We start from the raw sequence: 243,793 nt of genomic DNA on the forward strand, positions 1-243,793 counted from the left end.
TGCCTAAAACTGGTAGAAAACTAAATCATTTAATATTTCCAACTCAGACAGCCCTTCAGTTTAGACTTTTTGGACTGTATCAGAATCAACTGAACACACCTGCCACATGAACTGGTCTGGCTCTAGTTCTGTTCATTTACACAAAGGCCTTCAAAGGAAATACCAGCCAAATGCAGCAATTCCTACCAACAGATAGTTCAGGTTCTTGGGTTGAGATGGCTTTTACTTTGTGTTTTATTATTTTATTTTATTTTTTTAAGAGTGAAGATGGCAACTTGTAGAAGGCCATTGGACTTGGTGCAGAGAAAGTACTAGTATCATGTTGGGCTTAACTTGCAGGGCAGAATTCCAGCTGCATTACCAGATCAATGTCAAGGTTTCTTGTTTAAGAAGCAATCATTTGTTTTGGGGTTATTATTTTGCAAGTCTAGTCTTTTTCTAGTCAAAGACCTCAAAGATCTTTATAATATGAATGAATGATGCTTCACAATATTTTGTTCAGAGAAATCAATTTTATTATTGCATTCTTTTTTTTCCCCAGAGGAGTAATTGAGGGATAGATATTTTGACTTTCCCAAGCGGCCTCAGGAAATCTGTCCCAGAGTTTGGAAAAGTTTCTCTCCACAACAAGTCCTGCATTTTAGCCATACTAAATTCATACTTCCCTTCTTACGTTTAATCTACTGCAGTAACATTTTAGATTAGCTTTACAGCATGTGAAGAAAGAGTTCATAATGAGATTTTCGTCTGTGGAATTTTTCCGGGATTCCACCTCAATGTAATTTCCACCCCCCACCCCCACTCCCACCCTCCCAGCAGGACCATCCCTTCACCAGGCCTCACAAAAGATTCTCTGATGGAGATGGGACAACTTGGGAGGTCTGTGTGAAGAAATACACTTTGCTGGATAAACTCCTGCTGTTAGCAGATTGCTCCAATGGGAGGACTAGCCAACTAACTCACTCAACTGACAGGGAATCCCTATTTTATAGAGGATCTTTATTTATCTTTTATTAGATTTTAAAAAATAGGAGAGAGAGAGATCAGGTGCTACTTGGGCAGAGGAATGGAAGTCTAATGGGGTACGATTGCTTTCTTCCACTGTCAGTCTCGAAGGGGTCAACACCCCTCTTCACTGTGCATGCCTTGCTTGAAATCAGTCTTTATCCTTTCCTCATCTCTTTATTCAGTTCGCTTGTGGCTCTGTAACCTTAATGACAACTAGAATCAACTTAACCAGAAAGTTTATGGGGAAAAGAGAATTCCTTGCAGGTTTTTGAAATAACTGTCAAAGGAAAAACGTTCTGTGCAAAATCCATCCAGATCTTCTCAAAGACTCATTTAGACTTTTTGGGGCCAAACTATTCTGTGAAACATGAACCAACTGTTGTGTTGCCACATGCACAAATTGGGACTTGCCCAAACAAGCCTATAAACATTGCCCTAAAATTGCAGGCATTAATTGGAAGTTCCCTCTAGTCAATTTTTGGCAAAGTATGAAAGTTGCCTAAGAAACAAACATTTGCATTGTTTCAGGAATGGTTTCTCCATCATATAACAACTGCCCTCGGTTCTCTCAACAAAACTATATTCCCCCTTCTGCTGTTTGCTATGACTGAGCTCCTGTCCCACTTTTAGCTCAGGAATGTTCCCAGCTGACTAATTTTTGCTTCTGTTAGGCTTCTGGCAGTGATGCTGTTGATTTCCATGAGTTTCATGTGGCTTGGGTTAGCTTTTGAAAGCTGGTCACCTCTTTAAAAGGAGCAATGCTTATTTGAAACTGTGAGACTACCTTTGTACTTTTGCTATTCATAACAGCTAAATAAAGATAGGAAATAAATCTAGTTTCTGGACTATGATTGGAAACAATATTTAATACAAACTGTAGATTGAAGTGATTGTTACAAAACTGAGACCAGAAGCTTAACAAGATTAAAAAGAACAAATAAATAATTCTAATTGTAATCAGAAATAAAATTATAAGTAAAGGAGGAGAGTAGTGGAAGAGACAAAAGTCCTCATGCTTTGTGTAGCATAAACCAAACTCAACCTAATGAAAGGTGTGAATAAGATTCTACCCCTCCATAAGTGTGGGGCTTCTTGGTCTTTCATCTGGAGCTGGCCACTCTTGGAGACAGGTTATTGGACTGTATGAGCTACTGGGCTGATTCACTGTGCAATTCCTATGCCTTTGTGATCTGCACACCCTCATTAATTAGTACCTGCTCTTCTGTGGCTGTTTTAAAATCCACGGTGTGTCATATTTTCGTCAGCAGTAGAAGAATATATTAAAATAGTGTAGGTAGCTCTATAAAGAGCCCAGTTACCCAGGATTCAAGTAGGGAATGGCAGGGAGAAGAAAAGTGTCTCAAAGCTTAATCAGTCCATAGTAAATCACTTCCTTACAGTTTCTGGGGAAACTCACATTTGCACCAATAAGCCTTGCTTTTTTGGTTTTTAAACATCATAATTTTAGATGTGATGGTTTGCAAAAATAGTTTTTAAAAAATCAAATTTGATGAATAGACTGTGTATTTAGATTGCAATATCATTTTACCATTTCTTCTTCCCAGTAAAAAGATAGTAAGTGCTACTCTTGTAACCTTGTGAGAAATTTTCCCCCTCTTGGAGCTGTGGACCGGAACAACTCTGCTCAGGTTTGAGGTGGATTGATGTTCTGTCCCCGACCCCACCAACATGGCATTTCTCTACTGCTTCTCCCCTCCCCCTGGCTGTGGTGCCCATGCAGCTCTCAACCATCCAGCCCTGATGCAGCTTCTCACCAGCCTGCCCTGCCATGGGCACAGGCAAAGTCCCTCAATGCTGACACACTACAGAAGCCCTCCAGATCCAGTGGCTCTGCAGGCTAGAATCATTCTCAGGCTGTCTATTGCCAGTCCCTGTTTTGAGGTGTATGTATTGCCCTTGGGTGACTTAGTTCTCTAATAGTCTTCTATCTGAGTTTGGTCTATCAAGTGAGTGATTCTGTCCACGATAGATGCCATCATATGCTTTTCTTTTGGTTGTCTGTTGATAGCTACTACTGGCTGTCCTAATTTTGCTATTATATGGCAATGAAATATTCTTGCAGAAAACTAATATAGTGTAATTCAGCTTAACAGAACTGCAAGCCCTTTTGTTCAAATATGTTCCAGGGCATTCGTATACATCTCCTTCTTACCAGGCGTTTTGGTGAGATCAAGGAACTATGCACTTATATGAGTAAAGGTTTCATACTGTGAGAAAAGGGATAGTTTCATTGTTGGTAGGGTCAGAAGGAACCTTAGCAGATCATCAAGTCTGACCCCCTACCATGGGCAGGAAAGAATGCTGGGGTCAAAAGACCCCAGATAAGTGATCATTAACCTAGCCGGGGTTGTTTTAAAACCCCCAAGGTAGGAGAGAGCACCACTTCCCTTAGAAGTTGTTTCCAGGTCCTAGCCTCCCTGACTATGAAGTAGCGCCTCCTGATATCTAGCCTGAATCTACCCTCAGTCAATTTATGGCCGTTATTCCTTGTTACTCCCAGTAGTGCTCAGGGGAACAGGGATTCCCCCATTGCCTGCTGGTCCCCCTTGGCCAGTTTATAGACGGCCACCGGATCCCCTCTCAGCCTTCTCTTATGGAGGCTGAACAGGTTCAGGTCCCGTAGCCTCTCCTTATAGGGCCTGCCCTGCTGCCCCTGATGATGCAAGTAGCCCTCCTCTGGACCCGCTCGATGTTGTCCACATCCCTCCTGAAGTGCGGCACCCAGAACTGGATGCAGTACTCCAACTGTGGCCTGACCAGTGCCGCATAGAGTGGGAGGATCACCTCGTTGGACCTGCTCATGATGCATCTGTGGATGCATGACAAGGTGTGGTTAGCCTTCTTGACCACATCCCCACACTGGCAGCCCATGTTCATCTTGGAATCAATAGTGACTCCAAGATCCTTTTCTGCCTCTGTGCTGATGAGAAGGGAGTTCCCCAGCCTGTAGATCTGCTGCTGGTTCTTCCTCCCCAGGTGCATTACCTTGCATTTCTCAGTGTTGAAACCCATCTTGGTCTCATCCGCCCACCCCTGTAACCTATCCAGATCTAGTTGCTGCCTGTCCCTCTCTTCTAGCATGCCCACTTCTCCACACATCTTAGTGTCATCTGCGAACTTGAACAAGGTGCTTTTCATCCCCTCATCCAAGTCACTGATGAAGATGTTGAACAGTGTGGGACGGAGGACCAAGCCCTGGGGGACCCCACTGCCCACATCCCTCTAGGTCGAAAATGACCCATCCACCACCACACTCTGGCTGTGGCTCTCCAGCCATTTGCGACCCATCTGACTGTGTAGGCATCAACCCCACAGTCCCCCAGTTTCTTAATGAGAATGGGGTAAGAGACAGTGTCAAAGGCCTTCCTAAAGTCCAGAAAGACTACGTCCACCGTGACACCTGTGTCCAAGGATTTTGTGACCTGGTCATAGAAGGGAACCAGGTTAGTCTGACAGGACCTGCCTCTAATGAACCCGTATCGATTGCCCCTAAGCATAATCTCCCCTGCTGGCCCCTCGCAGATGTGCTCCTGGATAATCTTCTTACAGAGCTTCTTCAGCACCAAGGTAAGACTAACAGGCCTATAGTTTCCTGGGTCCGCCTTCCTCCCTTTTTTGAAAATGGGGACCACATTGACCCTTTTCCAGTCCTCTGGCACCTCGCCAGAGCACCATGAGTGCTCGTAAACCAGTGCCAGGGGTCCCGCAATGACCTCTGCCAATTCCCTCAGCACTCTGGGGTGGAGATTGTCAAGACCTCCTGATTTGAACACATCTAGTCCCACCAGAAGTTCTCTGACTAGGTCCTCACTGACCCTGGGCCTGGCTGCACCCCCCCTGGGTCCGTCTGGGATCCCGGTGGAGGGATGACCCAGTCCCTGCTCAGAAAAATGGAGGCAAAGAATTTGTTAAAGAGGCTAGCTTTGTCATCTGATGCAACCACCAAATTTCCAAGTGTGTCTTGCAGAGCCCCCACATTACCCAGTACCTTCTTATAGTTTCATAGTTGGTAGGGTTGGAAGGAACCTAAGTAGATCATCAAATCTGACCCCCTGCCATGGGCAGAAAAAGATGCTGGTGTCAAACAACCCCAGCTAGGTGGTTGTCTAGCCTCCTTCTGAAGACCCGCGGGGTAGGGGCGAGCACCTCTTGCCAGCACGGAGACGGAAAAGGATCTTGGAGTCGTCATTGACTCCACGATGAACATGGGCTGCCAGTGTGGGGAGGCAGTCAAGAAGGCCAACCGTACCCTGTCATGCATCCACAGATGCATCTCGAGCAGGTCCAGGGAGGTGATCCTCCCCCTCTATGCGGCACTGGTCAGGCAGCAGCTGGAGTACTGCGTCCAGTTCTGGGCGCCACACTTCAAGAGGGACGTGGACGATATGGAAAGAGTTCAGAGGAGGGCCACTCGTATGATCAGGGGTCAGCAGGGCAGGCCTTATGAGGAGAGGCTACGGGACCTGAACCTGTTTAGCCTCCACAAGAGAAGGTTAGGGGGGGACCTTGTGGCCTGCTACAAACTGGTCAGGGGGGATCAGCAGGTATTGGGGGAGTCCCTGTTCCCCCGTGTGCTCCCAGGAGTGACCAGGAATAACGGTCACAAGCTGGCGGAGAGTAAGTTTAGATTAGATATTAGGAGGCGCTACTTCACAGTCAGGGCGGCTAGGGCCTGGAACCGGCTTCCAGGGGAAGTGGTGCAGGCTCCTAGCCTGGGGATTTTTAAAAGGAAGTTAGATGAGCACCTTGCCGGGGTCATCTGACCCCGGTGCTCTTTCCTGCCAAGGCAGGGGGTCGGACTAGATGATCTACCTAGGTCCCTTCCGACTCTAGCTACTATGAAACTATGAAACTATGAAACCACTTTCCTTGGAAGTTGGTTCCAGCTCCTAGTTGCCCTGACTGTGAAGTAGCAGCTCCTGATGTCTATCTAGCCTGAATCTACTCTCTGTCAACTTATGAGCCTGAATCTACTCTCTGTCAACTTATGGCCGTTATTCCTTGTTACTCCTGGTAGTGCTTGGGGGAACAGGGACTCTCCCATTGCCTGCTGGTCCCCCTTGGCAAGTTAATAGGCAGCCACCAGATCCCCTCTCAGCCTTCTCTTGTGGAGGGTGAACAGGTTCAGGTCCCGTAGCCTCTTCCCAATGGGCCTACCTTGCTGCCCCTTATGTATTTAAAAAAGGAATTCTTATCTTTGATCCGGGTTGCTAGTCCCAGTTCCGTCTCCGCCTTAGCCTTCCTAACAACCCCCCTTACAATCTAGGGCAATGTAGGTATAATCCTCCTTGGTGATGGCCCTTCTCTTCCATTGGGTGTATGCCTCCTTTTTAGCTTTTCTTAGATGCACAAGAGAATGTCAGGTATTGGAAAAAAAACATGGTATCTGATTTAATTGAGGAGCTTTAGTTGTCCTGTGGGTGTGGACTTACCTAAAGCTGCAAAGCTTTGGATGGATGGTTGCTGCTCAAGTCTCTTCAAAACTCATTTGCATTGCATCAGCTGAGCTGCTTTATTGTCCTGGTTGGATAACACTCTAAGGATTCAAAACCATTTATGGAGCTGGACTGTGATTTGGATTCTTATTTCCTGGCATGGATGTGTGAACCCACTTACACATCCGCATAGGCCATTCAGACTTTGAGTCCAGGTGCACAAGAGTAAATGGGACTACAAACTGGCCTCACCTTGGAACCACTGGGCGAGCCTTGACTCTCCTGTCCTTAACTTGATGGCAAAGTGAAGCTAACCTACCATGAAGATGGGTATTTACATGTTGCTCCACCCAGCATTACGAAGTCTAAGTGACAGAGGAGTGTAAAGTTTATTTTAAAAAATGACTTGGGCTGTAGGGGCTGGAGTCAATGAAGGATTCAGGTGCCTCAAGATTAGGTGTTATACCAATTAACACTTAGGCTCCTAGCTCTGGATGTGGAATACAGAGCTGTATGCTAGCCACTTTAGGCAATTCACAGAAGAGTTAAATGTTTCTGGGGTCCAAAGCAACCAGCATGCTAAGCAGGGAGATAGCTAAAGTCAGCACACTTAAATTGCTGCTTAGAGCCGTGGTGCTCAACCTTTAGACCAAATGGGCCAAATGAGTGGTGTGGGTCCACTCCATTGGCTGGACTGCACCATGCATGCCAGGATTCAGCCCTGCACTACCTGCCCTTGGCACCACACTCAGACAGGCTCAGTGCAGCCTCTGCCTACCCCATGTGCCCATATCAAAACTCACGTGCAGGATCTAGCATGTAGGTCTATGCTATTTGGCTTCCAGGACTCTCAACAGGCTATGTGCAGATATGCAGGGACATGCACTTGTAGCAGCACAAATTGCCCTGCACATGCGTTTTGTTGCAGGACAAATCGTCCCACAATGGGCAAACTGCCCTTGCCCAGCTGTTCATCCAGGGAGAGCTGGAAGCTGAGGCCAGCACCTGTTTTGGCCCCAGCGGTCTTACCTGGTGGCCTGAAGCAGCAGGAGCACAGGTCAGGAAGCATGGAGGCCTGGCCAGCAGCCTATAAGTTCATCAGGGGGGCACAGAAGGGAATTGGTGAGTATTTATTCACCAAGGCCCCCCCGGGGGTTACAAGAAATAATGGCCACAAGCTAGAAGAGAGCAGATTTAGATTGGATATTAGGAGGAACTTCTTCACAGTTCGAGTGGCCAAGGTCTGGAACGGGCTCCCAAGGGAGGTGGTGCTCTCCCCTACCCTGGGGGTCTTCAAGTGAAGGCTAGATGTGTATCTAGCTGGGGTAATGTAGGCCCAGCACTCTTTCCTGCTTATGCAGGGGGTCGGACTCGATGATCTATTGAGGTCCCTTCCGACCCTAGCGTCTATGAATCTATGAATCTATGAATCTATGGCCTCTGTTTGTGCTGACGCACGCCTGTTGTACATGGGTAGTGCCTCTGTTTGTTTCAGATTTTTTTGCTACTGGGAAATCCTGATAGCAAATTTTGGCTCCATGCTGCAGTGCAGGGCATGTTTTAATGTTTGCTGTGTGCAGTTTGTGGCACTACAAAATGCATGCCCCTGCATGCCTGGACACAGCCATAGGTCTGGAAATTTGGCATCAAGGGAATGACCACCACTACCTATTGCCAAGTTTTGGATCTGTGAGGAGCCTTGCGGGGCAAGTGGAATGGCACTGTGAACCAGATCTGGCCTATGGACTGAGGATTGAGCATCGCTGGCCTAGAGCTAGCTAATAGGCAACTGCAGAGGGCAGGGATAATCTTGTATCCCATCCCCCAGGCACCTCACTCAGTTGCAAGGAAGTGCCCCCCCCCCTCCCCCCCCCCCCACTTACAATTTGCAAAGTGGAACACTTCTTGAACATAGGTGCTCATGCCCTTTTTTTCACAGAAGCATGCAGGGTCCATTTCTCTTTTAAAATGAGGTAGAAGTGTTGGTCCTATCTTCCTTTGTATGATGCTATAATGGTTAGAGCATTCACCCAGGATATGGGAGATCCAGGTTCAGGTTGTTCCTCTGCCAGAAGGAATTCAAACTCTCATCATCCAGGTTCATTCTCTAACCATAAGGCCAGAAGTTATTTTTGTTGGGTGGGGGGAGATGCTCTCCATTCCTCCTGTTTAAGCTGTGTAGAAGAGAATTTAAGATGTATAGGGCTAGAGAGAAAGTCTAAGTCAGCCTGACTCTGTCTTAAGTGTTATGTTGCTCACCTAAGTGGGGGAAGACCTGGTTTTTAGTCCTTGTTCTGAGGATTGTTTTTGCAGTTCATTCTAAACTACTTTCACATTTTAAGAGCACTTGCATCACAATTTTGGTGAATGGACCAGAACCCAGGTGAGTGCCCAAGGTACTAGGTAAGCATTAGGGTTAACTCCAGCCACATAAGTCTCAAGTCTTAGCTGTACAGTTTCAGCAGGAGAAGTGGAGAGTGCCCTCATGCCCTCACTCAAAGTAGTTTATAACAAAATGATTAAAGCACTCTTGTAGAAGAGGATGACAGTTTACATCCCCTGTGGCTGACCTGGAAATTGAAACTTGGTGTCCTATTACCTGGCCAAATACTTCAACCCCTTTCTATCCCAGAAAGAGGGACTTTTCTTCTGCCTGTATTTAAACAGAAGGCAGCAGCCACCACTGTGCTATTGAAAGGAATCCAGTCCTGTTAGCGTATGTTATGTGTGATCTGAACATTTATATTGGCTTAAGTTCTTTATGAAACAGAGGAACATTTGGTCTAATGTATGAGTTAAACACCAAGCTGCTCAGCCCTGTCAAACCTGAAGAACTGTGAATGCTGAGAAGTAAAACTTTCTGGCATGTAGGGAACTTTAAGGTCACAGTCAGATAGGTGTGACATTTGAGTACCTTCCAAGTTAGGTAACTGTTGTGTCAGGGTTTCCAAGATCACAGTTCTGGAATTAGGTAGAGTTTAGCTATTAAGTCACTTGGCAGGTTAGCTGACAATTGGGGCTTCTAGCCCTGTGGCTCTTGGATGTGGTGGGAATTAGACTCCGAAATATTTGAGGGCATGTCTGCATAGAGAAAATGCTGCTTTGCTTAAGGTAAGCTAGCTCAGATACCAGACAGTCTAGCAACATCAGCATGGAGATCCTTTTTGAGAAGGGATGTGTATATGCAGATATAAACACACATATATTTGCATGTGTGTGTGTGTGTGTGTGTGTATACACATATGTGCATGTATGTAGAAATGATGATGCAAATCATTTTTAACACGTGCACATATTTAAAATATTGTCACAAGGCAGGGCAGGGGGTCGCCTTAGAGACTAACTAGTTTGGAGAGGTATAAGCTGTCATAGACAACAGCCTTCTTGGTCAGATGATACTATAAAATATTAAAAATGAATCCACAGAAAAATATTGATAAAACTAGGGAATGGATGGATAGATGTGGCATATCAAGGTTTTTTTTCTCCCCTCTGACTTCTCTAAGCAGCTCCTGGTGTGAGTAATAACAACAAGAACAACAAAAAGAGGAACGGAACATTTTTGCTTGGAATTTAGAAATAAACTTCCTTCACATGCCAATGAAATGCTTTCCTGAACCTGGCGTGACTGTTCAACTTGTCCTGTGTACACCTACAAGGAGCGGGGCAAGATAGGGGCCTGTTTTCCTACATCCTGGAATACCTACATAGGAGTCAAACTAATGTGTTGATGTTGTTATCTCTGACTCCAGAAGGAAGTGACTGGTACCTTTGCTTCTTGAAGGGGAAAGTGAGCTTTATATTTTTAAGGGGAACCCCATTGAGTGCTATCTTGAGTATATCATAAATTCAGTCAGCGCCCAGCCACCACAACAAAACACCTCAAAAGTCTTTTTCCTTGTTTGCTGGTGTGCTTGTAGAACCAGCAAAAGGAGATGAGCCACAGTTTGGATTGTTGATATGACAGTGTATTACAATACAATTAAGATTTAAATTTAGCTGATTAACTGAAAAGGCAGAGGGAAATCTATGCTTAAATGTGCCAATAAATGTATCAATATATCAATTAGCTGATGAAGGGACACCCAAGAAATTGGTGATAACTAAATGCTAATACTTCTTTTTCAGAGTTCAAACTTCCTAAACTCTTCCCTGCTTGTACCTCTTTTTATTTTTGCATTTCATTTGTTAAATAGTGGCATATATCGCCATTGTTATCAAAAGGACAACTTTTTTGTGGCTATGTTTATGTAAATCCATTGATGTCATTGCCTTTAACCTATACTTTGGTCTTGTATACCTGAGAGAAGAACTTGGCCCATAAATTATAAATTTTATTTTTGCTTTTGGTACAGTCACAATGTTGCCGGAAACAAGAAAGCCATATCAGGCCCCAAATCATAGAACTCCGTTTTTAAAGATATCAGTTTTCTTTTACAATCTGGGTGGCCTTCACCATGTCTGGGAAAACATGAACCCAGTGGCCCTGGTAATGCATCACCTGCTTTTTTCCAGACTGCTGTAATCAATTTGTCTTTATCCACCACTTTACCAAAAGACACTATTAAAGTTTGTATCAGAGTGTTTTCCCTAGAGTGTAAAACATCAGAGATCACTAGGTTTTTAGAGAATTTTCTTTTTTGTGTGGAGATGCAAAAGACTTTAATTGCATTTAAAGGGAGATCAAATTTATTTCCACAATAATTTCAGATACATCTACCAGATCCATATAAAAACCTTGCAACTCCCAAGCCCCCAAATTACAGCTTTTATTTACATTTTCTAGAACCTCAGAGCTTTTCTGTGCTGGAAAGTGGTGTCCTTACTTGAAGCTCTTAGGCTCAGCTGCCAATATTTTACTGTTTTATTCAAAGATGAGGTTTGCTTTAGACCCCAGGTTAGTAAGAATGCATTTTGGTCTAAATGACTGTTAGTAGTTTTTTTCCAATATAGTATTAATTGAAGTCTGAACTTCAATGTTTTGCTGCAGGCAAAATAATTGAAATCAATAGGAGTTTGGTCCAAGGAAGGGATGTGGAAGTACTGAAGTGAGGACTTTAGGATCTTTGGGCCAAATCCTAATTGTTCCCAATCTATCAGGACAGACATGATATTCCTTGATCTAAGGGAAGTTTGCTTCACTTCTGTATTAACATTCTTGGCACTGTTGTGAAGGAGAGAGACCTCAGCTCTTTCTCCACATTCCTTTCACTGCCAAGTACAATCCCAAAGGAGAAAAATGTATTAGAAAAAAGTCTTTGGGTTACCTTTCCCCTATTACATTGAAGTCATCTTCCCTTAAGCAAACAAGTTAGAAAAACAAACAGAAACCTGAAAAAAATAAGAAAAAAAATGGAAATATACTTTATAGAATTACTTTTAAAGAGCACTGTGGCAAAGATCCTCTAGGAGAAAAAGTTGCCAGTAACACCATGGCTCTAGTCTACCTGTGTGGCATTCACTTCCTCCATTCCACCCACGGAGATTGTGCTGTATCAATAGAAATTCTAGTGGACCCTAAATTGTTGTAAGGGACCCATCTTTCTAGAAATTAGACACTGTAACCCTTTGCCCTAGGGGAAATGTTTACATAAATGTGATTTGGCTCTTCTAAAGTTCCATTTGAATAACTCTATGCATCTCCTTTTGTTTTTTGTTACTCGTTGTAATATCACATGTCCTGTGTTCAATAAATATGTCCATTCTGTGTCCTTTACTATATAGCTCTAGTTCTAGTATAGCTTTCTGTATGTATGAAGATATGATTGCTAGAGCAAGATGTGCTATCAGCAAATAGTGTCCTTAAATGCGTTTGCTTCAATGATACCAGACTCCTGCACTAAATTAATACTAATTCCATGCCTGTAGCACATGCCACCCATCATCTTCATAAAATCATAGCAAAATTAGAGTTGCTAGGGATCTCAGGTACAATCCACTGCTCATAGCAGGATCATCCTCAACTAGACCATCCCAGCCAAGGCTTTGTCTTAAAAACCTCCAGGGACGGAGATTCCACAACCTCTCTGGGTAGCCTATTCCAGGGCTTCACTACTCTCCTTGTGAGTGTTTTTTCTAAAACTTCCCTTGCAACTTGACTGGTGCTCCTGGTTCTGTCTCCTCTGTCTTCTCTTCTGCAAAGTAAATAAGCCCAGTTCCGTCATCTTGTCCTCAGAACAGAATTTTCATTATCCTCTGCTGGACTCCCTTCATTTTGTCAGCATCTTTTCATGGGGGGAGGGGGGGCACACTACAGAACAAGACAGTACTCCAGATGTGGCCTTACCCATGCTGAATAATCACTTTACATGATCTGCTGGGAACGCTCCTCCTAATGCATCCAAGTACGCTGTTAGCCTTCTTCACAACAAGGGCACACTGTTGATTCATATTTGGCTTATTGTCCACTGTAACCCCCAGGTCTTTTTCTGCAGAGCTGCTGCTTAGCCAGTTGGTCCCCAGTGTGGTCCCATCCCGCTGCATGGGATTGTTCTGTCCGAAGTGCAGGACTTTGCACTTCTTATTGAAACTCATGACATTTCTTTTGGTCCAATTCTCCAATTTGTCAAGGTCTTTCTGAATCCTAGCCCTGCTCTCCAGCATATCTACTACTTCTGCAGCTTGGTGTCATCTGCAGACTTGCAGAGGGTGCAATCCATCCCATCTTCTAGATCGATGATGAAGACCTAGAAAAAAACCAGCCGAAGGACTGACCCCTGTGGCCATAGGCAGAGGAAGAAAATGATTTGGGGGTGGTGGGTGGGGATTGAGGGCTGAGAGCTTGTGTGCATGTGCCTCCCCCACCTCCCCAGCAGCTAGGTCTGTCATGGGGAAGGGGTGAGGGACAGACTGAAGTCCCCCCACAGTGAGGTAGGGAGTGGGGCAGAGACAAGGGCAGGGGCTGGGGTGAATGGGGCCCTGGGGCTGGGGCGGGTCAAGGGAAGCTCGGAGTCCAGGTGGCTCAGCTGGGGGAGGGGGGTTCCTGCTGCTGTGCACACCCTGGGGGCAGGCACAGGGGGGCATGTGTCCCCCAGATCTGTGCATGGGGTGGAAGTGGGCTGCTGCGGCAGGCTGAGCTCTGCCCCACTGCCAGTGCCATGGGAGTGGTGTAATGCCATGTGCCTCCTGCATGCTAACTGCACTGTGTCCCCTGTTGGCCCTGTGGTAGGAGGCATGTGGTGTCCTGCAGTCAGCCTGCCTCTGACCCACACACAGATCAGGTGGCATGTGCCCCCTGTTCCTGCCCCAGGGGTGCACGCTGTGGCAAGAGTCCCCCATGTCCCCAGATGAGCTGCCCAGGATCTGACCCTCCCATGACCCACCTCAGGACTCCATTGATTCCTTCCTCTGCGGGGGCCTCCATCTGCCCCCGCACTCCTTTCTGTCCACACATTTACCTGCTGGGTGCTACTCCACATACATCCGGGCTGGGCTGAGTTCCCAGCCGCCTGCAGGCTCCAGCTGCTTGTCTCTCTGTGCATACCCCTCCGCCCCTGCTGCAGCCACCTGGAGCCTGAGCTGTCTGTGTTTGGGGGGAATAAGCCCTGTTAGTCCCAGCCTTCCACCACCTAAACCTGTGGCACTTCACTTTATACTGGCTGCCAACTAGATAGTAAGCCACTGATCACTTCCCTTCAAGCCTGACAATCCAGCCAATTTTCTATCCACCTTAGTCTTTTCATCCAACCCATAATTCCTTAGCTTGCCTGAGAGAATGCTGTGGGAGACCATATCAAAAGCCTTACTAAAGTTAAGGTATATCACATCCACTGCTTTTCCTGCATCCACAGAGCCAGTTATCTCATCATAGAAGGCAGTCAGGTTTGTCAGACATGACTTGCCCTTGGCGAATCCATGCCGACTGTTCCTAATCTCCTTCTCCTCCAAGTGCTTAGGAAAGGATTCCTTGAGGACCTAGTCCATGATTTTTTCCAGGGACTGTGATGAGGCTGTAGTTCCCTAGGGCTGTAGTTCCCTAGATCCTCTTTCTGTAGTCTCAACCCCTGTAGTCTGTAGTTCCCTGGATCCTCTTTCTTCCCTTTCTTAAAGATGGGCAGGTATTTGCCCTTTTCTAATCATCTGGGACCTCTCCCAACTGCCACGAGTTTTCAAAGCTGATAGCTCTGCAGTCATATTAGCTAACTCCCTAGGCACCCTCAGGTGTATCACACGTGGTCTCATGGACTTTTACACACTCAGCTTTTCGAAACAGTCCCCAACCTGTTCTTTCACCATTGTTGGCTGTTCACCCAAACTGTGCTGCCAGGTATAGTAGTCCGGGAGCTGACCTTGCCTGTGAAGACTGAGATGAAAAAGGCATTGAGTACTTCAGCCTTTTCCAAGTCATCTGTCACTAGGTTGCCTCTCACCTTCAGTAAGGAGCCCACACCTTCCCTGATCTTCCTCTTGTAGCTAACATACTTGTAGAAGCCCTTCTTGTTAACCCTTCACATCTCTTGTTAGCTGCAATTCCAGTTGTGCTTTGTCCTTCCTGATTTCACCCTGAGCAATACTCTTATACTCCTCCGTCTTCATTTGTCCAAGATTCCACTTTTAAAAACTATCTTTTTGTGTTTTAGCTTACTGAAGAGTTCCCTGCTGAGCCAAGCTGGTCTCCTGTCATACTTACTAGTCTTCTTGCACACCAGGATGGTTCATTCCTGGGCCCTCAGCAAAGTTTCATAGATTTCATAGACATTAGTGCTGGAAGGGACCTCGGAAGATCATCAAGTCCAGCCCCCCGCCTGAAGGGCAGGAAGTCAGCTGGGGTCATAGGATCCCAGCAAGATAAACATCCAATTTACTCTAGAAGGTGTTCAATGTAGGTGCTTGCAGGCTGTTCCAGACCTTGGGGGCTCGGACAGTAAAGAAATTCTTCCTTATGTCCAGCCTGAAATGGTCTTGCAGTAGTTTATGACCATTCGACCTTGTCATCCCTTGGGGTGCTCTGGTGAACAAACGTTCCCCCAGGTACTGGTGGTCACCCCAATAAACTTACAGGTGGCCATCAGATCACCCCTGAGCCTGCACTTTTCCAGGCTAAAGAGCCCCATGGCTCTCAGCCTGTCGTCATAAGGTCTGTTTTCCTGACCTCTGATCATGCGCGTGGCTCTGGACTCTCTCAAGCTTCTCCACATCCTTTTTGAATTGTGGAGCCAAAAACTGGACGCAGTACTCCAGCTGCGGCCTCACCAAGGCTGAGTACAAGGGGAGAATGATGTCCCGGGATTTGCTTGAGAAGCATCTATGGATGCAAGCCAGCATTGTGCTCGCTTTACTAGCCGCAGCATCTCATTGCAGGCTCATGTTCATGATGACCCCCCAAGTCTCTTTCTTCCATAGTGCTAGCCCGCGTAGCATTGCCAAGCCTATAAGGGTGCTGCAAGTTTTTCCTCCCAAGGTGGAGAACGTTGCATTTTTCAGTGTTAAACACCATCAGGTTCTTGTCCGCCCATTTGCTGAGCCTGTCCAGGTCAGCCTGGATTGCCTGCCTGTCTTCAGGTGTGGATGCTTTGCCCCAGAGTTTGGTGTCATCAGCGAACTTGGCCAGTCCGCTTCTGACTCCAATGTCCACATCATTAATGAAGATGTTGAACAATATGGGTCCAAGGACAGAGCCTTGGGGGACCCCACTGATCACAGGGCACCATGACAATTGACTTCCATCAATTACAACCCTCTGGGTCCGACCATGGAGCCAATTTCCCAGCCAGCGGATTGTGGTGGACCCAAGGTCACAATTGGCCAGTTTCACCAAGAGGTGATCATGGGATACCAGATAGAAGGCTTTTTTGAAGTCAGGATATATGACATCAATCTAGTCTCCCTTGTCCAGGTGATAGGTCACCTGGTCGTGAAAGGAAATGAGATTGGTCAAGCAAGACCTACCCACAAAAAACCCATGCTGGCTATCCCTCAGGATGTTGGCATCTGCCAGTCCATTAAGGATGGCCTTTTAAAATAAATTTTTCTAAGACCTTCCCCAGGATAGAAGTCACACTGATGGGCCTATAGTTAGCCGGATCCACTTTCCTCCCTGTCTTGAAGATCGGCACCACATTGGCCTTCAGGCACTACACCAGAGTGCCAGGAGTTCTCAAAGATCCATGCCAGAGGCTGAGTTATGATGCTCGCCAGCTTCTTGAGTACCCGGGGTGTAGATTGTCAGGGCTGGCTGACTTGAAGGTATCCAGCCTCTCAAGGTGTTCCTTCATGAGGTCAGCATTGATGGAAGACAGGGGATCTCCCTCACCCGGACCTCCCTGTCCTTTTCTTTAAAATACAGCTAGCTATCCTGGACTCCTGTACCCCTCAGACTAGCCTCCCAGGGGATCCTGCCCATCAATTCCCTGAGGGAGTTAAAGTCTCATTTTCTGAAGTCCAAGGTCCATACCCTGCTGCTCTCCTGTCTTCCTTTCTTCAGGATCCTGAATTCAATCATCTAATGGTCACTGCTGCCTAAGTTGCCATCCACTGCTACATTCCTGATCAATATCTTCCCTGTTTGTGAGCAACAGGTCAAGAAGAGCATGGCCCGTAGTTGGTCTCTCCAACACCAGCACCAGGAAGTTGTCCCTAACACTCTCCAAAAACTTCTTGGATTGCCTCTGCACTGCTGTATTACCCTCCCAGCACATGTCAGGGCGATTTGAAGTCCCCCGTGAGAACTAGGGCTGTGATCAGGAAACTTCTGTTAGATGTTTGAAGAAAGCCTCATCCTCCTGGTCTGGTGGTGTATAGCAGACACCCACCATGAGATTACCTGTGTTGCTCTCCCCTCTGACCCTAACCCAGAGACTTTCAACAGACCTATCTCCAGTTTCATTTTGGAGCTCTGAGCAATTATACAGGTCTTTACATGAAGCACAGTTCTTCTACTTCTTCCCTGCCTGTCCTTCCTGAAGAGTTTGACAGTGATCCATAACAGTGTTGCAGTCATCTGAACTCCCACCACGTCTCTGTTATTCCAGTCACATCATAGTTCCTTGACTGTGCAAGGACTTCCAGGTCTTCCTGCTTGTTTCCCAGGCTCTGTGCATTTGTGTGCAGGCACCTGAGGTAACTAGATAATTGCCCTACTTTCTCAGGAAGAATGAGAAGGCCTCCCTTCTTGTCCCCTCCTGTTTGTGCTTCCTTCAGGTCACCTGCCTCCCTGCTTACCTTGAGGCTTTGGTCTCCATTGTCTGATGAACCTAGTTTAAAGCTCTCCTTACTACGTTACTGAGCCTGTATGCAAAGATGCTCTTCCCTCTCTTCATTAGGTGGATCCCATCTCTTCCTAGCAATCCTTCTTCATGGAACAACATTGTGTAGTCAAAGAAGTCAAAACCCTGCTGGCGCCATCATCTGTGCAGTCATTTATTGATCTGCAGGATGTATCCACTCCTGCATCCTTCTCCTTAAGGAGACAAGTGGTCAGGCCAGCAGATGGATGCCTCTGTCCTGCACAAAAGGGAGTCTCCAACTACCACCAGTGGTCTCAAGCTTCCACCTTCCTGGGAGTCCACGTCTTCTTTCTTCTCTAGTACTGCCTCTGGCGGTCCTTACTCTGCAGTCCTAGATGTCTCCTCCAGCACTGAATCATTCAACTCCTCATGGTGGAAGATGCTTTAGAGGCTTGCCATCTCCTCCTGTAGCTCTCTTTCCTGCTCCCTGAGGGACACCACCAGGAGGCACCACTCACATCGCATGCACTCCCCTACCTGGATGTCACTGGAAAGAACCTGAAAGCTGGAGTCTCTATAGCACCATATCAGGACCTGGGGGGAAGCCTTGACAGTGAGCAGTCCTGCCTGGACAGAAACCTCATGGGTGCAAACAGAGGAAGAGCTGGTAGTGGCAATGACTCTGGCAGTGTGACAGCCTCCAGCTATTTCTTTGGGTCTCTTAATCTGCTGCTTTTCTTTTCCTGCCCCTCTCTCCAAGCAGACTTTCCCTAGCAGACTCCCCTGTAAGCTGACCTGTTTGCTGCCAACCTGCATCCTCTCACCAAGCATATAGCGAAGGAAGGTAAGAGAGAGTTTTCAGCCAAGCTCCCTAGCAATCTCCACCTCACTCTTAATTCTAGTTAAACAAGGGACTTAAGTATTGGCCAGATTGCTGAGCTTGAGCTACTTACACAAAATAATATGTTGGTTAGTTACTCTTAATTAAAGAACTTCAAACAGCAGGGCAGCAAACTGACCTGTTAACTGCTTGCAAACTGCCCTGTTTGCCCCCCTTGCCTCATTCTCAGGTCTGGACTGCTTCCAGCCCTTGTTAGGGCTTTTGTCAGAGCTTTTGGGTGGCTGGGAGTGATCCAGCTAGCAGCACTCCCAGCCACCCAAACACACAGTCCACCAACAAACACTCAAGTCAAACACACAGGCAGCCCTAGCTCACAGATTGATCTAGAGGTGGGTTTCTCTTTATTGTTTTTGTACATAACTCCTAGCAGCGTATCCCTCCAGCATAAAAGAAATGACCAAGTAATGACATTAAAAGCAACTCATCTTTCCAAAAAATACCAATATTCAGTAATTATCCCTAGCCTCAGAGTACCCCCCAAAGCCTGAGAAGAAAAATCTTGTAGCATTCTCTGAAAGTGGATGCAGTTGGGCTTTATCAGAGGGTGAAAAAATGTCCTTGAAAGCAAGCAGGTTCTAGTCTGAGCAACTCTGGTGACTGCAGCTGTAGCAATAGGCCACAAAGAGATTTATAGCTTGCTAGAAGAGAATGTGATTGGGACTGTATTGCAGTATGTTCCGTACAATTCTGTTGGTTTCCACTAGTTTTTGTGTTGGTTAGATATGATTTAATAATTCTTGATGTAATTATTAATATATTAAATACATACAAATGTCAAATATGTGTCTTTCAGAGACATTCTGCCTTTGGGGTCAGAGTTTCACATAAATTAATTTTGATCATGGACTTACAAACATCTGAAAAATCAAAAGTTCAGATGATCAAGGTTTGAGGGATTTTAGATTTGAGCTTTTCAAAACCTCTTGAAGTCAATGGAAATATGTATAACAACTTACTTGGCCTTAGAGTTAGACATGGGTACTGTAAGTGGCTGTAAAAATAAAAATGGCATTGCCCAGCTCTGTGTATATATTAAAGTTTTAGCTATAGTCAATCAGAAAATATAAGACTATAGAATAATAATTGTATGTCAAAATGCTATTTACTGTACATTTTAAGAGACTTCTAAAATGTATTAGAACTGTGTATCCTCTAAAACTTGCATTATGGAACTCATGGTAGGTGGTAGTTAAGATAATAATTATAATTTTTCTTGTTTAAAATCCCTTGCTAAAGACCAGGGCATGGGCTGTCAGGGATAGTCATCTGACATATGGGCAAAGTCCTGGGCCATGTTCTCAGGGACCTGGGAATCCAAAGATGCTAGGAGTTGCAACTATAATTGGGAGACAAAGCCGGAGTCAGGAGCCAGAGGTAGGGTCAGAATATACCAGGAATCTGGAGGTAAGGCCAGGGACAGGAGCCAGAGCCAGGGTAAGGAATACCAGGAGTCAGATCTCTGGTTTTGGCTCCTGATTCTGGTTCTAAGACATGAAGTAAGGATACATACAAGGAGCCAGGGCCAGACAGTGGTGTAGGCTGGGTTATACCTTTAAAGGCTGGAGCAGGAGGGGCCTGTTGCCTGTGGCCTCAGGAGATTGGTCATTCCAATTGCCCCTCTAGGACCAGGGCTCTGATCCAGGCTTGCTGCAGGTAGTGCCTGTTTCCCTTGCAGCCTCAGGGGATCCTTCATTCCTTCTTATGTCCTTGTGACAAAGTATTTAGCAGAACTCAAAGATTTGTTTGAATCTGACAGGGCCGTTCCATGGGCACATCTCCTATGGCCTCAAACTTGCAACCCTTGGGCTGTCAACCATGTACCTTTAGTGCACCGGCCACCCCAGCCCCCAGCTCAGGCTATAAATTGCCCTAGTTCTCTGACTGGGACCAGCTGTGCCCAGAGCTGTGATCTGGCTTCATTATATCTCTGACCACAGATTTTCTGTGACTTTCACAGAAAATCATATGCTCTGCTGTCTGTTTAACACCCTTTCTTATAACCATGCTCAACCTAAGTGAATCACACACGACCTGTCTGAAATGCAGAAATATTTATTACCAAATATAGAATTTGCTCAAATAATAGCATTGCTTAGACTTATAGGATAAGCAATATTCTGCCTGAACTAGTGTTAAGTTCTAATATCTGCTTTCAAACTATCAGAGAATTTAAAGTTTATCCATTTGGGCTAGGGGCAGGCATTCAAAAAGCCAGAGCCCAAATTGATTAAACCTTTGCAGGTTTGTCTAATCTGCCTAGGTTGAACCAGTTTGTAACAGCACAGACAGTCCATGCCCTAGACTAGAGCATGCCCTTGGCTGCAAGGAAGCTGGGTGAGGAGAGGGGTGTGTGGCTAGCCTGGGCAGTAGCTTGGGCTGAACTGGCCAGAGACGGGGTATAATTCCCTCTCTTCCTGTCCCACCGGCAGGGACCCAAGCCAGGTCTGCCAGGCACTGCCCCCTCACTGCTGCAGCAGCGGACCGGGATGGCTCCTGAGGCAGAGGGGGCAGGGAATTAAACCCCTCTCTGGCCAGACCCCTGTTCCTGCCCATCCCTGCTCCGGCTGGGCAGAGAGCCCAACCCAGACAGCATGCCGGGATATTGGGGGACGTGAAGTGGTCTGGGACAGACATTGCATAAATCGGTTTGAGCCAAATTAGCTAGTCTGATACTACATTCAATCAGATTTATCTCAGACTGGTTTCAGCCATTTTGAAACTGCTTTATGTGCACTGAATGTCTGTTCTGTTACAGGTTTAAACCAGTTTCTGATCATTTAAACTGGTTATGTGTAATGTCTGTCCCTAGCCCTGGAGAGCTGAGAATCTCTTTTCCTGCGCTCTGCTAGCCCTGCTCAGTCAGAATATAGACTTTTTAATTGCCACATTATTTATTATTTTCAGTAATATTCAGAGATTTCTAATATGTGACTATAATATGGTTCTTCTTACTGCTCAGGTTGGTACATCTGGACTTAAGGCATCTGACTGTAATGGATATGAATAAAATATATTATTGATTTTTTTTTAATCTCTCACCATTTCTAAAAAGACACTTATCTAAATATGAGGGCCAATCCAGCCCTTTACTGAGGTTAGTGGAATTTAAATATTTAATTCTTCATTCCATTCAGTCCACTCAAGTAACATCAGGTCCAAGCAATACTTGATCTTACGGTGTGGTATAAAGCATCTGAAATAATGTGCTTCTGTGGATTTACTATTCCATGAACTGTAGTTATCTCAAACTCATGACAATAAGAGCAGAGAGTTGTGCCCATGTAAGGCTTAAAACTTTATCCTGGTTACTTGTATGGCAAGCATCCCCTTAGCAATGAGTAGTATCTGACTGTTTTCCATAGTTTGCACTGTAGTTTGTGCTATGTTTACAAACCGCAAAGTGTCTTTCTCTCTCTTTGGAAATTGATCTATTTCTTTTGGGGGGATACACCTTTTTTTAAGGAAAGCCAACTCAATTACATGACTTTTGTATTTTGATAGCGATTGTGGCCATTTTTATCTCTTGGAGGAGTGAAAAGCTGCCCCTGCCACAAGAGCCCAGTGGTTGTGGAGCAGCAAGCGCCCTGCCAGTGCTGCTGTGGCTGGTCTCCATGGCAACCTTAGCCTTGTTCAGCTGTACCTGGGGTCTCCATGGAGACCAGCCCCAGCCAGCGGGCAGGGCCTGCTGGGAAATGGTGTTCACTGCCAGCCAGATCTGGGCCACAGGCCAGACTTTTCCGCTCCTGCTCCAGTGGATGTAGCTCTTCTCGGAAGTCATGACCACTGAGTGAAGTGGTCTGACAGGCACTCTATGATGTGGTGTTCACAGCGACCCATCTCAGTAGACAGAATCAGTGAAGTTTTCTGTTTACTGTTCATTGTGAGGTGCTCTTTCAGGCTGCTTGTACGTGTGACAGGGTTTAGTCCCCTAAATTGAAACAGTGGGTTTTTAATTCTGATGACTGAAAATCTCCCATTTCAATTCAGGCTCTTCTGGCACTGTTATGGTGAGGTGAGTGATCCTTTTTTTTTTTTTTTTTGCGAGGGGGGTCAGGTCGGGGAGAGGATCTGACTTAGACCCAAGCTAAGGAACATTCCCCGACCTGCATCTAGCACAATATATATGATCTGAGGGGAGAAGCCTTCCCAGACATCAAGGTGGCTTCAGGATACGCACTGTATAGTACCAGGGCTAAAGTGATGCTCCCAGCTGAGGATCATGGACAGATCCACTACCAGACTGCTCTGATCAGGGAGGCCTTAGCTAACCACTTCCTGGGACAATGTTCTGCTGGTGGCAGGGGGTGCAAGGAGGGGCCTTCTGAGCAAATCTGAAGTCTTCATTTGTAATAAATATCTTTGATTCCAAGTGGTGGGGTTGATATTGCCCATTGCTTTGGAGTGTTTGCACTGGGAGAAGGTGAGGGCTGAATGGGATGGGAAAACTGAGGTATGGAGTCCTTTGGTTTTGGGGGAAGCTGCCATGGATGGGGGGCCAAGTGGCTCCTGACATGTGGGGATCCCAGTCATAGTTTCATAGTTTCTAGGGTCGGAAGGGACCTGAGCAGATCATCTAGTCCGACCCCCTGCCATGGCAGGAAAGAGTAGTGGGGTCAAACGACCCCAGCAAGATGTTCATCTAACCTCCTCTTAAAAACTCCCAGGGTAGGAGCCTGCACCATTTCTCTTGGAAGTTGGTTCCAGACCCTAGCCACCCTGACTGTGAAGTAGCGCCTCCTGATATCTAAGCTAAACCTACCCTCTGCCAGCTTGTGGCCGCTATTCCTGGTCACTCCTGGCAGTGCTCGGGGGAACAGTGACTCCCCCAATGCCCCCTGATCCCCCCTGACTAGTTTACAACAGGCCACAAGATCCCCGCTCAGCCTTCTCTTTCGGAGGCTGAACAGGTTCAGGTCCCGTAGCCTCTCCTCATAGGGCCTGCCCTGTTGTCCCCTGATCATATGAGTGGCCCTCCTCTGGACCCTCTCCATGCTGTCGACATCCCTCTTGAAGTGTGGCGCCCAGAACTGGACGCAGTACTCCAACTGCGGCCTGACCAGTGCCGCATAGAGGGGGAGGATCACCTCTTTGGACCTGCTCAAGATGCATCTGTGGATGCATGCCAAGGTGCGGTTGGCCTTCCTAACTGCCTCCCCACACTGTCAGCCCATGTTCATCTTGGAGTCAATGATGACCCCAAGATCCTTTTCCGCCTCCATGCTGACAAGAGGGTAGTTCCCTAACCTGTAGGTATGGTCCCGGTTGTTCCTACCGAGGTGCATCACCTTGCACTTGTCTGTGTTGAAACCCATCCTATTCTCATCCGCCCACCCTTGTAACCTGTCTAGGTCTGATTGTAGCCTGTTGCATCCTTCCAGTGTGCCCATGTCCCCCCACATCTTAGTGTCATCAGCAAATTCGAACAGGGTGCTTTTTACCCCCTCGTCCAAATCACTGATGAAGATGTTGAACAGTGCGGGCCTGAGGACCGAGCCCTGCGGAACCCTACTGCCCACGTCCTTCCAGGTTGAGAAGGACCCATCCACTACCACCCTCTGGGTGCGGCCCTCTAGCCAGTTGGCAACCCATTTGACTGTGTGGGTGTCTGCACCACAGCCCCCCAGTTTCTTAATGAGAACGGGGTGAGAGACAGCGTCAAAAGCCTTCCGGAAGTCCAGGAAGACTACATCCACTGCTACCCCTGCATCTAATGATCTGGTGATCTGATCGTAAAAGGCCAGCAGGTTGGTCTGACATGACCTGCCACTGATGAACCTGTGTTGGTTGCCCCTAAGCATGCAGTCCCCTGCTGGCCCCTCCTGGATGTGTGCCAGCATCATTTTCTCGAACAGCTTGCCTAGCATCGAGGAAAGACTAACCGGACTATAGTTTCCCAGGTCCTCCTTCCTGCCTTTTTTGAAGGTGGGAACCACGTTGGCCCTCTTCCAGTCCTCTGCTACCACACCAGAGCACCATGAGTGCTCATAAAGCCGTGCCAGGGGACTTGCAATGACCTCGGCCAGTTCTTTTAGAACTCTAGGGTGGAGATCATCCGGACCGGCTGACTTGAATACATCTAACCCCTCCAGAAGCTCCCTAACTAAATCCTTGCTAACCCGTGGCCTAGGTGTGCCTCCCCCGGGGCCCGAGGGGGGCCCAGCAGGGAGGTGGCTGTTTTGGTCCCTATTTAGGATGACGGAGGCAAAGAAATTGTTAAACATGTTAACTTTGCCGTCTGGTGTGACGACCACATTTCCCAACGCGTCCTGCATTACCCGGGACCTTCTTTTTACCCCCCACATATTTAAAAAAGGACTTCTTATTGTCCTTAATCTGGGAAGCTAGTCCCAGTTCCATCTCTGCCTTGGCCTTCCTAACTACCCCCCTACATCCCCGAGCAACTACAGAATAGTCCTCCCTGGTGATGACCCCTTCTTTCCATTGGGTATAAGCCTCCTTTTTAGCAAGGAGACATTCCCAGATGCTTTCGGTGAGCCATGGAGGCTTGTGTGCTCTCCTGCTCCCTTTGATCCTCATTGGGATTACCTTCCATTGGGCTTGGAGGATTGTCTCCTTAAGAAGCGACCACTCTCCTTGGACACCTGGCTCCCCTCCCCTGCGGGACCTCAGCGCTTCTCCAACTATCCTCCTTAGCTTGTTGAAGTTTGCCCTTCTAAAATCTAGGGCCGCTGCCTTACTGCATGCCTTTGCCACCTTGTGCTGGATGGTGAATTCCAGCAGGCGATGATCACTGTCACCCAGGTGGTCGAGCACCTGCAGCCCCCTCACCAGGTCATCACCCGTGGCCAGCACTAGGTCCAACAAGGCATCTCCCCTGGTGGGGCTGTGCACCTCCTGGGTTAGATGTAGGTCCAGCACTCTGGCCAAGAACCTACGTGAGCGTTCAGACCTGGCTGACTGTTCTTCCCAGCAGATGTCTGGGAAGTTCAGGTCCCCCATGACTACCACATCCTTAGCCTTCACTACCTCTGTGAGCTGACCCAAGAATTCCTGGTCAAGCTCTTCTCCCTGGTTGGGAGGTCTGTAGTAGACTCCCACCATTAAGTCTCTTTCCCCTCGACTGCCTTGTACTCTAACCCAAAGCACTTCAGAGTGCCCCTCCCCTGACTCCTTGCTAATTGACAAGGATGTGTATTCCTCCTTCATATAGAGTGCCACACCCCCACCTCTCTTTTCTATCCTGTCCCTCCTGTACAGCCTAAAGCCCTTGATATTCACCGCCCTTGTCCTTCCCTCCATGGCAGTGGTTCCCCCGGGGGCCACTTGGGTGGGGCTGCTAGCAAGCAGGGAAGGTCTGGGGCTATGGAGGGAAGGTCTGGGGTCCCCCCACAGCTCAGGGCCTACCAGCAACTCACCGTCCCAGGTGCAGGAGAGGTGGGCAAGATCCATGGGAGAGAGGGGAGATCAGGCCCCTCACCGTTCCTTTTTTCCTCGCTGGAGGTTACCCATGCGACCTGCAACTGGGCCATGGAGCCCATGAGCTGCAGGGGAGCCTGGTCCTTCTCTCTCGGTGGCTTGCAGGTAGGTGCTGCCCCAGGTCATAGGCAACACCCAGCCCTATCCAATTGTTCCCTGAGGCTGAGCTGGGGCAGCACCCGGGGGGTGCCGCCACCGAAGAAGGAAGGACCGGAGACCTCCATAGCCCAGGGGCTGCTTGGCCAACCAGCAGCCCACCCCCCGGCCGTGGGAGAGACAGGCAGGCTCCCTGGGGGTGTGGGAGGAGGATCAGCCCCTCACTGCTTCTGCCTTCAGCCCTCCTCTCCTATTGCAGGGGGACAAGCTTTTAAAAAGGCTGCAACGTTACAAATACCTTCATTGCAGACTAAACTACATGCAGATGTGGTTTAGTTTGCAATGTAGCAAACTCACTTAAATTGTCAAGAAAAAAACCCAATAAAAAACCCCCGCACATGTACAGTGTGACACAATTAAGATGCAAAAACAGCCAATTTTCATCACGTGTACAGATTTTAAAACAGCTCTCATCAGGTCTGAAAGTCATGAACACATAAATATCTGTGGCCAGCACTGTATTTGATATGAAGGGGATCTTCTGCCCACTTCAAGTCCTGTGTGTGTGTAATCTACTTGTGTTTGTATGTGTAATCTACTCACACATGCACGCACACACACTTTTTGCCACTGTGGCAGTTTTGGTATCAGAAAGGTCCCCAAATTTCTGGGCTGAATTAACAATCTGAGGCCAGATACTCTGCTTAGTGGAAGACATGATAAAGATATCTTTTGAAATGCTCCTTTCTTCCTGCCACCATCACTTCAGCATTGTCTGCATTCACCAGCTGCTTGTGATGCTGTTGTAGATTTCAGCTAATGGAGATATTGGAAAGAGAGTGCTGATCATACCTGATGTAAAGGGGCGGTAGGGTTGGGTACTGTCTGTGTGCTTTAGTCCTCAGTGCCCCACATTCTCTCAAAGCTTCACGTAGATGTTAACTAACATGGAGATCTGAGCTTTGAGGAACTCTGCAATCAAAGGATTTCAAGGCAAAGGAGTCTCTATCAGTGCTCTGTGTTTGGTCTGAGAGATGTTTTGGAGCAGTTCAATTCACCCCTGCAGCCTCTTGAAGACCAAAGAGGAGTGTTTGGTGACTGATTAATATCAAATGCGGTAGAGCATTCCGAATAGGATGGTTATTAATATACTTTCCTCTGAACAGGAGGATTTTTTCTACTAGAACAAGAAGTGCTATCTTTCTACCATGTCCCTAACATGCAACTGAGATGGATCCAAAAAACTGGCAGGTCATAATGGAAATTGGCTTCTAGTAACCAGCCTGGCCAGTGGGCTGTAGTTTATGTAAACACTGGTATTGAAAGACAGTTCTTTAGAAACAGTGGGGCTATCCAGAGTTGCAAGGGATGTTTCTGGTTGCTAAAAATGATACTTGACTTACTGTTTTCATGAATGGGCTGAGTTTTGGACGAGTGTGTCTGTAATTCTGTGTTCAGCTTGTTGCTCTTGGTTAAAGGGACCAACTCAATACAGTTTATATTCTCTGTGAAACAAAAGAAAAGCCAAATTCTTGGGTTGAGTAGTGAGTATGGGTTTACTATGTCACTGGTAGTCCCATGTTTCCCTCTACAGATTATTTATAAATAAGTATATGGAAACTCTACAGATGTTAGTTCATTGGATTTCCTTCAAGTTCTTCCATCGAGGAAACCAAGTTTGCCCTTCTTTGCCTCTCTTTGCAAATCTCTTTGATTTTGTGAGATCTTTTATTTGCAAGGGGATTGGTAACAGAAGGAGCTTTCCTCCATGCAGATCTGAGAATCTTCTTGAAAGACCTTTCTTGTGGAGTTCCCCCAACCCCTACCACCCTAGGAGCTGAACTCTGGAGAGGTCAGGTTTAAGCAGCGTAACTCATGCCAGCCACCTGAAACATTTGGGGGGCAAGTCTGTAGGTTGGCATTGGGAGAAACCTGAAATGGGAATAATGCCATTGTGAACCACAGATCTGGATCTCAACACAAGGGTGCTTGTGGGGCTGTGAAGAAAGAAAGAGAAATGTACCTTAAAGTGCATCTCCCAATTTTTCTGTTTCACCTGTGAAGCACCACTGCTTTTAAGTCCCTTTGTTCATGAAAGCAGAAGAGAACATGGTGCCCAGAAAAAAAGACTTCAGAGCTTGGTCAGCAAATATAAATTTGTTGGGCATGAGTCTCCTTTGTAACTCATTTGGTTTATACAGATTTATTTCTGATTCTCACCAGTGAAAGTGAGAGGAAATCAAACACTGTTTACAAAAAATAATCATGTAAAATGATTTGTAGCTCTGGAGTGGCTGAATTTAGAAGGCCGTCTAAGGGAGTGTATACCATGGCACCCTGAGGCATATGTTAATATCCTAGTAACACAGCTTGTCATCTTGTGTTTTTTAAATTTTAAGTCTAAATAAAATATTGCATTACACACAATGTGTACTTTAAAGTGCAGATGTACAATAAACATCTGTATTTATGACATACTTAAGCAGCAAAACATAATGAGGTGTGGTTCTGGTACAAATTTTGCTTCAGGTTTACTTTGTACTTTCAACCACCCCAGTTTAATTACACAGCTCAGCTCATGCCCTGGAGAGTTCTCATTTTCTTGTGATTATATAATGTTTTTTTACTAATCTCTTTATTTAAGAAAATACAAGAACATGAATGTTTTCAGATATCAGGTATGAAAATCTTTCATGCCTTTTTTTACTATCTTTAATCACACTTAAAACATTTAAACTCCCCCTCTGCCTTTAGGTAACTATATAACTTTATCTTCACGTAATTCTTTCTGTCCTAGCTAATTATGGGACCATCATGTCTGAAGGCCTCTGTCTTTTTAATATGTACATCCTCATAACATCCCTGTGAGGTAAGTTGGCACAAGAACAAAGGGTATAAGCTGGCCATGAATAGATATGGTCTGCAATTCAAAAGAAGGCTCCTAATGATTGAGCAGTGAAGTTCTAGTACAGACCTCCCATTGGAGTAGGAGCAATTAAAGATCCAAACTCCTTTTGAGATGAGGTGTGATAAGTTTATGGAAAAGATTATATAATATAGTGCTTGTAATAGGAGGAGACTGGATTTGATGACCCGCTCTTACATTCCTAACCACTGTAAAATGGAAACTGAGGTAGACAACTACATCTTCAAAGATAAAAACCAGGGAAATCAATGGGAGCTAGACACCTAAATACACTGAAGGTCCTCCCCACTCATAACCTAAGGTTGTTTTAGAGCAAGGAATTTAATACATGTCTCCTGAGCCAGGCTGGTGACAAATGCTCTGGATAATCCTTAGTTACTGTGTTTACATAAGGACTATCAAGGAAAATCAATTTAGTTACTAAAGAAAATGAAGAATTTGGAAATACAACTTCTGAAGGTCACTTAGGATGAGATGAAATTAAGATAAAACAGTAATATTTCTTTTGTTTACTATAACAGCAATATACAGTATTTAGGAGTGCAGTGAAAACATATGATTATGTCCTTGAGCCATATGGAAGTTAACTTTCAGCAGCTGTAAGTAACAATGAATACACTAGACATTTTTGGAAAGTTTGCATCAATTTTCACCAAGTAAGGCTCTCATCCCCCCCAGTTTACATTGTAAATAACTTCATTCAACCCATCTTATAATAACTGGTAGGGCCTGAGCAGCCTGAAAAAGAGGAGTCTTAATACATATTTGCATGAGACATATTGATTTGGGTGGGAACACTGACTTTTTAACACCTTCTAGAGTATCCACTAAGAATTTACTATATACCAAATAATTTACTACATAATTTATAAAAAATATAGTAGAAAAATATATTTAGCCCCTAATTTCTAAACTCAAATGGTAATATGCTTCCATGGTGTAATAAATTCTCCAGTAATGTGCTGAAGAGAAACATTTTTTTTCAGCTGAGCTCACTAAAAGCTCAAAATATAAATATATCACAGTGACAAATTACAAAATACTATTCATCTATTTAGGTAAAAATTGTTCATTCATTTGTTTGTATTTCACATAAATTGTAATATTGCTATTTCCAAAGAAAATACTGAACAAAATAATTCTTATTAAAAATACAAGGATTGTAAATGGGTCACAGCAGAAATTTTATCTTAGCTGAAAAAATGTTACAGGTATTTGGTATACTCTGTTTGGATTAAGTTTATTCCAGAGTACATGGGGATATGCAGCATCTTTTCTACCACAGCTTGTTCCCAGCCCCTACTCTGTGATTGTGAAGTGGTGAATGGGAGCTACCTGCATGGGGAGAGTTCACCAAGCAGCCTGGAGCTGGCTGGGATCTGCCCCTTCCCAGCCAGCCACAGGCTATGCGGAGAAGTCTGCATATGCAGCCTGGAGGTGGCTATGTACTGTCCTATTTCAGGTGGTCCCTAGTCAGCCCAGGGCTGCATATGCAGACTTCCCCATGCAGCCTGGGGCTGGCCAGGAGCTGTCCCAGTCAGGGGCAGGTCTCAATCCCATGCCCTAATCGGGCGACTGAGGCACAGGGCTTGAAAAGAGCTGCAGGGGAGGGGCAGATCCAAACTCCCTGCCCTGATCTGCCAGTGGGGCAGCAATGAGCCACTGGCTGGGTGGGAAATCCCTGTCCAGCCAGTTGCTCACTCCTAACTGCCCCACCAGTGGATCTGGGCAGGGGCCTGGGATCTATCCCTCCCCTGCAGCTCTTTCCTAGCTCCCTGTCCCTGATCATGGCTGGGAGTTCCTACTGCTGGGGCAGGGGGACATTGTCCTTGCCTGGGCTTCGGTGGCAGAACCCACCCCAGCAGTAGACAGCTCTTGGGGGCAAAGATCAATCTCCAAGCCCCTGTCTCCTGGCCCCATGCTCCCTGCCAACCCCTGGGCTAGCACCTAGGGGGAGCCTAGAGCTCCCTCTGGCAGCTGCAGGGGGCCAGTGCAGGACTGGAGGGGGTGATATCAGACTGCTGCCGGGACCCCTAAATTTGTTTCTTCATTCCCACATGTTGCCTGCCCAGGGTGCATTTTCTCTAGAGTAATTTACTCTAAAGTAAACCCACCCTGCAGGATTTGCATGTGTAGATGCACCTGGTATGTCACAAATAGAATCGCCAGTGCCAGGGCTTCTGTATCTCCTTATACTCGAAGGATAGGAGCCAGTCAATATAAGGAAGTTAGCGTGTGTTAAGCTAGGATGTTACTTTACAGCACACTAACTACTCTGTACCACTTGCAATAAAAACACTCTTGGCACCCAGTAAGTGTGAGATAGCTGAGGGCTTTGTTACATGTTACCTTTAGGCCAGGCTAAAACTGTGGAATGCGATGCAGTATTAAAGTTAGAACATGCTCTAAACAGGTGCAAATTGAGGCTTAATATCATCTCTGACCTGCACAGCTCTAACTTGCCAGTAGAGGGCTAGTGAGCAGGGGGATGGCTAGGAACCAGGATGCCTGGGTTGTTTGGGTGGTGGGGAGGGAGAAGGCTGGTCTCAGAAAGTGTGTATGATTTGATGGGCAGTCAAGGTTTAATTGGTTCCTGTGAAAACTGATCCACCTGCCCTACCCTTTAGCAAACGCCCCAGCCTTTCCCTTGGAGTTGGGCAAAAGCCATGGGAAAGTTCACTTAACTGTGGTTACTAGCAGTTCCCAAAAGCACCACTGTCTTCTCCTGATGAGTCAGCTTTATAGGGGTGTAGCTTTCCCTTTACACCCTCTGCATTCCCATCCTGGGCCAGGGATAGTTGTTGGAGAGGGCTGGGCTGGGCTGTCCAGAGCCCCCAAGCTGAGCCCAGCCAGCTGGCCCCACACCAGGCAGCTCCGCCAACTCCTACCAATCTGATTCCAGCTCCCTCAACCTGATTCCCACCCCTTTTCCCCTGCTCCCCGTTCCCTTTCCCTGAGTGAGCTGCACCTTTGCCCTGGGGCCAAGCCAAAGCCACAGGAAAGTTCAATTAACTGCTATTAACCACACTTAACTGAACTTTTCTCATACCATTTGGCTCCAGTGGTACCTAGAAACAGGTGTGTGCAATGGAAAGTGTTGATTGGTCAATCATCCAAGAGCACATATTCAAATCCCTTGGCCAGACACAGCACAAGGTGCCTTACAATTCCTCTTTGACTGAATGTCCAGCTGGGATCAGATAACAAGCGGCTTCATCAAGATGGCAAGTGATGGAGCTGAGCGAATATATATATATATTCAGGCACTCCATGCATTAGTAGCATCGCCTCCTGGTGAGGCACTGCCTTGAGGACAATGACAGTACCATGGGCATCATACAGGCTCTGCTGCATGAAGAACATGATGATGCCATGCAAGCTACAGCACTGTGGGCCTAGTATCAGTTGCTCACTGCTGAGCACTCTCAGCGAGCTTGGACTAGTGGGAGCAGCTCATGCTTCAAATCTGGAAAGTCAGCTAGTAGCAGCAGGACTTCGCACTGAGCTGGCCCTTCTGCTTCAGCACCAGGATGTTGGGTATTGGTGCCCCATGTCAGCTGAGAGATGTGTGGCCATAGTAATCTGGAAGTTGGCTAACCCCAATAGCCTTTGTTGCATAGCCAATCAGTTTGGTGTGAGGATGACAACAGTGATGATAGCCATGAATGAAGTGCAAGAAGCCATGCTACAGGAACTGCATCCCCAATCCACCCAGCCTGGGGACACACAGGAGTTCATCTCTGGGTTTAAACAGCTGGGCTTCCCATACTGTGTAAAGGCTATCAACAGCACCCACATGCCCATTCCATGCTCCCTCACTCGGATTACATCAACTACAACAGAATCTGTTCAGTTATACTCCAGAGCCCCCAGGTTTGCTTCACCTACATCACCATTCAGTGATCAGGATGGGTGCATGACACTCTAGTTTCCTGGAGATGATGGGCTTCCCACAGGCAACTTGGTTGAGCTGACTATTTATCCCCTGATCATTAAGAGCCTAGCATTACCTGCTCCTCCCCGTGCTCATGAAGCTATACACCAGGTGGCTGGACTACAGGAGGGAGTTCTTCAATTACCAGCAGATCATCTATTGGATGTTGGTGAAGTGTGTCTTTGGGCACCTAAAGGTGCACTAAAAGTCCCTGGGGATCTGATTTAGACCCAAGCTGAGGAACAGTCTCAGCTTTGTAGCATCCAGCACAATACGTATGATCTGAGGGGAGAAGCCTTTCTGGATATCAAGGTGGCTTCAGGACACACACTGTATAGTGCCAGGGCTAAAGTGATGCTCCCAGCTGAGGATCATGGATAGACCCACTACCAGACTGCTCTGATCAGGGAGGCCTTAGCTAACCACTTCCTGGGACAATGTTCTGCTGGTGGCAGGGGGTGCAAGGAGGGGCCCTCTCAGTAAATCTGAAGCCTTCATTTGCAATAAATATCTTTGATTCCAAGTGGTGGGATTGATATTGCCCACTGCTTCGGAGTATTTGCACTGGGAGAAGGTGAGGGCTGAATGGGATGGGAAAACTGAGGTATGGAGCCCTTTGGGTTTGGGGGAAGCTAAGGGCTGGCTGGGACAGGGAAACCGAAATACAAAGGACTGTGTCTTCTTCCCATGTTTGCGGAGGTAGAAGAGTGCAGGGCTGTGGGTAGCCCCTAAGCGGAACTCAGTTGTCTGGCCCCATGGCAGGCACCTTTGCTGACCCCTGGAAATGCAATGTTAACCCTCCAACCCAATCCCAGTCTCACCCCCTTCCCCTGGATTACCATAAAGACTGGCTACCTCCTGCCCATCCTCCCTTACTCCCCACCTTGTTTGATTTGAAGTGGGGGTTATTTGGTCAAATAAAGTTAGGACTGTTATGAAATAAGCAATTTTTGTGCTTCTTGTCCCCACACCTCAATTTGCCGGTCTCAGCCAACCCTTGCCTTCCCTCGCCAGAATAGTCGGACTAACCTTTTTGGCAGGCTTGCCACAAATCAGCCCCACAACCTCCCTGACTGCTATTTTGAACTCTTTCCCTTATTCAGTGTGCTACTCCCTGACCAAGGTTTTTCTCTGCTTTTTGGTCCCTGACTTGTGCTCCCTACTTGATCTGCTGCTCTGCTTTCTACTCCTTCCCCTATTTGCCACTGTTCTCTGCTCCCTCCCGAGTCTGTTGTGCCACGCACAGTGGCTGCCCATGCCATTTGTGGCACCAGTGCTGAAGGTTGGCCACCCCAATGAGTCTAAAATGAGGAAACATGGCAACGTTAAATCTGTTCTTTATCTGAAAACTATATATGAAAAAGGAGAATTAATAATTGTATTAGTAGAACATGCATAGTGAAAGGATGTGCTGGGATGATAAGTGTTAGTTAAAAGCAAGGACAAAGTACTACCCTGGAAGTCTGTGCCGTCTTTGCTCACTACCTGTTTTCACTTACATTACCATGTTTTTAAAATCACTTTTGGAATTAATGTTTTATCACTTTTCATTCCCAGCAGTTATATGCACCGTGAGCCACCTTTCACATATGTACATGCACGCATACATTCACACATGCATGTGCACACATGCACACACAGTATTCTATAACAGGACCATTATAGAAAGTGATTTAAAAGGTGGACTGTAGGCAATATTTAGATATGGTGTAGGATATTCTAGAAGGTATAAAAAGGAAATAACTCATTGCAAGGAAAAGTGAGCTACTCCTAAGGACTCTTAATCACAAAGTTTCATATAAAAATATATATTTAAGATGCTAGACCTAATATTGCGGGTGGGGAGGGGGAGAGTCTGATTCTGTAGATTTTTTCAGACAATTTTTTACCATGTTTTTCACAACTGCAAGTATGCAAAAGTATGCGTGTACTTTTGCATGTCACATCTTGTACTTGCAGAACACCCAGTATGTTACATCATGACCAGGCAAACCACTTAAGTACATGGATAAATATGTCTGCCAAGTACCATGCTACTTGTGTGGCACCTGTAATTTGAGAGCTCTGTTATGCAGCCCAACTAAATGTCATACAGCAGCTGGCCAGAGGTAATGGTCTGCTGCTGGGGATGGCTGTGGCATCTGCTTTGCAGGCAATCCAGCTCCTATCGCTTGGCCCGCAGCCTCATTTCTTCCAGCATTGGAGCCGAGTGAGGGAAAAGTAGCTGGCAGCAGCGGTGAAGATAGCAGTAAAAGACAGTTTCCACTTAGCTTCCTTCCTTCAGGCACCACCTCCCAGGCACCTCCGGCCAGATCCAAGCTTCCTACTCAACTTCTGTCCCTAATGCCCCTTATTTGCAAATACACTGATTAGTTGGTTTACTTGTTGGCATAAATGGTTGCATGTGAAAGTATCTCAGACTGGAAGTTATGATTTGCTGGACTGAAGTTTTAAAGTGAGATTTTTTGCCTGGGCCTGTACCGCCTCATTCTTGCAACCCTGACTTGCACACACTTTTTGAAGAATGCGATAGTTAATATTTGCCAGATTAGTAGTTTTCTGGAAATACGATATGCCTAAAACAATAGCTTTCTGCCAACTAACTGGGCACAGCCCCGGGCTCTCAGTTTTGCTCAGAAAGGGAGAAGGCCAATCCCCTTTTAAGAATACGCCTGAACAAGTGCTTCTGAAGATGCACAGAAACTAATGGGTGGATTGATTCTCTCTCTCTTACTATCACAGTAAGTACTGAAATCAACAGGAGCATTTGTGAAGTCAGATTCTTGTAACTACAAGCAAGACCAGCAGAATCAGACTCTTCCTTTCTTATTTAGCATTTAAAAAAAAAATCAAAATATTGATAAGAGCTTCCAGCTAGAGCCCAATGAATCAGAGCTGCATTTAGGGGAAAAAACCCCCAGACTTTCCATGAGTTACAGGCTGTTTGTGGAATAAAGAATTGAAAAGGACTTACCAAGATGAGAGATCTTCCTTTCTCCTGACACATCTGCAAATCAAGGGCTAGTGGGAAATAAGCAACAGCAGCTGGAAAGAGGAGAGAAACCAAACGGAAATCTAATAAATAGGAAAATTAAGTTATCAATGCAGCAAGTTTTGGCTATAGAACCTGCCGCTATTTCAAGGACTGTGGCAGAAATCCAGCAAAAGACCTGGATCCAGTTCTGCATATTTTGTTAGGATGGAGCTGAGGCCTTTTTGGCCCACGAGGTAAATATACTGCACTTCTAGTCTGGGTTGACATTGGGGAATTTCAACCAAAAAATCCCACAGTTGCTGATTCCTGTGCAGCTGCAGCAGTATTGGTAACAATGGGAGCCTTAGTGTAGACAGCTTTCTGCTCCAGCAGCCCTTTTCAACACTGTGTCAATTAACCCAGCTCTGAGCAGGGTTAATTGATATAGTGCTGAAAATGTCTCTGGAGATGAAAACCCCTCCATATCAGGGCTCTCAACATTATTAGTGATTATGCAGCTGCACTTACATGAGCTATGGTGGGAATTTTTTGCAAAAAATTCCCTGGTGTAGAGAAGGCCTGAGTGCGCCTGAAGTTTTTTCTGGGTCTTGTTTGTCAATTTCTGTTATGCTTCCCTAATGCATTATCTCAGCCATCTGCAGATTGCTGATTTTGAGGCAGCAGCCTCTTTTGGTCCCAGCAGTTGAATGAAAGGAAAAGTGGAAGAACTGCAAATCACTGTAGTCCATCTGATACATGCGCTTGAAGTGCCTGTGCCTGAGCAGAAGTTTCTCTTTCCTGTGCTTGTATTCCTGTAGAAAGAAGTGAGCCCCTTGCAGTGGGATCAGTGAAAATGAGAGTTTACTTTATTCATGAATATAAGTGACTGTTCTCTGGGATACAGTTATCCTCTTGGAAAGATCCATTTTCCATAGCAAAATATAATAGAAAAAAGGTTTTCTCTAAAGCAGTAGTTCCCAAACTCTGACAGATTGTGTACCACCGATTTACAATGATACAGCCTTAAATACCACCAGCAACATTTCCATACACATAGGTAACAGACTGTTGTGATCACTATGTTTGTTAAGTGGTCATGTTCGCCAATCAGAAAAAGTTACACAGTTATGTAACAGTTACTAGGCAGACCGTAGTTGTTTTTCTGCCATCAATGTAAGAGATAAGTGGTAGCTGGAACTTTCCACAAGGCGGAGTCCAGCGTCAGTCAGTCAGTGCCATGGGCCTATCGAAAGGTGCCTCATGCAATCACACCACTGCACGTCACCTAAGCTGTAAAAAGAGCCTGCACCTGATCGTCAGGGTCCTTTCTGCGTCCAATGGACTCGGAACGATTTACGGCAAATTGTTACGGACACGGCTCGGCCTTCGGAGTGGCCAGCCGAAGGAGGATGCAGAGACCCGCCTGATCCTGGCGACCTGAAACCCCAGAAACTACTCGCCAGCCAGGTTCATCGGTCTCGCGCACCATTAGGGCGCGTGAGGCATGGTGAGTTCTAGCCGCTGCACGGCTACGTTGTTAGTCACTAATAAAAGCTACCAAGCCTGTTCACTGTTCTCCCGCCTATTCGTGATCTGTGGTAAGCCCGACCAGGGAAAGATCCTGCAACATGGTGTCACGAACAGGATGGTCGGCTGCAGATCACGATAGGGACGACCAGTCACGGTGCCAGGTTTGTCCTTGGGCATCTGGCCATCGGACGACCAGAAGCTCTGATGAACTGTGGGGTCATTTACAGTTTCACCAGGCCCCCAGTCACGCAGATAACGACGGCACCCAACCGTTCTGTGTGTGGCATCGGTCCGACCCCTGGCGCCCCTGGGAAGTTCGCTTAACGGGCCGAGCACTAGGGTGTGTGCTGAGGGACTCAAATGTGTCATTCGCTGTCCCGTCAAACCAAGACGTCCCTGATGATTGTGTAGCAGCAGCCAAAGAGCTTCCCTCGGGCGACCAGCAAGATACTGACCCCTTTCAGGATTGGGACGCTTTCATGAAAAAGATAGTGGCTCTGACAGGCGAGAAGCGCTGTACAGAGGGGAGTGAATCTTTCTCAGTTTATTATCCCCGGCGGCGCAAGTCACCGGAGGTTACGGGGAGTCTTCACCGCTGTTGGGGCAATAAATGATAAGAAAAAGGGGAAGAAAGCGGAGTGCTTGCGTGCGTGTTTAGAGGGTTTTGTGGCCACGCTTGGGTGCCTTAATGATTATGAGATGGCGCTGATCGCCAACAGCCACACGGCGGGAAGAAATGACCCCCCCTCTGGCGGCAGCCATAAGTACAACGTCTTTGAGCCAGTATCCGCCACTTCAACGGCACAGTCTACTACTCCGCCCCTACCACCTTATCCGGAAGGGAAGGCGCTACCTTCGGTGGTGACAACGCTTTACCTGCCCCTCCCTGACCCAGGGGGCAGGGCCCAAGCAATGCCTTCTATGGACACCACTCCACCAACGCCCGGCCCCTTGCTCCAAGCCCAGCCTGTTGAGATAGTAAAGACTCGGCAAGACAGAGATGGGAATCTCATTACTGAGCGGACCACCCGAGATTGCGACCGTGGCGAGATGAACGAGCTTATTAACAGGACGGCAAGACAAGAAAATGAAACCCCAGCGCAGTGGCTCGGATGATTAGTATTGGAATGTGGCCATGAGACGCTCAGCTAGCGAGAAGCCATCAGTCTTGTTACGCATGGAAGTTTCAGTTTGGGACTCCTTCCCGGTTCGACTGTCCTGGAAACTGACAACACGCTGTGGCCTATCTCCCTCTCAGCCTTGGTTGCCGGTGCAGTACATGAAAAGCCACACCAAGTCCACGAGGGAGCTCAACCCATTCACGCCCCACATTCACAGCCATTCGTCAATGCCCTTGCAGGAGCTGTTTATCTCTCCTTGCCCAAGCGGCGGATCACAGCTTCACGCGCACCTCTCACAACACCAGCACGTTTGAGCGGCAGCACCGAGAGTTCTGATGAACTCGCCGATTCGGCAACAACGCCCACCCATGGTGGGGGACCGTCCTTGCCTCAGCGACTCCTTAACACATTCAACAGTTCTTTACCACCCACAACGTCCGCCATCATATGCATTTGCCGTATCATCCGCAATCGAACGGCGTTGTAGAGCGAACGATAGGCGAGCTAAAGCATAAACTCCTCTTAACCCTCCAACACACTGACTTCAAGGGCTGGGACCGCATATTACCTGAAGTCCTAATTAACTTAAATGCCGACAAAGCCCCTTGGGCCGCGCGTACCCTCCAAACTCAAAGAGGATGGCAGCCGAACTTTAAACCCGGAGACCTCGTATGGGTTGCCTTTCCCACTCCAACGCCCACCAAATATCCACCCGTGTTCCCAGGCGAGATTATCGAAGCTACAGCCCTAGCCCATACTTACAAGCTTCGCCTGGTCAATTCATCCGATGACCGCAAGCACTTAGTTCATCTCAATTGGTTAAAACCGCGTAGTGATTTATTGAACTAACATCTAATTATTTTACAGATCAAGTGACCTTCCAAGATGTTCGATCGACAAGATAAAAGAGCTGACACCGAACCTCTCCTTCGCCAGACCACCATGCCATTGCCACGAGACCGGCGGGTGTCACCCCTGTCATTTGCAGGATTATGGGAGAGGCTTGTGGGAAGGTCGAAAGAACCAATAGCAGCTGTACGCCCATCCCACCGACAGCGAAAGCTTTGGCTAATTTTTCTGATTTACCTTTTACTATCAGCAGGTATCATTTTGATGTGCGTCTTACACCGCAGCATCCCCGGACACACAAAGCGGACTCTCATTACATCCCCGTCGTCCATCGCAGACAACCTGTTTCTCCGTACCTCGCGAGAGTGGATGCTGCTTACTGGGCACACATCAGGTTCAGTTTGTGGGCATACACCTACCTCCGCTGCAGACAGTTCCTTTCGCATAACTGTTACCCCTGTTAATTACTCGGATTTATTTTTAAGTTTTGTACGTGCATCCCCCGGTAACGAAACCATTCACTACTTAGCCTGTGACACAAGTTGTTCCATTCAATTTCTCACTTACACATGGGAATGGAATGGCACATCCCCAATCAATTGTACTGTTCAAGGTATTCCACAGGATTGTTTTAATTTCACCCATGGGCCACCTTGGGGGGCACCACACTCCATTGTGCCCGACCCCAACAATGTTACTCTCCCCATCCCCCCACTCCCTCAAACCGTCTTACGAACGGTGAAAATTAAATTTTCCACTCCGGGCACCCCGTGCTATTGGCCAGGATGTCATACCACTCCATGTGCTTTTAGAACCTCCATGGCGAGGAGGTCTTTTGAGGATGCAGAAGTATTTCGCCTATTCCCCTTAAAAGCATTTATAACAATGGGCAGTCACTTTGGTCCACCTGCTCATTGCGCTGCATTCAAATTCATTACCAGACGCTTTAGCCCACATCTAAAACCATTATTGGCCCTCTTTAACACTAGACACCCCGCACCAATAGCACTGATCCCACCTTCCCACGATACTATGTTTTATTGTCAACAAGACGACAGCTCAACCCAAGCTGTTCTGTACAGTCACTTTCCCTATCATTTCAATGTGTGTTGTATTTTGGTCCAAGTTACGCTATGCCCCTGTGAGTTTTCCAATGTTACCCATTGGACCGCCCCGCTTACATTTCCCAACCATGTCCGGAGCCCCCGCAATGTGATTCCCAATGAACAAATTACAGATGTCATGGGGGAGTCGAAATTCTGGTCTAATATGACTGAAACTGAGCACAGGAAGTTTACCACTAGGTGGACCCTGTATGGCATGTTTGTTACTGGAGCCTCCACCTCGGCATTGGCCATCCAGCAGCTGCAAACTCTGGAAATGCTAGCCAGACTGGCCAATAGTACGGCAGACGCTTTGGAAGTATTCAACCGGCAGTTGCAGGATACTTCTAAGGTTGCCTTCCAAAAACCACCTTGTGTTGGATTTCATGTTGGCCAAAGAAGGTGGGTTCTGCGCAGTGCTTAACCTCACTGCGCCAGACGAGACCTGTTGTCTCGTTATCTATAACTCTTCGGAGCCCCTTTCTAAAGCCATCAATCAAATCTGAAAGGTAGCTAAAGATACGCGTACAATTGTCCAGACCCCCTTTAATTGGCTAGCTGAAACATTCCAATCCGTATTTAACCTCCGGCTTTCACCATGGTTGGCGAATCTACTAACTCCCCTATTTACAGTTCTAATTGTTGTATTGATAGCATCCTGTTGTGTTGGTTTGATCATTCATTGCATTCGTCGTCAAATTACCTCGGCTATGCAGGTCACCTACTATGAGTGCTTTCCTCAAACGAATAACACTTGCTGCGAGATACAAAGTGTACTGTAATATTGACCTGGCAGCCTAATCGAACCTTGGTTTAGTTGATTAAATTTATTCACTTAACTCATTACAGTTGGTATTACGCCGCACTATTCGTTTGTCTGTAACCTCCCTAGCAGAGATCAAACGTGTTAAGTCTCTTTTGGTATCTGTTGTAAGTTTTTTGACTCACATGGCCAGGGGGGCATGTTGTGATCACTATGTTTGTTAAGTGGCCATGTTCGCTAATCAGAAAAAGTTACACAGAGTTATGTAACAGTTACTAGGCAGACCGTAGTTGTTTTTCTGCCATCAATGTAAAAGATAAGCGGTAGCTAGAACTTTCCACAAGGCAGAGTCCAGCGTCAGTCAGTCAGTGCCATGGGCCTATCGAAAGGTGCCTCACGCAATCATACCACCGCACGTCACCTAAGCTATAAAAGGAGCCTGCACCTGATCGTCAGGGTCCTTTCTGCGTCCAATGGACTCGGAACGATTTACGGCAAATTATTACGGACACGGCTCGGCCTTTGGAGTGACCAACCAAAGGAGGATGCAGAGACCCACCTGATCCTGGCGACCTGAAACCCCAGAAACTACTCACCAGCCAGGTTCATCGGTCTCGTGCACCATTAGGGCGTGTGAGGCGTGGTGAGTTCTAGCCACTGTGCGGCTACGTTGTTAATCACTAATAAAAGCTACCAAACCTGTTCACTGTTCTCCCGCCTAGTCGTGATCTGTGGTAAGCCTGACCAGGGAAAGATCCTACAACATCAAAACCTTTAGTAAACATAAAACATTGTTTTATCAGTTACGGTAACCATATAAAATGGCTAAAATTAAAAAAATTGATTGTAATTAATTGTGTGATTTAAAAAATTAGTTGTAATTAATTGAGATTTTAAGCTTACAGCTAAAAACTCAATACCGTTGTGAGGAGGGAGTGGCACAGGGGCATGGCTGGGGTGAATGGGCACCCAGGACTGGGACAGGTCATAGGACAGAGCCACAGGAGGCTTGTCCAGGGGCAGTGGGGGGACAGCGGTTCCCCACCATTGCATACATCCCCAGGGGAGGCAAGGGGGTCCATGCCCCCTGGATTTGTGCACAGGGTGGAGTTGGGCTGCCTGCTGCATGCTGGGCTCTGTGCCCTGCTGCCTCCAGCCCCGCATGGGCTGCCATGTGCCTTTCGTGCTCTGGCTGCACTATGTCCTCTGTCCTCCCAGCAGTGGAAGGCATGTGACATCCTGTGCAGGTCTGGAGACAGTGGCAGTGGGGTGCAGAGCCCAGTGGGCAGCCCACCTCCATCCCATGCACAAATCCCATACCTGCCCGAAGGTGCACACAGCAGTGATAGCCCCCACTGCACCCTTGGAAAGGCCCAGGCTGGCTCGGGAGAGGCCATGTCCTTTTGTGCTGGCCCCACCATGGGGACTGGGCATGCTAGCCTGAGGGGAGAAAACCCCTAGGGAGCAGCGGGCTGTGCACTGGGCTCTGTGCCCCACTGCCGCTGTCTTCAGACCTGCATGGGATGCCATGTGACTTCCATGCGTGGGCTGCATTGCATCCCCTGCCCACCTGGTGGTGGAAACTACATGATGTCCTGCATAGATTCATAGATTCATAGATTCATAGATGCTAGGGTCGGAAGGGACCTCAATAGATCATCGAGTCCGACCCCCTGCATAAGCAGGAAAGAGTGCTGGGCCTACATTACCCCAGCTAGATACACATCCAACCTTCTCTTGAATACCCCCAGGGTAGGGGAGAGCACCACCTCCCTTGGGAGCCCGTTCCAGACCTTGGCCACTCGAACTGTGAAGAAGTTCCTCCTAATATCCAATCTAAATCTGCTCTCTTGTAGCTTGTGGCCATTATTTCTTGTAACCCCCGGGGGGGCCTTGGTGAACAAATACTCACCAATTCCCTTCTGTGCCCCGCTGATGAACTTATAGGCAGCCACCAGGTCGCCTCTCAACCTTCTCTTGCGGAGGCTGAAAAGGTCCAGTTTCTCTAATCTCTCCTCGTAGGGCTTGGCCTGCAGGCCCTTAACCATACGAGTGCCCCTTCTCTGGACCCTCTCCAGGTTATCCGCATCCTTCTTGAAGTGCGGCGCCCAGAATTGCACGCAGTACTCCAGCTGCGGTCTGACCAGCGCCCGATAGAGGGGAAGTATCACCTCCTTGGACCTATTTGTCATGCATCTGCTGATGCACGATAAAGTGCCATTGGCTTTTCTGATGGTTTCGTCACACTGCCGACTCATGTTCATCTTGGAGTCCACTAGGACTCCAAGATCCCTTTCCACTTCCGTGCCACCCAGCAGGTCATTTCCTAGGCTGTAGGTGTGCTGGACATTTTTCCTCCCTAGATGCAGCGCTTTGCATTTCTCCTTGTTGAACTGCATTCTGTTGTTTTCTGCCCACTTGTCTAACCTGTCCAGGTCTGCTTGCAGCTGTTCCCTGCCCTCCAGCGTGTCCACTTCGCCCCATAGCTTAGTGTCATCTGCAAACTTGGACAGAGTACATTTCACCCCCTCGTCCAAGTCGCTGATGAAGACATTAAAGAGTATCGGTCCAAGCACCGAGCCCTGCGGGACCCCACTGCCCACACTCTTCCAGGTCGAAACCGACCCATCCACCACGACTCTCTGGGTGCGACCCTCCAGCCAATTCTCCACCCACCGGACTGTGCAGTCATCCAAGTCACAGCCCCTTAACTTGTTCACCAGTATGGGGTGGGATACCGTATCAAAGGCCTTCCTGAAGTCCAAGTATACGACATCCACCCCTCCTCCTGCGTCGAGGCGTTTTGTGACCTGGTCATAAAAAGAGACTAGATTGGTCAGGCACGATCTGCCTGCCACGAACCCGTGCTGGTTTCCCCTCAGCATAATTTGTCCTGCCGGGCTCTCACAAATGTGAGCCTTGATGATTTTTTCAAAGATTTTGCCAAGGATGGAGGTGAGACTGACTGGCCTATAGTTACCCGGGTCCTCCTTCCTCCCCTTCTTGAAAATGGGAACCACATTGGCCCTTTTCCAGTCCTCCAGGACTTGACCCGTGCGCCACAAGCGTTCAAATATTCCCGCCAGTGGCACTGCAATGATGTCGGCCAGTGCCTTCAGTACCCTCGGATGGAGCTCATCCGGGCCTGCCGACTTAAAGGCATCCAGTTCTTCCAAGTGACCCTGCACCACCTCAGGGTCCACGCATGGAAGTCTGGTGCCTTGCTGCTGCCTCCCTACACTCCCAGTGAGAGACTTGTCATGCCTCTCGCTTAGGAACACTGAGGCGAAGACTCGTTGAGGAGTTCAGCCTTGTCCCCTCTGTCCGTCACCAATTGTTTCTGCCCATTTAGCAGGGGTCCTATTCCTCCCTGGGCCTTCCTTTTACTCCCTATATATCTAAAAAACAATTTCTTATTGTCTTTTACTTGGGTTGCCATCCTCAGCTCCATGGTAGCTTTGGCCTGTCTAACTGCCTCCCTACAAGCACGAGCAGAAGAGGTATATTCCTCTTTGGTGATCTCTCCCTGTTTCCACTTTTTATGTGCTCCCCTTTTGGCCCTTAGTCTGCCCTGGATTTCTCTGGTCAGCCAGGGAAGCCTCCTGGCCCCTTTCCCTCTTTTACCTCGCACGGGGATCATCTCGCTTTGTGCTCAAAGGATAGCTTCCTTAAGGCACAGCCACCCTTCTTGGGCTCCCCCTCTGGAGGCAGTGTTAGCGGGGGGACCCCACTACTGTATGTACCCTGGGGCAGGCATCGGGGTCATGTGCCCCTCTGGTTGTGTGCACAGGGTGGAGGCAGGCTGCCTGGGCTTTGCACCCTGCTGCTGCCAGAATCATGCAGGATGCCATGTGCCTTCTGCTGCCGGGAAAACAATGCACACAGTGCAGCCAGCATGCAGAAGGCTCATGACATTGCATGAGGCTCCTGAGGCAGTGGGGCGCAGAGCCCAGTGGCAGCCCACCTTCTCCCTGCACACAGATCAGGGGGGGAACTTGCCCCCACACCTCCCTCAAGGTATGTACAATAGTGAGGAGCCCCCTGCACCCCTGGACGAACCACCCAGGCTCTGATTGGCCCACCACCTGCCCTGGGGCCTCATTCACTCCAGCCCCCACCCTACTCCTCCCTCACTGTGGGGGCCTCAATCTGCCCCTCCCACTCCCTTCAACATACTTACCTGCTGGGTCCTGCTCCACGTGTGGTGCTGTGTTCCTGGCCATGTGCAGCAGGCTATGGCTCGGCTCTGTGTGTGTGCAGTTCCTCCCTCCAGCCCTCCGCGTACCACTTGCAGGTCATCTGTGAACCACTGGTGGTACACATAACACAGTTTGGGAACTGCTGCTCTAAAGTGATCCTCAAGTATCTACTATAGGTCCATTTGGTTGCTCTGATGAACCATGATGATGTGGGGCAGGGTCAGAAATCTAGGGTGTGCTGGCCAGACATGGCCTATGGAGCTGGTAGGTCTGACCTGTAGCACTGGAGCTTTGGGGATGGGGTGTCTTGGCTGCAGTCATTCTCCCTATGCTGCGGCAGAGATGAGCAGTGGTGGCAGCTGGGTCCTAGCACCCACCCATCCTCTTCCCCAGGGGTGGGCAATTATTTTGGTTGGAGGGCCACTTAGCAAGTTTTGGTGAGCTGTCAAGGGCTGCACACACACAATCTTTTAAAAGACCTCTTTTAAACAAATTGTAGATTTAAAAAAATCCTGTATGAAAAATCAAATATCAATTATACCGTTTTAATTTTATTTCAAAAAATAATTTTTGTCCTAATGTATTTTTTTTAAGTAGCATATATCGTGAACTTTGCATGCCCCTGGAGGGTAGGCGGGGCCACAGAGACCTCCCACAGGTGGTGGCAATGTGGCGGCAGTGAGCAGGGAGCTCTTGCAAGCAGCTGTGGCTCTGTGAGCGGCAGTGGGGAGGGTGGCGAGCGCCGACCACCAGTTGGTGACCACCTGCAGATGGCTGCAGCGGTGGCCAGCAGTAATCAGGGACCACCCGCAGACACTGCTGACAGTGTTGGCAGTGAGGGAGACAGGTGGCGAGTGGTGACTGCCTGCAGGCACTGCTGGCAGTGTCGGCAGTGCTTTTTGGGCCTGATCAGGATATTAAACCCGTGGAAGCCATTAATTGCTGTGTTATTAAGCAGTCTAGGATGCAGTTAATGGCTTCCATGGGGTTGATCAAGTCTATGGAAGCCATTAACCATATCCTAAACTGCTTGCTAATGCATCAGTTGATGGCTTCCATGGGCTTAATATCCTGATCAAGACTGTGGAAGCCATTAATTGCCATGTTAGCAAGCCCTGGTTTGGGGCCATCTGTTTAAAAATACTTATTATTGATAATACATTATAGGTTCTAAACCTCCCTTATTCTTCTTAATCCAGGTCTTTCCCAAGTGCCTGGTAAAACAGAATTTGAACCACATAGTGAAAAATCAGTTTCACACTGTGCTGAACCAAGAAAGATGCACGTTCTATATACGAGAGCTGCTCAATGAGTACACCAGTGTTTCTCAACCAGGGTGCAGGTATTTGGGGAATATTAGGCAAATAAACCTCACCACGTCCTTTTTCTTAGTTGTTGCAGTGCTGTAAATCATTACACATTCAGTATATAAGAGCTCTGCAAACAGCAACCAGTGTCTGCTTAGCTCCATGTTGACATGGTCAGTTGCTTGTTATTTTCTGCATCATCCTGTGAGTCCCTCAGTAAAGCTCTGGTTGCTGATATTTCTGGTCTTAAAATCTATGAATTATTATTCACTAGTTAAATATATAATAGAGTTAATTATTTTTGTAAGATATGTTTCCTCTCTCCTTAATAAAAGACTCTGAACTCGTAGGTGTACAGACCAGGCATTATTTTATGTTTAAATAATATCTATCTTATTATAGGCTCTACTAAGAACGATAATTAAAATTATTGGGATAATAATTGTTGTCTCTTGACTAATGCTTACATCTTAGCCACAACCTCACATGGTGTTCCCTGGAGAAAAACAAAATATTCCATCCAGGGTGTCATCACGTTTTATTCTTCTAAATGCCGTGTTGTTCCCAAAAGACTAAGGAATTAAGCTCACAGAATGATATAGCTTGTTTATTCAGTGAGCCGTACTCTGCCTCTTGTTCTGCTAGTCCCTCCTGCAATTCCAGGGCAAATGTAACAACTTATACATAGCACTCTTTAAAGGTATTCACACATCTTCCCCTTTTATATGTAACATATCCCCATATAATACTAACATTAGCAGTTTAGTTCAACCCATAGTTAAAGCACATTTTAACAGATCCCTGGGCATGCCTACATGTTCATTAATGCACCTTAGATATTGTGTATTTTGTTAAGTACTTGCTTAATAAAGTACTAAGTAAATGCGCAACATCTAGAGTTACTAAGCAGTAGCGCCAACACTGGGTTATTTTGGATGGTTACTGCACATTAGCCTAATAACATGGCACAGTAGGCTATTAGCATGGTTTTTAGCCACCACATTACTACGTTATTAAGCTAATGCACAGTAAGTGTCTCATGTAGGCATTCCCTCTCTTCATCTTTGTGTTGGCTTTTTAGCTTTAAAGTGATCTTCTCAGTTCTTCTGCATTCTCAATCCTTATTGGTTCAGTTCTTGTTTGGTTTCCTTGTTCAGATGTCTCTACTTCTGTGTCCCTTTCAATCTACTCTGTCATTTTTGGTTGCTCTGTTAGCTCTGTTTCCTTTGGTAAATCTTGTGGTGCTGCTTCTTTCCTCCCCTTTATGAGCTGCATGGGTCATCTGTGTCTGTTCCTTCTTAACACCCATCCTTCCAGTGTGACTATTTAATAGGATCTGGGAGCTATAGGAAACTAATGCTTTTTGGTTCCACATTCATCCATCTGAAATAAGCACCATATCTTTGTTGTGCAGTTGTGGTAATTCCCTGGAAACCCTGCCATAGTACCATTTTTGTGTGAGTTTGTCAAATTTCTTAAATATTTTCACATCTTGCTTTTCATTCTAATGGCCATTATCTGAAAGATTTGGCAGCTTTGTTTTGAGTTTCCTGTTAAACAGTATTTCTGCTGAGGACAATCCATGTTCCATGGGTGTTGCTCTGTAATTTAAGAGTGACAGGGTAAACTTCGGTGTGTGACTCTAGCTTTTTTCTACAATTTCTTCACTATTTGTATTCCATTTTCCACCAGACCTTTGGATTGTGGGCATTTAGGACTTGATGTGTTGTGACAGAATCCATATTTGTTTGCAAATTCTTTAAAATCAAGACAGTTGAATTAAGGTCTGTTTTCACAATTTGTGGAATCCCATGGCTAATAAAAATAGATTTGATGTGAGTTATGACATGGTTTGCTGTTGTGTTTTCAAGTAATGCAATTTCAGGATAATGAGAATAATTAATAATACAGCACTAATACATATTTTTTCCTATATGTATGAATAAATGCCCATTTGATACCATGGAGCTATGGACTCCTCCATGACCATCATGGGTTCTTTTCTTACATTGATCTGTACTTTAGGTATGTTGTACAAGCCTTTAAAGCATCTTATATGTCATCATTTATGTTGGACCAACATAGAACACCCCTTGCTCTTCTTTCGCAGTTTTCAATGCCTAGATGCCCCCTATGTACTGTTTAACATGCCTATCTTTAGCGCTGCTGGAACAGTAAATTGTGAGCCGTTGAACAAAATGCCATCCAGCCCTGACAGCTCTTCCTTGAACTGATAGTAGGGACTAGGTATATGTTTTCCAGACCAACCAATGCAAGTAGCTGTTATCACATTTTGCAATGTGGTGTCCTGAGCAGTAGCTCCTGAAATTAGTGCCCACACTTTATCTGTGACAGGAATCGCTCTCTTAATTAGATTAACATGCACTATGTCTGAGTCTGGAATTCTGTCATTTTCCATCGTGTTACATGCTCTGGACAATGTATCTGCAATAAGTAGATGTTTTCCTGGCATGTACTGTATGTCTAGATCATATGTTTGGAGTAGAAAGAAAAGTCTCTGTAATCTGGGAGGCATGTCTGATAACCCTTTCTTTGCTATAGTTACCAAAGGTTTATGATCAGTTTCAGCTAGTACAGGCTTCCCATAGATTAATATATGAAACTTCTTACAGCCATATACTAGACCTAAACTTTCTCTCTCAATTTGTGGATATAGACACTCTGATTTAGAGAGTGCCCTAGAGGCATATGCTACTGGTCTCCAGCTATCCCCATGTTTTTGAAGCAAAGCTGCTTCAATGCCTTCTTTAGAAGCATCTGTTGATAATTTAGTGGGTCTTTTAGGGTCATAGTATTTTAGTATTGGAGCTTTCATTATTTGTTCCTTCAAGTTTTTAAATTCAGCGTCATGTTCATGTCTCCATGTCCACTGAGCGTTCTTTTGTAGGAGTGGTCTAAGGTCTTTGGTCTGCTCTGCTAAGTTAGGTAGGTATTTCCCTTCAAAACTGATTATTCCCAGTAATCGTTGCACTCCTTCCTTATCTGTAGGGGGTGGCATGTTTGTAATGGCTTTAACTCTTGCAGGATCAATTTGTATCCCTTTCTCAGAGAGCTTTCTCCCAGATATGTTATTTCTTTGACCCTGAATTTGCAGTTTCGTTTGTTCAGTTTCAAACCTGCTCTGCATGCTCTTTCTAGTGCCTTTCTTAGCCTCAAGTCATGTTCTTCCATAGTGTTTTCCCAAACTAATACATCAATATAAACCATAGTTGCATCAAGACATTCAAAAAATTGTTGCACCTTTCTGTGAAATACTTCAGATGCAGCACACAGTCCAAAAGGAAGCCTATGAAAGCAATACCTTCCAACAGGCATATTGAAGGTACATAGTGCTATTATTTTCTAGGGGAACTTGCCAAAACCCAGAAGAGGCATCCAAAATGAAGAAATATTTAGCTTCTAACATTGCCAGAAACCTCTTCCCTGGTGGAAATAGGAAAATGCTCCCTTTTCATGTACCTGTTCATTTGCTTAGGACCCAGACACAATCTCAAGGATCCATCTTTTTTTTTTCTATTATGACCACTGAATGAATCCAAGTAGGTTTCTCTACTTTTTTTCTATTATGTCCATGTTAACTAATCTAATTCCTTTTACACTTTCTCCCTTAGTACAAGGGGAACATTCCTTGCCACGTGCATGGTGGGAGTATTTGGTTCTCTTAATTCTATCCTGTACTCAGTTGACAGTTTCCCTGTGCCTTGAAATACATCATAAAACTCTTGTTCTATGTTCTTGCTTTCTAGTCCCCCAGTGGCATCCATTCTCTTAATTAAACCTAGAGTTTTACTTGTTCTCAACCCAATAATTGGCACTAGCTCTCCTGGGACTGTTACAAACTGAATTTTCACTATATTATCCTTGTGTCTCACATGCAGTGCACAAACACCCCTGGTTGTAATCATGTTCCCATTATATGCTCTAAGTCTCACTTTCTCATTCTCATAGTACACAGGTTTAGTTTTCATTTTTTTTAATAATGTATTATTGCATTATATTGACCTGTGCCTCTGTACCCAATTGAAAAGTTACCATTAGTCCATTGGTGTCCAGGGTGATTGTCCAGTCCTCAGAAGAATGATCTTCTTACATTGTGCCAATGAGGAATTCTTCATTTTCCTCACTGCATAGAGCATGAACCTGCTGTTTCTTGTGTGGTGCATCCTGTTTCTTTCTGTAAACTCTTGCAAAGTGACTGAATCTTTTGCATTTGTTGTAGCGATTACCAAATGCAGGGCATTGCATGGGTTTGTGGTAACCCCCACAGCATCTGCAGTTGACCATTTCTTCAAGCAATTTTCTTTGGCCTCTGCTTTCCTGCTTCAGGTTTTTGCTGTCTTGTAATCCTGTCTATATTTGCTTGTTTTGATTTTTTTTCTCCAGCCTCTGCAGCCTGGCATTTGTTAGTCCATCCTTTTAGCACATTCTAACTGCCTTTTCCAAATTAAGCCCAGGATCCTCTAGCTAGCAGTCTCTTCCTGAGGCTTGTATCCCTTATATCCAATACTATTTGGTCTGATCATGGACTCTTTTAGCTCTTCAAAGTTGTATGTCTGATTCAGCAGTCTGAGGTCTTTGTCAAGCTCCTCCATTGTCTTATATGCTTTCTGTTGTCTCTTGTGGAAATTACACCATTCAAAGGTTTCATTTTGTTTGGGTATACGGTATTCCTTAAACTCTTCTATTATTGTGCCATAGCTTTTCTGTTCTGCTTCTGACAGTTGTAGGCTATTCTAGACAGAGCTTCTGGGCCTGCTATATTTTTTTAAAATAGCTATCTTGAGTTAATTTTCTCTGTAGCTCCACTGGCTGTCATGGGTTTGTTGCAGGTAGGTCTTGCTTGTCCAGTCTCATTTCCTTTTATGACCAGGTGACCTATCACCTGGACAAGGGGCAAGAGATCAACATTGTATACCTCGACTTTAAAAAAGCCTTCGATTTGGTATCCCACAATCACCTCTTGGCTAAACTGGCTAACTGCGGCCTTGACGTCACCACAATCCACTGGCTGGGGAACTGGCTCCGCGGTAGGACCCAGACGGGGTCGACCGGAGCAAATCGTCTTGGTGTGCTGTGACCAGTAGGATCCCACAAGGCTCTGTCCTAGGGCCTATAATGTTTAATGTCTTCATCAATGATGTGGACATTGGTGTCAGAAGCAGACTGGCCAGGTTTGCCAATGACACCAAACTCTGGGGTAAAGCATCCACACCTGAGGAAAGGAGGGTGATCCAGGCGGATCTGGACAGACTCATGAAATGGGCAGGTGAGAGCCTGATGGTGTTCAACACTAAAAATGCAAGGTTCTTCACCTTGGGAGGAAAAACCTGCAGCATCTTTATAGGCTCGGCAGTGCTACCCTGGTTACAGATGAAAGGGACTTGGGGGTCCTAGTTGACCACAAGATGAACATGAGCCTTTAGTGTGATACTGCAGCTAGTAAAGCGAGCAAAACACTGGTTTGCATCTATAGGTGCTTCGCAAGCAAATCCAAGGATGTCTTTCTCCCATTGTACTCAGCCTTCGTGAGGCCGCAGCTGGAGTACTGCATCCAGTTTTGGGGTCCACATTTCAAAAAGGATGTGGAGGAGCTTGAGAGGATGCAGAGAGAGCCACGCGCATGATCAGAGGTCAGGAAAACAGACCTTATAATGAGAGGCTGAGAGCAATGAGGCTCTTTAGCCTGGAAAAGTGCAGGCTCAGGGGTGATCTGGTGGCTACCGATAAGTTTATCAGGGTTGCTTATCAGCATCTGGGGGAACATCTGTTTACCAGAGCACCCCAAGGGATGACAAGATCGAATGGTCACAAACTCCATTGTGACTGGTTCAGGCTAGACGTAAGAAAGAACTTCTTCACTGTCCGGGCCCCCAAGGTTTGGAATAGACTGCTGCCGGAGGCAGTTCAAGTGCCCACTTTGAACACCTTCAAGACACATTTGGATGCTTATCTTGCTGGGATCCTATGATCCCTGCTGACTTCCTGCCCCTGGGGTAGGAGGGCTGGACTTAATGATCCTCTGGGGTCCCTTCCAGCCCAAATGTCTATGAAATATATATATGTTAAAGCTCTGCTTAAATTTCTTCCAGTTTTCTGCTGCATTGCTGGACAGCTTTAACTCCTTTGGAATTCTGAGGTGCTCCATTTTTTTGCTTTTCTCCGCACCCCATTCCTGGTACCATGTGTTGTTCTCAAAAGACCAAGGAGTTAAGTTTATACAATGGTAAAGTTTGTTTATTCAGAGATCAGTACTCTGCCTCCTGTTCTGCTGTTCCCTCCTGCAATCCCAGGCAAATGTTACAATTTATATATAATACTGTTAAAGGTATCCACACAAATGCCTCAGCCAGTGACTGTACCATCAAAGTCATACACACTGGATCTTGATAAAACAATGATTCTTGCTTAAAGAGTTTTGAGAGTAGATGACTGGATCTTTTCTGTACTAGGGTGGGAGTAGCAGAAAGATACACAAGTGTTCTTCAGGTAAATCCTAGTTAGTCTCCAGTTGTCATGTTCTTAGTTGCTCATTTTTCTATTGTTGCCTGATGTAAATATATCTGCTTCTAAGCAGCTGCCTCTAAAGTTTTGTAATTTAGAATCCAGTTTGATGGCTGTATTGCCTATGTGCTAGTCTCTTCAGGTACCCTGGATATGAAAGGCTTGCATAACTTTCAGACTTGGACAGTTTTGGATGGTGTTCTAATGAGAATTTTGTCTGATTTTTGGCTGTACTTCGGGTGTACTTAATGTACCAGAGTATTATCATCAGAGCTGCTGAGAACTTAGGGAAAACTCGTGACAGAATTAACAGCCCATCTGAGATGATTCTGTAGGACAGGTGTTTTAAAGGTACAAGCCTGTGGGAACCTCTTGCACCAGGGCTGTCCAACTAGCAGCCCCCAAAGGCTACCCATCAGGATTCTGCTCCCCCAGTGATCTCCTAGCTGCTGCAGGAGTCTCTAGACCCTTCCTCCCTGCTCCAGGTTTTACTTCCTGGCTGCACCCCTTGAGGTAGGGCAGAGCTGGGTAGCCTGCAGAGCCAAGGGAGCCTGTGGCTAAGGTGTCTGGGGGTGCCTGAGGACCTTGTGAGGCCTAGGGACACTGGCTTGGAGACGCAGCGGCAAGAGGGAGGGGGACACTCAGTGCAACGGGGCATTGGCACACAGTGTGGCCTTCCTGGTATGTAGCTTGGGAGGTGTGCAGCCCAAACACCTCCGACAGCTCAGAAGCTGGATGGCAGCCCTGTTATATACCATTGTTTTAAGGAAAAATGAAAACTTCAGAAAAATGAATGTGATAAAAATTATTTGCTGCTATGCCTGAAATAATAGATTGTATTTTGGATGTACATTATAGACTTGGAAGGCTTATAATTTCTTTATTCATGGTGTGAAGATAATTGAATCAAGGCCTTTCTGATTATAAAGATCTCTCCATAGCCCTGAGATTTAACAGGTGGACTATCTTTGTCTTCACGGCTAGTTGCTTTGGAAGGCATCAGGGAGTCTCTAGTTGGCTTAAGAACACTCTGGGAATATTTTCAGCCCTTAAGAGCATTCTAGGATTACTTTTTTTGCTAGCCCATCTGCCTGCAATGGCCTTTTCCCATTTTCTGGCAGCTGTCCCCTCCCAGCAGCCTTGGATCTTCTAGAGCTAATAAATCAGGCATGGGTATTGTTATAAGTATAATAACTGCTGCTTGCCTATCTCTAGTCAGCTATGAATTCCTAATGTAGCTGTCACCTGTAGTATTCAGGGATTAAGTACATCAATTATTAGAACATTTTCTCTGGGTTACATTAGACTTGCTTAGGGCTGTTGTCTCTGCATTTTTTGTTTCTCTCTGAGGGATCCAGTAGCATAATGAGGAGTGGGTGATCAGGGCAACAGTCCTGGGTACCCACTTAGAGGAGGTACAAGAATGGCAGCTTCCAAGTTAATTGGCAGCTGGTCTAGCCCTTGCCACTGCTGCTGCCTGGGGTGCAGAGCCCAGTGGCTATGCTTTTGGAAGGATCATTTCTCGTTACCATTTAAGAGGGAGGCATTATCACTGTACTTTTCAGCAGCATTCCTTTATTGTCTGAACTCTCATGCAAGGAGGAGTACTCCGTCTGAAGAGACTTCTATGCGCTATCTTTCCCTTCCATTAAAATGTCATGCTGTGTGTTTTGTTTCCCTCTGGCCCCCATCTCTGCTCAGCTCCAGGGTCCTTGCAGATTGTTCCAAAGGACTGGAAAGGCAGTTCTAGAGGCAGCTGTATCTTAGCTTTTGGGGCTTTGAAGGTAATGACTAAGACCTGAAAGACTGTCTGGACTTGGAGGTGAAGCCACAGTAACATATGGAGTATTGATGTGACACTCTTAATATTTTTGTTTTAGCAGATGGAAAGCTGGGTTTAATCATTTGAAGCCTTCACATAGCCAGCCTCCACTGTGTAGAACAAGAATAGGCAACCCCTGGCATGGATGCCAGAGCATGGCATGTGAATGCATTTTGTTTGGCCTCAGGACAGACAGTGGGGAAAGAACTGGGGCTGTGCTGTCACAACAAGGATTGGGTCCCTCATGGCTTCCCCGCTGTCCACCCCTGACATATAGACATCTTACAAGTTGAGGCTGCAGGTGTATTTTGCACTGTCCAAAAACGTTGCTGACCCCTGGTATAGTTTTTAGAGTTGGAAGGGACCTGAACAGATCATCAAGTCCAACCTCCTGCCCTGGGCAGGAATGAGTGCTGGGATCATAATATTCCAGCCAGATATCTATCCAACCTCCTCCTGAAGACCCCCAAGGTAGGGGAGAGCACCACCTCCCTTGGGAGCCCGTTCCAGAGCCTGGCAGCCCTAACCTCCTGTAATGCCTCCTGATATCAAGCCTGAACCTGCTCTCAATCAATTTGTGGCCGTTATTCCTTGTTATCACAGGTGAGTGTGAGTTGCAGTAGACTGGGCTTGCCACCATGAAGGGATGAATTATTGTGCTAAGTCTGAGAAGATAGCATGACTGAAGATGGGAGATGTATTACTGAGCGATGAATTTGAAATTCTTATATGATGCTCTTCTAAGACAGTTGGAGAATGCACCATTTTGATAGAGGCTGTGATCAAAGATTTAGCCAGTTCCTAATGGTTTTCCTCTTTCGTATCAGCATTGCTTTCTACCCATCAGGTCTCATCTCAAGTCAGTTCTGTTTTACCCAGGAACTACTTTTCTTTCTGAGACTAAAGTCTAGTCTTGCACTACTGAATTTTGCCAGCAGAGTTATCGTCTGGGTCATACTCCCTAGTCAATGTAGCTGTGTTGGCAAAACCCCATATATGGTTGTTGCTCTGCTGACAGAGGAGGGCTTACACATGCTGTTCTTGAAGAAAAAGGGCCGAAACAGCAAGTGTCTCTGTACTAGCTACATGTGGGGTGGGCAATTATTTTGTGCAGAGGGCTGCTTACTGAGTTTTGGTAAGCCATCAAGGGCCACATGACAGGCAGCCGGGGCAGATGAATATTAATTTTCTAAAGTTTTTAGGGCCCCCGCGGGCGGGACAAAATGGCCTGGCTGGGCCACGTTTTGCCCACTCACGCCTCTGAGATCTTCCCATCTTCACCTCTTCCAAGCAAAGAGTCCTGAAGGTTCTTTTCCTATTTAACCTATAGATCTAGCCCAGAAGAGGTGAAGATGAGATCTCAGAGGTGTGAGAATGGTCAAGGGGTGCAAGAGGTTTAGAAATATGTGCTGGCTTCTACCTGTGACTGTCTGGGAGAGGACCTCCTGTATTTTGGTGCCATGTCTGGTGTTGTGTATATGTACACACACACATACACAATATGGAGTATTATGGAGTTGTGTGTGCGTGTGTGTGTTGGGGGGGATGTTGGCTGTAGCTGTGTTGGTTTAAAAACCTTGTCTGTGTGCACATACATATTTTGGTGCCACATGGGGGGGTGTATTATAGAGATGTGTATGACTTTTTAAGTGATTATCCCATTCATGAAAAACACCGAGCGATGAATGGGATGGTACAGGCAATATTCTTCAGCCTTTGTATTGCTTTTGCCCTTTTGTTGTTCCACGTGGCGTCTCCCATCGAGCCTGCAGGAGGTTGAGGCAGCGCAAAAACACTGGAACGAGCAGAAGAGCGGGGGATTAGAGCGGAAGCCTTGACAAAGCCCTTCTTTTCGTTTGTTTGCTTGGTGGGACGAGCTGGTTTCGGGGAGACGTGCCCTGACGCCCGCGCCTGCCCCGCGGGCTCCCGGGCTGGGGAGAGGAGGGCAGGGCAGGGCAGGGGCATCCCCGGCGCCCGCCCCGCCCCGCCCCGCGCGCCGCCCGCCGCCGGGCTTCTCCTCGCGGGTCTGGCCGCGCTCCAGCACCCGGGCGCTCGCTTTTCGCCCTGCCGCCGCCTCCTGTTTTTCCCCTTCCACAGCCCCCGCCTATTTTTTTCCACCCCCGGGCAAAGGTGTGTTTTGTTTTGCTTTTGATTTTCTCCCCCCCTCCCTCTTTACTCATCCTAGCTGAGTCCGTGGGCAGGACTCGCATCATAATGTTCTAGCCTCAGCCGCTCACATCCCAGGCACGAGCCGCGGAGCAGCTCCCTCCCTCTCTGTCTCCCTGCAAGTTTGCCTTTTAAATTTTGAATGAGTCTCTCTCTTTCTCTCTCTTTTTTTTTTTAACATTGGAGGTTTCAATGCCGGCGGCTTCTTGGCTGCGGGGAGTCCTGCGGTGTCACCAGTTGCGTTTTCAATGCGTTTGATCTCGAACCGGTCCTGATCCGAAACCCACCGCTTGCGTTCAATTTGGGAGACCCCCCTGCTTTGCGTCCCCTCTCCCAGCGGCTCCAGGGCTGCTGCGGCTCCCTCTCTCCCTCCTTTTCTTCCCCCTTGCACTGCTTCATGTTACTAACCCGTCCTAAACTGTGAGAGAGGAGATCCCCCCTCCTCCTCCTCCTCCTCCCGCACCAGCCCCGCGCCGCCACCTCCTCCTTCCCTTCTCTTCTTTTTGGCAGCACCAGGACGTCCGGTGCGGCGGTGGCAGCGAGCAGCGGGAGCGGCGGGAGCTCGGGATCGCCCACCCCCTGCCCGCCCCCTCGCCGAGGCGCCCGGGGAGCCGGGGCCGGGGCCGGGCCGCGCCGCAGAGGTCGCGATGAGCGCACGAGGCGAGGGATCCGGGCGGCCCTCCGCGCCCGCCCCGGAGCAACCTGCCACCTCCGCGCCGCAGAAGCGGGGACGCGGCAGACCCAGGAAGCAGCCGCAAGTCAGTGCCCGCGGCGGGACCGGGGGCGGGGGGGGAGGGGGGCTTGGTTGCATGCGGCTGCCCGGCTCCGTGCGTGCATGTGCATGTGTGTGTGCATGTGTGTGTGTGCATGTGCGCGCGCGCCAGGGCTCGAGCCCCTCCTGGGACCGGCGCTATTGTGCGCGCCTGGCCGTGTCAATGGGGACCCGGACCAACCAGCGCGCTCCGAGCCGCGTTTGAAATGGCAGGCCCTGTGTGTGTGCGTGTCCGTCCCGCCGGGGGCTGATCCTGCCCTGCCCCTGGGGTGGGGACGGGGCGCGAGGCTTTGTGTGCCCCCATCTCTCGGCTGCCACCATGAGGTGCCCAGCCCGGCGGCGCGGGCGGGGCGGGGGGGTTGCAACTTGTGCCTGCTCCCAGACAGGTCCTTGCCCCCTCCCCCCGGGCCTCGCAAGCCCTGCCCCGGGGCCAGGCTGCTGCCCGGCGTCTCCCGCCCCCTGCCCTGTGCAGCGGTGCCCGGGGGTTGCAGCCCCCCACCCCCGGGCAGCCGGTGCACTGGGAGGTTGCGCCGGAGGGTCGCTGGGGGATGCCGCCGCAACGCCCTTCTTGGGAGCTCTGCCCTCCATTCATTCGCCTCGGCTCGGCCCGGCCCCGGCCCCGGCCCCGGCCCGCAGCGCCGCGGGGAGGGGGCGGCGGTGCCCGCCACGCACCCCGGGGGGGGCGGCCCCCGCTTCCCGCGCGGCCCCTCGGCCCCGCCGGCTGCAGCTCCTCTGCCCTACCCGGCGCGGGCTCGCTACGACCCCAATCCCGGCCCGGCAAGGTCCTGCCCATGCCAGGGGGGACCGCGGGCCGCGTTAGCATTTGAATGCGCGGCGGAGAAAGAGCGAGCGCTGCCTCCACATGTGCCCTGCGGCTCGCGCGGGAGGCGGCCCCGAGCCGGGCTGCCCCCTTCCTCCCTCTGTCCCTCCCAGGCGCGGGCAGCGTGAGGCATCCGAGGCGTTGCAGGCTGCTTAACAAACTGCATTTAATTAGCTCGACCACATCCTGTCCGCTGAATGAAACGCTCGAGGTTTGGAGCCCGAAGAGTTTGATAGTATTTATGATTCACTGAATAAATATTTGGAGTCCGCGCTATTAGTCACTCCGAGCCATGCTAATGACTGCTTTATTTACTATCAAAGCCCAGGGACGGCGCAGAGCGCGGCTCCACACCAGCACTTGCTCCCACATTGTGCACAACTTTTGTGTTTACTTCCAGATATTTGATTTCCACAAAGGGCTGGGGGTAGGGTTGTTTGTTTGTTTGTTTGTTTTGTTTGCCAAAAGCCGCCTCAAAGAAATCCAGACATTTCTATTTGAACAACAGGCACTTAAATGTGGCCTGGAGTAGAAGCCCCTCCACCCCCACCCCCTCTCAAACGACTGGTGCCCTTAGGAGAAAATAGATTGCAGATTGCTTTCTAGCCTCTCAGGCTCTCAACCCTTGTTTGCAAACGGGCTGGAAACTGCCGACAATAATTCTGTTTTATTCTGGGGAAACGAGTCAAGAGTGTTAAATTTTGAATGGTTCTCCTCCCACCAAGGCTTTGATAGACATCTTTGTTTTAAAATACAAACAAACAGCCCCCAACAAAACATGTTTTCAGGTATGTTTTCCTTTTGTTAGAAATTGCCAACTTTTCAGGGTTTTGTTACTGGATTGCAGTTGAAATGAAGCTTTTTATTTTTAAAGCTGCAAAATAGAGTTCTCTTTTTTTTAACCTTTATTATCCTTTAAATGTATGTCTCTTTTATACCCTTAATGTGTTGTGAGTAGTGGCTCAGTTGTAGTTTGTACTTGGATAGTTTCTTTTGGAGATTCTTGCCACAATAGCCTGTTTTCCTGTGTTTAGGAACCAACTGGAGAGCCATCTCCTAAAAGACCAAGAGGAAGACCTAAAGGAAGCAAAAACAAGAGTCCCTCTAAAGCAGCCCAGAAGGTGAGATTAGAGAGAGTCCCTACCATTGCCATCTGTTTAGTGGTTAGAGTCCAAATAATTTCATATATTTAGCCCAGAACGGTAGTGCAGTTTTAGGAAGGGAAGCCACCTATTGCCTGTATTTTACCTTTTCAGATCAGAGCTGATATTTGCTGAAGGAAAATCCTATTTCACAGAACATATACAGGGCATTTTACTTTTTGAATAACGTATAAACTAGTGATGTGACTTGGCACATTTGATATATTTATTGACCTCTTTGCTGTCTGCAGCAAATCTCAACCTTTTGAATTTTAGTTAGAATTTTTTTTAGTTTGGGATTTTAAAAGGAAAAGAAAAAAAAGTTAATTTCTAGCTTGAAACCAAAGCTGTATACTAAAAACTAAGTGTTTTGTCAAACATGGTAATTAGAAGTCATTCCAATTATGTGCAAATTTTTTGAAATGTACTGCTTTGAAAAAAGATGGTAAACTGTGAGTTATAGTGAAGGTTTGATGCATATTGTTTGGTAATCAGCTTCAAAGTGACTTTTGCTTGAAGGGATATTAGTCTTTTGTGCTATTAGCATTATCTGGTGTGGGTAGCTCCTGCATACTGTGGTGGTTCTGAATATGTTTAGCAAAGGCAGGGTTCAGTGAAGAGAGAGTTCAGTGATGTCAATCTCTTCTCCCAACAATTCATAGACGTTAAACAATAAATTTAATTTGAAAGTCTGCCTTAATTTTATTTAAATTAGCAAATGTGTAGCATAGAATAATGGTGACAAAAGGAATGATATAGATGAGGAGTTTTTGGTGAACATGAATCTAGTGTTGGGAATAAATACAGAGGTCATGTTTATGGAGACGGTTATACTGCAGTTAGCCCTCATTTGCAGGTACAAAGTTGAAAACAAAAGCTTACAAAATCTGGGAGGGAACTGTGGTGCTTAAATGTATCAGTTCATTTTGCTTTGGAAGGGTTAGGTGGCAAAGTGTGTGTTGGAATATGGTTGGGTGTTTTTTTAATTATGGTTTTTTTGTCAGTGTGCCTATGGGTACAGACCATGTTAGGTTTGATAGTTTTCAGTATTAAAAATTACCATGCTAGCTAGTGATAAATATTAATTTATTAGGGGTTGACTGTAGGTTCAGTTTCCATTTTATTTGAACTGTTTTGAGTGTTTCTTTATGGAACGTATGCTACTATGCTTAATATACCATTGTTACTGCCTGGACTGTAAAAAAACAAAACAAAACTAAGCATTTATTCTGTCAAAAGATCCTTAAATTGGTAAATATACTTTTCAGTTAGATATTTAAAATGGATAAACATAATTTGTGTTGTAGCCTATTTAGCTATGTAGATTTTTTCTTTAGATAGTTAATGTATATTTCAGATTCATTATCGAATGGTTTATATTTAACTCAAAAGAGATGGGACAAACTTTTACTATTTTGGAAAATCCAGATTTTGATGATTACTATCAGAAGAGTAAATTTTGCTTTGTGTCATGGTGCTATTTGTAATATTACAAGAGCAAATTTAAAAAATGGTAAAAAATATGTTTTTAAAAGAGGGTCCTAGTAGAAATACTGAAATCTCTTAATTAATCTGTAGGGATTAAAATCAACATAAATTAGAAAGGGCTTCCTTACTATAGAAATGGTATGCTATGCAGTTCAGTTATGTTTCAGATCATTTTGGTGCCTGTTGCTACTTTTTAATGTGGATTGAGACCTGAACAAGTTCATTGCGTCTTTTTGATTTTCAGAGTTCGCTAAGTAACTCAGTAACTATGACAAACTCCTACAGGATGTTGTTTATAATAAAATTTGACCAGCATGCAATTGTCTTATTTATCATTAAAAACATCCTAGATGTTTTCCCAAAAAAATGTAAGTCTGATTTTTGTTTTTAGCTTTTTTGATAACACGAATATTAAATGTATCCCAAATGCAAAATATTTACTCAGTCTTCCAAAGTGTAAAACAGTTATACAGCTTTTTTAAAGGGTGGGGGTAGGAGGGAAGCAAAACATTTTGGCATCATATTTCAAATAACTATTTTTCTGCCTTTTTTCAAAATAGATCTTTAAACCTTCCTTCAAATGTTGTAACTTCACATTTGAGTTCTTCAGGTTTTATTTTATACAATTTCTTTTTGATCATTTTTTGCTAGTAAACATGAATTGATAAGTTTACATTAAAAATGAAGATTCAATTGTATCTGTAAGTATCATTTTAAAATAATGAGTTTCATTTGTAACTTTCTGATGACACATCTATGTCTATATCTATATATCTGTATCTGTAAATGTAAGGGTTTCGCTACCCTCTCAACTCTCAAAGCAGTGCTTGTTAACTTGGCTCGACCCTATGCATGTGAACTTGGTTGCTATACATGCAGCTGAAAATTGCTGGAATTTCTAAAGAATAGTGTGTGGCCTGTGTTTTTCAAAGTGAGCTCATTGAAATGTACTATAGTGTTCACAACATGTAAGATAAACGTACACCACTAGAACCCACAGAGCAGACATGAGAAGGCACTCATGATTAATTGATTGGGTGTTCTCTTGCAAACCATTACACATCACAATTAAAAATGTATTACACAAACTGGCAGGGAGCTAAAAATACTCAGACAAGTACTGGGACTTTGTTTTATTATACTTTAAAAAAGTAAATACCTTTAAATCAGTTGAGGCACAATTTGCCCTGAGATTTTGATTGTGTTGTGTATTTAAAATTCCTTGGTGCATGGTGGGTGTTTTGGGGGTGTTTTTGTTTTATTTTACTTCCAAAGCTTGTGTTTGGCCTTAGTAAACTGGCCTTGGGGCATTTGAAAACAAACTCTGCTTGTTAGGAAATTAGCAGTGTGAAACTTGACAATATATGCAGAATGTTTCAAGACCAATTGGACAGCTAATAATGTAGCAATTACCTTAATTTCAGGTAATACACACATAAAACCTGATTTACATATAATGCATATCTGATTTATTTTCTAATGAATACAAAAGGTAAGCCTACCTTCTGCCAAACAGAAGGGAAAAATCCCAAAGCAGTCTCTCAGTGGGTTTAATTTTCTACAAAGAGTGAATACAAATAACGTGTTCAGAGATGACAAGTAGGAGACAGCCACAAAAGGACTCTAATTACCTTGCACTTGAGTGCTCTATTATTAAGGACTGTGTTTCTGAACAAGACTTGCTGTTACTGATTAAAATCATTTGTGAAAAAAATAGTAAAATAAGTGAAGATCTTCTGTTTCTAAGAAATAACTGTTTTACTTTGAAAAAAAAGGTCAAAATATTGACATCCCACTGTTCATGTTTTGGGTGCTCTAAAGTTGAGGTTTATTTTTTAGATAGAGCACTATTACTATCACATCTCCATTTTTTCTTAAGGATTCAGGACTTTTCTTTGTGTAGGTCCTGTAGTTGTGCTTGATAGAAATACTGGCATAAAGTTTCCCTCATTCAGAATGAAGAAACACTCTTATGGTGTAAGCACAATAGTAGTAGAGATTATGGGCCACAAGTGAAAACATCAGATGTGCAACCTGTAGCTTTAGAAAAATAAAAGTTCTAGGAAATTCACATTCAGTTGAGTTTTAAATCTACTTGAAGCTGTAACAGACAGAGTAATTTGTTTTTAATAGAATGAAATTAAATAACTAAAAAAACCAATTGAGTTCAGAAAAGCATACTTTACAAAACAGGATTTATAGTACTGTATATTTCTAAACTTTCTGTTATTTCCATTTTGTATGGCCATGGTGCCTTGCAGAGGGCCATGTATCATGTAATTAAATTGTCTAAGGGTGAAATCCTGGCCTTGTAAAAGTCAGTGGAAGTGTTGCCCTTGATATCAGTGGAGCCAGAATTTTATCCTAAACTGTACTTGGAAAATCCAGTTGAGTTTTCCATGCTTCACTTCTTAAAACTGGGACTGTCCATAAGAAGCTTAAAGGGAAACGGGGTCTGATGCACAAGTGGTGACTGCATCTGACAGTTAGATACCACAGAACAAGATGTTTTGAGTAATATGTGGGAAGGCAGGAGAAGAAGGCAAAACCCAGTTTAGAGTTAAACTAGGTCAACATGATGACATGGATTCTATCTGTTCAGTTCCTAGGTCTTTCAATTTTTTGTAACAAACTGACTTTCAGCAAAAGGGCCCCTTCACTGTGCAAGTTCTTTTGACTAGGTTTGACAACAGTGATCTGTGTTCGGAAAGCTATCAGTTACTCCAGCTGACCTATACCTCTGACACATTTTATCTTGACGTCTCAACAGATCATTTTGCAAGTCAGCTAGAATGTACAAAGTTTGGATTCTGTTGCATCTGGGTTCCTGCTTGACAATAGGTGGATGCCTGAGGAACACTTTATATCCATTAAATTATTCACACCCATCTTGTCTTGTTAATTGCCTTCAACACTACAATTTCAGTTTCTGCTTGGCAGTGCACACCCTTGCATCAAGGAGGTGGTAATAGTGGACAGTCAGGTTCTACCTTTGCTGAACCCATGGCATCCTTTGTTAGTGAAGCAAGGGGCAGGTAGCCTTATACTGCCAAATCTTAGATGATTTTCAAATCTGTCCACTGCCTATTAACTCTCTTTAGTCCAAACAGTCTTGGAACACCAGTTGTACAGACTAAATCCAGCTGGTGATCACGTGGAAAACACCATTTCTCAGAGGCATCTCTTGTGGTCAAAAAGTTTCTTAAACTACTTCTATTCCTAAAATTTATCACAAAAAAGATACTTTTCATGTTGTTCATAAAAATTTTAATATTTTGGAAAACACCATTAAACTGGTTGACTGATACCTTTCCCAGCCCTCCTATTTTACAGGTGGTATTACATGTGTCATGTTAGGGAGAGCGAAGTCAGGCCTCATCATGTTGTGTCACATGATGAGCTATATAACCTGCCTTAACGTATCTTACTTTCAAGCACAGCATCAGAAGATTCAAGCCACAGTTACCTTCGGCGAAGCAGGTATGAACTGTAGTGGGTAGTTGAGACTGCTTGCCTAAATAACACTCTCAGTTATTTTTGGGTGACTTGGCTTTGGTTTGTCCGTCACTCTAGACACAACGTTTTAATGAAAGCAAACAGCTATTAGGACAGATGGATTTTGTTGCTGTGAATATCTGTCAAGAGGCAAAGCAGTGCTCTTGGGTTGGTGTGCCTGTCCTTCTGTTAAGGAAATTAAAACTGCGTGGAAAAACATGAAATTATTTGACCGTCCCTTCAGATATTTAAATCAAACAACCACATTTAGATTCCAGGGTGAATGTGTGCTATGTTTACGAAACGAGTGGCAAAAAAAAAAAAAAAATCCAGCTGAAAAATAAAATGGGACTGCTTCTTAGAATTCTTTATCATCTACTTTTGAGCATTATTGTTCCTTCTTGCTTGTTCAAGAAGTGTTTTGTCTGTGGCCCTTCTTAGAAGAGAGATAAAATTTCCATTCTGGAAGTCCTTGTCATTCATCTTCTGCAGTTTAGTCTATGGAAACGTTCCTATTTACTTACAGCACCTCTCTGTACCAAAACATAATAACTGGAATGCATTGCTGTTGCCCAGATAACCTCTGGGAGAGATTTGATTTTGATAAGAGCCATGGAAATGTTTTTCTTCTAACATAAGGTGGAAATCATATACACCAGTAATGTAGTGCCTTTGAACCCAAAGGGTCCCAAAGTACTTTACAAACTGATAGACAAATGATACATTGCCGGGAACACTATCCACTTCTGTCATGTAGCCACCTCTGGGGTGAAATAGCATTGTTAATGGTAAACAGCTTCACTGCATGACAGTTTATAAGAGGAAGTTAAGATTACCTATTCAAAGAAATCTTCAGGTTATCCTTCTAATCAAGCTTCTTTACATAGTCTAGTTAAACTTATTATTTTTGTCTTTTCTTAGTTTGTTAAATTACACTACAATTTATTTGCAATAGTTTTCAAAATGGTCCGTGTTGGTTTTTATAGACACTAACAGAATGGTCTTTAATTTAGTTCTATAAAACTTAAAAATTGTATGTGCAGGGAGGTGTTTATTTAAGAACATTTAAAACAGATCTTTTCTTTAATATGTATGCTTCTGATTAGTTCAATAATAAACATAAGCACAGGGTATAACAGACATTTTAAGCTAAAGATCACTTTAGCTGCATCATCCAAAGTTATAAGGACATAAAAACAAAGGTTGTGAAAGGAAACAAAACCTCTGAAATAGACAGCTACAGAATACAGCAAATATACTTTAACATGTATTCTCATAAGAGGGTTTCACCTTACAAGTAACACTGGTATAAGTTATTAAAGAGTAAGTTTACTCTTTTAACAAGTCTGAGTGATAATTTTGCCCTTTAGGAGTGTGAATTTTATTTTTCACAGGTTTTTTCTTGGTGAGATTTATTTCAAAGTCATTCCACTGTACTTATAGTGCAAGGTTTGTAGAGATTGGCCTCAGCTCAGATTCTCTTTAGAGGGATTCACTTTACATGGCATGGCATTACAGTGCTTGTTACAGAGATTTGCCAATAAAGGATTTATATAATGAGACAATTGACTCCTGAGGGAAAATCAAACACACACACACACACCATGAAGAAGCAGGGTTTTGGAAACATATAATGCAGCAGGTATAAAACAAGTCTTCATTCAAAGGGAATATCATTGCATACAAGGTAAAATCCTGTCTCCACTGCAGTAAAGGCAAAACTCCCATTGACTTTAGCAGGGCCAGAATTAATCCTTTGTCTATGTACATGGCTACTGTTGTGATTAATCAGATACAGATATGAGCACAGCGATAGCGTCTGCCAATACATAATAATCCTTGAGATATACTCTTCTATCCAAAGATCACAAAGTGATTCACGAAGATAAATGTATCCCAAGCTCACCAAGCAAATTAATGGTGGAGTTTCTGGTACAACTCAGGTTTCCTTTATTTAATCCTGTGGTATCCAACACTGTACTTAAGTATGAGTTGTTATTCTGAGGATACCTCCTGTTCATTTTGCTTCAACTCTGGAAAATGAAGGCATGTTTTGGAATGATGAAAGATTTACTCAGAATTTAAAAGTTACGTTTGCATATTGAAGCTGAGATGCTTTTGTCAAGTATATGGACGAAGAACATCATCATTAGACTATAGATAAAAATGGCAGAATAAATACTCAGTTCTTAAAATCTGTTTCCTTCCTCTTGAAAGACTGTATGCTTTAACGCTATGCCAGAGGGAATTTTAGTGCTATGAAATGTTAGAAACAGGAAAGTAGGCATATTCACCCATAAGAGAGGTAGAGAGAGAGAGAGACTTGGTGCCATCTGTCGAATCAGCAGATATATCTCACTGGGTAATATTACAGGAAATATGTTCTCAGTTACCAGGACTACTAAATAATGTCGGAAGATAAAATACGTTGTTTTTTCACTTTACAGAAAGCAGAAGCCACTGGAGAAAAACGACCCAGAGGCCGGCCCAGAAAATGGGTAAATATTTCATTTCCAGTTATATAATCTATTTTTTCTTTATACAACAAGTTTTAAAATCACTCCTTTAAAAAAAAGCATTTAATCTGGAAAAAGAATTTCTTTCTTCCATTTCTTTCTATTCTAGTAGATCAATGAAAGGGTTAAGGTAGCAGAAAAGTTATCACAGCTTCCTACCTTTAGACTCTGATAGTTTGCTCAAGACACTTTTCTACTAAATGTTTGCTGGGAGTGAATACTTATGTGCGTCTCTTATCAGCATGAAAAGAGCCTCAACTCTTCCTTCAAAAAAGGGTAACAATGAGATAACTTGTTCAGTAATTGAGTAACAAAGGTTAAAGGGGGTATTAGGCTTCAGAAGGTGATTATGGAAGATGATAAAATTCAAATGCAGCATGTACAAGATAAAGTTAAAAAACCTTCTTTATCTCATTAATGTTCCCCTCTTCCTGGGAAGCGGAGTACGTTTCTCCTCAAATCCTTAAAAAGAACAAATATATACTGTGGGAAACTTGCATTTGATGTTTTGCTGTTTTGTTTTTCCTGTCTGGGCCATCTTAATGTCTCATAGACTAGGTGATGTGGAATATTTAAATTTAAAGTTTTGGTTCGGTCCCCCTGTCCTCCCCCTACTTTCTGTTGATTTCCTAGATGTTGATCTTGAAGCAATGCATTTTTGGAACATACATACCCTTGCTTCTCTGGAGACTAGAGATTTAGTGTTCTTGAGGATTTAAGTTGATGAGAAACCTCCCTCTGCTCTTTCCCTTTCTATTTCTTTCCCTGATGCGCACACTCCCAAAAGGAAAGCAAGGAGAACGGCATGTGAAAACCAACAGCAGGTGTTTAATGGAAGAAACTGAGGGTGCAACCATATGCTCTATAACAAGTTATTCTTCTAGTTTTCTTTCCTCAGTTACCTTTTACTTTCTCCATGTCTGGCCAACATCTTTTCTGTACCTTTTTCCTACCCTCTCTCTCTTCATCCCTGTCTTCATTCCTTCATTATGTTCCTTCCTCCTTATCTTCATCTGGATGCTGTCATTTTTTCCGTCTTTTGTTCATCTTATTTCTTTCCATTGTGCATTAAGACTGTTGTCAAGGCATCCATACTTCCTAGAGCTAAAACCACACCACAGGAAGCTTACAACTACGACTCAGGTTCTCCAAGGTGTCAGCAGCTAAGTACAAGAGGGGAGCAATGACTTTACGATACACCTTAAAAATAGTCCTGTATTGTCATCCAGTGATAAAAGGACCCCAGGATGTTCCTGCAATTTTGTGGAGCAAATTTAGGCAGTCATATACAGTGTGTACTGTTTATGGCTACAGTGTTTAGAGTAGGTAGACTATCAGTACACAAAGAAATCAAGTGACATTAGGAAATTAGATGATTTGTACAAAATTACATAATTTGGTAATATTCTCCAAAAGTGGATTACAGGAAGCAAATAATAAATAGCTCAGCAGTGCCATTCTATTAGATAATGTCAGCTCACTTGTAAGATTTTCCAGGATTTACTAAGCTTGACTATGTATTTATGAATATATTGTTTGTTACAACAAAGTCACCTACATTTGCATTTCACGATGTGGTAGCTGCATGAAGTTGTTAATTCTGTGGGAATGGAAGGAGTCACCATTTGAATTGTAGTTAGAAATTAAGAGATATCTTCTCTGAAGAGGAAAAAAGGTGATATATTGTTTTATAGTATGATGACCAGGTAGCAGTAGCGCAGAATTAAGTTCAGTAGAATCCTTCAGTTGAAGAGTTTGAACTGCAAAAATTATTGACTATCTTACAGAATATCAAGTCACTTTCTTCCAGCAAATGGTGCTCATTTCTTTGAGAGTAAGGTTTAGTTTCAAACACAGCAATATTGTCTTGTTGCAGATATCACAAGCAGATTTCTTTACACACTCAGTCCCATGTTGTATGATTGTTTTTTGTGAATTTTAGACAAAATGTACAAGTTTGCACCCAACAGTGATACAATGCTATAGATTCTGGAAAACACAAGTGCCATTTTCTCTTTTCTGCTTTGCTCTTTTACAGTTTTGAGTTAGGCTTATGGGCTTTGCATGTGGTGAAATGGAGAGTTATATTGTATTTTATCCATGAAAAAATATTGTTATGTGAGCCATTATCATGCCAACAATTTTTAGTCAGTGAGGGATTCTGCCTGAAAACAGATGGCAACATGTAGCTCGCTGTGTTTTAAAATCTAGCTTCTGTTCAGAAAACTCCTCCTCTTATCACATGAATTTCATGTACGTTTTTAAAATACATTAGCGGTTATTTTCTTTCTTAATCCAATACATTTATATTAGGTATTACTTTAAACAGTTATGTATCAATTAAAAGAAGGAATGTATAGATTTCCTTTTTCTTTGGGGCGGGGGTTGGAATTGTATACGGTAGATATTTTTCTAAGTTTGTAACTCTTTTTTGTGAGTCTAGAGGTTGTGTCATATATTGTTCATCAAATTGTAAAGTATTATTTCTGCTGTTTCCTTCAATATGCACATGTAGAGACATACTAGCTAACAGACCTCTGTAGAATTCCGGTAGCCAGTCTTTCTGCCGGTTCAAATTAAGTATTTAACATTTGTGACTCTCAATTTTTTTCAGAAGAGGGACTAAATCTTTTTGACTAGTATAAAACTGGGGAAGAGGGTGGGGGTATAAAGTAAGCAGAGTAGAGAGTAGTAGAGTACATACCTTGTTTACCAGAAGTTATCTTTTTAGTAAAGAAATATGTAGTTTGAGAAACAGTCCAAGATGAGTTCCTTGCAAGCCAATCTAACAATGAAGAACAAAAGACTGTTTTGGAAATACATAGTGAGCTATAAAGAAAAGCCACTTAAATGTAAAGACATTTGAAGAAGAGCATTTAAGATAACAGGGATGACCCAGATAGAATAACACGTTTGGGTTTAGAATTTAATTTCAATTGCAAGAGACCTCATCTTGCACAAGTTTTTTTGTTTTTTTGCACAGTTGCTCATCCATGAGCGCACTGAGGATTTTTGGTGAGAGGAGAATTCTGTTGTAATAATTAAAAACATCTCTTTATGAGCTTGTTGCCCTTTAATTTTAGAGATCTCGGTACAGGAATCTGACTTAGGTTCTCCAATGCAAATGGGACCTGCAGAGGAAGCAGCCTGGCTCTTTTTATTACAATACCATAGGAATGCATGACAGTGTCCAGAGATGACAAGGGCATGAAGTGCTCCATTGCAGTTGGCGGGAGTTTTGCCATAACAGGTCCCCATTGCCCTGCCTCAAAGATCTTGCATTCTAGGTTTTTTCTCTTTTTGCATTTGTGTAAGCCCAGTAATGAGTGGGAAATGATGGGGTGAGGGTTGCAGCAGGAGACTGAATAAGCAATTATAATTCAGTTTATTCCAAGGGATCGTTTTGAAAACTTCTGGAAATTTAACTGACTTCTAGTGCTCTCAAGCGTCAGTTTAATGGAGAAACCTGACACCGGTTTCTGAAGTTGATGCTTTAAAAGGCTATATAGATTTTTTTTTTATTTCCATTATTTTTGTTATGTCTCCAGATAGTTTTTTGGCATTGTCCAATTCACCTCCTCATTGTTTAAACTGAAACCCAGCTTCAGCATATGGCATTACAGCATCACATAAAATAACAAGGAATATCCAGAAACTTGACATGCGAATATTATAAATCTGTAAAGGGTTTTATGATGATGGGAAAAATGACTGACATAATGGAATGAAAACTGTCTGGTAATGGAATGTGTACAGAAGGGATGAAATTCTAACAATAACATGCTTATAACAACAGAATAGGAGTAGTTCATTTCCAAGAGCATATAAAGCATGCACTCACATACATATATCCACTAGAAAATAAAAGAGAGAAATGTGAGTTGTTCAGATAACCTGACTTTCTCGCTTTCATGAATCTTTTTTTCACCATACCAGATGCATTAAATAGTGCATTTCGGATTGGTAGGAAGTAAAACAAACACATACACAAAAGAAAACATGGTTTCTCTATGCACAAGTTACAGATGATTTTTACCATTCTAAAGGTTGAGGGTGTACTTCTTCTCCCTTGAAGTCAACGGAAGTTTTACCGTTTGCTTCATTGGGTCAGGATTTCAATTTATGCTGTCAAATCAGCTTAACTGTCTTTAAAATAAAGGAAAAGAAACTACTGTTTGATAACTTTTGCTTCCGATTATTTTACAGTGCCATTTGAAAGGACTGATCTATGAACTTGGAGGTTTATCAATAGTAGTTAATAATTTATATTACTGTAGTATCCAGGGGCCTGTATCAGACTCAGGGCCCCACTGTTCTAGAACCTGTAGAAGTAAGTATGAGGACAAAATTGTGGCTCCAGGGAAGATGGAATCACTAGATGCAGCATTAATTTATCAAGGCTCCTTCATTGCTGTAATTATGGTCTTTCTCAACCCATAATGTAAGAGACCTTTCTGTCTCCATCTGAAAATGTAGCATCTTGTGATGTGAAGATGTGAATTTTCTTATTTCTAACTCAGTGATTTGTTTTAAATAAGGAAGATTCTGTCAGTATCCCCTTAAATTGAACTATAGAGGTTCAGTTTTTAAGAATAAATATTGGAGTTAGGATAGGTGACTTGACTGGCAGTGTTTGGGACATAATGTGATTGCTGTAAAATGTGGAGAACTGACATGGAAAGGTTGGTATGCTTCATTATGCACATTGAGATGGTGTATTAAAAAGAAGGTTATTTATGTAACTGAAAATAGCATAGCTTAATTTTTATTAAATATTTTAGATGTGCATTCAGTTATGCACACCTGGGAAGCATAATGCTTTTTGAATAATGCTATTTAATATTCTTTCAACTTTTAATGGTACTGGTTGTTTCCTTACTACCTTGCTTAGAGCAAATCAGAAGGAGTTCTGCTATTGTTCCATCTTTTATACTACCTTAGTTTCTTCTTTTTTTAAAGTGATTGAGATTCTGAGTTACCTATGATATAATGCAATTTCAGCTTCTGTCATGTGCATGATATGCATCAACATAAGCAAGACTGTTGTCTATGAAGGGTCATAATATTATCCATCAAAAGATCATAGATGGACTTTTATAGCTCCCATAGACAAACTACCATTGTCCTACTTAAGCTGAAAGGGTAGGCAAAGACCATGAATTAAGCCATGAAAACTTTCACAGTTATTTATCTGGTTTCTAAATAGGATAATTTCCAAAACAGATCCTCTCTTGAAAGTTCGGAATGGTAGGAAAAGCAACTTACTTAGCAACATTAAAATGATCTCCCAGTATTGGCACACCTTTTAAGTTCTGTAATTTTGCCATTTTTTTGCCAAAGTTTTTTTCGCTCGTTATTAAGGAGGGAGAAAATGCATTCTCCATTCTCGAAGCAAATGGATGGAAACATTCATTAAAAACATATTCATTTTATCTTGGATACATTTAGAGAGATATGTACTACTTTATGTCTCTGGAAGCCATGGCTAGGTTAAAGATAAGAGTCAGTTAAATATTTTTTATATAATACCACACTTTTCTTTCCTGCTCAAACCTGGAAACTAAATTTCTCTGTTGATAAAAAGGAATGCAACTCACTTTGTCAAGGAGTGCTGCTCATCTATACCAGTAGTGATTTTTACACAGAATCTTCCATCATCTAAAATTAGCTAAGGCTTTCATTGATGTTATCAGAAAGGTCAACACATCAGTTGACTTCCACCCCTCATTAGTCATGTTCAAATTAGGCAAACAGTACTTTGCATTTCTAAAGTTATTAAAGGGAAATTATTCAATTCAGAATTGGCCAAAAAAAGTATATTTCCATGGGCAAAGGTAAGAGGCATGTAAAGATGCAGGTTCAGTATTTGAAGAGTACACTGACATTTTTTTGGTTTCAATTTATAATCTCAGGTATTAATGGCACTGATCAAAAAATTAGGTTGTATCTGTACTTACCCCTCGCTGTTGCCAGAACTTGAAGAGGCAGCCCGCAGCTACCGGTAACAGCCTATACTACTGAATGATCATGGCAGCCAGAAGAACAAGCAGGAGTATCTTCAAGTGCCTTTCATTTGTTGCTTAGTCCACTCGGCAGATATGGAGTAACTGCTGGAAGGAAGCAAGTTTGCTACTGGAGAAGAAGCTGTTGAATTTAAACGTGCTCAGAATTTTGTTCTCCTGGCAAAGCTTTGTATTACAGAGTAGGCCTTAGTTTCTTTAACATTAATTTTCAGTTGATGGCATTCCCTAATTTTTTACAGCCCTAACTGCCAGGTGTGTCCATTGATTGTACTGTCAACAGGATGGTCCACCTTTTTCAATATTTGCGCCCACAGTTCTGCTGTAGATGCAGTTCTCAGTTACTATGCTTCTAACAAGATAACTAGGTATTTGTAAACTCATCTCTGCTCCTACAGTTCAGTTTTTACAGTTGATAAGTTTGGCTGCAGATAAAGAAACCACAAATATCCTCCGTAGATGTTAACTGCCTTGCCCAAGGAAATCTGTGGAAGAATCTGTAGTAGAAATATAGTTTCCTGACACCTTGTCATATGCTTTAAGATCAAAGTCAGTGACATTTTGTAAATTACACTTGCATTCAGGTTAGATGATGGAAGGAAACACATTTGAACTGTACATCTGAAAATAACTGATTATACTAGTTTTTGCTGAACATTCATTCAGCCTGTGACAGGAATAGAATAAGGGAAAACTCGAAAGAGGCTTGCATATTTTTTTTGTACAAGATGGATGAAGGAGCGTCAACGTCAGTGGGGTTTCTGCGACTGGCTGTGTCCAGCTATCGTTTTGAGATGCACCTGACAAAAATGTGACTCCTGATGATGATGATAGTGTGTTCTTACGTCTTCCTTGTGCATAAAATTGTTCTATTTGCCCCGTCAATAGCATATTGGCTCCTTGGATGTTTTCAATTTAAAATAGAAGTGTGGGAGTCAGGACTTTTGCATTCCTTTTCCAGTTCTGACTCACTGGATGGTATTGGGCAAACCACTTACTATCTCTGTGCCTAGTGCTCATTTGCAGTAAGCCCTCAGCAGTAAAATATTATTTCCTTCCACTTTATGACCCTTTACAGTGCTAGTATGAAAGAACCTCCTTACAAATGCAAATCAAGCCCACCTGAAATAAAAGGTATGGTAATACCTATTACTTGGGACACTTAGGGCCTGATTTCTGCTTTCTTTAGAACACCCAAATAGGAGATCAGGACTCAAAAGGAATGCAGATTGGCACCTCTTCAATGGCGTTGTGATAATGTTAGGAAAGTGTGTAGAGGTGTTTGAATGAAAGTCCTGACATGCTGCGAGTGCAAGTATTATTATTTCCGTTCCCTTAATTGTAGAACTAAGCTTAGCTGTAATCTGAAATTTCAGTATTACATTTTAGTCTTATTATTGGATTTTCAGCAAGAAAGGAGGTTTTCTGCAGTAAGTACCTGCAAAATGTCCTCAGCAGGGGGTGGCTTCTAATTTTATTGTGTGCACCCCAGGCCACGAAAAGCATTTTTGTACCAACAGTAATGTACTTTGTATATGACTTAGCCTTACCCAGTTTTAACCATATGTCTACACACCATTCCTTTTCTTCCTAAATTTATTTGATTTCATGTTCAAATTTTAAAAGGAAAAAACCCCATCCAGCAAGATAATAATAAAGTAGTTGTTTTTTTTCCTTTGTAGAACCAAATAGAGGTGTTTTTGTAGACCTTAAATAAAAAAATTAAATAAGTACCATTTAAATAGTTGTTCAGAATACATATTTATCGACATTGTTACTGCTGCATCTTAAACTGCTTAAACTGGAGAATCTAAGTATTTTCAGTGTTCAGGGAGAACCCTCTAACAGGAAGCATCAAGGTTCCAAGAGGTGAAAGACTGCATGCAAAAGTCATATGTTGAGGAACATGTAATCGTGATGTTATAGATGATAATGTTCATAATGAGCTGTTCGTTTTCTAATCTTTTTGTCGTTCACTGTTGAAAGTGATTCTTATTTCACAGAATACTTTTATCGGTCTCCTGTCAAAAGCTGTTGATGAAGTATAATTTTCTTGTTGACAATAGGGAGGAATTGTCAGTCACTGTCAGATTTTTCTTCTTTGTCACTGTTTACTTGGTTTGTCCAAATTTAATGTTCTCTTGATTTCTTGGTGGAAAATGGACCTTTTTATTGTGTTATATAGCCACTGGACTATCTTAGTTGATACATTTGAGGAAAAGGGACAGCATTAAAATGGCCATCTCCATGGTTCATTGTTTTTTCCCTGGAGGGACTTTGCAGCATTCACTACATTCATGGAATGTATTGCGTGTGTGTTTTACAACATGGCTGAAACGACTGCGTAGGGTAGCTGCTTACCATGAAGCCATTTGCACATGAGCTCATTCCTCATTTTACCAGTTGAAATGGTAGTCAGTGTTCCCCACTTCGGATGACTTAACTTTATATATAATTTCACAAACTGAAATTATTATTATTATTATTACTGTAATATGTATATGTGCACACACACTGATGGGGAAAAGAACAATTTTGGGAGGCTAGTTGTGGTTAGTATATTATTTTATTTTGATTTCTACATTCTTTTTGAACATTGTGTTCAAACAGTTTGTTTGTTTTTTTCCAGACTGCCAGAACTGTATTTTGCAAGCTACACTCGGGACTATAGAACTGTATTGTGAACTACACTTGCAATAACTGTATTTGGATTTATGTTAGTATAAATGACAGCAGAGTCTGCCCCCATTGAGATTTGTGTGCTTTATTTTCCCAAGGGTTGTAGCCTACATTTTGGAGCCATTAAAATTATCAATGAATCAGCCAGGTTTAGAATTTTATGCTTTACATCCTGCCTGCTTAGAATAACTGCTGAGAGCTTAAAAATCCATTAAAATCTGTAGTTCCTGTACATAGTAAAAATCCTGGTTTTATCCAACATGCTATCTTAATCCATTTGGACTGTTTCATCAATTATCCTAACAGAGATCAATTGGGTCCTTTTACAAGTTGTAATACAAACACATATGTGAGCTTCACTATTATGATCTTATCAAAGTTGCATTGTGCTAACATATTCTTGGGGTTTCCTTAGTATTCACACAGAACTCATTCATATACTCACCACTCTTACTACATTGTTTCCTGTTAATAATGCTAAACGTCTTGATAAATCTGCTCAGGGACCTGGTCCTAGTATTTGTCTGTTTGAGACTTTAAAGTAAGATTACAAAACACATAGGACATTTGGGGAAAGAAATGCAGAACAAAAAGAGGCAGACTCCCATGGAGAGTGCTCAGAGGTTCATAAACAATTAATGCTGCGGCTGGGTGCAGCAGTGGTGGAAAGGCATAGGCCTCATTTTACAAATGCTTCATTCACAGAATTCCCATTAAAGTTAATGGCTGTTCCATGCATGAAGCAGTTTCATGTGAAGCCATCTGTGCAAGGTAAAGACTTTTAGTAGTTTCATAGTTTCTAGGGTCAGAAGGGACCTGAGCAGATCATCGAGTCTGACCCCCTGCTATGGCAGGAAAGAGTACTGGGGTCATATGACCCCAGCAAGGTATACATCTAACCTCCTCTTAAAGACCCCCAGGGTAGGAGCCAGCACCACCTCTCTTGGAAGTTGGTTCCAGATCCTAGCCACCCTGACTGTGAAGTAGCACCTCCTGATATCTAGCCTAAATCTACCCTCTGCCAGCTTGTGACCTTTATTCCTGGTCACTCCTGGTAGTGCACGGGGGAACAGGGAATTCCCCAGTGCCTGCTGCTCCCCTCTGACTAGTTTGTAACAGACCACTAGATCCCCCCTCAGCCTTCTCTTGTGGAGGCTGAACAGGTTCAGGTGCCATAGCCTCTCCTCGTAGGGTCTGCCCTGCTGCCCCCTGATCACGTGAGTGCCCCTCCTCTGGACCCTCTTCATGTTGTCCACATCCCTCTTGAAGTGTGGTGCCCAGAACTGGATGCAGTACTCCAGCTGCGGCCTGACCAGTGCTGCATAGAGGGGGAGGATCACCTCCTTGGATCTGCTCCAGATGCATCTGTGGATGCATGACAAGGTGCAGTTGGCCTTCCTGACTGCATTCCCACACTGCTGGCCCACGTTCATCTTGGCATCAATGATGACTCCAAGATCCTTTTCTGCCTCTGTACTGATGAGAAGGGAGTTCCCCAGCCGGTAGGTATGGTGCCGGTTGTTCCTCCCAAGGTGCATCACCTTGCACTTGTCGGTGTCGAATCCCATCCTATTCTCATCTGCCCACCCCTGTAACCTGTCTAGGTCTGATTGCAGCCTATTCCTCCCTTCTAGCATGCCCACATCCCCCCACATCTTAGTGTCATCAGCAAATTTGAACAGGGTGCTATTTACCCCCTCGTACAAGTCATTGGTGAAGATGTTGAACAGTGCGGGCCTGAGGACCGAGCCCTGTGGAACCCCACTGCCCACATCCCTCCAGGCTGAAAATGACCCATCCACTACCACTCTCTGGGTGCGGCCCTCCAGCCAGTTGGCGACCCATTTGACTGTGTGGGTATTGATACCACAGTCCCCCAGTTTCTTAATGAGAACAGGGTGAGAGACAGTGTCGGAGGCCTTCTGAAAGTCCAGGAAGAACTATGTCCACTGCTACCCCTGCATCTAAGGATTTGGTGATCTGGTCATAGAAGGCCACCAGGTTGGTCTGACAGGACCTGCCGCTAATGAACCCATGTTGATTGCCCCTAAGCATAATCTTCCCTGCTGGCCCCTCGTGGATATGCGCTAGAATAATTTTCTCAAAAAGCTTGCCCGGGATTGAGGTAAGACTAAACTGGCCTTTAGTTACCCGGGTCCTCCTTCCTCCTCTTTTTGAAGATGGGATCCATATTGGCCTTCTTCCAGTCCTCTGGCACCACACCAGAGCACCACGAGTGCTCGTAAAGCTGTGCCAGGGGTCCCGCAATGACCTCAGCCAATTCCCTCAGTACTCTAGGGTGGAGATCTTCTGGACCAGCTGATCTGAATACATCCAGTCCTCCCAGAAGTTCCCTAACTAGTTCCTCACTAACCCTTGACCTAGGTGCACCTCCCTTGGGGTGTAAGGAGGGCCTTGGGGGGGAGGGGGCTGTTCTGGTCCCTGCTCAGGAAAATGGAGGCAAAGAAATTGTTAAATATGTTGGCTTTGTCATCTGGTGTGATGATCAAGTTTCCTAGCATGTCTTGCAGGGGCCCCACATTACCCGGAACTTCTTTTTGCCCCCTATGTATTTGAAAAAGGACTTCTTGTTGTCTTTGTTCCAGGAAGCTAGTCCCAGTTCCATCTCCGCCTTGGCCTTCCTGACTGCCCCCCTGCATCCCCAAGCAACCTCAGTATAATCCTCCCTGGTGATGGCCCCTCCCTTCCATTGGGTGTGCACCTGCCTTTTAGCTAGGAGACATTCCCGGATGCTTTTGGTGAGCCATGGGGGCTTTTGTGCCCTCCTGCCCCCTTTGATCTGTGTTGGGATTACCTCCTTTTGGGCTTGGACGATCGTCTCCTTAAGGAGCTATCACTCTTCTTGGACACCTGGCTCCCCTCCCCTCTGGGACCTTAGTGCTTCCCCGACTATTCTCCTTAGCTCATTGAAGTCCACCCTCCTGAAATCTAGGCTGCTGCCTTGCTGTAGGCCTTTGCCTCCTTGCGCTGGATGGTGAATTCCAGCAGGTGATGATCACTGTCTCCCAGGTGGTCGAGCACCCTCAGCCCCCTCAGCAGGTCATCTCCCGTGGCCAGCACCAGGTCCAACAAGGCATCTCCCCTGGTGGGACTGTGCACTTCCTGGGTTAGATGGAGGTCTTGCATTCTGGCTAGGAACCTACATGAGCGGTCAGACCTGGCTTACTGCTCTTCCCAGGAGATTTCTGGAAAGTTCAGGTCCCCCATGATGACCACATCCTTTGACCTAACTACCTCCGTGAACTGACTTAAGAATTCCTGGTTTAGCTCTTCCCCTTGGTTGGGTGGTCTGTAGTAGACCCCCACCGTTAAGTCTCTTGCCCTGCGACTGCCTTGTATTCTAACCCAGAGCACTTCAGAGTGCCTCTCATCTGATTCTTTGCAAATTGACGAGGATGTGTATTCCTCCTTAATGTAGAGTGCCATGCCCCCACCTTTCCTCCCTGTCCTATCCCTCCTGTACAGCCTGTAGCCCTTGATGTTCACTGCCCAGTCATGTGTTGGGTCCCACCACGTTTCAGCGATCCCCACTATGTCTGGGTTGGTGTCAGCTAGCAGGAGGGTAAGTTCCTCTTGCTTGTTTCCCATACTACGAGCGTTTGTGTAGAGGCATTTTAGGCCTCCTGTGGATGTGTGCACTGGCCCCCTACTTTCAGCATTACCCTGGCCCCTGTCGCTTACCTGTGTATATGTTCCACTCATCAGCCTAGGCTGGGCTGTACTTGTGCTTGAGTGCTAAATACAGACAGTACAGGGCTAAGTACAGATAGCTAAAAATCCTGAGGCCGAATCGATTCAATCTTCACAGGTTAATCTAAACTGTGTAGATTGAGTTAATAAGCAAGTGAACAGGCATTCTCTTGATTCTGGAAATGTGGCCATATGCCTGAAGTGGCTCAGACCAGAAACTGGGGGGTGCTAGAGCATGCCTCCCTTCTTGGCTTGAGCAGACAGCTTGAGCCAAGACTAGCTTGCCCATCCTGCAAGGGGATGTTTATGGGGGAGGTAGAAAGCACCCTGGAATGCTGGGGGACTGTGAGTTAAATTGGATATGGAGGAGATCTGGGACAGAAGTTCAATAAACTGATTTAACCTGAATCAGTTCAGTCTGAGACTATATCCATCCAGATTTATCTTAAACCAGTTTTGGTGAGTTTGAAAGAGGTTTATGTGCACTGAACTTCTTTTGTGTTACAGATTTGAACCAGTTTCTGATCATTTATACTATTTATGTGTAACTTCTGTCCCTAGCCCAGGTGGCTGTCATCAACTAGATTAAGCAGAGAGCCCAAAGTCATGGGATACAGGGGAATATCTTGGTCCCATTGAAGTCCATGTCAAAATTCTCATTGAATTCAGTGGAACCTGGATTTCAGGCATGAGTTCTAGTTTTCCCTTTACCTATGGTGGGACCTTAGAGAAGTAATGTTTCTCTGAAACAAAGGTATAATCACACAACTCTGAGATCTGTTAATGAAAAAGTAATATATTCTTCTGCACATAAAAACATTTGTGGTATGTGCTGAGCATATTTCAAGCATATAACAGGTAATGGTATTTGATTCTCTCTGTAAGTTCAGTGAATAATTATGTAATGAAGTTGTGGTCAGAGGGAGGCAGGTACCTAGATCTTACCACATAAATAAAGGATTTGTTAGACTTGTATAGATTTTTATATATCAGGTTTTTTGTTGTTGCCAGTTAGATTAAAGGATTGGTCAGACCGTTTGGGAACTGGCTAAGGAGTTAAACCCAGAGAGCATTAGTGGATGGGCCTGTATTGTCTTGGTGGGAAGTGGCTAGTGGTGTCCCGCAGGGTTTGGTTTTTGGCCTCGTGCTGTTCAACATCTTTATCAACAATTTAGATGAGGATGAAAACATGCTGGCCAAGTTTGCAGACATTACTAAGTTATGGGGAAAAGCAGCCACACTAGGGAATAGGATGCAGATCCAAGTGGATCTGGACAAGCTGGAAAGGTGGGCAGGGTGAAACCAGATTCAGTTCAATAAGGATAAATGCAGAGTGCTTCATCTGGGAAGAAGTAACCAGCGACATGAATATAGGTTAGGAGGAGATGTCTTGGCCAGCACGATGAATGAAAGGGACCTCAGGGTTATGGTTAATCTCACAAGATGAACGCTTGAGACTGTGGTCAACAGCTAATAGCATACTGGGGTGCATTAGCTGACATATCAGAAGCAGAGCTAGGGAAGTGATACTTCCTCTCTACTTAGTGTTGATGAGACCCCCAGCTGGAGTACTGTGTCCAGTTCTGGATGCCGCACTTCAAAAAAGATGTGGAAAATCCTGAAAAGGTCCAGAGAAGGGCCACAACAATGATTAAGGGCCCGGAGGACAAAACTTATGAGGAAAGACTAAGGGATCTAGGACTGTTCAGCCTGGGGAAGAGAAGACTGAGGGGGGACTTGGTGGCCATCTATACGTATTTAAGGGGTGAATATTGGGAGCTGAGAGAGAAACTGTTGACTAGGGCACCCCAGGCGAGGACAAAGAGCAATGGCTATAAACAGTTAGAAGTTGGTTTCTGGTTGGAGATAAGGAAGAACTTCTTTATGGTAAGGGTGCTTGGAATCTGGAATAGACTTCCCAAGGAGGTGGTGCAGTCCCCAACCTTGGAAGTCTTCAAGAAGAGACTGGACAGACACCTTGCTGGGATCATTTTATCTCAGCAGTATTCCTGTCCAGAGCAGGGGGGTTAGACTTGATGATCTTTCAAGGTTCCTTCCAGCCCTTAATTTCTGTGTTTCTATGCATGCTCCAGGTAAATAGCATTACTACTTTAAAAATCCAAATTTTTCTTTTTCATTTAAATGAAGTAGATTTAGAAGTTTGAAACTAAGCAACTGTGTTAGCAGAGTGCTATAGAAAAACCCAGGTTTGAAAGGAATTTTAATTATTTTGCTATCTCATGTAGTGTAGACTTCATTTGAGGGCACATGTGGCATAGGAAGGTTGCTTGGATAGATTCCAGTACAGAGCTCATTTGAGATGCATAATTCTTTGGGCCAGAATCTCTTTAGGGCAAGGATTTTAGGTGAAATATTAGCTCCCCTGAAGTCAGTTCAGTAGCAAAACTCCCACTGCCTTCAGAGAAGCCAAGATTTCAGACCTATTTTATTTGTCTGTAAAATTCCTATGGTGCTGTATAAATAATAGGTCTTCTTGCAGTTTGGCTTATATAGTACCATTGACTACTTTAGTTTTTTTTCTGGAGAGGACTGAATTTACATGCTGTCTTGGGGGAGAAGTTTATGACTGTGATCTGTTTAAGAACTAGATCAGTTGTAGATAAAAGCAAGAGCCATTACATATTTACCAGCAAAGAAACATTTATTTTGATTTGCATTTCATAACAAAACATGTTTCAAAATTATACTTTTAAGAATAGTTCTGGCTTTAAGCAGTAACAATTTCTTCTACAGGGAATCTCCCGATGGCCTGTCCAGTAGTGGCTAACTGAGTGGCACTATCTTATAAAGTCCATGATAAAGAATAATAAACTTCTGTTGATAAAACAGTGAGGATAAAGATTTAGGATAACTCATGGCTATCATGATCTAAATAATTATGAGAGAAAAGTATATGTAAATCATCAGTACATGTAACGCTTCTGTTATTTCAAAGCAAACAACTTCACTCTTTAGTGTCCCAAGGCAGTCTTAACTCTGATATCTTTATGTTGATTTGCCTTAGCAGTTACAGGCCCAGTCCTGCATTGTTTGCACACATAAAGTATTATGGATTTTAGTGGAACTGTAGGAATGCAAAAGGAGATGTCTGTCTAGATTATTTAAAGTGCTCTGTTTGTTAGCTTTTTTATTATTAAGATTTTCTGGTTTGTACAAAAATGTTTTAATACAAAACATACCCTAAGTAGCTCAGGGTCTGATTCTTTTTTTAGCATTGCACCTTATCTCACATTCACAGAATTCACACAATTGTACCTCTAGTTGCATAAGTGTAAAACTTAACAAGCTGCAGGGTATGAAGGAATCATATCCACATTCTGCCTCAGTTTCCCATTGTTCACTTTCTGCTCTACATTTGAGAATTTAGTTTTCTCACTTCACTCATTCAGGGCTACAAAAATATCACAGGTACAAATTTTAAAAGAGTTTTTGTTTTGAGTAATCTGAGTAATAATAAGGCATTTGGAAAACTGAAAAAAGACTTTTAATTAAAACATGTCTAAATGGATGTATTTGGAACCTATCCAAGAAAATTATATTTGGTCTGAAACTAAGTATGAGAAATTTCAGGTAACCTTTCAGAGGACCGATAGCCAATTTTTAAGGAGGCATCTTGGCCAATGCTAATTTGATTTCCAATACAGCTACATGCAGATGGTAAGTCTGTTGTGGTGGAAAGGAAGGGGCATGTGAGGGGTTGCCCCCTGTGGTGAGGGAGGGAAGGAGTGGGACAGGGGCAGATGCTGCCCAGTTGGGGTGGGGCAGGGTGCAGGACAGAGCTGCGGCTTCTCAGGGTGCGGGTGGGAGCAGCTCCTGCTGCTGCATGCTCCTGCTGCTGCATGTAGGGGCATGTGCCCATGGATCGGGGTGGGGCGGGCAAGCTGTGGGCTCGAGCCACAGCTGTGCTGGGCTCTTCCCAGCAGGGGCTGGGCTCGGGGCGGGCAGCGGTGGCACTGGGAGGGGAGGTTATGGGGGGACTATGGTGAAATTTAGGGTGGCTGCAACGCCCCTGTAGCCCCCCTCCCAGCGCTGCTGCCTGCCCCGAGCCCAGTCTCTGCCAAGAAGAGCCTGGCTCCAGTCCACAGCTGCAGCCTGCCTGCTCCTTTCTGCCCTATGCCAAACTGGGGGCACCCCCTCCCCTGCCCCTGTGCCCTCCTGAGGTGCAGGCAGCGACAGGAGCCACCCCTCCCACGCCCCTGGATGAGGTCTGTCTCTGTTCCACACTCCGCCCCACCCCAGCTGGGCAGTGTCTGCCCCTACTCCCTCACTGTGTGGGGCATTGATCTGCTCACACCCCTTCCCTCCCTCCTCCCCTTCCACCACAATGGACATGCCAGCTGCTGGGCTGTGCTCCTTCCTGCCTGCATGCTGTGTTGTGGCTGTGCACATGCACAGGCATTTATCAGCCAAATTATTGGCCGTATTGGTCCAATTTCTGATACAGTCAATTTTCTTTATATAGGTGCCGATCCAATATTGGACTGATGTATTGGTGCACCTCTAGCATGCTGTATAAGTCTAAATACTCTTGCAGTGCTGTGTGTCTAATACTGGAAGCAGTATTAGATCAAATAATTGGGACGTGGGACTCTGGGTTTTTTCCCCTCCTCTTAACCCACTGTGGGCAAGATTGTGCCCTATTGCTCTGATGCGAGTGTTTTCTTGCACAATAGTGAAGCACAGTTGCAGTCCCTTTTTCCTAGAATGTAGGAAATGCATCTTTAGCAGGCTTGTTGGATTGCAAGACATGGAAGGAAAGGACAAAGAGTTGCTGGTGCCCTTGCCCTGGCCAAGTACTGGTCTGTATTTATTATTGATATTACTAGTTTCATAGTTTCATAGTAGCTAGAGTCGGAAGGGACCTAGGTAGATCATCTAGTCCGACCCCCTGCCTTAGCAGGAAAGAGCACCGGGGTCAGATGACCCCGGCAAGGTGCTCATCTAACTTCCTCTTAAAAATCCCCAGGCTAGGAGCCTGCACCACTTCCCCTGGAAGCTGGTTCCAGGCCCTAGCCGCCCTGACTGTGAAGTAGCGCCTCCTAATATCTAATCTAAACTTACCCTCCGCCAGTTTGTGACCGTTATTCCTGGTCACTCCTGGCAGCGCACGGGGGAACAGGGACTCCCCCAATACCTGCTGATCCCCCCTGACCAGTTTGTAGCAGGTCACAAGGTCCCCCCTTAACCTTCTCTTGTGGAGGCTAAACAGGTTCAGGTCCCGTAGCCTCTCCTCATAAGGCCTGCCCTGCTGACCCCTGATCATACGAGTGGCCCTCCTCTGAACTCTTTCCATATTGTCCACGTCCCTCTTGAAGTGTGGCGCCCAGAACTGGACGCAGTACTCCAGCTGCGGCCTGACCAGTGCCGCATAGAGGGGGAGGATCACCTCCCTGGACCTGCTCGAGATGCATCTGTGGATGCATGACAGGGTACGATTGGCCTTCTTGACTGCCTCCCCACACTGCCGGCCCATGTTCATCGTGGAGTCAATGACGACTCCAAGATCCTTTTCCGTCTCCGTGCTGGCAAGAGGGGAGTTCCCCAACCTGTAAGTGTGGTGCCGGTTCTTCCTCCCCATGTGCAACACCTTGCACTTATCAGTGTTAAACCCCATCCTATTCTCATCCGCCCACCGTTGCAACCTGTCAAGGTCAGCTTGTAGCCTATTGCACCCTTCTAGTGCGCCCACATCCCCCCACATCTTAGTGTCATCAGCAAACTTGAACAGGGTGCTTTCTACCCCCTCATCCAAGTCACTGATGAAGATGTTGAACAGTGCGGGCCCGAGGACCGAGCCCTGCGGAACCCCACTGCCCACATCCTTCCAGGTCGAGAAGAACCCATCCACTACCACCCTCTGGGTGCGGCCCTCCAACCAGTTGGCGACCCATTTGACCGTGTGGGCATCGACACCACAGTCTCCCAGCTTTTTGATGAGGACAGGGTGAGAGACAGTGTCGAAAGCCTTCCGGAAGTCCAAAAAGACTACATCCACAGCAACCCCTGCGTCTAATGATTTGGTGACCTGATCGTAAAAGGCCACCAGGTTGGTCTGACAAGACCTGCCACTGATGAACCCATGTTGGTTGCCCCTGAGCATGCATTCCCCCGCAGGGCCCTCCTGGATGTGTGCCAGGATAATTTTTTCAAAGAGCTTACCCGGGATTGAGGTCAGACTAACTGGCCTGTAATTTCCCGGGTCCTCTTTTTTTCCCTTTTTGAAGATAGGGACCACATTGGCCCTCTTCCAGTCCTCCGGCACCTCGCCAGAGCACCACGAGTGCTCATAGAGCCGCGCCAGGGGTCCCGCAATGACCTCGGCCAGTTCCTGTAGAACCCTAGGGTGAAGATCGTCCGGACCAGCGGACTTGAACACGTCCAGCCTCTCCAGAAGTACCCTAACTAACTCCTCGCTAACCCTTGGCCCAGGCGTGTCTCTCTCGGGGCCCGAGGGGGGCCCAGCAGGGAGGTGGCTGAACTGGTCCCTACTTAGGAAGACAGAGGCAAAGAAATCGTTAAATATGTTAGCTTTGTCATCTGGCGTGATGACTAAGTTGCCCATCGTGTCCTGCAGGGGCCCCACATTACCCGGGACCCTCTTTTTACCCCCTATGTATTTGAAGAAGGACTTCTTATTGTCCTTAATCCGGGAAGCTAGTCCTATCTCCAACTCTGCCTTGGCCCTCCTGACTGCCCCCCTACATCCTCGGGCGACTGTAACATAGTCCTTCTTGGCGATGACCCCATCTCTCCATTGGGTATATGCCTCCCTTTTAGCAAGGAGACATTCCCGGATGCTCTTAGTGAGCCATGGGGGTTTATGTGCCCTCCTGCTCCCTTTGACCCTTGTTGGGATTACCTCCCTTTGGGCATGGAGGATCGTCTCCTTAAGGAGCAACCACTCACCTTCGACATCCGATTCCCTTCCCCTCTGGGTGCTCAGCGCTTCCCCAACGATCCTCCTTAGCTTGTTGAAGTCAGCCCTCCTAAAGTCTAGGGCTGTTGCCTTGCTGCAGCCCTTTGCCACCTTACGCTGGATGGTGAATTCCAGCAAGCGATGATCGCTGTCTCCCAGGTGGCCCATCACCCGCAGCCCCCTCACCAGGTCATCACCCGTGGCCAGCACCAGGTCCAACAAGGCGTCTCCCCTGGTGGGACTGTGCACCTCCTGGGTTAGATGGAGGTCCTGCACTCTGGCTAAGAACCGACGTGAGCGATCAGACTTGGCTGACTGCTCCTCCCAGCAGATGTCTGGGAAGTTCAGGTCCCCCATGATGACCACATCCTTAGCCCTCACTGCCTCTGTAAGCTGACCTAAGAATTCCTGGTCGAGCTCTTCTCCCTGGTTGGGAGGTCTATAGTAGACTCCCACCGTTAAGTCTCTCTCCCCTGGACTGCCTTTTACTCTAACCCAGAGCACCTCAGAGTGCCCCCCCTCTACCCCCTTGCTAATTAACGAGGAAGTATATTCCTCCTTGATGTAGAGTGCTACTCCTCCACCTTTCCTTCCTATCCTGTCCTTCCTGTATAGCCTATAGCCCTTGACACTCACCGCCCAGTCATGCGATGAGTCCCACCACGTTTCTGTGATCCCTACTATGTCAGGGCTGGTGACAGCTAGGAGGAGGGCGAGTTCCTCCTGCTTCTTCCCCATACTTCGAGCTGCTTCTTCCCCATACTTCGAGCACTAAGGCACTAAGGTGCCTAAGAGTCCCAGTCTTGAAGCAGGGCTTTATTGTACCAGGTGCGTACAAACATTTAAAAAGTATCAGTCTCTGCCACAGAATTGTATTAGCGCATTTGAGAAATACATTGTACCTCTGAGGAGTCTAATTTAGCAGCAATACTTCTCATGTGAGCCAGGGTTTTCTGAAAGTAAAATTCCTTCTGAAGTGCTCTGTGTGTGTGTGTGTGTGTGTGTGTGTGTGTGTGTGTGTGTGTGTGTGTGTGTGAAAGAGAGAGAGAGATATCCTTCTGGAGTGTTCTGCATGTGTATGTGCAAATGTCCATTACATGGATGCAGTTACCAAGATCAGGTGATGTGGCAGCACCTAGGCCAATAAATGGGGATTGTTCTTAGAGGTGCACTGATATATTGGTGCCATATCAAATCAGCACAGAAAGAAAGGAACGTTAACATCAGTTATCAGCTTTTTTTGCCGGGGGTAGCTGATAATTCTAATCAATAAATATAATATGTCTTCTGGTGGCAGATGGTATGTAAGCGAGGATTCTCAGTAACAGATATATCATGGATCCTTTTGAGGTTAAAGCTGGAGTTAAGCAATGCTGCATCATTTATCTAGCACTCTTTTCAGTATTCCATACCATAACGTTACATCTGACCACCAACAAACTTCCAGTTGGAGTGGAGTTAAACTACCAAATGGATAGTAAGCTGTTTAATCTCAACCAGCTCCAAGCCAAAACCAAGACCACCCCAACTTCAATAGCTGAGCTCCAGCATGCTGATGGTAGCGTGTGCTCACTCAGAAGCAATTGTTGATGTCTTTACCAAGACATACAAGAAAATGGGACTGACACTTAACATTCAGAAGACTAAGGTCCTACATCTACAAGTTCTTAATGGGCAGTCCTCATCTCCAGTAATTGAGATTTATGGTGAGACTGGACAATGTTGAGTATTTCCCATACCTTGGAAGCCATCACTTGCAGAAGGATGACAACAAAGAAATCCAACATTGCCTCAAATATGCAGGTGCAGCCTTTGAATGCCTGATGAAATGGGTGTCCGAAGATCGCAACGTCAAATTTGAAACCAAGCTCATGGTTTATCAAGCAGTCATGATCCCTACTTTACTATACAGAGCTGAGATGTGGACAATGTATAGGAGATGTCTGAAGTTGCTGGAGATGCACCATCAACATTGCCTGTGGAAGATCCTTTGTATCCAGTGGGAAGACAGTTTCACCAATGTTAGCATCCTCTTGCAAGCAAACACCATGAGTATCAAAGCAACGATGATCCAACATCAACTTTGTTGGGCCAGACATGTCATCTGTATGTCTGACTCCAGTCTCCCAAAGCAAGTTTTATTCTCCCAGCTCAGTCAAGGTGTACCTTCAAGAGGAAAGAAGAGAAAGTGCTTCATGTACATCCTTAAGGCCAACTTGAAAAAATGCAACATCAATGTCAACTCATGTGAGGCTATTGTCCGGAACCGACCCAAATAGAGGAAGAGTCTGCTGCAAGGATCTCTGTACTCTGCAATTTCACAATGACAACAGGAGATGGAAAAGTGAGAGCGGCAGAAACAGCATGTTATGGACAGAATCAAGAATCTAGAGCTGCCCACCCCTCATGTTCCCAAGTTGCATTAGAACCTGTCGATCCTGGATTGGCCTTGGCAGCCATCACTGGACCCATAGATAAGACAGTCATCTTCGACTGCTGCTGCTGATTAATTTTTTGTAGCCATTGTGGGGCTAAAAGGACTAATCAGTGTTAAAACTGGCAGACTGTAATTCTCCTTTGCGTTCTTGTCTATATGCACATTGCATAGTGCATCTACCTGAACCTTCAGCACTGTCTATTGGGCCAGTGTAGCAGGTTCAGGGAATCCCGAACCTGTAGTTAGCTCAGGCAGTCCTTCAACTATACACAGTCCTTTATTTCCTGGGCCTGCTGCCTCATAGGAAACATCTTAACTACAAGTCAGTCCTCAATACATACAACTTAGCATAGTCCAAACAGGGCACGCTTATAGACCAGAGTCCTCTGTAGCTTCTGGGAAGGTGCCTATGTCTCCCTGCACTGCAGGCTTGCTTCCCAGATTGACTCAATCTCAGTTCCCAATATGTGGTACTGCTGCTTCTGATCTTGCAGCTCTGGGTCTCTTGTCAGAACTTGAGAGCCCCTGACCTGGTATGGCAGCTAGCTATCCACTGCCAGGCAACCTTCTCTCCCTGTGTCTGTCTCTATTTCTTGCAGTTCTTTGTCTCTGTTCTTCGCAGGACCCTGACACACACACTCTCCCCCCCCCCCCTCTCTCTCTCTCTCTCTCTGTCTTTTTGTGAAGGAACATCTAGAGAGGCTGGATATCTACAAGTCAGCAGGACCAGATGAACAGCATCCAAAAGTGCTGAAAGAATTGGCTGACACCATTGCACGACCCATAGGAATACTATTTGAGAACTCATGGTGCTCAGGAGAGGTTCAAGAAGACTGGAAGAGGGCCAATGTGCTGCCTATCTAAACACTGGAAGGAAGGAGGATCCAGGGAATTACAGGCCAATCTGTTTGACCTCAATCCCTGGAAAAATCCTGGAAAAAGTATCAAAGAACACATTAGCAATAGGCTAATGGAAGGCAACATTCTAATAGAGAGCCAACATGGCTTTGTTGCAGGCAGGTCATGCCTGACCAAACTCATTTCCTTCTATGATCAGGTAGTATGCCACTTAGATAAGGGAGACAAGGTTGACGTCATATACTTTGATCTTAAAAAAGCCTTTGACTTGGTCTCCCACAATGTGCTCATTGGGGAACTGCATTCTCAATAACCCAACAGTCCAGTGGCTAGGAAACTGGCTCAAAGGCAGGACTCAGAGAGTAAGAACAGATGGAACTGAGTCTACATGGCACTTGGTGACCAGTGGTGTCCATCTGGATTCAGTACTCGGACCAGTGCTTTTTAAAATATTCATTAACGATTTGGAGTTTGGAGTTAAAAGTGGACTGGCAAAGTTCACAGATGACACCAAATTATGGGGGAGTGTGATCACACTGGAGGGTAGGCTGGGGATACAGGCTGACCTGGACAGGCTCACAAGGTGGGCAGATCAAAACTTGATGATGTTCAACACCAGGAAGTATAAGGTGCTCCAGCTGGGGAGAAACAGTCCACAACATGCTTACAAGCTTGGCAATGCTACACTTACTAGCACCACAACCAAAAGAGACCTGAGGATCTTGATAGACCATAGAATCAATATGAGCCACCAGTGCGAGGCCATAGCCAGCAAAGCAAACAAAACACTAGCATGCATCTGTCAATGCATCTAAAACGAGACTAAGGATGTCATCCCCCTGCTTTACTTGGTTTGGTGAGGCCTCAGCTGAAGTACTGCATCCAGTTCTGGGCACCACACTTGAGGAAGGATGTGGAGAGGCTTGAGAGGCTCCAAAGCGAAGCTACACGTATGTGTCCAAGTAGAGGTATGGACAGCAAGCCATGTGATGAGAGGCTGAGAGACATGGGTCTGTTCAGCCTGGAGAAGAGAAGACTTAGAAGGGACTTGGTGGCAGCCTATAAGTATATAAGGGGTGCATAAGGGACTGGGAGAATGTCTGTTGACCAGGGCTCCCCAAGGGAAGACTTGGACTAACACGCATAAATTGCTAGAAGACTGCTTTATGGCTGACATAAGGAAAAACATCTTTATAACTCGAGTGTCAAGGGTCTGGAATAGACTCCTCCAGCAGTGGTGCAATCACCTACTCTGGATATCTTCAAGAAATGTCTGGACACTCCCCTTTTTCCTGCCTAAGCACAGAGGGGGCTGGACCTGATGATTTTGAGAGGTCCCTTCCAGGCCCTAACATCTATGAATGAATTCTGTCTCCCTTAACTCTCTCCCACTGACTGATTCTGGCTCCCTTCCCTGGGAGCCCTTTTAGCCAGCCAGCCTGCTACAGTCATCCTCAGACTGCAGATGTGTGAGTTTCCTTTCAAGAAGACTGTCCTTGTCTAATAAACTCAGCTGTGTCTAAGTGCACTTAAGAGGGTTCAAGTGGGGGAATTCATCCTGCAGTTCCTCAAGGATATGCCCTCTTCTTGCTTCTCTGTCTCTGAGATTTCATGGCTCCATTCATATGCCTATGAAGCTCAGAAGAATCCTGGCACCAACACCTGGTTCCAGGAGGTCCATCTCTTTGGTGCTTAGGGAATATCAGGACAAGCATTCAGTGAACTTTGTACCCTTTCCTTCAGCAACTACCTGTTGTGTTGCTGATTTTATATTGCTGTGGCACCAAGGCAACTGGCAACAGCTACTTCACTAAGACAGGGCATCTCAGTGGTTTCTTGCCACTCTTTCCTGTTCACCAGTTAATACTGCCTTGTTTTACTGTGCCCAGCAACCTCACCAACCAGTCTGAACTGGGATCCCTGTGGTTCTTTTTGACTCAGTTGATACTAATACTGGATTCATCAGCTTCAGCTCTTGTTCCAGTCAGAGAACAGTCCTTGGTTTCAGGTCTGTTGGCAGCACTAGCTGAGGTCTTCTTATCTTTTTTCCTAATCTAAGGGGGACTGTAGGTCAAATATATATGTGCATTTTCACCCTACCATGACTATGGAACCCTTTTGGACATAAATGTTGGAAGTCTGGAGTACCGCTTATTTCACTCCCTGAAGAATCTACTTTCATCTTCCCCCTTTCTCCTTCCAACTTTTTCTCTTTGGAGATTGGAGATTGCTTAGCCTGTTTCCAACACTGTTGCGTCAACACCTTACTACAGGTGATTGGGTCTTAAATACCTCCACGTCTGCTTATGCCATACAGTTCAGCACAGTGCTTGCTCCTTATCCCTCTCCCCTGTCCCTTTTCAGGGACTTTTCTCATGATATTTTGCTCTGACAGGAAATTTTCTCCCTCCTGTCTTTGGGTGCCATAAAAGAAGTTCCTCTACAGCAAAGGAGAAAGCTTCTACAGTGGTTAAACCTGGTTCCAAAGAGAAAAGGAGTATGGCATGTCAATTTAGACTTCAGAAGGCTCACCTTCTTTATCTGCAGGTTATGCTAGCCATTATAATTTCATCCCTGAAAAGAGGGGATTGCTTTTCTGTTGACTGTCAGAACACCTTTTTCATAGAAAATACCTTTGATTTATGGCAGTCCAGGATCATTGCCAATACAAGGTCCTCCTGAATGAACTCTTAATAGCTCAAAAAGTGTTCACCAAGCCCCATAGGATAGTGATGTTCCACCCAAGAAGGAACAACATCATGGGAATTGGCAACTGAAGAGCAGCTCCATCCAGGAGATACAAAGAATCTTGTTTAGCAAATTGGGCCCTGTGGTGAACATCCAGAAGTCACCTTGATTCTCACTTCAAGGACTGGAATTTAGAGGGGCCAGTCAGCTGGAACCTGCATTCCTCAAGACTAGTTCCAGTCCTTGTGGTGTCTCGTTGTCTAAATTGAAGCTAATCTGACAACACAATCACATTTTCCCTATCCATGCTATCTTGTAAGTCCAGCTACGCTTTAAAAGGATGCAAGCATGTTTACAATCCCTCTGTTCCTTGGAAAGACAGACACTCCCTTAATACAAGTAAGTGGTCAGCCACTGGATCTGGAACATTTGTTACTCAGTATATGTATTGGTGCACTTATATCGGTGCACAGCATACCACAATGCACATCCCTGATCTTCAGAAAACCTGAATGGACAGCTTCACTTGGCATACATAGCTCCTTATCATACTAGAGCCAACCGGAGACCAGCCCCTTCCTCTCAGACATTTAGACATCTGGACATTCTGCAGCAAAAGAGAACTCATCTTTGTCTCACTAAACTGGTGAAGGGGCTGGGTTTTTACTCAAATGCTGTGCAGAATAATTCTCCCTGCTAGGCTTCCTTTCCAGCTATTTTAAGATTACTAAAAGTGAGATGTTGTTACCTGTCCCTCAGCCCAGTCCAAGTGCATGTAGCTGCTATCTTAGACCACTCACCACCCATCTATTTTCATCCAACCGGCAGCGTTGAAGTTTCTTAAGGGCTTTACTGAAATATTCCCTGTGGTCAAAATTTGGTGTCTTGGAGACCTGGTTGTTGGTGTCCTGATGAGCCCGCCATTTGAACCAGTGGTCACCTGCTTACTACCCCATCTGGCCATGAAGATGGCTTCAATGATCCATCACTTCGGCAAGAAGTGTGGGTGAGGTCTGGGCACTGATGGTAGATTTCCCCATTGCTATGTTTTACCTTGACAGGATCACTCTGTTAAGTATATATCAGCATTGTCACGGAATTTCACCTTGATTAGTAGATCTACCTGTTTGTTTTTTTAACCCAAGTCTCACCCTTCAAGAACTGAAGCAGCTCTACCTACACTGGTTGTGGGGAGATCCTTGTCTTTCACAGGACCAAGCCTTTCTGGAAATCTCAGCTATTCATTTCCATAGCCAAGAGATCAAAAGGCACAACAGTTTCTATTACAAGGCTAATTGGATCTTGGTCTGTGTCATGACATGCCACAAAGTTAGTACAGTGGAGCCACCAATTTTAATCAGATCCCATTCCATTGGAGCCCAGGTGACTTTGGCAGCTTCCCTTTGAGAGATTCCATTCTCAGCATCTGCATAGCAGTCATCTGGATTTTCATACAAACCTTAACCAAGCACTGCTCTATCACAGAGCCTTTTAGAATGGTTGCTTTATTTGGCAAAGAAGCCTTCCAGTTCTGTGATTGAAACAGTCCTACTTTCAGGAAGCACCTTCAGGTACTGCTTTAAGTCATCCACAGTGCAGTGTGCGTGTGGGCAAACACTGGAAGGAAAAAGAGAAGTTAATTTCCTGTAACTGGGGTTCTCTGAGGTGTGTTGTCCACAAGCACAGGGGTTGGCACATACAGCTCGTGTGCTGGATCTCATACAGTTTCTTTTTTGCTCCCTGAAACGTGAAGTGCAGAATCTGAACTACAATGTGTCATGTAAATCCTATCTTACCCTAAATTAGGCCAGCATGTCACTTATAAAAGGGCTGAATTTGTTTTTTTCTGGGTATTTGTACAAATATACAAACAACTTTGAATAACTCCAAAAAGGGCATTTTGCACTAGAAGAAACTGGATAATGGTGAAAATGTGTATGTGGCCAGCGAGGTTCAAAGGCATTTTTGCTGTTCTCAAATATATTTACACTTTAATGTAGGTTCTCTGCCTCACATGATGGTTGTCTTTCTGCTGGGTCCTTCAGCAAAGGCATTGATTGACATCATAATCTGTAATCATGGAAATTACAGCAATCTCTCGAATTCATTTTTATGGTAATCTGTGATGGATAGGGAAAATGAGCTACAAGGGAGGAAGTTACTGTTTAAACTCAAATACCTTTGGTAATTATCAGAAATAGAGAAAGTATTAAGACCTAGCTCTGTAGGGCCAAAGTCATCCTGGGTGTAATACTGTTAAAGTCAGTGGGTTTACCTCTGAGAAGAGTTTATCCCTTTGTGTCTGGAATGACTTGATAGCAAACATGTGAAGGGGAAGTAAAATTATGCTCCAGTCTAATATATTGGAAAGTTTTCCCTAGTCTGAAAGTCTTTCTTTATCTCCGAATTTCCTGGATTTTGTGGATTTATATTAGATTCTTAATGTTATTTCAGTGTATTTTTTTGGTATTTAATGTCTTTTGGGTTGTATTTATTGTGTGTGTGTGTATATATATTTAATGAAAATAAAAGCAATCTTCTGTTGTGGATGTAACAAAGTTTTCATGAATACTACATAGGTTCCAAAGGCAAGACCGCCACTTAAAATGTTTGGTGCTGTTATGTGTTCAGAGGGGAAAAAAGTTAAGATTTGAACAGCTCTGACTGAGCGTTTCAGCATCTGCTTTCCAAACTGAAATGTTATTGCCCTTTTTAACTCTTTAAGAAAGAATTGCCTTTGTAGCATTATCTACGAAATGCTGGAAAGGTTTTAAAATTAGTGACCTACAGTATTAGTAAAATACAGTACCTCATTAAAAGTGAAAAGTGAATGGTCTTTATTCATTAGTGGTAAAAGAATGACATATATCATATTTAAGCAAGCTGGCCACTTGGGTTTGATTTCCCAAGTGAAAAGTATAGTGAACTGAAAGAACCAACATGACTTCAGTTCGTACCATTTTTCCCCCCTACTGGTGAAACTCAATCAGATTGAAGTCAATCTTCATTTACACAGTAATATGCTTGCAAACTGAGTTAGACACCCAGTGGGTGCATCCAGACGAGTATGCAAATGCCTCTTGCAGCATCTCAAAGCCCTTTGAGATGCTGCAAGAGGCACATGCAGGGATGAAAAAATGTTAGATCCTATATCCGGGGGTCAGAAAAAAACACAGAGGAAAAAAGTGGGGCAGGCCTGAGGCAACTGGAGGCTGGGTCGGTACAGAAACACTCTGGTAGTCAGCCAGAGTGTCTCTATGGTTGACCCTTGCCCCAGTGCTGAAGCACGCTGCCTGCTCATGCAGGGAGGGGGGGCTAGAGGAGGGGGGAGGGGACCAAGGGGGGACCCTTGCTGGCCCCGAGCCCCATGATGGCTGCCCTGTCTGTCCCTATCCCCCACGTGCCCCCCAACCCCCCTGATCACTGCCCTACCTGGCCCCAGGATCCCAGCAATTAACATCTCCCCCACCCCCCTGCAACACGCACTCACTGGCAGTAGCAGCTGCCATCAGGGGCATTAGGGCCTCATGGCAGACCCCCCTGACAGCAAGGGCCTGGGTGATAGCCGCAGTGGCCCCAGCTGGAGCTGCACAATGCCCTGCCGACCAGAACCCCCACAGCCCCTGCTATTGCCTGTGAGTATGAGGCTTTTTTTTTTGAAATACCTGGAAGCTGGGCCTGGGTGGGGCAGCCTTTGTGGGGGCTGCAGGAGCCGGTGGAGGATGGGGCCAGGCAGGGCAGCAATCCAGGGGTTGGGGGAGCAAGCGTGGGTGGGGCATGTGGGCCTTGCAGGGGAGGTGGTGGGTCCTGCTGGAGGGCAGTCTATGAGATGTGCAGAGGGGCTGTGCCCTGTGTGGGGCAGGGGACCTACTCCTCCTGAGCAGCCCCCCTGCACAGTCCCTCCACAATGCACCCATTCCTACCCACACACCCCATGGCCCCCCACATCCACCCACATTTCCCCAGCACACACCATGCATGCCCAGCTGCCAGACAGAATGACATCTGCTGGCAGGAGCTGTGGCTGCAGGGGCAGCTGTTCCTATATCCTGGTTAGTGAAGGGGTCACAGGGAGCTCTAACTGCTCTATGGTAAGAAAACCAAAGGCATACAGCAAAACATATAGGTATTTAGAATTCATTTTATTATGATGATAGAGACACTGGTAGGCTTCCAAATTCTTTAGCACTGTAGAAATATTAATAAAACATTGCCCAACTGGTCACTGTCTCTCAGTCTCTCACTCTCTATATATAGTGGTCTTTTGTTTTAATTGTGTAGGAACATGGGTTTCTGGGTATTTTACAGAGTGACTTTGGGATTTTTTTATCAGGGATTTTTCAGTTTTCCAATAGGGAGCACCAGAATTCCTGCTAGGGAGGCAAGTGGCAGCACCTAGGCAGAGGAGCCTGCTCAGAGCTGGCACAATAGACCCAGCTGGAGGTGGCTGACTTCCTGGCCAACTGGGGCCAGGAGGACATGCTTTGACAGTTCAAAGCAGGCTATCATACTGGGAACATCTTCCGGGAGATAGCTGGCCAGATGGGTGGGCAGGGGGTACACATGGCAGTAGTGCCACACAAAGGCCAGCTTTGCAGCCACAGCCTACTGTCAGCTGGCCCAGAGGGGCAGATGCCTCTACTGACCGTGCAGTCCCCATCCAGGTCTAGCAGGTGTGCAGCAGGTCACAGCCAGGCAGCAGCCCCCACTGCAAGACTGCTGCAGTGGGTAAAAGGGTCAGGGAACTCTCAGGGCTGCTTCAGCAGTCCAGCTGGCACAAGGGATAGTGTCCCAAGGTACCAAATAGGCTAGGCCCCAGAAGCTCCTGAGACCGAGTAGCCCTGAGCTACTTCACAGGGTAGCTTTTTGTACTGCTGCAGATCCGGGAGAAGCCAGGCAGAGTTATTTTGCCCCAAGTGGTACAATTTGCCCCACATCAAAGTGCATGTCCAGGCACGTGCACTGAGGCAAAAAGCCCCGACTCAAATTTGCATCACTTCTATTTGAGCTGTTGCAAGTGTATGTGCTTACATGTGTGGATGTGCCGAGTATTGAATCATAGTGGGGTATTTGCATTGAGGATATATGTTTTTAATGCACAGAGGGGCAGAGTATTGGGTCCAGAGGGCCTGCTTTGTATTAGAGTTATGTATGTATATTTAATGGGTGCAACTAACTCATAATTAAATTAAAGTCCTTCTGTATATAGAAAGCCAAAACATCTGTCTTAGGATATAGGCAAACTAAAAATGCAGTGTGGTGTAAATCAGGACAGTGTATCAGCCAGTCCACAGTGGCTGCCTGTGTGTATGCTTGGTAAGTTTTGGAAGCTAAACTATGCAGTAGTTTTATCCTTAGTAAAAGACTTGAAGTGCAATGAAGCCATTCTACCGTTTAACCTGCATTACATTGTTTGTATATACATAACTTTAGAATGTCTATGCTGTGTACTTCCCCAGCTGGCACAGTGCTGCCACCTTGCTTTTGGTTCTTGGCATGGGGGATAAATCTTTGGGAAAGATGCCTCTGGGGACACTTCTTTCATAAGGCTGATATAGATACAGAACACCAACTATTTTACATATAGGTGACTGAGCCAGACAATTGCATCAGGAACAGCAGAGTATACTGGACAGTTTTTAATTTTCCATTGTGCATCGGGTATCCGCATCTCCCATGGTTTGTGCAGATGCGGTTTAGAGTTGCCCATGAGCATCACATGAAATCAAAGCCAGGGACCTTCTGCATTGGATCTATTGCAAGATGTTTATTTGGGATTTCCTGTGAACTCCATTTGGTTTTCTAAGCTTCATCAGGGTTGAAGTCACGTTGTTGAAGGTTAAGTGCATAGATCCAGAAAGGCTTGTACGACTAGGCAGTGGTGAGGGATGTTGTTTAGGTCCTGGTGGATGGGAACATTGACCAGAGTGCAGCATGCCAAGTAGAGGAATAGAGTAACTTCCAACTGCCCATTGACGTCCCTGGAGTTATAGCTGATGTAAGACAATGTAAAGGAGAGTAAGCACTGGTCCAGAACCCTAACAGACACACTGTTGTAGTGTAGCCTTGGTTAAAAGTATTAATTAAATGTACAGGCAAAGCTGTTCCTATCCCTGCCTTAAGTGTACCCTCATGCTCAGGAGCAGGGAAAGTGAGGTACCAATGGCCTGTCTGATGAATTTGAACATGCCGTTGTCTTGCTAAATAATATCCCTGCATTGTCATGGTCCTATTGGGTGTATCTACATGTGCAATTAATTTGAAGCAATAAACTCCAGAGCAACTTGAGATGGAGTAAACTACTCCCTGGCACAGCATCTACACATGCACCTGGCACAGCAACAATTTGAGCTGGGGTGGAGTTGTTTACACCAGGGCTGCTCTTGCCCTGCTCTGCCCTGATCTCCAGGTGGCACCATTGAGTGGTGGAGGGGCTGGTTGGGGCACAAGGGTGCTGAAAGTGTGGAGTTATGTGGCTGGGTGGCAGGCAGGAATCTGGTCCCCTGCTGGCTGGGACTGACTGGGTGGAAGTTACACCTGTGGTCAGAGTCTACATGTGTGTTTAATCACAGTTAATTACTTCACTGTAAGATGCACTTAGGTAAGGCACAGTAATATCTTACAGCAGTATTAATTAGGTTACTGCAGCCTAGTACTGTCACATGTGTAGACTGTGACACTTTACTCCACAGCTAATAAGTCTACTCTGCAGTAAAGTGCATGTGTGGATGCAACCAATAAGGAGTTGGTGTTTCTTTTTCCAATAACTGAAATGCAAATTCCACAAACCTCTTATCCCTTATGTGGAGAATCTGATTCTCTTTTTTCCAAAAACAGCAAAGGCAGAAGGCAAGAAGTGTCGTCTTATGTTTGTCATGTGACATGCAAAGCACAGGGAAGTAAAATAAATCTTTCTAAGTGCTTCACTTCTATAGGAAACCAGCTTTTGTAGGACAGAGGGCTTTGTTTATCACAAGAACAGCTAAGTAGTGCCCCCAGGTGTTCAGAGAAAAAGGATTCCAGAAGAATTCAGAGGGTATATGGTGGGCAATAAAAGTTATAGGAGGAGTGGAGAGCAAAGATCAGTGTATATGGTAGGAACAAGTAGAAGAAACCTTTTACTGCTCTTGTTCTTCTGCTGTCAATTTTCACCCAGATTCCTCAAGTGTATGCAGAGACAAAGCGGACATGGACCATTCATTTCCTTAGGCAACACAGTCTTCTAGTTCTGTAGGGGCACTGGGAACCAGCCAGTTACCCATGTTCTCTGGCTTCCTTTGTAGGGGACAAAAGTCTTTGTGGTTGTTTTTGTTAGGGTTACCATATTTCCAGTATCAAAAAAGAGGACACCTGTGAGGCGGAGTAGGAGGGAGGGAAGAGGCATATGAGTGTGTGGGAGGGGGCAGTGATAGACCAGTACCCTGCCTCTGCCCCTCACTCTTAAACCCCTGCCCCCTCAGCTCTGCCAGTCCTGCTTCACTCCCAATCCACAGCCACCTGCCCTGCAGTGCTGCCGGTGCCCTGCACTCCTGACCTGCAGACCCCTCCCCCCACCCTGCCAATGCCCCTTGCTCCTGATCTGCATACCCCTGCCCCCTCAGCCTGGCTGCCCAAGCAGCTCCCGTGTTGCACACACATGGATGCACACACATACACACACACTGTCTCTTTACCTGGGAGTGGCTTCCGGGAAGCACATGACTCCTGACAGCCAATCACCTTGCCCGCTGCTCCCAGCCCCAAGCACCCAGCCTGGGAAAGCAGAGAAAGAGCAAAAAACCCGGACATTTCTTTCATTTTAAAAACCTGCCCAGGCACGAGGACAGGGGACCAAGAAAGAGGAAATGTCTGGCAAAATCCAGATGTATGGTAACCCTATTTTTGGAGTTTCACTTTTGCTACAACATTGAGAGGATTTGGTGGTGAAGGTTCATGTCTCTTAGGTCTGATGGCCACTTTTGACCAGTAGCAGCTAATGTATTATTTGCACAGGAAAAAGAACCAAATACAGCCACTGGTTTATTTTGGCTGCCAGATAGTGAGCTTGATTTCTCAACTTTCCATCTTGTGCTTCAGAGCTACTACACTGCACACCTTATTTTCCTGAGAGTAGGAAATAATAGCCTTATGTTCACTACAATTTTTTGGGAGGGGGAGCTATATGCTTACCCTTAGAAGGCAAGAGAAGCACAAGGATAATTGTGATGATAAGATCCTGTGTCCTGCCAGGCTAGAAACATTTATTCAGACTGCTCTTTTACAACTAATAAATATTTCTAAACACTAGCCCTGGACCAATCAGTGATCATAAAGAATGATTTTCCATTCCTATTCTGTGAACAGCCATACATCAGGCTGTAGGGAGCATTTTTATTTCCTTACATTTTTATTGCTGGGACCATTTGTAGGGAAACAGGCTCTTTGTTTTTTAAGGATTCATCTGCTCAACCTGTTTATTCCATACTTAAAATTTTATTAATTCTTCTTTGGAACAACATAATTTCCACAGCAATTTATTGTGATGCTGCAAACAAAAGATTATAACTTTAGGTAGAGAATGAGCAGATGAACTCCTAAGAAATAGGTTTTCAGGTGGAAGAAGGAGATTAAAATATGATGTGTGGTATTGGAAGAGTTGTCTCAGATTAAATACTTTCTAAAATTTCCCATAAGTTTGTAGCATTTAAACTGAAGGCAATAAAAAAGACTCGTATGAACCTACCAGAAATAAATTTTTGACATCTTTATTTGTGAGAAGTGCCATTTAAAGCTGCCTGTTTATTTGTTAGAAACAAGTTTTATCCTGATAACTGGTGTGCTGAGTTTCAAGACACTGCAGTTTTAAACACCAAAAGTCTAACCCATTGAAATCTCAGAAGAAAGTTGGAATCAGCATTCAGTGTGGCTGTGAGTAGAGTTAGAAATGGATCCTTCAGTGTAGCACTGAAGTGCCTCGTTGCACTCTTGCTCATCGAAAAGCAATTGGAAGCTCTTTAAATGACAGCTTTTCAGATCTGGGGCTGTATCCTTCCCATGTACTTGGGAAGTACCTACCGCATTTTGGGCACTATTGCAACATAAGTAAAATTTAAAAAAATGATTGCCTTTAGGGAAGCTGGTGTCTGCAGAAAAGCATGAATTTACTTAGTTTCTGCAAGATAGTAAAGTATCTTTTCCCATAATTTGTATATGGTCAAGGGTATATTAGTTGATGGCTTGTTTAGAATAAAATGCAATATAATCAGAGGAGACTAGGTAACTCCTAGAAGAATATTGGTCCTTTGTATCCTGAACTGTATCTCTGATTTGAATTTAGCTGAGATCACTGTTGACAAAAGTCACCTTTTGTTGCAATCTGTAAGAATAAATTTCAGTTCAATCCCTGGAAGATAGGTGTCTGTAACATAAGAAACAGTAGGAACATGTTTTGCTGAATTATCCTCTCTACTGAGAATGCCACTAAAGATGCAACCGGACTGGTGTGAGCAATGCTGCAAATGCTGGTATAGACAGGGATTGAGTATTTTCAGCAGTTTGTTATGAAAACGTGCTTTCGTTAATTCATGATGCAATTGTAAGATGCCCAGAGCTTTTCATCCACATGGCTATACTATTGCTGGATGTTGTTGAGAGATAAAGGTTACTAATTTTTCTAGCATGGATGAAGTCCCTGATGTGGTTTTTCCAAGTTGGGGTTGAGGCTCTGTGGCAGAGCTGAGTTTGGCAGGTAGGTATATTGCTGTCTGGGCTGTATGTATTCCATTTTTAAAAAAGCAGCACATAGTGGCTACTTTATACATGAGGAAAAATAAGAATGGGCAGTGTTGTGCATAGGATAAGGAAGTCTTATCAGGACTCAGGGGACCTGGGTCCTGTTCTCAGCTCTGCCATTAGTTGGCTGTGTGGCTTTGGGCATGTCACCTCGCCTCTGTTTTCCCTCCTCCTGATTGTCTCGATTTAATACTTGGCCATAGAAGTTCTTCAGCCAGATACTGTGTCCAACTGCAGGTTTCTACATTTCTTAGCACAAAAGGGCCTTGATCTAAGTTTGAGCTCTAGGCACTACTGTAACATAAATAACTACCTGGAATTTTTACAAATTCTGGCATGTAGTTAGAAAATATATGCCTCCAGAAGGCAGCCTCTCAATTTTTGGAACAGCTGAATTGTAGTATGCCAGCTGCTGCCTCCTGAATTGCTGCATGTAAGCTAGGAGTTATAATACACCCTCAGATGTTTAATTGATGCAGATTCTAATCTATGGATTTACTACAGTTGATGGCCTTGATAAAATTTGTTTCTGAATTCATAACATTGTTTTATAAACTTCTCAGTTCACATCTGGAATTGATGATCTCTAGTATTCTGAGGGTAAGCTGGTATATGTCATTACCTGAGATCTATGGATAGCAAAGGAAGGCTAATGCCATAGATTCCCCAAACTGTAGGTTGTAAGGGCAAGCCACATGTAGGTAATGGTAGTGTGGGTTTCCTTTGGCTCTAGCCCCACAAAGCTCCAGTGCTTTATGGCTGAGAAATATACATATATATATATACACATATAAACAGATATACACATACACACATATACTTGTGTGTGTGTGTGTGTGTGTGTGTGTGTTTCTCAGAATTGCCCCTGCAGTTCTGGTGCAGTTGTTTTTTTGATATAGCACTTCAGTGTCACGAGTAGTGACAACATTAATTCTGTGTTGTAAAAGAAGAAACTGAAGCAGAGAAAGCCCCAAACATAGAACTTAGATCTTTTTTTCTTTTTTTTCTTTTTAAGTCCTATCCACATCCTGTCTTGAGCAGGGGGCTGGACTAGATGACCTCTTGAGGTCTCATCCAGCCCTACTTTCCTAAGATCCTATAAACAGGAGCTGTTGGATTGGGCTCAAAATAACCAAATGGCATTGGGGCTATTGTGTGCCTGTGATTTTTAAGAATGTGTATGTTGTGCTGTTGCATTTCAAAAGAACATTCCCCTGTGGAGAGAGATGGTTATGGCCAGGAAATCCTGTAAAAACCAAAAAAACCCCAAAAGCAAAAATATCCCCTGCCATCACCCTGCAATAACTGGAATGCCCTTCAACAAGCTTTCTTTCTCTGAGGCATCCAGACTCTCCAGAGAGGTGGCAAATTCCAAACCAATGAACTGTCAAACAAGAAGAACATCCAAAACAAGCACAATCAGACCCCTCCTCAGGGCTGTTGCCTCATAGCCAGCCTTGCTGGAGTTCCTGATGTTCTTCATGATCCGATGGACAAGTCTAATCAAACAACCTGAAAGACTTCAGATACAGTTCAGAACAAACAGACCAGTCTTCTCACCGGGACTTCTTTCTTCCCAGACATTTCTTCAGGGGTTCTAGACATCCTTCAGGGATTTGGCAGTCAAATCCAAACTAACAAAAGTTCTCTCTGAATCTGGCAGCAGCTCCATATTCATGCACAGTCCCCTGTCCCCTATCCTAGCATGCTTAACTTGGAAGGCACACAAATCATAGCAGTCTTGGGATTATGCTTCTTTTGATTCTCTGGTTAGCTAAGAGAGGCAAGAGTCTCCCCCTGTCTACATATGAAGGCCTGAGTTGCAGGCCCTGTGTAGAGTTAATAGCCTTGGTTGACCTCAAACCACAAACTGCCACCCTGGGACCACTTCCTCTCTCTGTGGTTGCCTTTTTTTTCCTTGGGTCTGTGTATACAGAAAACTTCCTGGAATGGGGTAGTGTAGTTGTGGAGTTGCCTTAAAGGACCAGGACAGCATGATAGCTTATCTCTTCACACTTGCTATTCAACCTCTAACAGATTCAGGCCCTAATGCTGCCTTAAATCTAATTGAAGTGAAATATTTCACTTAAGTTGTTCATCATTTGAGCTGGTTAGTTATCAACAGCTTTATGAAACTCAGTAATATTATCATATTTGTGTGCCTAAGAGGTATTCATCATATATTTCATTAAGTCCCTTTCCCTTTTCTGACAAAATCTGAAGTGTCTGTTGTAGGGATTAGTTCTCAGCCTTAAATAATTCCCAAATTTCCTTCACCTCTTTTTTTCTCACCAAAAGTTTTTATTTCTTGGATATTTCCCCCACAGGATTTGTTTGGATTTTCTCTAGCATTTCAGAGTTTGGACAAGGGACTCTTTGCTTCCTGTAGTTTTAACAATTACATTCTCTTTGCCCTGTCATGGGCTGCTAATTGACTTGCACACACTGAGTTGTGTGATGGACTTTCTGTTTGCATTTCTTGAAACAGAAGAAGGAGTTCTCACAAATGGTATTTAAGTAATAACAATGGAAGTGCAGAGCATTTCCTTGGAAGCACGACTGCCTGGGAGCAGTTGCTTGTTCCCAAATCACCTATGCTGAGGAAGTGTCTTGTGCTGAGGTTATTCTTACTGTTATGTGTTGTGCCCTGCAGGGTCAGGACCTGAGGCACAATGAGGAGAAGGTTCGTTTTGCCTTTAAGGGAGGGAGGGGTTTTTCCTCTGTTTGCAGATTACGGAGCCTCCTGATTGCAGAACAGGGCATGAGTTGTAAAGTGTAACAAGAAACTTTTATTTGTTTACTTACACACCGATGAACGAGGTGCATAGGTACAGCAGCTTGATCAAATGCGTTTTCTATACAAAACAAATTAACGACTCTCTCTTTCTCTCGCGGATCGCAGTTCGGTTCACTAATCGGGTCAGTGCGCAAGGAAGGGGTACGCCGGGAGAATCGGTGGCGGAGAAGCGCTGACGTGGTTGGCCAGACCGCGGCAGAAGGGACTGATCTGCGGGGTCCCAAAATGGCTTCTGCCGTGGTGTGGACTCAGCGAGACTTTTAAAGACTTCCCCCTTCTCCTCCCCCCGCTCCCCCTGACGTCAGAAGGGTAAGCTGTTTTCGCGCCTTTTCTAAGTTTGTGGGAGGGGCTGGGTGTTAAGCTTTGTGCTTACGGCACTTTAACTGAAGTGAAGTACAAAACATTATGAAGTGGAGGTGGACAATGGGCCTACCGATATTTTTATGGCTAATGTCTTTTTGGTTTTATTATGTGCAAGCTATTTGCATAGTATCAGTGGCCTGTTTAGGTGCCAGCTAGATTTCTTTAATTATCATTTATAATTTAATGTTTTGCATAGACAATACTTTCTCCATTTGAAACTTTGTCATATTTCAGCACTTAAAAGTGTCAGTCCAATTCAAAAGGCACCAGAGCTGCTTGAAAACCTGTATTAGGTTGTATAAGAATAAATGTGAGTTGCATAGTCAATTTAGAGGGTTCTTGGAATCAAATTTAAATGGCTGTTGCCTTTGTCACTAAGTAGTATATATATAACTACTAGGTCCTTGTATTTTTTCTCTTTCCACTGTTATCTACTGTTTTTTCTTTGTCTTTCTTGTGCCAAATCAGTTAGCTTCTTAGAGTGGCCATTGCCATTTTTGATCCCAGAAAGTTACTGTAGTGGTAGAGGTTCACCAGTACATCAATCCATATTGTATCAGCACCGATAAAAGGAAAATTGACATTATAAGCAATTGGCTTTTTTTGGCTGATGTGGTCGATAATGTTGCTGATAAATGCTGCGTGCAGCTGTAGCATGCAAGCAGCCAGCCCAGCAGCTTGGAGAGTAGCATCTGGCTGGTAAGTCTGTTGGGAGAGGAAGGGGTAGGGGAAGGGCGGGGGACAGATCAAGGCTCCTGGAGTGAGGGAGGGAGTGTGGCTGGGGCTGGGCAAGGGACTAGAACTGTAAGTGGCTCATCTAGGGGGTGCAGGGGGTGGCTTCTTCCCCATAGCCCCCACCCCCAGTGCCACTGCCACCCAGCCTGACCGTGTTTAAAACTGCACTGTCTTGATCTGCCCCCCCTCCCCTCCTCTGCTTTTCACTTTCACTTGCCACAGACTTATCAGCTGGATGCTGTTCTCCAAGCTGGCAGGCTGCATATCAGCAATCAGATCGATATCAGCTGATATGGCTCATTAATAATTGGCCATTGGTATCGGCCCTAAAATCTTTATTGGTGTACTCCTACCTAGTGGCCATGTAGCCTTCATCTGGAATTATGGATAAGAAATGAGCACAGCAAATCATTCAACATGGGATGAACCTTCTAGAATAACACTGAAATATGACTCTGCAGCCTACAACAAAGAGAAGATGATCCCTCTTTGCCTTTATCAGGTAGCTAGAAGTCAGTTTGTAATGGTGAGTAGTTACATATGGGGGGATAGTAGATACTTTTCTAATACACATACTGCATTTGAGGTTCACTGAAATCCTGTCTGAAGCATATTTAAAAGTTTGTCATCTTTGCGCAGAAACTACCATTTTTAGGTATGAGGTGGGAGGCTAGTTCCCTGTCAGTTTCACAGTCGCTGTACCTGAAATGATTATGTGAGTAACAGTGTGAGACATTTTCATTCCTGTCTCCAAAGCAGATTTTTTATTCTGTTAATTGTGATGAGAATTGATGCCAATGACTAGTTTTGAAAGTGGTTGTTGAACTATTTTGATACTGCTTATGCTTTTCACATACATCATAAAGCCTGCACAGTTGATGGGTGCATTATAATATCCTTATAATGCACCTTACAATGCTTGTGGTTCCAAGGTCATTTTGTAATGTGTATATTGCCTGATTAATGTCTTCTTAGGCTGAAGCAGATACATATGGTTGTGATTGTTATAGAGGAATAGCATTTAGGGAACAATGCACAGGGCTGCTAGGTAGGTCTGGTTCCAGCAGAATGGGAGATGGTAGGTGACAGTGTCCAGAAAGGAGAAAAAGGAGAAAGTCCCTGGGGAGGTGGGATGTTGTGTGAGGAAGAACAGGTCCATCCATATATGGTTTGTCAGGTCCTTAGAGACCCCCAAAATAAACAATCCTTAAATATTCCCCGGCAGAAAATCTGAACTGTGTGGTTGACCATTTCTTCCCTTAAGTAGTAGCCAGGAAATGCTACAAAATCCTATTGCAATTAAAAATTCAACAAAACAATATGGCAAAACCAGGAGTACAAAATTAGAGTTTCACTTAAGAAAAAAAAGACAAAATCAGAATGCAGATATATAAAAAGAAAGCCAAACACTTGGCAAGTATGTTAAAAGTTCAGTTAAAGTCATCCACACAACTTTTCTCTGCCCTCGGAACAACCAGAACTTTAGGGACAACTTCTTCAAAGACTACAGTTACATTTTAGCAACAACTAATAACACTAGAGGACTCGTTAGTCCTACAGCTACAATTGTTTGGTATATGTCAATAAAAACAAAATTTTGATAAAAAAAGAAGGAAAAGTTTCTTTTTACATTGTAATGCTCCATGTTCATATTAGCTCCACTCTTAAAAATGCATGGCTATATATACAGTTCTTAGGAATAGGAAAAAACTGCTTTTTCACATTTCACTAATGAAAATAATAGTATCAAGACAGCACTGTGTAAAATGCTGATGAAGAGACAATGCAAGACTGGTCATGAGCAAATAGTGTTGTTTTAATTACCCTAACTGTATGATTTTCTACTTTCCAACATTTGGGCCATTTATGAATGGAAGCTGAACTTCAAAACACCCAGGTTTGCAAAATGTAGCATGGTTTCCTAAAATGTAACACTTATAAGAGTTTTTCTGAGAAGGTTAGTATTACTGGCTGACTCATAATCATCTGGAAGTAGTAGACTTGTCTGTACCATGACAGTAGCACGTCCTGACAATGGCAGGGTGTGAGAGGGACTTGTTCAGTCAAGTCTTTTCTGGGACTGGCTACTGCAGCGGTATAGAAAGGCCCTCATGTATTTTTAGTTTGAGAGGTTCAGTGTATATCACCTGACAGCACTTGCAAGACAGCATGCTTTACAGAATCAGTTTCTGGTAGCATCAAGGAAGTACTTTAAAATGGGTAACAGTACTTTACAATGAGTACTTTAAATCAACAAGAATTTATCATCAGACTAAATAATTTGCTGAACAAAGCTGCCTTCATCTTTAAGGAATGATCCAGCTTAAAATCAAAGGAAGGACTTTTATTGACTTACAGGGGCGTTGAGTGGATTTTTACAAATGAGTTTAAGAAATAGATCTGTTTAAAGAATAGACTGAGATTATGCAGATAGGTCACATATTTCAAGCTTTATGATGTAATTGAAGTTTAACACTGACTTTTGTGTTAGGCATTTGGGAGTCCCAGCTAGTAGTAAAGTCCTAAAGTAAAATTTTAGTTTTCCCATCTCTGTACATGATTTTTCATTAGTGCTGGAATGGAATTTACTTTGCTAAGCATTTGCTCAACCATTTATTGAGCTAACAGCCAAGATTTTGATTTTATTATGCTTATCTCTCCCTTTTAAACCAGGTTGCAAAAGAGATGCATTCATGTTTCTGTTTTATTTAAAGTAAAGTGAAGGTGTTCTCTGTTTAAAAATCACAAATTCTTTGATTAAAAAGCCAAAATACACAATTAAAATGAAACAACACTATATATATATATATATATATATATATATATAGGTATCAATTTATATATTTAAAATTTTAAAGCAGTTTGGAAGCCTACCAATGCCTCAATCACTATAATAACAAAAATTCTAAGTACCTATATATTTTGGTGTTTAATTTAGGGTTTTTTAATCATAGAAAATCAGAGCTTCGCCTGCCCCCTTAGCTCACCAGGACACAGGCCCAGGCCTCTCACTCCCCTGCCGCAAACCCGCACACTGGGTTCCTAACTGCCAGGGCTATGGGGCCAGAGACCTGGGTCCACAGCCCTGTCCCCCACAGCAGCGCTCGAGTCCTGACTGCCACCTGTGGGAGGTGGCGTTGGCCACTTTGGGGGAGTGGAGTGTGGAGCCCAGCTCCCCCTTCTCCATGGGTAGCATCGCCAGATCATACCTCTTGGGCGGGGCAGGTGCAGGCTCAGGCTCCCCACCCTGCTGCCCTCCCCCCGGGGCCTCTGCAACCCACAGGCAGGACCCAGCACGGCAAGGTAGAGTGGGGTGCGAAAGCTCCTTGCCACTGCGAGCCCCATGGTAAAGCACCCACTGCCCACCTGGCAGCAGTGAGGGGCAGAACTCTGCGCTGCTGCCCCCGCTGCTGTTTGGTAGGCAGGGGGTGCTTCACCAGGGCAGCATGGGGCTTGCGGCGGCAAGGAGTTTCCCTGCCCTGCTGTGCCCTGCTATGCTGGGTCTTGCCTACTGGGTTGCAAAGGCACTGGGGCAGGGGTGGGCAAAATGCGGTCTGCAGGCCAGATGCGGCCTTCCAGGCCATTGTTTCTGTGAAAAATCCTCATGTTTCTCCATTAAAATGAAAAACCCGTGTTTTTCTTGGTTAAAAGGGAACATCCGTGTATTTTTCCGTTTTTCCATGGGAAACAGAAAACCTGGATCCCTTGTGAACACCCTGTATTTAAATTTTAAAGTATTTTTCACTGTTCAGACTTTAAAATATTCCTCTTATGTGTTTGTGTATTGCATTTTAAGGTCAGCTGGGAATCATAATGCTGAATTACCTGAGTGTTGTAGGACTAAAATCACGTCCTTTATGTAGCATTACAAAGTTTCAGGATATGATCATTTCCTTTGTTTTATTTATAAAAAAAAACCCCACACAGCATAGCGGTAATATCAGATACACTGGTAGCAGTGAAAAAATAAGATAACAATGTACAAAAGTCTGACTCCAAGTAGAATACTGTTTCTTTTCTGTGATTTTTATGTTCACCTCCCCTGCTGGGAACTTTGAGCAAGTCAAGTAGAATATTTAGTTAAGTACTATATCAGCTCTTAGGGAAAAAGCCTTTATAGTTTAATAGGGCTTAATTAGTGGGGTTATAAAGTTTAATTTGGTTCTGTAGTAATTTCTTTTCAGTCTGCAAAAGTCAGTATAATGACTTATTCTTTCTATAGTATTTTAAGTGTCCTACATAATTCTATAGCTAAGATGTAATTCTGAATGAAATATTCTGGGATCTTTTCAATTAAAACAAAAAAAACTGTAGCAGGGTTTTTTTTTCTGTTAAATTATGGGACTTTTCCACAAGGAGCTGTGAGAATCAATGTGTTGAATGTTACCCTAAATGCATATAACTTTGTTATGAAAGGCATTAGCAGAGGTTTAGAACTTTAGGGATATATTGTATAAAATTGAAGAAGGATTGAATAAAAAGAGATAAAATAGGCATAATAAGGAAAAACTGCATGTAGGAAAATTTATGTTAATTATCACAAATATTTCCAAAGAGTGAGATGAAATACATTAGGCTGTGGAACAGACTCCCTTAGGGATGTAATGGAAACCCCATTGCTTGAGTTACTTAAAGAAGAATTCTTAAATTAAAATGAAATTTGAGTTAAGTCTAGCTATATTTGCTGATACCCTGCTAGTTGGGCTTTGCTTAGCAGTAAGTATTGAAATATTTTTAACTATTTTGTTTCCTCCTCTTCCATGTTACAGGCCACTTAGGATACTCCCTGCTATGCATGCACCTTACTGCTGTGTTTGGGTTTCAAAATGCTAGTCTCTCAAGCCCCTTGGGTTTGGGTAGGTTTCAACACTGTCTTTTCTCTCAGTTTCTCTAACACGCTTCCTGTTCCCTGGCTTTCTGCCTGTTATCCCTTCACAGAAATGAGACTATGTGGTCTCATTTAAGCTGCTTCAGTGTCCACACTGGCTTAAGCACATGCTTTCCAAGAGCTCCAATACCATGGACACTCTAGTTCACTCTTCTAGGATATATAATATTTGAAAGTAAACAGATGCACAGACTTTATAAGGGGGCTGCAATTAATCTTTACTTTAAGTTGCACAGAATTATACAAAACTAGAGAAAACAGAAAATGCTGACGCACATTTACCTGCCTCAGTTTACTTACCACTTCAAGCAGGGGCACATGCTTGCAGTGGCACAAATAGTAGCAGAACAAATTTATGCCACTACTTTGTGCTGTAGTGCATGCCCTGCACGTGCTTCATTATGGGACACGTTGTCCCACTGTAAGCAAACTGCCCATGCCCAGCTCCTCCTGGTACCTGGCATGCTGCTCTTACTGGCCTCCATGTGCTGTGGGAATGGCTGGCTAGGGCACAGGGTACCTCCATGCACAGCTAGCTGTTAGGCAGCCCCTGCGCTGAGGTACTCTATGCTCCACCCAGCTGGGAAATGTGCTGCTGAGCCCCCGTGGTGAGGCACACTGCATTGGAAATGACTGGCTGGGGTGCAGTGTGCCTCAGGATGGGGGAGCAGGCAGCCCTGGGCCTCTTTTGGTTAATAGTTAGTTTTTCTGCAGCTATTGTCCATCATCCTCAGTGAGTTCCATGGGTTAAACAGGACCCCTGTTTCATTCAAGTATGCTTACCCTGCTTCCTAAGGATCATGTTCACAGAAGTCCTGTCCTTGGCCTCTTATCCTTTGTATTTTAATGGGCTGTACCAACACCTGGCTTTTTTGTTGCACCCTTGGGAAAATTCCACTGCTGTAGACCCCAGTCTCCAGCATGGAAGCTGGGGAAAAATGGATTTCCTTAAGTTTTCTATTGTCACAAGTACTTCCACTCAAATAGGAGCTACTTGGGGGAAATAACAGAAAGCAAACATTCCATCAGCTGTATAAAGTACCTAAATTGTAACGTCTTTACTTGAAATTCTCTAGTGAACAGGAAATGTCAAAAACAGTGCAGCATTCATCATTACATGATATCATCAACTTCATGATACCTTGACATTTAAGTATGTCTGCTAGGTTTTGGAGAAACTACTCCCTAACATATCTCTGAGGAAAAGTAAACTTTTCTCAGTGGATGCCATCAGCTTTTATAGAATGTAAGTACTAATTTTTAAAAGTATGTTACTAGCCTTTATGGTTCAAAAATAATCTACAAAATATAAACAAAATGTATTCATACAGTGTTGTCTGCTCATTTAGTGGCTATTTAGAGGCCTGTTGATGGTGAAACTCCCAACACTTAGGTCTGTTGTATTTTGCTGCTGATTAAAGGGCAGGAGAGGCAGGTATATACTTCTTTATGAAGGGAAGGTGGCTCAAAAATAGGGGTTGGAGGAGTGAGTGTATCTGAGACCATCTCATTGTGGTGGCAGAAAGAAGATATTGGAGCAGCAAATACAGAGAACACCACAAATTGAATACTCTTTTTCTCTTTCCTTACCCCTGGAGGCTTTCAGATATTGATGTAGGAAGGGATTCAGATTACAACCTAGTACCCAGAGGCTGATATGGAAATGAAGACACCAGGCCATGTGTGACTGGTGCCTCTTGAGCCTGGGGGGTACCTGCAGAAGCCAGCGGCAGCAGGGACGGGGCTGGCAAGCACCTGAAGAAGGTGCTGGCAGCATCGGTGGCAGGGACAGGGCTGGTGAACACCTGCAGAAGCTGCCGGTGGCATCGGTGGTGGGGACTGTCCTGTGGGGGAGGGCACATACCTCCTCCCCCACCTACCTGTGCACCAGGCCAGAAGAACCTGGGACACAACTCTGGGAGAAATCCCAGCAATATTCTCCCTCCTTTCCAGCAGCTGGAGGAGATTTGACTTCCTATCTGAGTGTGATTCCTGGTCATTCTGGGGGTGTATGTTGATCTTTTGTGTATGCCTTAGTTCTCTGGCAGTTGAGGGGTCTGGTAAATATTTGAGCTCTGTGACTCAGGGGTGAAAGAGAGAGAAAAAAATATGGGAATAAATCAGAAAGCAGAAGCATGGAATTGAGCTGGAGTAAAATTGGTGGGAAGAGGAAGAAGAGAGAAAACAGGTGTTAGAGCAGGAGCAGGCAATTTGGTTTGGTGTGCCACTTAATGGATTTTGGTGACCTGTCAAGGGCCATGCCTCTCTGTTTCGTTCTCTCTGTCCGTCTCCCAGGACTGCGACCAGTGCAGAAGCCTGAACCCACCCACAGCTTTAGTTTCAGACATCACACTACAGTGAGCGTTTCTGAAGTTAAGGAAACTAATGTAATTAGCCTACAGCATACACTAACCCCAATTCTGATGTAGCAAGAAGAAAACTTCTCATATGCCATGAACCAAACAGAATATTTCAGCTATTACTTGTCTCTTGCTAAGCAGGAAGAGACAATAACACAGAGCTGTTTAAATTATTGTCACCCAGGAAACTCCACACTGTAGTATCACTCTAAGAATATTTAGACAGCATACCAGTGTTGATTACTCAATGTGGTAACATACTTCTATCTCTTTATAATGTCAGCTAGAAAGCCGACTATTGCTATGATTCCTGATATTAGTTTCCAGCTTGTCTTAGTTTCAGTGCCCTTTTAATAGAGATGCGTCAGTTGTTCATAATGCATTCTATCTTAGGCGGGTACCAAATCGCACATGAATATAATAAAGTTTCCTAGAACACTGACATTATTTGACCATATCTGATGTTCCAGGAGTTTCCAACTTTATTCAATCACTCAGTTTTTCTTTGTAGACTTTCTGGAAAAAGAACTGTATCTATATTTTCACATGCAGGCTCTCCACCCACTTGTGCCATATGTTCCATTTATCATTCCAAGACAGGAAGCTTAGTAGAGATACCTTTCATTTTCACATCTAATGACAATCAAGTGCTTTACATTGAGTCAGTTTTTCAGTTTACTAGTTCCAGCATTTCACAGATGGAGCATTCCACTAAAAAAAGGTAGTTAGGAAAAGTTTTGCCTCTCTATTTGAGACTGCTGGTTTTTCAACAGTGCATTTATTTTTCAGTACTTTAGGAGGAAAAATAATCCAAAAGTGCAGTTTATGCACTAGAAAGCCAGGTTGTATAGACACATCTGAAACCTTTAAAAATAGGGAAACTTAGATAATGGGAGCTTCCCAGTTAAACTCTGGAAGGCTGACTACAAGCTCTTCATGAGTGGAACTGGGGGTAGGGGCTGAATAAGATCGCTGTAAATTGTCTCAGTTCCATTGAGGATCATACAACCTGGGGATCTCCCAAAAGCTGAATTCATAACTTTAAGGGCAGAAGCAATGAAAAGTACTGGAACTCTGTAAAAATGCTACCACCTGGATTCTCACACAGCATTCCAAGCTCAATGGGAACTTAAGTCAATATGCTATCTATTGTCAGAATGGAGATACAAAGAAAATATAGTTTAGGTATTGTGTGGAAGGATGATTCATGCTCTTGATATTTTCCATGCAAATTATTTGCATTTTGTTAATTTAATCCATAGAAAATGATGTACCTGAGAAAAAGAGGACAAATCTGCTTTAAGGTACATATACCTGTAAAGCTCCATTGAAACTACCAGGGATTTAGGAGTAGAACTCAGAGCAAACAGGCCATAAACATAGTCCATATTTAATGTGTGACATCTTTGTGTCACATTCGTGACCACTTTGTGATACAGGGAACAGATAGCTGGTGTGGCAGGACCAGCTGATCTTGTTACACTGGCTGCAGCCATGCTTTTTAAAATTCCCTGGGCACTTGGACACAGACAGTGGAGAAAGGCTCCTTGGTCTATGGCTCCTAGTGCCCAGGGAGCTTTAAAGACCATGCAAGGGAGGCTCATCACTGTTCCCCCTCCCAACCCTTGTCAGCAGTCTTTGATTCCCCTGTGCCTGGGCTGCCAGGCATGAGGTTTTAACAATCTGCTGATTGTTGGCTCGGCCTGGACAGCCCTGGTCTTGAAACCTGCACATTGTCTGGGTCCAAGTGCCTGGGGAAGTTTTAAAAATTGCTCTGGAAGCTCAAACCAGCCACGGTGCTGTGTGGGGTCTCAGCCAAAAAGTTCAACCCTGACAACCAGATGATTGTCAGCAATGGCTCCAGACTGAACTGGATCCCGGGCTTCCCCTACACTGACAAATAGCAATGGTATGATGGGTTCTGGTCCCTTATCCCAAGCCATTTGTGGCAAGGCAGGAGGAACAATTGTTGGGATGAAGGATCAGATCCCATCCCACCATTAAATGAACATGTGCCAGGGGCTTTGGGGACATAAGCAGAATATGGAACGATTTCTCTATGCTTATACACACGTGGACATGAACTTGCATGCACAAAGTCACCAAGATGTGAAATCTGACTAAGCAAACAAAACGTTGGTGCAGTTGCCCAACAGTTGGCCATGTTTGATAATCTACTTATACTAATTAAGAGCACTACTGAAGGACCCCACTGTAATGGAGTGCCTGTCATACTGTAACTTTTACAGCTTCACTAACGTGCAGCCAATATATAACAATTATGAACCTGGCCTTTGCCACTTCCTTCAGGGCGCTGTATTTCAGTGCTGCTAGTGATGGGAAGGAATTACTTTTATCTACAATTAAAAACACATTTTTGTTTTTGTTTTGTTTAAAGTTGCTTTCATTTTTGTGCCTGCAGTTTTGCTTCAGGAAATAATTGTGGTTGTCAGTTTTAGCACTTAGATCTCTAACTACCTAGTTGCACCTACAAATTAGGCAATTAGACATCTAAGAACTAGAAAATGGGCCTGCAAAATTGCACTAGCAGTTATTTCTGGAAGCAAAATTCCCACCACAAAATCAGTGAGGTCACGCCCTTGAAATAATACCCACCTCTCGACCCCAGGGCTTTTTAAATTAGTTCATCACAAAATGGTTCTCTGCCATAGATCTTGTTAGGCTTTGATAGGTCAAGGATGACTCAAATATTTTATTCATCTGAAAAAGCAGTGAGCTAGAGCAGTGATGAAAAGTATGGCTAGCAGCAAGAATCTGTAAAACAGACCTGTCTCTCTGGGATTTGAGTGCTGTGGACAGTTTGGGATGGCCTTGGAAAACAATATCCTGCATGCAGAGACAAATATACAACATAGCAAGAAAAGGAGGGATTGTCCCACAGTGTTCTACTAATGTACCCCAAACCACTGAGGGGTCACTCTAAATATGAGAGGGTAGTTCAAGCTCTGGGCTCTTATACTCTTGACTGTAAATCCCCTGGAAGGGTGCTACTTGAAACAAGGGATTCTCTTTATTAGGAACTAACCTGAGACCACCAGCTTATTTCATTTAAGCCATAGAGCAGCTGTCAGATTGTAACTACATTTGGTCATTAGCTACCTAGTCTGTATTTGAAATAGTAATGTGAAAGTGAAAGATTCTGTATCTCATTATCAATACCTAAGAAGGGGATGGGCAATTATTTGGGCCTGAGGGCATTTTGGGCCCGTCACAGGCCAAGTCAGCACCCTTCCCTCCCTGACAACAGCTCACTAAAACTCCCTAAGTGTCTCTGCTCCATGCTGGGTAGTTGGGATGGGGCCGTGTGTGGGGCTAGGGTGCGAGGCAGAGCCACAGTCCATTCCCTGTACCCCCCTGAGACAGATGCTGGTTTCGCAGGCACAGGTGTGCAGGGAGTGGATTGTGGCACTGCCGCAGGCCCCAGCGCTGCATTGTCACTGCCCAGCAATCCTGGGGTCTCCAAGGAAACTGTTCAGGATCTGTGCAGGTAGGGCATGCAGCCATGCAATCAAGATGGGGCTTTGTGTGGGTGAGGAGCTGATCCAGGAGTGAGACAGGAGGGCAGGGGCCAGGGCTGGCATCTTGGAGCAGTGACAGTGAGGGGCCAGGGCCCAGGGCAGAGCTGTCATTTGCTTCCCATATGCCCCTGGCCACGGAATCAGTGTCCAGTGTAGGGATGTGTAGGCAGTGGATTATGGCTCTGCCCTGGTATCTGGCCCCGTGCTATCACCACCCTGTGACTGCCTCATGATCGCAAACCTGCCTGCCTGTCCTGCTCCCAGACACCATTTCCCACGCACCCGCAGCCCCATCCCATTCATCTGGCATTGCACTCTGCCTGCACAGGTCCTGTCCCCAGTGGTGGGTGCAGGGCTGATTGGCTGGTGTGCCCAGGCAGCGGGGCTAGGTCTGGCATTGGGGCAACACTGGCAGTGGCAGCCGAAAGGAGCCTCCACTGTCAGGGCTGCCAGGAAGCTGCCACACTGCCCCAGCCCTGCTGTGTGCCTGGTGGGCTGCAGAACTGGCCGCATGTGCCACGGCCTAGGCTACCCCCCATGCCTGGGCTGGGCAGGGCAGGGCAGAAGGACTCACTGTGGGCCAAGCAAAATCCCTTGGTGGCCCAGATCCAGCCTGCAAGCTGTATATTGCCCACACCTGCCCTAAAACATCTAATCCATAATTATGACACAAAACCAAATCTATCATTTGCTTTTGAAATCCATATGGCAAAATGGTGTTGGGGCAAAGATTCCTATTGTGGTAGTCTTGTTCTTCCTTATTTTAGTGCTGTAAGGCATCCTTGACTTACTCATCAAATCTTACGTGAAGAATGAGATATTTGAGGCCAAACAGGGTTTAGGATTGATATTCTGCCAACAAGGGGTTGTTCTGTTTGTGGAGGAAGCTTCAGTTCTATGAGGAGAGAATAACATATGTATCTAAAGGAATAATTTTGACCTAGGAATGGAAATGGAACTGCATCTTCAGCTGTAACTACATCTCTTCTAAGATTCCACAAGTCAAAGGTTTAAAAATAGCCCAGGCTCCAAGTCATACAGTGAAACTGCATATGTATGTATGTGCGTGTTAGCTATCTGTTGATCTCTTGTTAATTCCTAGCATGTTGTAAATAAATTCTAAATGTTGTAGAGCTGGATGGAGCAATCCTTGTTTAACACTTAAACTTTGCCAACTGTTCAAACCTGGAGAATGCATAGCTTCACTGTCAGGAAGCAACATATACCTGGAAGTAGGCAGTTACTATAAGGATCTTTTGAAGTTTTACATTCTGATTCACTCAAATACACCTCAGTAATTTGTTGTGAACTGAAAGATTGTGAACACAGGTCTACCTAGGAAGTAATTCTCCTTCTACACTCTCCAAGACTTTCAAAAACAGTGGAACAAACCAAACGCATCTCTGGTAAAAACAAAGTCTATGTGTAAGTTACACCAGGGTGAACCTGTATCTTATCCACAAGATCACACTTTCTCCCTCTTCATTTATTATAGGGACACCAAACTCATCTGGCCAGGCAGGACTGGTTTGTGGGCCAAATGAACAATGCAGTGCTGTCCCATGGCCTAGATTAGGCTTTTGGACACCTCACTTCCTACTCCCACCCTTCCCCCACATGCCAATCCAGCATGTGCTGTGGCTGGTCTGGGATTGTGCTACATGTAGCACCCACTCCAGGACCCGTGCTGCACCCAGACTGGCTGGAGCGAGGGCCACGTGAAGCTTATATCTCAGACCATCCAGGGCAGGTACTAGACCAAATAATGTGGCTCTGTGGGCCAAACCCCACCCCTAAACTGTACTTTGGACACCCCTCATTTTTACATCTACAGGGCACTTTTCCACTATCTTTTTAACCAGCACTTCTGTGTTCGGGGGGGGGGGGGGGCTTTAAGACAAGTTTAATTTGCTACCTTACAGAGTTTCCTATCAAAGAAGGAGTAACAATGACAACTTACTTTAAAATATTATTAGGAAGACATAGCTAAATAATGTATCTCCCATGCTCATGTAGTTTACAGGTGGTTTAATCCTAGTGCTCCTTGTTTTACTCCACAAAGAACAAGAGTTTTTCAGGTGAATGCACTAAAAAACTTTGGTGAATATTTGAATATCCAGGGTGTAATACTGAGGCATTGCTAAAGCTTTTGACAACAGAGCAGCTCTTTTCTCTAAGCCAGTACTTTAAGAGAGAGAACTGAAATTCCACTCTTCTCCAGTTTCAGAAGTATGTGAGAGACATAAGGGGTTCCTACCTCCCGGCTCAGAATGCATTCTCTTTGGCAAAGTTTAGTAGCACGGAGACAGGGACAGCTCTTGCCAGGCCTGGGTTTCCCAGAACATTTGGAACGTTGTCAGGACCAATGTGGAACAGGGCACTAGGCAGGTCACTGCAAAACTAATCTAGCAGCGTGTGAATATGCAGTGCATCATTCCTTAGTGTGAATTTAAGAAGCTTAGTAAGGGAAAAAAAAGCCCTTGCTATACCTTGCATGTTCAGCACATGGACTTAAAAACACTCATAACTCAGTCAAATCAACCCTTGGCTGGAATTTCTTTTCTGAGAACCCCCTGCAGGTCTGAAGGGTGGGCCAAATGTCCAGCTTATTCAATCTCTGTCCTCTCCTACAGCATGAACTTGAGTAAATCCCTGTGCAGCATCCAGAGGAAAGGTGGCAGCCAAGGCCTTTTGTGCAAGGTGGGGAGGGAAGGGGATGATTCATATGCAAAATTTCCTGGGTATTATTATTTACAGTTTATATTACAGTAGTGTCCAAACTGTGCTCTGTACTATACAGACACCATCACTTTCCAAAGGGGATTACAGTCAAAACAGAAAGCAGGAGAAAGAGACATGCTATAAGTAGGGGTCTGCTTAACTCGAGGAGGTCGCCAGTCAATTTCACGAGAAGATTGTGGACCCAGCCTCCATATTCACAGGCTGATTGTGGCAGGGCAGTCCCATGCCTCTGGATGGCCAATGGGCTTCAGTGGCCCCACCTTCCACTGCTGATTGGCTGCGAGGGCTGCTTGTCATATGGCCTTGCCCCTCATCACTGATTGATTGCAAGTGTTGTTCATTATGCTACCCCACCCCGCTGCCTGTTGGTGAAGAGGATGGGCCACATGACAAGGCAACCCTCTCAGCCGTTCAGCAGTGAGGGGTGGGGCAATAGCCATCGTGGCCTGCCCTTTGTGCAGGCAGCCCCTCTTCACTCCTCCCCCCCCACGGCAGGCTGTGCAGGCTCTGGGGAGCTAGCATTTTACTTTCAGTAAGTTTTCTACTTATCTTTTTTCATGTATTTTACAGACTGCTAACTTTTGTAGGCAATACCAGATTTCACAAGTTCCACAAAATCTTTAAAATCACAATTTTGGTTGGTCTCTAGCTATAAAAAGTAAAGCTGTTGAGGGGTGGGGGAACAAATGCCACTCTTCTGATCTGCCCCACCACCTAGTTACTGAAGGGCCTTTTCTGTTCTGTTCAATACTATCATTTTCACTTTTTTCTAGATTTTAATTTCTTCTGGCTATCTTTATTTTTTGTTAAATATTAACTATCACCTACTTTCCACTTTAATTTCTTTTTAACACTACCTTCTTATTGAGCCTTGTCTCCCTTGTTTGTACCTCCACAATACTTGCATAGATTGATTTAGATTTAATTCCTAGGTAGAGGTTTTTACATAAGCCAGTGGCTATCAGTCAGGGCCTCTCAGTTGTGCAGACTTCTGCTGTCCCCCTAGATTTCTATGTTGGGTAGATGGAGAGGCAACTCTGTAATTCACTGTTTGTGTGCTCAAATAGATGTATGTCTCAAGTAGCAGGGACAGGAGATTCGGTCCTGCATGGTGACTAAGGGAAAAACCTTAGTTGCAGTTCTCCAGAGTGCTATAGCTGATTTCTGCTATGCTGCCAATACAAAGGAGGCTTAGAGCTGCAGAATGAAAGATTCTACTTGCCCAAGGAGAGAATCTAGAGCCTCAAAGCAGGTCCTGCACCTTCTCCTTGTGTCTGACAGATGGAGGAGATGTGCATTCCACATCTGTCTCATCCTTGCCTGCTATGAAATACAGAAGACCCTCACCATTCACGGGGGATACATTCTAGAGATCCCTGCAAATGGGGAAATCCACAACTACTGTACTGCAATGAAAACTTGTTTGGTCTTGTAATCCTTTTCCTCAATGATTTTAAGAAGCTGTGAGGGATAATCCTGTGCTGCTTCACGGTCTCCTGATGCCAATTCCCCCATCTACTCCACATTATGTAGGCTGTGCCTCTTTTTAAATTTCTTGAACCACCCCTTACTTGCAGAGTGCAGTAACAGTGTCATCACGCTGCATGGGGAGAGAGCGTGGGTTGGTGCGGCGCACTGCAAATATTTAAAACCGCAAATCTACGAATAGCCAGGATTTCCTGTACTCCTTTCCTCTTGACCCTCCCACCAAGGATTTTTCAGTCAGGAGCAAATATAGAGCAACAACAGCTTCAGTTTGCACCAGGAACTAAGTAAGTGCTTGGTTAACCTCAGTGTCTGGAGATTGCAAAGGACTCTGGAGATGCCCTTCACATTGCACAGACTACTTATTAGCCATTCTAGAGAAACTGTCCCACTAGCTAAAAATCCAGGGAGAGGGGAGATAGTAATTGTGTGGATCTTACAGAAAAGGTGTATGTTAAGATTTGAAAAGAGACGCAAAAATGATGAGTGGTAAAGTTCCAAGGACAGCATAGACAAGCGTGACATGAATACAATTTGCAATATTGAACAGACCGTGCTCTATAAAGTATGTTGTTATATTAGTATTGCGTATTGGATCACCAATGATCACTGTTTCCTTCCTTTCATCAAGGATGCCCTTTTTTAGTTTTGCTGGGCTACTCAAATCCCATAAGGCAGGGATCAACAATCTGTTAAGAACAGTGAGGGCACATTACTGCAGCTTGCTGTAAAGCAGGCTTGTCCAACATACGGCCTGCAGGCTGCCATGTGGCCCGCCAAACTATTTTATCTGGCCTAAGGCACTGCTGCCACCATGGAGCGCGGAGCCGCCGTGGCGGGGCAATGGCAAGGTGAGGCGGGCAGGGCTGGCCCGCAGGCCCCAGCTGGCAGGGAACTGCTTATCCCTGTGGGGCCGTGCTCTTCAGTGAGCCCGGTCCTGCCGCCGCTGCCCCGAGGGCTGCACGGTGTGGGGCTGCCCCAGCCGTGCCTGATTAGATGACCTGAGGACAGCGAGTGCAGCTTCTTCTCTGGCTCTACCCCTTGCCCTCGGTGTGTGGTTGGGGGAGCTGCAGCACGGCCTGCACCCTGCCCACATGCGTGGTGGACGGAGGCATGAAGTAAGTTTCCGCACGGACCTGGGGGCGCCTCGGGGCCAGGCTGGGCCAGGGCGGAGGCACAGGGTAAGTTTCTGTGTGGAGCTGGGGGCACCGCGGGCCCAGGCCGGGCCGGGCCAGGGTGGACAGAGGCATGGGGTAAGTTCCTGCACAGAGCTGGGGGTGCCTCGGGGCCGGGCTGGGGCTGTGGGGCACACGGTTGCCAGAGCTGGGCTGGGCGGGAGGCAGGAGGAGCCCAGCCCAGAGGCTGCATTTGTCCCTCAGACCGGGGACATCCAGGGTGGAGACATACAAGGGAGGGCACACATGCACACACACGTGCACATACACACATGGATGCACGCTGAAGTGTATGGCAGTGAATAGAGCTTACATTTTAGTCAAGTGTTTGGTATTATTTCATTCTTGCTTTTATATTGTTTTTACTTTGGATTTTAAACCACACTTCCAAACCCATTTCATTGTCACTTCCTGCAACTTCACTGGTGTCAAAGGTCACATGACATCACTTCCTGATGTGATACCACTTCCTGTGAGGTCTTTAAATATGGCTCGCCGGCCCACTGGGTGATAAAAAGTTTGTGATCTGGCCCCACATTCAAAAAGGTTGGACATCCCTGCTCTAAAGGCAGACCACCATACTGTCAAGCCGGTGCCATGCTACCAACCCAGCAGCTGTACTGCTACTGATGTCTAGATCTAGGCCATGGGCTGCAGGTTGCCAACCTCTGCCATAAAGACATTATTCTACAAAAGTACTGAGTCCCTCTTTCAAAGTGCTAAGTAGTATTGGTTCCTTTTGAAGTCTATGATACAAGCTGGCAATGTTTAAGACTGGCCTATTTAATCCTCTGAGGAGGGTTACCCTTTGCCAGAGATTGAAGTGTTCATCTAGACTGCATGTGAAAGTAAATTTCCTTTTCTGTGAATATTGCAGAACTAGCATAGTTGTCAGATTTCATTTGTGACGTATTCAGCACTAGAAAACCAGAGTGAGACTGAGATGCACTGGCAGAACAGTGTGAAGAAACCACCACAGCATGTGCCAAAGTCTGTGACTGTAAGTTGGCATTGCTTCATAGAAAGCTGCATCAGTTCCCTTTTTCAGAATCCATTTTCTATGAAGCTAGTAATTAAAGTTGTTGTGCCATCCGTTATGCTGGAAAATACCTATTAAGGTAATAACCATGAGATGAAGGTCCTAGAGCAGGGGTGGGCAATTATTTCAGCTGGAGGGCTGCTTCACGAGCTTTGGCAAGCTGTCGAAGGCTGCAAGGGTAGCCCTGCCCTTTGACAGGTGCCTCACTCCCTGACTGCCGTCTTGGGACTGGAACACCTTCCCCTGACCTTTGGCACCAGAAGTCCCATCCCTTGCCCCCAGGAGTAGATGTTAGGGTCAGAAGGGACCTCAGTAGATCACTGGGTCTGACCCCCTGCCCCAGGCAGGAAAGAGCGCTGGGGTCAGATGACCCCAGCCAGGTGTTTCTCCAGTCTCCTCTTAAAGACCCCCAAAGTAGGGGAGAGCACAACCTCCCTTGGAAGCCTGCTCCAGATTCTGGTAACCCTTATCAGAAAGAAGTTCTTCCTGAGGCCTAACCTGAATCTTCTCTGTTGTCAGTTTGTGGCCATTATTTCTTGTTACTCCAAGGGGGTGCCCTGGTAAACAGAGCATCTCTTATCCCTTCCTGTCCCCCTGATTAATTTATAGGCAGCCACAAGATCCCTTCTCAGCCTTCTCTTGTGGAGGCTGAAGAGATTCAGGTCCCTTAATCTCTCCTCATAGGGTCTTATCTGCAGGCCCATAACCATATGAGTGGCCCTCCTCTGGACCCTCTCAAGGTTGCCCACATCCCTCTTGAAGTGAGGCATCCAAAACTGGACACAGTATTCCACCAGTGCTGCATGGAGAGGAAGTATCGCCCCCCTTGACCTGTTCATGATGTACCTGCTAATGCATGATAAAGTGCAGTTAGCTTTACTGATCACTTCATCAGATTGATGGCTCATGTTCATCTTGGAGTCAGCTATGACTCTGAGATGACTTTCTGCTACAGTGCTGCTGAGAGTGTCATCCCACAGCCTGTAAGTGAGTACTCCTTTTGGAAAGGGGGTTTGCCGTTTGGAACTGGAAAAAAAATTATATACTAAAAGTCAAATATTTATAATAACATATTTTAATTTTATTTCAAAAAATATTATTGTCTTGCTTTGTGTATGAGTCCTGTGCATAGAGGTGATTGCATAATGGGTCAAAATTAATTCTTACTCTTGTAAGGAATACACATCCTCATCAATTAGCAAAGAATCAGAGGAATGGCACTCTGAAGTGCTCTGGGTTAGAATACAAGGCAGTCGCGGGGCAAGAGACTTAACAGTGGGGGTCTACTACAGACCACCCAACCAAGGGGAAGAGCTAGACCAGGAATTCTTAAGTCAGCTCATGGAGGTAGTTAGGTCAAAGGATGTGGTCATCATGGGGGACCTGAACTTTCCAGACATCTGCTGGGAAGAGCAGTCAGCCAGGTCTGACTGCTCACGTAGGTTCCTAGCCAGAATGCAAGACCTCCATCTAACCCAGGAAGTGCACAGCCCCACCAGGGGAGATGCCTTGGCCCTCTGGGCCCCCCTTAGACCTCAAAGGAGGCACACCTAGGCCAAGGGTTAGTGAGGAACTAGTTAGAGAACTTCTGGAAGGACTGGATGTATTCAAATCAGCTGGTCTGGATGATCTCCACCCTAGAGTACTGAGGGAATTGGCTGAGGTCATTGCGGGACCCCTGGCACGGCTTTACGAGCACTCGTGGTGCTCTGGTATGGTGCCAGAGGACTGGAAGAGGGCCAACGTGGTTCCAATCTTCAAAAAGGGGAGGAAGGAGGACCCGGGTAACTATAGGCCAGTTTAGTCTTACCTCAATCCTGGGTAAGCTTTTTGAGAAAATTGTTCTGGCACATATCCACGAGGGGCTAGCAGGGGAGATTGTGCTTAGGGGCAATCAACACGGGTTCATCAGCGGCAGGTCCTGTCAGACCAATCTGGTGGCCTTCTATGACCAGATCACCAAATCCTTAGATGCAGGGGTAGCAGTGGACATAGTCTTCCTGGACTTTCGGAAGGCCTTTGACACTGTCTCTAACCCCATTCTCATTAAGAAACTGGGGGACTGTGGTGTCGACACCCACACAGTCAAATGGGTTGCCAACTGGCTGGAGGGCCACACCCACAGAGTGGTGGTGGATGGGTCATTTTTGACTTGGAGGGATGTGGGCAGTGGGGTTCCGCAGGGCTCGGTCCTCAGGCCCGCACTGTTCAACATCTTCATCAGTGACTTGGACGAGGGGGTAAATAGCATCCTGTTTGAATTTGCTAATGCACTAAGATGAGGGGGGATGTGGGCATGCTAGAAGGGAGGAATAGGCTGCAATCGGACCTAGACAAGTTAGGGGTGGGCAGATGAGAATAGGATGGGATTCAACACCGACAAGTGCAAGGTGATGCACCTGGGGAGGAACAACCAGCACTATACCTACTGGCTGGGGAACTCCCTTCTCATCAGTACAGAGGCAGAAAAGGATCTTGGAGTCATCATTGATGCCAAGATGAACGTGGGCCGGCAGTGTGGGGATGCAGTCAGGAAGGCCAACTGCACCTTGTCATGCATCCACAGATGCATCTGGAGCAGGTCCAAGGAGGTGATCCTCCCCATCTGTGCGACACTGGTCAGGCCGCAGCTGGAGTACTGCATCCAGTTCTGGGCGCTGCACTTCAATAGGGATGTGGACAACATGGAGAGGGTCACATGATCAGGGATCAGCAGGGCAGACCCTACGAGGAGAGGCTATGGGACCTGAACCTGTTCAGCCTTCACAAGAGAAGGCTGAGGGGGGGATCTAGTGGCTTGTTACAAACTAGTCAGAAGGGACCAGCAGGCATTGGGGAATTCCCTGTTCCCCCATGCACTACCAGGAGTGACCAGGAATAAAGGTCACAAGCTGGCAGAGGGTAGATTTAGGCTAGACATCAGGAGGCGCTACTTCATGGTCAGGGCGGCTAGGGTCTGGAACCAACTTCCAAGCAAAGTGGTGCTGGCTCCTACCCTGGGGGTCTTTAAGAGAAGGCTAGATGTACACCTTGCTGGGGTCGTCTGACCCCAGTACTCTTCCCTGCCATGGCAGGGGGTCGGACTTGATGATATGCTCAGGTCCCTTCCACCCCTACAAACTATGAAACTATATTGTGGGTGGATGTGGTGGGGGGTACAGGTGAGTGGGTATAGGGTTTGTGGGGGTGTTGTGGGTGTGTGTATTTGTGGAGTAGGAGAGCATGTGCATGGGTATGTGGATATATGGGGGTGTGGTTGGGTATGGGGTTTGTAGAGGACTGTGGGTGTGTGGTGGGGATTGTGGAGTGTGTGGAGGGTGGCTGGGGGGTATGGGGGCATGTGGATGGTGGGGTGTGCCTAATGGATCTCCCCTATTAACACCACACCCCATCACGAATGACACATGCCCCCGGCAGCTGGAGGGGCATGGTGGTAGTAAGCAGGAGCTCCTGCAGATGCCACTGGCACTGTTGGTGGCATGGGGGCGACCACCTACAGATGCCACCAGCCAAGTGGTGGCTGCCTGCAGGCACTGCTTATAGTGTCAGTGGTGCCTTTTTGTAGGGGATGCACCACCATGCTTGGGGGGTACACGTGCATGTCACCCCTGCCCCCCATTGTGCAGAAAAGCAGTTCAGGGTCATCTTACATCCTTTTTGTAAAAAACACTAACAAATTTGCAATCTGGCACAATCATCTCTGCCCAGAAGAGGCTCCAAATGACATAGGCAGATGTTGAATGGTTCTGGCCTAAGATGCATTCACCAAACTAGCAGGAGGGGCTCTGTGCATTAAGCCCGACTGCCTCAAGTATGCTCTAGGACAGGGGTGAGCAAAATACAGCCCATGGACCGCATCCGCCCACCATGCGATTTCATCTGGCTCGCAGGCGGGTGCTTACCTATTCACTGTATCTGGCCTGGCCCCAGGCTGCCCTGCTGTGAGAAAATGGGGACAAGCCCTGCTGAGTCCCACAGGGGCAGCATGTGCCGTGCTCCCACCCTTGCCTGCAGGATGGCCCTAACCCTGGCCCTGTCAATAGGGAAGTTGTGGTGGGCAGGGGAAAGGCAGCAGTAGAGGAGGGCAGCAGGTGGGAGCAGGTGCAGGAGAAGGGTGGCAGGGACGGGCAGGGGAAGGGCAGCAGTGGTAGTGGGCAGGTGGATGGAGGGGCAGTGGGTGGGAGCGGAGCAGCAGCAGAGTGGGAGTGTGGGGCCTATGCCAGCAGAGGCCCACGATGGAGCAGCAGTAGCATGGAGCCTGGGCTAGTGGGAGCCCAAGATCCTCCTGGTGCAATCACATAGGGCTCCCTGGGCTCACATGCAGTTCCCGGGTCCTCTGCCCAAGTCATGCACCTCTGGGGGGAAGTCCTGCACGATGGAACCAGCGGCCCAGTCCCACATAGTGCCACATGCAGATCAGGGGGAACAGCAGGGAGCTCCGTGCTACGGAGCCGGGCCAGCTCTGTCCCTCTCTCTGCCATCCCAGCTGACTCCATGACCTGCACTACCAGCTTCATTGCAGGGTGCTCCTCTTGGCAGCACAGGGCTCAGGCATGCCAGCTCTGCACGATGGAGCTGGTGACACAGCCATGTGTAGTCCAGTGGCTTGCTAGGATGGCATGTCACAGGGGGCTCCACCTGCCTAGTTTCTAGTCCACCTGGTTGCTAAGAAAAGCTTAAAAATGGGACTGAAGTACTTTGAACAAAGTCTCAAAAATCCAAGCAAGAAATGTATTTTTTTCCCCCAATCAATTGTGATTTAAAATCAATCTTATGATATTGGGGGAGAAGGGTATGGTTAAATTTATTCCCACACTGTCCTAGTGACTCTGTGACAGTCCATTCTTGATTCTACTGGTGCCCAGTGCAAAAGAAAGAGAGAATTAAAAGGAGGGAGTTGAAGCTAAAATATCAGTGATGATTCTAAATTATGTCATAATTTTACAGTTATAAAAGATACACATTTTAGTATGGTCTTAATTAAAATTAAAGGCAAAAAGTGAATTAAAAGCGCATAATAAAACATATGTACTTGAAGGCTCTTTGAATTTCCTTGATAGCTCACTATATTTCAGTAGTCTGGTGGGCTGTAGAGTAGATTGTGAGTGTCAAATCTTACTTTGTGTTTATATCCTAAACTGCAAACTTAGATCTCTCCTATAAAAGCACTTTATGTTTAGACATGTTTCTCTTTCCCTTTCCTTTACCTGTAGCTTTTCCTTTTGTACTCTTTGGTATGGTTGCTCATGGTGATTTTCAAAAGCAATTCTATTCCAACAGGATGCAAGTCTCTGTCATAGTTTTACCGTTTTCCTAACATCAAACATTGAGGGGGAAAAAAAAAACAAAACAAAACAAACAGCAGCGTGCTCACACACCCACCCACCCTTCTCCCCCAATATCATAAGATTGATTTTAAAATCACAATTGATTGGAAAAAAAATACATTTCTTGCTTGGATTTTTAAGCCTTTGCTCAAACTACTTCAGTCCCATTTTTAAGCTTTTCTTAGCAACCAGGTAGACTAGAAACTTACTCCACAGAATGAAAGAAAGCTTTTATTCTTGTGTGTTCACTTGACTGCAACACTGGACTTCAGGAAGTACATATTGCAGATACTGCATGGGACTCCTTGCTAAAGCCACTTAAGTGCTTTAGAAAATGCTAATGAATTTTAACATATGTTTATATACCATTTTGTGAAGTAGCACTCTGATCCTGATTGGATTGTTGTTTTATTGACAAATATCAGTCCAGGCTACTTATGTACCTAAATGTTTCCAGGCCCGGGTACTTTCTGAATGAGAAGAACTGGTAGGATATATATCAGCAGAACATCTTTCAAATTGTGCCCAGATAACTTTCACATAAGATTATCAGAAAGTTTTTAAAAACTGGTGCAACATGTTCAGCAGGCTGCAACAATTCAAAAGAAGCCATTCTAATCTACCACATAAATGCATGCTTATAAATGATTTGTTCTGCTGCTGGGGTATGTTGGATAAAATATGTATTCATAACTAGCTTTTGCAAGTGTACCACAGGCCTTGTGAAATGAAATAGTTTTTTTGTTTGTTTTTTAGAGTAAAGCCACAGTCTACACTCAAGCAAATCTCCAGCTGGTCAGGTTAATTATTTATTCATTCATTAGATTTATATGCTGTCATTCCCCAAAAAATGCAAGGAAGTTTACAATAAAAGCAAAAAAGAATTATATGAACAATATTAAAATTGTGCAAAGGGAAAAAAAGTAAGTTTCTACTCTTCTGCCTCTGACTAAGGAGAGTGTACCCAGCTGTCCCCCCACCCCCGTCCAAACTTGCTTCTCAACCCACATCTAATTTCCCGGACACTCATATTCCCTAACTTCCCTACCCATTTCTGTTCCCTTGCCTGACACACAGCGGAGTTCCCCAATCCCCATCCTTCCCTCAAAACAGGGGCCAATCAGGGGACATAGAGGGTGAGTCTCTGGGGCCTGATTGGTGAGGAAAGGGAATCCCAAGCCCTCCAATCATCTTTTATCCTTTCAAAACCCCTGAGCCAAATCACTACCAGCTAGCAGGTCACACAGGAAATGGTTAATTTGGAAACGAGTCATAGTTTAATGTTAGTAATCCATTCACATGATCATCCACACCAACCCTTCTCAGTAGGGTTGTGATAAGCTAGGGCTGTTCTGAGACAGCTTGTTACTGAGATGACATTATGCTTTTACAGTAGTCTGTAAAGCAGTTTGAGTATGCTTTGGATTGTTAACACAAACTGTGAAAATTGAGCTTCAGTTGTCAGGTAGGCAGGCAGATGAGTGTTGTTTTTGCTTTTTTAATTGTGTTTCTCTGTCCCCGTCCCCCCCCCCCCCTTCCCCAATCTGCAAATTTAGACAGTTTGTTCAACCCCGATTTCTGCAGGCAGGGATGTTCTCCTGGCAGCTTGTGGACCATTGTGGTTCTACTGTTAAAATGATCAGGATGAGAAAAGGGTGTCAGAGTTTGCATACCCATTGTATATTACAGGGCCCAGCACTGTACAGAAAGCAGGTGGGAGTAAGATGAAGATCAACCAGAGAAAAGATCAGGAGTAGTATTAAGGTATCTGGTATGCAGACCTTCTTCCCCAGTACAGTTGAGAAGGTGCATGTTGGCTGAAATTCAGTCCAGGATGGAGGTCTTACACATCAGGTGAGCTCTGTATAGGACATACACAAAGGAGCTGCAGGCAAGTACTACAAACAAAGTGTTTCCACACCAGTACCACATAGGCCAGTAGAGAAGGGTGAAAAGGGCTCAGCAGATTAACTTTTGTAGGGATTCAGTACATTCAACCTGATTGCCATGGGGGGCTGCAGCTGGTGTTTCATCTCATCATATGAAAGGGCAGCCATAGGAAAAGCTGTATGTGAATCCAATGTGCCAGCTATGGCTGCAGCGGAAGGATTTAACTTCCCTGCCTATTCCACACTCCATCCACCTTCAGCCTGAATAATTGATACAAGGATGGATTCCACCATTGAGCATATGTAACACTGCCTTGCTGTAACCATAGGCTTGTGAGGAGCTACTGAGCACCCAGGCTGGCTACTCTGGAGGGACTGAGCCGTAAACTTGCCTCCATGTCTTTCCCAATCCTTAATGTAATTTAGCAAGGATCTACTATTTCTGCTAATCCAGGCAGTCAGATAAATTCCCATTTAGACCATATTCTGTCCAAGTGAATAATAAGAACTAAAAATTCTTATGAAATCAGAATTACCTACCTGCTGAGTTGTCTTCATGGTTAAACATCTTGGTCATAATTCTTTTATTTTCTCATCCCCTCCTTGTTAAGCTACCTGATCCTGAGATTAATTGCCTGTCAGGGTTCTCTTTGTAGAAATGGAAGATTATTATATGTACCATGCATCCAGTACTAGTAACCTTCTCATTTTTTAAAACATTAGTATAGCTTTAAAAGAGCCAAACCAATTATTTTTGAAAGATAGTAAATATTATTTGATCCCAAGCTGGCATCTGCTTCTGCCAGGTTCTACTCCATGAGACAGTTTTTATAGGCAGTTGGTAAACTCTTGAATACAGGGGTTTATAATGGAAACTGCAACTCTGCCTTCACTGAAGCTGTGCAGATGCAGCACAGTCATATAGATGTAATTGCACACTGTACACTTATTACTGGTAACAAAAGCAAAGGATACACAGCATTTTAGCATCACACACGCTGATTTTATTTGGGTCAGCCAGCAGGTGAAAATCTGTAGTGGAGAACTGAAAGTACAAGCCCTCAGTTGCCTGAATTCACTCTTTGCAGCACTGGTTTGTGAAGTGATTTATTTGAGCCACAGCCTATAGACCATACATCACCTTCCTGGTTGGCTTTGTTGGCACCTTGTCACATTCTTGCGGGCTTGAGGAATTCATTGTTCTTGTTTGAACTGATAAGAACAAAAAAGGATTTTCTGCCTGAGACCTTGGGAAAGGCAGAGGGGTTGGAATGTTGACACGGAACAGCAGGGCTGCACTTTCCCAAGCTTTTCAGCCTTTGCATCAGCCTGCATTCTTCAGTAGAGGGGAAGCACTGACTTTAGGTGTGCTGATTGCAGCTTTATTTGTTGTTCTCCAGAAGCAGGGCCCATGGTGGGGTGGAAGAAGTGGGGGACTCTTTCAGAGTGCGAGAGAGCACTGCTTGGAGGAGATTCTAGCGTCATCAAAAAAAATCACAATTGCCATAAAGGAATGTTAAACATGAAGTGTCTTTTGATTTGAACCAGTCCCCTGAAGTTCATCTAATTGTACGTGTTCATGTTAGGAAAGATACAGCATTGATTTCTGCCTCCATTGTGAGTAATGCATGAATGCCTCACCTATTACCCAGGCAGATTGCGTAAACCTGTGAGCTGCGGCTTGCATTCGAACTTCTGAAGGTAGTAAATGTAATGGATATTGAGAGCATCATCGTGCTACGCAGCTTGGTAATGTACTGTTACAGACAGCTTAGAGGTCAAAAGGATCAAAACTCGAGTTTGTTTCTTTATAAACACCTATAACTTTATGAAGTAGATGCATTTTATGTTGCTGTTAAAAGCACAGAATGTCATTAAATGTTTGAAGTATGGAGAGAAGAAGTATCAAAATTATGAACTGATAATTAGTAAGTTACAAGAAATGCCAGTTCAAGGATAAAATTTTGCCCATAGACACAGTAAAGCTATCTCTTCTGATATTCCCTTCCTGAGCCGTGCCAATATTCTGTTTTCCTTATACATGCATTCATTGTGTGGGGGGAAATGTTACAGAAAAGAGGATATCAAAATGGTCCATACATAAAGGAGAGAGGGTATCATTATAATGATTATTTCAGGAGTACTTTATATTTTCAAAGCATTCTAAAACTTGAATTTGTCAATACTGATATTATTTTTTATGCATTACATAGCATAGGAGTAAGGAAGTGGTATGAAACAGTTCCATGAGTACAGAGTTGGAAAACCACTGCCATAGGCCAAGTAGTCTCCCAAAGTGGATTTGCCCTGCAGAGCGTAGGGTCCGTAGCACTAAACAAATGACTGTATAATTGTTTGAATAAGAAGGAATCACCTCAAGATGCACATAAAACCTAATCCTACTTCTGGTACAATATGCTGACAAGTTGAAACAAAAGATGAAAGGAGAAAAAGAATAGGATTTCTACTTCTTGCAACTCCTGACAGAATTTTCATGTTTGTGTTGCTGCAACTACAAAGCATCCAACACTGCAGTGAAATACCTGGAAGCTGCTAAAGGCTAGGACAGAAAGAGGAGGGACATACGTGGAGGAGAGACTTAGGAAGTGCTCCTCATCTGGACCCAGCATGTGGCTCCAGTGCCTCTTGCTGGCAGCACCAGTTGGGATAGGAACTGAATTGGGCTCCCAAGCTCTATAAAATATGCCCTCAACATCAGTCCTGAGAAAGAGAGAAAATAAAGAATTGGTCCAACTTTTGATCCTCACCTAAACCAATAGCCTCCTCTTCCTATTCTTGGATCACTACATGGGTCAAAAGTTCCCCCACTTCCCAATGACTTGAAAAGAATGAGTGAAAAATTTCCAGTCACCCCAAAAACCTGGAGCCCGATATAATTAAACAGTCAGTACTTGGCTTTGGGTAAAGGACAGCTTATATTTTGACTTCATTACAGACAAGAAATGTCTGTGCAGAAAGCACTGGGGTTTTAGAAAAGTACAGTGAGTCTTGCCCCTCCAGGTGTGCAGCACCAAACCATGCACCAATACTGCAGATTTAAATCTGCTCCAGGACAGCACCAGCACTTTTTAATTGTGGTATATGTTCCGGTTACTTTTTCCGTTGTGTTGAAAAATGTGTTGGAATCGAGCACTGGGAGACAAAAGGCCTGGGTTCACTGAATCATAGAAAAGAGGGACTGGAAGGGATCCTCAGAAGTCATCTAGTCCAACCCCCTGCCAGAGACCGGATGATTCCTATCCAGACCACCCTGTACATATCCATTGTCTAATCTCTTAGTAAAACTACACTGTCAATCCTAACACAACCACAAGGCATAACATCCTAACTTGCCACAGGTAAAGCAAGGGGAGACAGTTGGTGGCCAATGTCTTGCTGCTCAGTTCTAGACTGGACTCTCTCTGACTACCTTTGTGACATTGGGCTGGTCGCTTAACTTTTCCACACCTCAGGTCCCTCCTTTATAAAATGGGGACAACAATTTTTATTCAAGGTTGCAGCACATTTTGACATCCTCAGGTTAAAAACTACTATGCACACAAAATATCTGCAACTAGATAGGAGCTGGATGGGTGGTAATTGGTATGGATCCCTTGCACATGTGAAGAGGTTTTTATCAGGAGGGGTAGATTAGCTCTCAGGACCCAAGGGAGACCATTTATTGCAACACTGTTTAGTTCACAGCCATGAAACAGTTAACACTTATGGCTTAAGGAGCTGCTTTCATTTTTACCTTATTATGTACAAGTAAGACCTGAGCAGAAGGTACAGGGGTTGTAGAAAAGGCCAGAAGACCACTGTAAAGGGTAAAGTACTTGTGTATGTGTGGGAGGGGGAGGGAGGTTGATGTATGGATAGCTCATTAAAATACATCTTAGAGTCAATAATAAAAAAAATAGTTTATAATATTGGAATGCCTGTGTTCCCCTATGTGTTTTCTTCTCTTCTCTTCTGTTCTGGGAGCAACTCAAAGTATTTGCTTGCAATGGAGTGTAGGTTGCCAGATTTCTTTTGTTTGTTTTTTATGACCTGTGTAGTGTGTTTTCCAAACCTGTTACTCTCCAGCTATGGAGAGAGGTGATTAGAAGTTAGGATAGATATGCACCTTTATAAACTATATCTATCTAGTTCAGTTAATCAGATCTGTGAAAGAACTTGCAAAAAGCAGAATGTAAGAGAAAAACTAAATGATGACAAAAGACAAAGGGGTGAGAGAGACGGGGGCAGGGGGCAGTGCTGGGAGAGAAAAGCAAATGAGTAGTAAACCCATAGGAACAAAGGGGATCGATCACACAGTCCAGGTAATGAGACAAAATGGATTCTTAAAATGTTTTGAAAGCACCTGCAAATGTGGAGCCTGACTACAGCCCTTACTTGTTCCTTGCTTAAGCCATATTTAACACAGTCCTGTTTGTAGTCATGTTAGTCTGAAGTCAGGCAGAAGGCAGGAGAGAATGGCACATAGAGACCAATTAATTCAGAGAAACCAGTTAGCTAGCCTCTAAGGTATCAGCCACCTTGCTCTGCCTTCTACTATACAGAATGCTACTGGGATCACAGGCTTGTTCCTGGATTTCTTATTCAGATGAGTAACCCTGCTAAAGTCTGAAAGTAAGGGTTGCACAGTTAGACTGCACATCTGCAGGTGCTTTCAAAAACTTTTATTCTAAAATGACCCCTTTTTGTTGCCTCTCTTACTCTGAGTCCAGCTCTTCTGACATTCCTATTGGTAAGCCTGCCAGCTTTGAGCTTTTTGCCTTTCTCTCATGCTTGGAAGCTACCCTGCTTTCCAGGATTAAACTCACTAACAGTCTATCACTGCTCTCTGCTGGAGAAGCACTGAGCTGGGCCAGGCCTCTGGGTCTCCAGCTGGCTGCAGGAATGCAGGTGTGATGGCTAAACTGATAACCTCTAAGTCTACAAGATCAAACTTGACATAAGACCTATTCATGCTTGTCATACAGCACAATTTAGGAGCTTTGTTGTGCAAGCTGGAGATGGAGTTTTCAGAGAGGAGGATGAAAAGACAAATATAGCTACACAGGCAGAACCAAAATATCTGTAGTCACATGAGCTCCAAGTCCCTGGTACTACATTATTTCACACTAACACAGCTAACTAGCTCAAAATAGCAGTCATTGCACTGAACTTCACAGATTCCTGCATGCATCTAAAAACAGATTTTCTGATTACATTTGTATTCACATAATGCTATGAGCATATATAAGATTCATTCAGCTATTCACAGTGATACTGCTTTTCTATACATGGAGTGTGGAAGGGCATGGGGTCAGTAGGGGCATTTTGTTTTATCTTCTAGGTGTTGGTTTTGATTGGGTTTCATTTGAGACTTACAGATTAGTTTTCAGGAGTCCTGAATGTTAACCTGACTCTGGCATAAAGCCGTTCTTGAAAGCACGGACATGTGACCAGTGTTTCTCTGCAAAAATCACAGGTGAAAATTGTTTTTAAAATGACTTTTCTTGGCATAAGTCTGCTCCTCTGCCTCCCCTCCCCCCCACTTCATACTTCTAATTTTTCTGCTTCTACAGGTCTGGCATTTTTTTTGCTTAAAAACTACTTTATGAACATAAATCATAAAAATGCAGCTTCACAACAGCATTAAAGTGCTATTATATTCTACAGCATTCCAAGTGAATTATTGCTGTGCTGTCAAAGAAAACAAAAACATTTGGGAAGGACTGTTTATTTTACAGTGGTTGACCAAAAGTATGCAAGTGGTTATAAAAAAATGTAGACAGCTAAGGATAGGAGGTGCCACTTGCTCATTCTGAAACCCATTCACGAACCTTTGACTCAGACTTCAGATCTCTAGAGATAGTGACAGGCACTTCCAAATCACTTAAGTTAAAAAGAAACAAAATACACCATTCCCTTCATGCTTTTTCCACCACCCACCCACACACACAAAAGGGGTTTTTACAACTGCATGGAAGCATGTTCCAGGCAAGTATTTCCTTGGAGCTGTTGAGCTTCAGGATGCTTTTGCGCTTACCCTGCTCTCTGTAGGTCCATCTGACAGTGGGCTGGCACTTACAAAAGGTCACGCCTCTCTGAACAAGTTAGTCTTTAACTGTATTTCTAAGCTGCGTTCCACCTGACTTCAAAATAACATGGTAACTACCTGTCTCACTGCCATAAAGGGTAGTAGACAGGGCTATGAATTTAGGATTTACTTTCCTTGCTGAGAGCCTCCTAAGAATCCCCATCTCTTTTATTCAAGCAGCACTATTCAAAAAAGGTAGCAGGTGCTGTTTCTTGTCACCAATTGCCCTGGACACAGAACTCCCCAATACACGGGCATCAGTGTTTGCAAATCTGTGCTAAAACCAAGTGAAGAGATCCCACATGAGATTTTTCTTCTGCTTGTCTTCCTTACAGAGAGTAAAACAGCCAAAGGCCAATCCTGCCAGTGCTTAGTTTCTCCATGTTGCTAAGGAGGAGATGAGCCCCTTCATGTCTCACTAATTCTGCCCTGAAGCTGACACATAAGAGGGGTCAAGCACCTTGCAGGGTCAGGCCCAAAAGGACAGCCAACTCAGGCTGTGACATCATCAAAGACTCACTCAGTCCTGAGTTCCTTGTGTGTTTAAGGAGCCAGGCTGATGACTGAGTCCTGAGTCATTGGATCAGGAAGCTCAGGGGCCAAGTACAACCCGTAACATCCTAAACTCCCCCCTTCCCCGCAGCTGCCCTCTCCTCCTAGGACAACGTCAGTTGTTCACAAGATTTTTCTCTCTAAGGAATCCAAAAAACCAAGCAAACATTCAAAACTGTGGGCCTGATCCAGCACCCATAGACGTGACTGGAAAGCCCATTGACTCTAGTGAGCATGAAATCAGGCCCTCAGTGGAGTCCATATGCTCCTGGCAAGTTGCCAACTCTTCTCCAATGCTACTCTGTGACACTTAAGTTTGATCACTCTCCCCTGCTGTGCCACTCCTCTGTATGGAAAACAGCTTGCAGTTGACAGAAGCAGCCCTCTATTTACAGGCAAATTCTGTTGTCCTTTTGGAGAAACAAGCACTTTCCTTGCAGGAAATAATCTGCTTTTAGAAAGCCTTTCTGATATCTGCCTTCATTCTGGATTTATCATTCTGTTGTGGTTGATCACAACACAAACATTGGCTAAAAAAGAAAGAATCTTTACAGACTTACGAAACAAACTTTCAGTTCATAGTAAAACTAATAATAAAACCCTGAATCCTTGTGCTCACTGCAAAGAGGTGAAAGATCAGCTTGGGTCTGGATCTGCTTTTAGCTGCCAACATCTTGCTGAGGGGGAAAAAAGTAGGAAGAAAGCAAACTGTTAAAGAATTCGATCCACCAGCTGCCATACTTCATACACCCAGAAACGTGTGGACACTCAGAACAGTTGTTAATGAAGATCTGTTTATGAAGGAAACATGTTAATCCCAGCAAACCTGCCTTTCATAAATATGCTGGGATTACTGAGTCACTGCTGTTTACACATTTTCCTTCTCTGTAGCTGCACTCCCTTTACCATGTGTTCATGCACTGCATGTGAATTGGTCTGAGGAGAAATCTTGGTAGTCCTTGACTAAACCCCTTCATCTGGAATTTCATTAGAAAGTCAAGGTGGGGTGTATCTGTAAGCTGTTTAACACAGTTGATCAATACATTTGTCTTTCATTTACCACCCTTTTACGCCCCCACTACCAGACACTGCACAGTATTACCTTGCATTGCTACATAATTAAAACTATCTACCCCGACCAGAGGGAAATAAGCATGGAAAAGCCATGTGCTAATGTGTGCCAAAAGCAACCTTAGTCAATGGGGAGGGAAAAGGGGGGGGGAGGGGGAGAAGGCGGAGAGATTGTGTGCCTATTTTTTTTGCTCCTTGTATTAGAATCATATACTGCTATTTCTGTTGTTTTTGCCAATTGGCTTCTTTCCATCTTTTCTGTTCATGCTCAAGCAGTCAGGAACAGTACAGCGAGAGGAAGCCCCTTTTCATATGCTTCTTAGTGAGCTGCCACTGGCTTGTATTTTGTAGTGGATCCCACAACAAAACAAAACAAGCCTGTCAAATCAGCTGTGTTCATTAGCAAATAGATCAGGTGAATAATACTGTAGCAGCTTCTTGGGGCTTCTCTTCCTCTTCCCACTGCTGTTACAAGCTGTACTTGCCACAAAATAGTTCTGATTGATTTAAAGACAAAACAAAAGTGTACATCCAGCATTTCCCTGGGTGTAAATAGCTACTTTGTTAGACCAAGAGAGCCAGAAAGAAAACCCAAAGCCCCAAAACCGCCTTCAAGTTTAGGCAAAGGTGAACGAACTTAATCTGAACTGAACAAATTGATTAGATGGTTTCATTGAACTCTAGCACTACAGAAAAGTACAAATTTGTTACAATTTTTTCTCTGTAAAGGAAATGGTCAGTGCTTCATATAAACAGCATGTAATGAGAGAATCAGAGTCATCAGCTTGCATGTGCAGACAGCGTATGCATTTGTATGTCATGTGTCCAAGTTACTGCCACAACTGGAATACCTTGAAAGGCACTGAACAACTTGGGTGAGGTAGTCCTGTCTAGCTCTTTAAAAGAGATTCTGTAATGGAAGTAGCATACAGAAGGAATCAGAAGTATGAATACATCTTGGCAATTCTAATGCAGTTCAAATTGGAAAGAAAAGTTATCATTTTGTGATCATTACTAGAGGTATGCCAAACACAGCCCTGGTGGAAAGCAACACATTTTTATCTGCTTTAGTGGGCATTACTGCGTGGGTATGGGCTGAATTTGCCAGTGTCTAGAATAGATTTAAAAAGTTATTTGCGTGAATCTGATATCTTTTATCAGATCAACTTAAATAGTTGGGAAAAATTTTTCTTAGCAAGATTTTGGGTTTAAAAACCCTTTATCAGGCTGAGGAAGCAGCTTCCTTGTCTGCCTATGCCCTTAAACCAACACAGCTATAATATACACCCCTGTAGATTAAAAAAAGGAAACTTGGGTTGTTCTTCCAAACAGTGATTCTGACCACTCTTCTGCCAGTGCTGCTTATGAGCCCTCACATCAGGCCATTCATATTGAACCTTTAGCACTGCTTCTTTTCACTGACTTCAATGTGAGCCACTTCCTAGTTCTTGCCTTTGAAGACTCAATTTGGTCCCTAGTGCCTTTGAAAATAACTTGCCATCAGGAATGTTGAAGAGGAATGTTTCTCACATGAACGGTATGGTCTCTTTGGACCTGGACACTTTTATTTCTAGAATTTATTGGTGCCTGCCCATAATTGTGTCCCTTTAAGGTAGATGCTGCACTAAGAATGATTTATTCAGCTTTCTAAGATTTCTAAACTAAAACAAATGTAACATTTTGAAGAACCTAGCAATCATTTAATTACAATAAACTAACCCATAGTTTAAAACTCACCCTCTTTGAATTAACTGCTATTTATTCTTAACATTTCTGGAACACTGATCAGAAAACATTTTGATTAATAGTGAAATAGAATAATTTTAATATTTACCACTTCCACAGCATTTTGATGCATATGTCTTGAACTTGCATAAAAGAGAGCATCATCATCCATCTAGTAAAAGAATCAATAGACAAAAAATGAGTTAGTAGTATAGGTGGGAATGGAAGCTTCTTATTCTCGACGTAACCTCTTTGTCTATAAATATGTTCCACTAATAAAAATAATAAGTAAATATTGTCTTCTGGAACAACAGAAAAAATCTCAGCTATTCTGATCAATTTTAGAGATAACCAGGGCAAAAATGTATGAAACTATTTTTTATTAATTGAAATTAATTTCATACAAAGGATATTTCTGCTGCAATTTTAATTTGTACTTCAGTGTTCTTCATAGTTAGCAGTACCTTGAAATTGAAAATCAGTCAGTGAGCTACTCAGGTTATGTGGGCTGAGCAGGATTTGACCTTCCAGGTTTCCTGTATTGTTAATCACTGTCCCCCATTTATTATGATCTAAACCTTTTTAGAGAAGTGGGCTGGGTGTTTGTGACCTGGCTGCACTGTGGACCACCACTCCCCTCTGGTAATGGAAGTGGGGAGGCAGGGAGAGGGAAGGGAGGTTAGGTGGCTGCCAGTGTCAGGGAGAGGGGAAGGGAGCTTTCTTGTCTGTGGAGGGGATCAATAGCATGTTCAGGACAGGGAAGGGGATGCACCAGGCTAAGCTGCTTGCCACTGATCCCCTGTGCGGTAGGCTGGATCCAGTCACTTTGAGGGCTGGATTTGGCCACTGGGCCATAGGTTGAGTACCACTGCTGTACAAGAACACTCTGAATTGCTTAGTGGAAACACAAGGCAGTTCATCTGATATTCCTCTTCTAAAGCAATCCAAGGAATACCAGCTGGTTTTAAATTTGCGTGGAACCCCTCTTGCTTTGGAGCCCACATATGATGGGGGGCGGGGAGGAGGAAGGAGGAAGCCTAGTAAAAAAATGAGCTCAAAAGAAGTGTGAAGAATCGCTTACTCTCTCAACTTCAGTGGTCCTTCCTAATCCACCTACCTAGCTGTAATGTCTTGTGATCTTGGACATCTGCTTCTGGGAAGTCAGTACCCCCTGAGGTGTTGCAAGGGACTCAGTAACGTTACATGAATAGGAGAATGTATCAGACCATGGAGAGACTAGAATTTAATATCCTTTGGGGTGCCTTTTCTTTTTTGCTTTTATGGACAATGAGAGAGCTTGTGAGAGCAATGTAACCCTGGATTTACAGTAGATGTTTGAGGCCTCATATATTCTTTATGACAAAGTATAAACTGTAAAAGTTCCAGACACAACTCTATTTAAATTCAAAGGGCCAGTCTGTCATCTGGTGTAAATTGGTGAAGCTTCATTGAAGTTGATGGAATAGCACTGGTTTATAGCAGCCAAAGGTCCGACCCTGAGAATCTAATGCAAAACTGATGCTGTGTTACCAAATGCTGACCTCTTACTTTTGATCAGCTTACAACCACACAGAATCATCCACTCTCCTGGGCAAAACCATTGCAGTGCTCCAGTGCATTCATCTTGACATTTTTTTCAGTCTTTGAGAACCCAATCCTTCCTGAGTAGGGCCAGATTTAAATTCTCGTGTGTGTGGGGTTTTTTTCATAATAAAGGCACATGCAATTCATTTGCTCTGGGTTTATCAATGAGCAGAGGTTCTGCAGAGACCTACCACACTATTCCTCCCAACGGGAGTGACCCTTTCATACCTTCACACACAACACGAAAAGCTCCAGTATCAGTTTGTCTGTCTAGGATACTGCAGCAACAGACAGGGATGGTGCTTTTAGGTAGGGAGAAAGATTGGAGATTAGGGGAAAAACTGAATGGTTTCTTGCTACAAGTAGTTAGAAACTGGTATCTGTTAAACCCTCCGATCTTACTGGTAGTCTGCAACTTAAAGCCTTAACAAGACTCCTTCCTACACAAAGAAAATATTTTCCTTAGGATTTACAATAATATTTGTTTGGGTAAATAATACCAGTGCACTCATAGAAAAAGGCTTGAACATTATTGATTCCTTTGTCTAAATTCAGGGAAGCTCTGCAATAAATAGCTTATGGAGTTTCCTCTGTGTTGTGTTATTTACAAGGACTGTTGTGGGTACTTGGTGACAGTCAGTTAATGGCTTTATTTGAAAATGACTTGTGTACTCTGTTTTCTTTTTAAAATCTCTTTTAGGTTTTTATACTGCCACTAATCCAAGTAGTAATAACCGAGTGCCTTCCACAGAAAACATGCTACTAATAACAGAGTCCCTGGTGAATTCCATAGGTTTCTAGTTCTCCCTTGATTGGAGTCTGAATGTACTTGTTTTGTCTTTGGAAGAATATGATGGAGCCAACAGGAGTTACGGGCTCTCTGTGCCATTCTTGTGATAATAAAAGGGCTTTTTTTGAGGATAAAATCTCAGTCTTATAGACTCTTCCACTGCTTTCTTTAGCCCTTTGCAGCTTTGTAAACTGAAGAAAGAAACCTGCATATGTGATCACAGAAACTTTTAAACTTGATTGCCACTTGTTGGTACATTTGGAAGCCAACACAGTTCAGTTCTGTTAGTTCTCTTTCCCCGCCCCCATTCTTCTCCACTCTGTCTCTGTTTTTATATTAGCATCAGACTCATCACCGTGGCATCTGTGACCATGTTTGTGCGCTCACAGGCCGCAAAAGGGACCATATTTGAATCCTGTCTTTAGACATCAGCACCTGCTGGGCAGGGTTGTGGAAGCACTAGAGTTCTGTATGGCTAGAGTTTCTAAAAGGACAGTAATGGTACTTTGTGGAAGGTGATTAAAACTTGTTTTTCAGTCACCAGAATCAGTTGCATAATCTTGCTGTTGCTTTAGCACATCCACCACTTGGAGTTGTGCCTCAGTCTTGATTCTAAGACCCACTTTATTGATTTGCAAGTTTGGATGTGATACATTAAAAAGTTTTATGCGTGTTGCCAACCTTCTTCCTGTTCTGTAAAATAAAGTGCCATAATCTCTAGGTTAGTTTTCCTTTTTAACATGATCCAGCTTCTCCTCAGTTAATATCCTTCATCCCATCTTCCCTTTTGCAGTAGACTGGGGCCCAGATGCTACTGCTGCGGAAGATTGCTTGTGATAAGGTTACATGTCTTCATTGCTTTGCTGTGTAAGGAACTCTTGTTGTCTAAGAACTATGCAGCATTGTGCTGATCAGACATTGCTGGACAGATGGATTAAGAGTGTGGCTATAAATTCAGGGTGGGGGTAGAAGGAAGGAGAGCCTTGCATCACTAAGTATGGGCTGCAGAGTCCATTCAGTCACACATGTGTTCTTTCCTTTTGTCTCTCTCCATTTTTAGCCTCCTCCGTGCTTTTGCCTACACTTCCAAACACCACCACCTCCTTAGTCAGTCCTGTGATTACGATTTTATAACAATCTGCCTACTTGTTTCCTAGCTGAAGAATGAGAGAGAGAGCCCTGTCTCCCTTACTGACACTCACACTGATGGTCTTGGCTTGGGGACAGATACTGTTGGCAGAGATCTGAGAGGAACTCAGTGGTAGCAGAAGAAAAGAATTTGGCAGGGAGGTGAGCCACATGATTGTGATTCATACTGTACTCTTGAAATGTGGCAGCAGGGCTAGGAAAGGCTTTTAGTGCCAGCACAGAGTGCAGAGGCACTCACATTCAAACATCACATTCTTTTTATAGTACAGGCATGCCTCATAGGAAAAATATTGAACTTGGCCTTCCAGTATGAAGAAAATAGGCCCAACTGCGATTTTACTGCTTGACTCACTCACTTAATCAGTTACTGGTTGCATGTAGGAAGCCTTCTATTAGGCTGACTTGGAAAATTTGTTTTTAATTAATTAATAGTGACACTGAGCTGTTTTTTAATTTGCTCAGAACTGCTTTCATTTGTAGTTTCTTTTATGTAAAAACACACTTAAGATATTATAATTCAGAAGAGTAATTGCCCTAATTCATTCACTTGACATAAATGCCTTTTAGATAGTATTTTTTTTGTAATGAGTGTTAGCATTTTGTCAAAAGAGCAACCAAATTGTCTTGGAAACTTGAGTCCTTTTGGACCCCAACCCTGTTACCTTTACTAGTGTCAAATGGTCCCATGCCCCATGAGTGATCCCACACATGGAACAACTACAAATAAGGCGAATAGTCTGGCCCTTCAAGATCTATTCTGAAGGCAAAATGTGGCTGCAGGGAGACTGTATAACTAGCTTGTTTTAATTAGGTAAACCCCTCAGTTTCATTTTTGAGCAGAGTACAGCTCTATCTATCTAGTAATGCAAGTTTCCAGGGCCTGCACATTTGCAAGGCCCCTATTGGCTCAAAGGCTTATTGCTTCCCATGTGCCATAAATCTGTATCTGCATCAAAAAATGTAGAGGCCGTAGCGTATGGAAGTTCCTCTTCCTCCCTGAGTGTGTCTATGACAGATTTATATTGATGGCTGCACTGCACTACAGTCACAGACTTCTATTATATTCAAGCTCCACTAACTCAGTCCCTATTTCCTGTTTAAGGTGAGATAAGGTCCTGTATGAATGAAGGGTGAAATTACAGCTGAACTTTCTAATTGTTGTTAGTACAGGAGAACCTTTAAGAAAAATAGCAAGACCTTTTGTGTTCAGACCTACCTCCACTCTCTTTTTACCAGGTTGCTTTATGCTCAGTGTGTCCACATTTTTTCCTATGGAAAGAAAGTCAGTAAATATATTTCAATAGATCTCATTATATTTATAGAGCATACTTGCAAAACAGGTTAGAAGTGCTTTAATTCTTGAAGAAAATAGCTTATTTTGGTTCCTCAGAACTTTCAGAACCTGCCTGAATCTCTTAATTAAGGATGTGTAAAATGTGAAAAGTAAAGGATAAGCTTCAGCAGTGTTAGTTCAGACTTCTGGTTTAGATGTGCTACAAAAATACTGCACAGATCTCATTTTGGAAGAGTACCTAGCCCTTTGTAGATATACTAATATCCTGATGAACTCCGTGCAGGTTCAGAGGGCTAATCACAATATTCTTCTGTGACCTCACTGTTAACTACTTCCTGCTGGCTCATAGGAGATTGTTGAGTGACTGAGGGATATAGATATAAATGCTTCCCGTAATTCCTAAAGATGAAAAGTGAATACATAGTTTAAGTGATTTGCCTGATTTTATTTTTAGCACCATGTTGAGGTAAAAATATCTGGAGTTCAGGCTGGAATTTTTATTAAGTATCAAATGATTTAGGAAGAGAAGTGGCATTGACAAACAAATAATCTGGAAGCTTTGAACATACCTGATGCTGATCTCATACCTGTTAAGCACCATTGACTTCAGTGGAATCATTCCTCTGTGACATGATTGTACAATATGAAAGAGGCCTCAAACAGAGGCAGCACTAACTCATATTTAGAAAGTAACATGCTTACATTTGCCCTTTGCTTATCATCTGGAAATGATGACTCAGACATTTAATGGGTGGACACCTCACATATTATTTAATTGTCTAACCTACTAAATCTGTTTGGATTTTTATATTTAGCTTCCCATGCTGCTATCTCATCATCTCTCCAGTATATTTATGTATGATTGTGTGTATACAGGCCCTCATCCAAAGAGTATTCTCTGTTTGTGTGCACTTGAGCAATGGACAGGCTAAGAGGAGAAGCAAGGCATTAAAATGAAGGAACAAAGAAAGGCAGCTGTGCTGCCCTGACACTGTTTATTCAGGGACTGGTAGCTAGTTAGGAGGTGTGAAGGAGATATTATAACAGATCCTATGTCACTTGATGCAACCAGAGCATGGGCCATGCCCAGAAAAAAGGAAGCATGGCCAGATCTCCTGTATGCATTAGCAGTTTGGCTACTAGAAAGGCCTCAGGGCCTTGGGCAGCCTACGTTATAGAAACTAACCAGCCTCAGGATTAAGAGGATGCAAGGTAGCTTAAAGCAACCTTTGCATTTCTCTACTCTGCTGTGCTGAACACTGACTACAACTTAATGCCTGGGCCAATCTTTTGTTTTTCTTTTCTTGAAACTTTGCTTTAATCAGTAGGTTGTTTTTTTCTGGGGGGGGGGGGAGTTAGGTTTGGCTGTTTCTAGGAATCAATCTAAAAACATTTCTGGCTTTAAATGAGAAAGGACTTAAAACCCATTCCAGACACAAACCCTGAGGAATAAATGGAATCATAGGGCCAGAAGAGACCTGCAAGATCATCAAGTCCGGTCCCCTGCCATGGGCAGAAAGTTATTGGGCTTAGATGAGCTCAACAAGGTGCTTGTCCAGTCTCATCTTGAACACCTCCAAGGATGGTGACTGCACCACCTCTGCTGGGAGTATGTTCCCGATTCTGGTGACCCTTTCAGAGAGAGAATTTTTTCCAGCCTGAATTTACCTTCTACTAACTTATGCCTGTTGGTCCTCATCCTCCTTTGAGGTGCCTTTCTGAAAAGTTGTTCCTCTAGATCTTGATGATTACCCCTGACATACTAGTGGGCAGCTATCAAGCCACCTCTCAGCCTTCTCTTACTCAGACTGGCCTAGTTCCCAGAGTCTTTCCTCCATGCCTCTAACCATATAGGTAGCCCTTCTTGTACCATCTCAAGCTTATCCACATCCTTCTTGAAGCACGGTGCCCAGAACTGGACACAGTACTCCAGCTGTCGTCTTACCAGTGCCAATTTAGAGAGGGGGGAGCACCTCTCTGGATCTATTGGCAATGCATCGGCTGATGCACGCCAGAGTTGTATTTGCCCTGCTGGCAACCTCATCACAATGTTAGCTCATGTTCATCTTCTGGTCTGTCATGACCCTCAGGTCCCATTCAGATACTGTGCCAGCCAGCAGACTACCATCCATTCTGTAGGTGTTATGGTGAAGGTTCTTCCTACCCAGATGAAGAACCCAGCACTTCTCCCTGTTAAACCTCATCTGATTCCATTCATCCTACGAATCCAGTCTGTCAGGGTCATCCTGGATTTTTGCCCTATCTTGTGAAGTGCCTGCATTTCCCCACAGCTTGGTATTATCCATGAACTTAATAACTGAACTTTCCACCTCCTCATCCAAGTCATTAATAAATGCTGTATGTTAAAGAGCATGGGTCCAAGCACCGATCTCTGGGGGACACCACATGATCCTAAACTTCTAGGATCCAAAACTGTTCTTATATGGTCCCCATTATCATGTTATCCAAGCACCTAACAATCACTAATATATTTATCTTCACAACACGCTTCCAGGAGATGTTTTACAAAGGGGGAGATGAGGCACAGAAACGATTTCCTGTCTAGGGGCCTTGGGATGCAGGTAAGCAAGTATCTTGTAGGATTTTCAAAAGCACCAATTACTGATTTGTATTGAAACCATGTATCTGCATCCTCAGGCACCTAAGCATCTTTAAAATTTGACCCTTTGTTACTTATCACAGTCAAAGGAACTCAGTGGTACATGTGTCTTCCCAATCCTACTCCAGCATTCTAACAAGTGGACTTCCTGTCCTCTGTACTACATACTGCCTGATCTCAGCAACATATGAATTGCTCATAATTTTCTAGTTGGTTTTTTTTGTAATGTAAGATGGAAGTGAGAAAGATACAGTGGCCTTATAAAATCTCTTGGTGGTGATTGATTTGTTTTCTTTCTACTACAGTTAAGAGTTCTGAGCAGCTAGTAAATGAGTAGTTAATTCACTGAAATTTTTTAGCAGAGCCAAAGCTAGAAAGTAGTAAAAGAAGCATGTGTTTACATTATGCAACCTCAGTTTGGGAGAAAGAGCTCCACATTTTCACGCTGTTCCACGATAGCTTGACTGACCTGTAGAAAGCATCACAACATATTCATATGTCACACAAGTCCATCTTTTAATTAAATACAAGCAAAGATGTTAAGGGCTTGCTGGCAAAATAAAAATAAACTCTGATATTTTAAAACTTCAGCCAGCTGCTAGACCTAGAATACAGGGTTGGATAAATGTGGGGGTGGGGGCAGTGCACAGGTACACACGTACACACAGGTACTTCATATTATTTGATGACCTATTTTCCAAGTTGATATTTTATTTTTTAGAAGATGCTTCTAGGATTTATGCAGTTGATGGTAATGAAAGGTCTGTTTTGTAGAGATTTATTCCCCTTTTGGAGGGAACCTAATTACTGTCTCATTCTTTCAGAATATTTATTTTTCAGTGTCATTGACTGCACTGTTGTCTCTTGGGCTTGTAGGATCTAATTTGCAAGGTGCTGAGTATCCTTAGTTTCCATTGATTGTAAGGGGATTGACGTATACTTTGCACCAATAAGAGGCAGCCAGCAGTTGGAAGTCCTCTACTTCATCGTTTTCAACCATTTTTGTACCAGGACCCATTTATAAACATCCATGACCAGCCCCAACCCAGTGCCCCTCACTCCCAACCCACTTCCCCCTGCCTCAGTCTTTGGGGCAGGGGGTGGGTATGTGTGTGTGGGGGAGCGGGGGACCCAAGCAGCTTTTTGCAGAATGAAACTCTGCACAGCTTCTCACATTTCTCTCCTCTAAAGAAGAATCCATTTTTAAAGTTTGTTGATCCATTTTTCAAGTTTGTTTGTACCATTTCATATATTCTTCGACCCAGGTTTGGGTCATGACCCACAGGTTGAGAAATGCTGTTCTACTTCCATATCCTTCTACATAAGCTTAGAGATAATAGGAGTGAGAATTCTTATGATCCATGGTGCTTTCAGGAGCTTAACAGTTTTTTGTGGGGGTTTTTTGAAGGCCAATTCCTAATTGAGTTAGCTGTGAGTTGGGTTACTTTTTAAGGCATGTTTTGTTCTGTTTTGTTTTGTTTTTTGATTAAGGATTCAATCCTGATCTTGTTGCAGTAGCAAAATTCGTGCTGGTTTTAGTGGGAGCAAGAACAAACTGTTAGGACGCATCCACACATGCAAGCATGTGCGCTTGCAGCAGCTCAAATAGAAGCGGTGCAAATCTGAGCCGGGGCTTTTTGCCTCAGTTGTTTGTTGTGGAGCAAATTGTGCCACTTGGGGCAAAATAACCCGGATCTTCAGCCAGGGGGAGCTAGAGCCCAGGCCCAGCACTTGTGCTGTCCCCAGCAGTATAAAAAGCCTCCCTGGCAAGTAGCTCAGGGCTACTAGCTCTCAGGAGCTTCTGGGGCCCAGTGAATTGGTACTTGGGGACACTACCCCTTGTGCCAGCTGGACTGCTGAAGCAGCCCTGAGAGTTCCCTGTACCCTCTACCCACTGCAGGATTCTGTCAGTGGGGGCTGCTGCCTGGCTGTGATCTGCTGTGCACCTGCCAGACTTGTTTGTTTGGTTTTTTTGTTGTTTTTTTTAAAGTATGGGGTGGAGGGGCAGGGATTGTGGGGGGATGGGGCCAGCCAGGCCCAGGTCAGGGGCCTCAGGGGGAGTGGGGACGGGGGACTGGTGGGGGGAGAGGCCAGCCCCAGCAGCAGTCGGGGGGGCCTCGGGGGTTCTGGCAGGGGTCTAGGGGGCTGTGGGAATGGGCAGAGCTGTCAGGGGTCCCCCCCCGCAGTCCCTTCCCCCCTCCTCCAGCCCCCCAACCCCTTACTCGCCAGCACCGGAGCCCTGGTGCTGAAACATGCAGCCTAGCCGGCTGTGTGTTTCAGCACCAGGGCTAGGAGCTAACCATAGAGATGCTCTGGCAGCCAGAGCGTCTCTATGGAGGACGGAGCCTCCGGTTGCCTCAGGGCATGGTCAGGGACAGTGCGCTGTGCCACTTTTTTATACTTGGCTTTTTTTAGACCTCTGGATAGCCAGGGGTCAAATTTTCTCGCCGTGTTGCAAGTTTGCAGCACGGGGAACATTTTTTTTTGTTCCTGCACATGCCTGTTGCCCCGCCTCCAAGGGGTTTGAGGTGGGACAAGAGGCACATGCGTGCTTGTGTGGTGGATGTGCCCTTAATGGCTCAATATTGAAATAATTAGAAAAAAGCAAAACGATGGTTTTTTATATATAGTCTCTTTCATGGATTTTTAAAATAATTTGTAGAAAACAATGCTTTTAGCATTGCTAGGTTTTTACAGATAGCTGAGTACCACAGCACTCCAAGCAGACCAGCTTTTTTGTACACACAGTTCTGTAAGCATTCACTGCTTTTGCACTGTTTTATAGATGTAAATCCACCAGGACCAGTAAATAAAAGCGTTTAAAACAAATAGTAAAATGAACAACATTTGCAGAGCAATAAAGGCACCACCTTTGCAACAGCTTCACTGCCATTTTGAGAGAGGGACTCGGTCTCTAAACTTGCAAAGAAATAATGTTTTAGTAGGTTTCAGAGGTGCACGTGTACATGTGTTCAGAAATACACACACGCCACACAAATGGAGCCCGAATGGATTACATGATTATTACTTTGCCCTTCCTTATCCCAGCAAGTTCTTTCCAACACAATATAAAATAAAAGTCAATAACTGCATTTATGAGGAAACATATTGCAGTTTGTGGCATATTGTGAAGAAGTCATTAAGACTGGTCAGACCTTAGGAAGCTGGGGGCAGGAGGAGGAAATTATGTTTATTGAAAGTGTGTAGGTGAGGACTACATGCAGTTAGGCAGTTCAGGATTTTGGGAACAGATAAGATCTTCTCATTCAGCCATAAAAGCTATATCTGATTTTTTGCACCAAACAAATAACAAGAAAAAGTTTTGCTTTCTCTGGAGGAAATGGAGTAAAAGAGGCAGAGGGCCAACTTCTGACCTCATTTTTGCTGGTGTCAGTGAAATTAGTGGAGGTATACCCTAGTGTAAATGAGCTCACAATCTGGGCTTTGCATAGTTAGCATGGCATGGGGCCATTTTGACATAAAAGCAATTTCAAATGTGTTCTTGTTGCCATAAATTAGTTGACAGGATTCTGGTAAGCAAAATGGACATGTGACATGCATTATAATTTAAATGAAATCTAGCTGATGTGTCTGCAGCCTATAAGTACACAAGGGGTGTGCATCAGTACCTGGGAGAACACCTGTTCACCAGGGCACCCTGGGGGAAGACAAGTTCCAACAGTCACAAACTGCTGGAAAACTGTTTTAGACTGGACATAAGGAAAAACTTCTTTACTGTCCAAGTCTCCAGAGTCTGGAATAGACTCCCCCCAGAAGTGTTGCAAACACGTATGCTGGACATATTCAAGAAGTGTCTTGCTGGGGCTCACCTGACCCCAACTTACTTTCTGCCCTTTGGGCAGGGGGCTGGACCTGATGATCTCACGAGGTCCCTTCCAGCCCTAATGTCTATGAAATCTGGCTGTTCTGTTATCCTGATTCTCCGCAGACATGCACTGATTTAAATCAGGCCTTACCTTAACTGAAGTAAATGAACCACAGTGGTGTCAGGGAGAGAAGGATCATGTCCCATGTATTTGGACTCTCTTTATTTGCTGCCAAGTGCTGCGCTAACTCATACTTTACTAACAAATGTAACTTCTGGTTGGATTTTTTTATGCCCTCAGGATGAATCTAACCAGGCATGTCCTTCGTTCCATAGTGGTGTCTCATTACAACATTGCAGTTCCTGGACTAGTTATATTATTTTTGGAAATTCATTGACAACGATCTTCAGCTAGTGTAAATCAGTGAAGTTACACTGATCTACCACCTGTGCCTAAGCCCCGCTGTTTCTGTATATTTCTTCTATTTGATGTTTTGAGACTCATGGTTAAATTCATTGCTGGGATAAAATGCCATAGCTCTTCTCACCTCATTACAGTGGCTGAGAATCTGGCCCCTAAAAACTCTTATCAATAAATAAATGAATTAGAAAAAACAGACAAGAGAAATAAGTAAAGTTGTTCCTGTAGGGAAATGTTTAAATTATGTAATCCTAAAAAACTGTTATTTTGAGTATAGCCTTTTAGTTCATCCTAAACCGAATTAGTACAGTTTTAAAAAGGAGGAATGTCAGCAAGGTCTTTGAATGTTTTCTTCAAATGTTCCTTGTATCTGAGATCCCGTTTTGTGCCTTTATTTGCTCCAGAATACCGCCAGACTGCCAACAAAGGAAGGCCTGTGCTCCCAGGAATTTTCTGCATTCCTCTCTGGAGTAGGCATTTTTCTCAGCTACAAAGGCCCTTTGGCAAATTCTCTCTAATCATTGGATTTACCCTGGGCTCTGATAGGTGCCATTCATGGACTTGGTCTGCTGTTTGATGAAGCTGAGGCATTAATGGGATCTTTTCATGATAAACAAAACAGAGTAACTTTACTGAAGGAATCACAACGCTGCTGTTGTAGGGAAGCACGGTTCTTTCTCTCCCTAGTTTTTCCCATCTTCTCTTTCTCCTTAGTCTTTTCCACATTCTTGCCCTGTTTTTAGGAAAGTGTGTTCTTTTCCATCTATATAGCCATTTTTAGTAGCAGATCTTGTAACCTCTCTTCACCCCAGTAAGTCACTGGGCCAGACTAAGCTTTTGTTGTTCACAGAAGATTCTGTAAACTGATCTCCAGTAACTCTGCATCCTACGGGGAGGTCTGGACTCTTTCTAGTAGATTTTATGTATGATCGAAGGAGAGAGATGTAAGGATTCTGATTCATGTTGGGTAGGTTCTAGGTTTGTATCCCATAAATAGCTGGCATCGGGGGAGGACGGGAAGGAAAGGATGTTAAGGAATGTCTCACCTTGGCATCAAAATATAAATTGATGTTTCCACTGCTCTTAATCTCTGTCTCTGTGGATGCAGTTACTTTGTGGTGCTTTAGAAAATGCATCTGCAGTGTTTTTTTCTCTCCAGTAGCCAGTCTAACAAGCACTGTACTATCCTTGTAATGGCTGTGTTGTGAAAAGTAATATTCAGAACTCAAAGTGATAATACAAAAATTAGTTTTGCTCCACAAAAATTAATCTCAGCAACCAAAGATCAGACAGATCTGCATTTCATTGAAGTTATTCTTTGTTTGATAATTGTTTTGGGGAACTCTGTAATGCTTCTTCTAATAGGAAGTGTGTGGTTAATATTAAAAAAAAAGTTTTCTCAGTCTGATAGAGGTTTCAATATTTATTATTGTGTTTCTCAAAGTATCTTGGTAAAACTTTGTGTACTAACAAGGCTGAGCTTCAAACCTGCAAATCAACACATCTCAAGTGAACAAGTCTGTGTGGGCAAAGTGTTCTCCATCCTGTTGTCCCACTGAAAATTTTAAATGTTTTTTTTTGTAAAACCTCACATCATATAAGATGTCTACTCATTTTTACTGCTGATAGGAACAAAGTGTTTCCTGTGAGGAAGATATTTTTCTTCTAAATTTATTTAGACTTTTTGAAAATTTGAAAAATGCCTGGGTCCTTGCTGAGAGTTTCAAGAATGACATTTCAGCTTAAAATATCCTTTCATTTGGTTTTTTTTATGTCTTGGGTTTTTTCTAAAACTTAGAAGAGTGAAACATCATTATAAGGCAAAATGAGACCAGTTTTGCAAAAAAAAGTTTAGTTTCCATGGTATTGTACTTTTTAGTGGTAAAATTGTATGTACAAAAAAATCTTGTCCAGGGCTGCTAATTTTATATGCATATATAGAGGTACATAGACACTGAATATACTCTCTGTTGTACCAAATTTACCTCACTGACCCATGTTTTCCTGAAAAAGAGTTAAAGGAGAATCAGGCAAAGGAGGGATAATTAATTTGTGAAACAGTGGTGGAGGGGCTAATAGTCTTGACCCCACAACCTACAGCCTGCAGAGCCTTAGGATCCAGCCCACAGAGCTGCAGTTTCAATGGCATTTGGTGGTTGCGAACTCTCCCTGCATCATACCTCAGTCAGGCGGCATAGACTCCAACAGTTGAGCAGCTGGGAGAATCCAACGGCATGGGCTGGGCCCTAGTGACTGCCCTACTCTGTGCTGAGCTACGTCATTCCAGAAGTGTAAATGGGAGATCAGCAGTATTGCCAACCCCACCGCATCAAAAATCATGAGACAAACTTAAAGATCAAGGGATTTGGTATGTAGATCATGAGATGCTATTTTGTGTGTGTGTGTGTGTGTGTGTGTGTGTATGTTGGGGGTGTTATTTGTGAAGGTGTGGGGGGTTGTGGGTATATGTTGGAGCCCGGGAAGGGAAGGGTTCCCACACACCCTGGCAGGATGCGGGGTACTGTGGGTCAGGGGTGAGGGGCAGCAGCAGGGCTGGGGGGGAGGGGCTGTATCTTGGAACTGAGGGGCAGATACATACACATGCCAACAGCACCCAGTTGGTAAGTGGAGAGGTAGGGGGAAGGGACTGGGAGGGCAGATCAAGGCCACTCACAGTGAGGGAGGGAGTGGGGCAGGAGCTGAGGTATATGGGGCCCTGGGGGTAGGGCAGGTCAAACCCAGCATGGGTTTGTTGTGGGTGGGTCTTGCTTGACCAATCTCATTTTCTTTTATGACCAGGTGACCTATCACCTGGACAAGGGGGAAGAGATTGATGTTGTATATCTTGACTTTAAAAAAGCCTTTGATCTGGTATCCCATGATCACCTCTTGGCAAAACTGGCTAACTGTAGCCTCGACCTCACCACGATCCGCTGGCTGGGGAATTGGCTCCACGGTAGGACCCAGAGGGTGGTGGTTGACGGAAGCCAATCGTCTTTGTGCACGGTCACCAGTGGGGTCCCACAAGGCTCTGTCCCAGGGTCTATACTGTTTAACGTCTTCATTAATGATGTGGACATTGGTGTCAGAAGCGGACTAGGCAAGTTTGCCAATGACACCAAACTCTGGGGTAAAGCATCCACACCTGAGGACAGGAGGGTGATCCAGGCAGATCTTGACAGGCTCAAGAATTGGGCAGATGAGAACCTGATGGTGTTCAACACTGAAAAATACAAGGGTCTTCACCGTGGGAGGAAAAAAACTGCACCATGCTTATAGGCTTGGCAGTGCTACACTGGTTAGCACTACAGATGAAAGGGACTTGGGGGTCATGAATGACCACTAGATGAACATGAGCCTTCAATGTGATGCTGCAGCTCATAAAGCAAGCAAAACGCTGGCTTGCATCATAGATGCTTCTCAAGCTAATCCCGGGTTGTCATTCTTTCCTTGTAGTCAGCCTTGATGAGGCCGCAGCTGGAGTGTTGCGTCCAGTTTTGGGCTCCACAATTCAAAAAGGATGTGGAGAAGCTTGAGAGAGTCCAGAGGAGAGCCATGCACATGATTGGAGGTCAGGAAAGCAGACCTTATGATGAGAGGCTGAGAGCCATGGGACTCTTCAGCCTAGAAAAGAGGAGGCTCAGGGGTGATCTGGTGGCTACCTATAAGTTTATCAGGGGTGCTCATCAGGATCTGGGGGAACGTCTGTACACCAGAGCGCCCCACAAAATCAAATGGTCACAAATTCCACTGTGATTGATTCAGGCTGGACATAAGGAAGAACTTCTCTACTGTCCGACCCCCAAGGTTTGGAATAGACTGCCACCGAAGGTGGTTCAAGCACCCACTTTGAATGCCTTCAAGACACATTTGAGTGTCTTGCTGGATCCTATGATCCCTGCTGACTTCCTGCCCCTGGGGCAGGGGGCTGGACTCGATGATCATCCGGGGTCCCTTCCAGCCCGAATGTCTATGAAATACAACTGAGCCATGAGCAGCTTGTCCAGAGGCATGGGAGGAGCATGGCTTACTAGCTGCACAGCCCTCCAGGGGAGGCATGGCGGGCATGGGGCAGAGGCAGACTGTCTGCTGCAGGCTAGGACTCTGCTCCCCGCTGCCTTTGTGCACGATGCCACTGCCACCTGCCGGGCAGGCAAGGGACATGCCGTAGAGGTAGCACGCAGTTCCCGGGGCAAACTTTGCCCTGCATGGTGGCCACACCACACATCCGCTACCTGCTCAATGGCAGGAGGCACAGTGGCATCGCACAGATGAGCTCCCAGGACACAGAGCCCCATCTCGTAGCAGGCAACCTGACTCTGTCCTACAGGGGGGCACAGGCTCCCCATGCCTCTACCGCGGGGTGCATGCAGCTGTGGGGAACCATGCCCCCCTCCCTCCCCATCTTTGGATGAACCACCCGCAGCTTTGTCACACAACCTACCCTGGATCTGGGGCCCCGTTCACCCCAGACCATGCCATACTCCCTCACCATGAGGGCCTCAATCTGCCCCCCCCGCCCCTTTTCTTTCCCCCCGCCCCTCCTTCTCTACAGACTTACCAGCTGGGCTCTCTCTACACCTGCCAGAAGAAAAAAATCCAGAGACTTGAGGGTTCTATCATGAGATCATGAGTCAGAGATCATTTAACTTAGGAATTGCGAGTTTCACAATTTTTTTTTGTTTTTTTGTAAGAATTGGCATTACTGGATCAGTAGACCTCCAAGCCAAAAGAATATACTTTACTAATCTTTTTTTTTTTTGTTATACTGAACAAGTTTCACGGCTTCTCAGAATAGAACTTTTGAACTTAATCGCCCATTGCCAGTATCTGACTCTGTGGAACCATAACCTATTGCTGTAGTTGTAGCCACTTCAATTAATTCAAGCAAGTGAGGACACTCAGCTTTGCTTTGATATTTCATAAAGCCCCATTGGCCTGCATACTTCACTTCTGTCTATCTGTCAGCATTTATCTTTCCAGTAATCTGCTTGCTCAAATCACAAGCTTCAGAAGGATTCTTAGCTTATGAATAGATAGAAACAAGAAAAAACATATGCAAACTTGCTAGTTAGAATGTTAATAGGGCTCATTAAAGGAAATGTACCACTTAGATCATTGTCAGGGGCTGTAATGTAATATAAGTGCAAGAGGGTCTGATTCTAATCTCACATTAGCATATCATCATTACTGTCTGACTTGCCACTGATTAACAGAGATAGGTGAGTTTGGGATTAGGCACAAAGGCCCAGATTTGTAGGGGTATTTAGATATTGCTCTCCTTAGTATGGCATGGCCTAAGTGGGTAAGTGCCATTTTCAAAAGGGACACATGCAAGAGGGACTTAAATGTTTAAACATGACCATCCAGAAAACGCCTTCTGCTGCCCATCCCTGTTGACATCTAGACTTCAGTTGACTTTCAGTTTCCTCAGGCCCCTAGAGTTGCCCCTCTGAGCCAGAACTGTCTCATTTTTGGTATCTTGCTCACACCTAAGCACTATTGGGCACCAGAAACAGCAGTCTCTGCCTAAGTCCCTAGAGTGTGTTCTCAAACCGTGCCTGGCACTAGGGTTCGAATTACACTTTGACTCTGGGGGCAATCTGAAAAAAGAGTTGGGCTGCCCATCACGATGCCCTAATAAAATTGAAGAAACACCCCTGCCCCGGTTATGATTTTAAATCTTACAGGGGGACTCTTGTCTCTTATGGGGGGGATCAGCCCCCCCAAGCTCCCCTGTAATTCAAACCCTGCCTGGCACACACACCAACAGGATTGGAGCCATGCAAAATGCAATTATGATTGCCAAGTTCTTTCCAAAGATATGTGGAGGATGGAATAGACTTCCTTTTTCTTATAGCCTAGTGCAGGGCTGTTCAACTTCTAACCGGCTGACATGGGAGGTGGGTGGGGCGGGTGCCACACTGGCAGGGGCCACAGCCCTCTCAAGTCACACACTGGGCCCCTCCTTCTGCCCTGCTGCACTGCATGGTGCCCTTTCTCTCCTGCAGCTGCTCAGCTGTGGGCTTCACTGCTGCACTATGCCATGCAAGTGCTCTGGGCTCCTGGTACAGTGGGCTGGGCTGCACCACCCAGCCCCTGGGGTGGAGGGAATGCACCAGAAGCCAGAAAAGGTAGGAAGATCCCTAAGCCAATGGTTGGCTGCAGCAAGAGCAATAAGGGTGGTGGTAGACATGTGGGAGCCACATGTTAACCCCTTGCAATCCACTAACAGTTACAGCCCTCCCCCAGGAAGATTGAAGACTGTCTTTAATTCCTTCTTTTACCTTCATGGATTTAAACCCACATCTCCCACTTCCCAGGAAGGTGCTTTAACCATCAGGCAATATATTATTCAAAGCCTCTTCTTCAAAGGTACTAAATGAGGCAGGCTTTGCACAGGCTGAGTCCCATTAGGGGGCTTTCTTGATATCTTCAAGACAGAGGTGAAGACTAACTGAGGTGACTGAATCAGCTGACAGCTCTAAAATGAAGAGGAATGTGATTACTTGAAAGTAAATAAGAGGAGAGTGTCTTTGATATGTGTGAAAGAAGTGTGAGAAATCACTCAAGTATAATGTAAGTCAATCAAGCTGGGTGGTCTATTTATGTGCTGACCAGAATGGACTTTGCAGTCAACTTATACAGTATTCTAATTAAATTTGAGCTGCAAAGTGAACTGCCCTTAACCAAGGGTGAACATTTTTATCTTGACAGATTTGGAGGGTCTGTGGTGTATAAAGAAAAATCATTGCTCATGCTGAGTCCCATTAGGTGCAATCAAAAAGGTATAGTCTGCTTAATTTTGAGGCTGGCTTCCCAGTTACCACAGATCAACATTCAAACCTCCAATATACAATTTATTAGTAGTAATTACTGTGAACGTTGCTGGGCAGCTAGCACTGGTATCTGAGGTCTTTAACACATCTTCTAAGGCACTGGTCACCAGTCAGTTGATCGAGATCTACTGGTGGATCCCAGAGTCTCTTCAAGTCAATCCTGGGCTTCGGGGGCTGAGCGTGTACATGTCTCCAGCCCAGCAGGTCTGTCAGTGGGGGAGGGAAGGGGCAGAGGCCCCAGGTGACACATGCAGTGGGGCTTGAGGCACAAAGCCCAGCCTGTGGTGGCAGCTGCCTCCGCTGTACACATATTGGAGGGACACATGCCCCTTGCAAACGTGGGGCAGCACCGGTGGCTGCACCAGCTCTGAGGTAGGCAGTGGGGCTGGAGCACGGGCAGATCCTGCACAGCTGGGGCAGGGCAAGGGATGGAGCTGTGAGTGTCTTGTCCTGGGATAGGGGCTACACAGCTCAGGGGGGGCGCATGCCCCCGAATCTGCATGTGGGGGGCCAGGTTCATGCCAGGGCAGCACTGGGCTTGGAGGGGTTGGGGGGCAGAGGGGAAGGTTGTGCCAGGCTGTTCCTGCTGGGCCTGGCCCACATTGCACTTGGCAGTGGTGATGAGAGTGGGGTTATGCCCCCCCCCAGTGCTGCCACTGCAACTAACTAGCCTGCGCACAACCCAGTGCCACCATGGCCCCAGCCTGCCCTGCCCCGCAGGCAGATCGGGAGCATGTGCCATCCCCCCATGCTCTCCTGGGCTGTGTGCCCTCGCAGCCCCTGGATGAGCTGCTCACTGCTCCATCCCCCACCCCGCCCTGGCTGTGCAGGGCTTGCCCCTCCCTAATTGCTGTCGGGGTGGATGGGGAGGGGACAGATTGAGGCCCCAGTGGTAAGGGAGGGAGCAGGTCTAGGGCTGGGGCCTCAATCTGCCCCACCTCCCCCTACAGCCTTCTTCCCTCCTCCCCCCCACCAGACTTACCTGCTGGATAGGGGAGAAGGGTAGATCTTCGGTTCCTTTTAAATTCCAGAAGTGATGTCTGACCTAAAAAGGTTGGAGACCACTGTTTTTGGGTATTAATTAAATGAGTCTGACATGTTTGATGTATGCAGTATTGCATTGGGCCATGTAGGCATAGTACACAGAATTTTATTGGTACACCTAAGTCATGATTGCATATTCATGATTCCAGTGAGTGCTCTGAGCTGTGTATTTTACATTTTTTTAATTAACCTTCCAGAACATTCAAAGATAGAAACACAACTATAACAAAAAAACAGGAATGCAACATTTGGTTTGAAATTGTGGTCATTAGTATATTATCTTAAATGTTGCAGAAATTTAAGGTTCATTTAAATAATGAAGTCTTTTCAGGAGGAATATTGTTCAATACCTACTCCGTTTTTTCAAAGAACAAATGCTATAAAATACCAATTACAGCTTAATTGCTAACCAATATGTTAATTTCAAATGATAGACTAAAGGTCTTTGAAGTCTAATTCTTGATTTCATCTAATAATCTGTTTTTTATAGTGCCTGAACTTTAAAACATAGGCCTGCAGCTAAACTCACATAGAGAAGCAGCCACGAGGTCACAGTTAACAGTGATTGAAAATGAAGTCCTTTTGGTGTTCTGTTGGAAACTACGGTAGGATCATCCGGGGGTCATTCTGGAGGTCAGCGTCTCCAGCAACAGGCTCTATTTTTGTGTAGATTTATTTTCTATGTACTTGACTCTCCAAAGAATAGTAGAAGTAAAACGGTCCCCTTGACTGTACAAAATGTTGATGTGTGAGTGTGAGAGGAAGGGAAAGGGTGGGCCTCTAGTAAATCATCTAAAAGACAGGTTGGTCTCAACAGTGATTCTTATGCAGTGAGATCCTTTTAAGGGTGGTGTGGGGTGCCATGCAATATTTACAATGTTAGGGATACAAACACTTACACATGATCCACAAGATAAACATAGAGATTTCAAATAGGAATCCTTTGTGCCAAAAACATTCTGATGTGTTGTGGCTTTTCAGAGTTCTCTAGAGCAGAATTACACTATTATTTTTCATTAGGCAAAAAATGAGGGAGATTGCTTTTTGAAATGGGGTATTGCTAAATTCAGAAAAGTCATGGTGAGGTGCCTGGAGGCTACAAAGGTTGCCCTAGATCCTCAGACAGCCTATCTTTGTATTTACACCAGTCACTTTCCACCAGCTCAGTTTCTGGTCCATAGTCAAAGGTTTTTTTTGATAATTTCATTCCTCCCGGTGACAGAAAAATTACACTTAAAAATAGAATCCATGCACCATTCAGGGTTGAAAACTAAAAGTGCGGAAAGCCTTTGAGAGTTGTGCATTATAGGAAAAACACAAAGCGAAGTCTTTTCCCTTCCTAATTCCCAGTGATGCTAATGGGATTTAATTACTAGCATCAAAGGTAAAATAGATGACAGCACACATGTACATGTTTTGGCCATTACTCTCTATCAGGAAAACAAAGTACATGTAGCATTTACTTCCCCCAGAAGTGGGTGTCCTAGTGCTCTCATAGGCTTCTTGTTGCCAGGTGTTTCAGAGCAGATGTGCTATAAGTACCTGCTTCCAGCTGTAGCTATGTATTCTGACTTTTAAGTCTGGTTTCCCTCTTACTTGCTATAGTATAAATCAAGAGTAAACTGAGTGGAAAATGATTAGAGTGATAAAAATCATTCCATCTTTCTGCTATCCATACCGTCCTCAAACAACTGATGATAGGATTCAAGACATACAATAGCTTGACCTAGTCTATGTTACATTTTGCTAGAACTGATCAGGATTTTTTTGCAAAAATATCTTTTTACCTGAAAAATGACAATTCTTTGAAAACAAAGAGTTTTGTGAAAGAGAGTAAATTTCTGATTTTAAAAAGCTTTATTTAACTAAAAAATGCATTGTAGAAGAATGGACCTGGACAGGACCTCAGGAGGTTATCCAGACAAACCACTTGATTAAGGCAGAAACTTCCCTGCCTAACCATCCCAACCAAGTGCTTACCTGACCTTGCAGTTTAAAAGGTCCAATGATGAAGATTCAACAACTTCTTTTGATAATGTATATATATTCTAACTGCCTTCAGTGATAGAAAGTTTTCCCTAATATCCAACCTCAATTTCCCGTGTTGCAATATAAGCTCATTACTTCTTGTCCTGTCTCCTGTGGAGCTGGAATAGTTCATTGCCGCTCCCTGTAACACTCACTCCTTTTTGTATTTGAAGACTGTTATCAAATCCTCCTCATTGCTCTCTTCTCTGCTAAATAATCCCAGTTTTTCCAACCTGTCCTTATATGTTCCATTTTCTAGATCTCTATTTGTTGTTGCTGTCCACTAAATTCTTTCCTGTTTGTCCATGTATTTCATGCAGTGCAGTGCCCAGAACTAGATACAGTACTCCAGATAAGGTTTTATCAGCACTGAATAGAGTGGAAGAATTACTTGTTGTGATTTGCATGCAACATTTGTGTTAATACATCCCAGGATTTAGTAGCCATTTTTGCAGGAGTACTGCACTGTTGACTTATAGTCAGCTATTCAGTTTGTGATCTCTGTAACCCCCAGGTCCTGTTCTACAATACTGCAGACAGCTACTCATCCTTCAGTTTGTATTTTTGCATTTCACTGTTCCATCCTAAGTGCAGTACTTTCTACTTGTCCTTTCTACTTTTTACATGTGCACTTAATTCCATCTTCCAAGCCATTAATAAAGACATTGACACAAGACAGACCCCTCAGAACTGTAACTGGTACCTTCCTCTAGTTAATTATAATTATTTTGAGTATATATCTTTTGAGCAAGTGCCCCCCTTACGGGTATTTCATTTTAGCTTACTTAGGAGGATGTTGTGGGAGATGTGACTTTTGACACTACTAAAAGAAGGGAATTCCATCATATCCACTGCTGTGTCTTTTCTGTCTTTCTGTAACTGATGTCAAATCAGTGTCATTGTTCATTCACTTTATTCTGCCTGTCCCATGTAGATAGTAGAGGGACACTGTAAGTAGGCCACATTATCACTGGACCAAAAAACATGGATTTTAATATCCGGGGTTCATTCACAAGCTTCTCTACCAGTGTTATATATGTCATCGCCTGCTTACAGTGCCCCTCTTCTGTCTACATTGGATAGATGGGGTAATCCCTGTGTGAAAGAAAGAATGGACATGAATTTGACGTAAATTCCAGAAAGACACAAAAACCTGTGGCAGAACACGTAGCCTCCCTGACTCTATTGCTGACCTTATGACAGCTGTTCTTAAACAAAGAAATTTTTTTAAAACAACCTGAATACAAAATTCAAGAACAAGAAATCATCCACAGGATGGATTGTTTTAAGTACAGTCTCAAGTGATTCTGGATTCTTACCTTGACTAGCTTTTATAACCCTCATGTCCCTCAGTGGGTTAACTACTTCGTTTATCCCTTTTGATTTCTTCAATCCACCTTCACTTCTCTCAGCCGTGTCCCACTCCCCTAACCCTTTTTTCTCCTGTCCTATCGTTTGTATTTAAATTATTTTATTCCTTTCTATATAGTACTCTGGATCTCTGCCTGTCCAGTCATAGCATCTGATGAAGTAGGCTGTAGCCTACAAAAATTTAGGACTCTCTGAATAGTTAATCTTTAAGGTGCCACCCTGCTGTACCTTCCCTATTCATTAAGGAATCTAGACTCCCCTGGGTCTACCACTTACTTTTCACATTCTTACAGAATGCTTTTTTTGTCACCTTTTACATCCCTACTGGCTGTATCTCAATTTGTGTCTTGGCTCTCCTGGTTTGCTCTCTAGCCATCCAAGCTATCCTCTTAAATTCATTGTTATTAACATGGCCAAATTTCCTTGTTTTGTGAGATTCCTTTTTAAATTTCAAATCACTGAAGAATTTACTATTTAGCTTGGCTGGTCTCTTTTTTGCTTTTCTTAGTCTTCCCTCACTTCAGGATAGCTCTTGTGCCTTTAATACTTTTTTAAAGGTATACACAGTTCTCCTGGATAGTTTTTTCTCTTTAGACTTGTCTTCCATGGGACCTTGTCCACCAGTTTTTGAGTTTGTGAAAGTCTGCTTTTCTGAAGTTCAGTGTTTTTATTCTGCTGTTGTACCCTTACTGCCTTTCCTTAGGATCATGAACAATCTCATTTCATGATGATTGCTACCAAGGTTGTCTTCTACTTTCAGATTCTCAACCAATTCATCCTAATTGATAAGCAGGACAGCAAGAAGAGCTGTCCCCCAATTAAGGAGTGTCAACTTCACCCTGGGTTTCAGGGTGGATCCAGACCACAGGGAATCTTCCCAGGCTGCAGTGAGTCTGGTGGAGTGGGGAGTGAGTCTGTGAGCAGCAGCAGAGATCCAGCAGCAAACGTCAGGTCATGCTGGGGTGAGAGAGGGCTCTAGCCACTCAGCCCTCATTTGCTCCCCTACCACTGATGACCATGCCTATTGGGGCTCACCTGGCAGGCCACACCCCAGTAAACCCACCTCCTAACTTCCAGTAGCCCACTAAACAACAATGAATAGTATGGTTTTGTGAGGCAGATCTGGCCAACAAGCAGTATGTTTGATACCTTGTTCATTTCTCCATGATCGCCACAATCTCTACCAAATTTGCTCAACTGTCTGTGCATTGCTGTGTTAGCTTGGTATATCATAGTAAGCCCTTGTAAGCCCCAGGTCTTGTGATGTGGATACTTCAGGTACTTTAAAAAAACCCAAAAACCTCTGTCCTAGTTTGGTGGTCCCTAGTAGACATCTACCTCTCACCTCTGTTTCCATACTGAGTATATCTCCTCTGGAACACAGGATTGTTTCATTGTTTTATAGGTTTTGTGTTGCAGAGCCAAACAGTGTGTACTTGGGCCTCACCTGAATTCCACTGTAATTACCTTTACAACACAGATCCGGTCTGTACCATATGAAATTCAGGTCCCAAGCACCTCTTTTGGAAAGGCTTTAGTTTATTTATTTATCTAAGAAACAGATGTTTACACTGAGTGATATATACTGGCTCTGGTTTTTTAGGTTTTTTTTGCTCCCATGTCCCTTCTATCACCCCCTCTTCCAAAAACTGTTTAACATGTCAGCACTTTATCTGCAGTAATCATGTTATCAGGTCAATCACATTATCAGTAAAATAATGTCTTTCCATAAACCCCTATGCCTTGTAGCCATGGTACTTTCAAAACAGTACACGTTAAAGTAAGCATTAAGCCTGGCATCAGCACAGACTTGTGCTGGGACTAGCCTCATTTAGTATAATTTTTATTACCTTTGCAAGTTAGAAGGATGTTCAGTGTAGCATGTCCTATGGGCAGGAAGCAAACTTGAGCTTGATTTTTAACTCTGGTTAATACCCAAATATTTAGTAGTATAGAAGTCACTAATTTCTGTTTAATCTTTTCAAAAGACATTGAACCAAGTTCTGCCCTAGGTACATATGCAGACTTCAGTGAGGAAGGGAGTGCCAGTATAACCAGTGGTGATATTCTTGATTTAAATCAATGTAATTGTGATTAGAATCTGGTCTAGAATGAATAGTTTCTGTGTATATTAAAGAGAGCATATCAGTCTGTGAAGCTTACTACTCCAAGTGGAATTTGAGGATAGCAGTCTTATAGGATGGACAGAAGCCAGTCCATGCTAGTTTTATTTTATTCAAAGCATAATGCTTCTTGGCATGTGATGAGATCACAGTTTCTATTAGAAGTTAATTGAATTTATTACGGCAGTTCATGCTGGTATCGCTTCAGTGGAGGTCTGTCAATGTTTCCATTATAAACTTTGTTTATTAGCAGTATAACACAACCATAAAAATTCTCTCCAGACTGAAATGTAGTGCACCAGTTCTCAACTCAGATCCAAGAACATTTTTCTTTTCCTCAATATTTGAAGGAATTGGTTTGGACATAATTTAGTTAAAAGATAAAAATAGTATTTTGGCTGGGGTTTCACATTTTTTGCCTTTTTTTTTTTTCTTTACTATAAAAGAAAAAAACATTTTATAAGTGTTTATAATTTTCTTTATTGTTTTCATGTTTAACAAAATCAAGGAGCTGGGCCATAAAAAACATATCACATACCTTTGCCTGCCTGCAGCAAAGTGTAGAGATGAAAAGCACATGTGTAAGTGTTATAATACTATATATCTCTTTATGTAGTAGATTCTACTTTAGGCCTGATACAATTCATCCTTCTCTTAAATATGACAGAGGTGAGGTGGGTAAACTCCAGGAGTGCTACTTAGAAAAATCACATTTAAAATCAATTACCCTTTCTTTGATTAGAACAGTGATTCTCAACCAGGATGCCACAGCTCCCTGGGGTGACCTGAAATCCTTTTAAGCAGGGGTGTCAAACTCATTTAGCCTCATGGCCTGGATGAGTGTTGCGGGGCTTGTCTTCAAGCTCCCTGTGCAGCACCCGCAGTGCCAGGTCCAGCATCACATACAGCACACACTGGCCCATGAGGCGAGCATGGGCCACGCTTCCTGCAGTGGCCTCTGGGACACAGGCTGCATGCAGCATGCTGGACCAACTCCCTGTGGTGCCTGGAGCACCGGGTCCAGTCCACATACTGTGTGCCGCATGCGCTCTGTGCCTGCCCCAGGGGTCACAAGCATAGAGTCCTGGGGCCAGTGCATGCTGCTGGCAGTGTGTGGAAATGGACTATCCTTGCATGCTGCATACAGCACAGGGGGCTGGCATGGGGTACTGGCTCTGGCTCTGTGCAGCATGCACAACCAGTCCAGCCCTGTATATGCTGTGTGTGCCATGTGCTGTCCCTGGAAGTGGTACATGGTATGTGCTGCCCACAGTGTGAGGGCTGGACCCAGTGCTGCATGTTAGGTGCATAATATACCTACATAGAAGTCACAAGATAAATCCAGATATTTTAAATAGAAATCCATAGTGTTGAAAACTTCCTTGCTTGTTGTGGTCTTTTTGAGTACTTTGTAACAAAAGAACTGCTCTTTTGTTTTTCCATGATCGAAAAATGAGTAGAAGCTAAGAGCTGGCATTTTCTGAAGAGTGCCTTGTGTCTAGCAAGGGGTGTCTTGAATCTAAAAAAGGTTGAGCTGGATTAGAGGAGTGGTTTTCATCCAGTGGCCCATGGACTCCAAGAGTTCATAGACTATGTCTAAGGGGTCTACAAAAGATAATTATGATCAATTAAAAGTATGTGAATACCCACACTTACAATTAAGGGGGGGTTGCACCACCATTCGAAGTTTCCAAAGGGGTCCACAAATGAAAAAAGGTTGAAAGCCACTAGATTAGAGGAAGAGGAATTGCCATGTTAGATCAGACCATTTGGTCCACATAGTCTGGTGGCCTGGGGTCAGCTCCAGAAAATTATGTAAAAATACCCATAATGAGCAATTGTAGAATAAACTGTTTTTCTGGGAAGGTTCTTCCTGGCTACAAGCTTTTAACGGTTGCCTTGCACCCTGAAGCATAAGGATTTAGGTACCTGTCTTACTGTTTCTAAACAGTGGAAAAACAGCTTTCCTCCAGTTTTTCAGTTCTCTGTTCAATCTGCTTTAGTTCTCAAAGCTATACTTATAGAATCAGGCCTAAGTAAACAATCAAAGAGCTGAAATCTTCCTTGAATTCCTATGCACCTTTACTCTGTCTTCCACTGGACATAGTGAGGCCTAAAGGGATGCGAGAACTGTGATAGTAAGTCACTGATGGTCCCTATCCCTTCAGTGGTCTCCATATAGGTCTCAAGCCTGTATGCTGGTGAGAGAATTTGATTCTCTCTCCCCTCCCCATTAACCTCACCATCACCTGTCTGAATGTCTACTGAGATCAGTGCTTTGACTCAGTGTCACAAGTGCCACTCTGTGATGTCCTATTGATACTTGCCAACATTGCCATCACTGAGGAGGGTTGTAAAGTGAATCTTGGGTGAAATGAGTTCTACTACTTCCCTTGTGTCTCAGCCAGTGTATGTGTGACAGCCTCAGTAGGAAAAAGACCTCACAGGGGCTATTATACCTTTCCTGGCAGCTAGTCTAGTAGTTAACACTAGTATGAGCTGAAGAAAGAGAGTATAGGTTGGAAAGGGGGTGTGACAAAACGAGGCAGCTTGCAGCCTGGTTGGGAGATCAGCCCGCTTGTTAGTCATTGGGTCAACCGCCCACCTCTTTCTCCTGCCACACCTTGATGTCCTGTTGTTTTGATAGACAGGAGGCTGCCTCTCGATCTGTTCTGATATGAAGGGCCAGATGTACACGCTTCAGCCAACCCTACATGTGTCCCATGCCTTGCAGATGTTTCCTTCAGCTAGCTAGCACTGGGACCCAAGCTCCGGAGTCTCACATGGGACTCTCACTCCCCACTGGAGCACAAGGTCCCAGCGCCCAGATGTTTCTAGGCCTAGAACCTGGCCGCCCTTCTGGTGCACACACCAGGCCTTCCATAACTGGCCTAGCATCCAGCTTCCAACTCGAGGCACACACCAGGCTTTATATATGTGACCTAGCATCCAGCCTCCAGTCAGGTGGCACACACCAGGCTTAGTTAACTGCCTCCTCCACCCTGGGGCCTCACAACACTGCCCCAAACTCTGGTCCTCACTACTCCACCCTCTCTTCAGGACATGCTACTCTGCCCGCTCTCTGGGCTCGGGGTCAACCACCCCTGTTGGCTCAAGTGGCACTCCACTTGCTGCGCCTGGCACTCCATTCTGCCCTCTTACTCAGGGCTCGAGGTAGAACATTTTTGCAGGCGCAGGTACCACTTTCCTGCTGTGTCTGACCCACCTCCAGGGTCTACCACCCCACAGGGCTCAGGTGCAGTTATTTGTAATGCCTGGCCCTGAACTGCCTTCCAAAGCTCACCCAAAGGTGGGGGTAGGGGAAGATGACTTGACCCACTTTACATCAGGATGGTCTTCAAACCTGGCATTTAAGTGGCCCTGCCCCACCACAGGCAGGACTACCAAGCCTCCCTATCCCAGCAGGGTACAGTTTCAGGTCATGTCCAGGACCAGTGAGGCCTCCTCCTTCCCCATAGCTTCACCCTTACCTCCAAGTAGTTCTCAGAACAGCTATTCCTCCAAGAGATATTGCTTCCTCCATGTCTGGTAGCAAACTGCTCTGCTCTTATACCAGGGCTCTCCAAAATGGCCGCCCTCATTAGACATCTGGCAGCTGGCTGCTCCAGCCCTTAAAGTGACAGAGCACTAAAGCTACTCCGTTCCCCAGGGGGACTTGGTTGCGTCTTAGTTCTCCTACCACTCTTGCAGCCTGTCAAAAATGAAAGCAACCTTTGTGTCCCTTCAACCATTGCATACTGTGCACAGTAACTGTTGCTGAGAATCTGATGATTCCCTTCTCTTCTATCCACCTGCCGAGTATTATTTTGTAGGTGTTAGCAGTACATCACATAAACTAGGTTTGTTTGGAGACTTAATTGTTGTGTCAGTTTAAAATTGCTGAGCCAACAGGGCTTGCCAGTCTGTTTTTTACAGGTCCATAAATATTTATATTGTCTCTTTAAATACTGTTTTCAAAAGTGAACTTAGTGCTTGTGAAGGTACTAGACTGGCAGCCCTGGTAATCAAAGTCAGTTGTTAATATCTATGATGGAAAATGTGCAGTCTAGGCCTGTCGATGCCTGGTGGTGAGATTCGCTCCATACTTATGTACAGTAGTAACAAGCTGGTATACTTATGCTACTGACAGCAGTCATTTCTTTGCTAAGAAGAGTTTTAACTAGTTGCAGTACTGGGACCTGAGAACGTGTCAGTTAGGAACTGAACTGACACCCCTAAGTTGTTTCACAATGGTGTAGGCTGTGAGACATATGCTATGTCTGCATTCAATATTTAAGGTTTTATACTAGAGACTTTATAACAGCTATAACCATTTTGAAGGACACAATAAGTTTGTGGTGTCAATGACCTGCACCTTAATCACTTCTGTGAAGTGTAACATACCAAGTACTTGACACAAAACACGTACCATGCTGAACTGCATCACATACACAGCACACCTCCTCTGAAGTGTCAGCCTTCTGTGCAGCTGACACTTCAAAGAACACTGCCATTGTGGACTAGTAATAGTGGCAGCCCACAGGGAAAGGGTTAATGTCTCTCTAACCTATACTGACATGATACATCATAAACTATACCATTCAAAGATCTTTTTATGAAAGCCCCTATATCAAGTATGGGCTGACATAGAATAATATTTCATCTCCCAAAACACCATTACATCAGATTTGACAAAGATTGGTACAGATGTGATGGAAAGATGACAGTGCAGCCATAAGGAGGCAGCTTGCAGCCTGGTTGGGAGATCAGCCCGCTTGTTAGTCATTGGGTCAACCGCAATTACAGACTTATGGAATGTAAAGTGACCAACGTATGTATTAAAAGATTAGACAGATTAGATTCTTTCATATTATGTATGTTTGGCTGTTAAAATAAAGTTGATATTGAATGAGGCCTTGATGGAATTTCTCACATAAACACCAACAAATATTTTTTGAGTTGAGATGAACTCCTGAAGTTACTGAGTTATTTCTCTAAGACTGTGGCAAGAAGAGGAGAGATTATTTCCACTTCTAAATATATGGGTAAATACTTTGAGGCCATGGTCGCAGGGGCTTTATGGATGCAGATATCCAGCCAGATGCAGACTGTTACCTTACACTGGATTACTACAATGTGCATTATGTTTGAATTAGGAGTGCAGCAATAAATATTTTCTTGGTTGATACTGGTAGCTGATTATTAACCAGCCATATTGGCTGAAACCGATCCTATAATTGATTTACAGGAATGCAGCTGAGCAGCATGGAGAGCTGCTCCTTGCAGGTAAGTCTGTGGAGGGGAAGGAGTGCAAAGGAGGGAAGAGGCATGGGGGGGTGCAGATCAAGGCCCCCACAGTGACGGGGGGAGTGGGGCTGGGGATGCTGCCAGGGTGGTGAATGGACCCAGGGTAGGGCATAGGACAGAGCTGTTGGCAGCTTGTTCAGGGGATCAGTGTCCCAGTGCTTAAAAATGGTGGTGTGGATATTTGAAATAAAGTTTGTCAAATGAGCTTTAGCTCAAGCACTGCAGCCACCATTTTTAAGCGTGTAAACACTTTTAACCAGAGCTGAGCGGGGCATGGGCAGATATGGGCTGGCTGCTGCAGGCTCAGGGCTTTCTGCCCTGCTGCCATTTTTTTGGGACCCCTGTGTTGGCCATGTGCCCCCTGCCCACCTGGCAGCGGAAGGCACAACTCACCATCCTTGCTGTTGCTGGGTGGGCAGGGGGTACACAGCTGGTGCAGGTCTTCCAAGGGGAAAGAAGGGTAGAGATCCCCACTCCTGCAGTGGGCAGCCTGCTTCTGGCCAGTACACAAACCTGGGTGAGCACTTGCCCCACCGTGCCGACTCCAGGGGGGTGGGGTGTGCAGCAGCAGGGAGACACCCCTGCCTCCCTACCCCTCTTGCAACCTGGACGAGCCACCCATGGCTCCCCACCCCAACCCCAGGTCCCATTCATAGCCCTGGCTGGACAGTGCCCCCAGCCCCTGCCTCACTTCCTTCCTTACTGTAGAGGCCTCGATCTACCCCCCACCCCAGCCATGCCCCTTCCTCCACACCCCTTTCTGGCCACATGCATGTGTGCAGTTGCACACATAGATGTGGTGTTTGGGGGCGCTGGCCAGAAGGCACGTTACATTTAGCGGTGAACATTATCAGCTACACTGGCCAAAAAAAACTGATAGCCCGTAATATTAATTTTGCTTTTATCGGTCCCAATATGATATACAACTGATATATCAGTGCACCTCTAGTTTGAATTCCATGTGGAAATCTCCCCTAGAATAGAATGTGTCTGTTCATTTGGGGTTTCACACCAGTAGCATGCTACATCTCTGCTCTATAATTTGTTCTGCTTGGTTTGTAGATTTTCATAGATTTCATAGACATTAGGGCTGGAAGGGACCTCGGGAGATCATCGAGTCCAGCCCCCTGCCCAAAGGGCAGGAAGTCAGCTGGGGTCATAGGATCCCAGCAAGATAAGCATCCAATTTACTCTTGATGGAAGGTGTTGCTTTTAACCTGAAAACCTTGAAATGCTTGGAGCCTGGCTTTCACAGAGACTTTTTCTCCTAGTCTGATATTGCAAGTTAAACTGAACTGTGGCACTTAAACTAATTATCTTCAAGTTTAAATGACAGGGAACAGGTAGCAGGGTATTGTCCACCGCTACTTTCTTAGCCCAATGGATCCTAGGTCCATTGATCTTCAGGACACATTGTAATGGTTATGCACACTGGGGGGTGAAAAAAGTGAGAGGATGTTGGTCGACTTGGGGGTTCTGTGTTGTGGGCAAGGATAGAGACATGCTGTTGCAATGGCATAAGTACTTATTAGTCATGACTGGGCAGAATTTTCCACTGAAACTGTTTTTTGTCAGATAATTGGATTTTCAGTTAAACAAAAATTGTTGAAAATGTCTGTTCCCCATGGAAGATTTTGAATTTTTGTTTTAAAAAAACCCCAACTGAAAAGTTTTTGGCCAAAACCAAATATTACACCAAAGTATCCCATCTTCCAAATTTAGTCTTTCCATGAAAAGTTGAAATTTCCAGCTGGGGAGAGTTGGTTGTAACTGTGTTGGTTTAAGGACATAGGCAGACAAGGTTCTTTGGGTAAATGTGATATCTTTTATTAAACCAACTAAATAGTTGGAAAAACTGTTTTTTGCAAGGTTTGGAGTACAAACACCCTTCTTCAGGCAAGGAAGAGTTTACAGTTGTTTTGTGCTACCTGGCTCTCACCCGTTGTCTCTCATCCCCTCTGACCCTCATTGCCATGCATTTGTACTCTCACTGACCTGCATTCTTGAATATTGGCTTTCATCCCAGCTAAGAGAGCACAAAAAAACCCTGCAAACTCTCTCTGCCTGAAGAACAGTGTTTGTACCTGAAAGCTTGCAAAGAGCATTTTTTTCCAGCTACAGTAAAAGCCCTGTTATCTAGCATTTTACTAACTGGAATGCCCTATTAACCAAAATTCCAGCCAGCTGACCGGACACCGGGGGCGTGTGGAAAGCTCACATGTGGCCACTGCTGCCACCCACCACCCTGCACTGCTGCCTCTCTGTATCCAGCTGAAATGTCCACCCTGCACTGCCGCTGCTCTGGCCACTGCCACCCCTCCCCCCCACCACTCTGCATCCAGCCAAAAACAGCTGGCCTCAAGTAGCCAGAATTTTTAGATACCCAGCACTCCCCATTCCCCGCTCGTGTGGGATAACAGGGCTTTTACTGTATTTAGTTGGTCTAATAAAAGATAACACATTCACCCAAAGAAACTTGTCTGCCAGCCTGGGGGGGTGGAGCTATTTTCTGACCAGCTCCACTCAGACTCTGCCATAACTCAGATCATCAGCATAACTCCAAGGTACAGTGAGAGATGCAGCAGCATTTCCCAGCATTTTCTGCTCCACGGCACACTTACCTGGCCTTCTCCACCCCATGGCACACTGGCTGAATGCAGTGGGAGAGGAGATGGTAAGCAGAGGGGCAGGTATCACTGCGGTTCGGCTGGGGCGCAGTGACGGCATGGCGCAGCGGTGGCATCACTGCCTGTAGCCATGCCTCTGCTTCTTCCCCCTCCCGTTCCATGGCACATCTGGACGTGGCTGGTGGCACACCAGTGGCCTACTGGTTGGGAATCTCTTGGGCATTATACAGGTGGTAGTCATGTGAAGTTTGGGAGTCAGATCTTCAGCTACTGAAAACTGGTCTAGCTTCATTGACCTGAAACTATGCTAAATATGCAGTAGAGGATCTGGTGCATTAGAGCAGATCTTGAACTCTCTGAAGCCATTTAAAAATCTTTCCTGCACTCAGAGCTCTACATGAACATGTATTTTAGAATTTAAAAAAAATAAAGCTAATTTTATGTAGGTTCTGTGGGGATTTTTTCTTTGTTAGTTACTTATGGTACTGAAAGCTATAGATTAACATGGATCCCAAAGAAGCATATGATTTAAAATAAGGAAAATTATTTTAAAGGAGAAACATCCAAGAGACCAATTGTAATTTATTTTATTAAGCCTATAAAGGTTGTTTAGATCTCTGTCCTGGCAATAATTCCTGTGTTTAGAGTGATGCTGAAGGGAAAATTATATCCAGCAGTTTATGAAAGGTGATACTATGTCAACAGATATGCAGTGGGTTGGGACATGTGACAATAATCTTCCACAGCATTCTGAGCATTCAGACCATATGGTTTAAAACATCAATAAAAAATATTGCAGAACAGCTTCCCCTCCCCGCCCCCAAGAAATTAAGAAAAAATGCATAGAGAATAGTGGGAACTAATGGAGTTGATTTACAGATCTCAGAAGAGGAACTTGGGAAAAGGAACCACTGTCTCGTTGTCAGAATGAATGAATTAGCCTGATATATGCATGAGGAGAGGGAAAAGAGACTGTTCACCGTTTACAGTACACAGAGCCAGGAAGTGAGAATTCATTTACTCTTTGACTACTCTTTAGAAAGCCACAAATTAGCCATGCAACCTTCTTGAGTGCCATTCCAATCCATTTACCTTATGTGTTCTGCTTTCTGCTCCCTACCCTGTGCTCCATTGACAAGCTGCTGCTCTTCTTTCTGCTTCCTGCTCTGGGCTCCCTGCCTGATCTGATGTTCTCCTTTCTTTCCTCCCTATCTGCAGCTGTGCTGGCTGTCCCACCCCCCAGTCTGCCACATGCCACATACAGAGGTTGCCCATGCCACTTGTGGCACCTGTACCACAGATTGGTCACCCCTGTCCTAGTGTATGTCAATGTCCCTTTGTTACACTGATGAAGGCTGTAGAATGCTTATAAACAATTTTAGAAGACGGGGTGGATTTGTACCTTAGGCTAACCAAAGTAGATACATAGCACAAGCTTTTGTGGACTGAAGCTCATTTCATCAGAGCTTCAGCCTACAAAAGTGTATGCTATATCTATATCTATGTCTAGATACATCTCTATATATAGAGAAAAAAGATCACTATTTATCTTTCTCTATATATCCATATATAGAGATGTATCTATATATTAGGGCTGTGTGACGCTTTGGTCCCTGATTCGATTCGGTAGATGTTCAGCCTAAGTCTGGCCAAATCTCTGAATCTGAATTGAATCAGAGGACCCTTTAATCCCTCTGAATCGAATCGGAACCCTCTGAATCAATTTGGAGAGATTTGGAAAGATTCGGCAATTTGGACATAGACACAGCTTTAAATGTTTTGTCTATGTACCTCTAGGTGGCAGGTGGTCCGTGAATGCTGCGATGCTGGGGCTTATGGAGTGTCCCACAGGAGCATAGGGGGGCTCCTCAGCACGCTTGGCAGGAGACCTGGAAGTGGACCAGAAGCAGTCCCAGTCCACTTCCAGGTCTACCGGGGAGCATGCTAGGGGCCCTGGTTCAGCGACTGCTGCCTCCTGGGTCTGGGGGCATCCCTCCACAGCCAATTGCCAAGCCAGGGGGCTGTGCAGGGGGAGTGCCCGCGCACTCCTCGATGGACCTGGTAGCAGACCGGAAGTAGTTCCAGCCCAAATCTGGGTTCACCACTGAACACGGGGGGGGGGGGGGGCCTGCACTCCCATGGGATGCTCCACCTGCCCCAGCATCATAGCATTCACGAGCCATGCTGGTACCTTGAGGTATGTAGAAAAAACATGTAAATCTGTCTGTGTCCAAATCACTGATTCTCCAAGTCAACATTGAATCTTCAGATTCGGATTCGGCCAAATCGAATCAGAGACTGATCCGAATCAACAAATCAAATCACTGTCCCTGATTCAGGCCAAATCCTAATCTGAATTGAATAGGGCCAACTTTGTACACCCTACTATATATAGATATAGCACACACTTTTATCAGTCCACAAAAGCTTGTATTGTGTATCTACTTTGGTTAGCCTAAGGTACAAATCTACCCCATCTCCTAAAATTCTTTATAGGCATTCTACAGCCTTCATCAGTGTAGCACAAGGACATTGACATACACTAGGACAGGGGTGGCCAACCTGTGGCACAAGTGTCATAAGTGGCATGGGCAACCTCTCTCTATCTACTTTGGTTAGTCTATAAGGTGGAACTCTACCCTGCCTTCTACTTGACTTCAGGTTAATGTGGCTAATTATGTCTCTAAGGGTGCTTACAGATGTGGGGGGGGGGGTGGAAAAACAAAACAGTGCTTTACTTTCAGCTCAGTGTGCCCCCACACTGAACACAGAACATACCCAGAAGAGGAATCGTGTTAGTTTGACTTGCCTTGCCTATTAGATCAGCCTATTAGTTAGATGATCTAATAAATACCAAAAAGCCCTGCTGAAGCATGTGAGCTATACAGACACTGGGGAGCCAGGAAAACGGATGGAATTCCTCTTCTGGTAAAGCACTGTTTCATTTTCTTCAGCACCCTAACATTACATAGAAGAAGACCAACTCTGATAAAATATTTAGGTATTTTTTAGCTCATTTGAAATCCATTGTCAAGATTAATTTAGCACCTGAAGCTACTGTCTACTCTCGTGTATAGTATAGGGCCTCTGGAATTATGCCTCTAATAGTTAAACCCTGAGAAAATTTGCAGTTCTGAACAACAGCATTCAGACTACTAAGCATGCTGGGAAAGAGGGAAAGCCCCTTTGAAAAAACAACACTATACCTTTTTGGCTTAGGCTAGAAAACTGAAAGTTCAAACAGGATGAAACACATCAAACCACAAATAAACTGTTCTGTTCATATGAAGGTAGTGGACTAAAACCTGATATTTATACTCAGGCAGATCTCTTTTTGAAGTCATTAAGAAATGTGTTTGACAAAAGACTGCAGGTTGTCATCTGGCGTTATTAATTAGAACTGGCATTTTTGGACCTCTTCTGGTGATGCTCATCTGCCTAAGAAACAGACTACATTTGCAAAAGGAGTGGCAAGGGAGTTCTGTGCAGAACCTATAAAACTGTTTACATTCTACATTTATATTGATTTAACAATCATAAAAAGAACGTAAATGTTTAAAAATTAAATATTTTTTGTTTAAATATTAAACATTGACATATTTCCTTCTGATTTCTTAACCAGCCTTAAAACAGGCGGGAAACTGCTTTACATTCCTAGGTCACTTTTCAGTGTGAAACCTGCCAGGCAGCCAAAGGTATCGAAAGGCTAATTGTAATTGAAAAGGTTATTTCCAAATGCACGTCACTGTTTATTCATGGTGAAAGGTGTTTCTTACCTTTTGAACTTTTCAGCTGCTGGCTCAAGCATTCTAGCATGTCAAGCAGATTGATACGTCTAGCTAAGTACAGCATATAGGGGAATAGCTCATTCAAGCCCATTTGACAAATCAGCAGCTGCTTTCTGATTGGAATAAGGGGCAATTCTGTTTTGTGAGTGTCTCTCAAACTCAGTAGTTTTATCTGTCAGAAATTTAAAAGGCAGTCTTCTGAATCAGTACTGGCATACCGGTCAGTATGCCCCCTCACTGAGCCATTTTTCTATCATCAGGTTGTTGTCACTACTCCTGTCTGCTTTTAGGAATACCTGCACATGACTGGCAAAATCACATAACTAGAAATAATGAGCTGATTCCCCACTGGGCTGAGATGCTTGTTGCAGCTCAGAAGCAAAAGAAGACCGATATAATCTCTGCAGCCCCTCTAGTCTCAGTTGAGGGGAGGGTCAGTTCAACCTGATGTAACTGAAAGATGCCCACAATACAACTCAGTGCCTCAGGATGCTTATTTAACAACTGAGCATTGCTGAAGTTCAAGGCAGCTCTCTTACCTGCACCAGGTCTAGGCTGATGTTGAGCTGCGCTGTTGACTCTACAACACCTTGAAGAAGCAGGGTAATCTGACTCATACAATGCCAGACCAGTTCAGCAAAGCTGCGTGGATGCTAGAAGAAAGGAAAGAGCACTTGGCCCATTGTGTCACTTCCCTGTTGAAGTATCCTAAAATTCAACACATTTTTCCACCCATTGTCTCGCCTGGGAATTCCTCATTAGATTCTGTCTCATTTAGAGGTATTTTTTAGTCATCCTCAACCTTGAATGTCTCTTAAATAAGATAATTTCTCTTAAGGCTGGCTGTAATATTGATTATTTTCCTCCTCTGTTTCTGTGTCTTTCCTTAGCTTTGACCCAACCCAGATCATAAGAGTATCCATCTCTTGATCCTTGACACAGGGTTATATCTCAAAAAGCCTTCATTGCTACAAAATCATTACAAAATATTCATTTTTATAGCAAAATTTGTGGATATTTTCTTTTAGGGTCACTACCAGACAACTAAATATGCCAACAAGTTCTTAGTCATGTTTTGTCTTAAGCCACCTGGTTTAGCTCCATTATGTTCCCACATAAATGAAGTTATTTTTAACACCTCAGGTCTTCATACATTCATTTTGGTTTGATCAAATTCATTACATATGGTTTCAGAGAGTGGTTCCTCCAAAGCCTGCTCTACCAATCAGTGCTTTGGGGCTAATCCCAGCCAGTACAAAATCAAGAAGAAAAGGCAAGATGGTCAAGGACTCCTTATCCTAGACTTTGAGAGGAAGCAAAAATTAAAATAAGGACTCTGATCTAAGATTCAGTTCTGCTCTGTTCTGTTTTATTCTTTGGAAAATGTAGCATAAATGTACAAGGTTGTAGCTTCCATCTTGCAGGTCTCTACCATCTCAAATGTCTGTGATCCCATATGTAGACAGGATTCTTTGGGTAGACGTGACATCTTTTATTAGACCAACTAAATAGTTGGAAAAATTGTTCTTTGCCAGCTTTTGGGTGAGCACCCTTCTCTTGGCAATAGGAAGTCTGTTGGTGTTTTTGTGCTTTCCTGGGTAGTATAGAAGCCAATATGTAAATGTAGGTGTGTGAAAATGTAGGTCTGTGATCCCATGTGAGTATTCTGAGAACCTTAAGGTATTTGTATTGGCGATTGCTTTAGTAATATCAGCAATAGAAAAATATAAAGGTTGAATTTTCTTCTGCAGTATTAACTCCCAGATCTTACGGAAGCTTTCGGAAGTTACAAATATGTAAACAAGGGCAGATTTTTTTCTAAGGGTGACCCAGAAGGACTTGATTTTCCAACCTGTTGAATAGCTGAATAAAATTCTGTTTAACCTGACAATCACATGATCTGAGCCTGTATACCATTTTAACAGAGTAAATCATGTGGCCACGACCATCACTTCATTCTTCAGCACCGTTTACAAAAGATGGAAAAATGCACTCAGGCAGTAACTCAGCCCTGAGTGAAATACTGGCCGAGCTGGAAGATACTGAGGGAACATGCTGAATTGCTACCATATTTTTGTAGGAGTGACATTGAGAGCTGTGTGTAAAGCATGCATATCTTTCAGCAAGGAGCTGTTTGTCTTCTCACTGTGCTTGTTAATGACCATGAAATGCCAGCAGGAGGGCAGCCAAGACAGTGATTCTCTTTCTTTCTCTTTCTCTTTGTAGCTTTCTGGGATTCTAACACTTTGAGATAATGAAATAATGTAGGTTGTCAGTCCAAAATAATAACACTTTACAAAGTGGAAATGCAAATTTCCTGTGATATCCCTGAATAGCAGGTGGTATTTCCTGATATATTGTTACTGACCTTCAGGGAAAATGATATTATGAATCAACTTGGGAAAATTAGTATGGTGTCAAGATCCAACATTTAAAGTAAAACAATAAGAACCTTTTCTGCAGGAACAGAGCACAAGAGAGTCAAGTAGAGGCTTAGATTTCATAAAGCTGGATTGTTTTTTAAATCTTACAAGCAGTGGGTAAGTGGGAGATGCAGCGGCAGCTTAATTTTAAACTTAGTGAGCTAAATATTCAGAGGTAGTGTATGTTTTTGTGTGGCCAAAATAATGTAAGAAAATATCTGTAAATATTTACAAAATTACATTGCTTTTTGGTGAAGCAAAAGGATAGTATGCATTTTTAATTGTATTCATGTATGCTGTCTAATACTTGGGTACACCAGATAAAAGTGTATATGCTTAATTATACTCCTAACAGTAAAATTGTGGGTAACCATGTCTGTATTTTTGTTGATCAGATTCTGTTTAGAGGATGTAGAATTAACTTACTTATTAGAATCAGCTCTTACAATGTTTTAAAATCAAGGGGCTATAAAAGGAGCTCATTATCTCCTGGATATCTTAGTCTTTTCCCCAGTGGTCATTTTGTATTCATTATGTTCATACATATGATAAATTATAGGATTAATTCTCTTCGTGCACAATGCTCCAGAGTCACACACACCTATAAGATCCTTACTTGAATATATTCTAATTGATTTCAGGCAGGTTTATTTCAGTGGCACTTATCAAATGAAGCAGGGTTTGCTACTGGGCCCTTGTTTTAATAGGTTTTAGTGAGCTCCTTAACTTAGTTTAAACCTCTTTACTGTATAACTGTATGTGTGCCTGCATGCATGCACATGTGCATATGTGTATATAAAGTAATATTTTTAAACAACTTTTCAGCAGTAATTCAACATGATAGATTGGCTGTCCCTAAAAATTGAAGATGAATGATAAAGCTACCTGAACACTGATTCCTGGACCTTAAAACTAGAAGGAACCATAAAATCAACTGGTATGATCTGTATAGTGCAGGTCAGAAAATTTCTTTCCTAACTAAGGAAGGATTCATGACCATTATTTGAAGTCACTGAATAGCAATAATCTGTGTTCAGGCATAACAGATAAACACTTTTTCTCATCTAGGTTTAATTTAAAAATTGGAGCAACAGATTTGCTCAGTGGGGTAGATGCTGCCCTGGAATTCAAGAAACCTTCATTATCCACCATTTCTGACACTGCCTTCTTCTGTTACAGTAGTCACTTCTTTTTTCTGTATTTCATTTTCGGGGGGGGGGGGGGTTTGCCTGTCTTCCGTCTTCAGAGAATGGGCTGTTTGGGGGCCGACTAATCTTTTACTGTGGTTGTACTGTGCCTAGTACAGTAGGGCCCAATCTTAGCTGGATGCTCCTATGAGAAATTAAACACACATGGCAGCTGGAAAATAGCATCTGAACTCGGCAGTCTCATTGCTGAGCTATATTTACAAGATAATTGTTGAAAAATGAACCAATAGACACTTTTTTTTTTCTGAAAAGAGAGTACACTTCACTGTTATGAGTAAGCTCCTCTGTGATTAACCAAATCAACATGAGCAGGCTTGGCTTAATCCCTGTCAGAGACATAACCAAGCAGCCAAGCACACAGGCCAGCAGTGACTTCCAGCCACCGTGCTGCCAGCATGATTGTGCAGTTGTGGTAGCAGCTGGTATTTTTCTGTCCCGCACCCCCAAGTCAGCACTTGGGGCTGCTGCCCCAGTCACCCTGCCCTCATGTTATTTATCTCTCCCTTAAATTAAGCAGAAGACCCCAAGGCAGTAGTGTCACAATGAATGAACATAAAGCAGTTGCACCATCATCTGTCTAGAAGTTGGGGAAACTGCTAAAATTTGGGACGTTCAGAGAGAGTGAAAACAGAGACATATAGAACTGGATGGGGTTTACTGAAACACATGTTCAGTCTCCTGCATTCACAGGTAGTCCATGTGAGGAATCCCCAAGCTCACCACTTCAAAACTTTCCCTGCAAGGAACAATATAAGAACCACCAAGAACAGCCCAAAATGTACTTTAAGGAAAATAGGAGAAAAGTATACCAAAGCCCTGCCACTGCAATGACCTGGAAATAGTCAGTTCATATATGGTCAGGAATTTCTAAGAAAAAGATCTTGCCCCCTTTTTATAATAGGAAGAAGATCCTTGTAATGAAACCATGGTGGTCTGCTGAATGCCTCAACTTTGAAAATACATGAGAATATACATTTTTAAAAAATGCCTTAGCATCAGCATTGTCTTGCAAGACCATCTTGTTTTGCTTTGTATCAACAACCATTTGTACCTCCTCATGCTGCTAGCTCTTGCAAGCTGTTTTAAACAGGGTCCAACAAGGTCAGTACTTGATACTTCCAGTGAACAACTGTCTGTTGTAGGATGTGGTGTAGGTGATATTCTTCCTACTGAATCGCTAATGAATTGAAGTCCTAACATAATATTAAGGAGCATTCTGCAGCTGGAGGTGTTTTTCAGATGAGATGTAAGACCCAGGTCCTGACTACATGTGGTCATTAAGAGTTCCCGTGGCACTTTCAAAAAGAGTATGGGTTTTGACTCTGGTGTCCTGGCCAAATTCCAATTTGGATAATTACATCCTTCCTCCCCTGCAGCTTAAACTGGATATGGTATTCTTCACCTCATGCCCTGAACGTATGTATGTTACCTTGGGCTGTTAAAACAGCTGCCAGATCTCATCTGAGAAATGGCTGTATTTCAGTGCAGAATGAAATGGATCCCTTTATAAGGGTTGCATGTCACTTTTAGTTTGTAAGTTGCTTTGGGTTCCACAGAGAAGAAAGAAATGTGCAAATGCAAGACAGTATATTTACTTACTATCATATTCCATATCTTTCTTTGTTGGATAATCCATATTGTTATACTTTTCATTAAAAAACAGGGTTAGATCTAGTAACAACACCTGCATAGCTTCTTAAAGATTGGTGCAGATTTCCCCCTTGCAGTGTATTGTATTTGATGTTTAATAAACATAGGCAAGCATGTTTTAACAATCGTACAATGTGTAGTGTAGTTTTAGCATCTAGACTTCGTGTATTTTTTAAAGGAACTGTGTTGCATATAACTATGTTAAAGGAACCAACCCTGTATTCTTGGTGTCAGCCAGTTCTTCCTGTCTTGGCTCTTAGGCACTGGGGGTCTGCATACACATTCAGGGAAGCTGCTCAGCACTTTGGAGCAGACTTGATTATTCGTGTCTGCTGAAGCGTGTTAATTGCCATGCTCCAGCAGACTCCAGCATCATGTGTATCAGTGTCCCCGTGTTGAAAAATGGCGGCGGGGTGCTTTTACCAGAGCTCATTTAACAAGTTTAGTTTAAGCACCCCTGCCACCATTTTTCAAGACAGGGACACTGATACATGTGACGCTTCAGGCACTTGCTGGCAGAGCTGCTCTAATTAAAGCACCCCCACCCCCACTCCCAGAGAACATCTGTAAATGCCCTGGGTGTCCAAGTTGTTCCCAAACTAATGAAGTATGCATGTATACATGTAGGCCCAATTCTCCAGTTTTGTTCTGTACAGTTAGCCTTTGCACCCTCAAGAGATCGGTTTGTGGAATTCAGGTGGTATAGTTCTTTCAATTCTCTTCAGTCTCCAGGGACTGGACTTTGTTTTTAATGGTGGTGTTATGAGGATGCAAAATCACTGAAGTGAATTTGCATTTTGCTCTAAGGGACTCTAAAGTGAATGGCCATATAAATCTCTTCCAGGTGCTTGATTTCCCGCACACAAGTCCAATCCATGAGATTGACAGTTTTTGGAGCTGCGGAGGAATGCAGTTATGATAAGAGGTGTTGATCATGTGGCAGGTGTTGTCCCCAGATACCTATGGACATTGTCACTGTTGGCCTTGAAGTGGAAGATCCAAAACCTTGAAGTAGACTAAACATTCACTAAGGGTTTGGTAAAGTGCATGGAGCATGGGGTTGCTGTGCTCTCCACACCCAGGTTTGCTGACCAGGCAGCTGAGGTATTCAGAATGCTTTGAAACTTTTTTGGTGGTGGTGGGCTCACTCCTAGGTGCCAAATATTAATCAAGGAAAGATATTACAGACACAAACAACGCTACACACATGCCGGATGTCTGGAGTGTGTTAACGTACTTCAGCAGCCTCCATGTCACGTCTGTTCAGCATCCCCACACTTCCAAATGGTGGTGGGGGCATCAAATGAACTTTAGTTCAAGCACACCTGCTGCCATTTTGAATTGTGGGAGGCTGAACACACATGATGCTATGGGAGTTTTAATTAGAGCAGCTCTCGGAGTCTCTCTAATTAAAGCGCCCACCCTTCTTCCCTGGAGCACATGTATAGATGTCCAAAGATTACCTCAACTGAGACTGAAAATGGAAAGAGAGGTCACAGTTTTCTCACCATCCATATGTTTCTCATGATTGTAGCTGCCTTTCCAGAAGATACTTGAAGCCACTAGTTTAGAATTTGGCCATTCATCAAAACGCTGTACTTTCCATTAAGAAGAACAACAAGCACAAAAAATAATAAAATATGCTAGGTAGCATGAAATTAGACTGTATCACTTGCATGAGTTCTGTGTTGGTTCAACCTCAAGAAGATTTCTAAATTCAGTAGTGAAGGACAGTTAGTAAAGGACAGTTATAAAATGTGGAACAAACAAGGCAACCACAGCTTGCCGAGGGCATGTGCCAACAAGGGCAAACAGAAATTAAAGTTAAAACGTGGCTGGAGAGGCCATATGTTTATTAATGTAAACCAATATAAATTAACCCTGGAGGCACACATTCCTGGTAAGTAATGAAAGGCAGGGAGGCACTGGTAATTCCTAAACCATCTCTGGCCCGCCTCCTTTTTAGTGCTCATATAACAATGAATGTCCTAGCTGTTCCACTTCAAGGCAATCTAACCACAAAACCTAAGCATACCTGATCTCTGCACAAGTTTCTGTAACTCTCACACAGTAGACTGTACAGGGAAAATGTGTGCTCCCATTATCCTGCCAGCCGAAGCCTGGAATGGAGAGCAGTGATTCTCAACTAGAGTGCTGTGGCACCCTGGGATGCCTTGAGATCTTAAGGGTGCCATGGGGTTCACTGTTAGTTGTGCAAACATGATTCACAATATAAACTCAGAGTTTTCAAACAGGAATCCCTACTGCTAAAAACTTCCTGACCTGTTGTGGTCTTTCTGAGTTCTTTGCAACAGAAAAATTACTCTACTATTTTTCTGTAGTCAAACAAACAGTAAAAATGAAGAGCCAGAATATTCCAAGGGGTACCTTGAGTCTATTGAGGGGTGTCTCCAGCCTAAAAAGGTTGAGAGTATCCATCTACTACTCCATGCAGTAGCACAATTTGTAAATCTGTCTTCACACACTGTTTCCTTTCACCACGTCTGGGAGCACCTCTTCACCAGTATAAGATGCATTTGGTCCTAGTAGCTAAAGAAAACCCAATGCACATACAACAAAATCAGTCCTTTCTGACTGAACCCCAAGGTACACTCTAAGTACTGCAGTGTCCTGGACATAAATCAAAGCCCCAAATCTGTTACTTCTTAAAAACAAGCAAGGCAGAGCACTAATTCAGCAATTGTGAATTATGATTTGGTTGCCCAGAAGGAGAACAGGAGGAAGTTGTGCCTATTCTTTTCTCCATGTTGAATGGGCAGCACAAGCTGAGTCCCCAGCCAGCCTTTGCATCCAATAGGCAGGAGGATTCACCAGTGGCAGCTAACTTTGTGTTTTGATGAGCACCACTGACATGATGGAACTTTTCATGGCATTTCCCCTGCAGAAGAATTCCAGCCTTATGGCTGCAGCCTCCTCTAAAACAAAGGACATGCTGAAGGTGGGAAATCTCGGCAATTGATGAAAGGACACTACAGTCTGTATGCCACTGCCAGCATCGCTGTTGTAGCTCTCCTAAATGAGTATGTTGTAGCTATCTCATTAGGTCTAAACAGTCTTGCAGTTACTCTCAAGCCACCACACTCCAGGTCTTTGTTCTTACATGGGCAGATTAGGTGCTGCCACAAACCCAACTCCCACGTGTCTCATACCATGTGTTGATGCCTAATTCTCAGTAAAGACATGCTTCATGAGCAAACCGCAGCAGGATTTTGAGGCCAACCATCTTCATTTATATCCCAATCCAGCAAGTGGTTTTTGCCCTTGCTGCCAGGACCACCTACCCGCAGATACCACTAACCTTGGATTCTATCTGCATTCTCTCAAGCCACATGTTAGACTCACCAAAAACATAATCTGTCTAGTTGGAAGGCACTGGCCTTGACATTGTGGGCTAAATTCTACAACTGTGTCCACTGAGAGCTAAATTTAATTCAATTTTTTTAATATTCTTATGGCAATTAATTTGTTTTAAAAAATAGTGTGCCAAAAAGAAGTAAATTATTGAGCACTATGATTGGCTGAGATGAATTGCATTTGGTAAACTGTTCCTTTCAAGAGAGCTCCTTAACAACAGCCCATTATAAAACCAGGCCACTTTCTCAGTGGCATACAATGCTTTGTGATACCAAAACAAGGAAACCACTTTAAGCTGTAACAGTTAGCACACTTGTAGTTGAGTGCTTTAGGCACTGCATTCTTGATGCAGTATCATGTTTCAGTAATATTACAAAAAAAGCTGCAGGGGATTTGCATGCATACCTAACACACACATCTTTGATGTTCACATTGTTGGCAACAAATGGCTTCTTCAGATCAGACTCCGCTTCCAAAAGACTATTAAATAACCTGAGGTAAACAATCAGGTAATAATTCTTCTAAAACGAGGTGGCCAATATTGGTCTAAATTGTAAATAATCCCACTGATTTCAGTAGTTCATCCAAAATTTCACTGGAATCACCAAGAGCAGACCTTTCTCTCTCTCCCTTTGCACACACACTGCTATTACCAGAATCTTGTGGTAAGGCTTGCATTTTAATCCACAGATCTTAATCTTGAATCTTAATCCACAGATCAGTTTTTAGACATCTGAGTTCCAGTTGAATAAAGGAGAAATGATCTTTCCTAACATCTTTTAATTTTTTTTCCTACTATACATGGTGAAGTTGCCATGATTATGTCCAGTTTAGGTTTTTTGCTGGTTTGCAAGGTTTTCACACAAATCATTAATTTTGAACCATAGAGGACAAGCACCTATAGTTGCCATTAAAATACAATGCTATAAACTGAGTACAGCAATATATGTGCCATGCCTCAGAAAGGTCTCACATGCATGAATCTCTTGTTTTCAAATCAGCAAGTGAATTACTTAAAATGATGTACCATGCAATCATTAGTAGAAATATCTTTGTATTTTACACAAAGGACAGTGATTTCCCTAAAAACTTTATCAGGACTTCATTAAATTCATTAGACCTCAGAAATACTTCATTAGTTTCCTGGAGGCAACTGCAATTATCAAATGTTTGATAGACAGACTTCTCTCAGACATCTGGTTATCCCAGACATTCAAAAACATCTACCACCAGCTATTTGTCCACCAACATGTCTGCTCAAATGGAAGAGTGGAAAAGTTCAAGATAAATACTCAGAGTGAGATCCTCAGCCACTGTAAATCAGTTCAGTACCAGTGGCTGGTGCTATTACTGTCTACATCTCCTTCAGAGGGAAATCCTACCAAGTCTGTAGCAGGGGTGTGGGAGGTCACAAATGGAACTAGCTTGCTGAGGAGGGAAACCTACTTAAGCGTTTTAGGGTGAGGCCCATGAATGCTTGGGCATGATAACCATATGCTCTGTACACATCTGAAAACTAAATCCCACAAGGGCAGCAACCATGCCAGATAGCCTAACTAGGCTTTCTACACCCTGCCACAGGCTGTGGCTGGGATCCCACTTCCCCAGAATCTGGGTTGGTCTTCTCTTCAAGGCTGATTTGCTAATTTGCTGCACAGCAAGCAGAGACTTATTTGTGCAAGGTGCTTGGAGTATGCTTCATGGTCCTGAATGGGGCTAAGTCCTCAGAATTATCACTCCAGCCTTGTTTCTGACAGACTTTCCAAATGTGCAACTGTGCTTGGGTCCACGTTGGCAGAAGGTTGTATATCTCTGCTACCAAATCTGGTGTTTGGTGTGCAAACCTGCATTACACCAAAGCAGTTCCAATTTTCAGGATGTTTCATGAAAACTGTCATTGAGAAGTCAGTCCTTATCTTCTTACCATTCCAAGGAGTAAGAGCAGTCAAGGGTAATGTGATACGTGTTCTTGGACTAATAAATTATAACCCAGAATCTTTAGAGTTTCAGAATTCCCTTTTCAAGCACTAGCAGATTCAATAGAAGGTATAAATCTAGGCATGCAGAGAAAGGTAACTGGTTGGCAACAGACCTAACCACAGGTTTGTAGATCTAGTCTGTTCCATGCATTCACTATGACCCACATCTCTGGGAAATTGCAGTGGGGCAGGACCAGTGGCCTGAATTTATTGTATGAGCACTGCTCCTCTACAGCAGGGGGTGGCTTAGCCAAAAAGGCAGAGAGAAGACTCTAAAAAAAAAAAAAAAATCAGAATGGGATGGTAATGTGATAGCATGCCTTTCACCTCTGGGTCACCAATTCAAGTCTAGCCCATTCAGAAGTGACCAAAAATTGTTTCCATATGGCCCACATGAAAAGAGTAGGGAACATAAGAATTGCTCTGTCAAAACAGACTGGCAAGTCCAGGGGAAGAACAATTATGCAATAACCTCCCCACATGGAAAGATTCTTTTCAACCCCAGATAGTTATTTATTGGCTTGTATCCTGAAGCAAGATGGTTTGTATCCCTTGTAAGTAAAATAATATTTATTTTTATTTGTTTTTAAAATGTTGCCTTCTAATTTCATTGGGTGATCCCTTTTTCATGTGATACTAGTAAAGGTGACAAGAGAGCCCAAAATGACTTTCTTTCTATTGCTAATGATATTGGTTCATTTTCAAGCCAGGAGCGTACACTCCTCACAGAAATGAGAGCCAGAGTTGGCCCTAATGGGACACCAGGCTGGCAATGTTAGCAAAGGGGGCTGCTTTCTGAGACTCAGCTGCTTTCTGTCATTTAAAGGTATTCCCTCTTGATTAGGGCTAAGGCAGTTGACTGGTGGTCATAATGGAAGCTTCCACAACAGAGTCTTGTGAGGTTCTTGCTTGGAGGATAAAGAAGGAACTTCACTTTCCACAGTTTTTAATCTGTCATCTTTCAAAAACCTTCAAAAGGCCCATAAATTAAGTTTTAGAAGAGAAGGTGGGGCTGCAGGAGAGAGATGCTGGAAGTGAAAGGGCAGCACAGAAGAAAAGCAGAATGGGAGATGATGATACAGCCACTGTAGTTGGGTCTGGCATTTACGCAGGCAACACAGTAAAAGTACCTGTCTTTGTGCACCCTCTCCAACAGTGTCTGTAAGCAAGGGCCAAGCCCCAGTGGGCTGTAACCTACAGCTCACAATGAAAACAGCTGCTACAAGTATTCTTCCATGAATCCAAGAGACTGTATAAAACTATGTTAAAACAATAAACATAATTTCACAAACCTTGAAGTCTAAACAGTGGGAATTCCTTATCTCATGGTCTGTTTATATGCAGTACTTTATGAAATTTAGTTTTCTGTCATTTATTAAGTTTTGCTCTATCAGCAAAATCTGTTTAAATATTTAGGACTATTTGGGAGGGAGCAATAAAGATGAAAAAATGTGGAAAATACTGAATTCATTTGACAAACCATCCTGTAAGTTTGCAGCCTGGAAAAAATCTTAGCAAGCATACTGTAGTTTTATACTTCATTACATCCTTCGTTTTCTTGTAAAGCCTCTATTTGGGAAAATCCCTTTTTGAAATATCAGTCCCAAAAACTGATGTGTAGAAAGTAGGTAGATAAGGATATGGTACATGTAGAACAGGCTGTAGTGGGAAATTGTATTAAATACTTCTCAGCGGCGTATGTTAAATTCAACCTTCCAGAAATAGTTAAATGGCAATATATATGGTTTTATCAAGTATTTCAAAATCAGTTTTGAGGCTATAGGTATAGCAAATGCTTCAGATATACTTACTTTTGCCTTGAAATCTGCTTTTCATTCTCATTCTGTGCTGCACCCTATGAATATATATCTTGACAAAACAGACCTGCCATGAACTATGTAAGACTGAAGAGGAATGAAGGCCTAGATGTTCAGATGACAGAATCCCAGTGGTTGTCAGCAGTTCAGAATATTTGAATGTCTACAGTTTCATCGTTACTTCTAAACTTAAAAATTAAATATACTGCCAGTAGATACATGTTGGTGATGCAATGCATTACATTCAATGCTTGGTCATATATTTTTTTTCATACAGTATTATCAGTTCTTTGTGGAAAAAAAGTGTGACCAGAGTTAATATGATTTTGAATACAGCAAGTATGGTGAATATGTGAATTCTGGGGTATATATCTAAAAAGTTAAAATTAAAACTTAACCATATTGCACTTTTACAGTGGGCCTTACTAGTTACATTTAGGTTTATATTACTGCATTGGAAAAGTAGGGCATCTCCAAAGGTTGAAAAGTGGTATGATGACATGGCACAGCTGGTTTCTGTGAAGAGAGTCTTGTTTTGCAGCTGTAACTGCTTTGACAGGTTTAGTATAATTTGGAAAGATTTCTTAGAATAGAATCATAAAAAATTAGGCTTGGAAGGGACCTCAGGAGGTCACCTACTAGTCCAACCCCCTGCTCAACGTAGGACCATCCCCAACTAGATCATCATGGCCAGGGCTTTGTTGAGCCAGGCCTTGAAAACTTCCAAGAATAGAGATTCTACCACCTCTCTAGGTAACCCATTCTAGTGCTTCACCACCCTTCCAGTAATAAAGATTTTTCCTAAAATCCAACCTAAACCTCCCTTGCTGCAACTTGAGGCTGTTGCTCCTTGTTCTGTCATCTGAGAACAGTCTGGCTCCATCCTCTTTGGAACCATCCTTTCACATAGTTGAAGGCTGTTATTAAATCGACCCTCAATCTTCATTTCTGTGGACTAAATAAGCCCAGTTCCCATAGCCTCTCCACAGAAGTCATGTACCCCAGCCCCCTATTTTTGTTGCCTTCCTCTGGACTCTCCAATTTGTCCACATCCTTTCTGTAGTGGGAGGCCCAAAACTAGACACAATATTCCAGATGTGGCCGCACCAGTACAGAATAAAGGGGAATAATTACTTTCCTCGATCTGCTGGCAACACTCCTACTAAGGCAGCTCAGTATGCTATTAGCCTTCATGGCAACAAGGGCACACTGTTAATAGAATTATATCCATCCCCAGGTCCTTTTCTGCAGAGCTGCTGCTTAGCCAGTTGGTCCCCAGCCTGTACTTGTTCATGGGATTGTTCCATCCTAAGTGCTAAACTTTGCACTTGTCCTTGTTGAACTTCATGAGATTTCTTTCGGCCCAATGCTTCAATTTGTCTAGGTCACTCTGAAACCTAGCCTTACCCTCCAGAGTCTACTTTGGTGACTAAATTATTACACTGTGCACACTTCTCTTTTTCTCTTCTGTCTTCCTTCCCTCCTTTTTACTTGTTTTTTTCTCTCTCTCTTTTTCCATTTATTGATAATGGATTACAACACAAATGTATGTAGGTTAGGTTGATATATGTGTATGTGATTTTTGTGTTGCATTTAAAAAAGAATAACACAAATTAAAAAGGAAAGAAATACAAATGAACACTCCTTTTGTACTTTTGCTTAATGATTTCCAGACATTAAATAGATACATTTTCTATGATGTGGTCTTTAAGCAACATCCACAGGAACTTATACGTCTAAAATTAGCTACTCAAAGGAGACCCATTTTCTATAGTATACAGAGAGAACATTAACCCTGAACTATAACATGCTTCTTGAACATTACATCTTGAATCACAGATTCTCACAGATCTTTTGTTGTTGTTTTAGCAGAAAAATAAAAATGCATCTTGGCAATCTGAACGCGGATAAAATTTATTGGAGAACACTTAATAGGGGAATTAATTATAATACATCCTTGGGAGAATTCAGATACATTTGAAGAGCCATGGTCAACAGCAGCTGAATTCCCCAGCAACCAAAATGTAGAATCAGATTTGTCAATATATTGATTTCAACAGAGTTCCACTAGTATAAAACTATAAAGTCTGACTTGTAGACTTTGTAACCAAAGATCTATGTGGCCCTTTAAATGAGTGTTTTATAACTGATACAGTTTAAGAGAGAGAGAATTCGTATTACAAGTGAAAAAAAACATTTTACATAAAGCAGAGTCAGTAAAAGTACATTCAGTAGGTCTTATTATGTTATGAGTCTGGGTTATGACTTGAATAAACTCTACTGAAGACTGATGACCAATGACTAATAGCTGACAAAAAATAGTGCCATTTTTCTTCTTTACTTTCTAACCATTCATTCCTTACCCAGAGGGGTGGGAAAATCGCTCTATTATGGATATTGGTCCAGATTCTTTATCTTGGTTACAGTGGTGTAAATCAATTGTATTATAGTAGAACGATACCATTGTAAAGAGTAAAATTTGACCAACTGACTCTTTCCCATGAACTTCTCTCACATTTTGATATTTTCCCACTGACTCTTTCCCATGAACTTCTCTCATATCTTATATTTTAATAATATTAGGAAAGTACTGAAAATATTAACAGGCTTGTAGCTTTTGTTGTGAAGGTCGCCTTCACATTGCTAACAGAAGGGATGAGGTTCTGGTCCCATAGAAGTCAATGGGCATTTCCCCAAAGTTTTATTATAAGACTTCAGTAGGACCAGAATTTCACCCAAAGTATTCCAAGGTTAAGATAATTAGGATCATATAAATATCTACATGGATAAAAATTGAGGCCCAGAAGTACAAATGATCTTAGGTACCCAGCTCCAGGAGTAAAATTCACAGCAGTAGCACACTGAATAGGAAGACATCTAAGCTAGATACTGGGAAATACCAAAGAGAGAGGTGGTATGAAATCCCATTGTTCTTCTAGAATTAGGTCTAAGATTTGCAGGCCAAAACTCTTGCTTGGACTTAGGTGCCCAAATTGTCCCTTTGGTTACAGGCATCTGGCCCACTTTTTTCTTTAGCACTAGAAGTGTTGGTGCCTACCTTTTATATAATAGCCCAGTGGTAAGACTACTTGCTTAGGAGTTGGGCATTTGCAGCTGTAAGAAGGCTCAAATCCAAATCTCCTCCTTCCCTACAAACCACTCTCTGCTCCTTCATTCCTTACAAAATACTGTCTGTTTCTCTTGTTAAAACTGGCACTGCAGCTAAAAGTTCAAGAGAATCACTGCTCTAGTGACTTTGTGACTACGTGTGCATTCTGTAGTAAAGAGCATTTGAATAAAATGCATAAAGAATTTGGGAGCAGGTCCTCAGGGCATGTACAGTAGCAGAATTTGTGGCACTTAAGTAATATTACTGGTGAAAATGTAAATGTCTATAGATTCTTAGGGCACCTATACGTGAGCGCAGAGGCTGCTCTGATGGAATTCCAGCATGTCAGAGCAGACCTGATTAATCAAGTCTGCCGGAGCGTAGCAATTGCCTGCATCTCGTATATCAGTGTCCCTGTGCTTAAAAATGGTGACGGGGGCACTTTATTTAAAGCTTGTTGAACAAACTAGTTCAAGTGCCCCCACCGCCATTTTTAAGTGCAGTGGCACTGATACATGAGACATAGTGGTGCTTTAATTAGAGTGGCTCTTGGAGCCACTTTCATTAAAATGTGCCCCCCCTTCCTCACCCCTACAGTACATGTAAAAGTGTCCTTAGGCATCTAGGTGTTTAGGTAGGGGTTTGTGGATCACTTGCTTGGATTTGGAGGCCTAGCTTTTACCTAAGTTGCATTGACCCTAAGGTACTATTGACTGTTGAGTCCTCATTTTAACAGATCGGTTTAGTGTGCTTGTTCTACTGAATACATAGGTGCATGAATTTTCGATTTTCTGAATGTTTGTTTGTAGGATTGACTTTTTAATATGGAAATAGGTAGTCTGTTAATTACTGTTTTGTTCATTCAGATATCTGAGATGCTTGCTGCTGTTCTGAACAAATAGCTATTGCAGTTTTAACATTGGCATCCGCCAGAGTTTATTACACTCTAGGGGTGCGAGTCATGGGATTTTGTGGGTTTTCTGTAAAACTATGTCCAGCAGTAGTAAAGGGAGGTCAGTTTAATAAGCCAATAAATATTTTTGAATGAACCTACTTTGTCTTTGTTATTAAATTCAAAGAGAAGCATGAAGTAGCATAGGGAAAAAAAAGAAATTCCACAGATTTTGCCAAAATATTCCACAGATTACTATTATCCCAGTTTCTGAGACTACACAGAGAGCTGAGAAGTCTTTGAACTGTAAGGGCCAGATGGTATTACTGTTCAATTCTAATGACCCGCGACTGTGTGCATACACAGACACCCTGGTTGCCAGTTGACTGCAAACATGCAGTGTAGGCAATAGAATTCATGACCTTTTGCCTCCAAATACAGGCATTTACTTCTTGGGATAGAGGAGAATCTTCACAAGCTTATGGTGATAACAGGACATATAAACTCTTTTTAGGTCTCTAACCTCTGAATTTCAAGGTCATATCCCGCTCATTACCTGCACTGAAACCAGGCATGCATATACACAAGCCAGTACTGTGTATGCATATACACATTCTGTATTGTGAATTTGTGCATGCAATTAAGAAACTAAAAGGTAGTCCATGGCCCCTGTCAGATATTCAGGTGATAGGTGTGTTAGGATCTGATGCATAATCTACACAATTGTGCTTCCTGTCATGCCACACGTGATTGTGGGATTCAGCAAAAGATCCTTTATTGCCAGTGCAGGAAAAGCCTGGGATTGTAGTCCTGGGCTCCCTCTACACTGGTAAGTTGCAGACTCCCACAAGTGAGCACCCACAGCAGACATTGGCATTGGAGCGTGGCCTGGCTCACTGTGTCATATCATGATCAAGAACTTTCAAGTGTTTAGTGATGTGAAACATGCTAGACTGATCCTAGCAATAAAAAAATTCCCAGTTTAGCCATAAAACAAGCACTGTATTAATGGTGATATGAAATCATATGTATAGGCTATTAAGAATCATGAAAAACTAATGCCAGCTGGGGTGGTAGTCACAGAACTGGCAACTGATAACTGATACAAACACTGTATTGAAACGGTCAACTTATGTGTTCAGGCAGGGGGTTGGATTAAGTGACCTTTAGAGGTCGCTTCTAGCCCTACTTTTCTATGCCTCTGTGATTCAGAGTTCACGCAAAACATTTGGGAGTAGAATTTAACAGTTTTATGTAAAATCCTACATAGTCCAGCAAATCCTTGCTGATCCACAGCATGTTCAATTTCAAAACATCAGGTTATTGAAAGGTACTTTAGACACTCATTCAGACTCAAAAATAATTCCATCCACAGATTTGGTAGCATAGCACAGTAAAAGCTCTGTTATCTGGCAACTGCCAGGAATGGGGGATGCCAGATAACAAAATATGCCAGTTAGTTGAGCAGTCTGAACAGTTAATTGAATACACGTCCTTGCCTATTCGGGCTGCCGCTTCTCCACCATGTCTGGGCCATCACCACCCCTCCCGCAGCATCACTGCCCCTCCCGCAGGCCCCACGGGACAGGGAGGCAGGCCTCGCGCAGCCATGGGGGCTCAACAGCGCAGGCTGCTATGTCCCAGGCCATGGGGGCTCGGAGAAACTGGAAGTGCCATGGTGAGCATTTCTGGTTTCACTTTACCTTACAAGTCAGCATGCTGGTTCATGGAGCATGCTGGCTTGCAAGGTTCTGGTTAACGGAACTTTTGCTGTAATTACTATTGTTCTACTAGTTTCATTCAATTTTAGTTCAACCTTGTTCCTCTTAGTGGATTCTTTATTATGGGCTCCTGCTACATAGAATCAATCATAGAAATTAAGGGCTGAAAGGGACCTCGAAAGATCATCAAGTCCAACCCCCCTGCTCTGGGCAGGAATACTGCTGAGATCAGATGATCCCAGTACGGCGTCTCCTCTTGACTTCCAAAGTTAGGGACTGACCACCTCCTTGGGAATTCTATTCCAGATTCTGGTCACCCTTACTGTAAAGAAGTTTTGCCTTACATCCAACCTGAAACCATCCTCTAACACAGGGGTTTTCAACCTTTTTTAAGAAGTCTACCCCTTCTGGATACACTTCTGGCTGAGCGGCGGGGTAGGGAGGGGCTTGTATATGAGGTGGTGGATGGGGGTGGCAGCATGTGAGCTTCCCCTGCCCCCCATGTCCAGCTGGCCGAGTGGCACCTGTGCAGCCCACAGAGGGGAGCTGCTGCCCGCGCCTCTCTCCCACCCTGCCCTAGCCCAGCTCCTGGGAGGTGGCAGCACAGCCTGGTTGGTAGCGGCACTCCGTCCCCACCTGCCTGTGTGTACCCCCTAGCTCCTCTCCAAGTACCCCCGGGGGTACACATACCCCCAGTTGACAACCCCTGCTCTAACTGTTTACTGGCATTGCTCCTTGTCCTCCCTTGGGGCACCCTAGTGAAGTTTTTCTCCCAGCTCCTGATATTCACCCCTTACATACATATAGATGGCCACCGGCATTCCCTCTAAGCTGTGTGGTGTGTGCAGCTACGCAGGCATGCCTGGCAGCATGGCATGATCGTGCCTGTGCGGCTGCGCATACCACACAGCTTAGACGGAATGCTTATGGCCACCAAGTCCTCCCTCAGTCTTCTCTTCCCCAGGCTGAACAGTCCCAGGTCCCTTAGTCATTCCTCATAAGGTTTTTCCTTCAGGCTCTTAAGCATTCTTGTGGCCTTTCTCTGGACCTTTTCAAGATTCTCCACATCTTTTTTGAAATGTGGCATCCAGAACTGGACATAGTACTCCAGCTGGGGTCTCACCAACACTGAGTAGAGAGGAAGTATCACTTGCTTAGCCCTGCTCTTGATGTATCAGCTAATGCATCCCAGTATGCAGCTCTGTTGACTATAGCATTGCACTGGAGGCTCATGTTCATCCTGTGACCAACCATAACCCTGAGGTCCCTTTCAGCCATCATGCTGGCCAGGACATCTCCTCCTAACCTATATTCATGTCACTGGTTACTTCTCCGCAGATGAAGCAGAGTCTGCATTTATCCTTACTGAACTGCATCCATTTCTGCTCTGCTCATCTTTCTACCTTACTCAGGTCTTTTGGCTCTGCATCCTATCCCCTAGCATGACCACTTTTCCCCATAACATAGTATCATCTGCAAACTTGGCCAGTGTACTTTCTACATCCTCATCTGAATCATTGATAAATCATGTCTGAAGGCATGATTAACCAGTTAATCTCCATATGCTTCCAGAGCTGGGGGTCCTGCAGCTGACAGCACTGCCATCCACTTGAGCACATGGTGAATGTAACTTGAAGGTGCATAACAATAGTAATTACTGTGCTACCAACTCCATGGATGGAGTTATTTTTGAGTTTGAATGAGTGTCTAAAGTACCTTTCAGTAGCCTGATATCTTGAAATTGAACATGCTGTGGACCAGCAAGGATTTGTTGGACTGTATAGGTCTAAAAGTCACTTAGTCCAACCATCTGCCTCAACAGATAAGTTGATGGTTTCAGTATGGTGTTTAGTTGTCAGTTCTGTGACCACCACCCCAGGTGGCATTTGCATGATTCTTAATAGCCTGTACATATGATTTTATGTTACCATTAGTACGGTACTTGTTTTATGGCTAAACTACGATTGTTTTATTGCTAGGGTCAGTCTACTACGTTTCACATCACTAAGCACTTAAAAGTTCTTGATCATGATATGACACAGTGAGCCAGGCCAAAATGCAACACAGTTGTGACAAGGTCCTTGAAATCTAGTCCTGGCCACACCTCTACTGAAAACTGTGTTGTGATGTGTCTCCTACTTCAGTGACAGGTACCACTTTAATAAGAAAGAGAGATCAAAACGCAAAATTTAGTACTTTGTAGCATGCCTTAGAGATTTGGGTACAGAAGTCAATAACTAGACTCAAGCAAACTATTCAAGTACTAGAGGTGTGCCGCTATATTGGATCAACGCTGATAAAAGGAAAATTAACGTTATCAGCTATAGGCGTTTTTTGGCGGGTGTAGTTGATAATGCACTGATAAATACACTATGCCTTCTGGCCAGGGCCCCTGAGTACCACATGCAAGCACACACCGCACATGGCCCAGCAGCATGCAGAGTACCACCCTGTGGGTAAGTCTGTGGAAGGGAAAAGGCGTGGGGGTACAGAGTGAGATGCCCATGGTGAGGAAGGGAGAGGGGCAGGGGCTAGGGATGCTGCCTAGCTAGGGTGGTGAATGGGACCCTGGGGCTGGGGTAGGTAGCGGGATGGAGCCACAGGCAGCTCGTCCAGGGTATTCAACAAGGTAGAGTGGGGAGCAGCTTCCCACTGCTGCACGTACCCCACTGTGGGAGGCATGTGCCCCCTGCAGATTTGCACAAGGGATGGGTGCAGGCTGCCAGCTGTGGGCTCTGGACTGTCCACCCTGCTGCCTTTTGCCCTGGGAACTGGTGGCAGTGGGGGCGATGAGTTGTGCCTCCACTGCTGGGCAGGCAGGGCTTGTGGCGCAGCCAGTGCATGGCTCCCAGAGCAAAAGACAGCAGAGTGGAGAGCCCTGAGCCCACAGCAGGCAGCCCACATCTGCCCCTGCCCCACTTGGTTCCGCTCCTAAAAGGTTTGCTGCACTTAAAAATGGTGGTGGTGACACTTGAATTAAAGTTCATTTAATGAGCTTTAGTTCAAGCACCACCGCTGCCATTTTTAAGCACCGGGACACTGATCCCCTGAATGAGTTACCCACAGCTCCATCCCACTCCCTGCCCCAGAGTCCCATTCACTGTCCTGGCTGGGCAGCACCCTCAACCCCTGCCCCACTCCCTCCCTCACCTTGGGAGCCTCAATCTGCACACACACGCCCCCACTCTCCTTCCCTCTCCCACACTCTTTACCCTCCAGATATACCGGCAGGGTGCTGTTATGCACACTGCCAGGCTGTGCTCCTGTAAATCAGTTATCAGCTTGGTATCAGCCAGTATGCCTGCTGAATAATCAGCTATTGGTATCGGCCAAGAAAATCTCTATTGGTGCACTCCTATCAAGTACAGTAATTTTTATAAATGTGTTTTCCTGTGGCTTATGTTATTTAAAGGAAAGTTACCTAGATTCTTCCAAGCAGCATTAAAAATCTCAACTATAAGGAGCAGTAGTCTATAATTATAGAGTAGGAAATACGACAAATCTGAAACTCAGGTTCATGCTACAAGCAACATGGATACAAACTTAATTTTACTTATTTTACAGTGGTATAGTGATATAGTGGAACAATCATTCCAAACCTGAAATGCAAATTGTAATATTTTGTAGCATGCTAGCAAAATGAAGGGCATGTAACACAGTTATTGATTATTAACTGACACAATGATGCCACAGGGCAGCAGTTATGACATGGTCCTTGAAATCTAGCCCTAGCAGGATTTCTACTGAAAACGATGTTGCAATATGTATCTTACTTCAACAACAGCCTACAGTTTACTTTTACTGAAGCTAAAGTGTGCTGATTTGGAATTTGTATACAGAAGAATAAATGGGGTGATGCTAAGCAGAGTAGGGTTATCTCTCTATTTCATATTGGTGAGACCACTCCCAAAACAATGTGTTGATTTCTGTAGCCTCTCTTCAAAGAGATGTTGAAAAAAATGAAAGATGTTCAAAGAAGAGTTGCAAGAAAGATGTAATGAGCTACTAAATAATATCAAACAGAAGGTTAAGAAGCAATTTGATTGGCATCTGTAGTGTATTATATTGGGAGAAAATACCTGATGCTGCAGAGTTTATTGGAGCAGACTTTTATAGTATTTGAGGCAGGATGCAGTGATTTAGCAAGAATGCCTTGAGATCCTTTCAGGAGTGTCTCAGGGTAGCATACAATGTTAGTACTGTTAGGTGTGTAAACATGATTCATGAGCTAAATCCAGAGTTTTCAAATAGCATAATCCATATAATTAAAAACATTGTGACCTGTGTGGTCTTTCTGAGTTCTTTACGACAGAAAAAATACTTTATTATTTTTCTGTAGTCAAAAATGAGTTTAAATTAAGAGATGACACTTCCAAGGGGTGCCTCAAGTGCAATGAGGGGCTTCTTGAGTCTAATGAGGGGTGCCTTGAGCCTAAAAAAGTTGAGAACCACTGAGCTAGAGTATGATCAGGCTAAGTGTAAGTGTAAATAAGATACCTGAAAGATCTTCCTATCTTGTCACCTCAAGGTTTGAGTATTTTTTTCCTTCTTATCAAAGTTATTTGACTTACCACAAAGGTATAAAGTTAATTTTGTTGTAGTTAGTACACTAAAATAGTAAGAACTCAAACATAGTCAAGCAAATCCTGCTTTCTTCTAGGGTCCATTTTGTAGTCAGATGAATTCTTGGTATCAAGGATGTCACAGGATATTTTTCATGCTTGCCAAAGTTTAGAAACTTTTGCTTTGTATTCCCCATTCTGTATTTAGGGATGCCATGTAATACAGTGCATTGGTGTCACATGTGGCCTGAAGAAATGAATTTTGCTTTTACATGTCCAGACTTCTGATTAATATCCATTCCATTTGAAATAGTCTAATTTGATACTAGGAAAAAATAAAACTTGAAAACTGTATTGAGCTAAGTAGTCCCAAATGTTAGTTCTGAAATAAAAGAAACTAAATATTGGATACTAGTCAGCTATACTACCCTTTACTGTACAGAAAACTGAAGTGATACATTCAGTTCGATGGAGCTTTTATTCAGGACTCCTGTGTTTTGTGTACAACATTATTTTACTCCAAAAGATTTCTTTCAAGTCCCTTGTCTTTTGCATTTTTATGGGATCCAATTTTTTTTTAGACTTACGGGAAATTCTTGTCACCCCAGCAAGCTGAACATTTAAATGCAACAGGCTTTTGAATTAGAGGCATCTCATTTCAAGCTCTTTGGAACATGCAAAGAACTGTTAACACACTGAACTTGAGGCTTAGTGAGCTGAGGCGGTTGCATCAGTAGAACGTCCAGAAGTTGGTAGAGAAGCTGAAAGATATATACTCACTAAAGTCAAAGAAAGCATTGCCGAAGCTGGACCCTGAGGCTATTTCTATTTAGTCAAATAGGGTTAGGACCAAACTGACTTAATCAGTTGCTACACTGAGGCCACATCTACATGTGCCCATATAGCACCATTATTACTGCACCGTACTCCAGGTGCACGGTTATTTTTAGCCACTACTTTGCCATAGTGGCACACTATAATGATGGAGTATGCCACTATGGCAAAGTAGCTGTTGGTCACATGTAGATGCATATGGTCACTACATCGCTGTATTGTATTGCTATGACAGTGCAGCATCATGTGTAGATGAGCCCTGAGACATTTAAGGCCTAAAATTTAAGTGTCTAGGCCTGGGAGGATGACCCAGATCAACAGGGTTAGGTGCCTTGGATCCATATACCATGAACAGGAAGACTTAGGGCACCTCCCAAATGGTATCTAGGGCAGGGATCAACAACCTGTGGCCTGTTGACTGATTTTTATCTGGCTCACAAAGCCTGGGTTTGTGTAGCAATTTAGCAGCAAGAGAATTCACCTGTCTGGCAGCAGGGCAGCGGGGAAAAGCAGTAGCAGTAGTAGTAACAGCCAGGTTGGAAGTGGTAGCTGAGATGGAAGTGATTGACCAACTTGAGTTATTTTGACCCACCACTCCTAAGAACTTTGCTGATCCTGGATCTAGAGCACTTCAGTGTTGAGCAGAAAGTCGTCTACAGCTAGTTAATAGTAAATACTAGGCTTTGTGATGTTTCAGAACTCTATCCTCTATCCAGAGCTGATGTGCTGACTTAGGGCAGCACAGTAGGTATCTTTGTCATTTTAGGATCCAGAGCACCTGGAGGTAATGGGGGTAGGGGGAGGACACACCTAACACAAACTGATTGCAGCACTGAGTTTAGTGAAAAAATCAAAACTTCTAGTCACTGATTCTCAGAGTGATGGTACTGTCTTGTAGCCTGGCTCCCAGGGTTATTTATTTCTCTCTCGTTTTTTAACTATTGACTATCTAATGTAAAATGTAATAACAGTGCAGAGGGCAGGGACCAAACCCAGAATTCTCCCCTCTCAGGGTAGTGCCCATATCACTTGTTACCAAGTTATGCCCTCTGCTGCTTGTTTACCATCTGGTCCCATAACTCTTGCACTTCTACCTGCCCAGTGGCCTAACTTAAGAAAGAAAGGTGGAAGTAGATCAGGGCTGGGCAAAATATGGCCCACATTCTGGATGCAGCCTGTGAGGCCATTCTGTCCAGCCCGTGGGTCCCCTAAAAAATGTAGAAAATTAATATTTTTCTACCCTTGGTTCCTGTCAAAAATGACAGGAACCAAGGGCAGTAGGACCCAAGAAAAGCCTGGCAGGCTCCAACAACAGCGGGGCCCACTGGGCCCCAGCCAGAAGCCCCAACCGGTGGGGCTTCTGGCCTGGGAGCACTGGCTGCCCCGCAGCAGAACCACAGGTAAGTGAGGGGAGGAGAAGGGTGGGGGAGACCCTGGGCAGGGAAGGGGGGAAGCTGTCCCTTCCCCACCCCATGCCAGCACCCCAGGCTGCGAGTGGCTGCAGCATGGGGCACCAGGCATGGGGCAGGCGAGGGGCTACTTCCCCCTCCTCTCCCCCAACACCACCTTATAACCCGGTCCTGCTGCCAGGCTGGCAGCAGGGCCGGGTTACAAGCTGGTGCTAAGCATGGGGACAAGTGGCCCCTCACTCGCCATATGGCCAGTGCCTCGCACTGCAGCCACTTGCAGCCTGCCTGGGACTGCCTGCACCTGCTCCAGACAGCCCCATGTGGACTGCAAGCACCTGCAGCAGGGAGCATCAGCCATGGGGTGAGTGAGGGGCCACTTTTCCCTGTGCTCAGCACCAGCTTCTTCCCTGCCAGCAAGCAGTGGGTTGGGGCTGTGCGCTGCCCCCCGCTTGTACTGCAGAACTGGAGGGCACTGGGTGTGAGTGGGCAGGGAGCCAGTAGGAGCATGGGGCCCACACCAGTGCCCCGGGGTCAGTGCCAGCAGGGCCCAGAGCAGGGTGGCAGGAGCACAAGGTCCCAGCTGGCAGGGGCTCTATGGAACCTGCTCTCCCTTCTCCCTGCTGGTGCAGCCCAGACCAGCTCCACGGACCCCTGCTAGTCTGCACCCCACTTTGGTGTTGGCGCTGGGACACTAGTTCCAAGATGGTGACCATGGGGTGCAGTACCTGTCAAGGGGTGGAGCACCTGTCAAGGGGCAGGGCTACCCATACGGCCCTCGACAGACTGCCAAAACTGGGTGAGTGGCCCTCTGCCTGAAATAATTGCCCGCCCCTGAAGTAGGTGCTCCCTTCAAGCCTATTCTGCAGCTTGCTTCTAAGCAACTTTCTTGGGGAAGTCAGACATGTTGGGTTGAGTCCCCTCGGATGAGGAGGACCCAAATCCTGACTAAGTGCTCTAACCACAAGGATATTAAAAAAAGAGTTGGGTGCTGTCTACCTCAGTAATTTTCTGTGATCGCTTACCAGATTAGAGATTTAGATAGAATTTTGGCACTTCCCTGTTGCAGTCTAGATCTCAGTGGAGCTTGGGCAGCTGTTATGCTCTAACTTGCTTCTAAGCATATTCAGTAACCCAAACTTAGGTTCCCAGGGAACTTTTCAGTCCACAATCGAGGTGACAATGTGCATGGTTTTTGTAGCTGTTGGAGCAGTATCAATCTGGATCATATTTTGTGACTTTGGTGCCTAAGTTCTGCCTAAATCCCACCATCGTCCTGTTTAGGCACCTATGGGAACAATTTGGATCTGACTGTTAAGTCTTGATTCTGTGTGGGTTGTGTACCCTTGAACTCCTTTGCCTTCAAGGTAGGGGCTTCCCCAAGACTCAAAGAATTAAAGTAAATACTACTTGACTACAACATTTTCAGTCCATAGTCAGACAAAGCACCATTGACTCAAAGTGGAGGAGCAAAACCCACAAAAATCATTGTATTCTAAGTTGCACAATTTGAAATGTCACAGCTAGTTGCTACATGGGTGCAAATTAACACAGCTCTTTGGTCTTGAATGGAGTATTCTGTTTGTATTAGCCAAGGATCTAACCCATGCTCTAAATCTTAAATAGCTACCCCTCAGCCCTACAGTTCTTCCTTATAAGGGTAGAAAGCATAAGAAGCAGTGTATCCAAGTTCAAAAATCCACATGAACCCTTGCTGGCAGACAGCAAACTGCTCTGAGCATTAAATATTAAGATAGCAAAGGAGCTGAATGAGTAAGTGTCTTATAAAGCTCTGTCAGTATCAGAAACAGTTTCCATTCGGGTGAAGTACAGTATTTTCCCTTTGCTTTTTATGAATGACTGTAGTTTTGTGCTTCAGTCAGAGTCCTCTGCTAAAGCCATTCATAAAAATAAAAACAAAACAAACACACACACACAAACTTTCTGGGTCCAGTCTGGAGCCACTGGGTGCCAGAGGCTAGGAAAACGTGCTGGCAGCTATAAGCTCAACTAGCATTGAAAGTATTCAAGGGTCTTTTTGGTGGTCTGAAAAGTATGAAGTGCTGTGTGGAAGGGCAGCTGATAGAATTACTGTGACACATACTAGGCAGAGAGCCAGAGCTGGCCTTGATTCAGACATTGTCTTTCCCTTCATTGAAGTGTCAGGACCTAATTCATGGAAAATTTGGTGAGTTGGCAGCTCTTTCAGAGGATTTCATTGAGCTACAGTGTGCAGGAGTCACATGAATGCAGGATCCACAGCCAAAAAATATGGGGATTTCTGAGCCGTAGGAACCAGTCAGCCTGCAAGAATGTCTGTGAATTTGATGTGGTCTGAGAGTAAACATGTGTACAGGTATAATCAGCAGGGGGAAAAGGCAGGAAAGCGCTGGTGATTTAGATTATTGAAGACCTCAGTGAATTCTAGTCTTAAAAGTGATTCTTTTCAAATGAATAATCTCTTTGCAGCCACCCTCATTTCCCAAGAGGCAACAGATATCCTAAATCATTCCAGGGCCTGCAGTACACCTGGGAAAGGCGTCAACAAAAAGAGTGTCTTTGTAATGGCTGTAAAGTAATTTAGAAAAGAAAGGATCTACACAAAAGAAAAAAGACCAGACCCAGTAATTGCATTTATTTTCCTATTTACTGTGTTCAGTACACAGTATAGAGCTCTGTATACGGATACAAAAATATATTAGTAACAGGACTCTATCGAAGGAGAATATTGTTGCAAGCAAACAAAGCATCTATTGTTAAAACAGAATGTTTTGTGGTGGGCAATTTGAATTTATGCCTTTGCATTTAATTTACATTTCCATTGATTTTTTTCCACCAAATGTTTCTCTTAAAGGCCAGTTACACCAGATTCTTTGCTAAGAAATATTTAAGTTATGTCGTACAAGCACTGAAATGAAAACTAGCCTTTGAACATCTAAGGAAACTATTATGCCCAAGACCCCAGAGTCAGGTTTTTTGTTGGGAGTAGGCAGTACTCAATAGAGCTATAATCACAAAAAAAAACCTCACTGAGTTTGATTCTTTGTTCTTTGGAAATATAAAATATGATGGATGAGAAAGCTCAGTCCCACTCAAGGCAATGGGAGGACTTTACTCCATGTGAGTAGTTTGTCATTTTGACTACTTGCAAACGTTAAAAAGACCCCAAAATGGTGCTTTAAACTCTGCACGCCTCCATGCCAAGCCCAGTGGATGCCCAGAAGAGGCAGCACATTATTTGGACTAGCTTACCTGTCTGTATAGATCAGGTGCTTTAGTGGGGCTTTTTTGGCCTTTTATCTAATAGCTGATTGAATCAACTTCAGATAAAAGTGCCAAAAAGCCCCACTGAGGCGCCGGATCTATACTGATGCTGCAGATCTGGGTCAAAGTAATCCACAGCTGCTTCCAGTAAAGCACAGAGTTTTTTTTGTTTTTTGTTTGTTTTTTTAAACATCTGCAAGCAGCCTTTGTGCTTTTCACAAGATCCACCAAGTCAACTTTACCCAGATCATCTGTGTTTCAGCACCTGCGTTTCAGGTAGAACATGGGCTCATGGAGTATGATGTTTATATGTTAGCATGAAAACTTGATGCCCCATTCCTCTGTTGCTGTCCAATTTTCTGCTGCACTTAACTGTGTTTTAGGGGGACTGTGGTGGAATTGTGCTCCCATTCCTAGGCGCTTAGGGAATGCCAGTACAGAAAAATGTCACTTCTGAGATATTAACATGCATCTCTGTCTACTGTGAAAGCTCTTGGAGACTAAATTGGGCTCTGTCTTATTACATTCTGTAATATAATATGAGGAAACTATTGAGTAATTTAAGCTGTCCAAATATGTATGTGTGCACATATTTAATACATTCTAACACAGCATTAATAAAATATATCTAGGCTACAACTTGTTTAAGTAGAAATGGGCCTAGACTGGGAATGGGATTTATATGTTCCCTTACAGTTTGCAACCTGGACAGAGCAGCAGTGTGCTAGTGAATGAAAAATAAGAACCAAAGTTAACAGGATAGTCTACTTTCATCCTCCAAGCCAAGCAAAGAACGGAAAATAAATAAAAAGCAAAAATAGAAAAAAATATATCTAGTTTAAAGAGTGTCAGCTTTTAATAATCATAAGGTGTTCCCAGCAATAGAGGAGAAAAAAACTGATCAGCGATAGTCTTCCTTAAACCTTGTGTAACTTCTCTGAAACAAGTTCAGAGGTTGTATTAGGCACTGTACAGTAAGATGGTCCTATACTGACAAAATCCCTTCAACTCAGGAGTCAAAACCCCACTCTTTAAGCAGTTTGTGGTTCTAAAGAGTTGGAGGAAAGGGTGTGTTAAATTAAGCTTTATCTTGTTTTCACTTCTACTTACGTGTTCTCTCTCTGCAACTCTCAGGGCTGCTTTACACATTTTGAGAGAGAGGATATAAGTAGACATAGGATTGTCAGAGTGACGGTAGGAAATGTGCACACACTTCATTTCACGTCATTTCTGAAATTTGTCTTTTGTATGTATTGTCATTTAATATGCTTCTTATTTAAAAGCATGTAATTGTGCTTTTCTCAAGACTTGTATAAGTTTCAATTAGGTGACTTGAATGTTTTTTGTTCCGTATGAAAGGTCTAAATCATGTTTTGTTTTTTTCCTTGCAGCCTCAACAAGTGGTTCAAAAGAAGCCTGCTCAGGTAAGGAAAAGTTCATATGAATTAATTCTAGAGGCTATTTTAAATTTGTTAGCTCTTGAGGACTTAAGTTAGTAAGTTTAGTATCATTTTAATGTAAGCAGTAACATTAATACTTCATCAGTGGAAAAATACATCCATCATCTAAATATTTTGCTAAATCTATGCAATTAAATAGACTCGACCTTTCTAAAACAATACCCTGCTTGGAGAGCCTCTGTTTAAGGGAGATGTAAAAATACCTCACCCTGCTATTTAAGTAAGTCTATTCCCATCCATTCATAAGCACATGCTTTGATGAAAAAAGAAAGAACTGCGGAATGAGGGCCATAATGGATATAGCACTGTTCTTGAAATTGGTCTACTTTTTAATGGAATAGTAGTTTTATCAGGCTACCATATGGTTTGAAAGTATTACTATAAAACAGTGCAAATTAACAATTAAAACAAATTTAAATAAAAACAGAAATTTGTAGCTTTGAGCTCAAGAGGTAAAACTATATGAGCCCTAAAAGCATATATAAGAGTCCAGTTTCTGAAAAAGAAATCAATAAAAGCTCAACAATGATGACAAGCATGCAATAATATTACTGTCCTACTGGCAGAGATAATATTCAAGATAATGTAGAAGTAACACCACACTTAAGCTCAGATTCAACCACCTCCCCCAGCAGTACCAAAGACATTTAGGTTCTGTGGTACAAAAGGCAACAAGAAGGGAGTGTGGGGTGTATGTTGTAGTGAAGGGTGTCACTGTACAGGTGGCAGGAAAAGGGAGAATAAAATAAGGAAGAACCACTGCTACCTGGTACTCCCATTCACCTCTACTCACAAGGGGCATCTACATGTGTGCTTGACTGTGGAGCTGATTAATTAGCTCCACAGTAAAACATCAATGTCTACACATGTGGCACTATTAGACCAGAGTAAACTAATTAACTCTCCTGTAGAATAGTACTGCCTGACACAGGTACTGTCCTATGGCATAGTTATTTAGTGCGCTGCAGTGCACAAGTAGACAGTGATCAGTGCTGGCTGGGGCACAAGGGTGCTGTTGTGTCGGGGCTGCCTGCCGGCTAGCCCTGCACTGTAGCACCCTCGTGCCCCAGGCAGCCCCTCCACAGCACATTGAGCTGGAGCAGAACAGCTCTGGCCTGGCAGGCTGACTCCCCCACCACCCCTCAGTACCCTGCCAGCCAGGGTTGTGCCGCCGTGGCTCAACATGCTGTGGTCACCTGGGATCACTGCACCTGGGAGCAGTAAACTGCAGTGCAAACTGTGGCAGAGTTTTTTCAGCCACACTAATTGTATGTGTAGATGAGCTCACAGAGGTGTTGCAGTTGAGAGCAGTTTTTGGCTAGTTTAACCAATGAGCCACAGTTGTAGCTTCTCATTGGCCAGGGATAGGGTTTCTTCTCCTTAATGAACAAGATTAAATATTAATCCCTTTGAATTTCCCGTGTATAATCTCTGCTTTTTACTGTATTTACAGAAAGCATAGTTGGGGGAGGTGGGGAAGGAGTGCTGTTTAGAAATCCAAAGTTATCACCAGAACTTCTAGATAAATCTTTATTTAAATTACAGAAATTATAAACATAAAAAGCAATTATTTGTTATTTGTTCACCAAATTTTCACTCATTTTTTTAAAGCCCTGGCAGTCCTATTTTCCACCCAAAAAAATTACTGACTGGCCGTGATACCTCAACAGTTCTAATAGGCATTGCTCTAATACTTACACTGACAAAAGCATTTGCTTTCACCAGTTTTGGTTGCCTGACAGTGAATGTAGTGTGCCATGGTGGGTGCACACATTCTGAAATGTCCTTCTCAAACTGAAAAGGAAGAGAGGTAGCATTGTGTAATCCTTGGGATGATCAGGAACTTGACAGGGTTGGTCTTCAGTTAGCCCAGTTGCCTTTCTCTCTTTTCTTTTTACACTTTTGAATTTCCTCTTAAAGGAGAGAAGTTCAGACTCACAATTAACAACAATAACATGAGCTCATGTGGGCTTCCTAATCTGAGCTGTCTAAGGAAATAGTGATAAATTACATAAACATGGGGACTACATGGAAGTTCATGGAGGATAATGTAAATCTTACACTACATTTAGAGGAATCTCTTCCTTTTCCATCTGTTTCCTTCAAAATATCCTCACAGATGGCTTTACCATGTGGCAGTCTGGATTAATTTAGAAATTTATCCCTTGTTCATCAACAGGGCTTTTAGAGGTTACGTTCAGGCATTGCTATGTGTTAGCAAGTAAGCTGCCGTTTGGTTCAGTTGGGAAGCATAATCCTGGGTCAGATGTGACACTGAATTCTGAGGTTTGAACTTCTAGAAATGTACATTCTTGAAGGTATTCTTATTAGTGTAAGTTTACATTAAACGATTAGCCCTATTGCCACAGTGTACATACCTGTTGGCTTGAAGGGACAAAACTAGCTCTATAGTTCCTCTTCTAGTCATAATAATTCTGTAAGTGTCACCATTTCTCATGCTTCTGGCACTCAGTCATTCTCTCAGTTTCTCCATGGATATCTGCTGCCCATTGTAGGGCCATGAAGATGTGATGTCAGCTTTTATCATTTCTTCAAATATCCACAGAACCCAGAAGATCTCCTGTCTTACAGGTGATAAATGCAACAGCAAAACCTATTAGAAAGTGGCACATCCACAGAATTAATACGAACCATTAAAAGCATGTGATCTGTGTACTCATTCCTGATGGTCTCCAGGTAATTTATAGCAACCAAGAGGCCAAATATTCTCACACCCCTGTGGTGAACTTAGAAACAGATAGCATATCTACTTACAAGGGACTAAATAAGTTCACATAGTCTTTATTTAGGTGGATATCTAACATCTCAAAAATGTGAATCTCAAGTACCCACTTAGATAAGTTCCAGTCTTCAGAAAATAAGCAAACATCTTAACTAGTTAGGTGTACTAGATTCTCATTAACGTGTCTAAATAAGCAATAGACATTAACCAATTTTCTAGTTTTTAGAAATTTGTAGCAGCTGGGTGCTCAGCTATAAAATGCCATATGGTTTTCCATACATACATTCTCAAGTAATACAAAGGAAATGGAGGGTTTTTTTAGAAAAAAACATCAAGGTTATCGAAGTTTTTTTGGGAACAGGGCATGTTTTATTTTTATCATTTCTGCAGAATAGAAATAGTCTGAGCCTAAAACAGTTCTTTGAAAATGTTTTATGATCCATATGGGAGGTCTTTTAAACTTCAGACCTTAGAGTCTTTTGAGCTCATAATTAAGTTCAGAAGATAATGTATTAGTCCAAGGAAGTTTTCCCAACTGTTAAGAAAACTTTTCTAACTGGTATCAAACAAATTAATTGCTTAAGACAAACAAAAGCAAAAAGAATAGAGAAAAGCATTATTTCTGAATGGCTATAAAGGCAAATCAACTGAATTATATTTTTCTGTTTCTTATGGGCTAACTGTTGTCTCAGTTTAGAAAAAGTGACCTTGCTTTATTAAAGTTAAGCACATGCTTACACACTCTCCTGAACTGGAGCCTAAACTAAGATTCTGGTGATACTGGGTGCATCTACAAGTGCAATTAATGCAACTAAGTAAACTTCAGCACAGTTTGAGCTGGAGTAAACTAATCCTGACATCACCAGCTACACGTGTGTTTAAATGCAGTAATTTACTCCGCCATCAGATAATACCCATGTCTGATGGGACTATCCAACAGTGCTGTAAATTAGTATACACTGGCCCAGTTGCCACACACATGTAGACAGTGATGCTTTATTGCACTTGATCTGAGCCTTCAAGAGGCCGAGAAGTGATTAGTTTACTGCACAGTAAAGCACATGTGTAGATGCCTACTGTGAAGTACTGAATAATCTTTGTAAGAAAGACTCTGCCTTCAGCGCTCATTGACTTAGTTAAAGCTCATGTTACTCAACCCCATGCTGGTTTGTTTGCATAGGGGCTGATTTAGTGACCGCTGGATGCCATTAGTCTTCCCATTGAGTTCAGTGGGCTATGACTTCGTTCGTTAGAGCAGAAGTGCTCAGACTCTGGCCCCTGGGCCAGATATGGCCTGCAGAGCCATGGCATCCAGCCCATGGGCATCCCTATGGGTTGGACAAACTTGGCAGTGGGGAGTGGTGGAAGTTCCACATGGCTGGATCCAACTTTGCCTGGACCATTACCTGGGCAGCGGGATCAGGTCTACCCCTTGCATATCCAGATTGGGCTGATCTGCTCTTTCTGACCCCCACACCCACACATCCAAATCAGGGCTGAAACACTCTGCTCCAGCCCCCTCCTCCCCCACTCTCTCACCCCCCGTCACACATTTGGATTGGGGCCAGGCTGCTCTCCTCCACATGTCCAGATCAGAGCCATTCCACCCCCCTCCGCACCTTGCACATCCAGGTTGGGGGCACTCCCCGGATTGGGATCAGGGCTGGGCTGGTTTACCCCCTCCTCCCAGTATGTTTGGCTCAGAGCTGTTCCACCCCACACCTGCCCCAGGTGGACAGATCAGGATCTGGCTGCACAGCACCACACAGCTGGATTCAGCCTGCAGAGGAACCTGGCACCACCCATCCAGCCCACATGGTGAAAAGGTTGGGCACCACTGCCTTAGTGTGTAAGCGTAAATTTGTTTTTACATATGTACTGATGCAGAAAATCAAATGTTTACAATTCCTAGGGTGCAAGAGACCTTTTTGCCTAAAAACATATGTAGTTTTCTATCTGTTAAGTAGCTGTATGGAAGTGATTCACACTATTCTAAAGAAATCTCTGAAGTGCTTGGGTATATAATTCCTCTTCTCTTTTTCTTCTTTACAATATTCAGCTTTTCGTACTTTTTTTAAAGCAAATATTGAATGTTTTCAAAGACACTACAGAGGTTGTAGTAAGAAGATTTGTTAGAGCTTATGGAAAAGTTGTATAATGAAATGGTCTTTTTTCTCCTCAAATTGTCAATAGCTTCAGTTTTCTGTTTCTTGTGAAAGTTTCCTTGGATTTTTTTAAATCAAAGCTACACATGAAATCATAAACATTTTTACTTACTTAAAATGCAGCTTTCTCAAAACTAAAATGTTATATAAAGATTTTCAATGAGATTTTAATAATTGATATTTATAAAGTTGTTTAAAATGTCACAGAAACTGAAAATGAGCTGTTTTCCTGTGTTTGACATATTCTGTTGTTTATATTTTAAACAACCTAAACACTGTTTGGCATATAAATAATTAAAGTGACAGCAAGCTGAATTACAACCAGAAGGATTAAAAAATATAGAAGGTGACATTGCTGTACAGTGCAATAGAGAAGACTCACATTTAATCTTATTTTTTGGCCTTCTGTATCACCGAGCAGATTATTCTGTGCACAGAATAGACTTGAGGAGTTTGAGCTCATTACAAAAAATCCCTTCCTTTCAATAATGAATAATGCCATTTTGGGGTACATAGTTTCCAATGGAAGTCATCTCTTGTCTTTTTCTGTTACTGTGACATGGAACTTCAGGGTTGGTGTAATGAACAGGAAGAACGTAAAATCTGAAGGTAGATTTTGAGATTTCTGATGGTACTTCTGGGAAGAAAGAAAAGTAAAAATAAACAAGCAACGATCAGCAGTTAGTGACAGGTTTTATAAATGGATGAAGCACTAAAGTAACTATATTAAAAAACTAGGGCCTGGAAGAGGACATCAGGGTTTTTGGGGCAGGGAATTTCTTGTTTATATGACATAACTTCTGAACAGAATCTAAAGACTGTTACTCATTTCTGGGCTCCTTGTAAATACTCAAAGTGGTCTTGCATGTGGGTTTCCTTGGTTTTAAATATTTTATGAAGCTTTTATTTATTATGTAACATATCAGAGTAACATTTCTTCAGACTGCTGCTTACAGAAGCTCCATTCTGCATTAAGTCAATTGAGATTTTACATGGCCAAGAAGGAAGTGGGAAGAAGTAAAAAGCATTATCCCAAGGGAATAAAATGATGTAATATTCTGAGGCATATCATTTTTTAAAGTCACAAATTTGAAGACCTCAGTTCATATTGTAAGGCAGGAGTTGGCAGTTTGAAGCTCGCAAAGTGATTGGATGCAGTTCATGATGGTATAGGGGATTGGCAGCATATAGCTCAGCCTGGCATGTCCCCCTTCTCTGCCCACACTGTGGTGCTGATCCCCTCCACAGTGACCTTCCTACTGCTCCCTCCACCCCCCTATGGGAAATACAGCTTACCGTTGCAGCTGAATTTGCCCCTCCTTTGGGGATGGAAATTGGCAGCACAAGGTGGAAGCGACAGTAGCCAGGGAACTGCAAAGGGGAGCAGTGTCCTGTGATGATGGAGTGGGAGAGCGCAGAGTAGTGGGAGCAGTAGTTAGTCAGCTGCCTGTTCCAGCCCCACCACTCAGAAAAGTCACTGAGACCTGTTGTAAGATGATTTGAAAGTAAAAAGCAGCATATAATTGTTAAACATTATTGCTCAATTATTTTACATTTATATAGTACCTTCCATCACAAAGTACTTACCAGTTGTAGATATGCATAAGAATTGACATACAGCCACCTTTAAAGGAGAGTGTTACAAAGCAATGAGGCAGCACATATTATTCTACAGACTTAAAACTTTATTTATGAATGTTAAAAATCATAGTTATTTACATGATTTTGTGGAGATTTACTAAACACCAATACAGCCAGCTCTGTACATTCAACTTCACATTTATTAAAAACTACTTTTGATGACAGTTGATCTGATCATTGTCTCCAGAAAACAATGTTCAAAAGGATCTGTGACAAAAGTATGAAAATGTTTACTCAATGGCTCTTTTTATCAAGGAGTCAAAGAGTACTACCAGTGCATCTTCTAAAGTTAGTTAACAATATATGTATGCATCATGACCTACTCCTTCAAGGTACTTCCCTAATCCTGTCCCAAGAAGCCAGACTTTGCATTGGAGGGAGTTTACTGGAGGCTGATGGAATCCTTTTTGTTGGACTGTGAAACAGCCTTAGCTATAGCCTGAAGCCTGGAGTATCCATTGCTTTGTTTGTTCGCATCCGTGCTAGGCAATGAAGGATGACCTTGTGATCTGATGGAACTTAGGAGCCTAGACTTCGTTGAAAAATTCATAGAACACCTAGCTGTATATGTAGGTGTTTAAATACCTATAAAATGTGGCCCTTAGTCTTTATGGAGCTCTTTTCCTCATCTTGAGTGCCTTATAATCACTGAACAAATCCTGAACATGAATATCCTCAAAGCTTTTCAGCACAATTCCTACTGAGTTTCGGTGCCTTTGACCAATATATCCAACTCTAACAAATATAACTGAGTGCCATAATTTCTTTGTTCCCAACAAGTGACACTTTTAGAGAGGTCTGATTCCCAGAAACTGATGAGCACCTAAGAAGTATCAAGGAGGCCGTATATAAATGAAAACACCAAGAATCACTAGCTGTTTTTTTAAATATTACTGTATTTACTTGAATACAAGACAAGGTTCTTCTTTCCCCAGTAAGCATGGGGGAGAAAAAGTTTCTTGTCTTGTATTCACATAAAGGAAACCTTATTAAATACATTGTCTATATTTGAACTGCTGCCAAAAGCAGGATGTGCTCAATAACAGAAACCAACTGTGAAGCTGATTAAATACAGCCAGCACTGGGTGTAACTATAAAACACTGGACCATATTGGGCAAACAGCTGCTGGGATCCTACCATAAGACTAGGCAAGTGCGGTTCAACTGAATAAGATGCATGATGGTGCCCATTGTGCTCAGTTCCCCTCAAGGTGAACTCTTTCAAGTCATAGTGAGAACTGAAAACATTTCAGCTTCCCCTTCACTCCTGTAGCTGAGCTGCACCTTTCTTTCCCATTTCCAGTGATTCTTGTTTCTTCACCAGCCTTAAATGTCTGGCAAACGTCACCAAGTGAGGCCCCAAACAATTCACCCAGAATCCCTCTGTCACCTCCTCTCAGCTTGTCGCATATGATTAGAATCATAGAAAGTTATGGTTGGAAGGGACCTCAGGAGGTCAGTTAGTTCAACCCCATGCTGAAAGCAAGACCATCCCCAACTGGATCATCCCAGTGAAGGCTTTGTCTAGCCAGGTCTTAAAAACACCCAAGGATAGAGATTCCACAACCTCTCTGGGTAACCTGTTTTAGTGCTTCACTACACTCCTCATTATACAGTTTTTCCTAATATCTAACCTTGCTGCAAATTGAGACCATTGCTTCTTGTTCTGTTATTGGAGAACAGTCCAGCTCCATCCTCTTTGGAACCACCCTTCAGGTAGTTGATGGCTGCTAGTAAATCCCCCTTTAGTCTTCTCTTCTGCAGACTAAATAAGCCCTTTTCTCTCAGCCTCTCCTTAGAAGATATGTGCCCCAGACTGCTAACCATTTTCATTTCCCCCTACTGGACTTTTTCCAATTTGTCCACATCCTTTCTGTAGTGGAGGGCTCAAAATTGGATACATTGGGCATGTCTACACATGCCCCTACAGCGGCATTGTTACTGCGCCATCATTTAGTACTTCTCTTTGGAAGTACTAAAAGATAGTGTGTAGTTATTTTTAGCCCCTATGTTGCTGTACAACCCCTATGTTGCTGTAGGTTGCTATGGCAAGGTAGCATCACATATAGACGCACCCAGTATTCCAGACGTGGCCTTACCAGTGCTGAATAGAGGGGAATAATCATTTCCCTCAATTTGCTGGTATCATTCCCACTAATGCAGCCCAGTATGCCATTAGCCTTCTTGGCAACAGGGGCACACTGTTGTCTCATATTCTTCTTGTCCACTGTAACTACCAGGTCCTTTTCTGCTGAGCTGCTACTTAGCCTGTCGTTCCCCAGCCTATACTATATGGGATTGTTTTGTCCTAAGTGAAGGACTTTACACTTCTCCTTATTGAACTTCATAAGATTTCTTTTGGTTTGTTGAGGTCTCTCTGAATCTTATACCTACTCCTCCCAGCTTGGTGTTATCCACAAACTAGCTGAGGGTGTGGTGTATTGCATCCCATCTTCCAGGTTGTTGATGAAAATATTGAATAAAACTGGCCCCAGGACTGACCGCTGAGGCACTCCACTTGATACTGGCTGCCAACTAGACATCACACTATTAATTACTGTCCTTTGAGCCTGATGATCTTCTATCCACTTTACAGTCCAACGAATGTCCAACCCATGCTTCCCTAGTTTGCTTACAAGAACGGTGTCAGAGACTGTATCAAAAGCCTTGCTAAAGTCAAGATATATCATGGTCACTGCTGTCCCTGCATCCACAGAGACTCATCTCATTATACAAGACAATGAGGTTAGTTAGTCATGACTTGCCTTTGGTAATTCCATGCTGACTGTTCCTAATCACTTTCTCCTCCAAGTACTTAGAAATGGATTCCTTGAGGACCTGACCATGATTGTTCCAGGGACTGAATAGGTCAACTGGTCTGTAGTTCCCCAGATTCTCCTTTTTCCCTTTCTTAAAGATGGGGAATATATTTGCCCTTTTCTATGTGGCTGTGCTGTCCATGAAGTGGAGCCAGACCAGGTTGCCCTATGCCTTATCTATGTATACGTTTTTGGAGCATCCCAGGACTCATGACAAGAACACCGAGTCCCAGTCATGAATTGGGGGGGGGTGTGCTAATTAGCACATAGACCCTTTGTGGGGGAGTACACACACATACTGATCCAGTACTGGGCTATCATGACTTGAAGTGTTGTTTACTTTGCTGGGGCCCAGCTCAGTGAACTATATGGTATACCATAAGCCTTTTGGCTTTGCTCTAATACCCTGTATATATTTTTTTATGATATATAAGTAGATACAAAAGTGCTTCTTAAAAGTGTGTTTTTGGAGTATCTATGCTAAAACTTGCAACAGTTTTAAAAAGGTACAATGCATCACTTCTGGATTAATTAAGTCTATGGGTACCTGTAGTAATCTACCTATGTGCAAATTACTATAAGTATATTATTTCAAGATCATTGTTTTCAAATTTGCCTTCCACTTCAGGGAGAGCAAGGTCTGACACTAAGGAAGTGGGGGTAGGGATTGCAGGGGGAAGAAGTTGTTGGGGGGCAGAGGGCAAGGACCTCCCCCCAGATTTATTTTCTCTGTTGTACCAGTGGAAGGGGGACAAATTCAAGCAATCCTCCAATAATTAGATTCTATACCTGAAAAATTATAAGAAATGTATATGTTTTCCATATACAAAATCTAATTATTGGATCGGGGGAGTGATTTTATATTCAGGTTCATCTTATGGTCCAGTAAATATGGTAATACCATAAGTTTGTAACAGCAAAGATAAATTAATCAACAAGTATGATGGATTATGAGTACAATATGATGGAATAGGAACATTATACCAAAAAAGACATGTTTATACTCAGAAGATGGGAATTGAACGCCTCACTTTTTACAGTCAAGTTCATTTGTCCTCGTCCCAAGCCAAGAGAACTCATTGATTTCATTGGATTTTGAAACAGTTTTACATGCCAGGATATTCTAAAATAATACAAGGCCAACCCCGATCATCCAGTCTATAGTAAAGGGTAAAAGATAAACCTCTAAAACTTTAGATTCCGTTTCCCATGGAAAGATAGAGAAAACTACACATTTCCCATTTTATTATAGAAAATGCAGATTTTCCCTTTTAGCAGAGAAACCTGTGGATTTCCCCCTTTTACAAAGAGCTCTTCAGGCTGGCTGAGTTCCAGCCTGCAAGAGCTAATTGCAAAAAGGGCAGGGAAACCCCCAACCCTGGCAGGAGGGGAAGGAACAGGGGGAAAGGACAGGACCTGATGCTCTCACTTACCAGCTTATCTCAGGCTCATTTGCCTTCCTGGAGCCTGTAAGGTAAATGGGGCTGGGGGTTGCGGGGCAGGGCTGGGGAGAAAGCTGGCTGGGGGCTGAGGGAGCAAGAAGGTGTTGGAGGAAGACATGGAGTGCCTGCTGGCCCGGCAGACACTCCATGTGGGGCTTTCCCCAACACCTCCCCCTCCCTCAGCCTGGGAGACCAAGGATGAAGCAGGGCGTGGCAGTAGCATCTTCTCTGGCACATTCCCATTGCTTCTTACCTGGGGGAGGGAGAGGGATGCTCCGGGGGCTGCTGGCCCCAAGCAGCATACCATGGTACCTCCCCACCCCCTACTTCAGCTCAGTCTGTGCCTGCTCACAGGAGCAGGGCTGGGAGGGTGAGGACAGAGGTGCCCCTCTGCAGGCTGCACATGCCCCCCCAGCTGGGAGGCAGAGGGTCTCTCATGTGGTGGCCACTACCGCACCACTGCCACTGCAGTCTGCTTGCCTGCAGTCAGCCGCAGGTAAGTGGAATGGCAGTGGCCGCCACCGCTGCTGCTTTGCTGCTACTGCACTGCACTGCCACTTGCATGTGGCAGCCACCACTGCCACAGCACCACCGCACCCCCATGCTGCTTTTTAACGGCCAGATGCGGAAAAGCAGCATGGGGTGTGGCAGCAGTGGCGGTAGCCGCTGCTTTCGAGCAGCGGTGTAGTGGTGGCACGGCAGCAGTGGTGCAGTGCAGTGGCAGCTGCCAGTGGTGGCAGTGTGGTGGTGGTGGTGGCCATCACTGCACCGCTTGCCCATGGCCGACTGCAGGCAAGCAGCACAGTGGTGTGGTGGTGGCCGCCATGTGCGAGTCCCCTCTCTTCCCTGGGTGTGCAGCCCACAAAGAGGCACCATTGCCCTCACCCCCCGACCCTGCTCCTGGGAGCATGCACAGAGGTGCATTCCCCTCACCACCCTCTTCTTGATCTGCTCCCCGCAGCCCCTTCATTTTCACCTGCCCCACCTCTTTCCCCCACATACACCTACCTTCTGGGGTGTAAGTGTATGTGTGTGTCTGTGCCTGCATGAGTGGGATTGGGGGGTGTTGTGTGGGGAGTGAGGGGCACAAGCAGGGCTGGGGAGGCTGTGAGGGAGAGTGAGGGGCATCAACAGGGTTGTGGGGGGGGCTTTCATTTTAATCACAGATTTGGAGGGTTTTGTTGGAGAATTTGCGATTTTTTATATCAGAATTTGTGATTTTTTTTATCAAGGAAAACCAGAATCCCTGTTCATCATTTATTGGTGAAGTGAACATTTTTAAACATCCTATAGAAGGAGATGGTTTGGAGGGAAAACATCTATTGTTATTCTCTAGGGACTCCTCTCTTGGCATATTCTAAAGCCTCTTTGAAAACTACCAAGTCATGTTAGTCCAATATAGGGCTGGGAATCCAGTCAATTGACTAGTCACATAATGTCAGTTGACTACCTATTATTTGACCACAGTCAAAAATTGGCAGATAGTCCATGTAGCCAACAGTGCATGCACATACATACGCACACATTTATACATATGCTCCATTTAGCAGCAGGCATCCCCTGAGTTCTTCCACCATCCTTTCTCTGCCCCCTTCCCCACCCCTCTTCCCCCACATTAAATCACATGAGGCTGCAGGAACTACTCTGTGGGGTGCATCTATATGAGACACTTACTGCGCAGTAACCCAGTATTACTGCACAGTAACGTTGCATGGCAAAAACTGTAACGTGATGCTACTACACCGTAGCATCAGAAAAAAAGTGTTTGCTGGTGCTACTGTGCAGTAACTCAGATTACTGTGCATTTATTTAGTACTTGTTTATACAACTACTAAATAAATGTGCAGTAATGACTGTGCAGTAGCATCTTGTGTAGACACAGCCTGTGCTGAGATACCAGCAGCATAGAAAAGTTACTCCTACTGGCTCTCTTGTGTAACTGCTGTCATCTCCAAATGTAAGCAGCAAAGTCTTTGAAGAGTTGGCCTGCTGCCAATTGAATTATGTAGCATAATTGAATTTTAATTGCTGACTTTTGTCTTTTATAATTCCTATGTGCATTTTATTTCTGTTTAGTTTCTTTCTTTTTTCTTTTTCTTTTTTTTTCTTCTTTTTTCTTTTTTTTTTTTTTGAACAGTTTGGACTGACTCTGGGTTTTGGGATAAAAGCCAAAGAAAAGAAGAGCTGTTCAGTCTTTAATGTCCTTCACATTTACATTTCCCTAACATTGATAGATGTAAAGAATCATTAGATTTTTTTAAAATTGTATTTCATTGTTTCACAATAATAGTTAACTAATATGTTTGTAATTAGCATAAGCATCTAACCTGCTGGAGATCAAAGTTTCTCTCTTTACTCTTTTAATAAATACATGCTTAACATATTTGACAATATTTGATCAGTTAACTGACCACATATTTTTTGACCAGTCAGATACTCAATCCTAGTCCAACAGAAGCTCTATCATCAACCCTGTTTGGACTAGGCCAAAAAATCCTACCAGCTTCAAGATAAGAATAAGGAATATGAAAGTATTTTATCATTTTTATCTATTAGTGATGAACCATTTTAAAATAGTTTTGTTTTGTTCTGTTTTTTAAATCATTTTGAATGCCCTATTTAAGTGCTGATTGCTAACTTCAAAGTATTACTACATCATGTGGGTACTGGAGAGGAAATTAGTGTGGCAGCCAGTCATCCGGGCACTTGATACTGGTACCAAGTGTTCAGGTAAGAGGGAACTCCTGGCACCATGACAGTAATATGCAATCTTCCCTATCTTATATATGTAACTGAAGTGCAGGAAGCTAGATTCCTACTTGTAGAACCAAGTGGAAAGGGTTGAAGGTGCAGACAGGTGGCTCAGATGCTAGAACAGAGCACTAGTACCATAGTTTTCATAAGCACAGTGATTACTATTACCATGATGTTCTTGTGGCTGTAGACACAATGCAAAATTTAAAAGTACCTAAGTGTTTCAGTAGCCTAGGTCCAATTGAAAGGCAGTGTGATTTAGGCTTCTGATTTAGTTAACTAGCACTTCTTAAAATATGACACAGGGGCTTATGATAATGCTGCTTACAATCTGTTTTTAAAAATTATTTCTGTTTGTATCTCAATACAGTTGTATATTGCCATCATATCCCTTGTTTTGCCTGTCCTGTGAGCCTCTTGGCATCTGATGAATTGAATGGGAAAAAGCGCATGAAAAATTATTCCTGAACCCTACAGATTTTGGATAGCAGACTGCTGGAGGAGTTGTGTTGATTTATTTTGATCTCTGACCTCAGGTTTTGGAGATTATCTGCCGCTCAATAGCCATGAAAAAAAAGAGAAATGAAAAAAATAACATGTCACCCACATTCTGCCCAAATATAGATCTCTGGTTTCCCACATCCTAGCGTTTAATTCCACACAGAGTTACCAATTGCTGATCTCACAGGCAGGATTAGTGGGAAGAAAAATGAGAGCTCCATTGAAACCATACTCGGAGTCTGGAAGAATGAAACACTGAACTCTAGGACCCAGGAGATCAACATTCAGGGCAGTGAATGTGTTGTTTTTTCCCCTTGCCGTTTCCCAGGGCTATTTTGAGGCAAAATCTGGATACTTAAATCGGAAAAACAAAGGTGCATATAACTGTATTTTAGACAGCCTCCCCATCACTTCAACAGTCTCCCAAGAAGAGTGATCTACTGTGAGGCATTAACTATAATTTATATATTTTTTTAAGGTTTAGGAACAGAAAAATAGAACACTGAAGTATTGATTGCAGTAAGTCTCTCTTCTTCCTAAAAGAAAACACGTTGCATACATAGGTTTCTATTAGGTACCTTTTCTTTTGGTTATAGGGTTTACATGTGTTCAGCTGAAAAAAGAAACCCTCATAAAGTTCCTTTAGTCAAAAGGAAATAATCACTAACCATTAAATCAGATAGCTCCAATGCATTTTTAAATCAAGCTATCCAGAAAAAGAAGAGGCTTGGCCCCATGGTAACATGAAGTGCTTAACAGATGGAACTTGAAAACTTGGTTCCTGTACCATGCTGAAGAGGACCATACTTTATTGCCTTTTCTACCAGACTGCTTAGAGATATTCAAGAAGTTAAAAAAAATCTTTAAATGCATCACTCTAAATCCTTTAGGAGTTGAACATATTAAGATGACAAGAAGAGTATGTATTTAAACCTAACTACCCCTTTTGGATTACCGGGTATTTGTAGATTTATTGGCAAAATGGCTTAAATTAGGGATATATTTTTAACCTGAAGCATTACATAATAAAATAACAGCAGAATTCTGTGCAGTAAAACAGGGAGGGAAGGGGGAGTCTTATTAAAACCAACAGAGTTCTCTGATTTTGCTCTCTTGCCCGCACAAAGAGGTGCTCCATGGTTACACAATCAGCAAAGTTTGCAAAGAAAGCATTTCCATTACACTATTTTGCTCAGGAGTCGTCGCCCTGCCTTTCACTGCAGACCCGCTGTTTAGTCTGAAACTGAAAATTAAACCCAGAACTTCAGCTCTCAAAGTTAAATACTCAGCTTTACTGGCAGCACACAGCCTCACCACTGTCTGTGTGGTAAGATCTGTGATTAAACTCTTCAGACATTTTTAAAGCATTTTTATAAATCTGTTAAGCTTTAGTGTTTTGTTGTTGTTGTTTGGGGGGTTTTGTTGTTGCTTTTTTAAGGAAAAAAATCATTTAGCTGAATTATACCACAGAGCCTTGCATGAACTTTGTTGAACCAAATCAGAGGACGCAGCTAAACTATCTTTCAGAAATATGTTTCTCATTCTAGGGACTTTTCTCAGCATTCTTGGGGGAAGGTAGAGCTGTATTTGTTAAACTCTTTCATTCATGAGTGAAAGAGAGAGAGAGAGAGAAAACCATCAAGATTTAGAAAAAGTAATAATAACAGAGTTCGCCAACTCAACCTTTCCCCCTACAAAGAATGTACTTGTTACACCCCTTGTAGCAGCCTTCATTTTCTTTGTGAAGTAGGTTATGTAAATGACTGAGCTGTTCAGTGTTTAGAAGCCTTCATGACTAGTGCTCATAAAAATGTCACTGTGCACTTCCACTTTGAAAGCTTCTTTTATCTCACCTTCCTGAAGGCCCTTTCCAATGGCTAAGCATGCTTGACCAGGAAGCTGCAGCTTGGCCTTCCCACATAGCTAGGCCCTAATGAGGTGTGTGTGGCTCAGTTGGCTACAGTTTTTTAATCTCATTCTTATTATTTCAAGGCTCTTGAAGTTCAAATAAGCTTGGTTGCTTGGCAAAATTCTTCAGCCGTGTTTCAAATGGGAGTTATATACGTATATATGTGTGTGGATGTATTTGTGTACATGACCACACACACACATACACATTTAGTTACTTCAAAAATCACTGCAGTCACTTCTTCCATAAATGAAAAGTAACAATTTGTAAGAGGTAGTGAATTGGATTTGAAAGTCTTTGGGCATTGTTTACCAGTAAGCAACAGCAATCCTTCTTTTGAGAAAATATAAGAAGAAAATATATCTTTTTATAGTTTGGTCTCATGGTTTCATAGTTTCTAGGGTCGGAAGGGACCTGAGCAGATCATCTAGTCCGACCCCCTGCCATGGCAGGAAAGAGTACTGGGGTCAAACGACCCCAGCAAGATGTTCATCTAGCCTCCTCTTAAACACCCCCAGGGTAGGAGCCTGCACCACTTCTCTTGGAAGCTGGTTCCAGACCCTAGCCGCCCTGACTGTGAAGTAGTGCCTCCTGATATCTGGCCTAAACCTACCCTCTGCCAGCTTGTGACCGTTATTCCTGGTCACTCCTGGCGGTGCTCGGGGGAACAGTGACTTCCCCCAATGCCTGCTGATCCCCCCTGACTAGTTTATAACAGGCCACAAGATCCCCCCTCAGCCTTCTCTTGTGGAGGCTGAACAGGTTCAGGTCCCGTAGCCTGTCCTCATAGGTCCTGCCCTGTTGTCCCCTGATCATACGAGTGGCCCTCCTCTGGACCCTCTCCATGCTGTCGACATCCCTCTTGAAGTGCGGCGCCCAGAACTGGATGCAATACTCCAGCTGCGGCCTGACCAGTGCCACATAGAGGGGGAGGATCACCTCCTTGGACCTGCTCCAGATGCATCTGTGGATGCATGACAAGGTGCAGTTGGCCTTCCTAACTGCCTCCCCACACTGCCGGCCCATGTTCATCTTGGAGTCAGTGATGACCCCAAGATCCTTTTCCGCCTCCGTGCTGACAAGAGGGGAGTTCCCCAACCTGTAGGTATGGTGCCGGTTCTTCCTCCCCAGGTGCATCACCTTGCACTTGTCTGTGTTGAAACCCATGCTATTCTCGTCTGCCCACCCTTATAACCTGTCTAGGTCCGATTGTAGTCTGTTGCTTCCTTCCAGTGTGCCCACATCCCCCCACATCTTAGTGTCATCAGCAAATTTGAACAGGGTGCTTTTTACCCCCTCATCCAAATCACTGATGAAGATGTTGAACAGCGCGGGCCCGAGGACCGAGCCCTGCAGAACGCCACTGCCCACGTCCTTCCAGGTTGAGAAGGACCCATCCACTACCACCCTCTGGGTGCGGCCCTCCAGCCAGTTGGCGACCCATTTGACTGTGTGGGTGTCTACACCACAGCCCCCCAGTTTCTTAATGAGAACAGGGTGAGAGACAGTGTCAAAAGCCTTCCGGAAGTCCAGGAAGACTATGTCCACTGCTACCCCTGCATCTAACGATCTGGTGATCTCTTCGTAAAAGGCCATCAGGTTGGTCTGACAGGACCTGCCACTGATGAACCCATGTTGGTTGCCCCTAAGCATGCAGTCCCCTGCTGGCCCCTCCTGGATGTGTGCCAGCATAATTTTCTCGAACAGCTTGCCTAGGATCGAGATAAGACTAACTGGCCTATAGTTTCCCAGGTCCTCCTTCTTGCCTTTTTTGAAGATGGGGACCACGTTGGCCCTCTTCCAGTCCTCCGGTACCTCACCAGAGCACCACAAGTGCTCGTAAAGTTGTGCCAGGGGACTTGCAATGACCTCGGCCAGTTCCTTTAGAACTCTAGGGTGGAGATCATCCGCACCGGCTGACTTGAATACATCCAACCCCTCCAGAAGCTCCCTAACTAAATCCTCGCTAAATGCCTCCCCCGGGGCCCGAGGGGAGCCCAGCAGGGAGGTGGCTGTTCTGGTCCCTACTTAGGAAGACGGAGGCAAAGAAATCGTTAAACATGTTAGCTTTGCCATCTGGTGTGACGACCAAGTTACCCATGTCGTCCTGCAAGGGCCCCACATTACCCGGGACCTTCTTTTTACCCCCCTACATATTTAAAAAAGGACTTCTTATTGTCCTTAATCTGGGAAGCTAGTCCCAGTTCCATCTCTGCATTGGCCCTCCTAACTACCCCCCTACATCCCCGAGCAACTACAGAATAGTCCTCCCCGGTGATGACTCCTTCTTTCCATTAGGTGTAAGCCTCCTTTTTAGCAAGAAGACATTCCTGGATGTTTTTGGTGAGCCACGGAGGCTTGTGTGCTCTCCTGCTCCCTTTGATCCTTGTTGGGAATACCTTCCTTTGGGCTTGGAGGATCGTCACCTTAAGGAGCGACCACTCTCCTTGGACACCTGGCTCCCCTCCCCTCCGGGACCTCAGTGCTTCTCCAACTATCCTCCTTAGCTTGTTGAAGTCTGCCCTCCTAAAATCTAGGGCCGCTGCCTTACTACATGCCTTTGCCACCTTGCGCTGGATGGTGAATTCCAGCAGGCGATGATCGCTGTCGCCCAGGTGGTCGAGCACCCGCAGCCCCCTCACCGGGTCATCACCCGTGGCCAGCACTAGGTCCAACAAGGCATCCCCCCTGGTGGGGCTATGCACCTCCTGGGTTAGATGGAGGTCCTGCACTCTGGCCAAGAACCTATGTGAGCGTTCAGACCTGGCTGACTGTTCTTCCCAGCAGATGTCCGGGATATTCAGGTCCCCCATGACTACCACATCCTTAGCCTTCACTACCTCTGTGAGCTGACCCAAGAATTCCTGGTCAAGCTCTTCTCCCTGGTTGGGAGGTCTGTAGTAGACTCCCACCGTTAAGTCCCTTTCCCTTCGACTGCCTTGTACTCTAACCCAAAGCACTTCAGAGTGCCCCTCCCCTGACTCCTTGCTAATTAACGAGGATGTGTATTCCTCCTTAATATAGAGCGCCACGCCCCCACCCCTCTTTCCTATCCTGTCCCTCCTGTACAGCCTATAGCCCTTGACATTCACTGCCCAATCATGCGTTGCGTCCCACCACGTTTCCGTAATCCCCACTATGTCCGGGCTGGTGTCAGCCAGCAGGAGGGTGAGTTCCTGCTTGTTGCCCATATTACGAGCGTTTGTGTAGAGGCATTTGAGGCCTCCTGTGGGTGTGTGTACTGACCCCCTAGTCCCAGCGTTACCCTGGCCCCCATCTCTTACCTGTTTATTCGCTTCGCTCATTGGTCTGGGCTGGGCTGTAGTTGTGGGTGCTGTTTGGTCTGGCAGTCTGATGTTTTCTCCACCCTCATCTTTCCCTTCCCCCGATGAGCCTAGTCTAAAGCCCACCGGAGGAGGTCTGCCAACCTAGAAGAGAACACATGCTTACCTTTAGGGGAAAGGTGGAGCCCGTCCCATCCCAGCATGTGTCTTGTTGTGATGTGCCGGTCATGGCTGAGGAAGCCAAAGCCCTCCTCAAAGCACCATTCCTGTAGCCGCCAGTTGGTCTCCGCGATGCATGTTTCATGCTGTCTACCTCGTCCACTCACTGGCAGGATAGAAGAAGGTTCTAAGATAGAAGGCTGGGTTTTCAGCAATTATCTTCACTGTGGACTACCACATTGCCCCCTTTATTATAATGTTGCATCTCACCCCTTCTAAAAAGCAGATTTCACTGTACAACTGACTTTACTGATGTACAGATACCTGGGCTGTTTCACACATGGATTTTTCAGGGGAAATTTGAATGATGTCATTTCTATCTATGTGGGAAGGAACATTTCTCTCATGGGGTTCAACAAGGACAAGTGAGAAGTCCTGCACTTAGGAAAGAACAATCCCATGCACCAGTACAAGCTGGGGCTGACTGGCTTGGCAGCAGCTCTGCAGAAGAATGTTGGGGTTGCAGTGGACAGTAAGCTGAACATGAGCCAGCGGTGTTCCCTTGTTGTCAAGAAGGCTAATAGCATACTGCACAGGTGGGTGGCCAGTAGTTCAAGAGAAGTCATTCTTCCCCTCTATTCAGCATTGGTGTGGCCATATCTGGAGTACTGTGTTCAGTTTTGGGGCCCCCACTGCAGAAAGGATGTGGACAAATTGGAGAGAGCCCCAGCAGCAGGCAACAAAAATGGTTTGGGAGCTGGGTGACATGACTTATGAGGAAAGGCTGAGGGAACTGGGCTTATTTAGTCTAGAGAAGGGGAGACTGAGAGGGGACTTAATAGCAGCCTTCCACTACCTGCAGGTTGGTTCAAAAGAGGATGGAGCTGGACTGTTCTCAGTGGTGGCAGATGACAGAACAAGGAGCAGTGATTTCAAGTAACAGCAAGGGAAGTTTAGGTTGGATATTAGGAAAAACTTGCTCACTAGGAGGGTGGTAAAACACTGGAACAAGTTACATAGCGAAGTGATGGAATCTCCATCCTTAGAGGTTTTTAAAACCTGGCTAGACAGCATTGGCTGGAATAATCTAGTTGGGGATGGTCCTGCTTTGAGCAGGGGATTGGACTAGATGACCTCCTGAGGTCTCTTCCTATCCTAACTTCCTTTGATTCAATGATTCTGAACCTTTCAGTCTTCATTACTACAAAGGACAAAACTCTATGCTGAGACCTGCAGCTTGTCAGTGTACTGCATATACCTAAACACTATGACATAATTGGTAAAGGCGGGGCTGAGTGGTGATGATAATATTTATTCATCTCACATATACATGTCGAATCTGGACCAAGTGAATTGAGGATATCATCACCTTTCTTAGTATTTTAGAGGTGCCCATCAGTGTTGCTTTCTGAAAGGTCCCTGGCCTTAGAGTAAAACCCACTTCCAGTAAGAGGCAACACGTAGGGATGGCATGGGGGGGGGGGCATGTGTCCCCCCTGAGATTGGCCGTGTGCTGAAGCCACTGCCAGCTTCTGTGGGCGGTTGCCACCTGCACCTAATCCCCTCCCCCCACTGCCGACATCACCGGTAGCAGCTGCGGGCAGTCCTCACTCGCCACTGCCAGCGGTGGGTGGTCTTCGCCCACTGTTCACCACCATGGTGCCCCCCCCAGTTGTGGGAAGCACCAGTCATTCATGCTTTCCATTCACACATTGTTGGCACTTCTGCACAGTTTGCCATCCTCTGCAGTGAGGACATGTGCATTTATATTGACTGGGTGCAATCAGCTACACAGTGGTCAGCAGATATACACATTGGCATCCATTGTGGACATGGAAGTCATAATATAGCCAGACAAAACCCCACAACTAACACTGAAAGAGGCCTAACCCTAAGTCCCTGGGTTCTAGGCCCCACTTGCTCATAGGAGACTTGAAACTGCCTCTCTTCAGTTTCTTAGGACAGTGGTGTAATAGCCAAGCCATCGGTTAGACCAGGGGTGGGCACAGCCCACCAAAGGATTTTATCTGGCCCACAGTGGGTCCCTTCGCCCTGCCTGGCCCAGGCACAGGAGGCAGCCTGGGCTGTGGTGCATGCAGCTGATGTCAACACCTACAAGCAGGCGGTGAGGCTGTGGCAGTTCAGTGGCTGGACTCTGCTTCCCAGCAGCAGCAGATCCTTCAGGCTGTTGCCACTAATGTTGGCACCACCCTTGGTCCCACTGCCCAGGCACCCTGGCCTGCCAGCCCTGCACGCACTGCTGGGGACACCAAATGCAGTGGGTGGGTGGCATCTCCTTGGAGACCGGTCTGGGACCTCTGTGGGCAGGGAGCACTCAGCTGGGTGCATAGGGGGCTGTGGGAGGGCAGGGAGTGTTGTCCAAGAACAGGGTGGCTGGGACCAGGGCTGAAATCACAGGGTGGTGTCAGAAGAGGGCCATGCAGGGAATGGATCTGCCCTAGCCCCACCCCCAAAATCCCAGCTCCAATCCCACCCACCCATCCCACTCCTGAATGCCACTTCCAGCCCACCCGCAACCCCATCCCATGTGCCTGGCCAAACACACCCTGCCAGTGGAGACCCCACCCACCTTCTCCATCCAACACCCCCAGACCACTTAGGGAGTTTTGGTGAGCTGTTGTGGCTGAGGAAGGGTAGCTGACCCAGCCTGCTACAGCTCACCAAGCCTCCCTAAGTGGTCCTCCAGTCCAAATAATTGCCTACCCCTGAGTTAGGCATTAGCTCACTCCTGGGTTAGGCATTAGCCCATTCTTTCTCCAGCTCTCCTTTTGAAGCTGGTGCCCTGGACAGCCAAGAGAGGGAAATGTATGGGACCAAAAGGAAGAGAAGGAAGCATAGGAGGTGGGGAGATGGTTGCTGTTCTGGCAGGGAGCATGCCCTGGGTTCTAACTTTGACTCCTACCCAATGGGACAGAAACTTCCCCACTGTTATCCACCCATTTTTATCCAGCGGCTGTTAAACGCAAAGTGGTGACTCAGCTTCCAAAAAAATGCTAGAGTAGGGTCTGCATGAAATCTGTTCCATAACACGATGTTTAAGGTATTATGCTGGCATGTGGGAGAGTCTGAAGTTCAAATTCACTGTGTGCAAAGGGGGCAGGGGGATACAACTTGTGTCTCTTGCTTTCTCTCTGAGTGCCTTAACCACTCAGCTCTTGGAGCTAAAACACAAGAAAATGTTCTTCTTCCTAGCTTCTTCTGGGATTTATACTCAGGTGTATTCACATGTAGCTTTTTGTGTGCATGCTTATGTATCCATGCTGCAGGATCAGTAGAATTGCAGTCTGTACCTAAGTGCCAAAAAGGCAATTTACACACCTGGAAAGCTGCACAAAGGGTAACAGAATTTTGCCTTTCTCATCCAAGAATTTCTTCTTCTGTTACAGTTGTTGCTATTATATTGCTCTTTCACTCAGGAGCCATGGGTCTGGGCCCCATTTCACTGTGCAGTTTGCAAATGTAAATTATAGTCCCTGCCTCAAAATGTTTAAAGTCTCAAAAACAAAGATGCTTGGAGTTTGCTGGTCTACCACTAGGTTGTATAAGGTCACACTCTTGACTCAACCATGAACCAGTAGGAATAGTTCCTTATTTTCTTTACCATTTTATTTCACTCTCGCCTGATCTGGTTGCCTCTTTGGTAGTTTAGATAGGTATGATTAGGGGTTGAATTAGATCAGCGGCACTCAAACTCCAGCCATGGGGCCAGATCTGACCCACAGAGCTGTGTCATGTAGCCTGTGGGGAGCCATGTGGCCCAGATAATGGGGTCCAGTGTGTTAGGTCACATTGGCATGGGCATGAATCAGTGGGCAGGTTCATTCCGGAGTTGGATCTGGGAGTGCAGAGTCAGGGTGGCAAGTAAATGGATTTGGGCACATGGGGTCAAGTTGACGTGTGAGGCCGGATCCAGGCATGAAGGGTCAGGCCAGGGTGCAGCCTGATCTGGCACTCTGGATTACACTGACCCCACATACTGATCCTGCACCATTCATCTGGTCTGTAGGGCTGTAAGTTTGGGCACCACTGAACTAAATGATCTCCTGAGATCTGTTCCAGCCCTACTTTTCTATGAGTCTATGCCCTTAAGCAGTAATTCTCAACAAGGGTGCCTTGAAATTCTGTCAAGGGTGCCCTGGGGTGCCACATAATGTTGGGAGTAATTCTGGGGTGAGCACAGAAGGGGTGAAGAGAAGACTAAGGGCTTTTGTCTTTACCAAGACAGTGGTGTGTCAAAGCACTGTTAGGTGTGCAAACATGATTCATAAAATAAACTCAGAGATTTAAAATAAGAATCCAAAGTGCTGGAAACATTCTGACCTTCTAAGTTCCTGGCAACAGAAAAATTGCTCTATTATTTTATTTATCATCGAAAAACGAATGAAAACTAAGAGCTTGCATTTTCCGAAGGGTGCCTTGAATAACAAAGGGTTTCCTAATTCTAAAATGTTCTAGGGCAGTTGTGAATCACTTCTGAGCTGGTGCAACTGTCAGGAAGGGTAAAAATGTGGCTGAGTAAGGCATTTTGATATCTTAGCATGATTTGGGCCATATCACAAGGCAAAATAGAATGTCTTTCTACTTTAAAAAAAACTTAAATATTTAAAAACTCTGTGTCTCTTTTGTTCACTTTGACATACCATTGTCTTGGTATAGACAAAAGCCCTTGGTCTTCTCTTCACCCCTTCTGTGCTCACCCCAGAATTACTCCCAAGAAGCAAGGTACTCTCCATGTATGCCAAATCAAGGAAATTATGTGATATATAGTCACCTTAGATCAGCCATAGACATTTCCCTCAGGCTCTCCCTACCTTTGGTATGTTTCTGGGTATGCTAATTTGATTATTTATTAACACCATAAGAGGCAGTATTCTACAGTAACTTTATTGTGTTAAGCATTTAAAAAATACATTTTACCTGATTTTTAAATGGGTGCACACTGAAGCTACTACACTTCCCCTCTACAGATGTAACAGGAGCCACAGGCCTTTGTGATTCCTGCTACAATATGATTTTGCACACCATGGAATTCCAGATGAGTTAACAAGAGACAAAGGTCTACAGTGTGTAAGCTGTTCATGTCAGCACTTTTCTTTGACATATCACTTCAAGCACATCCTCTAAGACTTTTCTGATGCACAGTCAGAAAAATATATGCAAATAGCAAATAAGATGATTTAAAACAAAAGCCATGGCATATTCAAGGGATGAAGACTTAGCACTGCTAGAATATTTCAGTAATTCTTTCAAATTTTTCTTCAGATTGACAGTTCAGAAATGTATGGGCAGAAGGTGAAAAACTCAAGTTCCAAAATCTAACAAGCTTTTTGAGACAAAGCCAATTAATCTTGAAGTGTCTATAAAATAACTTTACCCCACGACACTAGAGCACAAGAAATACCATACTATGATAAACATTCCAAACTGTTGTTTTTTGCAAATGGGAAGGAATACAGGATTCAAATGAACAGTTATTCCAGAAGCACCAAAGTTTTGTGTTAAAACAAACTTCCAGGGTGAGTCCTAAAAGAGGTAAAGAAGAAAGGCAGCCAAGCTGTACACAGGTTCATTGGTGCTTTAGGATATCCCCCTGCCTCTCACAAAAGCTATGGACAGTACTTATACAAGATCATAAGGATCACCCAGTTATTTGCAGAGACAAACACAAGAAGCAAGAAATGGAGCCTGCAGGTGAACAAGACACTGCAGAAGGAAGAGAACTAAGAACAACAAACAGCCATGTGTTTAAAAAGGCCTGGGACCTCAGATATGACAGATGTTCATACCCTACTCTAGATGTTTCTATTCCTGTGTTTTATTAAGATCCTAGTGAAGTAGGGCTGGAAGTGACTTCATTATCCAGCCTCCTGCTCATGGCAGGACTGTCTCTGACTAAACCATTCCAGCCAAGTATCTATCCAACCTATTCTTGAAAATTTCCAGGGATGGAAGTTCCACAACTTCTCTAAGTAGTCTGTCCAACCATATAAAGTTAGGGTTGGCAGGGACCTCAGGAAGTCATCTAGTACAACCACCTGCTCAAAGCAGGACCATCCCCAATTAGATCATCCCAACCAAAGCTTTGTCTAGCCAAGTGACCATAATGCTTGACCATACTCATAGTCAGAAGGTTCTTCCGATTCTCCACCCTTAATTTCCTGTGCTCCAGCTGGAAGCCATTGCTTTTAGTCCTGTCCCTTATAGCCATCAAACAACCATGTGGCCCAAGACTGGATATAGTACTCCAGGCCTCACCTGTGTCAAACAGAATAGAAAAATCACTTACCTTCATTTGGAAAAGACATTCCTGTAAATACAGAAGTTGGTTGAATTAGTCAGTGGTTCTTATTGATATTCTAGCATACCATATTTTTATGTATGCCCCAAAATCTAATACACATCTTGTTTTTGAAAGGGAGAATGAAAGGGAGTGGGGGAAAGATTTTTACAAAGTTATTTTGCATACAGCAAGGACACAGCCTAATCTTCAGATGACAACTCCCCCACACACACACACTTTCCCCCAACCACCTCCCTGCTTAACTAAAGATGAAAGCCTGGCTGCTGCTGAAAGCTAGCATTAAACTCTATTAAACATTAAATGGAGGGAGGGAGGGTAGGGGAGAAGGGAGTGTAGCAGGTAAAAGTGGTACCTGGGGAGTCAGATGTCCAGCAAGTTGTAGTGTGTCAGAATTCCACAGCGTTAAACTGTGAAAGCATGGAGTTCAGCACAGACTGAGTTCATGAGTGTTTACCCAGCTTCTTGGGTAGGTTTTGCAATCTCTGCTAAACTTCATACTATAGTAGCATACCATCTGCCAGCCAGTTTCCTCCTCCACCACAGATGCTGCCAGTATGGGCCAAGGGCATGGCTTCCATGGTGAAGTCCAGAGGTACCAGACCCCACCATCAGGCAGGTAATGCTCAGGCCTTGGTGGCTGTCTATCTCACGGAGGATGTGGAGCCTCTGCTGTGCAACCCCTTGGCCTACTGCGTAAGTCACAGCCAGATGTAGCCACAGTTGCCTGGGAACACCTGTCCTGTCCACAGACCAGTGTTCCAAGCGAGAGGGTGTTCAACATTGCTGGTGATGTAGTGATGCCCCACTGCACCTCCTTGGATCCTGGTTTGGTGGAGCAACTGATGTTCCTCAAGGTGAACCTCCTGCTGCTGGGGTTCCCCAAGCTCCAGGTTCAGACAGAGTGAGTGCCATCCTCTTCACTCTGTCCGCACCTATTTCCTTTTGGTTTCTGGTTTCCGAACCATTTAATGCCCCACTCTCAGAGCTGGAGGTGGCACTCATCACCAGCCAGCGAGCAAGGGAAGAACATGTCCCTGCTGAACTCCGATGCCAGGATGAACTTGGAGGTATGAGCTGGGACTATGGGGAAGGAGGAGGCCCCAGGTCCTGGGCATGACCACTAAAAATGCACTCTGCCAGACTTGGGAGGTGGGACTGCTGGCAGCGCGGCAGCCCCAGCAAATGCCAGGACCAAGGATCTCCCTGGTGAAACTCCTGGTAGGAGGCACCATAACTTCCAGCCACCACATACACACACACAGTCCTGGCTGGGGAAAACCTGCAGTTGGTGTGTGTGTGCTGTTCCTGGATGGAAGGAATAGTAAAGAAGCCAGAGGCTAGCATGCAATGCAGCAAGAAAATCAGTCAGTGAAAATGGAAATGGAGGCATCAGGGGGTAAGGGACAGGCTGGGGTTGGGTATGGGGAAGGGGGGATGTAGCAGGTAAAAATAGAGAGGTACCTGGGGAGTCAGATGTCTAGCATGTTGTAGGGTGTCAGAATTCCAATGTCTATATTGAGTCCATGAATTTGTGTACCTAGGAGGTTGATGAAGTGCAGTTCATAGCCTCATCTATGAAAAGTGGTTTCTTGCCAGGGCAGGGCACAGGATGGAGCTGCAAGTGGCTCATCCAGGGGGCACAGGGAGGAGGTGGCAGCTCCTGCCACTGTGCACACCCTGGAAGGGCATGGGGGGGTATATGCCCCCAATCTGCATGCAGGGTGAGGGTAGGCTGCAGCTGTGGGCTGGGGCTGGGGACAGTGTCAGGCTTTGCCCGGCTGGGGGCTGAGCCAGGCTGTGCACAGGTCTGGCAGCAGCGGCACTGGGAAAGAGCTACAGCAAATTTTGGGAGCCCCCCTCCCCCTGCACCTCCTCTCCCAGTGCCACCGCTGCCCTGAATGCATCCCTGACCCAACTCCCCTCCCCAGCCCCAGAAGAGCCTGGTGCTGGCCCCAGCTCACAGCAGCAGCTCACCATTGTCCCGCGTGCAGATCTTTCCCCCCCCCTCCCCCCCCGCCCCACACCCTCCAGATGAGCCGCTCACAGTTCCACCCCATGCCCTGCCCTGGATGTGCAGCACCTGCCCCAGCCCCACTCCCTCCCTCACTGCAGGGGCCTTGATCTGCCCCCCCCAACAGACTTACCAGCTGGACACTGGTCTCCAAGCTGCCCAGCTGCATATTGGCAATCAGATTGGTATCAGCCAATATGGCTCATTAAAAATTGGCCATCGGTATCGGCCCAAAAAATCCCTATTAGTGCACCCCTGTTGAAAACCACTGTTTTAGAACACTAATTTTTTAGCCATATCTGTCAGTTTTAGCTCTTTGAAATTCTAGTCTCTGCCTCATCTGCCCATTCTCCTTTCAAATCTCAGCTGAAAACTAACTTTTTTCATGGGGTACAAACTGCTTAGTTACTTCAGTAAAAGCGCTTTCTTCACTGAAGTGATGCTTTATTATGAACCTACTTTTGGGTTTCCCAGAGTAGCAGTCATGTCAAGACATATCAAGCATATCAGCAGTGATTAAGTAAGCCAGTAAGTAATACTATATTTACTCACATGCCATGTGCAGCTTTTCAGCCCTCCAAAATTGGGGTGCATCTCTTCAGCTGATTTTTCTTTGCTGGAATAGGAAGAGGGATGAAAAGAAGCATGTAGACACTGTATTTAAATAGCTGCCAAAATAGTTGTTGCTTCTCCCTGGAGCAGAAAACAGCGGGGGTGGAATCCAGTGTTAACCTCCTCACCGCTGCTGGTGAGGCACTAGCTTTGGGCTTAAGAGCCACTGAGCTGGCTAAGAGTGAGCAAGCAACAGCATATGCAGTATGTTGTATCTTGATGAGGCTTGTGGTGTGGAAGCAACACTGTATTATTTATGGGAATTTTATATAAAGACTTACTTACAGTAAAGAAGTAAGTCTTGCTGCTGCTCTTGCAAGGGTCTGGGGACTAGCTGTACTGCTGTCATGCCACACCAGGAAGTTCCTGCTGCCTCATTCACACTGGTTCTTGGGATGCCAGGCTTTCTGATCACTCTTACATTTCTGGAAGGACTTACTCTGTCACACAATCAGCCATGACTCTGAAAAAATCTTTTTTTCCTACCTTCTGTCTTCCAAAAACAAAGTGCATGTCTTATGTATTTAGTATGTGAGAAAATATGGAAATTACTGATTATGCTCTTTACAAACATCACTTTTCAACACTAACTTCTGACTAAGTGTTTTATTCTTCAGTTTGCCAAGAAGGAATGGCTTGACAAAAGATGGCTTTCATTCTGCAATTCATTTTGCTCCCCTCCGAAGTCCAACAGCTTTCCCATTTTTGCCATGCTTCACAAAAGACTCTTCTTTGAGATCAAAGCAAATTTAGGAATGCAGCTTTGCTAACCTCAACAATTAAGCAATAATGGCAAAAGCACAAGAGTTAGAAATAGTAGGACAAAATATGCCTTTCCCCATGATAAAGTCTCTTAATCTGTCCCTGAAACATTTGCTTCCATAAACACATTCTCTAGTAGCTTCCACCTTGGGTCCCCCTTCCTAAGCTTACAATATATTCCCAACTAGTCAATAAAATGATGCAAATGGTAAAGTAGCTTGACTGTGGGCTATGTAGAATGGCATTCTAGAAAAGTCAAGAAACTGACTACTGTCCCTTACCTGTGCTTTTAAAAAAAGATTTCATGGCTGATCTTTATGTCATCGCTAATTAAATGTCAAAGCTGAAACAACTTCAAAGTCAATGGAAAATAGTATTTAAAAAAGCATACCTATGACTGTTATTTTAAGTAAAGAAAACAGAACCTAAGGTCATCATTTTTAGCTGAATAGTCACTGTGGCATTGAGCAAAGCAGTTGCTCTTCGTAGATCTTGATGAGCTGGGAATGTGCAAAGGTTCAAAATAATCTGTTTTACACAACTTCTGGCACTAGGTTCATGCCGCCCAAATGTCTGTTCATTAGATATCTTCAAATGCCTGTTTTCTCCTAGCCAGAAATGTTGCAACAGCCACTAGTGTCCTTCTGTGTGGCTGGGAGGATGAGCTGGGAAAAAAGGCATTGTATATTAATGTGATTTGATAAAGCATTAAAAAGATTCAGTTCCCTGAAGGCTGTGTGAGATGAAGTAAAATTCACCTAAGCATTTGCAATTCTATGATTATTTTCGTAGCAATCATTTAAATATAGTCCCTATTACAACTGGATGTGAGTTATTGTGAGGAAGAAAATTGTGGATCTGCATGATAGCTTGATGCCTTTCTGGAATTTAAATATTAATTGAAAAGGCAAGGTCAGAGGGCAGTTGACACTTGACTTTGCTCACTTTTGTTTGCCCATGGCTTTGATCGTGCTACATCTTTCTTTGTGGCTGGTCCTCCAGAGGGTATCCTAGGGTCATGGCCTGTTTCCTAGTCAAGAGGTATAAACCTATTGGCTTAAATATTTGAGGCCCATGGTTTAACTGAGGATGGGCATGAAGGGGGTCGCTTCATGCTTTCCACATTTCCTACATAACCGAGAGCAGACTAAACAAAACCAGTGTGAAATCTCATGGCTAGATGCTGCTGTGGTTATATTTTTTAAGCTGTCATCTATTCATTTGTACTTATGTTTATTCCCTAGATTTAAAGCTTTTTTCCAGCCTTTTTTTTTTTTTTTTTGGATGTTTGAAAACTTTTGACAATAGATTGCAGTAAGCAGTGGCCTGTGATTAAAGCCTAGTGGGTTTTTTTTCTCGATGCCGCGCTGGTGCAAAACTGTCACACATGGTAGCATTTAGGAGCCCTTCACAGCTGAGGTGTTTCAAACACTAATGAATGGAAGTTTGGTCATATAACGCAGGCAAGCTTTAAGGCATGCCTTACTGAATAGTGTACTGTAGCAGCCTGGGAAAGGAAGAGAGTTATAAATTGTGTCAGTTAGCCACCCAGACAAAATGAAGCCATGTGGAAAATCAAATCTATTAAAGTATGAAGACTGTTATAAGCTGTTTTAAGCTGGTCATTCTTAAAAGGTTTCAGTTTGCTGTAGGGGTAAATGTTTACCTATTCTTTCTAGATCTTTTTCATATGCTGTCGTACAAGATGATATGCAGCATTTGATAAAAATCAACTTCTCACTAACAGCCCTTTTATCAAAGATGTTTATTGTCTCCAGTTTTACCACCCATGTCCTGAAAGGTACTGCACATTTGTTAAATAAGCAGCATCAGGAAGATTGCAGACAGAACTGGCCTGCTAAAGGCAAACGTCAAAGCCAGGGGATAGAGTAGTAAAGGGCAGGTCATGTGAAGCGGGGACTCTGTCTGAGTTTATGTCAAATTTCCTGTGCGGAGCTAGTCTACTTTTCAGATACTGCATCTCAACACAGTGGCATTTTTACATGCACATTTTAGTACTAAGGCCAAATGATTTAACATATCTTTTTTTTACACAGCAGCTGAGAAAAATCCACTCAAATTCTCTTCTTGATCTTTTAAAAACGTCAAGTTAGAGGAAAGAAATTGCACCTTATTAAAAAAGTTGGAAGTAGCAACTTTCAGCCAAGAAGATTTTCCTCCTTGTCTTTCTTTTTAGAGATTATCTGAAACAAGAGGTGGTTCTAGTTTTAGAGGAGATGCTGCTCTTTCCTGTTTCACACCTAGCTGACTTGCCTTTGTCATGAGAAACGTGAGGCTATAATCAATACATTTTAAAACACAATACAACAAATAATTACTGTGGAGTTCAAATTCAAAACCCCTTCCATTTTCTGCATTTTTATTTAGTTTCTCCTCTTCCAGTTTGACATAATATCAACATGGGATTAAAAGTGGGAAAACTGGAAGGCAACTTGGAGAGAGAGCCAAAAATGAATTGATGTGATCAGCGGCCCCCTTTTCCCTTTAAAAAGGGATGGAGGAACAAGGTCCCAGAGCTCTTGTTTCTTTTTTTGTCCCTTTTTGGTGGTGAGAGGTCAGATTCTCAGTCTGCACAGATCTAGTTGGACCCTGGAGAAACTTGCCTCCCTCCTGAAAAGAAAGGCACTCCCCTGGACTCTTGGAATAATGTAGAGGTTGTAAAGAGTGTTGGGAAGTAATTACTCTTTGAAAGAAGGTCCTTGGTGCCAACATTATCTGCTTTTATATCTGAAAGGCATAGCAACAGGGATAATTGTATATTTTATTTGTTCATTCTAGGAAGAGACTGAAGAAACTGAAGAGACATCCTCACAAGAATCTGCAGAGGAAGACTAGAAAACCACACCATTCAATTTCTACCTCATCAGCAGTTGGGTCTTTTGAAGGGAGAAGACGCTGCCTTGACCACTTATTTTCTATTGCCATGGTCTTTCCACTTTTGCCTGGGGGGAGGGGGGAGGGGGATGGAAATCACATAACCTTAAAAAGGACTTTATTAATCACCTTTGTAATCCCTTCACATTCCCAGGTTTAGTGAAAAACTGCTGTAACACAAGGGGACACAGATTAATGATGCAACTTTTAATTACTGTTTTCTTTTTTCTTAACCTACTAATAGTTTGTTTGAGCTGCTAAGTAAGGGTGTATGGGTCAAGAAGAGCTTTGAATCAGGTTAAGTCATTCACTGCACTGCATACAAACAAGAAACTTGTAAAATATTAATTATAATGGGCATTGGAATAGGAAAGGTTTTGTGTGTAACACATTAGGCCTTACATCACCTCCAAGGACCCACTCCCTAGCTTAGTAACCTCCCTGTTTAGGACACCAAAGATAAGGGATAGATACTACTCTTTTTATAACCTTCTTGTAGACTTGTACTTGATTTTTTTAGACTTACTGTTATTTCAGGAAAAATTAAAAGCTGATATTTCACTTAATTCAGCTGATAAGCAAATGAAAAAATCAACAAGAAAAAGGTACTTTCATTTTGCAAAAGGGAAGAAAGACAAAGATATGTTGTATATATACAAATACAAACATATCGTCAGAAACAGTACTAATACTAAACAAAATTCCCAGCCCTCATCTTCAGGAAAGTAGGAATTCAGGTAGAGTTGGCTTTCCACAGAGCCAGATATTGTTTAGAAAATAGAGGTGACTGACACCAATATATTCTTAAGCCATGTAAAGACATAGTTTTATTAACTAAAGTGTTTAAAACAAGTAATAGAAAGGTACCTCAAATGAATTGTGAACTTACCTGAACAAATCAAAAATAACCCAGGTATTGGTTTAGCTTTAGCTAATTCCACCTACCATATATCAGTCTATCAAAGGGAATGAATCTCTTCTCATCACTCATCAGTCTTGATGTAAGAACCAACACCATGTACCTCAAGTGAGTTTATATATTACTTTAAGTAATATACTTTGACATAGGATGGTTCACTGGGCAGTTTTAACCCCAGTGACATTTCTCCATGTTTTCACTCAAAACAGCACTTTTAGCAACAGATGCAATATTACCCCACTATTCAATACTACCTCTGATTTTTACAATTAAGTCAACAGCCTAATAAATACATGCTGCTATACACATACAATGCAGGAAAATATTATTGGGTAGATAATCATAAATATCTGCATTTTCCCTTTATTTCTAACTTCAATACTTAATTGCAATTAAGAGCAATATCTTTAATGTGTTTCAGCATGACTACATCTTTTTCCTCCTTTTTAATATACTTATTCCTATTCTCTGCTAGACTTCTGTGTAATGTACTGTTAACTTGAATATATTTTTGTACTGAATTGCTCGTAGGTTTGTAAGGATGATTTTCTTCAGTGACACTACATGACATTTAAATATTACTGTCCAAGTTTGTACCTCAAATGAAATGTTTAAAGAAATGGACTAATCAATTGACAAAGACCTACCTCCAGACTTTAAATGGATTGAACTTGTTACTTTCAAGCATTTGAGACATTTTAAACAGTTAGGACTGCAACTAATCCCTCATTCAAAACTATTTTTGTAAAAGAACTGTTGGAAATGAACACATTTTAAATTACTTTCGTATTAAAAAAAAACCGCTTCAAAGAAACTTGAAGCTTTGTAGGTGGGAAGCAACAAGCTCAGCTTTTGCATAATGCAATCACAAATAAGTGTTTTTTTAAAAAAATTAGTAGATTGTAAGAAAATGCTTGACAAGTATTTTCATGTATTTTACACAAATGTGATTTTGTAATATGTTTCAACCAGATTTATTTTAAATGCTTCTTATGTAGAAATTTTTATTCCTTCCTCTGTTTTCTTTTTCCTTCTTTCTTTCTTTCTCTCCTAGTCAGTACTTCTACTTTGTACCATTGTATTATTAACTGGGCCAGGGGTAGTTTCTCAGGAAGTCTTCTATCAGTATGGCTTTAGTACTGAGCCAAATGCAACTAAAGATAACTACTTAGTGGCTTCTCCAAAGAGGTAATTATCAAGAAAAATGGACCTCTTCAAAAAGACAGCAGAGGGCTCATTGCTGAGATTTGCTGAGAAAGAGCTGATCAGAGTATTAAAATTAGTCATGTTCAAATCAACTAAGTTGGAAATACTCGTATTTTAGGGGCCAAATCCAATATCCAGTGAAGTCAACAGGAGAACTTCGGTTGACTTCAAAAGGACATTGAATCAGGCTTTAACAATTGAATAATTAACAGAAGGTTGGGGGGACGTTATTTGGGAGGGCTGTTTTTATTTTTTGTTTAGGTTTTGGGTTTTTTAACCACAATATTCAAGGGATGAAACATAGTGGATTAATGTAGGTCAGACTGCAAGCTCTGAGAGATTTACAGCTCTGATGAAGTTAATCATATATTTTCTATATGTTGTAGTACAATCAAAACACATTACTACCTCTTAGGGCCTACTTTACCTCATTTTTCAGACTGAAAAAATGCATGCGGCCATTGAAACAGTGAGAACATCATAAAATTTTTTATATATATAGTTTATTTTTGTGGGAGATAAATTTTATACGACTGTTCTTTGCTGTCATTGGTCACTGCTAAATAAGACTGGACATTTAACTTTTCTGTTATTTCTGCAAGTTGAGTAAGTTTGCAGGAGAAAAGTTTCAAGATGTTTAACTACAGTTTACTTTCTCCTTGAGTGTCTTCTAACTTTTTTGCTTTATTCTTCGTATAGAGTTGCTGTCTTTGATTGTACTTTGAATCGCTTGCTTGTTGAAAATGTTTCTTTAATGGATTATCACAGTCTGTTCAGCACAATAAACATAATAGCCTCTGTGATCCCCATGTTGTTTGATTCCTAGACTTTTGTCACAGTTCCATGAAATGGGCAATAAAGTTTGGTCACAGTGGACCAAATTTGTAAAAGTTTGCATGCAAGTCATTTTTGTCCAAGCATTGTAAGTACTGTGCACACGTTGCTGTGTGTGAAAAAAGTGGGCTTGCTTTTAAACGCTGTGGTAAATCACATGATGAATTTTGAGGGTTGTGGTACTGGCCCATACATTTACATTTACAACTGAGTCTCTCTCTCGTGATTTCTCAGCTATTATTTCTCCACATTTTTAGTTATCTACATTCTCCATGTTAATCTATTTGCAAACAATTTTTTTACTTACTTGATTTATCTAGGCCTTCTAAACCATTACTCTTCCTATTGCTTTGTGATATGTGTCTATCAATCAAGGTTACTGAGTAAGTTAAATAACCCTAAAACAATCACAAAACAAGTGCTAATATATCTAACTTCAGTGCTGAGACAGATCTGAGCAATTTCATTCACTGCAGTTTGCATCGTCTTGTCCTTTAATCGCTAATCTAACCTCTCTAATCCCACAGTGTTATGGGATCATTCCATTTTACATTTCAATCTTCCTGGTGGTCTTCCTCCTTCTGGTTGCCATCACTCAGCTCTTCCTGTTATTTTATCTATTATGCTCGAGCTTTAACCCACCCACCTAATGGATCAGCCAACTCACTGAACTTCTGTGACTTCGTGCTTAACTCCCCTCAACTTTCTGTAAGTCATTCCTCTAAACCACCTCACTCCCCATTTCCTTCTTGAGACATCTTCCATTAATGTTATCACAGTTTATATCATGATGGGACTGCACACCTATAAATAAACTTAATAGGTGCTTTCAGGATCAAGACCTATTTCGGTCCAGCTCCCAGGTTTCTGCTCTTCCCAGTACAAATGTGACAAAGACTGTGACAGACCTCCATTCTTTCACCTAGTTCCCATGACATCATTTTCTTAAATTTCTAAGGAATTGTTTAAAGTTAGTGCTACAGATGCTGGGTTGATATTTCTTTTAGAGTGCTTTTTCCCATCCATGGGTACCACACCAATTAATTTGAGATTCCCTACAGATTTTCTTCTGAACATCTCTCTCAGCGACCAGAGACTGAACCACCAGTTTGATCCAGTGGGGCAGTTCCTTTGTTCCTATAACCAGATAAGAGAATGCTGTTTTGTCATAGTTCAAGTGTCAGATCAGTTGAAACCAGAATGAAATATAGTTTTCAACCCCCCACCACTTAGCATTCCTTTACATTGAATTTCTGGCCATTTCCCAGTCTGTCTCTGGATTCAGCTGCTTTACAAATCCCATCATCTTCCTTTCCATATTTATGTGCGGATCCATACTTTACCTCTATTAAGAAGTGAGGGAAGGTCTGGTTGCTAGATCCTATCTTGCTTCTGAAACAACAGCTACCAGCAACATTAGTATTCTTTCCATCTGCTCAGCAGCGTGTGTGTTTATCTTACAGAAATTATCAAAAAATACTGTGGCTGCCATACTTTAAAAGCCAAATTATTTTTTGTATATTTGTATTCCATTTTGCATTTCATGGGTTGTCATCGTGAGTAGCCCTACTCTTCTGGTGCTCCCATCCTGCTCTGCTACTCAATAACAGTCTATACAGACACTACTGCTTTAAGCCTGGACCTATCCATATCATCTTTCTAGTTGATCTGTTACGTTGTACCTGTTACAGTACCTCTTTTTTAAAAAATTCCAGTCAGATGTTCCAATTGGGTGGCAAGTCTATCATGGGAGGGGCCACAGTGGACTTTAGTATTATTACATGTTTGCCTACAGTTGCAGTGGACTGGATTGATGACCCTTCTTGTCCCTTGCATTCCTCCATTCCTGTATGTTGTCCTAAATCTCTGCCTTTTTCTCTGTCTTCACTGGTGAACTTTACTGTTAATCTTCTTGC

General features: G+C 44.1%; 1 protein-coding gene across 11 annotated transcripts; it reads left to right on the forward strand.

Annotated features, from left to right (window-relative positions):
* The first annotated feature begins 56,931 nt into the window (after positions 1-56,931).
* Positions 56,932-241,846, forward strand: HMGA2 (high mobility group AT-hook 2). Of its 11 annotated transcripts, none has more exons than XM_090042457.1 (7): positions 56,932-57,243; positions 57,790-58,037; positions 59,906-59,992; positions 67,444-67,494; positions 129,820-129,863; positions 206,831-206,863; positions 238,823-241,846. In XM_090042457.1, exons 2-7 carry the CDS (start codon positions 57,927-57,929, stop codon positions 239,076-239,078), a joined length of 582 nt encoding a protein of 193 aa, XP_089898583.1. In that variant the 5' UTR covers positions 56,932-57,243; positions 57,790-57,926; the 3' UTR covers positions 239,079-241,846. The 11 variants fall into 11 exon arrangements, 10 of the variants coding, with proteins under 10 accessions (XP_089898583.1, XP_089898584.1, XP_089898585.1 ...); XM_090042458.1 differs by lacking the exon at positions 56,932-57,243 and adding an exon at positions 57,290-57,515; XM_090042459.1 differs by lacking the exon at positions 56,932-57,243 and adding an exon at positions 57,297-57,397.
* The last annotated feature ends 1,947 nt before the right edge of the window (positions 241,847-243,793 follow it).

Source organism: Crocodylus siamensis, chromosome 4, assembly GCF_052110815.1.
Source record: "Crocodylus siamensis isolate JL-2025a chromosome 4, ASM5211081v1, whole genome shotgun sequence".
In the NCBI taxonomy this organism is placed as follows: Eukaryota; Metazoa; Chordata; order Crocodylia; family Crocodylidae; genus Crocodylus; species Crocodylus siamensis.

What these genes read in the sequence shown, in the direction of transcription:
- HMGA2 (XM_090042456.1), top strand. Translation starts at nt 58,600, where the DNA reads ATGCCGCCGCAACGCCCTTCTTGGGAGCTCTGCCCTCCATTCATTCGC. An exon ending in CCCAATCCCGGCCCGGCAAG is followed by an intron (nt 58,834 to 59,905) that starts GTCCTGCCCATG and finishes TCCTGTGTTTAG; the next exon opens with GAACCAACTGGAGAGCCATC. An exon ending in CCTCTAAAGCAGCCCAGAAG is followed by an intron (nt 59,993 to 67,443) that starts GTGAGATTAGAG and finishes TTCACTTTACAG; the next exon opens with AAAGCAGAAGCCACTGGAGA.